This window comes from Molothrus ater, chromosome 18, assembly GCF_012460135.2.
Source record: "Molothrus ater isolate BHLD 08-10-18 breed brown headed cowbird chromosome 18, BPBGC_Mater_1.1, whole genome shotgun sequence".
Lineage (NCBI taxonomy): Eukaryota > Metazoa > Chordata > Aves > Passeriformes > Icteridae > Molothrus > Molothrus ater.
Window position 1 is genome coordinate 10,473,575 of NC_050495.2, and position 247,768 is coordinate 10,721,342.

At 46.9% G+C, this 247,768-nt stretch overlaps 9 protein-coding genes and 2 non-coding genes across 17 annotated transcripts; 2 read left to right on the forward strand and 9 right to left on the reverse strand.

The window, feature by feature from the left end:
* The first annotated feature begins 264 nt into the window (after positions 1 to 264).
* On the forward strand, positions 265 to 49,913 carry BICDL1 (BICD family like cargo adaptor 1). 3 transcript variants are annotated; one of them, XR_004981196.2, is made up of 11 exons: positions 280 to 600; positions 5,235 to 5,450; positions 30,567 to 30,683; positions 32,725 to 32,871; positions 33,851 to 34,030; positions 34,696 to 34,914; positions 36,004 to 36,147; positions 39,600 to 39,730; positions 42,268 to 42,388; positions 43,188 to 43,296; positions 45,757 to 45,844. XR_004981196.2 is itself a non-coding variant. In XM_054516723.1 (10 exons), exons 1-10 carry the CDS (start codon positions 280 to 282, stop codon positions 45,943 to 45,945), a joined length of 1,785 nt encoding a protein of 594 aa, XP_054372698.1. In that variant the 5' UTR covers positions 265 to 279; the 3' UTR covers positions 45,946 to 49,913. The 3 variants fall into 3 exon arrangements, 2 of the variants coding, with proteins under 2 accessions (XP_054372698.1, XP_054372697.1); XM_054516723.1 differs by lacking the exon at positions 43,188 to 43,296 and having other exon boundaries at positions 265 to 600; positions 45,757 to 49,913; XM_054516722.1 differs by lacking the exons at positions 36,004 to 36,147; positions 43,188 to 43,296 and having other exon boundaries at positions 45,757 to 49,913.
* An 849-nt stretch (positions 49,914 to 50,762) lies between these two features.
* RAB35 (RAB35, member RAS oncogene family) lies at positions 50,763 to 65,522 on the reverse strand. Its single transcript, XM_036392985.2, has 6 exons — positions 65,373 to 65,522; positions 61,682 to 61,732; positions 60,801 to 60,924; positions 54,106 to 54,230; positions 53,894 to 54,018; positions 50,763 to 53,363 (listed from the first exon to the last, which is right to left on the reverse strand). The coding sequence occupies exons 1-6, from the start codon at positions 65,422 to 65,424 to the stop codon at positions 53,235 to 53,237; spliced, it is 606 nt and encodes a 201-aa protein (XP_036248878.2). The 5' UTR covers positions 65,425 to 65,522; the 3' UTR covers positions 50,763 to 53,234.
* Positions 65,523 to 69,754: 4,232 nt separating this feature from the next.
* Positions 69,755 to 108,308, reverse strand: GCN1 (GCN1 activator of EIF2AK4). The gene is given in 59 exon segments (XM_036393152.2): positions 69,755 to 70,464; positions 71,020 to 71,238; positions 72,502 to 72,606; positions 73,200 to 73,348; positions 74,189 to 74,285; positions 75,283 to 75,397; positions 75,969 to 76,162; positions 76,756 to 76,986; positions 77,502 to 77,615; positions 77,728 to 77,997; positions 78,962 to 79,096; positions 79,098 to 79,106; positions 79,352 to 79,444; positions 79,902 to 80,063; positions 80,459 to 80,623; positions 80,954 to 81,169; positions 81,332 to 81,449; positions 82,221 to 82,363; positions 82,714 to 82,910; positions 83,019 to 83,157; positions 83,286 to 83,354; positions 84,037 to 84,257; positions 84,586 to 84,765; positions 85,230 to 85,344; positions 85,654 to 85,775; positions 86,241 to 86,487; positions 86,671 to 86,865; positions 87,827 to 87,992; positions 88,720 to 88,790; positions 89,199 to 89,388; positions 89,568 to 89,695; positions 90,369 to 90,512; positions 90,968 to 91,048; positions 91,314 to 91,495; positions 93,957 to 94,112; positions 94,587 to 94,785; positions 94,955 to 95,068; positions 95,535 to 95,628; positions 95,798 to 95,976; positions 96,281 to 96,405; positions 96,520 to 96,709; positions 97,365 to 97,524; positions 97,675 to 97,750; positions 98,380 to 98,472; positions 99,224 to 99,376; positions 100,277 to 100,450; positions 100,720 to 100,818; positions 101,221 to 101,271; positions 101,504 to 101,632; positions 101,892 to 101,966; positions 102,369 to 102,477; positions 102,559 to 102,627; positions 103,104 to 103,238; positions 103,318 to 103,416; positions 104,059 to 104,167; positions 104,726 to 104,857; positions 105,841 to 105,904; positions 106,510 to 106,612; positions 108,284 to 108,308. Coding segments are annotated over 59 exon segments (8,013 nt in total). The 5' UTR covers positions 108,302 to 108,308; the 3' UTR covers positions 69,755 to 70,338.
* A 339-nt stretch (positions 108,309 to 108,647) lies between these two features.
* RPLP0 (ribosomal protein lateral stalk subunit P0) lies at positions 108,648 to 112,366 on the reverse strand. Its single transcript, XM_036393359.2, has 8 exons — positions 112,348 to 112,366; positions 112,054 to 112,157; positions 111,501 to 111,676; positions 111,316 to 111,403; positions 110,920 to 111,066; positions 110,296 to 110,481; positions 109,527 to 109,667; positions 108,648 to 108,882 (listed from the first exon to the last, which is right to left on the reverse strand). The coding sequence occupies exons 2-8, from the start codon at positions 112,105 to 112,107 to the stop codon at positions 108,718 to 108,720; spliced, it is 957 nt and encodes a 318-aa protein (XP_036249252.1). The 5' UTR covers positions 112,108 to 112,157; positions 112,348 to 112,366; the 3' UTR covers positions 108,648 to 108,717.
* A 3,318-nt stretch (positions 112,367 to 115,684) lies between these two features.
* Positions 115,685 to 157,332, reverse strand: LOC118693058 (paxillin). Its single transcript, XM_036393370.2, has 11 exons — positions 157,182 to 157,332; positions 133,573 to 133,799; positions 132,983 to 133,098; positions 130,952 to 131,091; positions 130,376 to 130,577; positions 129,775 to 129,910; positions 119,596 to 119,766; positions 119,073 to 119,246; positions 118,445 to 118,526; positions 117,951 to 118,099; positions 115,685 to 116,052 (listed from the first exon to the last, which is right to left on the reverse strand). The coding sequence occupies exons 1-11, from the start codon at positions 157,330 to 157,332 to the stop codon at positions 115,786 to 115,788; spliced, it is 1,815 nt and encodes a 604-aa protein (XP_036249263.2). The 3' UTR covers positions 115,685 to 115,785.
* LOC129046872 (uncharacterized) lies at positions 123,361 to 126,575 on the reverse strand. Its single transcript, XM_054516789.1, has 2 exons — positions 124,592 to 126,575; positions 123,361 to 123,792 (listed from the first exon to the last, which is right to left on the reverse strand). The coding sequence occupies exons 1-2, from the start codon at positions 125,612 to 125,614 to the stop codon at positions 123,415 to 123,417; spliced, it is 1,401 nt and encodes a 466-aa protein (XP_054372764.1). The 5' UTR covers positions 125,615 to 126,575; the 3' UTR covers positions 123,361 to 123,414.
* A 4,534-nt stretch (positions 157,333 to 161,866) lies between the features above and the next one.
* Positions 161,867 to 162,007, reverse strand: LOC118693226 (U4 spliceosomal RNA). The gene has a single exon (XR_004981236.1). It is a non-coding gene; the product is annotated as a U4 spliceosomal RNA (small nuclear RNA).
* A 645-nt stretch (positions 162,008 to 162,652) lies between these two features.
* LOC118693227 (U4 spliceosomal RNA) lies at positions 162,653 to 162,793 on the reverse strand. Its single transcript, XR_004981237.1, has one exon. It is a non-coding gene; the product is annotated as a U4 spliceosomal RNA (small nuclear RNA).
* Positions 162,794 to 164,176: 1,383 nt separating this feature from the next.
* Positions 164,177 to 172,163, forward strand: SIRT4 (sirtuin 4). Of its 4 annotated transcripts, XM_036393520.1 has the most exons (6): positions 164,247 to 164,454; positions 166,469 to 166,974; positions 167,614 to 167,908; positions 169,002 to 169,205; positions 169,648 to 169,820; positions 172,042 to 172,163. In XM_036393520.1, the coding sequence occupies exons 2-4, from the start codon at positions 166,475 to 166,477 to the stop codon at positions 169,152 to 169,154; spliced, it is 948 nt and encodes a 315-aa protein (XP_036249413.1). In that variant the 5' UTR covers positions 164,247 to 164,454; positions 166,469 to 166,474; the 3' UTR covers positions 169,155 to 169,205; positions 169,648 to 169,820; positions 172,042 to 172,163. The 4 variants fall into 4 exon arrangements, with proteins under 4 accessions (XP_036249412.1, XP_036249413.1, XP_036249411.1 ...); XM_036393519.1 differs by lacking the exon at positions 164,247 to 164,454 and adding an exon at positions 164,177 to 164,199 and having other exon boundaries at positions 169,648 to 172,163; XM_036393518.1 differs by having other exon boundaries at positions 169,648 to 172,163.
* A 2,995-nt stretch (positions 172,164 to 175,158) lies between these two features.
* PLA2G1B (phospholipase A2 group IB) lies at positions 175,159 to 176,900 on the reverse strand. The gene is made up of 3 exons (XM_036393432.2): positions 176,743 to 176,900; positions 175,898 to 176,025; positions 175,159 to 175,280 (listed from the first exon to the last, which is right to left on the reverse strand). The coding sequence occupies exons 1-3, from the start codon at positions 176,847 to 176,849 to the stop codon at positions 175,159 to 175,161; spliced, it is 357 nt and encodes a 118-aa protein (XP_036249325.2). The 5' UTR covers positions 176,850 to 176,900.
* Positions 176,901 to 179,249: 2,349 nt separating this feature from the next.
* On the reverse strand, positions 179,250 to 209,500 carry MSI1 (musashi RNA binding protein 1). 2 transcript variants are annotated; one of them, XM_036393243.2, is made up of 15 exons: positions 209,289 to 209,498; positions 208,988 to 209,028; positions 208,779 to 208,860; positions 208,581 to 208,665; positions 203,817 to 203,858; positions 202,066 to 202,158; positions 191,931 to 191,979; positions 189,852 to 189,934; positions 189,110 to 189,227; positions 187,462 to 187,542; positions 186,116 to 186,172; positions 183,262 to 183,330; positions 182,986 to 183,140; positions 182,464 to 182,529; positions 179,250 to 181,534 (listed from the first exon to the last, which is right to left on the reverse strand). In XM_036393243.2, the coding sequence occupies exons 1-14, from the start codon at positions 209,345 to 209,347 to the stop codon at positions 182,488 to 182,490; spliced, it is 1,056 nt and encodes a 351-aa protein (XP_036249136.1). In that variant the 5' UTR covers positions 209,348 to 209,498; the 3' UTR covers positions 179,250 to 181,534; positions 182,464 to 182,487. The 2 variants fall into 2 exon arrangements, with proteins under 2 accessions (XP_036249136.1, XP_036249137.1); XM_036393244.2 differs by lacking the exon at positions 186,116 to 186,172 and having other exon boundaries at positions 209,289 to 209,500.
* Between the last annotated feature and the right edge of the window lie 38,268 nt (positions 209,501 to 247,768).

Here is a 247,768-nt window from a genome sequence, read left to right on the forward strand (position 1 = left end):
TTTTGGGGGGATTTTTGGCCTGGGCCTGCGGCAGAAGGGGCGAGACCTGCCCGCGGCAGCCGGGGCCAGCAGGACCCGGTTTCCCCCGCACCGCCCGGGCCCGGTGTCGCTGGCGGCGGCTGCGCCGGCGGCAGTGGCGGTGGCCGTGGTGGCGGCGATGCGCTGCCGGGGCCCGGCGCCGGGGGGCGGGGGCCGGGGGCGGCGGCGCTCCCCGCCCAGCCGCCGCAGCCGCGGGCCGGGCGCGGGGGGCGCAGCGGAGCGGCGGCGGCGCGCAGGGCCATGTCGGCGCCGTGCCTGCGCCTGCCCGCCGCCGGGTCAGCACCGGCGGAGGCGGACAGCGCCGGCGGCATGGAGCCGCCCGGGGCCGCCGCCCTGGAGCTGGCCCTGGAGGAGGAGCTGGCGCTGCTGGCCGCCGCCGGGGAGCCGCCGGAGCTGCCGCCCGCCGCCGCCGCCCGCGACCCCGAGCTGCTCTCGCTGATCCGGCAGAAGGAGAAGGACCTGGTGCTGGCGGCGCGGCTGGGCAAGGCGCTGCTGGAGCGCAACCAGGACATGAGCCGGCAGTACGAGAGGATGCACAAGGAGCTCACCGACAAGCTGGAGGTGAGGCCCCGCCGCGCTCCGCCCGGCCCCGGCCCCGGCCCCGGCCCGCGGGTTCTCCCCGCGCAGCGCGGCCCCTTCCCCGGCGAGCGCCGGCGGCGGGCGCGGGCCCTGCCGAGCAGCCCACGGGACGCGCTGTGGCCGTGACGGGGAAGAAAGGGTCTGAGCAATGCCTGCGAGGCCTGGGGGAGGAAAAGCTGCCGTTCTCCCCCGATCCCCCCGGCGCAGAGCCGGCGTGCGGGGCCGGGGCCGGGGCCGGGCTGCAGCACCGCGCTCCGGAGGCTCCTGGGGGGCTGTTCTGCCCCAGGACCACCTGGGAGAGATGTGCGCGGCTCATCTCGTCACAGAAATACCTCGGAAGTTAAATTTGCACAGCAGGTACTGAGCTACAGAGCATATGTGACCCTTATGCTTAAGCTGTTGCAGCTAAGGCTTTAGGCATGGCAGGAGATAAGCCCTACTGATACATCGCAGTTAGCCGTTTGCTCTAAAAAATGCCTACAGGTATCTGGAGAGAGCTGTTTGCAAGGAACTCGGGGGGATTGAGCTATTTATTGATTTTTTAAAGATAAAATAGAGCTATTACAAAGAAAAGGACTTGTGCTAGCAGCTTTTTTTTTTTTTGAACGACTCTCTTGCACAATTCTGAGAGAACCACTATTATTCACTCTTCCTCATAGCTACTCTTGAAATTGTATTTCTTCCAATAAGTAATACTGCTTAGAAGGCTGAGGAAAGCCTCTCTCACCTTTCTGGAGAGAGTTTGAACAGTGCTGGATTAACATTCACATTTCAAGTCACAGCCCTAGACCTTTCTGCACAGTCCTGCATATTCCTGTATTCCTTCCTCACAGACTTAACATTTCTCAAGTTCAAGAGGATTTGTGAAATTACTGTATGCCCTTTGTTCTCCTGACAAAAATTCCTCTCTCTTATTAAGCTTGTCATTTACCTCAACTGATCCCTTCCTTTTTGCAAGGGAATCTCTCTGCCTCTGCTATTTTAATAAAAAAATAGTGAAGGTGACATTTGCTCAAATTGTTGCTTAGTGGCTCTGTTTATCAGATGAGAATTTCCCAGAGTATTAAAATTTGCCAGAGTGAATGCTTCCAGGTTGATCTTTAAGCAAGAACAGACGTACGTGGTGTTGTGCTGACATGGTTTTCCTTAGGAGTTGGAGTAGAACCTTTCCTACCATTAAAGGAAAAATGCACAAGTTTAGGTACCCAGCGAGCTGCCTCTTAGAGAGTTCAGGAACCTCAAGTACCACTCAGTGCTTGCAAAATGTAGAGATGAAAAGGAGAGGGGAGAAGCTATGACTGTATAGTACTTTAAATAACATCCCACAAATGTTTACCTCTGCTCTCACAGGCCCATTCAGAAGGTAAATGAAGAGATTGTAAACACAACTGGCTGTTTACATATTTTCATCCCATTACTATCGCCCTAACTTCCCAGTGGAATAACAGATTGCTATTTTCCAGGCTACCCATTTGAGAGGAGTTAGTGTTATCTACTTTAGGGGCATTTTTTTTTCCATTGTGTTTGGCAAATTTAACCTAGTGCTGCTTCACACAAAAAATCAAATTTCAACATTAATCTTCTAAAACACAAGCTTGATAATCCCAGCCTCTGCAGATTAAATCTCGGCCTCCTCCTGTTGTCACTGAAGTGAATAAAATTTCACAATAAGCTTTTTTATTTCAGAGGAGCAGAGAGGAAGGACCCACAGCTGTTCCCTCCTTCCCTATGCTGAGAACTTTCTGATGGTGACACAAAGCAAAGTCTCAAATGAGATCCTTGGTGACAACCTGATATAATGATGTTTAGCACTTAAAAGGAGATATTTTGTCCCAATTCACAGTTCAGAATGGGTTAAAAGAGCTCAGTGAAGCCTCTCCATTTAACAATAGCCAAGGTCCTGGTCTGCTTGTTGGGTGCTTTGCCTCAAGATTAAATACGTTCTACTTTTGTGGGTTCATTGCTGAGGTACAGCGTTCCTGCCATGCACCTATTCTGGCACTTCACAGCCTGAATTTAAATTCATTTCTCATCATGAAATTGAAGTTCTGTAATAAATTCTGATATGTGATCCTAGACAGTTTTATCCTCTCTAAGGGATTAAAACAGTTAATAGTGCTGGTCCTCTGACACAGAGGAACCTGCTGTGTCCAAGCATTTTACCGTATGAACCCTCTTTTTATCAGCTGGGAAACTCCCCCTTGCTTTCATCTCTTCAGATGAGGACCAGCCCAGCTCAGTTAAGTTGAAGAGAAGCTGTTTTCAGAAGAAAACATCTTCTAGAAAGCAGTTGTGTTTAAAAATCAGTGAGCAGCTGGTGAATGGAGAGACACTCAGGAAACAAGAAACTCCCCTACTGAGGCCAGCAGTTTGCCCTATCAGCACTACGTGCAGAAATCCCCTCTCCAGACCTGCAGCCCTGCAGGTGCTGGGGTGAGGGCAGGCCAGGAGAGGTGGCTGCTGACAGAAGCAGGAGGGACCAGTCAACACATCTCATCTGGGTTCTCCTCCTCTTTGCAACAGCCTCTCTGTGCCCCCCTGCTCTGTTCTGGTTTCTCTGTCACAACAGAATAAACTTCATATTCTTCACCTTCTTCTAATGCCAGACTTTGTGATGGCCATTTATGGGGGCTCTCTGTAGTGATTTTCTTTTGCAGTGAAAAACTAAAGTGCTTTTTAAATGATTGACAAGGCTTATCGGTGGCTTCTAAATCACATTTGGGTGTCTGGGGCACTTCAGCTGCAGTGCTGCTTCTCAGCAGGCTGAAGTTCCACTTTCCATTTAGAGAAGGCCCTGGATCTTTCTAAACGTTGCCTAGCAGTGAAAGAGGCAGAGCTATAAAAGACAGAATTTTCAGTGTGCTGCTGAAAGTGAAATTGTGGCTGCTCCAGCCACACTTGGACTACAAACAAGATTTCTTTGCAATGGTTGTCATGGGCCAGGTGCTGGGATCTCATGCCTACCTATTGCACTAAAATATTTCTATTTTTGCTTAGCTCTCATTTGCAAGGATGCTCATTCTTTTAGAGCTGAAACATGGGGAAATCCCCTACTATGGACCACTGTTTTTAATCAACTTTCCCTCATTTAAGGGTTTTTCATGAAAATCTGGAATTTGCAGAAGGATTTGAAGGCATAAGCAACATGCTGCTACACTGAGCTGGAAGGAGCATAGGAAAGGATTTGGGGATCAGGTGAAGAAAGAGAAAACATGGCATCTGTGTGGCAGAGCAAAAAAAAAGGTGGAAGATTAGCAATACACAGGCCAGAAGCTGGAGAGGTACTGGAGGGTTTTGACATTCAGACCTGCTTGGGAAGGTGACAGGGACCCTGCCAAGGAGGCTGTGTGTCATCAGCAATAGGCACCCAGGGGAAACAGCCCCCTCACAGCCTGTGTTTCTAACAAGCAATAAAAAGCCACTTCACATAAATGCAGTGCAATTTTCTTTTCCACCTAGCAGGTTTATTTTTCCCTCCTATCAGAAGTGCCATGGGAATTGTTCATGAGGGAACAATTCACTTGGGAGAAATAGGCAAGTGCTACCAGTGTTTGGCCCAGTGGGTTTCTGTTCTTATCTAAGACACATTCCTTAAAGACTGGGGAATCTGATAGAGAGTAGCAGGAGAATATTCTGGGGATCAGAGGACAACCAACAAGGAGAGGACTCCCATTTTTCAGGTTTCCCTGCTGATCCTGGGACATGCCCATGTCCCCAATCTGTGACTGTTCTGAAAGTAAATGTGTGTCTTCAGCCACCAAGGGAAATTCAAACTCAGGGTTTTGGAGCAGGGATTCTTTCAAATGGGTACAACATAAATCTGCTTTGACCTGATTTGCAGCTCTGTTTCAATCAAGCCCTCATTTAACTGAGCCTGTAAAACATGCAAAAGTTTCACCATATTGGTGCTGTCCCTCATTTTCCAGCCAATCCAAAGCCAAGCAGAGTCTCCAGAACTGAGAGTGGTTTCTAAGAAACCTGAACCCAGAACATGGATGTACATAATGTCTATAGCAACCAGTTCATTGCATCCATTGCCATTCCAGAGCAGGCTGCATCAAACAATGGAGTTACTGTGCACTATCAAACTCTCAGACAACTAATTAGGTCAGGAATAGAAGAAGCAAATGGATAGATGATTCAACTGTTGTTCATGAGACCCATATGACAACAAGGATGCCTCATCTACATTCCTCACCAACAGTAAGGGTATATAGTTTGTGTATTTTGACTATAAAGGCAATTTTTAAAAAATTATGCCACTGACCACTGAAATATTGCTTTGGAGTTAAGCTGGGCTCTGCTAAATCAATTGCTCTGTCTGACCTATATATCTCGGCTATTGACATGCAGCCTACTTCACTCTTTTGGCAGTTATTTCAGTAAAAATTCAATGTGCTGAACTCCAGTGGCCAAGGACAGGCCAATTGCTGGAAATGGAAATTGGCTTTAGTGCCAGTGACCTGCCCTGATGTGGAATTGTTATCTCCATGGCATTGTCACGCTCCAGCACCATCCTCTTTCCTGCATGAGGTTTTAGCCCTAGCATAGAGGAGGAAAAGGAGACATTCACCTTTTTCCCCTCCCTTCCTAACCCCTTCTCCCCCATCATGTAGCACCTGGAGCAAGAGAAGCACGAGCTGCGGCGGCGATTTGAGAACAAGGAGGGCGAGTGGGAAGGAAGGGTGTCAGAGCTGGAGAGCGACGTGAAGCAGCTGCAGGACGAGCTGGAGAAGCAGCAGGTCCACCTGCGCGAGGCCGACCGCGAGAAGACGCGCGCTGTCCAGGAACTCTCCGAGCAGAACCAAAGACTCCTGGACCAGCTCAGCAGGGTGAGTCAGCTGGGTGGCACAGCTGGGCACGGGACAGCTGTCATCCTCCTCTGGGGCAAAGGAGTGGGGAATCTCCAGCTTCCGGGGAAACAAAGGGTTCTGCCTTTGGTTATGTTACACATGCTGCCTTTAAACTGATTTTACACCTCCAAGGAGTGATGCATTTCTTTGGCAAAACAGTTGTGTTTCTGGGTTGAGTGGTCATTTACTGCATAGTTATCTCTCTCAACTGTTTTTGTATCAAGAACTGATGTAGAAAATCTGTTTCTAATTTACTAATAGGCTGAACAAATTTAGCATGCAAGAAGAAGGCTAATCTGCAACAATGGGGCGAAAGGCTTTTTGCAGGCCTCCCTTTTTTGAGATACATTGGTTGTAATGTTGTAGAATTGAACATACCATGTCATTCTCAGATGGTGTGTCACTACAGATAACTTTGCCATGGTTAGATGTGTGAGAACCTACTGAAATTCCTTGGAATGCCATGTTTCATCAAAGAGCTTAACTTGCCTCTGAATGAAAGAGGATTTATAGTGAGGCTGCTACAAATCAGCCTAATTGACTGAATACTTGCAGCATGAGTTTCTTTCTGACAGCAAAAGACTTAACAGTTTCTGCCTCCTTCTCACAGAAGTTAACCTGTCTTCTGGAATTAAGAGCCTTGATTTTTTTCCTCCCCACTGGACAGTTAGTACAAACCATAATTTTAATGCTTGAGAACACAGTTACTCCAGCAGACGAAAGCATTTGCTTGTTAGCAGTTGCTTATTCCCAAAATAGCATAGAACAAAAACGCACAGATTCAGGCTGAAGAGGCCCACCTCATGCTCTAAGAACCTCTCTCAGACTAAATTCTGTCAGAGCTGAGTCTCTGAGGCTGACACAGGGATTTTGCTTATGGAAGAGTGAACACCTCAACCACAACAGTAGGATCAGGGGACTCTGAAGAGGGTCAGATGTGCAGGCCTTCACTCAAGCTGTGTATGCAGTTGTCCTGTGCCTCTGGAGGTGAGAGGAGCTAGTGTTGGGTATGACACTGTACTGACACTTGAGGAAATCACTCCTTATTCCACTGTAGATTTTTTTGTCAAGAATTTAAAAAGTCACTTATTCCAATTTGGTTAACTAACTTTAAAAAAAAAAGAGGAAAAAAAACCCCAAAAGACCTGATCTTCCTTAGCTCAGGAATGCTGCTAAGTTTATTCATGTTTTTAAAGCAATGTGTCCCAAGTGAGCTACAAATCTTTCACCTTTTCTCTGGACAGAGCTTATTCCACATACACTATGGATGAGGGTTTCCACCCAAGATTGCACAAGCCCTGTGTTGTGTCAGGTTTCTTATCCAGGGCTAATAAGTTGGCTCCTTCTGTGTATGTATGATTTCTGTCACTGGCTGGGGAATGTAAGATTTGTTATTGTCCCAGCATAAGCATAAACTGGAAGAACATACTGGAAGGTGGGAGAGGCAAACCAGACAGCTTTTTTTGGGCTTTTAAAACAGATGGGATTATCCTCACGTGATACTTGTGCTAGAGGAACCTCTCACAGCCAGATGCTGAGAGATCCACTCCACAAAGCCTTGTCAGAGGAACCACCAAGTTTACCAGCATGTGGTGTCCAAGCATGGGTTTTGTTCCCTTAACTCCCTGTTAGTGCCAGAAATGGTCTTCATTGACCCACTTCAGAACTGCCATATTCAAAAATGCTGAGTATTGCTGCTGCCCTTCCCATTGCAGCCCAGCCCTGCTCCCAGCCTGGAGGACAGTTTTTCTCCAATGCAGATAAGCTCTGATAGAGACAGAGCTGATGTTTGCTGAGGCACGATTCAGTGCTCATGGAGTTTGTCACCTGGCCAAAACTTGCCAGTAACTCAGACACAGCAGTGAGTATAGCAAGGGGGTAAACAGTCTTCCCACAGTCAGGAAAACCTGGACAAATTGAAAGAGAGTAGGGAACGATCTGTTGTCATTCTCAGGGCTTTAGCTGAGGCTTTTTAAAATCTTAGCATTATATTAGCTGCTTAATATTCCATATTTGCTGCTCCATAGTGTATTTACAGTCTCATGTGTCTGGTCTCTTCTTCTGAAGAGGTTACACATGTAATAATCCCTGAGGCAGTGGCACTGCCTGAACCCTGCACCCATGTAGTTCTGGCTCCTGTTACCACTTAGGCTTCCAATTAATAAAAAGGACAAATAAGAGTTGCATGGATGTGCTTGCCATAGGCTGGAGTCTCTCCTGGGATCATGAACTGAGCACTGAGGAGGAAAAGCTCCACAAAGAGGTGCTGTTACAGCTTCTGTGATGTTTAAGGCGTTGCTGCTATCATCCTTGTGTTCCTGGTTCTGCATTTGTGTCACCGTGGGTTGTTTGGGAGCAGAGGGTCATGAGAAGTCTGGGATAAGGTGATGAAAGCCTTATTCAGAGCCTCAAGTCTGCCCCATCCTGCTTCACTCAGGACACAAAGACAGGCTTCTCTCTGGTAGTCGTTCTACACTAGAAGCTCCTCAAATTTGAATTTCTATAGTTTTTTAGCAATTAACACCTCGTGGCCCCACTAAACAACACTTGATCATGTCACTCCTGGAGAAGGTATCCCCTTGGCATGAGGCTCTGTGTGTTAAATGACAGTCAGCCTCAGGAGCTGCCAGCCCACATGGCCCTGCTTGTTTCTTCTGGATTCCCTGGGCTTCAGCCTCTTTTATCTCAAAGCAGGGCAGCAGCCACCATCTCCTCCGTCCTGCCCCTCCTCCTTCCTGCTGCTGCCACACTTTCACCAACTAATTAGTCCTTAGGACATTTTTTAAACTCTGCCTTCCCCAGAGATGAAAAGCCAACACATACTCACTTTGTCTAAACCTGGCACTAATGCCAACCAACCAAGCACACACACCCACACAAGGACAGCAAGGGGACCTGGAAAGCTCTGTCTTGCAATTATTGCCTGGGACTGAAAAAATCCATCATCAGTTCCAGCAAAGACTGATAAGGAAAACTCAAGGATAGGAATTTTAAGTCTGTTCTAGTATCTAAAAATTAGCCTCTTGCCTCTGTCACCAAGAGGCTAAAATAAGGTCCTTAAAAAGTTTTGAGGACTTCCAATGAGGTGGTGATATAGGAGAACTTTAAATATCTAATAATAGTAAGTAGGCTATAAGGAACTTTGCCTCCTCTTGAAATACAGCCTTTGGTTCTCTGCTTTTAGCAGAACAAAGATACTGCCTGAGGTTAGAGCAGCATTAAACCTTGGGGAAAATTTGGTTGGCTGGACTGGGAGCACATGATGAAAGACATCATTGAAATGCCAAAGAGCAAGTTTAAGACCTCCACAGTATTTTTTAATTTGCTACATGATGATTAAAATCCCTTCTGCACATTGCTTTGATTTCCCTCCCCCTGCCTCAGCACAGCAAAGGGTGCAGGAGCTCTCAGCAGTGTGTCCACACCAAGCTAAATGCCAAGTTTACCAAGGAGAACTGAAGAGCTCCTCATGAGCAGTGTGCCAGGGTACAAACCACTCACCAGAACTGCTCAGAGCTAAAGTATGAGGCAAAGAACAGTTCTGCTGAGAAAGTCAAGGCTTGGGAATTATTACATGTTCTGTTTCCAGCTCCTTCAGTGTCTCCCATCTGTTTCAGTTCCCCACGAGGATAAAAAAAGAAAAAGAAAAAAGAAAAACACAAAACCCACAATCCTATGCCTTCTGTCCTTTAATGGAGGAGTGTGTATAGGGAAAGGTCTCCTCTTACATGTGCCCACAGCAGGTAGCACAGCAAGAGTCCTGTCCCCACCTTTGGGCTTCTAGGAGTTACTAATACAAATAATAATAGCAAGCAGTCATCTTCCTATAATGAGACAACATATTACTACTTTGTCAGGAAGTGAATGAGAAAAGACTTCCACGCTGTTTCTGAGTGCCTTCTTCACCAGATGGCTTTCCCACACATTTCCTGCTCCCCAGCTCTGGCTCCTGGAGCTGTTTGCTGCATGAAGCTTGGGCGAGGCTCATCCTGCCCGGTTCAGCTGGGCTTCTTTTATGGTTCGTGGAGCACCGGGAGCGATTTCACAATGTCAGGCTCAGGTAGTTTTTGCAATGCAAATCTGTTTCCCGGGGCAGTGGCAGAGTGTCATCTTGCACTGCTGAAACAGCTCCTTGTGTGTAGAGGGGAATGCTGGGCTGCTGTGGCATCCCTCAGAGGGGCCCTCAATCACCAACTCCTTAGATTCACTCAGCATCTAGAGCCAGCATGCTGCTACAAAGAATGAGGTGTTTCAGTCAATCCCTCTGCTACAAGAACAGGAGCAGCCAGCCCACAATTCTCCAAAGGAGGTATTATTTACTAACCACAAAACCCTCCTTTCAGTAATATTTCAGTTGAAGTTTCTCACTTCATGCTCTAACATGCAGGATGTTAGAGAACTGGCAGGCACTGCCTAGCTTTGCTTTGAAAGAAACAGGTTTTTATTTAAGAACAAGCTAACCATAATGTGTTCTCCTTTCCAAATTACTTGTATTTTAAATACATCCTTTTATGGTCAAGAACACACAGGAGAGGCAGATCTGTTGTCAGTTACTTATTTGAAGAGATTTTTCTGAATGGTTGTTGCTGGGTCTATCAGCATAGGAACAATGTTGGGTTTAAGAAATTCAGATTATTCACTGAAAAAGCAAGTTATTGGAAGAAGTGTGCTGGGCAAGATGCACTGCTTTTGCCATGCCAGAGATCTGTAGTAATTACACTATGAATTATGTCTTTAATTCCTTATTTTATCTATACAGGTGCTTAATGCAAGTCTTGTTTATTAAGTTGTCTCCAGTAGCCCAGCAGGGTCTATTGAGAGCTCCATCCTTAGCACAGAGGCAAGCCAGGCTGAATTTAAGTCCTGCTTCAGGGGGTTTATTTTTAACCAGACAAAGATCCTGAGTGAACCTGGGCTAAAGAAGAGTTTCTTTTACTATCCCTACATTTCAAGGTGCAGATCAACCACTACACTGAATTCTTTTCCGTAAAAACTCTTCAGTTTTTGCTCTTCGAAGTGTTTACTGGACCTATTCAGTGAGTAGCTTATTAGCAAGCAAGCACAGAGTCCTGAGTAGCAAATCTTCACCTGCATCACCATTGAGCAGTCCAAATTCAATGGAAGGGGAGATTGCAGGAGAAAGGGCAGCACTGCTTCCTGTTGAAGGGGCTGAAGGACCTGCTTGTCATGGCAGCTGTGGTGGGGCTGCTCATTCCTTGGGGGAAGGCAGACAGCCCTCCAGCACTGTTTTGTGCCTGGCATAAGGCACACACTCGTGTCACACATGCTGAGGTGAGAGGAAACAGACACCAGCACCAGACAGAGCCAAACACTGATTCCAGTGAACCTCCCAGTAACCTCATTCCCAGCTCCCCACCCCTCTGGAGCATCAGCAGATCCTCACGCCACATAGCCAGATCCCTGATCACCCAGGGAATACTAATGAGAAAGGCTCCTTCTCTCCAGTTGCTTCTCCTCTAGCAGAGAGCACTTGTTAATAATTCAGCTTCGTGCCACATCAGGCCTGGAGTGCTGAGGCTTTCCATGCTGAGGCTGTGAATATAGGACGTGACTGCAGCTGCCTGTTCTCGCCTGCAGAGTCCTTCAATGAAATGATTCAGTGCCCTAGAAGGTAATGGAGAAACACCTTGAGGTCACTGCTGAGTGGCACTTATCCTTCTGGGAGAACAAGGACAGAGGCTCAACCCTCTGCTGAGAGTCAGTCTAAGCCTGCAGCACCCATTAACCCCATTTTAGGACACACAGAGCTTTGGGACCCAACAGGAACAGGGCCATCCAGACATCAAGGAATAAATACAGGAAGTGCCAAAGTAATTTCAGCAAACATGAGGGGGAGCACCCCTACAGAATTTGCTCAAGGATTTTGCACACACTCATTTTGTGAAAGATTTTTACCGTTGAGTCCTTTGGCTGATAAGCACTTATGGAATGGGCAGAAAGAGAATGGGCTGTATTGGTAGGACAAGGGGGAATGGGGACAAATTAAAAGAAGGGAAATTCAGGTTAAGTATTAGAAAGAAATTCTCTCCTGTGAGGGTGCTGAGACACTGGAGCAGGTTGCCCAGGGAGGTTGTGGCTGTCCCAACCCTGGCAATGCTCAAAACCAGGTTGGACAGGGCTTGGAACTGCCTGGTCTAATGGGAAAATGCCCTGCCTGTGGCAGGGGGAATTGGGACTAGATGATCTGTAAGGTCCATTCCCATCCCTTAACATTTCATGCTTCTATGAAAGCTGTGCATGGACTAAAACAGGGGCTCGTGAATAGCAAAGCCCTCCCTAGGAAAAGGATTAAACTACTATTTAGATTAGAAAAAAATGTTACTGCTAAGGCAGTGGAACTACACAAGTCGCTGCTCCTGGGCAAAAGGATGGCATCCCTGCCTCCCAGGGGCTGGGTGGGACCCTCATCCTCCTCTGGGGCAGCAGAGCATCCCCTCTGTCCCCGAGGACCCCTCGCCGGTTGCTGGATGACAGCACGGCATGTCCCGGCTGCTGATGTCGCCGTGGCAACCGGGCGTGATTTCTCTGCCTGTAACGCCACGACAGTCAGGGACACGCAGGGAGACGCACTTGTGACGTCCGAGGCGGGCCGGCGGTGGCCGCGGCCCGGCTGCCACCCCCGTGGGCTCGGCTCGCTGCTGCCGGGCCGTGTTCCCGCGGCGCCTCTGCATCCCCCGCGGGCCCCTCCCCACCTTCCCTCCTCTGCTCACGGCGATTTCCCCCCCAACATCGCGCTGGAGCTGTACCAGCCCAAGGCAGCCTGTTGTCTGTACCATCCACAGTGAGCTCCCGAGACTGCTGGGACAGGCAAACATTTCATATCCTGGGTGAAAAGAGCCCCTTGTGAGCAGATCAGTGAGTGAGTCCAGGTGACCCTGCTGGGGATTTGGCACAGAGCATCTCCCGGGAGTCCAGCTCGGACGTGGCACCAGGGAAATGATTGTCTGCCCGAGCCACTGAGCCTTCAGGCTGTGCACGGCTCATCTCCCACCCTCCGAGGCTGTCGTGCCTGGATGAGGCAGCAGAGGCTGCCCGGGGAGCCATCACAGAGCCACTCCTCCTGTCCCACCATCCCCCCTTTCACCGAGCAGCACATCTGCAGGAATGAGTGGACAAATACACGTTGGTGTAAAGCCCTTGGTGGTCAGCCATACATTGTTCTTCCCTGCACTTCAGCTGAGCCCTCTCATAGTCCAGCTTTCTGCTGGCAGGTGGTCCTAGGAGAGATTTCAAAAGTTCATGCAGGGCTTCTGTCTTGAGACATCAGCAGCACCACTAATCTGTGAACATCTGAAAGCCAGAATCCAACATAAAACTGAAGCTGAATTTGTTCTGGAGTAAGAAGATAAAATTCTGAATGAGTCCTTTCCTCCCCTCTTCTACTGCACTAAACATTTTGAGCGGCTATTTTGTTTACATCTAGGTTGTTTATTGGAATTGTTTTATGCAGCAGCTCAGAGGTATGAACACATGGGCAGAAGAAATTTTTTCAAAATATTTCTGCTTATTCACACTTGCTGTAAACACTTCCTCCAGGAGATTCTAGAAAGTAGGACACAGAAGGTGTTTGTATCCAGCCACTGCATTACTAGCTAGAACCAAACATGATTGAAGGCTTTGCAAATAGCTACATAAGAAAAAAACAATTAAAAGCATTTAATCTTTAAAGACCCATTCTGGGTTATAAAGTTTACACACCTTATAATGAAAGTCTTCTTTTTTCAAGCAGAAAAAAAGAAGACTTGCTTTTTTCTAAATGCAATTCAGTAGACAATAGCTCAAGAGGGAAGTCTCTTCTACACTGAGAGGGTTTTGCCAGCTGTATTGAGTGCTCTGATTACCCATGAAATCAGAGGCCTCTTGCAAAACAGCCAAGAGCTTAACCAACATTTTGTTTAGAATGGCATTTAGCAGAACCCAGTTTATTTTGAGCAGAGATACAGGATCAGGAAGACGCTGTTGTTGACTTCTGGTGGCCACGATGCAATACAGAGCTGGCTCATGCTTGGCAGCACCACCACAGGGATGGGAAATGCCACCTCAGACAGGGACACAACAGGATCCAGAGGCAGGAGTACCACAGGAAACAACTGACATAAGTCAAGGGACTTGCATGTCAGAACAACTGGAGTAAAAGGCTGCTCATAAGCCCAAGGAAGCATTTAATTTGGAGGAGATAGAGGCTGGCCTCACAACCTCAGTAGTTATCCTTCTGCAGAGGCTCAGTTCTGTAGGTGCCAAGTCCTCCAACAGATTTCCATCATGGATGGGATTCCTGGCAGTGTTTGAAGGGGGACTGCTGAGGTCAGAAGTGTTGGGAACAATTCCATTAACTGTTCTCTTCCTCTCCTAACTATTCTTGCCTAGAAGGTTCTGCTGTTGAAGCATGGAAAGAACATTTTTAAACTGAGGGACTGCTTGGATAGTTTCAGCTGGGTTATGACTCTACCAAGATTAGCACAGTAATGCAGATGTGTCATAGCTGCAGAGCTTTCACAGAACAGTTACACGACCTGCTGATGTTTGGGTAACTAAAGCATCCAGCTCATTGGATTTGCCCTTTAAATGGAATCCTTCAGTTCCTTTGCAGTTCAGTGCACCAAGATAACAAAATTTAACCTTGTGATTGCTTTGTTCTCTACATCCTTTAAAGTCTGTTCCTGAATCCACTTCCAGACTTGGCACAGTTTTGTAGTGACAGGGGTGCTCTTAGAAAGCTGTTCCATTTGGCAACTATTTTGCCTGAGCTGTTCCTGGTTACTTGTTGAACAAAGCACCATTGTACTTGGCTGTCTACAAGCTCAAATCCAGGAAAATGGAAGTGTTCTACAATTCAGGTGTAGATTTTTCACTCACACTAGGACCATTAGACAGGTAAAAAACATCAAGACTTGCTGGAGGGAAGGGTCTGTATTTATAGAAGGGATCCATAGTCCCATTTGCTTTTGCAGGTGAAGTGTTTCAGGACAAAAACACACACAAATTTCAAGAGAAGGCCTTTTGGAGAAGTACCTAAAGAGCTCTCCATTGTTTCTTTACTTGGTTAGCAAGGGATTGGCATAAATTCTATGGGAACACCAGGAAACTGAGGCACTGACAAGACTTTTCAATGAAAACCAATAAACAAGACCCAAGTGAATGAAAAATCTCCACTCAGGGAGAGTAGTCAAGAGTTAGAGCTTCTCTTGATCTTATAGAATGGGAGTGAACTGGGGTGGGGTTTGTTATTTGTTTTTAAGATGTGGAATAGGAATTTAGTGCTCTGTGTCCCACACTGACAGCATGACAGGGTAAGGCTAGTGCTCAGACATTACTCCTTGACCAAGTATAAGCTTTCTTTAGTCTCCATGTCCCTTACATAAATGGTCATGTGTATAAATTGCAGGATAAAAATTAGACTGATATTAAAAAAAACCCCAAAAACAGCTGTAAGTTTGGCTGAGTAGAAGAGATGGTCCAGAAACTCTACAAGGTCTCCATCAAAAAGGAAACTTTTGGGAAGTGGCCAAGCAGACACCAGTCAGGGAGGGCTGGCCAATTTCTGCACTGATATGAGAAGAACCAGGCAAAGTTAAGTCTGAAAGAGACCTTCTGAGGTTTCCCTTTTATGCAGGCAAGAGTTTGACTAACATCAGGTCATGTCTTCTTGCTGTTCATGAATACTAAAGAATGAGGCATAGAAACCTGAGGGAATGCTCACAAGGAATGTGTGATCTCAAAGGCTTTGGAACTGACTTGCATTGTAACTCTACATGGACATAAAGTAATGAAAGGGTGAAAACAGATGTAAACAGGCCATTATTCAAAATGCTTGAATAGACTCAGATTTTGTGGGAGTCATACTTTCAACAGATTTATGTTTAGAAGCCAAATGAGAAAGCCTGGAATGACCATGTTTGTTTAAAAGAGATCGTTGGTAGAATGTAGCAGTGTGATATTTGTCTAAATAACATCTATTGATCAGCTATGAAGTTGCACAGGGATTTGCCAGCTCAAACTATTCCTGTAGGTTTGCCTCTATTACAGAAAGATTTATTTCCCTAGGCTTTCCTGGATGTTGTACTTCACTTTCTGCACAAATTCTCCCTAAATGTTGTGCTGCTTAGCCTTTATTTCACTCTCCACTTTAGCACAAGGGACCAGACTCCTAGTGAAGTCTAACTCATAAATATTTAAAGCTTTAAGGGGTCCAGGCAAATGCTTATAAAATTGATGATTTCATTAATGCCACCTCTTCCTGGGACCTTCCTGTGCCTGAGGCACTGCTGCCATGGGCACAGGCCCTCACCCTGCAGAGCTGCAGACAAGGAGGGGTCTCTGAGGCTTGGGCTGCTTTATCAGCAGAAGCTGCAATAAACCAGTTCAGGCATTATCCAATCCAGCAGCTCAGTTAATCTCTGCTTACCCAGATTAACTCTGGCATCACGAGACACAACCCATCAGCTGCAGGCTGGCTCTCACAGCATCTCCCTCCTTTCAAAGGAGTTCTTTGCATCAGGCATTCAAAACTTGGGAAATTCCTTCTGTCTTCCCATCCTTCTTAATCCTCCATCAAGAGACAGTATCAGAGACTAAGAAGGTCAAAGTGGGGGAGAGGGAAGGAGACAGGCAGCTTTCTCCCTGACTGCATGTCACTGCCTCACCTCAGCACAGGAAGGGAAGATTTGCCCAATGTGGGAAAGCTCCAAATCACACAATTTTAGTGCTCCTGGTCCCAGACATGGGCCTCCTCCAACAATCTCTGACCCTTTTCATGGCCATGGAACACCCTGCCAAGGAAATATTTTGCTGTGTGAAACCAACAGTGCAGAAGCCTTTCCAAGCATGAGCTTGTTCAAATGAAGGTATTAGCTCTCTGGTTTATTTAATCTCCCTAAGCAGAGCTATAAGGCACCCCAGGTCAGGGAAAGTGGCATAATTGCCCAAAATGCCTGTCTAGACCCACATACCGAGTAGGCCATGATGCTAACCCTGCCCACAGCTCAGTGAATGTGACACAAGCACCCAGAGCCAGTGTCTGTGGTGCAGCTGGGCTCACCCTGCAGGGGGGAGGAATGAGCTGGCTGGCTGTAAAGCCATCAACAAAGCACACACACCTCCATGCCTGTGAGTACCTGCACACCTCCACTCTCCCCTCCCCTCACACCGCTTGGCCTGAGGCACCTGTGAGTATTTCAGGCATGTGGAGTGGACAGTTCTCATTAAGCCTCTGTCAGACTGAAATGACTTCTTTACATTGTTTATCCTTGTGTATGCTCTGCTGATGCCACAGAGTGCAGGTGGCTGGACAGGGAACTCACAGCACTGCAAAAGCCTTGTCTGCCCCTCCCCTTGAAGCCTTGGAGTGACTTTCTAGAACCAGAGGCTGGACAAGATTAAGAGAATAACAGCAGGTATTTCTTAAAGGCCTTCAATAGATACACCTTGGGCAGTCAGAAGCCTCCCAGGGGCTACACCCAAGATGGATGATGGTCACAAGGTTTTCACACAAAGTTTGGTCCATTTGCATATCAGGGTTCAGGTTGAGGTAATGAAGTAATTTACCCCCAGTTTGCTCCCCCCCAAGTCACTTTTGTTGGTACTTTTCGGGTCCTGAGGCTGTAGGGTGTCCTTGAGTTTTAGGCTTACAGGAATTGTTTTGTCTGAGCAAAATATGAAGACAGTAGTTAATACTTTATATGGAGTTTAGAGTTATGCACTAATGCAGTACAGGATTTGAAAAATATAAAGGCTAAAATCTTAAGGCATCACCCACAGCACTGGATGAGGCCACCATAGGATAAAAGGAAAAAAATCAAGGCCAAGCTGCTGCTGCTTTAATTTCACAGGGACATTTTTTGCATGTGTACCAGTCCTCCATATTCATCACAGAAGAGGTAGTACTTCAAAGGCACTCAGATAATCACTTCTTGGTGCATTCCACCAGCATCGTTAGGCAAATGTCCATAAATACCCTTCTCACATATCTTGTTTCACTCAGATTATCCTTGTCTCCTTGGCAACTGTCAGATGATGTATAATGCTGGCAGGGATTAGCCCCAGTGAGCCTCATAACCCTCGTGTAAATTCACACTCTGTGAAGGGACCTGGCCAAAACACTCCTTTCCTGGTAATGTTTAATTGTTGCCATAAACAATATTAAATCCTAAACCCTTTCAGCAAACCTGAGTAAGGGTGAAAATCAATAGAGAGCTTTTTAACTGGTAGTATTTGTCTTGTCCTCTAAATAAATAAGTTTGAGACATGGATATACTTGGTGTTTCACAGCTTGACATGTAAAGCTGTATTTTGAATCAGTGCTTGAGAGAACACTTGTGCTGAAAACTCAGCTCTAATATCTTTATCTCCTTGTCCCTTGTTGTCAGTGGGATCACACTGGGAAATTCCAAATCCCTGCAAGAGCTTAACAAAATTATGCTTCACTTTAACCTGTTAATTTCTGAAAACTATCCAGGGTTCAGGCCATCACTTGGTGTGCACACACTGTCTGACATGGGTTGTACTCAGACTTTCTCTGAGCAAGCAGCTCTGGGTTGCACCCTCGTGCCCCACTGCTCAGGCAGACATGACCAAAGCATCAAGTCAAGGAGCTTCCACACATGCTCCACTTGCATGAAGCTTGTCTCTCCTCCACCTGGTGTGTGGGTCTGCTGAGGAAGAATTTCCTTGTCTCATGTGGCATCTTAGGCACCCAAAGCCTGCTTTTGCCATGTGTGGCACTGACGTGAGACCTCCACATAGGAGATGCAGAGAGTGCCTGTGCATGGAGCTGAGCAGCCCTGCATTACATACAGGTGTTAAGAGTTGAAGATCTAAGTGATAAAAGCCTACCTGTGCTGCAGTAGTGACATGATTAAACCACTTGTTCCTTCTTCAGTCCACTCAGTTCTTTATAACTTTCCAAAGTGGAGATATCTGCTCAAATTCAACAGAACAACAAAAAATATCTTTAAGCAGAGCCAGGGAAAGGAGGCTGAAATCAGCACCAGCCTCAGGAACAAAACCAAATCCAGACATACTGCAGCAGAAATAATAGTATTTCTGTAATTGAGCAAATAAATCTCTGGCACAGCATTGTGTCTAAAAATGAATTCAACAATGTGCAATGGCTGATATCTCTTAGACTAATCAACTAGAGAGAGCTGAGAGAGGAGGGGGGAAAACTTTCCAGGAGGTAGGTCACCAAACAGCCAAGCCAAAGGGTGATGGGGCAGCCAGTGACAGGCAGAAGAAAACCCAGGTCCTGGCACAGGCTGGTGAGCAGCAATGCAGCCTGATTTTTTTGCATGCTCATGTGGACCTGTTTGCTCCCCAGCCATCTGCCAGCACCAGCACACACCTCACTGCATGCAAGACTTGCACGGAGGGAGGAAAGGGATCAGTGGCTTAAGGCAGGTGATTTTTAGCACTGATAGGATGAAAGCCCTCCTAGCTCACTCACATGTCTGTGTACTGGCAGAAGCTCTAAGCAGCACCATTTTAGACACTCCAGCACACAGCAGGGGCTCAGGAGATTTAGTGCTGCTACCACTGGCTTGTGCACATAGAGAAATTCAGCTACAGCAGCAGGAGTAATAAAAACTGCTGAGAGCTGAATACCACAGTCTCCTCTGTCACTGGTCACATTACTCTTGATTTCAGGCAGCTAGAGGAAGAGAAAGTTAATCATTTATGTGCAGCAAAGCTAGGGAAGATCCCAGTTTAAAATCCTGCTGTAGTAGCAGAAGAGATGGAGTAGATCAGCCCACGAATAAGTGCAGGAGAATCCACACACGCTCAGGCAGGGCAGCCCTCTCTGCTGAAGATAAAGGGATAGATGAACATACCTGGAAAGCAACTAAGGTTGCCACAGGTAAAGTATGAGCATGCTCAAACAGGGCTTTGAAAATTAAGCACATTCCCAACAGTAACTTGTCAAGGAGTCTCTGAAGCTGAAGAACAGCCACTGCCACACCACTTTTGTTGTCCTTTTCTTGTTGCACTTTACAGCTGGTCTCCATTCCCTTTTTTGGCCCTAGGTAGGGTCAAAAGGCACATGCACAGGGTACATGTAATTGGTACTGATTTCTGCTTAAAAGCACCAAAGCCAAAAGCAACAATATTTTCCCTAAAGGGCAGCTGTAGGGAAACTCTCCTTGTTTACAAACTCTGCCCCTCCAAGATAAATCACTGAGGGTGAACAGGAAGTTTTGGTGAAGGAGGGAAGCATGCTTCTTACCAGCCAAAGCCTCAGCTGTGAAACCTTCACAGAGAAAAGAGATCTTTTCTCAGCATCAAACACAGGACAGGCTGCTAATTCTGTCTGTGCAGTGTTTACCAGTCTAAGACCTTGACCAGTGCTTACGGGTTTGCAGGCAGCCCCACACCAGGGCTGTGGGTCAGTCCCAGACCTGCCTGGCACCTGCTCCAGCTCAGCCCAGGCTTGCTGAGAGCTGGCTGTGTCTGCATGGAGTCAGTTGTCAAAAAGCAGCAGCCTCTGTGCCAAAAAAGCACAGCTTCAGTTACTCTTATCCCTCTAAGCAGCATCTTATAGACAGTGCAGGAAAGGGCTTTCACTTGAATGACACCTGACCTGGATTTGCAAAACCTTGGCTACAGGTACAAGTCTGAGTCTAACATATTTGTGCCAAACTGGCTGCCCACAGCCAAGCACGGCTTTTGTAACATTTTCAGTGGACTCTCTCCCAGGCAGTTACTCTAACAGAGCTGCTGGGATGTTGCTGCAGCAGGTTTTTCTTCCTCTAATAACACTGCACTTCTTTTCTATCAGAAAAATAGCTGAATACATGAAGGGTTGGTGACTGAGGCATCTTCCCCCATACAGGACCATCCATACTTTACCTTTAGTGATACTCACATACACTAAACCCTGAAACTCATACAGAGAGGGGCTCTTTCCAGTCCCTGATAATGATTCCCCTGCATGTGTATGGTTTGGCAGAGTATAGTATCCTTTATATGCCATCCCACAGCATGTGTTGCACCCACCTCGTTTTTCAGCTACGTTTCCTCTCCACATCTACTTTATTTTTTATTTCAAGCACAGCCTGTTGTAGGACTTAAAGTACCAAAATGCCAGCAAGTTTGCCAAAAGCTGTTATTTCAATAAAATTCATGCAAGAGCTTTTTAAAAGCAAGATTGTAGGAGGACAAAGCTGCAAGGAGAGATCCATATTTCCAGACCCTCTCCTCACTGGCCACAGCTACAGCCATGCAGTCTCTCCAGAGAGAGACACATGCATAAGATCATTATCACATGAATAAGATCTGGCCACTTGGAGAAGTACTGAGAAGCTTCCCAAAAGCTGGGTTACAAGAGTAATTTGGAAAATATATCTTCAGCTTTGAATACACCTGCTGTGAATTTAGGCTCTGGCTCACACTAGAAATTACTATTGCATATTTGCCCCTCTGTACAGCTGGGGAGGTGCAGAGTGCTCTGAAGGCCAAGCCCTGCCCTGAGGATCTGGGAATTAAAGACCTAATCCCCCTCAGTGTTTACATCTGTGCACTGCACAGAAGGTAAACATGCTGTGTTCCAGCAGCTGCTGCACCTGCATCCACAGGCTCACCCTGGGTGGAAACAGAGCAAAGTTGGGCTAAAAGGAGACAGAATTCCTGTACTTATTACCCATGTTAATGCACTAAGTATAGATTCAGCTTCAGCAGATCAAAGTGCTCAGATGTTATTACTAACACATTGTAATTATCTTTTGTCAGCAATCACCAAGAGCAAGGTCTGCCTTGTGCTCAAAGTCTGCTCCAAAGACCTTATGCTCTGAACAGATCTTTTCATGCTGTCAAGAGGGAGAACAATTCAGATATAGCTGGAGGCTGCCAAAGTACAGGAAGAAGCACTGCTAAGTTAAATGGTATCTCTCTAGAAGCTTTTTGTCTGCAGGTATTCAGCACAGTTCTTTTGTGTTTAGAAGGACAGATCAAGTACTAGCTGACCAAGAAATATTTTCAGTAAAATGTTACTTAACAGCTCCAGAACAATCCTTTAAGAACATAGATTTGTACCTTTTTATTTGAGTACTGCAATGTGACATGCTGCCATATGAGTTTCATGGTTTCCAGTCCATCACAAAGTTTCCAAATCTTTGTGATGGACTTGCTCATTTTTATGGCATTCACTTTCCATGTGTGGCCCTATTGCACCTATCTGTGGTTAAAACATTTAGTGAAGAGGAAACTTTATTGGAATAGTTTGAAGCCGTAGCTTTCATCCTGGCCACTGTTCACTATAGAGTTTGAGTTTCCTCATTTTTCCACAAAAAGCACCCACAAGTTCTACTGTATTGGCTATGAGAAATCATCCTTCTGCACTGAACATTTGCACATCTTGCTTTAATCAAGCCAAGCTCCAAAAACCACTTCTTAGCTCTTTTTCCTCTCACTTTTGAAATAAGTTTATCAAGTTTTAAAGGAAATGAGCAAACACATATGAGCACCGTTTTTAAGAAACAGCCTGATAGAAGTTATTTGGAATCAAACTTTGCAGGGATTTAAAAGCTAATCAAACATGTCCAGGTCAATCTACCATAAAATTTAAATATACATTTGAGAAAATGTTTTCTCTCTTCCTGTCTGAAGACTGCCTGGGAGAGTTTATTATATTTTAAACCAACTCCTTGAATTTTGTCCCATCTTTTTTAGCACTAACTCATTTCACATATATGGGAATGGTCACCCCTGTTTTCATGCATTCAGACATGTTTGTAACTGCAGGGTTGAGTACCAAGTCTACACACACTGGAAAACTTCTGGCTTGTATTTACTACTAATAAATCCTAAAACAGTATATTGTGAGCTTAACATGGTGTAGACATGAAGATTTCAAGAGCAGACAGAACTGTTAGTTTGCCATCAGATATTAGATATCCCCAATAGAACTCAGTTAATTTGCTTTGAAATAAAGGGGAGAGAGTGCTTAAAGCCAGAGCAGGAGACTGTAAGAAGCTTAATTATTGTCTCTTTCTTCCAGGCACAACCATTTGGGTTTAAACACCTCCAGGTTTAAGGTCTTAAGACTAAAATGATTTTGTAAAAGAATTAATTCAAGAACAGAGACTGGCTGTCCTGACTTCAGGCTACCATGGAAAGAGAGCAAAGCCTCTCAGGCGGGAGGGAATGTTACATTTCTTTGTCTCCAACATTGTAACCTTCTTAATTTTTCAAAAGGTTTTAATGACCAGGTTAAGTATTTGTGTTTCCAGTTCAGTTATTTCCAAACTAGTCCGGCATTCTGTATTTCTTTGTCCTCTCATCTGACCCACACTTTTGGCTCACTAGGAAGTTACTGGAAGAAATATTTTTCAGCCTTTAGCTCATGTAGCAAAGATAGACTGAGCTCCTGCAAATCTGGATTAAAAACCCACATCAAAGGTAATGGCCAAAATGGTCTATCAAGATAAAATATGCCTTTATCGGGGGGAAAAAACTTATTAGTGGAAATGAAATATTAGAAATGCATTGAAAGTTATCTTGGAGAGCAGACCACAGAGCTTACTGATGGAAAACATGAACTGTCCACCTCCAAACTGTACCATTCCCTCTGCTAGTCCAGTACAGAACTCCAGGCACTGTGCTCTTGCACAGGCACAAGGGAGAATGACAAACTTCTTAACCTGAAGGTCCCAGACACCCTTGCAACAAGGGCCAGGCTGTGCTGCAGTGAATTAATGTGGTGGTTCCTCTCAGCTCCACCAGACTTGATTATTGCAGCCTTTCTGCTTCCATGTGCAATAGGTAACAAATGCTTCACTCCAGATGATGTGCAGCATCCCCACAGAAGCAGACCAGCCTGCTGGTGTCACATGTTATTACCCTAATCCTCTCACCATCCAGGAGCCAAGCAGCTGCCAACAAGCCCATGTTCAGCTCTCTGTGCAGAGCCCCACAGCAGACACAGTGCAGAGCTGCCTCATCTCCCACACTTCTTCTGCAAAGCAGGATTTGCACACAGAGCAGGAGCCACTTCGTGCACTACTTAGCATGGTGTGTCCTCCAGGCACACTTTGTCCTCTGAATTATCTCCAGTGCTAATTTATTGCAGCATTCAAAGCATCGTGCCTCCTGCAGTCCCTCCCACAGGAAGCTGGCTGACTCATTTTTCCACACACTCTATTTTCTTCTCCACAAGAGCCAAATGTTTAGGTCAAGAATAAACCACAAAAAAAAGGGAGGCTCGTGTTTAAGCACCTCCTAAAACAGCCCACAGCCACTTGTGAAGCTCTTTCTTTCATTCAAATAACAGACGTGCAAGTGTTACACCCAGGTAGAGTTACCCCCATATGGCACCCAACTGCCCCTGCAGTTCCTAATCCTGTAAATTGATTTAGCCCAAGCTAATGGTTTTTGGCCTCAATCAGTTATCTGAACACTTACTAAAAGACAAGATGAAAGCCACCATTTTGCATTCATTCCCCTGAGCTCTTTCCCAAAGCATTCAGATGCTTGCCTTGCACACTGGTTTTGATGTATCACCTAACCTTACAGGAAAGGAAAAAAAGAACATTGCCAGGAAAACCCCATCTAGTTTTTCACACTTTGCTTAGTGATGCAGCAAAAGTCAACCATCTTTGATAAAAAGGACTTTTCAAGGACACCTGAAAATAATAAAAAAAAAAAATCAGTACCTTTTCTCCATCTGTAGCCACACAGTCCTCCAGTCACCAGAAATATAGGAGGGAACTAGAGTAATACAATGCAAACACTTTTCCTTCCAAAAACAAGAAATCCAGCTTCAGCCTGAGAAGAGTCATGGTTTGCAGATGTTTCCACCAAGGAACTAAATACCTCTATTCTTAATTCCACGTCAAGAAGCAGGTGCCAGAGCACTCCACCCCAAAATACAAAGCCCCAGGTGCTGCCTGCTCTCTCTTTCAGCCAGTTGGGCCTCTGCCTCTCAGGTGTGAGGCCTCAGAGTTGATTGGCATTAACCCATTGCCACCCACTGCACAACTAGGGCTTGTGGTGAGGAAACACATTCTTGAGGTTTTTTATGGTAAAACTCAGGTAAATAGGAGTGAGGTTAAAGGACACACTGTGCATTTCCCACTTGTCCTACAGAAGGGAAAGGGAACAAATCTACAGCAAAAATTTCTCACTTTCATGCAAGCAATAAAAGCTTGTATTCTTGTATTTCCAAAATGTCAAAACTGTGGAAGTAGTGCAGAGCTTAGCATAAGCTGCCATTGCTGCCCTTTGTCTCACAGAATCCTCTCAGAATAGGTTTAATGCTGCAGCCATGAGGCTTTTCCCATCACTAATGTGTCCCCAGCCTGATGCTTATAAAAGAGTCATAATTGTGCCTTTCCTCCATTACTGAGTCTCCTTGCTTTGGCAGTCCTTTGGACCAAGATCTCTGTTTTCCTTTTTTCTGGGGAGATTCATTTTGTGCAAAAATGTTATTGTGCAAAACTAACATTCTTTTGTTTACTGTTTTGTCCCCGTGCCCTGTTGTCAGTGTGGGGCCCTCACCCAATGGAGCAGGCCTGTAGCAGCCTGTTTCCTGCCAGAGGGAGAGCTCATCAGCCTGAAATCCCCCACAGCTGGGCAGTAGCAGAGTGAGGATGAAGTGAGGAGGATTCAGCCCCACTCCCCATTTGGCAGGGATGGGGGCACTTCCCAGCTCTGATGTCCTGTGCTGCACTGGGGAGAAGCAGGAAGAGGTCTCTGGAGAAGGCCTAGCCAAATCCCCTACTACTCCTCCTTCAACCACGAGGCTGTTGCTGTTTCACACACTTTTTACCTCAGCTGACACTGGCAGAAGGTGTTGTGCCCTTTCCTGAGTGCATTTTTCCAGAGGTGTGAATGACAGGCTCAGCCCTGCCCGCAGAGGGGCTGGGGTGGAACTCACCATGTCCACCCTGGGGCAGCCCCAGCCTCACCTCAGAGGGTCTCTCAGCCCCCCAGCAGTGCCTGGGCATCTGCAGCAAATAAATTCCACCCCTTGCCTCAGCAAAATGCTAATTTCATAATGGTCATTAAAGCATCCACTCGCCACACACCCTGCACAGCTCCACTGATGACATCAGTCCCAAAAAAACCTCCTCACACCACAAAGGAAACAGGGAAACAGCACCATCAACAACCCCACCAGGATGGGCGATATCCACCCTCAGTACAGTTCCATCCTCTCTCTCACCACAAAAATCCCCATTGCTAATCCAAGGCACTGGTTGGTCTGAGCTTTGCCTTTTATTTTACTGGCCACTGTTTTAACTTCAAATTCCCCTAATAGTGTGTAATCTCCCTGTCTTTGTCTCAACCCACAAGCTTTTAAATCTTATTTTCTCGCCCATTGTTGAGAAGGGGGGCTGAGAGCAGCTGGGTGGGCATCTGGCCAGCCCACCAGGGTGCCACTGCTCTTCTCCACAGAGAATTCCTCAGGGAATCCCTCTGGGCACATCAATCAGCAAATACAAGCTGAAGGCCCCAAGAGGAGGTGAATACAAGCACTTATATTATGTAAGAACTTTTCCTGGATGGGCTAACGTTTCAAATAAGAATTTGAAGTTGACCTGCATTCAAAGCTTTGCTAAAAATCTCTCAAAGATTCCCAAACTGAGCAACTTCCAGGTGTGCAAAATACTGATTGTGGCTTATGGTGTTTATTGTGCCAAGGCTTAGGAAACAGCCAATTTATTGGCCTGGATCAAGTATCCCAGAAAACCAGGGTTCTTCCAGCACCAGGATGCTGGCTGCAGTGGCAAGACAGCAATCCCAATCCTCTGGGACTTCCCTCAGAAGCCAGATTAACATTTTTTTTGTAAATTACTAATCTAAAGCAATTTGTTGTTGTTGTTGTTGTTTCCTGCTCTGGTTATGTTTTAGTAGCCAAATATATTTTCCTTCCAGAGAAGAGCTGGGAATCCAGGAACCTGCAGCCAGGGGAGGCAGCAATTAGTGGTTTGAAGTGTTAATGGGACCACAGTGGGAACTGGAAGTCCCTTGAACTCAGCTATTAGCAAATTAATAAAAGGGGTAACACGCTCTCCTGAGTGTTACAAATTTAGCACTAATTAGAACTTCTCTTTCTTAGCTATTTTAGGCAAGAAAATCTTCAATATCCTTTGTTAAATCTTAATCATCTTGTTTGTAGAAGTAAATCATATGGAAACATTGGTTTCTCCACCCAGCTACAGTCTATTTAACTTTTTCCATTCTCCTTTTCTTTGTGACATGACTTATAGCTAGATATTTTGTAATCAGTTAGCTTTATTTATCAACTCTTACCCCAGAGGAAGGTTTTCTTTGACTAAGACTAACCTACAGGCTATTAATTTGTCACAGTCCATCCCTGACTTCTCAAAGATCCCCCCTTCACAGGAACATCAGTGGTCCAATTTATTTATATTTGTTTTATGTATTTATTGCTCATACATTCCAGATGTTAAACCTCATGGAGTTCTTGTAACTGGCAAGCATCTCTTTCTGCCAGAGATATACACACGTAGATCTTTGTGTATTTTAACACTTGGGAATTAATCACGAGAGAAACTTAATCAAGTTTGCAATGATGAAAAGCCCTTAATTAGAGCAGAAGCCAAAATGTCCTCCTGCTCTTCTTGCACTGCCCAAATCTCATCGAAACCTTGCCTGAAGACCAGAAAACAAATCTCACAGTTGATTGGATATATCTAATTGTGAATTGATGTCTATGCTTTTGCAGATATGTTTCAAATCTTGCCTGGCGGCTGCGTTGGCCAATTTGCCCATACTGAGGAAATTAATTCATTTTTAACTACAGAGCAAAGCTGTGATGTTGGGCAATATATGTCTCCTTTCTGTAAAGAATATTACTTGTCTCTAGGAAAATCAGTGCATTGCTAAGTGATTGACAGAACCACAAAAGATTTAGCTTTTAATGTTTAGGAAACACGGATGGAGAAGGGAAAGCCCTACAGGCTGGCTGAGGCAGAACAAACTCACTTCCATTCAGCAAAAGCCATATTGAACATTAAAGAGGAAATGGAGAGGGAAGGTTACATCTTCACTGAAGCCACTAAGTAGAAAGAGCATGTTAGAAGTAATCAATGGGAATCTCATGGTTTAAAACACACATGTGCATGTGCACACCACCAGCAGTGCTGAGAGCTGAAGCAGACACTGTCTGAATATACACCATAAAGCCTGAGAAATACTGGACACTGTCAAGGTGGCCTTCATAAATTAATGCAAGCTGATGTTAAAATCTCTATTTTACAATCAGTTAGAAGGGTTAGTTTGGCAGCAGGATTAAATAACCTATGAAACAAATGTAGCATGACAAGGAAGATTCCATGACCAGAGCTCAGCTCAGAAGACTGTTTCATGTCTAGAAAAACTGGATGAAGACTGATTCTAGTTAGCCTGTGGAGGGAAACACAAAATACAGTCATTTCTGTTTACTTCTGCTAAACAGCTGGTCAGAGAGTATTTTCTGTACTGTGTGAGCCTAAAGCAAGTGTTGTTTTTGCTTTTCTCTACTGCATGAGGTAGGATGCAAGTGGTGTTCACTGAGGTGACACTGTGACATCCTGTCTGCCTTTAGGGCTCTAAATACTAACAGTAACTGAGTCCTTTTTTTCCCTCCATGTGGGTTATAATTGTGGCAATAAGATGTGTGAACCTGTGAGCTGGGCAGCACATAGATAAATTCCAGATGATGATTTAATGCTGGTGAATACAAGTCTTACAGTCCTGCAAGCAGCCTGGTACTGGAGAGGACCTTTGAGGTCAATTCATTTCCCTTCTGTCACAGGCAGCCCTCTGAAAGAAGCTGCATGATAAAGTGACCCAGCTCCATTACAAAGTTAATTTTTTTGCCACCATTTCTACTACTGTAATGGTGCAGGAAGAGGAATCCTACAGCAGGTCCTTGAAAATGTAGAAATCTTCCTATTGCCAGCCTTAATATACTCTTATCCGGTTTATTCACATCTTTCTTTTCTGCCAAAATTGTGCTTCTGCTTAAATAGCGCTTCTCCCTTCTGTGTGCTCATCCGTGATGTATTTATAGGGAGTCCTCTCTCAGCATTCACTGCATGAGATAAAACAAGCCATCCTTTTTTTAGACTCCTTTCATATAACAGACTTTCCACAATCTGAATCATCCGTGCAGCTCATCCCTTCACCTGCTCCTGTCTGGGCATGGGGAGCAGAACGAGCAAGAGCAGCTATATATTCTCCTACCAGGGATTTTTACAATGCCATTAATACTGCCTTGTTTCCTTACTGCTCTGTTGTACATTTATATACTCTCTGTATGTAGAATTCTTCAAGCATATAAATTATGTTACACAGTGAGCTATCAAATACTGGTGTGTCATCTCCTCTGGGGCCACTTGTGCTCCTTGGGAGTGTGGTCAGCATCTTGCAGGCAAAATCCTTCAGTGCTTTTCATCTGGTGCTTTTTCATCCTTGATAGCTCCTGCAGAGTGTTTCAGCATGAAGATGTTTCAGCAGTCATTACAAAAGCAAGTGAATCATTCAGAAAAAGCACAATCCATCCATCTTCTTTAGTGTCACCAATTAATAGCTGCTCAGGATGCTTTGCAACCTATAGTTGCTTAAGGGAAGAAAAATAACCACCCCCTTCCTATAGTGCTGTGCTGTCATTATATTCCGTGCATCCTGCCCAAGCAAGGAAGCTTTATTAAATCCAGTTGGCAATCTGCAAAGGGTTCTGATACGGGGCTTTAAAGAAGAGTGAAAAAACAGTATAAGAAGGGAACTAAAAACCAATTGGTAGACAAGATTATTTCTTTTCATTGGAACACACTTCTGTTTTTAGGAGCCAGTGGTCAGAGCCTGATTTGGTGGCCACACTTCTGTCTGCTGCTGCCCCTCCAAGCAAACAGTGCTGAGGCCACCAGTTTCCTCCACTTGATGGAGCTGGAACAGCCTTTTACTTCATGCTTCTGGTTTGGAATATTTTGCTGCAGACTGTGCAAAATAAGGGATCATTTTTAAAAGGGAGCAGTGTTGCCTTTGTGGGCAGCTCAGGCTGGGTCTGTGTGCTCATTGCTCCAGTCACAAGCTCCTAGAGCAGAGTCATTGCACCCTTTGGTGAAGCTCTGCCTTGGGCACTGTCAGAGCACCTGGAGAAAATCCAGACCCACATTTGCCAGACCTAAAGATGCATTCCCCAGCCTGCCCACAGCTGCTGGCTCCAATCTCTCCCTCCCATCTCACCTCCCTGTCTAAAGCACTGTGGCTTTTGCCACTGGACATGCCCCAAGCAGGACAGCAATGCCACCTCTTGGGGGGAATCAGCTCAATCCCAGCCCCTGTGGCATAGTTGGAGCTCTGTGCCTAAGTGTAATGGAACCTGATGGAAGCTAATTAAAAAGAAAACTGTCCATTTTGCTGTCTCGTTAGGATTTAGTCATAAAAACCTTATGTTGTCTCACAAGCCTAAGCAAGTGTGTTCACATGTAAAAATCAGCCATAAAGCTGCCTGGAGAGGCCTTAACATGTCTAAGCTGTCATTTGTAAGGGCTGCCTCAAGCCTGGATCCTGCAGGTAGGAATGACCTTTCTGCTGTCCTCAAACCACCCTGCATAAGTGGGGCATCTCTGCTTCAAAATGGGAAAGAGGGACAAGCCCAGGGATCCTTCACTGACAGTCATGTGCATTGGATGTTTCTCCATCTGGCCTTGACAGGAGCTGGGAATCAAAGGCAAAGAGTACTTGTTATATTAGAGCTGTGCCAAAGATGTTCAGAGGTTAAGAGAGTGTAAATCTAATAGGAGTGTTTCCTGGTCTTCTCCTCAACCCCAGCTAGGCTACAATTTTTAAGGCAAAGTGAATTTCCTTTAGGACACAGGAGTCACCATGTTTTTTTTGCAGTGAAAAAAATTATGGGCTGTGTCCTCTTGGCTGCCCCAAGGGAAAAATCAACATGGTTTAAATGGCAGCTCTCCCCAGTGTCTGTCCAGGATGAGATTTTCACTCACCCAAACTCTGCAAAATTCTGAGTTTCTGCTGAAACTGGGCTTGTGCAGAAGGTGTATCTGGGTGGGTTTCCCTGGGCAGGAGGAGAGGGCTGCTTTTGGGGTAACTGCAGCTGGTGTCTCCTTGCAGGCGTCGGAGGTGGAGCGGCAGCTCTCCCTGCAGGTCCACACCCTCCGGGAGGACTTTCGGGAGAAGAATTCCTCCAGCAGCCAGCACATCGTGCGGCTGGAGAGCCTCCAGGCCGAGGTGAGTCACCTGCCTCCCTCCTGCAGAAAGCAGCCAGGGCTCTTGGAGCTTGTGTAATGACCCTCTCTGAGCTGGGCAAACACAGTCACCCAGTGGAGCCAGCAGAGGGATGGCAGCACTGTGGCACAGGACTGCCCCAGCAAGGATTGCTCCATGGTGTTCTGGCTGGGCTGGCACCTTCCAGTGCTGCCTTTGCCACAGCATTCCTGCAAAATGAATGGATGAGAAGGATCTTCCAGGAGCCAAACTATGGCTGTGCTCCTGCAGGGCTGCTGTCCAGTACAGACTAAACTCTGGTAGGAATGGTGGGAAGGTCTGCAAGGGCTTTTTTCCTCTGTTGCTCATGCTTGCAAAGAAAGCAGCAATCCTCTCTTGCCTCTGAGCCATGCACTTGGGAAAGCAAGGAGCCCCTGCCTGTTTTAACTCAGGTACATTTGCAGGAATGAGACAACTTCCTTCCTTTTCCCTTCCCTGGCAGGCTCACTGGGGATCAAATAGGCAGGTAGAAGATGGGTAGAAGATGTCCAAGTCTACTACCCAACCACTTCTTTTATTTAAAAGCTGTCTGGAAAAGCTTTTCCTAAAATCTCTCGATTTCTTTTCTCCCGCTCCCACCTGCTCCTTGCTGGTCCCTCGCCTTTTCTTCCCCTCCCCTTGGTGTGGAGCAGCAAGTCCTTGAAGTAAGTATGGAGGCTTGGAAAGGGTTTGCCTGCACATCCATTGCTGTCACCATGCATGCCTGTCACCATGCATGCCACACCTTGTCTCCTCACCTCCTTCCTGTCTCTTGCTTTCCAAACCCTTTCCCCCTGTGCCTTTCCCATGGTCCAGGGCTCATGACAGAGTGGTGTTTTTTATGTTGTATCATTATTTACAGCATGTTCATTACTCTGCCTACCAAATATGAAATCTTGATACAATCTCTCCATTAAACCTCTTATTTTTCTTTCTTCAACCCATGCAAATCATGGTGGTGGTGGGCAGAGACATCTCAGAAACCATTAGTCACCTCAGAGCAGCTTTCCAATACCTCCAGCAGCCTTTACTCGGCAGAAATAGCAAGTCCACGTACTTGGCTGATACTCCTTTGTGCAGCCAGATCTTTCCAGTAACCTGGAAAGCAGCAAAGAGACAAGGTCCCAAAGAGGCCAAGAAAACAGTAGGAATTTGCTGAATTTGTCTACACTCCATGAACTGAAAGGAGGTCATAAGGAATATTTAGGGTTATGCCGGACTGGTGGATGGCTGGCATACCAGACCCCAGAGATCCTGTGTGTACTAATGTGGGGAAAAGCTCCTTCTTCTTGGTTAAACAGAAGAAGTGACCTTGGCTAGTGCTGATTCATCCCTTGCACTGTTCCCAGCTAACTGAGTCATGGAGGGTTTGTTTGGCAAACTGTCCCTTGCCTGAATTCACTGCCCTTGACAATTAAAAGAAATGAACCAATTTTGAAGGCAACCGATCACTGGGAAGCTAAAAATAAGCACGGCACAGAAAAGAGTCTACACAATTGAAAAGACAGAAAAATCCCTGGTGAGGACCTGATGAACACACACCAATTAAGAACAGCAATGGGCAGTGCTGTGGCACAGCCCTCCCTGCAGGGAGCAGGATCCCACAGACTCACCCTGTATCATGCTGGCTCACCCTGTGATCTCCAGCACCCATACAGGAGAAAATGCCACCATCAGGACCAGCCAAAAAAGTAACCAGTTCTTCCCAGTCTTTTGAATATTCAGGTCCAAGGGGTGGGCAGGGGTGGTCTCCACTTAATATTGATTTCAAGGAATATGCCTTGCATATTCCTGCCAGTGCACACCCAGCCCCTTTGGAGCAGGCCCTGCAGCCTGGGAAAGCAGTTGGTTCCTTTCAGAGCTTTCCTAAGCTTTAAACCACACACAGAGGTAGTTTCTGTCATACAGGTACAGAACACCTGTGTACATCCTTCTGCTTGTTGCTGTTTCATTTCTCTCCTGGGAATGTGGTGTCTCTCCTCTCTGCTCCCTGCAAAGTCTGACAGGGCCTCTCTTTGCCCTGCAGATCAAGATGCTGACGGACAGGAAGCGGGAGCTGGAGCATCGCCTCAGTGCCATGATGGAGGAGAACGACCTGCTCCAGGGAACTGTGGAGGAGCTGCAGGACCGAGTGCTCATCCTGGAGAGACAAAGCCATGACAAGGACCTGCAGGTGAGGAGGCAGCAGTGAGACAGGGAGGGGATGGGGAGATGCAGTAAAAGTCATGATTTGGGGTAAAATTTGCCACAAACTGGGAGACAGGACAACTAGAGGAATGAAATGGCTCATGCAAGAATGGCAGCAAGCAAGGTCTGGGGTGCTCCCCGTGAAGACAGGCAACAGGAACATCAACGAGGCATCTTAACAGCAAAGAGCAGCTTAGGAGGGAGATCTGAGCAAGGAAGTGGGGCAGGGTACTGGGGAAATAAGGTAAATGCAGAAAGAATCAGAGGACTCTGGTTACAGTTCATTTTATTTCATTTTTTAAGAGTAGAATTGGCTTCAAAAGGGGCTTCTCTAGATCCAGAGAAGCCCCTCTTGATCTCTGCTGTTCCAGAGGGCTGTCACTGACCTCTGAGATCCCAGTGCTCAGGTGGTTTCCCAACTATCTCCATGGTGTTCACAGCCACAAATCACCAAATGCCACTCCCCAGAAAATGAGCTTGGCCCCTCTGAGGCTTAGGGCAGAGCAAGGTTTTTCCATTTCACTCCTGTGGGTTACCAAGCACTGAATCCTCAGTTCTGTAAAACAACCCTGAGTAATTCTTCCTTTTTTAAATATATATTTGTATATATTTTTAAAAAACGTGTAGATAGCACTTTCTCTTTGGATCCACTTCCTGCTGTGTTGTTTTCAGAAAATTTTTTTACCTGAGTCCCAACTTCTTCACAATGTTCTCCATTTTAGTGCTGATTAATCTGCTATTTTTATCTTTCTGGATATTCTGGATTCTAAACAGTGTCTAATGACACTTGGAGATTATTAGGCTCCAATAAACAGCAATACCAGCCAAGAGTACTTTCCTCCTGGCTGGAAACCCTGTTTTGTGTCACTCATTCCTCCCTCCCAGCTCCCTCACAAACCAAGAGATTGATCCAGTCCATATTGCCTCCATTAATATTCTTCTGTTTCCGTGCTTTTCTTCCCAAGCTGCACCAAAGCCAGCTGGAGCTCCAGGAGGTGAGGCTGTCCTACCGACAGCTACAGGGCAAGGTGGAGGAGCTCAGCGAGGAGAAAAGTCTCCAAAACCTCAACACAACCAGCACATCCCTGCTCTCTGAGATAGAGCAGAGCATGGAGGCAGAGGAGCTGGAGCAAGAACGAGAACAGGTATTTGCCCTCCAGCCTCTGGGGAAGCCCACAGGCCTCTGTGATCAGAGCAAAAGGGAGTTTAATGCATCTGATCTGGATTTGGAGCTGAAAATTTGGATTGGGGTTTGGCATCAACACCCTTTGACCATATGAAAGTAAACCTCTGCATCCATTTCCAAATCAATGTGGCAAATATTTGTGAGGGCTGGAAATCCCACACTGCACTTTGTGACCGTGTTCACAGGGGTCCGAGGATGAGGGAAGAGACAAGGATCTGACTCCATGTTTCAGAAGGCTGATTTATTATTTTTTGATATATATTATATTAAAACTATGCTAAAAGAATAGAGGAAAGGATTTCATCAGAAGGCTAGTTAAGAATAGAAAAAGAAGGAATGATAACAAACGCTTGTGGCTCGGACAGAGAGTCCAAGCCAGCTGGGATGTGATTGGCCATTAATTAGAAACAACCACATGAGACCAATCCCAGATGCACCTGTTGCATTCCACAGCAGCAGATAACCATTGTCTACATTTTGTTCCTGAGGCCTCTCAGCTTCTCAGGAGAAAAAGTCCTAAGGAAAGGATTTTTCATAAAAGATGTCTGTGACAGCACTTGGCCATGGAGGGAGGCTCTCCACGGCCCTGACAGCCCAGGCTAATGTCAGGCTCTGTTGTTGCAGCTGAGGCTGCAGCTCTGGGAGGCGTACTGCCAGGTGAGGTACCTGTGCTCCCACCTACGGGGCAACGACAGCGCCGACTCGGCCGTGTCCACCGACTCCTCCATGGACGAGTCCTCAGAAACCTCCTCAGCCAAAGACGTGCCCGCCGGGAGCCTGCGCGCCGCGCTCAGCGAGCTCAAGAGACTCATCCAGAACGTGCTGGATGGGGCAGACTCCACGGTAAGGTGGTGGCACAGAGAGGCCTTGCCTTGGGCACGTCTCCTGGCCCAGAGCTTGCTGCAGGTGCTGCTGGATCCTGAAGGTCCTGGTGTCTCTCTGTGGCACAGCCCACTCTTTGTGTCTCAAATGGTCAGCCAAGAGCCAAGCATGTGGGGTTTCAGCCTGAAGTGCTCAGACCACCTAAAGTTTCAAGCTCATACAGCTGTCATTGGTCTGGGAGTCATTCTGGAAAATTAATAAAAGTAGGCTTACTTTGAGATTTTCAGTAAGTTAGAGTTTCATCGTGGAAATATTGCAGGTTGCCTTACACATCACGGTTCAGTTATTTCCTTTGGGATTTTCTTAACCTTGCTTTATTAGCAATAGTATCACAAAAACATCATAAGCCCTATGTTGGAAGGTTCTGTCCTTGTGAATTGTCATTGGTAAAAATGTCTTGGCAGGAGCTGCCAAACTCAAATCCATGGCAGGTTAAGGGTTTTGCTGGCACAAGATGATGTCTGTAGGATGTGGTCCCCAGGCTGTTGAGCAAAGGGGGTGGCATGGAGGGACCAGTCATCATCCACAGAAGTGCAGAATTACAAGAAAACACCTCACTTTTTGTTGTGGCTCAAATCAGGCCTGGTCCCATTCCCTACAAGCTGTTTGCATTGCCATTAGGGCTTATTTGGGGTGTTGTGTTGAGGAAAACAGTGTAGCCCCTGCAGGGAGCTGTGAGGGAGTACTCACCCTCCTCACCTAAGTACCTATAGGCAGAGAATAGAGATGAAGTTGTATTTGTTAAATAAAACAGAGAGTGTCCTGTAAAACGTCCACAAACAGAGACTGTAGCCATGTGGGCTACCAAATGGGCAGTAGGTCTCTGTAAATTTGGTTTATGCCAAGCTCTGCATGCTCTTTGCATCATGTGTGAAGCAGTACCCTTGGTTGAGCACCCTTGGTTGTGGAGGTATATGGAAACAAAAAGCTCTACCAAAGTCACATTCACATTTTCATTGTTTAGCACCCTCATCCCAAACTGGTACCAAATTAATACAATTGCCTTTTTTAAAGTGAAATCTGAGCAAGAGGTTTCTCTCCCGCTCTCAGAGCTCTCGGCGAAGCGACGACGACACCTTAGAGGAACAGATCAGGAGAACCAGTGAGGATTCACGAGCCCTGAGGGAATTAATGGAGGGAGAACGGGGGAAACTGAGGCAGAGTTTGGAGGAGCTGCAGCGACTGCACAGCCAGGTTAGCAACTCCCACACTTTACATGTGGTCTTGTAACAGCAGTGTTCATCCTCCAAGACATGCCTTCCATCAAAGAGACCAACGTGATAAATAACCCAGGAGGATTTAGGCCAAAATGGTTGGATGAGGGAGATTTGTTAAACCAAATGCAGAGGATTTAAGCATTTAGGATGCTTAAATTTTGACAAGTTTCTGACAAATTGTCTGGGGCCCATCTGAAGCATCATCTCAAGCAGCCAAACTTCATATAGGCTTTTCTCCCAGACCCAGACTGCTTTTTAGCCAGTCTCTGTTACTTAAATTCTTCTCAACAGAAGATCTCAAAGTATGAGGCTTCTTGATATGGGGTACTGGAAACCTGAAGGTATCCAGGCTGATCTGAATTGCTGCACTGAGCCCTTGTGAGGGGTATGTGCACCATTCCATGGATATAAAGATGTTGTTATCAGATTTCTAAAGTCCATACCTCATGGGTGTATTCTCATGGCTACAGATCTTCACTGACTCCTTCTTCTGCATGCTGTTCTCTCTCAGGCCATGGCTCCTCCAAGGCTCTCCCTGACTGGCTATCCTGCCCCCTTTTATCCCAGTCACCTTCATTGGTTACAGCTGCAGCCCAATTAAGGACATTGCAGCTGCTGCCCATCAAGGGCAACCGGGACCTCCGGGGCAAAGCCTCTAGACAGATATTCAAATACAATACATTTCCTCTACTATATAAAGGTGCTGCTCTGCTGAGCAGCACCTTTATATCCATGGAATGGTGCACATAACCCTCACAGGGGGGTATGTGCAGCAATTCAGGTCAGCCTGAATTGACCTCTTCCACAGCAGCATCACAAACCCTCAGAAAAGCACTCCCAGAGAATCCTAATTGTGGCCAGGCTGGCACCAGGCAGCACCCCAGGGACCAGCTGAAGCAACCTCAACAGCAAGGAATGGTCCAGCCCCAACACCAACTCCATACCTAAGCACAGAATCCCATTGCACCCCCACACAGCATCATCTGTGTCTGAGACCCTGTGCCAAGAGCAGGATGTAGACACAGGCATCCAAAGAGGTGCTTGGCAGTCCTTGTCTCTGTGAGACAAGACTCCAGATGCTGGAGAGGATCTGGAGGCTGCAGCAGAAGCAGCAGCAACTGCTCTGGAGCATGGAATGGGATTAATGTCCTTGACTGGTCTTCCCAGCAGTGCTGTATCACCCTTTGGAGAATAAATAGGAAAACACACCTCTGTTCAGAAAGTCAGCACAACCAGGGATCTGACAGCCTTGTGTAGGGCTGTGGGAGCTCCCACCAAAGGGAAAAGAGTGAGAGCATCATTAAATACCCTGGCAGTGGTGGCTGCACTTGTGCAAGGGTGGGAAATGTCCTGCTTCCACAGCAGCTGATCAGGACAGAGTGTGGGAGAGGAGCAGCCCTGCAGCCCATCCTTCCCTAGGACTGCTCCTCTCAGCAGTGTGGCCACCACAAGAGACACTTTTGAAGGTCCAGCCTTCTGCCCCCAGTGAGACATGAGCCAGCCACTGCCCTGGCTGTGCTGCTGTAGTCCTGTGCACCACACACAGCTTCCCTTGCCCTTAAACACACCTGAGATGGAGGAGACAAGGGCTCGACCTCTGCAACCTGGCAGTGCTGACAGAGACCTTTAGAGATTTATTCACAGATTTTATTGTCTGATCTCCCCAAACTCTCCAGCCAGGAGGGACCAGAAGACCAGCCCTGGATTACAAGCCTGGAACCCTGGGTCTGCTTTTAGGGGTCCCCGGCTGCCAAAGCTCTGAATATTTAGTAAGCAAAGGGAGGACTGCAGTTCTGTTTTCTTCTCACAACTCTGTGTGATGTGGAGAAAGATGAGGCGTAGCTACAAATGCAGCAGCCATTACTCTCAGAGAGGAACTCCAACCTCCCACAGCCAGTACATGTCTCCCACAGCTTTGCCTGTTATCCAGCCTCACACTTGCTGCAGGTTAATAATTATTCTCACCACCTGTTAAAGAGGCAGCGTCGTCTTCTGTTCAGTGCTACAGAAAATTGATGCATGTGGAAATCTGGTCCAGCGGGGGAAGCAGTGCTCTGCTGCCTCCTCATCCCTCTATTCTGGCACTGGTATTGATACAATCAAAGGGGAGCTGCTTCTAAATGGCTTTTAGGATCTTGTGGCATCACACACACATTCATTGCTCCTGCCCAACAGCACAGTGAGCAAGTGGAGACAGGAGCCATCCTCTTCTCTGTCTACACTGAGAAGCTATTTCACGCCTTCTGCCTGTTTGTTTCCTCCCATTCTTACCTGAAGCCTGGACAGAACCAATTAAAATCCCAAACCTATCCCCAAACAGCATGTTTTGGGCCTCTGGATCCTCTGTCCCCTGGGATTTCTGTAGAAGTGCTCAGCATCTTTTACATCACCCCATCACCACTGCTCTGTGTCACATCATTGCTCTGAGGTGCTCCCCATGCAGGGCTGAGGGAGGGCACAGCTCCCCAGTTCCCTGGCAGCCCCGGCACAGCCCCCCAGTCCCGTGGGGAGTCTCTGCACAGACAGGGTGCAGTCACACCCTCCTCCCCCCAGCCCAGCCGTGCCTCACTAACAGCAGATCCTCCCACACCCTGGATGTCATCAGCCCTCTTTGACTGTCTGCCCTCTATTTAAAGATTTCTTTGAAGATTCAAGCACTACTGAGCTGCACTTAGAGGCAGGAGGTGGGTCAAGTGCTGGAAGGGTTTCCAGGTGGTGGAGTAGTGTAACAGAGCATGTGTGTGCCCTAGACAAAGAAATTAAATGTGTATGAAATATTGTGAAGCTGTGCTAATGCAATCCTTGCATGATTTCACACCCTATTAACTCACTCTGCACAGGACCAAAACCATAGATCATTTCTCAGACTATTAAAGACTCCAGACATATTTTAAAGTCTAATTAAAATTGTAAGATGTGCCAGTAACACCTTCCATGGCATGAAAGAGAATTTTCACATCCTTTGTCTACAGCTTCATATTACTTCAGAAGATGTAAGGGTCCCTTCAAAAATATTATTTGCTGGTAAATTATGTTAGCAATAATTTAACCCTGGAAAGATCAGAATTATAACAAGCAAACTCAAAAGATGTGTACAAACTGCTTGGAGAGGGACAACCTTTTAGCACTGATGCAGTAGTGTCAGCAAAGTCCCAGGTGGGTCCTGCCCTGCCCAGCTTTCAGTGCTGTTTCTGCATGTTACTGAGGCCACCCTGGTGACACATCTTGCCCAGGTGAGCGTCCCAGAGTCACTCAGCGCCTTTCATGGTGGGTGGCACCAGCACTAACAGCCCCACTCAGCAGACGCAGCTTTTTCTATGACCTGGGGATCTCTCAACCTGCAGGTTCGCCCATGTGGCTTTCCCCCCACACACTTGTGGTACATTTCCCTGGGCAGCCCCGGGTTTCACAGCCTCCCTTTGCCCACAGGTGACGCTGCTGAGTGTGGAGATGACGACGCTGAAGGAGGAGCGGGACCGGCTGCGCGGCGCTGCCGAGGACAAGGAGGCGAGCGAACGGCTCCTGCAGGCCATCAGGGACCGCGACGAGGCCATCGCCAAGTGAGTGCCACCAGCGGCCAGAGCCAGCCTGGGCGGCACTTGAGGAGTGCCATGGCAGGAGATGCCTCTGGAGTGGCTTTCTCCTGCTCTCCACAGCAGCTCTGACAAAGTGCTCGTGTTGGGAAATGCTGCCAGGAGCCTGGGAGCAGGGCAGGAGATGCTAAAGGCAGAGCTGCCCCATGGCTGGACTGAGGGCATTTAGGAGCATTCTGTGAGCCGTGTTTGTGCCATCCCTAGTGCTGGTGTGAGTCACAGTGAGGAGGAGAGGACTTCAGGAAGCTAAATGCAAACACTAGGTCTGCCCTATTTGTCACATTTTTCTTCCTTTACTGTTCCAGAGAAACAGCCCTGCTTTTCTGACCATCCCCATTACAGCCTGCCTGGGCTTCTTCCCTGAGCCATTCCTGTTCCAAGGTCTTTTTTTGCATCTCCAGTTCTGTAATTCTCTGGTTCTCCTTTTGGGATTCTCCCACTGTTTTGGCTCTTTATTTTGCCCATCATCCTTACATATCCGTGCAGTTCTGCTCCCCCATACCCCAAATCCTCCTTCCTCAGCTCTTGGGCTTGCCAAAATGCCCTGAGGAGAGGGACAGACACCTTTACCCCTCTGTGCTCTGCTAGAAAGGATTCTCTGATAATCCTGGTGGGCCAGGACACCACCAGTCCGTCTTCTTAGGGGAAAAGCCCTGGACAAGAGGAGGAGCAGGAGAGGGTTGCACCTCTGAGGGTGCAGGAGCTAAATCAGCCTTCACCATCCCTTTTTGTAAGTGGCTGGATCGCCTGTGCTGCCCCTGCCGGGCTAGCTGGCCACCAGACTGCCGCGGCTGTGCTCTGGAACACCTCCATCTATTGGCAAGGAGCAGGAGCATCCCAGCTGCGACGTTCCGGTGCCTGTGGGTTGCTGGCTCTGCCGTGGCTATGGCAACACTGCCATCAATCCTGGAAACATCCACCCAGCAGCGGGGAAGCGAACAAAAGGCTGTTCAGGTGCTCAGAGCACTGCCCGCAGGGGAAGGGCACAGCTTCTCCACTTCCCTGTGACCCTGCTGGGCAAAGCAGCAATATTTGGGGCTGGCTGGGCTGTCCTGCAGTGCAGGAGCTGTGGGAATGAGGCACGAGTGAGGGGGATTAAGGAGCAGAGAGTGGCAGCAAGGGAAAGCAGACAGAGCATCTTGTCACTGAAGTGAAAACATCCCTCCCAGACCGAGTGGGCTGGTTCTGCCTGGGGAGGCTCGTGATTTTCTTCCCACCTCACAGCCCAAGGGTTAAGTTGCTTTTGTTCAACCCACCCCCCCCCAAAAATCTCTAAGTCTGAACAGAAATAAAATCACTGCCCGAGGCAGACATCTGGTGTGGAAAATTTTTGCTTGAAGCTGAAGTTTGGCAACATGGGAAGCAATAGGAAAATAGGATCCTTTCAGAGGAAGTGTTAAGCAACCAGTACCTGGAATATAACAACTGGAAGTGTTAAGCAACCTTGGAATATTTGTGTTTATATTCTAATACCTGGAATATAAACACAAATTCCCAAATTGCCCTTCTACAAGGGAGCTATTACGAGACAAGGAATGAGCTGCAGTTAATAAGATGCAATTATTTCTCTCGAAAATGTTTGCAAGGAAAGATGGTTCCCAGCAAGTCATGTTAGACTTTCCTATCACACAGCAGTTAATTGAAAACTTCAGCTTTGTGCTCACCTGTGTGCTCCAGCAGGATGAGCAGCATTTCCCAGCTTGGGCAGCTTAGGAAATTGCTCCATCCTGAAGGACAATTCCTTTCCACAAGCAAGGAGCAGCTGGAACATCTCAGCCACTGAGCATTTGGGGCTCTTTGGGTAACCTTGTCCATGGCATGACATGCTCAATGGCCACCAAATGTCTGGGAAAAATGCAGCAGAGGTGTTCCCAAGGGCTGGGACAACTCCACTGAAATTGGTAGCTTTCCTTAAAGCCTAACAATTAATTCAAATAATTTTGACAGTCTTTCATTCTTAAAAAGTATATGCTGTAATAAGTTCTCATCTTTCATTCCTTCCTTCGATCCTTCCTTCAATCAAGTCCCAAGTGAAAGCAGAATTGTGCTCTTTAAGAGATTTTTATGTTTGTTTTATATTGCAATTTATTGATCAAGCAATCAGACATGAGTCATTTGATTTTTAGCACATATCATTTGTTTTCTATGCATGTAAATGGAAGAAAAATAGAAAACATTTGAAAATAGATTCTACCTTGTTCTAGATCTCCATGTTATTGGCAGATCTTGCACATTATCCAGGCACACTATTACCTTACACAGCAGCGTATCTGATTTTTTTCAGTATTTTTCACAGTGTGCTTATCAGAAATCTGCTGGTTTTAAGGTAAAGATGTCAAAAGTTCTTCACTCAGATTAATAGATTGTTCAGAATACAACAGAGATGAACATCTTAGGATGTGGGGACTTGCCAGTGAAAGACATAAATTGTAGATTTGTTTAGATATGCCTGACTCTTTGTTTAGAAAGAAGGAGGTGCCATGTCTGGATTTCTGTCCCCGCAGGAAGAACGCGGTGGAGGTGGAGCTGACCAAGTGCAAGATCGACATGATGTCCCTCAACAGCCAACTCCTGGATGCCATCCAGCAGAAGGTGAACCTCTCGCAGCAGCTGGAGGCCTGGCAGGTGAGACATGAGCCCACTGTCCCCCCTCCCTGTGGGTGTGTCCTGTTCTCTGCCTGAGCACCCATGGATTGGGTGTTTGGGGGTTTTGGCTCTGCAGGAGCCAGCGATGCTCATGAGGTGTGGGGGGTGCTGCCCCTCCCTGCTCCCACCCTTTTGGCTGTGAGCAGTGAATTCTACAGCTCTAAACTCCTTTAAAATGGAGAAGCAGACTGTGCCTCACATGGGAAATGTGCACGTTGCTCTGCCCTGGGGTGGGGAGGGGTCCATGCAGGAGGTGTCCCCAGGCAGGCACGCCCTGGTACACGTGGGCACAGCATGTCTGTGCATTTCCATGATGGAGCAGAAAGGTGGGAGAACGGGGTTGTGCTGATTGTTGCTGCACTGTTTGCATAAACTCTCAAGATCCATCAAGAAGGAGAAGCTAAAATTCCAGTTCTTCAGCAAGGTGAAAAAACAAAGTCATGGCAGTTCCACAGCTGCCCTGGAGATGCTCTGCTTGGGGTCAGTGGGGAAAATCCTTGTGAGCAGACAAAGCTGCCTCCTCCCAAAAGCAGCACCAAGGGAGGGCTACTTCAACAGAAAATAGAGCAGACTCAAGAGCAAAGGTCTGTGCCATTTATAGTGATTTGTTGCAGACCATGCAAGCCCCCAGCTCTACTAAGAACCAGCCTGACCAGTAGAACCTTTCCCGTACAACCTCGCTCCTGTTTCAACTCCACTGTGTTTTCGTTTCTCTCTCTCTCTCTTTTTTTTTTTTTCCCTTTTCTTTTCTTCTTTCTTTTCTTTTTCCTGCTTACAGTTTGCTTCCTCAGGGCTTTTTACTATCTGGCTCCTTTGGTTTCTGATCTAGTGGCCTTTCTCAGTTCCTGTACCAACAGCTTTAGTCGTACACCCCTCCTGCCTTTGAGGTGAGCTCCCCACACCCACCATCCCCTCTCCATCTGCTGCCACCATCACCCACATCCTTCTGTGCCCTCACCATCATCTGGCAAGAGGGGCCAGTGGGGGTCTCCATCACCCACCAATATTCTGCCCACACCCCCCATCCCAGCAGCAGCCAGGGGCAGCATCCTGCACCCCATGGTGAGGCTTTACCAAGGTCCATGGGCAAAGCCAGGCTGAGGTGCACATTTTATTAACCCTCTCTATCCACGTATTTAGTATCTGGAAAGTTTCTTGAAAGACAGACTGGGATTTTACTTCTCAGCCTCATTGTCCAGGTGACACTCTGCTCTGCACAGGAGCTGTCTGGATCCAAGTTCAGTCTGGATGGGTGCTATAAAGTTAGGCCTACTTAGTGCTAGAATAAACCCAGCTTAGGGCTTTAGAACAGGTCCTGTTGCAGTAACACAGCAACCCCAGACCTGCTCCCATCAGCTCTGTGAGCTGAGGCTCAGGCCACTTCATGGCAGTAAGTTGTCTCTAACATACTGACCTGAGGTGTTGCTACACAGCAACAAAAAGGTTTCCAGCCACCTCATGTCCCCTCAACAGCAGCTCAGCCACAGAGGCACAAAACAAGTGGGAGATTTATGTATTTTGGGGACTATTTTGCAAAGGAGTTTGCAGAAAAGTTTCTGATAGAGGATAAAAGTCTCTGCTTTAGCTGGGCATAATTGGACTCTTTAATCTGGTAACATTCTGCTTTTGCTCACTTCTAGTCTGCATTTCACCAAGGGCTGTCAACAAGATGACAGTGTTCTCTAAGGACATAATCATACAGGCTGCAAAATAGGATTCATGCAAAAAATCCTCCCTATCCAAGTGCTTTTCTCTCTGACTCACACATCTGACAGACAGGGATCCAATGCAGTGCACTCTCAATAGTGCATACTGTATTTTTATATATATATGATATTTTTGTGTATATATATATATATATATATATAAATATACATAATCCTTCTCATCCCTTGTTGTATGGTCAATCAAGGACACAGATCTGCCATGCAGGAGCCTGGGCACCTACTTCATTTAGCAGAAGAGGTGCCTTCAAAATCCAAGTGCTGTACATTTTCACATGGCAGCTTCAGCTCTGGAAACCTGTCTCACTGATATTTCATACTGATATTCACCTCAACCTCTTCAACTTTCCCTCTGCCTTTCCTCTCTCCAGCCCTGCTCTAAAAAGACCCAAAACTTCCCCAGTCTGTGTAGCTCTGCACCCTCCTGCTCCCACAGGGGAAGCCCCCATACTAAATTCAGGCCCAGGTCATGGCTATCAATCCTTTTCCCTGAAGAAAATGCTGCAACAAGAGATCAGCCATTATTAAGTTTCCAGTCCCAGCTGGCTGATTTGATTCCAATCCAGAGCAGCTGGGGCACCTGCTGGGCAATGGCAGCACCTTCCCTTCAATCCTGGGGCTGCCCTGACAGGCTGCCCCTCACCAGGTGCTGAATGAACAGCACTTCCACCACTCCAGCCCATCCAGAGTATCCTTACAGTGTCCTCAGCCCTAGTAGGGGACCAAACTGCTGGGGAGTAGGTGATTCCTCCTGTGGGGCTAGTTTACATACACACATTTTCACTAAGTTGTAGCTTAAATATGCAATTATAGGAGAAGCAATGGATCTGAAAGTTTAAAATCTGTAAAATTTATAGCCAGGTTTTCAAGGAACATGTTAGCACATCATTAGTGGCAACAGACCTGGGTAATTATTTTGTATAAAGGAGCTTCACTGTGCTGCAAACATGAACAAAATCAGAGCATTCCTGGTACACCTGAAAAGCCACAGTTGGTGTTGAGGTGTCAGTCAGAGCTCCCACTGCTGTGCTGGCTCTAGGGGAGGAGGGGGTCCAAGGGATGAGCTCAGTTCTGTTTGGTGAGTCTGGTGCAAAGCCAGGAGGGATCTGGTGGGCCCACACCTGCCCCAGCCCCTCGGCACCTCCCCCAGAGAAGCCCCAGTGACAGTGGCCATGCAGCAGCTCTGCCACCCCTGCCTGTCCACTTGCTGTGCACACAGACCTGCTCAGCACAGACTCTGTCCTTCTTCTGGCCTCTGCTTTCAGCTGCATTTGTTCTTCTTATTTATTTCTCCCCAAAGGGGACATCTGCAGGCTGCAGACAGCAGAGAAACGCAGCTTAGGGGTGGCACTGAGTCCCAGGCAGGCACAGAGCTCCTGTGCCAGACCACCTGAGCAATCTGTCCCTCAGAACTGTGTGATTGATCTTCCTCACTCCCTGAAAAGCCTCGTGGCAGCGAGCACAGCTGAGCCTGCTGTGGGGGGGGGACACAGACCTGTCCCTGCTCCCTCATCCCTGCTCCATCTCATCACTGCACGTTCCATTCCCATTTCAGCCGCCCCACCCCAGCTCCCCTTGGGCATCAGCTGCCACTAACGGCCCTGTCCTGTCCCTCTGCTGCAGGATGACATGCACAGGGTCATTGACCAGCAGCTGATGGACAAACACCCGAAGGAATGGAGCCAGCTTGCTTATTCCTTCTCCAGTGGCACCAGGCGGAGCGCCAGGCCCTCCCCCAGGCCGGAGCAGCAGGGGGACGAGCCCGGCGGGGCCGAAGGAAACCGGCTCTTCTCCTTTTTCAAGAAAAATTAATTTGAAAAAGAGAAAATTCTCCAACAATTCCTGCTTCAAGATGGGGAGTGGGGCAGCTGCCCAGCTTGCTGATGGACCCAAGTCTGATTCACTGAGTAAAAAAGAAGGGGGCAAAGGAGTTAACCCTTGAGACTCTGCACTATTTACACCGCACCTGGTCTGAACCAAATGTTTACATGAATTGGAGATTTGCAAATTGACAATGTTATTCTAGTAGAAAGAAACTTTTCTTATTCTATACGTGAAGTGATAAACTTCAGGGTATATTTTAGGCGCTTTGACACAGTCCAGTTTCTGCTGTGAAGAATTCTCTGATTGTCTTAAAAGCATTCTTATGCTGGAAAAGGAAATAAGCAGCCCCAAGACAGAGCGGTGCAGGGGATTGAGAACTTCTGTCACAGCAAGCAGAAGGGGAAGAAGAGAGCTGAATGCAAGAGGACAGAAGGGAGCCATTTGTATCACCCTGGCAGCTGTGACATCCTTCATCCATCCCACTGAGACTGGAGTCACTCTGGCCCCAGCAATACCATGTTTTGACCAATGTAGCTTTCTCCGTGGTGGAAGCTGAGCCCTCACTGCAGCTCCTGCCTGGGCACCATCTCCCCTTGAGCTCTGCGTGGCCGTTCACCCTCCCTGGGATCCAGGCTCCTCACAGCTCAGGGCAGGGGACAGATGGGTGGTGTCACTGTCCTCTCCAGCTCCCTCCTGTTAGAGGTAAGAGTTGCAGGCTGTAGCTACTCAGATTTCTCCCCAGGAGACTGACCATCTACAACAGATTACAGACTGGATAAAAGTTGTGCATGTTCAGTCCCGGGGCACCTGCTGTTCCTCCAATGGCCAAAAGTAGTTTGGGAGCTTCAGCAAGTCACACACCTTTCCCCAAAGCCATACACATCTCCCGAGCAGAGTAAGAAAACTGTCATTTTAACTGGATAGGCCCCCAAAAGCCTAACAAATAATTCACTGGAAGCCTACTCCCAATGATGTCAGTCAGTCTTTGACACTGGGTTGGCAGACTCCATCCTCAGAAAGCACACTGGCATCTGCCTTCACTGAAGCCAAAGGCTATCAGGGTGTCTACAAAGCTCTGGAAAGCCTGCAGGTTACTCTGCCCTATGCAGAAACACTGGCTATGGCCTGACAGAAAGGAGTTTTGTCCCTGCCTGGGGGTCAGTTGCTACTCAGCCCTTTAGTGAGCCAAAGGTCCTTTGGATCAAAGATGACCAGAGCCTGCTTTGCACGACTTGATCAACAAGAAGGAACGTGGCTTTTTTGGTGTATTCCAGCACACAGCAGTGCTGGAAACCCTGCAATACTCAACTAGGGACCTGCCCTCTGCACTGGATGGGCACTTCACAGCTCTTCTCTTTTATCAGTCTACCATCATAAGCCAGTGAGGAGCACCAGGCTCAGTTCAGAGATGTCCTGCTGCTGTCATGCAACTTTCACACATTCTCCCAGCTCATAATACCCATGAGTTTGTTTCCTGCTGCTTTCAAAAGGCCACCACACACACTGTCCCACAGCAGACAGAGCTGGCCTCACCTCCAGCCCTGCCCTGCTCAGCAACTTCGGTGCTAACACACCATTCCACAGGGAGCTGCTATCTCTACTCACAGGAACAAGCTTTCTGCTAGAACGGGTACCAATCACCTTCTAAGCAGCAGGTAAGAGGCTGGTGGCTTGGGTTTTAGTGTTATTCAGCCTCCCTGTGGGATAGAACATCCATAATACCTCAGTACAAATATCCTTTCTGCCTATGAAGATTTGAGCATTCCTGTATTTCCTTGTTACATGAAACCACCACATTGGTATGAAATCATCTTGCACTAAGGCAGCTCTGGGCTGCAAGGAGCAGAGTGCTCTGAGATTGGCCATGATAGTGAAGAGCTGAGTGGTGAAACCCATCTATATGAAAGCAATGAACTCTGGATTGCAGAACTTTCTTCAGGAGATGCTTGGGCAAAGCCCCACCAATACAGCTTGATGCTTTTGGGGAAAGGCATCAGGAGCCTCACAGGCAGGGAAGGAAACTGAAACTTGGCCTCTCCTTTCTAGGCAATGCTCAGCTTTTGAGTATCTCCTTGTAGCCACTTGTGCAAGCGAGGGGAAGGGCTGCAGTGCAGTGCCACATGACCTCATGCTCCCATCCTGCCTCTACTGTGACTCTGGACAGGGCAGGGACACGAGGCACCTGCTCAGCATCTCCTGCTGCCAGGACTCAGTCACACCCACATGCATTACCCCAGCCTTGGATCCCTGCAAAATGAGGAGTGGATGCATGGATGCCAGTGACACCTGTGACACGGTGACACCAGTGAACACTGAGAACGGTGCTCTGTCACAGGAGAGCCACATGAACATCTTGGTCCTCAGGGACCTTTCTTCTGCTGTCAGTTGTCATTTCCCAGATCCCACCAGCTCTCTTCAAGCCACATGCCCACCATGTGTGGGACTCTACCGCAGTGAGCATGGATGGATGGATGGATGGATGGATGGATGGATGCAAGCCTAAGGCAAGGGCCTTAAGTTACCCCACGAAGATGCAGTAATGAGATGAAGAAAGGTGCCTCTGCTACGTTTGCTGAGGAAAGTGACGCAATCGGTTGCAGGGGTAGGCACAGCCCATCTCTTCATTCAATAAGAATCCTTAATCCCATTGCAATTTTATTTATTTAACAAGAGTGACAGAAGAGATTGCAAGAGGAAAGTCTGCATGTTCTAAGGTGCCAGTTGGGTATGGTTTCTTCAAACAAGCCCCTTCACCCTAAAGACTTAGTTGCACTACTAAACCCAGAGATACAAGAGAACTGGGTGTAATGAACTGGACAACACACCAAAGGAGACCTCCTTGTGCTGAGCTGCTACTCCACAGGAACAGAAACTGCCTTAACACAGCAGCTAGGTATTGTCTTCTGTCTTGAAAAACCTCACCTGTATTTGTCACGTTGTGTTTTAACAAGGTCCCGACTGCTTCACTCTGTGCTGTCATTAACACACTCCCCTCCATCCTGTCACAGCCTGGAATCAGCCTTGCAGTGCTGGTTGGAAGACACTTCCTTCACTTGTGGCACTTGACTCTTCCAGGACGCACCCACGGTGTAAAGGACACAGCAGCTCCAGGAGATGAGATGGAGGAAGGACATTAATCCAGCAGGTACTCAGGATCCCAAAGGAGATTTAATGAGTGGGATCAGCAGCTCTAAATACAACCCTCAGCCTCGCTTTTGAGATAATGGTAAATAAAACAGTAGTGCTGCACAGTCACTGTTCAAATATTGCACAGAGAAGAGATGCCTGCTGAGATTAAGGTTACAAAGGACTTTCCCACAGGTAACAGGAGACTCTTTGGGCAAACGTTTGTTATGCCAGCCTGAGGGAAAAGGGATCAGTCTCCCCTTCCTAAACTCTGCAAGGGAAGCAACTGTAAACAAGGAACAAATGTAAATGAAAGGCAAGTCACTAGCACTTTATCTTCCCACAAACTTAGATCAGCAACTTGTCATGGAGATGAACAGTAAATGAAAAAGTTACTGACAACAGAGTCATTTTGCAGAGAGAGCAGGAAGTGAGGCTGCAGGCAGGGCCACATGCACTTGTCCTACTTAGAATGGTAGATTCCAGATATGCCTCTCCATCAGGCAAACTCTCTACTCCCCACTCAGCTATAAAAAGCAAGATTGTTTGAACCAAAAAGCCAAGAAAGGAAGTGTCTGGGTGCTGCAGCAATGATTCCCTTGGATTGAGAGGGAAAAAAGCACACAGCAGGGACAAGCAGACAGAATGTACCTATAGATATGTACATATACCACAGTGCTGTAATTTTTGTATGTAGCAGTCATGTAAATAAATGTATGGTTTTTATAAGATACATATTATAAAAATCTATAAAGGCATATTTTTAGTAAAAACAATGCTCTACTTCTTTTGTAAATAGTTCTCTTCAGAATAAAACATCATTTATACGATACTGTCTCAGCTCTCACTTTACTGTACCCAGCAGCAAAACAAGCTCATTTTTTGAACTGTCATTTAACACCCAACAGCATCTTTGGTGCTGCATCATCCCATGAAATTCAGCCAGGTAAAGCCCCTGTGTGTGCTTAGGGGAGAAGGGGCCAGGGCAAAAACATTTGAAACATTTGCATCTCTTAGGAACACCTAAAGGTGGGTAAATCATCTCACCTTCCAGCCATTTGTGTCCTTTACTGGCCCTGGGATGGAGGCAGACTCAGACTGGGAGGGGTTTAGACAGGAAACACAGAGAGGCACAGACCCACAGCTGGCAGCAGCTGCAGCTCAGGCCATCCACACGGCCCCAGGAGTCCCCTCCAGCTGCTCCTCCCAAAGGGCACAGACACAGCCAAGGCACCTTCCCAGAGGTTTCCATCTCTGCCCCAGGAGCAGCCTGGGCAGGGCAAGGGGATGCTGAGGGCACAGCCACGGCTGCAGTTCCTGCACAGATTCATTAAACACACAGCAATTTCCTGGGAAAGTGAAGAGAGACTCCAGGTGATTTTTATTCACCTCGGGAGAAGGAGCTTTCAAAGCTCACTCAATACTTTTTGTTGAGCAGAAAGACAAAAGATTTCAGCACAATCACAGGCATCTCACTTCACACAGAAATAAGCTACCCGTTCCACCTTCCTCTTTCATTCAACCTAAAACGGCAACTAAACATTTGAAAGCATTAATTATGGTTTTTTTAATATCCCCTCTTAGGAAATAACCCTTTACACTCACAGCAGCAGAGCTCACCCCTGGCTTGCCACCCTTCACCTCCAGGTGCTGGACAGCAGAGGAAACAGAGCCTCAAAAAAGATTTGGCAGCTTGTAACCTTTATTTTTAGTTTTTTAAAATTATTTAAAAAGCATAATTAGAAACTTTCATTACAGAAATAATCCTAGCAAACCAGTTAGACATTCCATTGCTCAACATTTAGGAAACTTCACATCAGCACCACTAGAGACACAGTCCCCACCCCTTCCAATTGAACAGTGATGGCAAGAGCAGAGGTAACTGCTCCTCTACAGCCAGCTCTGGGGGAAAAAAAAAATAAATTCCCACTTTAAGCCAGGAAGCTGGACCTGGATTGACAGAATTCCAACCACAGCCACAAAAACCTGGACTCAAAGAGGACCAATTTTTCCATATAAGAGAACACTCCAGGCTTGGGTGCACCATTTCCTCATTTTATTGCATCATTTCCAGTAAATTCAGACATGTTCTTTACTTCTGCCTATATGAAGTTACTCCCTCCTAGATCTGCACACAGCTACCAACAAGACTCCCAAAGTACCACAGCCGGGCCCCTCAGTCTGCAGGGGGAACCCCCAGAGGCAGCTCCAGGGACTGGCCCAGCTCCTCCCAGCACACACCACATTCCACACTGGAGAGCAGGCAGGAGGGACTGGTGTGACCAAAGCCACCACTTTGCACAGCCTCTCAACACTGATCAGAGCTCACCCCAGCAGCACCATCCCAGCTCACTCCAGTTCTGGGGCTACCACTGCAGGATATGTGAAGAACAGAGGTGGGTGAAGGCAGCTGGATCCATATCCCAGCACCTGAACCCATTAAAAACCCACGTGTTGCACATTCATCGTTTGCACTTTGGAAAAAGTCTTTAAAGTGATTGACCGTGATGTGATTGTATGATCAGGGCTCTCACCACAACCTGAAAAATCTAAAAAAATGCAGGCAAAATAAGTGACTAAAATTTAGCCTCTCCTGGAGAAAGGGTGAGGAAGGGAGAGAAGTGGGCTGATTCCAAGCTCATGGACATGGGTGAATCACATCCTACCAAACTAAGGCCAGCAATTCCACAGGGCCACTTACTGGCACATGGAGTATGTCCCCCTTCAAGGCCTTAAAGGAAGTCATACCCTCCATGCCTTTTAAGGTAAAATTATTTTTTATTATTATTTAGGCAATAATTCAGGTGCTGAGCGTGTCCTTTCAGCCCAGACATTTGATATTTTAGTTACACACACACATACACTCTCCACCTTTAACTACATCTATTCAGGCTGAGGAAGTGAGCCCTTGTTTTCCCAGAAAGGCTGACGAGGGCCAGGAAAATGTTGCTGAGCACAGCAAGCCCAGTTTGTTTCCAAGTGTGATCCTCCACCACCACATAACCCAAGCAAGCAAGCTTTCCATTTCTTTGCATTAAACAGCAGTCCTCCTTCCTAACTGAAGAATCCTGGGAATGATCCTGCAGCTTTCATATTCAGACATCAATAAGAAGAGCTCAATTTTTTTCATGCCTTTTCTCTCTCAAAAACAAAAGCTTTGCCACCAAAATTCACATTCAAGTTCAGATTGCCTATTTGTGGACAGGGCAACAAGGAGAAGTTTGGGGTTTTTGGCAGAATCACATGATTTTTGTTCTTCTCAAAAGAAATGGACCCTCACTTAGAACACTGGCAGAACCAGAAGCAGAGGTCAAAGTTGTTAAACTTTGCTTTAAAAAAAAAAAGGTTTTATCCAAACAAATCCCACTTCTGCAGGTCAGTTTGTTTTCCAGTATCTTGATACAAACTACAGGAGAGCACAGGTACAGCTGGGCTGCAGCACAAGGAGGTGAAACCCAAGGATCCAGCCACGAATCTGGATGATGGCAAGCTGAAATTCCAGGCCCCAGCAGCAGCTCCAGCTGCCAGCCCAGGGGCTGGTGAAATCAAACCCCAGGCTCCAGCAGCAACACCTGCAATCCTGGTACCTAGAAAAACACAGCCCGAGCCCCAGGAAAAGCCAGGGACTCCAGGAGAAGCCAGGGGCCCCAGGGGCAGCAGATGCCAGCCTGGAGCCCAACAGAAATGCAGCTGGAGGCCCCAGGAAGCAGTGCCAGCCCGGGGCCAACTCAAATTAAGAACTTTTAAACTTTTTCTTTAAAAAGATGAACTCTGCAGTCCATGATTGGTTGACATTAAGAAGGCAGAAGCCAAAGCGACAACAGAGAGGCGAGGCTGGTTAAAGCAATATACATTATATACAAACTCTTGGGTTAATTAGTCCACTTGGTAGGCAACGTCCTTCTTGTCTACAAGGCGCACTGGAATGAGCAGGGGAGGAGAGGGGGGCAAGATTCCATCCGATACCTTCTTGGCACTGCAGTGGGAAGGTGCCAGCGCCTCTTGATAGAAAACATGGAGAAAAAATAATCTTTAAATAACGGCACAAAACTGAGAAAGTCCTCCCAAAGCCTGCCCCAGTGGAATTGCCCGAGTCTAGCTGGAGGGGCTGATCTGTCTGAGAGCAGAGTCTCTGCAGCAGGGAAGGGGCATTAGCAGCACCGCTTCTTCCTTTTACTGTTCTTCGTTAGCTTCACCACATCGTTCTGTTGCTGCTGTTGCTGCTTTGCTAAGTTTTCTTTCTTTGCTCGCAGGACAAGCTCTGTAATGCAATTAAACATCTGCAAGAGAAACAAGCACACTCAGACCACCCCAGAACTCGGGCTGGCTCCTGTGGGGTGCTGGCTCCTGTGGGGTGCTGCTCCCATTCCCCTTTTCTCTATGTTACAGTAACACTTCAGAGACCTTCCCCAACCCACTATGGCCCAAGTGGAAATCCAATAGCTTTTCCCAACCCACTCCCAAACTAAACAGTACCTCTATCCCTTTTTCCAAACCAATAAAACCAGGGCAGTTTGGCAATTGAGGGCAGGAGTGAAGTCTGATAGTCTTACCTCTTACAAGCATTCTCAACTCCTTCCTGCCTAATACATGAGCACTGCAAAGCTACTGAAAATGCAGTGTGGGCTCCTTCATTTTGCTTCCCCAACTCTTCCAAAAACAGCTGAATGTCTCTTTTTGAGATTTTACCTACTACTTGCAACTCATACAAGCACTTTTTCTTTCTCAATGGGAAGAATGGAATTTTTACTTCTTCCCACACCATTACCCCTAAATCATTCTATCTCTACTCTTCTGAATATTATATTACCTCTTCCACATTAATATTTTCTTTGGCGCTGGTCTCAAACAACTGGATCTCCATCTGCCCAGCAAATTTATAGGCATCTTCTGTTTCTACCACTTTTCGGTCTGGATCATCATTCTTATTGCCCACTAAAAAAGGAAAGAGAATAAAAGTCAGTTTGGTATTCCAGCAGGCCAGCCCACTAAATAAGGTGCTGTAACTCCCTAATCACCTACCAAGTATCCTGCAGACATCATCACAGTTTTGATTAATTTCATGCAACCACCGTTTTACATTCACAAAAGATTCTGCGCTCGTTACGTCGTAGACAACAATGACCCCGTGTGTTCCTCTGTAATACCTGTGGGTACAAAGGACAGCAAATGTTAACCCAGGGCATCACCTTCTCTTCCACTGAGCTTCTACAGGATTCACAATAAATCCTCAAGTTATGGTAATCAAGTGCCCCCATTTCTCTCCATTGAGACTCATGTAGCTCTTTATAACAGCTTGATCCCAGGCTATTCCCCCAAAGCTACAGAGCTCTCTGCTCATTCACTCTACACAAATACATTTCCAAGTCCAAAGTCTTCTAAAATCTTCCTTGTTCAGGTTGTCAGGACCTTCAAAGATGAATGCTGTCTTCCAGCTACAGGACCAAAGGCGATGGTACCCCCAGCACATCCTCAGAACTGGCTGTGATGTCATCCCTGGGGCTGTATAAGCCACATCAAGTTTTTGCAGTAATTCTGTTATCTGTGAACGATCACTTACAGACTAAAATTTCAGCAGATCTCCAAATATACTCAACCTTCAGTCACAGTTCTCTTGAGCTCTCAAAAATTTCTGTCTTGTTGAGCGACTGTGTTCTGATCACACCTTCCTACTCAACAGATCGACTCCATATGTGCATTCAATACACTCTGCTACCTTTAGCCATTAAAAATAAGCTGTATTTCAGTTTATTCCCATTAGTCTTGGGCAACTGGCACCTTTAAAAGATGATGCACAAGTCTGATATGCAAGAAAAATATCTGAATTCAGGTTCCAACATTATCACCTGCACAAAGCTACCAAAGACAGATAGTATCTGCACCATGAAAATGCTAATTAGAAACAAGCAAGCTCTACCTTCTCAGTTTTCAGCCACAATCACAAGGCTATCAAGTACATTCCCTGTGGCAAATTAGGCAGCTGTAACCCAAAAAATAAAAAGTAATTTAAACAGGTAACGGTTAACAGTGAGGTCTTCATCAGGATCCATTTTTTTGTATTATGTGTAACTTTATTCTTTTCCTTACATCCTCTTCTCTTTCTTCTGATCAATATTAAAATTTTTAATAAAACAAATTCAAGAAACCAGCATACAAAATTGAGGATTTTCCCTTAAACCGTGACAGCATTACTAGACCTTGCTGTCTTATCACAAGCACTTCTTGCTTGTGCACTTCAGAGATGTCCACTGAGACCATTCTGCTGCTCTTTGATTTTTCCAACTCAGCAATCACATCTTTGAACTTCAAAGCTTTAAATCTAACCCAAACACACCTTTGAGAAGATCTCAAAGCCTCAGCTCTCTTTGCTACTGAAGTGCTTCAGCAAGTCACTGTCTCTTCCACCTCCAGCCTCATCATCCTTCTACAAGAGAAGCCACCTGCCTTTATGCATCATCAGACAGACTTGCAGAGAGGCGCAGAGCACCCCCAGGGCCACACACCTTCCTCTGCTGATCCCTGCAGTGACAGCCCTGGGTACCAGTGCTCCTCCAGGATGCTCCTACTGCCTGGCTGGGCACTTGCAGAAGACACTCAAATGCTTCTCCCATGCCATGTTTTACCAGTGATTTATGCTGTACATTTGCTTCCCTTGGCAAGAACTAACTCAGGTAAGAATTACTTATTCCCAGCCCATAAGAAATCCTGCACTTTCAAATGTTCTAGTCCAGTCACAGTCAATTCTTTCAACAACTTCAAAACTTGCTACAGCACTGCATTTGTGCTTGACTTGATTACAACACAACTTTATTCATAACTTGGATCCTTTAGAGGGAAAAGTATTTCATGGCCTGAATCCACATGTTGCAAAAATAACCCATCCTCTCCTGATACTGGCATGCCCTGCACACTGGTTTTGATGAATCCTCTTTTGAGTGACATCAATCCTACCAACACACTGCATTTCTCCACAGCTGAACAATAAAATTATCTTCAAGTTCTCCCATATCATCACCTAATAATCTTTTAATTCAGCAGCCCCCAGGCTGACCTACCACTTCCTCCCCAGCACTGAGCACTGCATTTGCCAAGACAGCCCTTGCAGAAGCGCAGTGGCTCAGCTGCACCTACGCAGAGCTGCTTCTCTCTGCTGTGCACACCGAGCCCAGCCTGGCATCCCTGTCAGCCCGAGCAGGGGCCCAGCAGAGCATCCTGCTGCTCCTACCTTGCCCACGCACCTACATTTTCTCCTGAGCAAAGCACATGATGTCAGGGAGTGGAGAAGGGGCAGCTGCACACACCAATCCCACTCCTGACACCTCCATGTCAGCACCACCACGTGTTGCTCCTGGGATGGGGGCTGTGGGCTGGACCCTGCAGCAGAGACCACCACAGCAATGGGAACCCTGCAGGGGTTTGGAGCTCCTGCCACTGATACTGCCAACCACCTCATCAGAAACAGCTTCCTTTGTGCAAGACAGCAACCCCTGGCTCCTGCTGAGTGCCTACCAGCACACACTGCTGCTATTTTTGGAACAGAAAATTGTCTGGCACATCGTTCTAGAAAGGTTGCCAACCCCTCGTCTACACTAAAATGTCATTTTCTCTATTGGCTGTCATTACCAAGAGAGATAAACCTGAGAGATAAGACCATGACTACCTGTTATTCTCTAACTCTTAAGTCCCATAGCACACATTTTTTCTCAAAAAGGTGGTCATGCTATTTTCCATCAGTTGTTAGATGCTCTGCATCCTAGATAACATTTAAGGCTTAACAAGTATAGAGAAGCTTCTCCAACCCCAAATGCAGGACAGTACTAGAAAACAAAATCTAATTTATCCTATCCCATACTTCAACTTCCAGAATGATGCAGTGCAGAATTGCTTTTATAACAGGTTGTGGGCTTTGGCGAGTAGAGAACAGATGGGGCTTTTGGCATTCAGGGAGGAGTAGGTGTAAATTTTGTGCTTTTGGCAACCAAGAGGTAGTTGAGACTTTGACACAAGGGAAAGAATGTCTTATCTCCTTCCCATCCACATTTTTGGGGAAATAGAGACCACAGAAATGAAAGCAGAAGAGACCTGAAGTCCTCAATCTGAGCCTCTCAGTCACAGACTGGTGCTGGCTGTCCTCTGTGTGGTGGGAGTGCTCTGCCATGTACTCTGCAAACCCCCAAGCCAGCATCTGCTGGTGGAAATACCTTTGTGAAATACAGAAAAAAAATGTTCTAGACCAGTTATTCATGTTAAGAGTATCCATGAAAGTATCTGCTGAGGTGAAAGACAACCAAACCTGACCTGTGTACACCTTTGGATGCTTGGTGGTAGCCAACAATCTCCCATACAGTTGCAAGTCCCTAGACCTAGAGGCTTTACATTTAGCTTAGGTGTGGAAAGGGCTTAAGAAAGCCAACATTTAATTGAAATAAACACCTTATTGCTCGTTCTGCCACTGGAATTACCTGGGGATTACCCAAACTCAACATGTCCTTCAGCCACCTGCATCCCCTCCTCACATCCCTGAACACAGTCTTGGGAAACACAAAGGAACAGCTGCCACTGGTTGGGGCATTCGCTGCTGCAAGAAACCAGTGACAAAGTTCTCAGATTCCCTCTAGCAACTGCTTCCCAATATTAACATTTGGAGTCATAACAACAGCTTCATGGAGCACAGCAGCAGCTAAGTCAGATTTAAAACAGACACTATGTTGGTCCAGTAGGACCCATATGTTGGTTTTTTTTTTTCCAGGAAAACATTTAACTGCCAAACATGAAAGACACGGCACTGGTTTTTAATCCAGCTTCTTTGTTCATATTTCACTACTTTGTAGCACACATTTCCTTTGTTTTTTCATTCATCTAGAATTCTAACCATTTCCAGAGACTTCTAATAATCTGGTTTCATACTCATCTTTCTTTCAAGTTCTTGGAAGCACACCTATTGTCAGTCAGACCAGTCTTTTAACTACTAGCCTTTTAGTCATATCTGCTTTACAAGACACAGCAATTCTATCATCTCAAAGGTCTTATCCCTCTCTCAAACATGCCATTCCACAGGAAACCATTGCAGAAGGTCCCTCTGCTATCACTATTCATCCTGAGCTGGCATCTGACAGCCATTATGTAAAGCTGGAATCCTAAACCCAGAGTCCTGAATCAGGACAAAGTAGTCCTGTCTACAAGAGGAAATCAAGTACAGGGACTGGCTGTTCATGCATTTTAAGTATTCCTGCTAATACAGCTGCATCCTGGCATGCTAAATCCCTGGTGAATTTAAATCAAATTTAATTTGGATGACATTCCATGGCAACCAAATTCACACAGATCAGCCTCTCCTCCCAGAAGGCACCAGCTATCCCAGTATTTCCACATTTAACAGACAATAAAACCAGCTGCCTTTATACTTCCTAGTCTGAAATTTTCTTGAGCTTCTGTGGAATACTCCAGACCAACGTGATTTCTGTTCCTTAACAGTTTTATTCTGCTTTTCATCAGCTTTTGACTGTAGTTACAGTCACGTGAAATCAAACTACTACAACCTTTTAATGTTTCCCAATTTTCCACTATTAACTTCCTACCACCTCTACCATTTTGCAGTTCTAAGTCCACACAGCAGCACTACCAACCTATTACTGTAATTACCAGATGGGCTCTAATTTCAGGCTTGCTTGCCAGGCTTGGCTCAACATCAATCTGAACTCTGCCTTTCACTGTAAAGGGACTCCCTGACCTACTGTAATACTGAAGGAACACCTTTTATATTCTTAACTTCAGTCTAAACCTCAATCTAGTCAAAGACCAGGCACACTACTACATTCTGTTGACAGGGCACTCACACTCCACCCATGATTTGATAGCCAAGGCCTTTTGTAAGAACAAGCAAGGTTGATTTGTCAGTCAGTTTAGGATAAATAAATCAGTTAACTTTGCCAATAAATGAAAAAAAACAAAACTAACCACAAAACAAGCCAGCCAGAACCATTTCTAAAATTTAACTTTTGTTATTGCCTGGTTTTATAGGCAATATGATTAGGAACACTAGACAGGCACAGCCAACCAACCTAGCAAGAGGAGCCCTCATCCCACTATAATCAGCATTCCCAAAGCATTTTCTTCAACACTTCAAATGCACTTGGACACGTGAACTTCTTTGCACAGAACTGCAAAAAATGCAGATTTTTTTCCCTGACCATGGAGTTACCATTCAGTAACTACCAGAGTGCTAAGGAAGACACCCCAAAACGTTAGATCCCCCTAAAGTAAAATATGCCTCACTTGGGTAAAAAGCAATGAATGCAAAAGGAAGTAGCAGCAGAGTTCCAAGAGGTCATGGCACAAATGCCTCAAAACAGATTTCATTATCTATTTGAAATGTTAACGAAGAAAAGAATTTCCATAAAACACTGCGCAAGGTCCGATCTGCAGCAATTCCCACTGAATCCTCCTTTGCTGGTATCCCTGCTCAGTGCTGGACACACCATGGCTTTCTAAGCTAGCTGGCATCACCCCAGGAGCCAACGCTCGTTCCTGAGCCCGGGAATCTGCAAACAGGAAGGCCATTTGCTGACTCAGCAGTACTGGGGGCTCTCTGACTCGCCTGTCACAGCTGACAGGGCTGCAGCACTGCACGGCTGCCTCCCCCTCACCACTTCCTTCCCAAAACTGCCTGCAGCGCTCCAACAAGAAGTGATGTCACACACAGGAACCCTACAAGAGGCAACTGAGTTTTTTTCAAGCTAAACACTTAAGAAACAATGGAAGTAACCCAGTAATATCCGTATAGGAGCGCAGAGGAAAGGGGCGGCGCACACATCACGTTGGACTTTGCCATTTCTAGACATAACACAGATGTAACCAATCTCATTATTTTCAGGTGTAAGCAAATTAATCAGTTCATCAGCTGAAAATTATACTTCTCTCAAATAAGAGCCAAAGGAGAAGTGAGTCATGAAGGACCAAGTGAAACATATGGATCTTTCAAGAATTATTTTGGTTAAAACCCAAGGAACAAAAGTTCCATTTCCAAATGCACTTTTCCCTCTTCCCCCCATGAGCAGTCCACTTTTACTGCAATCAGTTTACAAACACATTTTATTCTTAGTTCCCACCACCGCAGCTCTAGGTGTGGTTTCTTCAGGAACAGGAAAAGCTCTGCACATGCTGTTCAAAAGGACAATGAGTTCAAATCTGAATTCCAACCAAGGAAAAGGTTAATATCATGTGGGCGTCTGCTTCAGCAGAACTCCACATAAAGATAGCTGCTAAAGCATTTGTCCTAAAGGAAAACCAGGAGAAATCCTACTCTTCAGTCTTCGAGCTGTTCATTAGTTACATGACACTGGCAGAGAGTTTGCACTCTGTGCTTGGCTGTGCAGTCAGAGGACAAACTTGGACAGGCACTGAGACAAGCTGCCTACTACACGCAGTCTAATACCTCTAGTTCTACCAGCAGAGGAATAAGGGAATACTAGCAGAGGAATAAGACAAAGCCAACCACAGAAATGCATAGAAGGGTGAGGAACTCTGAAATCCCAGTTTCAAAGCTTGCCAGAACATCACCACCACAGTCAGTTCTGACACAGCTGAGAGAGGTTTCACTGTACAGACCACACAGCTATCACTCGTGATCAACTGCAGCACTTCAATAGCTAAACCCCAACTCTGGACTAGGAGATCCAGACCCAGAGGTGCACAGCACAAAGGCTGGTGTTACTCACGTTGATGTAATAGTCCGGAAGCGTTCTTGGCCAGCTGTGTCCCAGATCTGGAGCTTCACCTTCTCTCCATTGATCTCAACTGTCCGGATTTTAAAATCCACTCCAATGGTGGTAATGTAGCTGCCTGGAGGGAAAGCGTGGGTAAGTGAGAACCTAAGGCTTGTTTATTTTGGATGTCCCAAAGCACACTGCTTGGACACTACTTGGCAGCAGCTCTCAGACTGGACAGGAGAACAAGGTTCCCCAATCTGCTTACTGTTTAAAATGCCTTATATCATGCTGATCTACATATTTTTATCTGTACCTAATAGCTTTTCTTCCTAGCCATAAAACCACTTCTCCCATGCCATCTTTAAAATTAAAAGTTCAGTGTTACAAAATAAAATTATTATTTTCCTATCCCATTGATCAAGAGTATGCACCCAAATATCTCAAGAAATAGACAGTAACTATGAGAGCACTTCACTTGTGAAAATTTTGAGACAACACTTTGCTTTAAATACTTGTGGAAACACTTGTTTTGAATACAGTCCTACAGTTCTAGGAGTTTCCTCCCAATAAATTGGTTATATCACGAATGTAAGTGGTTTACCACAATACTCAATCAATCTAAATCCCAAATGGCTAATAGGAAGTCTGCAGAGTATAGCACAACCTAAACCACCCAAGCTGTTTCTGGAACCACCTCAGTATTTCAATACTCAGGGACTTCCAGCTGCAAGTGAAGATCAGTCAGGATGGCCTGCACAGGCCTACACCAAGAGATGCAAAGTTAAAAGATGAGGTATTCCCAGCACAGCTATCAGTGGGCAAACATAGATTCCTTACAACCAGCAGCAAACCTAGAGCATTTCACTTACTGAAGGAAACAAACCACTCACCTGAGAAGGTATTATCTGCAAAACGCAACAGCAAACTGCTCTTGCCCACACCTACAACAAACAAATACAGCAAACTTTCAATACAGTCATCCTGGGGGTCGGGGAACATGACAATGTTTTATCCATCCATTGCATAAAAATCAGCACATCATTTAGTACCATCCACCTTAAATATTCATCTCCACACTCTCCTCGGAGATTTGACCAAGCACAGTCACCCCAAGACAGGATGCTCCTGGTAGCAGTGCAGGGAGGGGGAACTTGTGCCCTCCCTCCTCCAGCCCTCAGCAAACCCTGCAACAGCAGCTTCTGAACCGTGGTCAGTTCAAGAGGTCAGAGAAGAATAATAACTAAAATCAAGTTCACAATCAGTAGGCTTACATCTGCTAGGGAAAGAGCCAAAGCTGAGCATGTCCTGTGAATGAACAAGTGCTCAGAGCACTGCTCTGAATTCAGCACTATTGAATTCCACTTGCACATCGTGTGTGACGTCAGTAACAGCCCTGCCTACCTCCCATTCTGTGTGGAATTTGGACTGCTCTGACAATCACACAGGGCTCGGTACTACAAAGCTCCCATTAGCATGGCCACAGTGTAACAGAAGCCTGAACACTAATTGGGAATCACTGTCCTGTACTGCTGCCTGAAACAGCCTCATTGCACATCTCACTGGAAGGACACACACCTTTCTGAAGCTGTCCCTGTTGCCAAAATGTTCCATGAAACATTCCTCTAAATGCTTTGAGTAGCTCTTCATCCAGGTTTTCCATACTGATTGTTTGCACCCTGATCACACCCTGTTGCAGGGAAGCATTTTTCACAGTGCTTCAGACAAGAGCTGTAAGAAACTCATTCCTGCACACCCACCCAAGGGAATCTGGGTATCTGAATGTCTCCACGTTGTTATCTCTGCATAACATCTCTGCTGTTAATGACCCTTTCTCCCCAAAATAAATCTGCTATGGCATGAATAGGAAATTCAACTTCACCGAGGTAATTATCTATTAAATCTTTTCAGGTAGAAGTTATCCAAGGTAATTATTTTGATGATGTATAACTTGCAAGTTCTTCTTAATAGAAGACCTATGCAAAGGCTATGCAGAACTCCAGTAGTTTTCAGCTGCTGGCATGTGACAACAGCTACCAACAAAAAATAAAAACCAGCCTAAAAATCTGCATGATTACAGTAAGCCAGGTCTCATTTGCAAAGAGTTCAAATCACCAGCCATCTGGAGAAGCCATGCTCATTCCTCACTGCTACCAAGCTAAGGAGGAAAAGAGGTAAGGGACTAAAAAATACAAAGCTACAGCATGCATATAATCAATATATCTGAGCTCAAAAAAGGTAGCAGAGCAGTTCCTTCAGAGGACTGGTTATTTAACAAGACTTAAAGCTCTGGAAACACCAGTCAATTAAGAAAAAATAAGAAATTAAAAGAAAACAAGGATGTTTCAGCAGCAAGCGTGTGCTTCTTGACCAAGCAGCCTTGGCCTTCAGCTCAGTGAAAGGCAAGAAGGTGCCAGAACCCCCAGACCTGTCAGACCACAGCAGCACGTCCGAGCTCAGGCGGCCCTGGGCGATGCTGCAGAGCTGCACATGACACTGCTCTGTCACACTGCCCTCCACTGCACAAGCTGCACAGCTCCCAGCAGGCTGGCAGCTTCCAGAGAGAAGAAAGCTCCCGAACTCAGGAAGTTCTGCATGCTCCCAGTGACAATGATCTCACTAAACAAACCCTGCCTCTGACCCACACTGCTCACACAGAGAAAACCACACTCTTGGTGACCCCACACTTCCCACACAGAGCTGTTTGAAGATCTGAAGACAAGGCTTGCAGGGCCCTCAGCTTCTTGAAGACAGCAAAACGAAACAAAACAAAAAAAAAAAAAAGCCTATTGACTTTGCACAATTACAATTAAAAGTATATTTCAGTGTCAGACAAGATTCTAAGACCCATGTCTTACTGAATGGTAGAGTGAATTAAAGAAGCAGATGCAAAGCACAGATCATCTGTATTATTTTTAAATATCTGGCACAGCTGAAATCACCAGCAGCTTTTCAAGATGACCTGTTCTAAAAACACACAAACCTACTACCCCTCTGACAGATTTGCATACAAGGGAAAGCAGATGAGACAGAATTATCCTATCTAGTAACAGTCCACTTCCTATTGCAGGGAATAAATGTCAATAAACAAGGCAAGCAAACTGTTTCGTGCAAGCAGGGACAAAGCCATCCTGTTGGGGTTAACAAAAACAAAACCAAAGAAAAATCAATAGTCAAACTACATAGTGAGATTTAATTACAGCAGAGAACCACAGGCAGCCTGACAATTCTCACAACACTCCTTTCACTGGATACACTACAGGGATTTTGCTCAAGAAGACTGAGCTGACAAAATTTATTTAATTGTTTAAAATGAGAAGTCTTCCTCAGAGTTTTCACCATCCTGTTTATCTTGCCTGAACAGTTTTGGAACTCATCAGCAACCAACAGAGCCACTGCTCTACTCAGAACGCAGCATTTGGTTGTAATAATCCAAGGCTCCCAGAACTGCCTGAAGCTGCTCTGAAGCCATTGTCCTATCTCCCTCCTTAGATCCCTTCATGCAGACACAGTTTAGTGTAGAAAAAAACATTTTTTTGCATGAAGCTAAGGCTTCTGAAGGTGATAACTGCCAAGATCGTGCAACATTACCCTTTCATCAAGAGCTGTGCCTCGCTGCATGCCGGGACCTGCCGCCCCAAGGACCACACCTCTGTTAAAAGAAGAGGGTGGATGCACCCTTCTCCAGTTTATGGAAATTCAGCTGCAAGCTGCTGGAGTGCTACCAACACGGAGCTGCACCGACGGCAGCAATCCTCCCAGCCCCAATCCCTGTGCACCCAGACCAAAGCATCAGACACTGGCACAGTTCACACGCTCAGCCCTCCAGAAGTTTCTGAGGTTGCTGAAGTATTTAAAGGTCTATTTTCAAAAAAACCTCAAACTATGCCTTTATCTCCTCTTTTTAGATATTTGCATCCTATGCTATAACAAGAAGCACACAAAGCTACCAGCTCTTCCAGGATTCATTAAAAAAATAAGGAACTCTAGAACTGAGACTTCAGGCTGAAGCACAAAGAAGTCTTAAGGAATAATTAAGATAATAATGACTGTTAAAACGTACTAGCTGCCACACTGGAAACAACAGTCCTTAGGGCAGCCAGCCCTTCCCATCGATCCCTAAACTGCCTGTCACAGGGGAAGGGAATTCCCTGCCCATCCCAGCAACAGATTAGTGGGCGCCGTCAAAACATGCGCTCGCCAAGGCTGATGCCGGCAGCACCGCCGGTGCTGTCCTGGCTTCTACGTGTCTAATCTGCCTTTTCCCAAACCCAGCCAAGCTATTTACCATAATATCCTGCGGTAGCCAGTTCCGCAGGTTTATCAGATAAAACCTCCCGAAGCCCAAGCGAACGCGCCCCGCCATTCACGCACAGCGCGGGGTCCCGGCTCAGCCCCGCGCCGCGGCACCGGCAGCACAACGCCGCGGCTGCCCCGGGCGGAGGAGGCCGCCCGTCCCCGGCTCCCCCGCGCCGCCCGCCCCGGACCCGGCCCCGCCGCCGCGCTCCGGCCCCTCACGGCCCGAGGGGCGGCCACCCCGCCAGCGGCCTACCCACGCCCCCGGGCCGTGCCGCCCGCGCTCACCGCTGTCGCCGATGATGAGCAGCTTGAAGAGGTGGTCGTAGTCCCGGGCCATGGCCGGGGCGCGGCCGCGGGCGGCGGAGCGGGCGGGGGGGGGGGCGGGGGGCGGCGGCGGCTCCGGCCGGAGCCACTTCCCGGACAAACAGCCGGAACTGACAGCGGGGCCGCCGCCGCGCATGCGCCGGGCCGCCGCCACGGGCCGCCAGCTGCCCCGCCGCGCCTGCGCCGGCCCCGCCCAGCCCCGCGCCGCGGCTGCGCGGGAAAACGGCCGCGCCCTCACGCGCCCGCGCCTGCGCGCGAGGGGCGGCGGTTGAGGCGGGCGGCGCGCGCCGGCGGCCCTGGCGGGAGTGTGAGGGACCGGCCGCCCTCAGCCGCCCTCCGCTTCCCCTCCGCGGGAACCTTGTCCTCCCCCCCGTGCCCAGACACTGACTGACCGCCGTCGGGCGCGTGTTTCCCCCCCAGTTCCCGTAGTGCTCGTGTGAGGACGCGGCAGAAAGCGACGCTGCCCCCAGGAAAGTGTCAGAGGCGTGAGGGAGCCGCAGCAGTCCCAGCTCTGCTCCAAAGGAGCGATTTGTGTAGGTACAGGAACAGTTCCCAGCGCAGCCCAAGCCGCAGGTGAGGAGCCCCACAGCAGTGATAGGAAGTACCCAGGTGTGTGTCACAGCCCTGGCAAGTCAGGCCAGTCTGAAATTAAATGCCTGGGGTTTTTAATCCACAGATGTGCCTGTGTATGGCCTAGGAAGGGCCTTGACCTCATGCCCATCTGCAGCTGTGCTTGCACCGTCCCCAGCCACATCTGCAGTGTGGCTCTCCAGAGCACTGCCAGTCGTGCAGCAGCCTGAGTGATTTTGTTATCAGTTGCACAGATACTGACTACACGTATTCTGCCAGACTATGGTCACTTTTTAGGTGATTGCCACCTCTAAGTGGAGACATGGCACAGGAAAAGTGCTGGGTTTTGCTCTGATTAATTTTTCTTAAAGATTCTCACTGGTACTTGAACTGCTGAGATCAAATTGAATTAGTTAATGAAACCTGTTACTAACATACATTATCATCCATATGGGAAGAGGTATATTAGCTCTAAATAACTTGGATTGTTACAGATTATAAATGAGTCTGTATTAGGAATAAGTTGTTCCCTGTGAGGGTGCTGAGGCCCTGGCACAGGTTGCCCAGAGAAGCTGTGGCTGCCCCATCCCTGCTGTGTCCAAGGCCAGGCTGGGTGGGGACTGGAGCAACCCGGTCTAGTGGGTCATGTTCCACTTAATTATAAACCTTTCTTAATCTTAACCTTCAAAAACGTATTATGGTTTTCAAAGTTCACCCCGTCAAGGTCCTCAAATCCTGGAATCCACCCATGTGACCTTCAGCTCACATTCACTCTGCAACTGATGCATTTTAAACACCACATATGTATATATGTATATATATATATATATATGTTGCACTGGGGCAATCCAGCACCACCAGAGTAACTGAGGACACTGTAGCTGCAGGGAAATCCCTTGAACCCAGCACACAAACCACCAGCTCAAACCCAAAATGACAGTGACTCCTATTACTTCTATTTTTAAGCTCATGAAACCTCATCGCATGAAAAGCATGAAGTGTCATGATGTTACCAAATAAAATGGACAGTAAGAACTGTGACTAATCAAAAAAAAAAATCAAAATATTTGAATATTTTATGCTTTTACATTTGTCTCTCTTCCATTGTAGTTTTTAGCACCTTGTAAGTTTAAACCTCTCTCATAAATTATTTTTTATCTTCTTGAAATCCACACAGTTCAGCTGTCACTCAGAGACAGCTGCTTGACAGTTCAAAGATGTTATTACCATCAGTTGTAGGGAAAAATTATCTTTTACTGACAACTGGTATTTTTAAGACATTTGAAATGAAAAAAAAATTAATTATTTAGTCTCCAAGTTGGCACAATCAATTTATCAGATCTCATGTTGTGGCAAAAATTATGGGTATTTTATCTCTGATACATTAATACTGCAGTGTATAAATAGTTTAGCAAAAGTAGCTATCAAAATCCAAATCGAGTGTTTCACTGTGACTGAAAAATCAGCATATTCTCCACAAGTGCAAGTGAGCTCCTACCTTTTACTCCTCTCTCTCAGGAATCACTAAGCTGAGTGCAGAAATTCAGGTGCTGTTTGGGAAAATGAATGAGTTTTTCCACTTGCTGCTACCTAAGTTGGAAATACAAATAATCAAAATAATAGAATAACTTATTGGTTGAAATGAACAAGTGAATAGAAAAGGCTTCATTTACCTATAATTTTCTTTCCCATGGTTATGTGGAGCATCAGTTGGAATCAGAAAAAGCCAAGGTGCCCATGATCAAGAGCTCAAACAGACATTCTTCACCAAAACTTGCCATTTTTTCATTCCTTCCTGGCTGCAGTGATGGAGTGAGTGATTCCAGTACAATCACTGAGATTTTTGACACCTACTTAGTAGGTTTTGAGTGGCATCAAATTTTGTGGCGTTTCAGGGCAGAGGTTTTTGCATTGCATGGTTTAACTGCTGTTCCTGGGATCCCAGAGCACAGCTAATTCATCACAGGTGAAACTCATTCCAGTGCCCCAAGCTGCCAAATCTTTAAGAGCACTTAGCTGACTTTTCACTCTTGAGTATTACCAACTCAGTGCAGAACATGTGGTTTTAAGATGATATCAAATTCACAAGTATTTTGAAAGGCGAAAATCAGAATTAAAACTCACCTTCAAAATGCAGCTAAATGTCATGAAATAGAACACAATTTCCATCAGACCAACTGGGAAGCACTGCAGTTTTGTAGAAATACGTCCAAAGCATAAATACAGAATTAGAGATAATTAACTAAAGAGCCATTTTGTAGCTTGGCTTCATAGCTAATCACAAACTAAACATGTCCACAACATTGTGGTGTTGCAACAAAGGAACACCCAGACCTTGTGCTGGGGTGGACAACTGAGATTGTTGTGTGGGGCTTGCAAAACAACTCCCCACGAGACCTGGGCCAGCAGTGGCCACCTTGGGGCAAGGAGGAGTCAGAATGAAACCAACATGAGGGGCAGCAGTGCAAGTTTAGAAAACATGTAAATCTCTAAGGAAATACATAGAAAATCTGATTTTATTTCATCCAGGGGTGAGGACACTGAAGTGATGATGCAGCTGCTGCTGAAATGAACTGTCTTCAATGTCTGTGGGAACAGAACAAGCAGCAATGGACTCAGGTAGCAGCAAGGAAAACTTTTTCTTCAGACATGAGGTAAGTTCTGACAGTCCGGTAAGTTCATATAACAAAATAGATGGCATAGAGGGGTTATGGAATCCCCATCCTATAATGCTGTATAAACAATTGTGTGGCAGTCAGCTAGGAATGGTTTAGTGGGAGCTGAGCCTATCTTAGGTATAGGGTAAAATAGCTGATTTCCCCAGTTCCTTCCACTAACTCCTACAGCAAATCTGTTGTCAGGATGCTACACCACAGGCTGGGAACTGACACAGCACCAAGAACCTCTTGTCAGATTTTTGTACTTCTGACCAGAATAAACCACAGCACTCCCCAAATACCTGCTCACTATTGTATCTTGCTGTTTGAGGCATGAATATGATAAAAATGTTCTTGTGTTTGCTGCTACTGCCATAACAATCAGAAAACTGCTTCTAGCAGAATGTGTGTTCCCATGGGGGTCCACCTCATGCTCTCCAATTTTATGTGTAGTGTTGTGTTCTCCATTCATCACAGTTTGAGCCATCCAGAGTTACAAGCAAGGAAGATTACACACACACACACATACACCCCACCCACATGAAATAACAAATCTTAGTGCTCTGTCTTCTCAGGTGCAACCAGCTTCTGTGAGTTTCATAAAACAGGTACGGCTTACGTAACTATTGCTCTACATGAAACGTAAAGCACATTTAGCCTTCTAAAAATTTGTATTCTGCAACAAGATTTTCAGTATTTCCATCAAGTGACATCATATCTACTAGTAAATTGATTTTTTTTCCAAAAGAGATATATGTGGCCAGGTAAAATAAAAGACTTTCTTGGAGCAGCACAACTCATTGACCAAAAGACCTAAAGCCAAGTTTTGTGAAGCCTTTGAAGACGTAAATACAAAGGACTTTTTGTGAGTTGGGTAACTAAAAAGCTGTCTGTAGTCAAAAATACTTTTGAAATTAACAGGAGTAATTATTTACAGATTTCATTAAATGTCAGCTCTGGCTTGGCTTTAAATCCTGTATTGCCTCAGTTCTGCGAAAGGTTTTCACAGCACTGTCCACTCTACAAACTGTATGCCCTAGAACAAACAGGTCTGAAAAGTAAATCACAGTTTGTTGACAAATGAATTTGTAAAAAGAACAGTTTACATCAGAAGGATCAAAGTCAGAGCCTTTATTAAATGTTCCTTCTCTAAACAGACTGCATTTAATCCCCCTTTCGCATCTGTGATTTCTAAGGCTATTTTAAATACTTCGTTTTACAGGGATTTTCAGTCTTCAGAACCGTCACAAGCAGCAAGTTAGCAGTACACAGAAACAATACAACTGAACTTTCACTGAGTTCTATTCCTGCCTCCCAGTGGGTGTGCAAAAACCAACAATACCTCCAGTAGTGGAGTTTTTGCACAGACCCTGGAAAGGAAATAGTTGTCACCAGAGATTAAGCCTGATGTGCTCTAGCCATATCTCACAATTGGCCACAGCTGACCAGTACTGGTTAGTATGTCTGTCTCTTGCGCATTATCTGTTTCAAAAAGGGGACCAAATTTTTAATTTTCATCTAGTGTGGGTCTAATTAAGGCTATTCTGGTATATTTGATACTAAAATACTCTCTGGGAGTCCTTTTCATGAAATCCCATCAGAATGAACATTTTCAAAAATGAAAACATTTATAATAGGTGTTGGAGTTGAAATGCTGATGCAGCGGTTGGTTCAGTGTTTCCTGGTCTCCGGGAGCTTTATCACGTCAGGATAGTGTCATCGATCTGTTCCTCAGAGTCAGCCTGCCCAGCCAGCTTCCACAGGGACCTCCTGCAGCTTTCATTGAGAAGCTCCAGGCTGGCAGCATCCAGAATCTTGGAAACTGACTGTGGAAGGGAGACAGCAACAGTTACCAACTCCTTACAACATACCATTCAAAATCAGAGTGAGTGTAAGTGCCTTAGGCACTGTACCAACTAAAATCTTTCAAACATCCCAAAAGTCTCCACCTGGTTTTACAATTTCAGCACTATCCAGGTGCTGAAAAACAGGTCAGCCTTAGAAAACAGGTCTGGAAATGGATGCATTAAGTGGTCTATCCTAAATACTTCCTAACACCACTGTGATCATCCAGGTGACCAAAGCAATGAATTATCAGTGCCAGCTGAGGGAACTCAGCACAGGCAAGGCTTAAGGGGGTATGTTAAATGCCTCAATTCTATTAATGCTGCACTGTAAGGTTGTACAGAACAGGTGTTGCTGATTTCTTCAGAGCTTAGCATGAGAATGCTGCTGAAGATGTAAAAGAAAATGGGAATGTCCCATTGAATCTATTTCATAAGAGACTTCCAGCACATTCTGCAGGCACTTCACAGACAAATGCAGAACAGGGTGACACAGCCTTACTACCAACAATTATGTTTTTTTAATATGTCTCATACCTCAAGCACTTCTTCACCCGCTCTCATCTTCAGGAGGTTGACAATAGCCTGGTCACTGTAGGCTCTTACACTGGTGTTTTTGTCTTTTGTGTTGTCCAGAAGTGCTTTGAGAATTGGTTTAATTGTCTGAGTATCCAATGGGGGAAGATGGCTTTTATTTGCCCACCAAATCATCTTTTCTGCAACTAACTTTATGTCACTGGATGAGTTCTGAAGACACTGAAGGAGACAAAGATACACTTGCATTCAGATATTCCAAGAATGTATATTTAAAGCAGTTGTTAATTTTTTTTCCTAATTTGAGTATTTAAAACTATGCTAAGAAAAACAGTTTTCAACTCACAGGTACACAAGATACACACTTGTTACCAATTAAGTCTGACTAAATTGTGTAAGAGAAGGTCAAACCTTGAAAACATGACAACTTTTCAATAGAAAATTTCTAAATATGTAGTTGATGACAGTATCACATGTTCATCTCTTAGTGTCTCAGGAAGCAACAATGACCCCTAAGTGCAGAAAAGCTGATAGTGTCAGCACCTTTACAACACACTCACTCAGCAACAACAGCCAAGCCAGTCTCTGGGTGGAATCCTGCGTGCATTCGAACAGTGGATTTCACTTCACAATTCAAAGAATGAGAGTTTTGTATTTTAACCTTAACCCATTTAAAACATGAAAGCTAATGTCTGAATGTCGGGTACATTATTAATATGGTGATAAAGGTTTTGTGGTAACTGGTATTTTATATTTTAACACAATACTATTAACATAGAAAAGTTGGACTTCAAACAAAAAGTGTGCTTTGAAGAATGTTGGTTGTATCATGTCAACTTGGCATGTTTGGTCGTTTTTCAAGTAAATTGCAAAGAAATGTAAAACCTGAAAATGTAACATGCTGCAGCATCACCCCTCTCTATCTGTCCTTGTCTACCAAGAGGGATACTCAAGTGAATGGTGGGGTTTGGGGAGGGCAGACAAGTAAAGAAATCAAAAAAACCCAGCCACACACCAAAAGAAACAAACAACCAATAAAGGAATTTTGAAGAAAAATATTTAAATATTTAAAATAAACTGAAAAAATATGTTAATTTCAATGTTCTCAGGTTAGGTGAGTTTTGGTATTTGATTTCTAGCAAAGGCTGTTTGACCTTTAGCAATGTTAAAAACCTGACATCTTCCTCACACTCTTCTCTGCCTCTCTGCCAGCTGTTTGCTACTATAAAGGAAAAATGCATTTATAAGGCTCAGGCTTGAGATTCAGTACAGAAGGCTCAAAAGCAAATTTCCATCTTAGAGCAGGGATGGCAGTGTTGTATTCACAGCTTCAAAGCAGGCTGATACAGTGATTCTATCTGCACCCTGCCTCAAAAAGAAAGTTCCAGACTTTCAGGGACTTGATAGACCCACCCATGAGTTAGGTCACACAGAGATTCAGATCACACAAGAACACCAGCAGGTAGCTAGCATGAAAATTCTTACCTTAATAAAGAGGCTGGAAAGTTTGGGAGGCAGGTTGCCTCCCTCTTCCATGTGGTATTTCATGAGAAAGCCCATCCCTCTGATGCCACTAACTGCAATGGGGATCTTCACCATAAAGACAAGAATTGGTATTACTACAGCACAGTTCAACAACAGCCTTTAAAACCAAACTCATGGTCTGTCAGTTTCTGTGGAAGGCTAAACCCATCTTTCAAAAGAGCAGCAGGATGAAAAAACATTGGATTAATGGTATTGAGTAATATGATGAAAAAATTCCAATGCAACCATGAGCCAGAGGAAACAAAGCAGCAGGCCCCACCAAGCCCACAAAATTCCTACCCCAAAATACTCATTCAACACCAGATTTAAACTCTCCCTCCTAAAATGATTTCCACTTCTTGCAAACTTGGTCTGTGAATGAGAGCTCTCTAGGGAAACAGGAGTGTAATTTACTCCAAATGAAAGCTACTCTGCAGTTAAAGATTAAATAATCTTCATCTCCCAAGAGATCAGAACTCAAAGAACCAGAACAGTTGTGTAATTTCACCATAAAAACTGCATCTAGCCAAGGGAGAATCTTCAGATGGCACTCGGGGGTTTTTGTCCTGGTTGGTTACACAGGAACCTGTTCAAACACCTTTCAAAACTGCTCCCAACAAGAGCTTGCAACAGCACTTCCCCTGTGGGGCAGGACTCACCCTGTCAGCTGTGGCATTGCTGAAGATCATCTCCTGGACACTGCTGTAGTATTTTGGGGAGCACAGCTTGCCAGGAGCCACGTTCACAGCCACGGAGAGAGCCAGGCTCCGGCCATGCCTCACCATCCAGTCAATGCCAGAGACATCTGCTGCAGAGGAAAGAACAAAACAATGGCAGGGCTCATGCCATCTACTTCTCTTCATCTGAGAGGCTTTGGGCAGTTTGTCAATTCACTGCCATAAAATGAAATAACGAGTGGCATCTAAAGCAATGCCCGGCTTCCTCCATTTCTCCCAAAAAGACACACAGACAGAGCTAATATGCAACGCCTTTTCCAGGCAAGAACACCACTTGAGCAGGCAGGAAGGCAGACACTTCTGATGGTTCAAAATTAGACAAGCTTTGACTCTCTAATAAATTTGTAAAAGTCATCATCTATAATTTGACCAGCCAACAGACTTCCTTTCTAAGCCTAGAGGGAAGAGTAATCCATAAAACTCTCAAACATTGGGGTGCTATAAAATGCACATTTTTTTCTAACTTGGAGGCAAAATAGTTAATTTTCCAAAAGCATGTGAAGCCATCAGATGTGGCCTGCAATTAACATCAGCCAACCTAAGATCACAGTGCTTTCCCAAAATGTGGGATGGCCCTCCTGTCCACCCTGAACATCCTGTCATGTCCAACTGTCTGAACATCCTGTCATGTCCAACTGTCCTTGTGCTGGCAACAGCAATTACTCAGCCATGCTAGTACTTTTATCAAGCCCTCAGATAACAAATCCAGGGGAAAAAAGTCTCAGCAATCCCAAGTGACAACCAGTTACCTGTGCTCCCTGTGTACCAGAGTGCATCAATCAAGAGCCATGAGAAAAGCACAAGATAATACAGAGCAGAGATTCAGTCACAAAGTTATCCTGAATCAATGGCTCAGAAGGAATCTTCCCTGCTTCCAGCATCTGTTCAGTCCTGTAAAGAGCTTCACCTACCCAGTAAGTGCTGGTAGAGAACGTTGCTGAGCTCGTCTTCGGACAGAAAGGCGCACAGCTCTGCCAGGCAGCCGGCCGAGGCCATGCGGGTGGCATCCTGACAGGGATGGGAGAACACAGAACATGGCTTGAGATCAACACACCCCAGAGACAGGCAGCAAGAAAAACAAGTGCCAGAAGATGACAGGAAATAAAGAGGAGAAAATAAATAGCAGTATTTCACTCATACTCCTGAGGATTTCTTTCAGTTCACATTGTTTCTTGGACATAATGGAACTTAAAACCAAATCTAAGGTCAAAAAAGCCAGCAGAGACTGAAGAATTACAGATTTTATCTAAGTTTTGATTTCTTAAATGGAAAAGTCATAAAGATGAAATTCAGTGTTTTAAAAGATGAGCTTACAAGAGGTTCTTTAAATCTAGCCATCTCAGAATGAGCTGGTTTCTGTGATAAACTCTTACTACTCTTCATTTAACGCTTCCAAGCTTTTGCTGTTTTGGCTTCCTTATGTGACCATCCCATTACTGTCCACTTCTCCCCCAAATTTATTTCTATTTCTAGCATGTCAACAGTATCATGTCTGTTGCAGAGACTGACATAAAAAATAAATTATTAAATTATTAATTTAATCTCCTTCATGTTACTGTTGCTATCTGCTATATACAGAAGACCCTGTATTAAACTTGGAGAGCTTCTCTCATTGGAGAAAAATCTGTCATTATCAGAAAAATTTCTCACACAGAATTATAAACCTCACCTGAGAGGCTACAAACACATCCGTGCATATAGTGAAGGCACTGCAGGCTTTCTCCAAGATAAAAAACAAATCCTGACTGCAGAGCTACCTGAAACCTGTTAGTGAGGAGCTGCAGGTCAAACCCACATATGCAGTTGCCAAGGAAACATTAAACTGGAGGCCTTTTCAGAGTTACCAGGGACGGGTCAGGAATCTCCAGTTCTTGACTGTGACTACATCATTAGTAATTTTCCCAGAAGTTATTTTAGATAGTACTTCTGTTAGAAAGTTCAGATTTTAAATGTAAGAACAAGACTGTATGCAGCAGGGGACCTTTGCAGGTGGCAGAAGCAGTACCTCATCATGTCCCAGCATCCCCAGCAGCACTGTGCTAATATTCTTCCTAATTGCAGCATCCACTTTAGCACCAGCTCCTCGTGTGACAAACCGCAGTGCTTGCAGCATTGTATCCCTGGAACAGATCACATTCTACAGTCAGACAGTGCCTCTCCCCTACCCTCCAAGAGAAGTTTTGTTCTGGATAGTGTAATTGCTGAGCAAGGATCTACAGGTGAGATACCTTACAGTCTGGGAGAGTGATCCCCTCTCTGCACTGCTGGAGACTCCACCCTAGACAGTACTTCCATGTGTCTGTCTAACACAACACAGATATTTTCTGTTTGTTCAAACATTAAAAAAATTATCACGGCAGGAAGTTCCTATCTTAGGGATCTGTGCCCGTAGGATACAAGAACAGCTGCTTTGCTTCAGGTCAGACTGACAGTCAACACTGCCTTTTATCTGGAAGTGGGCTGCTTGGGGATGTGCAGGAGAGGAGAACTGGGCAGACCCCCAGCACTCTTTCTCCTAAATACTCTCAAAGTTCACCTGACACAGGAAAGCCCCATCACCCCCATTCCTGGTTTACAGTCCACTGCTTTCATTAATACATGCATCTTACACTAACTGGGGGTTTTGTTAACTCATCCCAGCTCTTTCATCCTCAGTAAGCAGGAAGGTCTGAGCTGTCAGCTGCAGCTCACCTGATGGCAGAGTCATCGCTGGAACGAATTCCATTCAGGAGCTCTGTGAAGAGAGGATCCACTTTGACATGGATGACAATGAGCTTCCCAAGAGCATCGGCAGCTTTAAGGCGAACAGCGCGGTTTGAGTCCTGCAGAGCTTTGGTGAACGTTGTTTGCAACTGGGGCAAAAACGGTTTCAGAGCAATCTCCACCTATTCCAGAGTAGAAGAAAGGAAAGTGTTGGGGTCAAGTATTAAAGAGCAGTTGGAGATCAAAGCCTGAAAATCTCTTTTACAGCAGTTTGTTATCAGAGAACCCTCGTTAAATCTAACATGCTACTAAAATAGGAAAAACATGAAACAACAATTTACCACAAAACCTTTGACCCTTTCCAATCTAATTATCTTTTCTTCACACTGAAATACAAGGGTAGCACTGAGAAATTTTACACCATCATGTACTCAGAGTACTGAATAAAAGCTCAGCTCTGTTCAAAGATCTTTGCACTTAACAATACATAAAAATGGTAGATACAGGAGAGATTAATTACATGGTGGGTTTTAATCACTTGAAAGTGGGATCGGCATTTATCAATATTTCTAAGAAGCCCAGTGTTTCAGCACTGGGTGCTTTTTTTGTAGGCCAGAAGCTGCTGGAAGAATCCAATCAAGTTACAGTGCTATTCCTACATATCAAATCCACAGCAGCAGACATCCCTGCTGTATTTACATGAACAGCAACAGGTATTTCTGAAGGTTGCCATGGAAAATGTTCACAAACCACAGTCCAATACTTGGAATCTTACCTTAGCTAAAAGAAGGCTTAATGTTTCAAGCAGAGCCACCTTGACATTCCAGCTGAACCGATCTCCCAAGATTCGAATGAGTGGCCCAGTGATGCTCACCACAGATGGTTTGAGAGCTTCAGCAGAAGTCAACTTTATAACCAGCCCTAAGGCCTTTGCTGCCTCCTCCTTCTGTTCTGGATTACCAGTTAAAACACCTTCCCGCAGTACTACAAGTATGGAAGTCACTCCCTGTCACGAAAATCGGATAAGAAAGCTTAGAAGCTAAGATGCAAGAAATATGTATCTTATTTTTGCTGCTATTATACACCAGATGCACAAACTTGGAGAGTTTCTCTCAATTTCCTGTTGACCTTCAGCTGCCTGATTCCACACTGACAGAGCTACTTTTATTTGGTTTGATTTCATGCCTCTCCGCCTTACTAAGCCAGTTGCTATGAGAAAAGTGGTGGCGGCTCAGGGAATTTTTAAACCAGAGAAATTTGGCACAGAAGTCCAGTGTTACTCCCCCACAAAAAGCAGCCAGTAACCATAACTTACGTGCATAACAGAACTGTCAGAGACCTCATTGCAAGAAGGGTCTTCTGTAGGGTTACTCAAGAGCTCTAACCTACAAAAAGTCCTCCAATATACAGGTTTGGAAAGCCTAAATAGTCACTGCTTCTAATAGCTATAATATCAATCAGCTCTCCCCAAAGGTGGGGTATTGTGGCTGTGATGAATCCACACTCATTCTGATCCTTTACCTTCTTAGGAATACAGAATCCTGGCACATGTTCGCCCTTGGCCTCATTCCCTACAATCCGGATATCCCTATGCAGGTCCTCAATGAGAGCAAGCTGGTTCCCAGCGTCTAATTTCTGCAGGAGAGAGGGGTGAAACAAAGATCAGGCAACATGACATCCAGATATCTTCTGTGAAGTCTTCTCAGGCCAGGGATTACTCCTATAACCTTTTTAAGCTGCCTCTCACCTTGGTGATGGAATTAAGCGCATCCCAGCTTTCATTCAGAACTACGGGGTTGGTGTCATTAAACAGGCGAATCAAGCCTGAAACCAAGCTCCTGGGATGCCCAGTGTAGTCTGCTTTCGTCTTGGAGCAGTAGATGTTCAGCATGACAGCTGCTGCCTGTCTCATGCCCAGCTCAGGGCTGCGGGTAGCTTCTAGCAGATCTTCAGTTATAATTCTTTGTCCAACATCATCTTCCACAGATAGGATCACAGACTGGCAGTTTGCCATCTCCTGAAGAGTCCAAATTAACTTTACATTAGCCCTCAAACAGAACAAAGCCAAATTTGGCCCCAGGTTTCTCCACGTTATCCCCAGCATTGTCTCTTAGATAAATCCTACAACACGCCCCATTTGCTAATTGTTTCTCATTAAAGAGCTGCTCACATCACCATTAAAGGCTTGACTCAGTCCTGGTGCAGCCACAGGTATAACCAATTCTTAAAATTTATCAAGTGACCAAACTCTGCTGAACTGCTTGCTCCAGCAGCTGCAGGAGGGCTAATTTACAAAAATTAGAGTAGCTCAGTCTCTCCATCTTACTCACCCGTGAGAGACTGTGAGTCTAGTCAGATAACATTCTTCGGATTTAGGTAGTTTAATGCTGTGCGTCACAGCCCTAATTACAAGCACGTCTGTGGGTACATTAGAGATCTCCAGGCAGACTTGGGGCTAGAAGCTGATCTAATGGATATCCACAGCAGAAAGGCAACAGGACTCTGTCACTCATTTCTAATTCACCAACTGATTATGAAAATGTCTGTCCACAGTCACAACTCCAGGATGTTCTCTGGAGTCCAAACACCAGATGTTTTGGAAAGCAGTACGTGAGGAGTGCAGCATGCAAAATAGGAGATTTCCTCCCTGCAGGCCCTTTAATCTCTCAGTCTTCTACACCAAGAATAAATACAAAGTTAACTAGACTTTCTGGCAGTTCTCCAGGAATAAGCAAACTGAGAATTGTATCTTGTAGCAGGCCAAGGAGACTTTTAAATGGATACAAATAGATTTGGAAAGCATACGTTTTTTGACTCACAATATGCCACCAGGCAAAAAGACTCATCCTGGAGAAGCTAATGGACTGAATTAAACATGCAATCTGTGAATTTAGAGAACACAGATTCTGGGATGGGAAGTAAACCTGGTGCACTATCTTCAGGCAACCTGTCACAACAAAGAGTTGAGCTGTGCTACTTGCCAATTGCTCTTCACTGGTGCCCAGCTTTTCTTTGAGTGCAGACATCATGGCAGGCAGGATGACACTCAAATGCCGTGTCAGAGCATCCCCTGCCACCGAGGAGAGGAAAGCCAGCACACGGGTATTCACTGGGGGGAGTAGTCAGCTACAAAAATAAAAAATAACACCAAAAATTGAGACAAGCAGAAAGCTTTTTTCAGCAGGAGTCTCACTTTCTCTACAGCATGAAATATTTATGCATCACAAGCCAAATAACAATGTTTTGAGCACAAAATCAGAAAAAAAAAATCAGACTATGCTCTCCTTTTTGCTGTATTGGTCCAGAGAAAACTGGCAGCAAGCAGAGAAAACAGCACAAATATCAAGTTTAAAATTTGTTTCCCATTCTACCTTTGGCACCAAGTAAGGCAGCACCACACGGCTCTTGACAGCCATAACTTGTTTAAGACCATCCACAGCAAAGTCAGCTGTCTCTTCATTATCCTACAGGGAACAGAGAGAGACAAACCTGAGAAATTATCTGTGACACACTAAGCTAAGCCCTGCTTCAAGAGACAATTTTACATGTGATCATAAAAACAAACCCAAGTCCTTCTATTAAAAAATGTTCTCATATTCTCATTGTCCGTAGAAAAACCCAAACCAAGCTCTTCTGTCACATCAGACAGATTTTCCATTTCAGACATGTTGGCCAAGCAACTTCATCGGGTGACAGTGGCAATTCCATCACAGAGCCAGGTGTAGCAATTCTTAGGCCTAGGCTTAAGCCACAACATCTTCCCTACCACTGGCTAGGATGACTCCAGGAGGAGACAAAATACTGCTGCCATTCCCTGGTAGGTCTGCCACTACAATCCTCCTGCTCCTTTAAGTTAATTATTCAAAACTTGTCCCACAACATCATTAATCAGGCTGTTGACTAATGCTGAGCAATGCTCACCAGCTGCTTCAGCAAGAAGGGCAGGATGTCTTCAAGAGCCTGATGGCCAATTGTTGAGTGCAGCTGTTCAAATGTTTTGGCTGCAGCCTCTCGAACTTCTTCCAGAGGGTCACACAGTGCTTTTCTCACTGTAGGAACCAGGGACTCGGAGAAAAGCAGCACCTGTGGATGAAGAGATAAAATTACAGAACATCTAAAGCACAACAGACACTCAGTAAAGTAGTGAAGAATGCAGAATTTGCAAAACTGAAACTAAACTGCAGTTTGCTTGGAATAATATTGGAAGAAAAGCAGGAACCATCAGCACAAATAGCTGCAGTGCTCTAAGGCTACCTAGTGGAAGATTTCTAGTATTGTATCTCATAAAAGGCAATGTTTAAATTTACCGACTGATACAAATTCATACAATTTGCCTGAGCAGCAACTCACTGTTAGTTACAAGCCCTGACTTCAGACCACAGAACACTAGCTGTATTTTTCTGTCTCAAGTGCAATACCTGCACCATAACATCAATATCTGGGAGAAATGGGAATTTCACCTGGCACATGTGACTCACCGCATCCCTGCTGGTTGATTTCATGATCTCGCTCAAACCAATGCAGACTCCTTGCCTCTCATCACTCTTGTCTGATCTCAGTCCATCTTCCAGGATAGGAATGATTTCAGGGAGGATCTTCTCCCCTAACTTTCGGACAAGGTCTCCTAATGTCCGTGCTGCAACCTGTCCCCAAAAATGTATTAATTATTTTCCTTTTTTATAAAACTTAAGAAGGTGAACTGTGAGCAAATGTTCACTTTTGACCATTCGCTACTGTTCATAGTGCAGACCGTAGGAATGGAAACAGTATTACAAATAACCATTGAAAAATAGTTTTAGTGTCATCACAATCTCAGTTGCCTTCAGCAGAAAACTCAGACCTGCTTATGCTCAGAACAGTTAAACTGATGACAGCTTTGGAGTTACTTATAGAGAAGAATTAGCCTCTGTTCCCTCAGGAGTTATTTTCCACAGTCACCTGCAGGATCAGCAAGGCACAACTTAATTCCTCACCGTTCGTTTATCTGCACAAGTACTGGCCAGGAATTTCAGCAGAAGCCCAAAGAGTGTTGGCAGGATTTCCCGCAGCGTGCGAGGAGTGTTTGAGACAACAATTTTCCAGACGTGTAAGGAAGCCTGGCGCACCACCAGCTGCGTGTCCGAGCGGCCCATGTACAGCCCTGCCAGCACCCTGTTCCTCCTCTCCACTCCCAGAGCATTAATGATAGCCTGGAAAGAAACAGCACAGAATTGTATTATCTGACCCTGAAATCTATAAAAAGAACAGAATACATGATTATTCAGTATGTCTTTCCAGCAGGCTGTCCATGCCGATTTAAAATAGGAGAATTTGAAAAAAAATAAAGGCACAACAGGCAAGAATGGCTTTACCTTGTTTGACTGGGCTGTTCCAAAGTTGTCATCCTCTGAGGCAGTTTCTGTGGTCATTTTTCCAGTGACTCCTGAGATATGGAATAGGAGATCTCCAAGGAGCTGAACTGAGCTAAACCTGGCAACAGGAGCAAGTCAAGTGTTACAAACAGGGTGCTCAGGCAGTACCTGTCCAATTTTGACAGGATGTCAGCTACAGACTGGAGCCGAATGTGAAGCACAGCTGGGTCTGCACTGAAATGCTGCATGGGCTGATGTGTCACATCAGTGTGCCGACATGGCTGAAAGCAGCATGATAAAGAGAAAGGGAAGGAATGAATTCCAAACTGGACGGGCTGAGAGAATTTTCAAATGAAAGCAATGAATCCAAGAATAGCTTTGACTCTAAAAAGGAACAAGACATTGCCTGCATGTGTCTAACCCAAACGACATTCAGCTGGGGCAAGAGTACTTAGCAACACTCAGCTGGCACAAATCATTTAGTGCAGCTAATTTTTGAGTAACTGCTAGTGGCTCTGAGTGCTCCACTGAGCATCTCCACACACAGGAGAACAATAACTTGCTCAGCATTTGGAGAAATGAAAAACAGTACACAAGGGCTAAATATTGCCACATCAACTTCCTTGGAAGTGCATTTCAGAGTCACCACCAGAATTAATAATCCAGCATGAATGCTCTGTAGGTAGTAGGAAACCTGATCCAGCCTGGCAGGGCTTTGCAGACTCAAGTGTTGTAAGGCATCCTAATCAAATCAACAAGCAAAAAGAGATGCTTGTTTTTGCTTCACAGGAGGCCTCTGCATTTTTCTGAGGAGAACACAGAGCCTAAACCACACCAGTTTTTCAAGCACGGAAGGAAAACATTTGTGGCTAAGCTGGTTCTGCCTTACCTTATCCTCCACAAGTCATCAAAGAGCCCATCCTCGAGCTGTGGCAGGAGCAGAGCGATGGCAGTCTCGGCGTACATGCTGATGATTCGCTGCCCCGCGCGCAGCGCCGTGTCCCGCACAAACTCGTTCTCATCTGCCAGGGCCTGCGCACAGGCACAAAAAGGCTCTGAAAACTCAGCCTTTCACAATACACAAAGCAACAGGAGGAAAACAAGCCAATGTTTTCTCTCTCCACCATGAAAACCGAATGAACTATGGAGTTGTGAATGCACAAAGATGACTTCAAAAAAATGACTAGTGACCACAAGTAAAAGACAGCAAGCCAATAAATTAGGAGAAATAATTTATCATTTTAATTCCCTTTTTTCCTAGTAGTCCAGCCAAGCTGGACAAATCTCTGCACATCCTACAATTATCAAAAATTTTACTTAAAATATTCTGGAGGCTTATTTTTATTCTGTGATAAATAAAATTCTTCAGTTCTGCTACATACCTTAAGGATACAAGGAATGATGGGACCAACATAGGGAGTGAACTTGTCTCCAAAGGTAATTGGCAGGTAGTTGAACATCATGATATAACCATCTCGTACATGTGGAGCAATATCCACTTTACTGGCAGTTGCTACAATCTCTGGCATAAGTTTCTCCAGCTTTTCTACCCCCAAACCAGCCATAACCTCAGCCAGACCTGGGGGAAAAAAGCAGGGAACAGAGCTGATACACACAAAAAACAAACAGCTAATTTGATTTAATATGGGAAGACCTGAGCTCAGTGCTCACACACAGCTGTCCCCACCTTGAGCAGCACCAGAGCGATCCACTGAGCTCTGCTCATATGTCAGTGTCTCCATCAGCCATGGCAACAAATCCTCAAAGCACGACTCTCCCATACCCTTCACCATGGCCCCCAGGGCCTTTGCAGACACTGTGCGCACCTAACAGACAAGAGGAACAGAGATCTGCAAAATATCCAGTCAAAGGTGCTACAGATGTGCCAGACTGATTAGGACAATGTTTAACCTAATGCACTGAAAGACAGACTGTGTTTGTACAAAAGACTTACTTCAGGTACAGGATCCAACAGAGAGGCCTTCAGTCCAGGGGTCACACTGGGTAGGTATGGAGCCAGATCCTAAAACAAAGAGCCCAAAAAGTCAGAACCAGATTCAGAATGAGAGAAAACACAGTCACCTTCATGTAAAGGACATAACACCCCTTGTAATCAGCAAACATCCTTAACATCCTGAAAGTTTAATTAGCTGCTCTCACAATACTGCAGACAAGCACAGTGAATTATTCTGCAAGTCCAAGAACACCAGTTCTGTGCAGATCACTCAAAACCTTTTTAATGCTCACTCACAACGCAGCAGTTTGTGTCTTAGTATAATCCAACACTCTTAACATTTACACAAGGTTTAAATGTAGAGATTATCAGCACAAAAATTAAACACAGATCTTTAGCCTACAGTCAGGTCCTACAAATACTTTTCAAACAAATCCTGGATCCATTTGTTAGCAGCTGATCTGTGTTTCAGTTGTTTGTTGAGGCATTTCTTATCTGGTAAAAATTACAAGACCTTTTTGCAGGGATAAACTGGTAATAACTAGATGACCAAAGCTGACAGTCTTAAGGACCTCAGAACTGTCACTATCCTTATAGTCATCTGCTCATTTACATACATTTAATTAAGAAGCTGTACAGATGATAGTATTTTCTATCTTAACAGCAAAATCTCCAAGCCAAATAAATTGTCTCTAGTGCTTGTCACAGTGATCAATTAGAATGCAGTTAGAGGGCTTTTTTAGCACTGTACCTTCTGGTCAGTCAGGGAGTACATGTTCCCAATGATCTGGGCAGCCATTTTCCTGGTGTCTGTGGAACGATCCTGGAAAGCTCTCTGAACAATTGGCATGATCAGGGCTAAGGATGGAGCATCAATGAAATGGACAAATTTGGTATCCAGTAGAGTCTGCAAACACTTCTGAGTCTTCCTGGAGGGGTCAGTAAGAGCATCCAACAGAACTGGAGCAATTGCTGAATGTTTTTAAAAAGGAGAGAAAAGATTTTTATTTGTACATAAACCAAAAATGTGTCAGGATGAGCTAGTGTGCTCTCATGAGATGTAGGCAACAAGCAGCACAAAGACAAGAGAAACTCTATTAACATCAGATGAAAAAATGTACAGGAACATTTAAAAAGCCTGGAAGCAGACAGCTGCTGTTAAGCTTTCATGTTTTACTTCTGTAGGATTAGTTTCATTTCTACACAAATTTGCACTTAATCCTAAATACCATGAGCCTAAACCTTGCTATTATAAACCACAGTCACATCAGGACATTAGAGATGCACAGACAGGTCTTACCCAGGATCTCTGGATTCCTGATGACAGACCCAATCTGCCTAAGAGCCTGCTGCCCTGCATTCTGCACCTTCACATGGGAATCTGTCAGCACTTCAGTGAGTTTGGGCACGATGTTGGGTAAACAGGAGGAGAGCTGTTTGGGAGCACAGTATGCCATAGCCCCCAGCAATTCCACTGAGCCTGTGAAGAAAGCACACCAAGAAAAAAAAAGACAAAATAAAAGACAAAACACAGTATTAAGAACTGACATGAGATGATGATCACATTTATTTCAAACTCAAATCTACCAGTCAGAGAACACAAAGAAAGGCTGAAATGCATTAAGTCATTCCATGCCACCTAAAGACACCAAAAAATACTTTTCTTTTGTACAAGGGAGAAGGAATATGTTAAGGAAATTCCAGGTTCTGAAGTACAACTATAGATACAGGATACAAACTATCCCTTGAATATGCCAGGGGGAAAAAGGTTAACTCAAATGTGTCAGGGAACTCAGCTGTAAAAAGCTGGAGAAGTTCCACAGTCCCTCATAAGACAATAAACCATCATGGCCATGTGTTGGGATGAAGGAATACACAAGGGGGATGACAGCAAAGGGAACTGTGGGTCACTCTCAGTCATGTCAGGTGCATATTGGTCCATACCAGCTTTAGTTCTCCAAGATTCCTCTTCTAGTGCCGCAAGAAGTGATGGCAAAACCAGCTTCACTCCATGAGTACTCAGATTGCTCATTACAGCTTTGGCACAGTCATCTGCAGCCTCCAAAGAGAAGAGAACACTTACAAACAGTGACACAACACTGTTTTCCTTCCTCTGAGACTCTCTGGGAACAAAGCCTTCATGTAAATAGTGTCTCACTACAATGATGCAGCTGGCTAAGTAGCTCCCAATTAATGGCCAATGAAATCAGATGCTTTCAGTTACTAAGAAGATCAAATTGTTATTAGTGGTATCTCAAGGGATAGGTTACCTTCTCTATTTGCCTTGTTAAAAACAGGATTTGCATCCATATCCATTCCATCTGGGTTTTTTAACACTATGTGATAGCAGAAATTTCAAGCACCTTACCTCTCGCACGTACTGGTTCCCATCTCCAAAACAAAGCAGCAGGTGAGGCAGCACATGAACCACATAGGGCTCAAACAGCTTCCCAAGCATGCTGCAGAGCATCTCGAAGGCAAACAGAGCCCCTAAAAACCCAAAAAAGACAGTCAGAGGAAAATACAACTTCATTTAAGGAGGATGGGAAAAGAAGATAAAATTTGCCAAATATTTTTCCAAAAGCACTCAAATCTCACAGCTGAAAGTCTCTTGCTTTCTTGCCCTTGTGGCTTGTGCTGTAGTAGGGATTTGTGGCCTCAGAAAAGGAACTCTCCCCCAGCAACACCTGCCTTTGGCAACAGGAGAGGGGGGCACATCCATATGGTCTAGGACTAGAAATTCCTTCCACCACCACAAGGTGAATCGAGCAATTTTGGGACACTATACACAACCAACGGCCTCACAAGCGATACCTCCCATTTCTTTCTTGCCAAACTTTAGTAAAATAAATGTAGCTAAACCAAACAGAGGGGTGCAGGAACTTCACCTGACCACAATGGTAGTAGGTACAAGAGAAATTATGAGTATGTGGAGGAAAAAGCTCCTGTCCTTACCCTCCCGCCGGCGGAAGTTCTTCTTGTCCTGGATGGCATCGGTCAGCGTGGTCATCATCTCCTGCTGCTTGAGAGAGAGGATGCCCAGGCCTTTCACCAGGCCTGCCAGACCATAGGCTGCACCTTTGCGCTCAGCATATTTATCAGACTCCAACAGCAACTGCATCAGCTTCTGGATCATTCCTCCTGCATCTTCCTTAATTGCAGGCACCAGAGGTGGTAAACAGCTTGCCACTGACTCTTGAACCTATAAAACAATCCATCAGCCACCAGATCACAAAACAGTCATTACCAACATAAATTCCCCTTAGAATGCACCCCAAGTGAAACCTTTCTGTCACCATTTTTCATCTCTCTGCCAACCCTAACGGTATCCTGGTGTTAACCTGTCTCTGTGTGGAACCTGACAACTCCTCCCAAAGGCACCTACCTGCTGAGATGGGGTGGACAAGGCTGCTATCAGTTTGCCAACAATTGGTTTCACTTTAGGGTCACTCTTGTCCAGATGTTTTGCCAGTGACCCCATCAGAATGACCACGCTTTGCCTGACAGCATCATAACTGGCATCATTAGGAGCATTTTTCAGGAATTCTTCAAACACTGGCAAGAGAGAGTTAACATTGTCCTGAAAAACAAAACCACAGAACCTGCCACTAGAGTCCACTCAGAATGAGATTTGCTATGCTCAGTGGACTTGTTTGTTCTTCTCTGAGCCAACAACTGAACAATCACACTGTATTTACAGTTCATTTCATGTGTCACATCACATAAAACCTTGTACCATCCCGACAGGCAACAAATATTTCCTGCTAGAGAAAAATTAGTTCTTCAAAATTAGAATCCCCAAGCCTGCAGCATGATGTTCTGCCAGAAGCAACACAAGCTCTCAGGCCTGAACATCAGTGCCCGCTCCTCTGCTTGCCCCATTTGCCAAGAGAGAGCAGAAACATCAAACTTCACATTGTTTTTCTAAGAAACACAATGAAAGAATGAATAATATGAAAATACCCCAATTGTCTTGGGCTAAACTAAAGAATGCAGGCATCTGTCCAGAGGTGACTGGCACATATGAGGAAATCAGAAGCTGAGCAATTCACACCCTGCACACCTTCCCCATCTGACACTGCTGGGGAAGAGCTGGCAGGGAGGAGGATGGTCCTCAGCTCCTCAATGTTTTAAGTTTAATTAAGCCAACAATCAGCAAGGTTTCATGTTTTGCTTTGCATGAAGCCTGAAAAGGAATTCTCATCTTCACAGGATCAAAAGATCTATGATTTGACCATATCAAATCTATGGTCTGATTATACTTTTATTACTCTAGTTTTATACCATTTTAACTCCAGTTGATCCAGGGATATTATATTTTAGAGCAATGACAGGGATGAACCACACTTAGTCAACACTAGACACTAACAGAAAAACCCTAAACACAAAAATTCCTAAATGAAAGTTTTCAGCTGTTACAAGTAACAGCAACCTCTAAGAAATTTATAATTTTTTTTTAAAAATCGATGGGCTTCAATGCAGTATCTACATATCCAACACATCTTTTTTCCCCTGACAGAGACAGATACATTCAGACTTACTTTGCCATGAGTGTTGAGTGTTGAAAGAGCTGCATCCAACATGCACTTCCTGACCTCAGGACTGCGATCATTCAGAGCATCCGGCACAAAAAACTGAAAGAGGGGCTTCACCTGAGAACTGTCCAGATGCTCTGAGAGCTTGTTAAGGGCCAGTGCTATGCCACACCTGTGAAGAAGGTAATGAGCCTGTCAGCTTACTGGCTTGTCACAGAATTGAGGGCTCACAATCACATTTGCTATCAGCAGCAATTACAGAAACTGAGAGCAAGAACCATTACGGAAACAAAATGCCTCAGAGTGTCCAGCCTCTGTGCATTTCATTACATAACTCCATGCTGAAGTCTCCCACAAGGACAACAATCCCTCAGCCATATAATAGCTTTTATCTCAATTAGGCTTTAGGGATACTTGAGCCAACTCAGACATCAGGATCACTTGAACTACTGCTGAAATGCAGCAGCTTTACAACAAGGTACATCAGCATTAAAGGCCAGATTAGCTCAACAGAAGTAGCAAACAAGATGATCTCCAATTAAACCTGTACAGAACATACAAGTAAACAGAAAGTAATTATCCAAACTGGAATTTGGCCAATTCATTAAGCCTTGCACTGATGCTTTTGAAACAATCAATGGCCCATACAGAGGTGGGAATATGGTAAACTAAGACAAAAATCAGACAGTCTGAGAAGGAAAGACTCTGTTTTTATCAGGACATTGAGATGGTAGCACCCAATATTTTGATGGAGTTCTACCTGACCCCAGTTTGCTTGAAGGGCAGATGAAAACAGCAAGTCAATACAACTGCATGTAATTTTTTGTTCTAAATAAAAATCAAAACCATTTCATTTGCATGCACAGGAAGTGATGAGATCAGTCTGAATACAACTGTACCTTGCTTCCCACTGGTCAGGCGGTGATTCAGATATCACTCGTCCCAAAGCATCCAAAACTGGAGGTGGCCTCTGGAAGGAGAAAAGATTTCATTAAAATGCCTTTTCCAAGGATAGGCATGCAGGGAATTTGTTAACCATACCTGCACTGCCATTTGATAATGGCGCACAGAGTTATGATACCACTAGCAGAAGGGCAAGGTAAAAAAACAAGCAGAAAGCCAGTTTGAAGTCAAAATTACTTCAACTGACATTGCCCTACCACAGCCTTTCTGTATCATCTAAGGCACCCCTCCCACCTATCCAGTGGTGCCATTACTGGCTGACAATATGAAGTTCAAGACACTGAAGTCTGTGCTAAGCTCAAAAAGGACAACAGTAGATTCAATGCACATCTTCAGGACAGACAAAAGGAAAAGTGACTAACAGAAAATAAAGCGGTAGTTCATGCTTGTCACCCCTTAGGGTAAGAGTACTTACATAGAGCTTTTCCTGGTAGATCTCTGTGAGCTTGCTCATGACCTCTGCTGCTTGCTTTCGGTACTGAGCTACAGCTCTGGAAAGAGCCTCAGCCCCTGCCTGTCGCACTGCCTCTTCATGGTAGATGACATCTTTGATCAGCAGGGAACACAGGTCAGGCTGCAGCTCCAGACCCATGGACTCCCACAGCCTGCAGCACACACACAGAGGTGATGGGTCACCCTTCAGCAAAGAAAGCACTGCCACATGTACAACTGGAGAGACCTACAGCTGCCCTCCAGCTGTGGGGCAAAGCCCCTGAGTGTAGCTCCATGCCATGGGCAGAGAAGAGGTCCCCCTAAAACCCAATCAATAAAGAAGAACCCTTACCTCTCTGCCAGCTTCTGAATCTCATCTTCAACATCAAACTTTACTACCCAGAGGCGACGCAGCAGGTTCAATCCATTCTTCTCATCGCTGTCTGGGGTTGGTAGAACCATTTGTAGCTCCATCAGTCCCTGAATTAGTTAACAGGAAAATCAGGAAAAAGGATCTGATTTTTAGAAACAGATGCTTTAAAACAATTAAAACTTCTGTCAAGTCAAGCTCTCAGTGGTTTAAAGTGTCAAAATTCATGTTTGTTTGTGCCTTTGTGTCTTACACTGCCCATTTTGATCACGAGTTCCTATTGCTAGTATGTGAGATGATGAGATTCCAGAACAGTGCTCCACAGGCAGGGTGCAGAGAGGCTCTGGTGACTACAGTCTGTTCTGCTTCTGAGTACAGACAAGACAGCTAAAGTGGGCTAAACTGGAATTTGTTTCATGGCAAAGAACACCAAGAGCCCTTGAATTTTTCTTTCTCTGTTCTCGAAGTGACTAAGCCTGAAGCTTTCCAATAACAAGGCCTAGTACAGACAGGAATTTTTTGACAGCTTCTCTCTTTAAGCTCTATCCAATTGTAAACAGAAGGTGTTAAGTAGTCCTAATTATACCTCTTTTTAAGGAAACAAAGGTGTGGATAAACCCAGAGTACTCCTTTTTGCAGATAAATCTGGCACAAAGAGCATGACTCTGACACACTGCCCAAAGCCTGGCATCACAGCTGACTCCTCTCTGCATCAGTGTTAGAAAAGATCCACCTCCCAAAAACTTCAGGAATTTGGTGTGACCCTGAATGATTCCCACCTACCCTGAGAGCTGCATCTCGAACGTTCATGCAGGGAGACTGCAGGGCCTGCAGGAGCACATCGATCTCCTCCTGCTCGGCGTAGGCACAGCCGTCCTCCCCGCTGCTGCTCGCGCACAGCGCCGTCAGCGCCTCCGAGGCCAGCACCTACAACAGCACCAGCACGTGGCACAGACCCCACGACACCCTGAACTGCTGGCACAGCAAGCAATGAGTGCTGACACAGCAGAAATTCCCCAAGAACAGTGACCAAACCATGACAAGTTCAGCCCAACTCTGCTTTTTATTATTGACCTTTCTGCCATCTCATCCCTTACAAAACACTCAGAGGAGAGACTACTGAGCTTATCTGGCAGTGCAAGGCCTTAGAGAAAGAAAAAAATGTCACTTCTGGAAGACTGAAGAATATATTTGGTGCAATAAAACCCACAGAAAAAAAGATGCAGACATTTTAATCCAAGAATACCATAAACACAGAAGAAAATTGGGAATGTATCAACCACCAGCATCAGAGATTTAAACCAGTTGGTACATTTCCCTCATTTAGATGCTGATGAAACTTAGGGAGAATGCTGACTGTGGTTATGAAGCTGAGCACTCACCTGTAACCGTGGAGAACCTGTTCCTATCACCCGGGTCAGCAGAACTAGCATGTCCCGGCGGGGCAGCAACTCTGGGCCATTCTGAAAGGTTGAGGGGAGAAAAGGGCAGGGGAGGAAGGAAAAAGACTTTTATCTTGTGATTTCAAAGTGCCCTGCCTATGTATGACACTCCTTAAAACATCCCAGTCAAAACCTCAGGCTGGACAGGTATCAAAACCCATAGCAGAAAACAATCCTATACAGGTAACTCTACCGTGGACAATTCATCTGCTTTGTCCAGTTTGCACATCAGCTGTTTTATCCCATGGCTCATCTGAAGGAGGTAATCTGACCCCACAGCTCTCACCTCATCCACCAACAAAGACTGGCCATTCCCTGATGATCTCAGCTGGGCATGGACTGTAAGAATCTGCAGAATCTTGACCAGGAACTCCTCCTTGTCTTCGCTGTTATGGGGTGTCTCAGTCATAACTGTCTTCAGGAGAGGAAAGACTAAGGAAAATGCTGGAGCTGATAGTGGGGCAGCACCTGTGAAAAGGAAAAAACCATCCTGTGAACAGAGCTGATCCTCCATGACTTGGTTGATAATACTGACTGGTATAAAATGTACACTTGAGTAGCTCATAATAGATATGGCCAAGCTTCAGCCTCATGCACAAAGATGCTGAGTAAACCTAAGTATTTGCCATTTAGCAGCAGCAACAGTGCAGCTCCAACAGTGGCTTTTTCAGTGTTAGGTTAAGGGTAGGACTTGATGATCTTAATGGTCTTTTCCAGCCTGAATGATTCTGTGACTCTACCTGGCTTCAATTAAAGTCACATTAGGATTCCAAATTACTACCAATGCCACAAGAGTATAGAAATACATACTGTAAATGGAATTGAAACAATTCAGTGAATTAGACAGTCACTTATAAAATTCACTTGTCCCAAAGCAAAATCCCCCTGTTTGCCAGCTGCATTTCCTTTAAACACTTCCTACCAACCTAGCTAACCTGTCATTCCAGCCTTCAGCTGGATCTTTGAGAATTAAGTCCTTCTAATTCTGGTACAAGATTCAGCTCCCCTCGTCTCCTTGAAAAAATTAAAGCTTTTGGATTCCCGTTGTTAAAAGATTTTGCTCCTTCCTTTCTACAGGGCCTTGGCTATAGCATATAACAAATGGTCCTTCCAGTCTTTCATTAGTCCAGTTAATATTCAAGTATCAGGTGTCTACAGAAAACATTTCCTTTCTATATCCTATCTGTGCTGACAGAGAATGCCCAAGTTTAAATTTCTAAATGCAGATGAAGAGCATTGCAGATACAATACTGCAGTATTAGTCAGCTTATGTAGGGCAAAAATACTGCAAAAGTAGTTCAAGGGAGAAATATTAAATCCCAAACACGTTCTGAGCTCCTATTTAACAAGAACAGCTTCAGTAAAACCCTCTCTATTTCTCATGTGGGATTTTTCTCTCTGTTTGCTCAGTATCTGTTTGCTTTTACACTTTTCTTTTTTAATTATTGGCTGGATATTTTTAGCCTTAAACCACTGTCCCTCTATACACAGCAGGAGGAAGAAAGCTTTACTGGAGGAGAAAAATGTTCTACTCACACAGTAGCTGGTATTGACCAAAAAAAGAAAGATTATAGGATGTATCTTGGCATTTCAGCAATGATTGATAAATTCTGTCATCCACATTACAAGGAGGTATGGTGAATCTTAGGTCTCATAGTAACCTAAGAAATTAATCTCTACTAAATCATATCACACAAGTACGTTCCAAAGAACTTTGAAAAAGAGGAAAAATCCTTTGGGAATATAGTATGATTTGTCCAACAAAGTGCTGTGGAAACTACTGCCCTTCTCTTGCAAAAGTGGAAAAAAAAATAGATATTAATATAATTAAACAATATAGGAAATCTTGAAGGACTGAAAATATTTCCACTATTTTCTTATTTTCTAGATAAGCCTGAAAAAGGATTCAAATGTTAATGAATGTGCACTTACTATGGCAATAAATTGCACAGTGGTGACACCAAATTATCACTGAGATATTCAGCACTGAAGTGGTGGTCAGCATGGCCAATGGCCACTGGTCAGCTGTGACAGTGACACCAGTCATACCTTGAACAGCAAGAGAACTGAACTATGGGGCTAAGGGACCAAACAGAATCCCACATTTCCCTTAAAAATATACACCATCTACCACAGCAGCTTTTGACTGGGTTATCTGATGAACAGCTCCAAAGCCTGGGAGAAGTGAACCACCTCTCTCCCTGGAGTACATCCTGAGACAACCAAAGCTATCCCAGCCCCCAGAGGACACACACCAACCCTCCTCTTCTGAACTGTCATCTTCAGTGGAGTGGCACAAGTACTTGTGCACTCCAAGAAGATTTTGGAAGCAACCTAAATAAAAACTAACTCCAGGAAATAAATTTTTTAAAGAATCAGGAAAAAAGGTTTACTTTAACTCAAATCATTACCTTGCACTGTAAAAATATTGGTGCTTGCCTTCATGTTATAGAGTGGAGAGAACTGCTCTTTCTACAATCATGGCAGTATAAAATATTCATGAACTGCAGCACCACACAGCAAACAAGCAGAGGCCATGGGCACTTCACTGCTGTGATCACAGATAACAAGCAATTATTTTCTCTCTCCACTTAGTCTCACTGAATCCCTTATGCTAAGTGGTGCTGAAAGGTAGGAGCTGTCCTTGGCAAAGATGAACCTTAATTTCACTGCTGTTACTTCTGTATGAACCATTTTAAGAAAAACTACTGTTATTTCATTTCTACACTTAACTATAGTTGCATCACTTCTACTACCAGCAGAAAAACCCTTAAGGTTTTTCATATCTATGAACAGCTATCCAATAAAAAAGAAAAAGTGAACTTTTGCTTGCAAAATATAATACAAACTCTGAAAACTAAACCAGTCCATAGTTACTGGAGGTGGGGGCAGTGCCAGCAGAATGTACCATATTCACCATACTTCATACCTGGCTCTCCCTTGCTGGTTCGGCTGGGAATGGTGTGGGCATGCAGCAAACTGACCACTCTGTTCAGAGCAGTAGGCAGCTCTTCCTGACACCAGGATTCATCCAACTCACACTCTGGTTTCATCAGGCGCAAGGTCACATGGCTTACCAGGGTACCTGGAGTGGAACAGTAAAGAATCCATGAGAGGGCCAAAAGAAAAGATTCTCGATAGAACAAGCCTCAGGAACACAGAGCCAAGAATTGTAACAAAGCCCTGGGCAAGAGCCCAGGCTGCAAAGAGGCTCGGAGCAGGAAGCCCAGCCCAGGGCTGTCAGGGGACAGATTTCTTCACATCATGTGTGAGTTACACTCACACCGTCCTAACTCTGCACAGGGAAGATGGTTCCACAGTGACCAGCTGCTCCTCAGAGCTGGTCACTGACCAGACAAGTCCTTGTCTTTTGTCCCAGTCCTACCCAGCAGTAGGATCTCTGGGAAATCACAGTCATCTCCCTAAGCACTGTTCCAGGTGGTTTTTCCTCTTCGCTTCCTATGGTACATGGTCATGATCCACAGTCTATAAGAGCAAGAATTTTCACCACCTTCAAAATGACATATCCTGCCCTTAAAGAGCAACTGCAAATACTCACCAAAGGTTTTCAGTCGAGCAGGCATGACACAGGAAGCCAAGGAAAGAAAAGGCTTCTTAATCCTTGGAGCAGCCAAAGGAGATCGAAAAAGTGGCAAGAAGGAACTGATGAGACCAGGGATGTACTGAGTGAGACCAGGAGGCTTTTTCTTTAAAACAGTGTCCAGGAGTCCTAGAGCTGTTTCCAGCTCATTATCAAGCTGTAGGAAAAACAATTTAATTTTAAAATTAAAAAAAAGCTCCACTGGGAAAAAAATCAATTCAATCTCATTTCTAATAACAGAAACAAATAGGTGACTGCTACACCATTTTCTCTCCATCAAAGTGACTGGGGTCATGCTGGCTTCAAAAAATACAACCAAAGCTCACCTCCTTCAGCCGTTTCCTTATCTGAGCCTCCCTTTCCAGCTGTGCACGCATCAGCTCCTTCTGCTTGCTCGTCAGCTGCACCTCATCCTTTATTCCCTTCTTCTTCTTTATCTCCTGCAACAGAGAGCCATGGTCATCGTTATCTGGGAGCTACAAACACCATCCCTTCAATTAGTCAGAGAAGCAAGTTGGAAACAGGGTTTTTTGCAATTTATTTTTAAAACAGTATCAAAATATTCTTCCAAGTATACCCTTCTTGAGTAAAGACACAAAATGGAAATCAGCAGGCTAACAACACTTTAGTGTCTCTTGGCATAACGTAAGTTTCTCTGCATTGGTCACAAGTTATTTGGTATCATTAAAAAGTGCTTTCTAGTTCATTTACAGGGGATGGTATGTCACCCTCCCCAGAGCTAAGAAAACTCAACCTTTGTTTAAAAAATGGGATACATACAGATAGAAATATTCCAAGTAGTTCAGAGAATCTTTCCCACCAGCACACAGACATATGCCAGAAGCCATGGAACAACACACAACTTGCAGTGAAGATTCTGACCAGCCTGGCATTCCATCAACTCACCTCCTTCAGCTCCAGCTCAATGATTTGTTCCTTGAAGGAATAAGCTTTGTTCTCCCTCTTCATGTTAGCCTTTTTCATACTATCCTGTTGAGCACTGAGAAGGAAAAGTAGAGAAAGAATCAGCACTGCTCTGGACTAAGGACCAGGCATAAAAATCCACGAACTCCTGTGCAGAAAGAGCATCTGACACACCCAGTCACCCACTGGCAAGAACATCACTGGTGATCAATCCCCAGATGCACAAAGAAATTATGAAGACTTACCTCTGTATTATAGATTTGTCATACAGTTCTCCCTCGGGTGTCTTCATAATGGCAAATTCCTCTCGAGTAACCTGGCACAGAGCTGGATTCTCCATTGATGCTGTGATAGTGCTGATGAGCTGTGGGAGCACTCTGCCAGGTAAAAGCAGGGAGAGAGACCCCACTGCATTCATCGATGACTGTCAGGAAAATGGAGGAAAAAAACCATAACCAGTCTTGCTTAAAATTGTCTCCAAAAAGTACACTCCCCCTTACATTCCAATCCCAAATTTGTTGTTCAGTGGATATTTGAATGTTATCTAAAATTCTACTCAGTTGCTGGTACATTCTTTCCCTCTCAAATCCCAGCTCCTTTTCCCCAGAGACATTCTCTTTTAACCTCCCTCTTCCACACCTTTTAGACTGCTCTCCTTCCTTATAGACCAGTTAGTACTGAACTCCTCCAAGATATCTCCCAAAAACAACAAGGAAAGCAGTTATCACCTGGTTCTCCAGAGTGTAGGTGGTGATCCTGGGTAAAATGTCATTCAGGTGTTTGGTAATGAAGTCTTTAGGATCTATCTTCATCTTGATGAGGAGGGCTGGCCAAAGTCCTGGCTGCACTGCCACTAGCAAGAAGAATAAATGAGACAGTAAACATGAAGCAGGTTACTGGCACAACAAAACAAAAAGCACAATAAAAACTCATACATTGGCCATGAGAGTCTTATCCCTGCACTTACCTACAGATGGATGATGGCTCACCAGCAGCATCTCCAGGGCCAGCTTCTCTGGCTCAAAGGAGTCCACATCAAGCCCTGCCACACTGGAGATGACACAGAGGGCCTCATGCAGCACACGAGGGGGAATGTATGTCCTTCCCAGCTCCGACAGCTCTCCTGCCTCTGTCACCAGCACCTCGTGAGGCAGAATCTGAATGGACAACACCAAACCTCCCTGAGACCTGAACACACCTCCCCACAGTACCACCAGGCTGAATACCATCTCCCTGTCAATACCAAACACCTGAAGTTTCAAAGGAAAGAAGGGAATAAGGATAACAGCAAAACCAAAGCACAAGGATGACAGTGACAAGAAGATTAGGAATGGAGGACTATACTGGATTTGGCAAGCTGGGGTAAAATAAAACTAAAATGATCACTTCTGGCAAAGACTCTGGAAAAGGTTGAGCCAGCTGGCTGGGAACATTGTGTTCAACTTCTGCAGTCTATAAGCCAGGGCTTATAAAGACTCAAGATACAAAAAAAGGAATGAAGCACTTGGTCTTTCAGCAGATATTAAATCTGCATTAAAATAATAAAAAATACATGGAAAACTACAGCTTCCTCTCCAAAATATTTTGAATATGTCTTTTCTATGTATGTAGGGAAGACTAGGCATACCCCAGCCATTGATACTGTAATATGCAGTAATCCAATAAAAAGTGGCATTCCATGAGATCATCTGGAGCTGAATCCTGTTCACATCAGGCTGTACATCAATGCCAATGCCAACAGCAAACCTAGGGCAGGGAGGTGAATGGCACCACTCAGACATCTGTCTGAGCACACACTTGCTGGCTACTCACCTTATGAGAACTGAGAACCACTTTGAGTTCCTCCAAGAGCCCATAGGCCAGCTTGTACCCCCCCAGGGAGGACAGGAGCTTCTTCACTGTTTGCTGGGCCTGCCTGCGGACGTGCCAGGTGCGGCTCAGCAGCACGGCCACCAGGGCACGGTGGTACTGCCTGCAAACACAGACACAGAGTGAGCCAGGGAGCCAGCTCTGCAGCCAAGGGGACACAAAGGCACCGCGAGTTCAACATTCCCAGGCCACCCCCCCAAGCAGCACTCTGGGGTCACACAGGGATTGGGGACAGCAAGGGGACAGTACGTACTGAACTTTGCTTTCAGGCAGCCGCTGTGCATGATCCAGGAGCAGGCGCTCTGTCAGCTGCAGCACTGTGCACATGGCTGGGGGAAAAGACAAATATTTAAAACAGCATGACACTTTGTAAGGAAACAGATTTTTTTTACCTGAAAACAAATGAACAGCAAACAGGACACATTAAAATAGCTCCTCAAGCTGAGCCTCTGCATAATCTTCTAACTGAAGCTAAGACAAATCCAACTCAGATCTGCCAACACTGGGAACTGAACCATGATTTCATTGAAATGTTGTTAGCTGGATCCCAGGACAATTTTCCTGACCATTGTGTGTGACCTATTTTGGTCTAAGTTGACAGAGCAAAGCAAATTATAAACACCATGCTCAGTGCTTCTGTTCTGTTAATTCCTGAGCCCTGCCAAAATGGCTTCAGTGGCAATGAAATGGGTCCTGAGTGTCAGCTGTCACAAGGCCCTTCCATTTCTTTATCATTTGGAATGATAAATGAGTGATAACTCAGGTTCATCAAGAAATAAATTAATTCATTTTCAAGCTCAGACTACAACTACTGTAGATGTACTCTGAAGAGTACACAGCTCCTTTTAATCTGAAACTGTGTTCTCCAAGGACATAGAACAGGGCTAACAACATTAGTTGTCAAATACTAAGAAACATAGTTAAACAGCAACTGGATATCCAGTAACTGCCAATTTACCTTCCTCTGATGCAGACTGCAAAAACTTCTCAGACGTAAAAATTTGTTTTTTCTCATCCAAAATCAGCTGCCAAAAACCACTCAGCTTAGACTCTGACAGGAAAAGAACAGATGTCCATCAAGGATGTTTCAAAATAAGTCAGAACTCATCAGTGTACATAAAATACAGTAGAATTCTCTCTCCTGAAATCCCTCAAGTTACTTCTAGCCTTACTGGTCTTCAATTCTTAAGCTTCTTATTTCTCTCATTGAGAACTATAAACACACTCAAAAAACACCAGCTGATAAAAATACTTTTCTCTGACTTATATGTGTGAAATGTAAAGTCTAATTTACCTTAATCTTTCATAGGGCAAACTTTCCTAGAAGTAGGAAGAGGGGGAAGTGGTGTGTTGCTTTTGGTAGAACACATCTGATTTTATGTCCTGGCAGATGTATGAACTCAGAGAGCTCTTGTAATATCCTCTAATGGGAGACAGAATTCCAGTCCCTATGCTTTCCAAAGGTTTGTAAAACACTACCCAAATAACAATCAAGTAATACTGCCCATGCATCAGTCAAATCCAACCATGTAAGGTCAGGGTGAACATCTCCTGTCAGAATAAAGAGGAATATTTCCCTATGTGAATGGAAGCTGGAATTTGTGAAGCCATGGAAGAGTAAGAACTCTTCACTGACATAAATGAGATGGGAATTAATCTTTCTCTGGTTTATAGAAGATCAATGATGCTCTATGTAGAAACTATGCACAGATTAAGAAATAGCATCTCCTGCAGACTGTCAAGAAGTGTTAACCCTCAGAACCTGTTTATATTGGATTCTGCCAGCTGTTTTGTGACCTTACCAGTTTGTCCCTCAATTACAGACATCCTGCAGATCAACAAAGCTGCAGCAACTCCTTCAGTTACCATGGGAACCTGAGTACTTTGAGATGCTGCTTTTTCTACTGTCTGGATCAGCATTGGCAGCAAGTCCATTCCCTGCAATAATGTGTCACCTGAGGGGACAAAAGAGACACATTACAAAACAGCATGGTCCTCACTTTCCAACCCAAGTATCAATGGGTTTTCTGCTGCCAGGAGACAAGGAGAGGAATCAGACACACACTGGGAACACTGAATCTCCCAAAGTATTTGCCAATCACTATCACTAAATTGCAACTATGAAAAGCTCAGTGGCAACCACTTCAGTCCTTTTCTCATAGACAGAACATTCCCATCTCAACAGATTAAGTTTCTGTTCATGGGATGCAAAAGAAAATGCTAATTCAGTTGCATTAAAGGAATCACTTCAAATCACAGGAAGTCTGACTTCAAAGATTATGTTTCCCTGAGAGAGGGAAAGCAAATTCCTGGCATGCCATGACCATCTGTTTCACTTCAAACATTCAGAAGTTAAGGAATCCCAGAGGTCTACAAATGTGCATGAAATGCTGCAGTCAAAGGGGGCAGGACCAAGATGTCAATCCTGAGAGGATCACCAAAGGAGAGTAATTTCTTGAGTTCTTCATTTCAAACACAGAAATTTTTTTCTAAACTTTCCAAGAGTCAAAGCCAGAGACCAAGATCCAACTGTGCTGGGTGCTATATAAAACAGAAGTATGGCCCCTGAGCTAGAATTTAGTTGTAAGACAAAAATAAAGCAATCAAAAATTACTTTGAGATATATAAAAGACAGCATGATGGACAGTGATTGTAGTTATACAATGAAACAAACCATCTTTATAAATTTGAATGCAGAAGAGTTTAAGGAGAAATGTGAAGGAGGTCAGTAAAAAGACACTGCCTTACAAAATCTTCCCTAATCTGCAGAGCTCTCTGTATCAGGAAGTACAAAGGTTGCTAACTCTCCTCCTAAGCCCCACAACCAAGAGTTAGCAGCAGCTGCCCAGTTTTACCTTTGAAGGAGGCTAGCATGCACTGCAGGTAGGCATGTCTCACTGCTGAAGTCGAGGTTTTAAGGCTGAAGGCTTTCTTTAGCCATTCCACCAGCTTCTTAGGAACTTCTGTGGTGAACCGAGCACACCAAAGAGCCAGGACAGAGACTGCATGGACCAATGTGCCTTCATGGACTGGGGAGAAACACAGAGCTCACATCAGTTCAGCAATTGCAGAAAGCACAGAATAGAAAACAGAAAGCAGGTAACAACATCAGGATGCAGGAAAAGAACACGTGCTCCTAACAGGCACAGCAGTCTCCCTAGGGTTGCTCATCAAAACAGGGCAACAGATTCTCTTACACAGCAGGCAAGAATCCAGATTAATCTTGAATAACCATGTGAAAACCCTGCTCAAGATGAACACAGCTTAGCAAACCCAGAACAAAGGCAACAGGTCTCACCTTCTTGTTGCAGGAAAGGGATGAAAAGCTCAGCCACAGTTGCACTCAGAGCTTGGCTGGAGGGTCCAGATACTACATGGTGACTAAGGCTGCCAATCCCTGAAAGGACAGAATTCTCTCAGTAGTTCCCAAACTACCAGCACAACATCTAAAACCAATCAAGAACAACCCTTCACACTTCAATCCTTGGACAGACATCTCTTCTTGTCACTACATCTGGATATCACACCCACCATGTACCACACTGCCAGATCTCTCTCTTCATTTTCACTCTGGGTGCAAGTCATCATCTTTTAAGAAAATTTTTGGCCTATCAGCTAATTATTTTCTTTGAATAGAAAGTCAGGAACTGGTATGTGGTATCCAGCACCCTCAATGGGTTCAACTACAGCCAATTTAGAGTGACAGGCTGAAAATCCTAAAGGCTGAGGTACAGATCCCTTCCATTCAGCCTTCTGCTCAATTTCTTCCATCAGAGAAGCTTTCTTCCAGGATTCTCACCTGAAAGGACACTCATCTTCTGAGCAACAACTGTCAGCTTCCCCTCTGAGCCTGCCAACAAGAAACACAAAGGTGACAGGTGATTACAGGCAACAGCTCTGTGTTAAATCAAGAATCTCCAGAATCTCCTCCAAAACTCAAAAGCTTGCCCCATTATCCCTGATCCAAGCTGAGCCACCCCTTCCATACAGGCAGTAAAGAGAACAGAAAATACAATACACAAAACTCCTTGAGGCTGTCAAACCTTGATTCATCCCCACTGCTTATCCTACAATTTACTCACCCCCTAAGATGGCAAAAAGGTGCCTGCCCAGAGACTCCACAGCTGAAGGATCGCTGCACTGCCGAGCCAAGTTCTTTAATGCCACAACTGCTTCATCCATCAGCTGCACACTGTTGGATTTCAAATGACCTAGAAAGTAACACACGACCCAAGAGATCCCTATGACAAACTGCATAAAATCAGCAAGTAAGGATTATCTTTACATGTGGCTTAATGCAGCTTCTGGAACCATCATGTGAACTATTCCAGTTCCAATTTACAGTACCATCCTCCCTCCCACCTAAAACAACCTTTTCACCATGAATCAAGCTGTTGTAGGTACAGCCAGAAGTTGCAGAAAGCTTTATTCTGAATTCCTAATTCCCTCCAGAAGTGAGAGAGTACTTACTGGCCAGTCCTTTGACAATGTCTAGAGCATACTGGCTAAGATCCAGGTTCACAGATACGAGCAAGCAAGAGATTGCTGACAACATAAGAGATAAAAACAGTTACTTAACAAATGTGATATGCCATTAGCATTTTAATACACTCTTCCCCACAGTTCACATCAAGAGCAGACAGGTTAATAAAGAGTAGGAATAAAAAAAACCTACTGAAATTGATGCCAAATTAACAGAATAATTCAGGATTATTCTTAGCACTCAGCTGTGAAATCCTGTCCTCAGTGCAAACAGTAGCTATCACATACCCTGACACTTGGAATCACACCACAAATGTTGCTTCTCCACATCTAACCCTTGATGCCAGACAATCCTGCCTGCACTCAGGGACCAAAAGCATAGCCCAGAGTGACACTGCCCCAACAACTCCAGAGCAGTAAGGATTTAGGCTCTTTGACAGAGCAATGCAGAGGTGACAGACTCACTTTCAGTTACATTCTCAGGGCTCCGCAGCAGGGATTTCTGCAGAGTTGGCAAAACAGAGTCCTTGAATTCAGCGTGGGACACGTAGCGAAGGAGCGGAGAACAGCTGTCCTGCAAAGGGGACAGGGCACTCAGCACAGGGCAGTGCTGCCTGTGGGACAACATCACAAGCAGCTCTAAACACTGTCTCACCAGCACATGCTTCTGAGGCTTTGTCTTGCTCATAAGGATGGTCTTCAAGTAGAAATCCAGGAGAGCACTCTGAAAAGCAGAAACACCAGATTACAGCCACATCTCAACCTGTACTTAGCTCCTGGCACACTGTCAGGTGCCAAGCTGGACACCCCATCTCCTCCTCCTCCTCCTTTCCTTGCACCCTCTGCTTGAGCCAGTCAAGCAGAGACCAGTGCTCCCTGCTCTACCCTGAGCCCAACACTCAAACCACACTGAGAGCTACATGCTGCCTTTCATTCCCACGTCAGGGACAAGGTAGGAAGCTGTATGTTGGACATCCACAGAAATGCACTGGCAACACCAAACAGCCATGTATCTGACACCTCCTGTCTAAACACACCCCAGCTGTTTCAGTCAGAAGTGCAGGACTACTGAATTGACAGGCAGTGAAACCAGGGCAGAAGCAAAGTACCAGCCTCACTAAGACACCTCTTCAGTCCTTTCTTCATGATAACAAATGATGTTTGTAATTCCCCCCCAAAAAAGCTGTACAACAGACTTACCTTGTATCGTTTAATAATATCCATCTCCTTCTGGGCTGTGCAAAACTGCATCACAAGTCCCAGCATTGCAGCATAACTCTGGTTTGGTTCAAGCCCAAGAATGACAGATAGGTACTGATCCACCAGATCCTGGTTCTTAAGAGGAGAAAAGCGAGGCATGTTAACACTGCAGAACAGAACAGCTGTAGAATATGGCACATAATGTAAACATCACCTCTTTCCACAGCCTGTTCAATTTCTTCACAGCCCCATCCACTGCCTGCTTGTGAGAGCCTCCCAGGACTTCCAAAAGGAGCAAACACTGAACCTCCACCTGCCAAAGGCAATAGACAAAAAAACCTTTGTGCACCTGCTTCTCAGAGAGCTCATCTCAAACAAGACATGCCAAATGTCAATGATTGTCAATGATCAGCTGAATCTGCTTAAGTCTTTAGATCATCTAAGTTCTTCCAACAAGCTGCCTTTGCTTTCATCCCACACCTAGAGCAGAACCATGCCTAACAGTTTTGGAAGCACTGAAAACAGATTACATCTCTTCTTAAAATCTATTCCAGCTATATCCCAGTGTGCTATGAGCAGAGTCACATGTTTGTGTAAAGGAAGTGAAAGGAAAGCAAAAGCTGTATGACAGTATCATACAGAGATATTTCAAGGGAGGCACAAGGACTTCATGTCACACTGCAGATGCCCCTCAGAGGCACCAGTAGCCATCTCTGTATGCAGAGCAACTGCACAGATGCAAGACTGCCCCACTCATGCTTTATACACCTTCAGTTTTCCCAGGGGAACAGGAGAGAGGTCACAATACACCAAATCTCCCTCTAAACCTGGATTCAAATTTGGTGTTTTCAGTTAAATTCAGAATTGTTTGCAACATTGCAGCAACTTAAACACATTAGAAATATTTAGATCCATATCTGTGATGGGATATTTCTGCAAACTTTAAAGAACCTACCAGTTTTTTCCATGTTTCTCCCTGTCTCTTGTCAGGTGTTGGAAAGACTGTGCGTACAAGCAGGCATGTCCAGGAGAGTGCCAGCAGAGCTGCAGATCCACTGCTCTTACTATTGTACAAACAGGAGAGGGAGGTAAATCTACACTTCCCAGGACATAACTTACACCTACTAGACCATTACAGACCTATTTTGCCGAAATTAGAACAGCACCTGACTGACAAGCAATTTTATCACACAAAAATGCAGCTAAAGCCTTAGTTTTTACAGAAAATAATCAGCCCTCAGAAGTTGGTTGTTTCAGCTCCGGCTTGACACTCAAAGCTTCCAAATGGCACATGAGGCAGCTGAACATTTGACAGGTGATGAAATTCCCTTTCCTAGTAATTTTGGAGACTGTTTCTTGGAAGAGTTTGCTCCTCATCTCCCCAGACCTGAAGTTTAACAAAGGCTAAACCATAACTCAGCCCAAACCCGCCAGCAGTTATACCGGGATATTCCCTCTGCTTCCCCAGATGACATGGAAGAGGTAAGAGAGGAACATCTGAACAGCATTAAGAGCTTTCCCTCTAAAGGCTTTCAACACTTCTGCCAAGCAGCAGCAGAAGCCTCATTCTGAACAGGAGGAACTGCCAGCAACTCAGAACTGCTTCCACACAAGGGACTCACCTGGGCACTGCAGCCCTGCCGCCGATCCCTGAGGACTGCAGTGAGTGCAGCAGGTTCCTGGCCGTGGCCTCAGGCTGGGACTCTGCGAGCTGCTGCAGGGCCAGCTGCAGGGCCCTGCGGGACGCCGCGTCCCTGTGACAAACACGGATCAGGAACGTCCCCAGCCTGCCACACCGCACCCTCACCACCCCTGCACCGCACCACTACCCCTGCTCTGCTTCCTCACTTCAGCAGTCAGCCTAATAACTATTTTATCCTTGCTGTTCTGCACAGTGCAGAAGTTTTTATCAGAAACCTCCATTCCCTTTCTCAAGTGACAGCAGTTATGTAGAGGCCCTCCAGCAGATTGTGGAAGAAAATGGGTTCTGAACAGCTCCTCTACAACAGACCATGACTTAATCCCACCTAAAATTTTCTACAAAGCATCTAAAAGACAGGTCAGTCTTGCTTCACAAGGACATGGGTGTTCATTCTTGCAAACTGAACCACAGGATTAAAGTTTTAATTTAAAAATTAAAGATGAAACACAAGGCAAATATTGTAGAACTTTTTAATATCGATCCTTCCCTGAGAATATAATTACAAGATGACATTTTTTGATGTCACATACATTTCTGTGACATTGCATGCTAACACTTCCAGATGCTCCAGACCAATTTAATTACTAAATACTGATAGATTACATAATACAGCCTTTCCACATCAATTTACTTGTAGCCATGATATTTTATGAAAAATCCTTTTGCTAGGATTTTTTCTCCTGAGTAGCTGAGAAGCCTCAGAGGAAAAGAAAACCAATAATTATCTGCTGCTGTGGAATGCAACAGGTGCATCTGTGATTGGTCCATGTTGGTTGTTTCTAATTAATGGCCAATCACAGTCAGCTGGCTTGGACTCTCGGAAAGTCAGAGCTTTTGTTATCATTCCATTCCTTCCTTTCCTTGCTAGCCTTCTGATGAATCCTTTCTCTATTCTTTTAGTATAGTTTTAATACATAATTTACTTTTAATATAATATATATCATAAAATAATAAATCAGCTCTCTGAAACATGAGTCAGATCCTCATCTCTTCCCCCATCCTGATTCCCCTGTGAACACCACCACATTTACTCACCGGTATCTATGCAGAGTAAGGCAGAAGAGTTTGCAAAGGCCTTTCACTGCACCTTCTGGGAGATCTGTAACAATGTATTTCAAAATACTTCTTCATAAATCACTGTGCTCTTGATCTTTAACGCAAACACGATTCACTTTATGACTGAAATCAGTAAAATGCTTGCATCTATTAAATTGCTTGCAAGAATTACAGTAGAAGTTTGCTCTTTCTATACGTTTTATGTGTATTTTTACAAATAATGGTATAACTGGAACATGTGAAACACGGTCATCATCAGAAAATGAGAGAAATAAGTTTAAAAAATTTGCTTCAGCTGTTTTATTAAGACCATCTGTAATCTTCCACACTCCCCATCTCTATACATGTGTGTATCCAAATGTTCCATATGTACTAAAAGAACAAGCCAAGAGTCATGAAAGAAACTCAACTGATACACTATATGAAGAACTAACATACATAATGCTACAACCACTGACTGGAAAAAGTTGTGCCAAAAGCTGGGGTTCTGTGCTACCCACAAACCCCACACTTGGAATTAACCCTGTGATTGAGCACTGGCTCAAAACACTGCCAAATACCAAATACCCCTCACACAGACTTTTGAAACAAAACATTTGAACATCATCCTCCACCCAGGTAAGCAGAACAGTGCTCCCAAGCTTTTACCTTTCCCAGAAATGCATTTTCCCAGCTCACTGAGGATCTCTCTCCTCTCCTTCACGCTGGCTGTAGTTACTTTCACTGCAAACCGCTTCAATGTGTCAGAAATCTAAAACCACAAAGCACAAAAACCACCAGACTGCCTTTAATATCAACCCACAGAACATAAACCAGGGCAAGCAGAACATGTCACTTGCTGTCACATGACCCCCTGGTGCCCAAATGTGAGCATCCACCATCTCATCCATCAAGGAAGGGTCACTGTGCTTCACACACTGTGAAACTCCTTCCCCAGGGTTGAGGGATGACTGCTCTGCCATTATCTGTGCTCTCATGCTCTGTAAGAGACACTTACCCCTCTAAAAGTAACACAGAGTAAGAGCTAGGACCCATAATCTGGAGTACAGGACCTTTCAAAGCAAAAAACAGTAACTTCAAGAATTCAAAGGAGCTTCTCCCTGTATGTTATCTCCTGAAGTCCAGGAAGTCTTGAAGGGGCACTCAACTGCAGACAACCCAGGGAGACCTACACACCCAGGTTTTCTGCATTTACATAAAGCAAAGCACAGCTCTCCAGGAAAGACCTTTGAAATCCAGCTCTTAAACTGAGCAACTTTGAATCATCTTTCCAAAAGGCAGAGCATGTCTTCAGAAACTCAGAGAAGACTGTTCCTTCTCTTTTCAATCTTTTTCAAAGAGCTCCTCAAAGCTGCTTTCAGTGAAGCTTTTTGCCTACACTCTGGAAGGCTGATCCTGCACAGTGGCTTCCTGACCTTTCAAGTCCATCCTGAGTCTCCCTGAGACCGGCAGCATTTCACACCCACAAGTCCCCTTAAAAGCTGGCTGAGAAGCAGTGCTGCACCTCTGAACAGCAAGGCTGGGCTGAGCTGCAAAGCATGACCAACAACGTCACTGACACAAGAACCGAATGAACCAGCTGCTGTTAAGGACCTGCTCTCCTCTCAAAGATTTCAACTACATGAGTTCATCATACGCAAACTCAAACCAAGCTGCACTTACTCATGCTGCTTAATGACAGGCAGGGGAATGTGCAGACATGAAAAACGTGTTAAAATTACCCTAAGTCTAGAAATTAAAAATATAAATTATGTATAACACTACAGGATCTCACCACCATTTCAGTGACTTACACAAACTGCAAAACCTCGACTACCCACCAAGTCTCCATGGAAAAGCCACTGGGACAAGCTTCAACAGTTTGCTTTCTATTTTTATTTGTTAGGATGTTTATGTACACATTAGACAGCCAGCATACCGGCAATGCTTCTGCAAACAAATACAGAGGACAAAAGCAGTATCTGTACAAGTAAGGACCTGATGCTGAGCAGACTGGGATTTGCTTTGGGAACACCCCAAGCCTCACAGGATGAAGCCGGCGGTCCCACAGCCGGAGCACGGGGAGCGGTCACACCGCGGCCGGGCGGTGCGAACCGGAACAGCCGCACACGGCGCCGCAGCCGGGCGGGACGCGACTCGTGCCGGGTCTCCGTCCGGACGGGCCGGGCCCGTTCGCCCCTCGCTCCGCCCGGATTCCCCTGGCGGCGGCCCCTTCCCGCGGGCCGGGCACGGCGCGGTGCGGGCGGCTCGGCGGGGCCCGCCCCGGCTGCCACGTCCCCGGGCGGCTTCGGGCGCCGGACCGGGCCTCGCAGCCGGGCCGAGGGCGCGGCGGGGCCAGAGCGGGACGGGGCGCGGCCCCGGGAGCAGCCCCTCCGGTCTCCCCTGCCCGGGCCGGACCGTGCGCGGCCCGTCCCGCACTCACCTGCGTGTCGGCCGCCATCGCTCCGCTCGACCCCGGAACCGGTAGCGGCTTCCGGGGCGGGCCCGGCGCCACGGCGATGGGCGCTGCCCGCCCGGCCCGGGAGGAAACGGAACGGAACGGGCCGGGCGGCGGCTGCACCGCCCGAACGTGCGGCGGGCACGGCCTGCGCTCGGCCCGGCCGGGGAGATCCGCGCTGCGGCCCCGAGAACAACTCCTCCCCTGCAGCACCCGGGCCGGGGCACAACCGCTCCTTGCCGTGCCCCGGCCCGAGAACAACCATCGCCCTGGAGCGCAAAGCCCCTCGGGTTACACCTTTCCCAAACCCCAGCTGATATGGAGACTACACCATCGATGCAGGCACACATGAAGGTGTAAAAGAGCTTTTTATTTTTCCATCGGGCCAACTCTGACACAGGCAGAGAGGGTGGCTGCTGTTAGTCAAAAAGACCAAATCCCATGTCCTCGTCAGACTCCTCCGACTCCTCCTTCGCTGCCTCCTTCGCTGGAGCAGCAGCAGCGGCAGCAGCAGGTGCAGCTGTTTCAGCCACCACAGGCATAGCTGCCACAAAAGCTGAGGGGTCTGCCAGGAAGGCCTTCACCTGTAAAAGTGGGGGAAAGAAATGTAAACTCACAAGGAACAAAACATTTTGCAAGACTGAACCTTTGCAATGATAAAGGCAGCACTTGCAGCTTGCCAGAATCCAAACAGGTCCATTTATCAGTAGCAGATATGAAGAGCCAAAGGCATTTCAGCTAAGCTTTCAGCCCTCAGGTAAATCAGCTTTCTCCTGCCATTTGTACACAAGATATGGAAGAAGCAAGTGCCCCTTCTCCAAACACATCTCACACAGGTGTGTCCCAGTGTGGATGCCATGGGACAGAGAGAGAGAAATGGCAAGCGTTTCTCACAGCGGCTTGTGAGAAGTTTTAGGGAGTTGGAAAGATGTGATAACTTGTTGAGTATAAACAATTTGCAGTTTTTCTACTTTATTTTTCTGTTCCTCTTAAGGACAGTGTTTGAGAAAGATGTTTTTGTTAGTAAGCCAACAGAATAGAACCTATCATACCACTCTATAAAAACCGCACGGTTCTTTTGAATAAACCCTTCTTTGCCTTTTCTACAATCCTGCCTCAATCAGCACAAGAGCGACATCCCAGTCCTCTCAAACCAGGGGGCATGCTGTGAATGTGCCTCAGTGCACTTCTAACACCCTGCTCTGCAGAGCTCAGAGCCAGCCATTACCTTTTCAGCCAGAGGGAAGGTGTAGTCAGTCTCCACGGCCACGGCCAGGACACGTTTGTAGCCATTGATGATGGAGTGGGGCACGGACGCGATGGTCGGGTACCCAATCTGCAGACAGACGCTGGCAACATTCCGAACACCCTGCAAAGAGACAAACTTGTGTTTCTGTGGTCTGAGAAATTACCTAGAAATTACAGCAGAGGATGGCCAGATGACAGCTTTTACACTGCCAACAGAAAGGAAAGCATGCAATGCACACAGGTAACAGCTCCAGTGAAATCAATGCATCAATACTTAAATGTCACTGATCTCTGCTCTCTGGTAACCAGTGACAGGACCCAAGAGAACAGCATAAAGCTGCGTCAGGGGAGTTTTAAGTGGAATAATAAGAAAACAGGCTCCCCATGGAATGCTCATGGCCCCAAGGCTGCCAGAGCTCGAGAAGTATTTGGACAATGCTCTCAGGCACAGGGTAGGATTGCTGGGGTGTCCTGTGCAGGGCCAGGAGTTGAACTTGATGATCCTTGTAGGGCACTTCCAATTCAGGATATTCCACAATTTTAACTGGCCTCAAATGATTTCTGAAGCAGATTCAGATGAAGAATCCTACAGGAAGGTACTCCCTGACACACAGTTTCTCTAGAGAACCAGGGAGAGCTCCTGGCTCTGCAGGACCTCATGGAAAATACCAGACAGGACACTTTGTTCTGGCAGTGGTGGCTCCCAGAGCAGCAAGGCAGAACACAAGGGACAGGGCTGTGGCACTCACCTCCAGGAAGCGTTTGTGCAAGGTCTCCTCGGTGATGTCCAGCACTTCAGGGTTGTAAATGCTGCCATTATCAAAGACCTGCTGGATCACCAACCCGAAGGAGAACGGGGAGATGTTCAGCATGTTGAGCAGGGTGGCTTCACTGGCACCCACTTTGTCTCCAGTCTTGATAAGCTGCACATCACTCTGAGGATATCAGGGAAAAGGAGTGAATACACACCAAGAAATTCCAGCATGTCAAAGCAGTGGGACACAAATGCAGACCGTGGAACTGGAGGAGCAAATGAGCACAACACACTCCACATTCAGAGAAAGCCCTAGACCACATAAACAAGTCCATGTCAGCCAGGAGAAAGGCAGCACCTTTCCTTCATTACCTACAGGTTACTCACCTGCACGTTCCTCTGACAGAGCCTACCTGTGGAAATCTGATTGAGAACTTCAATCCCCCCACGCTGCACATTGAAACCAAGCCAGACACCCTCCTCCAGATCCCAAAGTGCAATTATCACAGTGCTCATACAGTATCTTGGCACTAATGAGAGCTTTGGCCTTCACAGCTCCCTCAGCTGCCACAATCAAGGCCTCCCAGTCAAAGAACAGCTTGAACTGCAGCTCACTAACCAGAATTTCAATGGTTCCTCTGGAAATCTTTGTGGTGATGCCCAAGGCCTGGAAAAAGGAGGTCTTCTCAGGTCCGAGGCCTGTGTTCTGGGCTGGCACAGTCACATCACAAGGAGCGATGGCACCGGCACGGGCAGCAGCTGGCACCTGAGAGGGGGAGATGAGAAGCTGCAAGAATGCTCACCCAGATCTTGTGGGATCACCTCCTCAGTGACATGCTCCTCCACGAGAGGCAGCACCCAGGCACACACAAGTGAGGCAGTTGAACTTAAGCACTTGCTAAGACTGCAAGGGCCAACTCCCAACCCCTGAGAACTTCCTGTCCACCATGAAGACTCAGTTTTATTTTGTGTTCCATCTCAGCGTAAACACGCAGTGAGGACTGATCTCCCTTACCTTGTTAGCCAGCAACATGTCCCGGATCTCAGTCAGATCCTCCTTAGTGAAGACAAAGCCCACATTCCCACGGATGTGAGGCAGCAGCCTGAAAAGAATATGACAGCCTTCAGTTTTACTCCTTGGACAACCTCCCCTCCTCTGAGACAGAAGACCCAGAAGTGCCTTCAGGCAGCATTACCCACTTTTCTAGAGCTGGATTATTCTCCAGATGACCACGAATAGCTTTGCGCATCATCGTGTTCTTCCCCATCAGCACAACAGCTTTTCCACGCAGGGACATCCGGATCTGCTGCATCTGCTTGGATCCCACGTTGTCTGCTCCCACAATGAAACATTTTGGGTAATCATCCAGGAGTTGCTATAGCAAAACAAATACTGTAACTAAGAAATTCAGAGCAGTGCCCAGAGCAACATTTAAACCGCAACACATTAAAACGTAAAAGAAGTCAGAAGTTTGAGAAAGATGAGCTCCAAGTGAGGCTGGATATGCCATAAGCAGCATCCTTCACTCCGCCATCGACTCCCATCCCTGAACAAGTCCGCAACGCCACGGCAAATTCTCAGCAGGCCCGATTTGGACTATCTCACATCTCTTCCTAATGCCAGAAACTCGTTCAGACAACCCATAGCACTCACCCATCTCTCTTAAAAGCCCCCACAGCCCGGCCCGCCCGGTTCCCGCTGCCTCGAGCCTGCCCCGGCAGCGCCCCACGGGGGCTCCGAGCCGACACTCACGATAATTTTCATAAAATAGTTGGACTTCCACGTAGCCCTGTCTTCCCTGGGCATCTCGGCGGTGCTCCAAGGATCGCCCGGTGGGTTTAAAGACGAGCTGGGACCTGCCAGGAAGAAGAGCGGCTCAGGTGGGTCCCCACCCTTCTCTCCGCCCTGGGGCCCAGCGCTCTCAACCCCATAGCCCGGCCGCGGCCCAGATACCGCTCCTAGCCCTAGTCCTGGTCCCGGTCCGCTCCCCTCAGCGCGGCCCCCCAGCCCCGCCCGGGCCCCGGAGCCGCCGCGCCGCGCCCGCACCTCCACGAGGGCTCCGGGAAAGAAGGGCCGCAGGGCGGGCTTGTCTCCTTTTATACCACGGCTCACGACCAATCGCAGAGCGCCGCGGCTCTGCCTTCCCTCAGCCCATTGGCTGCCCGCCGCGTCAATCATCCGCCGCTCTGCGGGAAGCGCGTGACGCCAGCGGAAGGCGCGAAAGGCGCAGGAGAGCGCGCGGCCGTGCGCGCGTCGCCCCCTGGCGGCCGGAGGAGCGCACTGCCCCCCCCTTCCCCCCCGCCTCAGCCCTGAGGGCCCGCCCGGGCTCCGCTCCCTCACAAGCTCGGGGGCGGAAAACAAACGCGACACAGGCGTGACTATAATGGTAAAAATTTTATTGGCGTAACTGCAAGAATTTTAAATGGAGAGGAAAGAAAAAAAAAAAAAAAAGCGGAGTTAGAAGTTTACAAGGGAGGAAAGAATCAAATAATCGTCGACCCAGCAGAGCTTCCCCCAGCCCAGCCATGATGTGAAAGGCCTTCCCCAGGGGTAGCGCCTGGCCCGGGGGGCACACACACACCCTCCCGGAGCACCCCCATAGCCCAACAGCGGCTGTGCTGCCCTAAAACCGCACCTGCACTGAACGAACAGGCATTTTGGACACCCGCAGCGGCCGCAGCCGCCACCAGGCATTATTTGGCAGAGTAGCATCGGTGTGGCATCCCAGCATATCAGACACCAGATGAAGGCTGAAGGTGAGTGTGACATCATCTCGGTTAAGTACTAAGGCCAGAGGAGCCTCCTCTCAGCACCACACACCCCACACAGCACCCTGCACCCAGGTGTGCCACAAGAGTCACTGACAAAGCCTCAGCTAGCAGTGAGGTAGGTTAAAGACTCCCCAGACAGGGAAACTGAGGCACAGGATTACACAGTTTGCAGGTGTCACACGAAGTGGCAGTGCCAGAAACATCTCACCCCTCTCCAGCATCTGCACACAACAGCTGTGTGTCCCCTCAGCGGCACCAAGGAAGTTGACCATTCCAGAGATAAACGCAGGCAGCTTAGGAACATCCATTTTAACTCAAATAGACTTACAAGATGAAAAGGCAAATGCACAAGGCCTCTTGCCTCAAGAATTTCCCAGAGCTGTGCTCAGCCCAGCTGACACAGCTCCAGTGCTCCCACAGCTCCCTCTGGCCTCACACCCACACACTGAGGTTTGTTTGTTGGGGGAAATCTGTGGGACAGTTTCAGTGACCTGAGCAGGGCAGTGCAGCACCGTGATGAGGTTACATGGGACAGTGACCCATGGGTTTCAGGGCTGGTTTCTGACACAGCCACCCCTGGAGCCCTATAATGCACCTGCCGAGCTGCAAACACAACCAGATGGCAACGGTGACAGAGCTGCAGCTCTCTGGAGCAGGAATTCCAAACACTGCTCCCAGGGCTGGTACGCCACTGGGAATTTCAGTGCAGTGCTTCCCTCTGCACAGCACCCTCCAGCCAGAGACCTAAAAGTGCTTTACCAAACATAAACTCCGTCTCACAATAACCTCACAAATCCAGGCTAAACTGCCCCCATTTTACAGATGGGGAAACTGAGGCACAATAAGGTTTAGTGAGTGGCCCAAAGCTGCACAGCTAGTTAGGAACAGACTCTGTCTCCCAGTTTTTTCTCCTCAGTTACAAGACCTTTCTTCCACAGAAAGAAAGGAGCCCCCTCCCCAGTTAACCCTGTTCTGGTTTCAGGCAGCTGAAGAAGAGAAACCAAGGTAAAAGAACTCCTTCCCCCCTAGCATATCAAGATTCACTTTTAACATCCTGGAAGCTGGGCTTTGGGAGAACGGCAGGTGATTCAAATACAGCAGTTTACAGATTACAATAAAAACCGAAATTATACTTTTAGGTGACCCAGAGGAGGAAAAAAACACCCCAAATCTATTCACAGTTCACCTGCCTGTGCTAGAGAAAAAAAAAATACAAGTCATGTTCCCTGCCCATAGATTCCAGCCCCCCCCAACCCGCAACAAAAAGGAAATATTGAATGTTAGTTAGGCTTAATAAAGCATTGAGATTACAGATGCAGTAAGCCAGCCCAACTGGCACACTGCCTAGAACAGCACAGCTTGATATAAAAGTTGCTTTCTTAAAATCACTTCAAAACCAATTTCTGTATAAGAGGATTAAAAGTAAATTAGATATGAATTCAAAATCAGTGTAGAAATCTACAGTTCTTATCAAAGACAGGATACAGTATTCACTTTGATAGTAAAACTCCAAGTGTGTCATGCACACCTGACCCCCAGGACTCATTATACCAGTAACAGTCAATATAAAAGGTTATTGCTGTAGCATCTCTCAGTAGAACATGTTTAACAAGAGCACAGAAAAGGGAAACACCAAGGGGCTGATAGGGTCTCATTAGCAAACTGGAAGAAGAAATGATATAAATTTAGGAATTTTTTTTTTCTTGGCTTCTTAAACCCTTCCTTCTAGCCACTCTTGTGACAGATTCAGGCCCTGATAGATGGGAGAGTTCCAGGCCAGATAAACACTCGCACATCACACTCGCTCATGACAGGGCTGGATGAAAAAGGCTGCTCTAACCTCTCTGCACCTGTGTTTAAAGAAGGGGTGATGCCTCTTCCTCCCCCAGGAGCAGCAGGTGAGGGGAGCAGGTTCTCTGAGCTGGCCTGGGTGCCTATGGAGCTGCATGTCCCCACAGGAGAGCACAACAGTGCTGAGGGATGGTTGGGGCTTACCCCACCTCCTGCTCCAGTGTGCTGAGAGAAGGCATCGAGAAAGGGAGTAACAAACTAGGGAAAGAAGAAAAACACCCCACACAGTAACACCTTGATTCCTCGTAATTAAAAAAAGAGTAAGTGGTATTATCTCCTTACAGTGTAATGGAACTGGAGAGACCCTTGCAGGGTCTTGGCTGCCTGTGCTGATGCTCTAGTCTCAGCAAGTCACACACACCATGTAACGCTGTGAGGAGAGCCAGGGTGGCACAGAGGTCACAAGGTGGCCTCGCTGTGCTGTCACCCTGCACACCAGCAGGCAAAAGCCTGAGAATGAGGTGTCAAAGCAGAGGGTCGTGTTGTCTGCAAGTGTCACCATTTGCTCAGAGAGCTGACACAGGCTGAAAAGTACTGGCAAAGCCTCCTGCTGCCAGGAGGTGGCTGGGAAAAATCTCCCTGTTAGAGCCCTCGAGCTAAGCTCAGCTGTCAGTCACACACACAGACACACACACACCATAATGAGGGATCTCAGCCTCTCTCTTCTGAGACACAGCAAGGGCGTTTCCAGTTTAATGGTCCATCTCATCTCTGGATCTACTGCCTCTCCAGAGCAGCACTTCCCACCCCCCACCCCCCTCCTCCCCTGCCTGGTAAGGTTCCTAAATCACAGTAATGTTCAGAGAGACAGAACTGCCAAGGGGGTGGCAGAAAGATGCTTGAGCGCCCATCTATAGTGCCTCTAACAGAAGAGCTTGAGGAAGCAGTTCTGGCAGTAGGGCTTGTCGTTCTGCTCCTTGAAGGTTCCTTTGTTGAGTTGCTTGAGGCAGAAGGCACAGACAAAGTGTTCTGGGTGGAATTTCTTGCCCATAGCAGTGATGCAGCGTCCTGTGATGGGCTTCTGGCAGCCGGAGCAGAGCGAGCCGCGGCGCTCGTGGTAATGCACCTCGCAGTAGGGCTGCCCGTCGTGCTCGAAGAAGCTGCCGTTGACAAACGGGGTGAAACATTCCTGCAGCAGGACAAAGCAAAGGGGACAGCTTGTATGAGAAGCTGGGGTGGTGGGGAGGGGCAGCTCTACCAGCATCCTCTGCTCCATGGCACAGCCCAGCAGGTGAACTGCTGCCTTTCAGCACTGACCAGTTATCCAGAGCCAAACTCTGTCCATGAGGAAGAGCTTCCAAAAAAAGACTAAGAAATGGACAGATAGAAAAATAAGCAAGGGAATTAGTCAGCTCCTTCACCCAGCTGGCTTCACTTCTACAAAGAAAATACTATGAATGAGTTACCAGATGTATCCAGCCAGGACAAAGGAGAACATTCCTGCCCTGAGAGGGGAAACACTGCAGCACCTTTCCCTGGTTTTTTTGGTTTTTTTTTTTTCCCCTCACTCCAGCTTCCCCACAAGGGCAAGCAGAAAAAAGGACCAACAGACTCATGCAGCAGAATCCTGATGAGCATGGGACTGGTTCCAGCTGAGAAAATCAGGCACAATTAATCTTTATGAGTGACCTCCAGAATGGCTGGCATTAGGCAGGTACACTCTGCAAAAGATTGTCCAGCCTGAAATATTTCCAGTTACACATGGGTCACTGCTGGGAGAAACTGTTTGTTCTATAGTGCTAATGATGTGGAATAGATAAGGGGAAGAGGATACATCAGCTATGTGCTAATAAATGTCCAGAGCTGCTCCCTCCCCTCAGCATCTGAGGACACTTCACTGCACAACTTGCAACAGAAGCACCCACTATCCCCACCAGACTGGGGAGACTCCTCTCCTTGTAAAAGTGGGAAACTGAGGCAGCAGAGTAAGGGAGGGATTTAGCAAATATATCAGCAGCAAGACCCAGAGGAGGCAGTTTCCTGAATCCTGGTTTTGCTGTCCTCTTTCCCAGGGGGGACACTGAGTATCACACACAGCTGGCTCCCAGTGTGTGGACAAGAGTCCAGCAAACAGCATGCAGAGCCCTGGGCAGCTGAACACTTGCAGGAGAATGCCTCTTGCCTGCAGCAAGTCCAGGACTTTACCAGTGCTGACAGTTACTTCAGTCAGCAGAACAGCTGAAAGGTTTGCTCTGCTTTTGCAGAAACAGTAGAGAATCACATCTTGTGGCCTGGAAGAAATCTGTTCTGGCCTCACTAATTCAGGCCACAGTAGGGGGAAAGGAAACCAGAACTGCTTGATGAAGTCTCAGTCTCTGCATGAGAAGGCATAGCCCTCCCAGCCCCAGTCAGGCACAGCTTCTGCCTCACTCTGCACACCACTGCAGGAGCCACAGACAGTCCCAACAGGGTGGTGACTGTCTGCTCTGAGCATCACAACAGGAATCAGCAGCTTTTGGTTCTGGCTGCTTGATCTGGTTTCTGCCTTCTTTGCCCCTCTAGGAAACAGTGGCTGGTTTGGCTCATCTCTTGGGGATGGTAAGAGTTAATATTTGCAATGCTCTCTGAAAGAGCGCCAGGCATTTAATCTGCAGTATTCCTGTTTATTATGCCTGTTGTATGGAGCTTGCCACTATTTCATTGACTTGCATGTTTGTCTGAACAAGGTCACTCTCATTAGTTTACATTTTCAGATGGAGCATGGGAGGAATATCCTCAAAATCTGATTGCTGCAAGTGCTCAGAGAGAAGCTTAGCTTATAATTATTTAAAGGTCACAGAAATATCTCTATCTGTGAGCTGCTGCAGAAGCCCATAGTTAAAGCTGGGAACAGAAAGAGCAAAGCAACTCCAAAATTTAATATAAACAGAGAACAAGAAGATGTTTGGTTGCTGGCATGTTTTTATGTTGTGGGGCTGGCTGCCCTTCACTACCCCACAGACACCTTACCCTGATATGGGACCAGATGCCTCAGGGTGGAAACAAGAGGGGTCATAGAGCAGCAGCAAAGGACCTTGGGTTTCTTACCCGACAGACAAAGCACTCGGGGTGCCACAGGGTGTTCAAGGCAGAGATGTAGTTTTCCAGGATAGCCCGGGCACAGCCTCCGCACTTGGGAGCAAACATATCAAAGTAGTCCTTGCGGCAATAGGCTTTGCCATCCTTCTCGTGAAACCCTGCCAGAAGAGAGGGGAGGCAAAGGGATCAGCTCCTCATCTTCACCTGTGGCGACACAATCTGTGCAGGGTGACCCATGTGGGTAGGATCATCCTCCTGCTAGCACACAGAGCAGCCACAGCTGTTTCTTGTTCTGTTCCCTTCCCATCCCAGCAGAGGCCTGTTCTTCCTCCCCAGGGAGAAGCCATTATTACTGGCACCATCCTTCTCCCATAAACAGCTCCCTTGAACTCCAGTAGTTCCCCTGTGATGCCTCAGGCTGTACCCTGGAAGCAGCTCTGCCTCACTCCCTCCTCTGCAGTTCAGAGGGGAGATTGCTTTCCCCTTGCATAAACCAGCAATACCTTCAGGTCCAAAGAAAGCTCCACACTGAGCACAGAAAAAGTGTTCAGGGTGCCATGTCCTATCCAAAGCCGTCACCACTTTCTGTTGAGAAGAAAACACAAAGTGCAGGTCATGTAAATGACTTGGAGGTGAGTAAGGGGGGCTGGAGAGAGGACACATGAATGTTGGTGCTGACAAGAGCAAGCATTAAAATAGACTGTCCTTTAGAGAGCAGAGTCAATTTGCCCCTGCCTCTGGCTCGTTCAGACTTTCCCACTGCACACTTTTTTTTACCCTAAAAGGATCTTAGGCACTGCTTCCTCCCTTACACAGGGCCCCACCCAGTCTTAAGGACCAGCACTGGTGCCTGTTACCACAGGCTACCAACAACAAAAGCTGAGGAATCATTACCAGAATGATGGAGCAATGTGGGGTTCTGAAGGAACTCCAGCAAAGGTAAGAGGGACCAACTCCGCTCACTAGTGTAAGAATTTGACTGTGCCAAGTTGTTTCCCTTTCAAAGGAAGGCCAGAACAACTACAGAAATCCCTGAACAAAACCTTCCACCCAGGATACATGGGTGAAGTGGAATTTCAACACCTAGGCCTGCAGCAACTTGCCAGCACCATGACTCCCCCAAGAACTCACATCGAGGATGGGCCCGTTGCAGTAGTAGCAGCGAGGAGAGAAGAGGTTGTGATAGTCCTTCTCGCAGTAGGGCTGCCCATCCCGCTCAAAGAAGTTCCGAGAGCCGATCTCCTCCTGGCAGTGGGTGCAGACGAAGTGCTCGGGGTGCCAGGTTTTCCCCATGGCTGTAACTACCTGTTGGGAAAACAGATTTTGGAGAACAACTCTATCTCTCCCTCCCTTCCCTAGACCACATGACAAGATACCAGCTGGAGGTCAGCGAGAATGACAAGTTCTACTACTCAAGTGAGCCCTGGACTGGGGTAGCATGAAAACTGAATTACCTATCATCTCAGGAGAGGGCAGTCCCTCAGGGGCAGGGTAGAGGTCACTGGAGGAGCTTACAGCGTACCTAGCCAGTGGATAAATAGAGTACTTCAGTTTCTCCAGCATCTCCAGTCTCTCCAGCCTCACGAAACAAGCCCTCCCCGTTACTCCCAGCTGCAGCCCAAGGTTCAGCAATGAGGCAGCACCTTCAACTCACCTGCCCAGCAATAGGCTTCTTGCAGGCTCCACAGACACCTTTGGCAACTGTAGCTACACCCAGTTTATTCAGGTCAGACTGAAGACTTCCCAGCATGGTATCCAGCTGACTGCCAGGCTTGGAGGCTGTGGATGGAGGGGAGCTGCTCCCAGCTTTTCCCTGCGCCATGAACTGCAGGTGAGACAAAACAAATACTGTAAGGTGAATGCTGCTATGCTTATCAGATAAATGCCTGCTGCTGCTGCCAGTGACTCCCCTGCAGAGACAGACAGGAGTCAGCTATGCTCTCTGAAGAAGCTGGTGAGAGTCAGGATCAAGTACACACATGTATTCTGACCATGCAGAGACGAGCAGAGAACTGAGATATGTAACAGCAGAGCTGTGAACTGAGAATTTGATTTTCTTTCACTGCACACACAGCAACAGTCACCAGCACATCCCAGGCACTCAGTATAGTGCTCTCTAAGCCTCTGCCAAAAATTTCCCTTTACCTCATCAGTTCCTGGCCAGCTGACAAAGCAGACGCCATCCAGAGGGCCCCTTCTCCTTGACCTCTCTCCATTCCTATGCTCTTGCTCTCAGTTGTCTCTCCTCTCTGATAGAGATGCTCTTCTCTCCTCATCTCATCTCCCCTTCAGCTAGAAAATTTTCTCCCTTTGCACCACCATCTGCATACCTGTTTGCCAAGTCTCTCTCTCACTCTCAGGTGGTTCTCCCCCATGCCTGAGCTAAGCAACTGGAAGCAGGAAGGAAGGAAGGAACTCCCTCCCAGCTGGCTGCTGTTTACCTACAGAGCGGGCAGTGCATCCCCAGCAGACAGGGCTGCTAGGTGTACTGTACTTGGAAATGCACCAGTGGGGGGAAGGGGATTTGGATGCCTGTCTCAGAGGCTGTTTCTGAAACTCACACCACCACAGCACACACGGCTTGGAAAGGCTTCCAGAGGAGGGGAGAAATGTTTTACTGAGGTTCATAACTTATAAACAAAGCATTATGTTCTCCTTGGCCACCACAGCCCCCTTTACAGACAAACCCCAGCAAGGAAATAAGAGATTATTTCAGCTGACTTGGCACTGCCATAGCTACTGTCAGGTTTAGGGACACACAAAGAAATTTGGTTTAGAGTATGTTTTGTTTTACTAAGAGAGTAAATTAAAACAGACAAAATCTATGTCTATGAACAACCAGCCTGCTGCCAGCATAGCCAAAGGAGCAGGGACATGCTGAAGTGTTCCAAGCCTTGGCAGACCCTGCCCTTCCATCCACAGGAGGAGCTCTATTCCCTGTGCTGCAGCTGCTTGTCCTTGCAGTTGACCAGTTTATTCAATGATAAATCCTGGTTTCTGCTCATTTGTATAAACAGTCTCATGACATACATGAATTTAGCTGCTTTCACACACACATCCACACACTCTCCAGCCTTGCCTCCCATGCAGTGTGACTCCCAATGGATCCTAACACACAGCTTTTCCCCTCCTCTCTCAACTGACCTCTCCTAGTCCAGCAGCACAAGCAGCCCCATCACACCCCAGCATCCTCAGCGTAAAACAACAAACCCTTCACCACACAACAACATTTGCTACCAAAAACTGTTACAGTGGCTGCCTCCAAAGCACACACACACCTGCAAGGGCACTCTCACAGAGAGAGACAACAGTGCTTGGAGACAAAGCCTGTCCAGAGCCCCAGGATAAAGCCCAGGCTTCCTGCATGATGCAGCAGGAAGAAAAGGGCTGCACTGTGTGGAAAGAATCACAGCTTCTCTTGCTCTAGCCAGGGGTTATGGCCACACAGGGCAGGCACAGATGCCACACACAAGTGATAAATACCATCCAGGGAGAAAGGAGAAGAGATGAATTCAACATGTAGCAACAGAGCACTTCACCCTTGCAGTGACCTGGAGGGAGCACACAGTCCTGCCAGTCATGGCTGACCCCAGAGCAGGCACAAATACCTGTGCACACCTCCATTTCTAGCTGGCCTGGCCATCCAGCCCTCCTGACAGCTCACAAATGAGCCCCCACCTGAAAGAGGCTTGTTTCCACCTCCTGTACATAATCCATGCTGTTTGTAGGGGACACTCGGCACATCATCCTCATGCAAACTGATCATGCAAAGGCCCTTCAAACTCCCACCCTTCACCCATGAGATTTGCCATCACTCAAGTTCAAAAAGGAGCTCTGTGGGTAGCAAACCATGCACTACAGGATATTATCCACATTAACAGTGCTGGGAGCTCCAGGAGCAGATCCCAGCACACTCATCAACCAGAAGAGCACACACCATGCTGAGGAAACAGAAAGGGGATCCTGCCTTGTCAGGGGCTGTGGGGCCCCAGGGTGTAGGAGCAGCCAACAGACTGGCACTGCGGACTAGGGGAGGAGCAGAGGTCACCTGCAAAGTACAACAGGTCAAGATGCAGAGATGTTTCTTGCTCACTGCTTTAGAGCTGTACACTAACACTGCACTGCACTTATATGTTAAAGACTCCCCACCACCCTGGAGCTACAGCCCTTCCCTGGCAGGAGATGCAGGACCCAGGTCTTGACCATGCCATCTCCTCCCCCAGATCCACTCATACAGTGGACACCTGCCTAAAAGGGCAAACACAGGAAGGGTTGCTGAGTTGCTCCTTCCAGTATGCATGTTCTGCCCTCTTCTACTCCCCCCACTTCAGAGAGACTGTGGAAGGGAGAGCTCCAGGCTGTGTTTCAGAGTTACCTCAATCTCAGAGGGAAATGAGAGTCCCTGCTGCATGAAGTGCCTCTCAGGACACACAGGACCCACATATCCCAGCAAGTTATTGCACAGACATGTACTGTGCAGTACTACAGCTGGGATTAGATATTGTCCATGAGTCCTCCCTCCCATCCAGCAGTTCATACCAGCCTTTACCTGAACACTGTATCTATTGAGCTGTCAAATTACAAGCAGTAGTTGGATTGGAAAATACTGCTAAAAACACAAATCAGAATAGAGAAGCCTGCCTGCATTTCTGGGAAGAAAGCTTCATCTTCAGTCTGACAGCCAACAGAGACAACTGCCTTGGTGCTAGGAGTCCAGGTCTGGGGAGAACAGGAATGTTTGGGATCTTCATTAGGAGGGGTGCCCACAACAGAAACCTCATGATAATCATTATCAGAAGCTTCCCACTGGAAGAGTGGCTGGGGAGCCAAGCTGAAGGAAGAGGAAGAAACTGGACTAGGAGCTGGGGTAGATGACACAGAGGAAGGCTGAGGTGGGAGTGAGAGAAGAGGTGCAGGGCCAGAGGCAGGAGAAGGAGCAGCATTAGCAGGGACTATCTTTGCAGCTTCTTTGGAGGCTGGAGCTGGGAAGAGACAGGAACAGAGATTGTCCTCCTGGAGAGGAGTGGGGATTCTGGAGGAAAAACCACCTAGAAAGACACGGAGGAAGAAGAAAGGTGAATAAATCCAAAGAGGAACCAACAAGCACTTCCTTTAACAGGAAGGCTGGCTGCTACCAGTATGTTTATCTAAGGGGGGAAAGCAGCAAGAAGGAGAAGGGAGCTACAAAAGGTGCTGCTCTTTGTAGCTTAAGGAAGAGCACCATTTTACTCATCCCCAGAAAGGCCTGCACAGGTACAGCACTGGACAAAACAAAGCATGCCTGTGTATCAGGCTTCCCAGTGGGGTTTTAAAAATAATCCTCACATGGATATTTGAGATGTGATAGCAGGATACTGCATCAACAGATACCATAAGCAGCTCCCTCAGATCCCACTCCAGTTCTTAAGCATACAGAAGTAGGACCCTGTGCTGCTTTCCCTCTCAGGCCAGACAAGGGTGAATAGTTACTTCTTCATTTTGTGTTGCTTAGGATGCTCAGAAACTCAGTCTGCACCTCCACACAATGCAATCTGAACAGAGGGACATGCTGGAATTTGCCAGCACGTGTGACCCTGCTTTCTACCTTCTCTACTTGCTGTTCACCACTCTGCTCTTCCCCCCGGGGCCTGGCAGTGACAATGACCCCCTCTGTCAGCCAGGCATCCTGGCTTTGCCAATCTTTCTGCTCCTGGTTATCGATGCCCAGTCTGTCCTGAAGCTCCTCAATCAAGCGATCTTGGGACTCAGTCTTGTGGAATATGGCAGGACCTAGTTTACGCCTTGGAGAGAGGTCCCGAGACATGGGATGCACATTCGCAGTCTCTTTTGTCCTCTTGATTAAAGATTTTATCTAAATGACAAAGGCAATAGTATCAGCAGAGAAGAGCAAAGTCAGAGCAAGCCCCAAGATGCAACAGCACAAACTCAAGACATTAGTGACAATTGTGAGGAGGAAGAGTGATGGCATTTATTCCACAATGCCAAAATTCCTCTTGGCACAGCCCAGAACAGTGACTCAGTGCAAGGAAAAACCCTGTAAGGATAATCATAGCAGCCAAAAATAACTGTCTAGAAAAGCAAGGGAAAGATTAACCAGTGGGAAGCCAAGATAGGAGGTGCAGCATGAACACTCCACTGAGCATTACAGAAACCTCAGCATCACAAGGGCACAGAGCTGTGCCTCTGTGTTTGCCCTTGACAGGCACAAGGCTCTTGGTCAGAGATGTCTGGTGCACAAAGTGTACTTCCAGCACGGAAAGGAACACTGACAGCTTCAGTAATGAGACCTAAAACAGTAAACAGAGCAGAGGAGCTGCCATCCCAATCAGTAGCATGAAACAGCCCTTTCAGCTTTTTGGAGGTCTCTGTGGACTGAGCCTTACCCCAGTTAGGGAATAAAAGTCCACTTCACAAGGAAGTCCCTACAAGCTACCATGTTCTGTGCTGCTGAATCACATGCAGGAGAGACCACAAGATAAAGCTGGGGGTTTTGAAGCCCTGTGAGATGCAGCTGTCAGTGACACCGCTCAGAGCTCGTGCTGTTAGTGGGGTGAGCCCGGGCACACTCACTGCATGCACACACTGCGAGTGTGCTGGCAGAACAGTCCTGGCTAGGACTCGCCCTACTCCTACATTCACTCAGTGCCTGCCTGGCCTGATGCAGAAATCCTCTCAATGGGTGGTTTGGAGACACATGGCAGATCCCATTCAGCCTTCCCAAAGCTTTCAGGAGATTCCGGAGTGACTGTAGAGCTTCTGAATTGCTCCTTTTCCTGGTCTCCTCTGGCCTTGTTCATGTTAGCAGTACCTGCCTTCCTAGGAGTTCTGTCTCTGCCCTGCCTCTTCTTGCCCACATCAGGACAGTGGTATACCTTGGTTTCGTGTGGCACTTCAGCTTTTAGCTCCTGTCCTTGCTTTGCTACAAAGCCCGACTGGCTTTTAGTGTCTGGGAAGACATCCCACCGATCCAGGGCAACAACAGAAGGCTCATTAACAGAATCTAAAACATTGTCATTCTTTGCATGCACCTCTGGCACATGTGCAGGCAGCTCCAGGGGCCACAGCTCATCTAAAGCTGTTTCCACACTTCTGCCCTGGGAGGAAAGAGCTGAGTAGTCCCTGAGTGCTCCCTGCTGATGCAGCTCCTTGGCTATCTTCCCCTTCTTTGAAATGGGTACATTTGAGATTTTGGGATCAGTTCTCTGCTCCTTCTTCTCAGTCTCTTTTGCCACATCATACCCTAAGCCCCGTGCCTCCACATTAGCAGACCTAGAGAGAAGCTCCACACTGGAAGCTGGCACAGCCTGGGAAGTATTTCTGGAAGAGTCAGGCTTTCTGTTCAGCTGAACTAAGCTGGCAGAGGCCACTTGCTCCCCACGAGTAGCATAACCAGAGGAGCTCCGTGGCGGGGGCACAGGGACAGTTTGTGCTAAGTGGGGCACAGGTGGAGGGGCAGCAGGGTGCCCTGACAAAGGCAGAACTGCAGTGTCACTGCCTTCCTCAATGCAGGTGTCTGCTGGGGGGACAGATGTTGGCACTGTTGAGTCCCCACTGTGACTTGCAGAAGGGTGTTTGGAATGGGACAGCACTGTTAAACTGTGAGGAGTGTTGCTGGAGTCTGCATTTGCTGAACTGGGAACCGGTTCTAGGGAAGATTCAGAAATCAGAGACATAGTGGAACTAGTCTGCAAAAGAAGAGATAGAAGGAATAAGGAGAGAAAAAGATAATGACAGAGATAAGGAGAAGAAAAAAAAAGGCACAGAATTAAACATTATAAGAATCATGACTCCCAAATCAAAAAGCCATGTTGACCCAAATCCTTACTTCCAAGAGTAAGGAAGAAAAATGAAACACCAAAGAGCAGAACCAGTATGACATTGTACTGATCTTCACGAGTTCTACAGCCTCTGGGATCCTTTTCCTGGGCCCTCCTCCTCAGTGATAGCTCAGTGTTCACCTGCAGCTGTGATGGGGGCGTGGCATGGCCACTGCCACTGCTGGGAAGCCAGCTCCAAACCCAGGAGTGTCTCGACTGTGAATAAAGGTCATGTAAACTTACTCACAGTCAGACATGTAAATTTTGTATTCCAAAGCTGCAAAAAATTCAATCAATGAATAGAACAAAGCATGACATTTTCTTCTTGATACACTTAATAAAATGCTCCAGTTGGCTGAGTTCATGGCAATGAAAACAAAGCTTCAGGGCATTCACAGCAAGAGCAGATGACATGGGCTTTGTTCTATTCACATCACTAATCTCACCTTGGAAGGGACACACACTGAATCTATACGAGCCTGTCAGTCATTCCATGCCCTTGTGAGCATTGCTTAGGTGGCAGATTAGCCTCTTCCCCTTAGGCCAAAGACTCCACATTGACATTGTAATAAAATCAGTATTAATTTTGATCCAAAAAACATTCTAAGAAGAGCAATTAATACATAGGTTTTGGCTTTCTTTGACTTACAGGATCTTTTGAAAACAAAAGATCATGGGTCCTTCTTTCCCCACTTCCAGTGGTTCCTGATTAAACTCTAGGAGACAAAGTATTGCTACTCCTTTTTCTTAGAAAGGGAGACTCAGATCAGCAACTTGGACAAGTTCACACAGCAGGTCAACCTAAGACCAAGACTGTGCCTTCTCAGTTTTAAAAATGTACCCACAAAGGACTTCCAAATCCAAGAGCTATCAAGACCTGCTCTGACTCTTCATCATATTTTCCAGAGAAGCCTTAAGTCAGATGCTTATGCTCTGAGGTGGAAGGGCACATAACTTCCTAAGCCCCACATACGCTACCTCAGTCTCCACTTACCTTTCTGAGACACTTATCATGAAAAAAACTATATAATTAACCAGATCATGCACAAAACCTGTCAGTAAATGGAAGAATAATAACCTTCAGCTGACCTGAGCTCCTGCCATGCTGAGGGGCCAGGAGCTGGCACACATGCACATGCTTGCAAAGCCACACCAGTAGTGCTACAAGGAGACTGTTCTCAGAAAGGAAAGAGCAATAAGAGACCAAATTTCATTACAGATTGCTCTTCCCTTCGAGTAGCACAGCCAGGCTACTGTGACCACAGTCACAGCTGAGAGGAAAATGACTCGCCAGTATATTAAAATGAGGGAATATCCCAACATGCCCTCTCCCTGAATTTCGCCTAAGCTGGGTACACCTGTAAAAGTAACCTGGTTTGATGCTGTGCTTCACATTTGGTTTCCAGACTTCCTAAAATGAAGTCAGTCACTTTCAAGGCAAGAGTAACGTTTTGCTCAAACAGTATTTTTAACATACTGAAACCATACTAATTCCAAAATAAGAGCAATGGGTGAGCACTCTACAGTAACAGAACAGTTAACTACAAGTATCCAGTTATGCAGTAAGCAGGCATCACATTACAGAGAAATGGCAGAGGGTAAAAAAACAAGTGCATTAAGTAATCTCAGTGCCTGATGACCGATTAACCAGAGAACCAAAATCAAATGGATTCTGTAAGCAAAAAGAAGGGGCAACAAATCAGGGTGAGCAAAATGTAATAAAAGGGTAATGTAACGTCACCTTTTACTCAGGGGTACAAGGCAAATCAAGCACCAGTGCCCTCCACTCCTCCCATCCTCATCCATTGCAACTTCTATCAATTCCAAATAATTACATATCATACTTGGGTTTTTTATCCTGTATCCTGCAGTCACACACAGGTCTGATACTCCAACAGCAGCCTTTCATATTCCACCTTTGCAAGGACTCCCCCTGTCTCCCTTATATGCTGACACTGGTACAGACTAGAATACATTTTTACAGCCAAGTTAACACCCCTAGCTGGCACAAACAGAAGAGGTATAACCAAACAAAAAGGACTGAAGGGAAAATGAAGCAACCTGGACAACAGGAGAAAAGGAAAGTAACTTAAAAACAGTCAATGACATCATTAACAAAAGGGAAATGATCACAGAAGCCGTGTTCCTTGTGCTCCAGGAAGAATGTTTAGGCACAGGTGAGCTCAATGCTTCACAAAAATACCAATGCTGTGCTTAATAAAGCGCAAATCTTAATATCTTGCTGCATTTCAATTTGGTCTCTGAGGTCAACTGAAAACTAAGCCAGGAAGGCAGGTGGTGTTAGCCACAGCAGCTCATCTCTGTCACACAGGCTTTAGTGGAGATTCTAAAGCTTCTCAAGAGTGCAAAGTACTGAACACCCACACTTAAAAATGCCCACTCCCTGTTCTCACCAAAGAAACCTGTGCTGGGCAAGGTCATTCTCAGCTGCCAAGAGCTCACCTGGGAGCAAAGGCTGGGCCACACCCTGAGCTAGCTCCTGATAAAAGCAGCAGGGGCACAAGGCCACAGGGCTCAGCTCCCACAGCACACGGAAGGAGCAGGGCATGGAATGCCAGAAGCACAAGTGGGAACTCTCTCCAGCTCCACAGCACTGCAGTGTTTCAACCAGGGTGGACAGAGCTTGTGGCTACCCTGCACTACACCCTAGGACCTCAGAAGGAGAAAAAAGGCAACACTAAGGTGTCAATATTTGCAATTGACTAAACACAACTACAGTAAGTCTAGAGAAAACACTGAGGAACTCACAGGTTCTCACTGATTTAGGTGCATGTGCCAGGAATGGCAGACTGAATTCCATTCCAGCAAGCACAAGGCAAGTGAAGCTTCTCAGAACACGTGTGCCCAGTGCTAGGGTCTGAACTCACACGCTTGTCACAACTCTGGGTACTGTATTGATCTCCATGGGACCCACCAAGCACAGAAAGAACAGCAAACAGCAAAAGCTGTCACTACATGTTCTGTACCTCTCCTCACAAAACACTGCTCAGCTCTGGCTGCCCCACCTAATGTCATCTAGGAGGGGATGGAGTTCAGCACAGACAAGAAATCTCAAGCATCCAGCAGAATCTTCCATACAGGAATAAAACAGAAAGTTAGGAACTGATTTAGGATTAGAAAGCAGATAGGCATGTAAAAAAGGCAAACCTAACAAAGAGATTATCCAGTATATTTGCTTTCTCCACCTCTCTCAGAAGAAATCCAAGTCAATAATTCAGTAAAACTATAAGCAAAGCAGCTGAAAGTAGAAAGTGAGAAAGTATTTTTCATTTTGCCATGAGTATGGGTAAATGAAATCCCATGAGAACAACCTCCATAGTTCATCATCTAGTGCAGGAGTGGTAACACACCCACATGAATAAAGAAAAAGTTATTCAAGTACATATGCTGACACTGAATAGTACTTGCCATCCTTTGCCCCCACAAGAAACTGAAACTTTAATCCCATGTTGAGGTGAATAAGAGATTTTGTTTTAAGATAAAACCTTTGAAATCTCCTTCTGTCTGAGGTAAGCACTTCAGTGCTCATACCACATGCCTGGAATATCCATTCTCCTCAGAGAAAGCACATCAGGATAAAAACACACTCCAGAGAGGAGTCATCCCACAGAATAGAAGGGCCTGGTCTCTGTCAGAAAGCAGAGTGGTGTCCCCATGCCTCTCTCCTTCTCATTAAGTTGTAGCACAGCAAAATAATTCACTCTACTGAGCAGTAACAAAGCTCATTATCTTTGGAAAACAGACAAACTGCAGAACTGAAGGAAAAACAGATCCCAGAACTGCCTTACCCTGCCAGTGATGACAATTTATAGCAGTCAAGGACACCTACAGCCCCACTGAGAAAGCACAGATACACCACAGGAAGTTTATCAGAGCAAATGTGAGAGGTAAAGGAGGCATTCTGACCAACCAAGGTCAGCAAATGTGGTTAACAGGCAAGAGAGACTGGGCTGGGTAGGGACAAGATGAAGCTTTCAGCTGCCATGACAGGGTACCTTGAAGTCAGAGAGGGATGCCATCAGCTCATCCAGTTCTCGTGTAGCTGAAGAAGCAGAAATTCGAGTCTGCTGCTGACTGGCCGTGACACGCTGGGGGCTGCTCACCTCGCCCTGGCTCACAGTGATTGCAGGCCTGGCCAGGGGAAAAATTAAAAGAAAATTTTAGGAAGAGTGTGTTTAAACATTGGAGGGCACTCCTAGACTGAAGTCCCACTGTTCCCCCAAGTAAGCAGAGGATGAGGAGTTTCATTAGCACAGCCCAACCTGGCCCAGCTTCCCCAGCACGTGCAGACCCTGCCTCACGTGTGCACACACATCCCATCCTCTAAGAAACAGATGATGCCTGAATGTTCATTTTGTATTTGTGGTCAGCTGTAAATCTGAGCTTGAACAGTCTACCTCTAACAGATGACTTATGCATTTTTCCATCCAGAAGCAGATTACAAAGCACCAGTACCCGCCTGACTTCTGACCCTTTAGACAAAGCCCATCTTCCATCCATCACTGTCTGCAGCAGCTGCCCCTACACCACAGTCACCATTCCCCCAGGAGCCCACCCCACCCCACCCAAGCCTGCAACCACCACAGCACTACTCACACTGGACTTGGCACGGAGCTCTCCAGCTCATCCAGCAGGCTCTCCACGCTGGGACGCACATCCTCAATCCCACGGGCACCATTTCGCTTTGGCTTTTCTTTTGTCGGGGGTGCAGCCTTCCCTCCCCCTGAGCTGCTGTTCTCTGGGACAACATAGTGAGGGCCAGCCACGTTGGGCAGTGATGGGCTTCTGCCAGCCTCATCTGAAGAAAGGGGAGCAGAAAAGAGCCATTCAGAGCCCCATTCCACACACACACACATCTGCTAATCACAAGCAAGTACAAAACATTGTCCAGAAATCTTGTGGAACATCCATCTTCGAGGATATTAGAAACTTAACAGTGCAAGGGCCTGAGCAACATAAACTAACTTCAAAACTTTAGTTAGAGGCAGTTTTGAAGCTGGCCTTGCTTTGAGCAGGGTGCTGCAGCTCAGACCTCAGGAGATCCCACCCTCACTAAATGAATCTTTGATTAAGGGCTGGAGGGGTCTCCCTCACTAAGGATGTTGGAAAGAAAAAGCAAGCTACTATTCTGAGAATCAAAGTATCCACTCATACCAAATTCCTATTCCTTACCTGCTGTGAAGCCACTGGCAGGGGTATGTTGAACAGCATTCAGTTCCAGAAGGAGTCTGTCCAGTTCTGAGAGGTTGCTGCCCAGAGAGGAGCTGGTCATTGTGGGAGATGGTTCCGCAGATTTCTGCTTGTTCGGGAAACTGAAGATAAAAGGGAATGTGAAACCTCTGCATCAAGATACAGCAGAAGGATGGAGGGAAACTCATTAGGTTCCCAAAGTTTACACATGTGCTGTGGTCTTTTCAGGCTGACGCTTTTAGTTCTGGGCATAAAGAAGACACATGCTTTGTGACATGACTGAACACAGCCACTACTATTCTTGTAAATCACAAAAATAGCATTGATGGACAGGGCCTCTGATTTTAGGACTACGCGCTGCCCAGCCCCTGTAGGAAAGAGTTAACTGTCTGTAGATGCAAAATGCACAGAACAGCAGCAGAACCATTAGCTCATGTATGGGAAAATGACTTGTTTCTGCTGACACCACACCAAGCAGCAACATCCTCCTCCCTGAGTGAGGGAATGCAGGGCTAGCACAGACTGGAGACAGAGGCAAAGCACAAGCCTCAGGTTAGAAGCAGAATTGAAAAGCAGTAGCATATGTCATAGCCTCTTGCAACACTCAAGGTCTCCCCAAGTCCTCTCACCTTTAATTTGGGGAACTGTAGTCAATTCATAAGAAAGTAACTTGTTATTATCTTCTACTGTGTTAAACTCTCATGCATGTATAAGGCACTGGCTGTAATTACTGCTAGTCTTATATGGGTGATATCATTTACCACACAGAATTGCAAACTGTTCCAAAGCAGAACTTCACGTCAATGCAGTGATTTTTATAGCGGTTACACTGTAGTAACAGTCTTTCCATTGTCAGTGGCAGGAACATTTTTTGCTCCTGGTTTTACAAATGAATTTTACAAATAACTTTTAATGCTCTAGAGGTTCGTATTTTACCAAAAAGATATTTTCCAAATCCAAAATGGGAACTTCTGCCTTGTGCACAGGACCACATTATGCTCAAAATGTTAGTATCTAGAAGGTTAAGGACTCTGACACTGTAACACCAGTGACAATTATGAATTCCATAAGGGAAGTTATCCTTCTCTTCAGGTTGAAAAACAAGATCCACAACTGCAATCTGAGGAGAACATACTTCATGTTGAACCAACACAGCAACTACAACTCACACCAGAACCAAGCCTCACCAGACCCTTGTTCAAGAGGACTTAGGGCTCTAATTACCTTCATTTAATACTAATTGCATGCAGTCATCTGAAAAAATTGCAATTACCATCTCCATTGGACCACCTCTGGCTAGGCTGCCCAGAGAGGAGCTGAGCTCTAACCAGAATTAGTTCTGGTTGGAAGCAACTTCCTGCTCAGCAGAAAGAGCTGGCATGGTTAGATTATGACTCCAAAGAAACAACAATCTCCAAAGTGTAAAAAGGTGCCTAGGATGAATTTCTGACAGCACTCATCCCCATGTCAGCAGAAAGGTCTGTCCTACTGTGCAGGCGTGCAGGCTACTCCTCCAACCTGTCAGAGTGAGAGCAGCTGCCTTTGCAAGTGTGAACTTGTTATCTGTCAATCACCTACTGAGAGGGAACTTTTAAGAAGCTTGAATTTACCTGAAAACTCAAGTCCCTGCACAACACTCCAGGCCACAAGTACTGAGTTCCCAGGGAAAAATAACCCTAAGGCCATCCATCCCCTGAAGAGCTTTTGTGCTCTTTAGCAGGAGGGTGGATTTGTCACTTGCATCTGGATCATATCCTTCACAACACAACCCAGATCCTGCTGTGTCTGATGGATCCTTAACCTCCTGCAGCTGAGCAAGCCCAAGGGCCACGTCAAAGCTTGAAGTAAGTATGAAAGTTACAGCGGTGCGTTACAAAAGAGACAATCAAAACTGACACAAAGCAATGTAACACACACGGAGAGCAGTGTTTGTTTCCACTTATAGCAGGCAGCTTGACCCTCAGCAAGCTCAAGTTGTGAGTCAGGCTTATCTCTTAAAAAGGGACAGGATACCTGTAGACGTGCTCCTCCTCACTGGCACGGGGAGTAGGAGAGTTGAGCCCGTCTCTAGGAATGGAGGCACTGGAGCTTTTGGCACTAGAGCTGTATATAGGAGACTGGGACTGAGGCTGTGGAAACAAGATTTGCATTGGAAACAGAGATTACAAAACAAATATGTACACTACTGTATTGCAAACCCATGCATTGACAAGGCAGAACAAAATAAATGATCTGCTCTTTAGTCAAGCCAGTCTTTATCAGATGAGCTACACCAGGAACAGTTTTTTCCCCTTACTTCAGACCTGCCTATGAGTCACAGCTTTGTGCTGGAAACCCCCAGTCTGCCTTCCACAGGCTCAAGACAGATGACTAACACTAATCTCATCACAGCACCATTTTGTCAGCACAGTGACGATGGCTTTCAAATTCTTTTCTGCCATTTGCTCCAACCAGTTAGTTCTAATAAAAACTCCTACCTCCCCCCATTTCCCTGCTCCACAGCCAAATTCATCATCATTTATTCCTATTCCCTCCTCCTTACTTTGCTGAGAGATCCTGCACTTACAAAACCAGCACCCTCCCACCCACACAGCCCCACTCACCTGCTGGTGGCCGTATCTGGGTGTGTTGGGCTGCCACTGCTCTGAGGGGTCGATCACGGTGCCATTCAGGGCGTCGTTGGAAGGCGGTGGGGGCACCGGGGGTGGCACAGCAATCTCCTGGTACGTGTGGTTTCCAGTTGGGTAGGAGTAAGGAGTTTCCTCCGTGAGAAACACTGGGCGTTTGGAGATATGCGAGGTGGTGGATTCCAGGTCTGCCAGTAAGGCGTCTGCAGGAAAGCAAAAAAACCCAACAAAATGGTAAAAGCCTGGATTAGAGCTTTGTCTCTTTCTTCTCATTTAATGTATCTGTGTCAGAAGTTTTTTGGGAGGACTTTTCATCTTTGGTAATCTACCAAATGCCCTGAAAAACACTACTGCTGCTCAGGAATGAACGAGTTAATCAAACTTGTACTACAAAGAGAACACCAAGATGTAGCAAAGCAGCCAGAAAAGCTGTGTCAGTCTCAGATTTTTGCCTTAACTGGAAAAACACCCAACAACAGGAACCCGTAGTCTTCTCTCATTGTACCCTGTAGAAGTGCAACCTAGGCAAGCCTGTCCAGACATCTACTCCAACAGGATATTGACACAGACTAATTACAGGCCCCACATCATCACAGAGTCATTTACTGTGGCCGCAGGCACTGCTTTCTGCAGGAAACAAGATCTCAGGAGGTGTTTTCTCCGGAGTCAAAGGTAGTGGAAGAAGCATGAAATGTTCAGATCAGTCCATCAGGGCAGCAGAAGGATGTATTTTGGTTGTCCTGACAAAAATCCCCCTCAGTACCTCATACAGTTAACAAGTTTCCAGAGGCTGCCAGGTAAACGCCATTTCTTCTGGAAACAATTCTTAACTAGATGGGTGGAGATTGCTCACAAATTCCTCAAGAGAAGGAAAACCTCCACCAGCTACAAACACTGTCACTCATGCCAGGCAGAGGACCCACATGACACAGTTAGCACTTCTCAAAAATCCCACAGTCCCATCAGAGTTTAGGCATAAATGGCATTCCCAGCCTTCTGGATTTCTCCCTGCAAATGTATTCTCTGCCCATTCTCCTAACCCTGCACTCCTCTGGGGTGACTCAAAGGCAAACTCTGACCTGCTGGACCTTCCAGCCCATGTGCCCACCCTGCAGAGCCATTGCAGTTCCTGCTGGGGAAACTCCAGTGAGCGCCTGCAGGTCTGTGCTGCACTCACTTTCCAAAGAAAGCCTCCCTGGCCACGTGCCCAGCTTTCCACTGGGGCAGCAGCACAGTGCACACCTCTGCAAGGCTGTTAGAGAGGAGTTCACTGGAGACATCAGCACTCTCCATGCTCACGGGACACACCCGGCAGGTCCCTTTGGAGATGTGGAATTCAGCCAGAAAACAGGAACACGCTTCAGGAGAACTGGGAGGGATCTAGATCTCCTAGATCTCCTTTCCCCCTGCACAGACACAGCTGTCCTCAGAGAGACTCAGCAGATCCCTTCTCCTGCACACAGCAGGTACCTGACACACAGGTTTGGGGCACAGGGGCTCAGCCTGAGTGTGGCCACCCTGCAGTGTCCCCCACCAGCTCACAAGGAGCTGGTGGCACCAGAATAGCAACCAAGCAACTGCTCACACTAATGGCTGCCCACAGCTCCCCGGGCAGCACCTGCCAGCCCTGAGCCACTTCCTGAGCACAGCACTCCACAGCAGCCAATGCACTTAGCAGGCCTTCAGGAAAATGTATTGGAAGAGGACAGTATTATTGAATTACAAGATGAGGAAGGTGCCCCTTTTATATTCACTCTTTTCAAAAAATCAAAGCATCACAAAAGGAAAAATAAGCAGTCCCGCACTCAGAGAGCAGAATACAGCCATTAGCAAATTAAATGCTGTGTTAAATTATTTCTATACACCTTTCATTTAGCAATAAAGATGCTCTGAACCATTAAAGTCACAGGATCTATCTTCCTAAAGGGACCAAAATATCCCAGAAGCAGATTCTCTGAAGGGAGACAAGTATTCCACAGCTGGGGAAAAATGAACTGAATCTTCTTTTCAAGCAAAAGAACAGCTGGTGGACTGCAGAGTGAAAGGCACATACCTCCAGGGAACTGCCGATGAACTGCAATTCCTACAGTCAGGCAGGTCCTGTGACTGGAGCTTTCAGGCACACCACCTCCCAGAGAAGTGCTTGCCTAGAAGGAGTGGTTTTTGCTTCTCCCCTCCAATGACAAAGGCAATTCAAACTCCACCAGGAAGTGAAAATCCCGTGAGGGTGTTGGGCTCCTCCGGCCCTGCAGAGGGGACGCAAACCATTTTTCCACCCTCCACCTCCAGCCCTCAGTGCAGGAGCGGCAGCTGTAACCATCTCAGCACAGACACTGCCCTGCTCGGCTCCTCTCTGTGCTGCTGACCCATGGGACAGACACCCACTGCCTTTTGCTGATGGCACACAGTGAGCTCGGCTACACGCACTGATTTACTTTTACAGGTCTGCGGAAGCAGGGAGGTCTGGAATGCCAGGAGCACTGAGCCCCATGGCTGTGAAGGAGTTAATGATTAACCGCCCCCATGCCCTCCCCCTTCCTGACTTGAGCAAACAAGGCAAAGCCGAGGAACGGAAAGCGGAGGGAGGAGAAAAGGCCGGAGAGGAATTACTCGGTTACTCAAACTAAACTCCAACTTTACAACTGATATCGAAGCAGCTGCACGAAGGCAGCACCCCAAGCCGGGACAGGAAAGGCGCTCACACACCGATTTCCCGATGTGAAAGGACTTCTCCCAGTGCTTGCTCGCCCTCAAATCCTGCAGTCCCCTGTCCTCCCTTCCCTGCGCCCCTGCTCCTCCAAGCTCACAGCCATGACAGAGGGAAGGTCTTCCCCATTCCGTCCCCCCCAGTCGCTGTTCCCGGATCCAATCTCATCAGCAACCACAGCTCCCTGAAACTCTGCCGAAATGGGAAATTGCGCCCGTTTAAAGGGCCCGGCAGCAGCAGCAGAACGTCCCCGGCCAGGGCAGGGCGAGGGGGGCAGTGGCACCGTCCCACCCCACGGGAAGCGATTCTCCAATGCACAGGCACGGGCTGCAGGTCCGTCCCCTGGAGGTCAACCCAAGGAGTTCCAGAGCGTCACTTGAGGCTATTATTCAAAGCCCAACCAAAAATTAACCAAAGGGATTAACATTTTGTTTTCCATTTAGCACTTCATCCCAAGAGGTCCCAAAGCACCGTGCATTCATTTAGGATTTGTACAACTACCACACGACAATATAAGAGATGAGGGGAAAGAATGGAGATTTATTAATAGAAAAAGATGCATCACTCTCTCTTTTGCAAAAGGGACCAGCATCTGTAACCTGATGAACTGTGACAGGGATGCTGTGCTTGTGCTGCACCTCTCGTCACACACTGAGTTCACAACGCCGACTGCTCCTTAAATGGAATATTAAATGCTTAAACAGAAATATTAAAGTCTCGATCGATTTACTGGGTAATGAAGTGCTCCTGCCCAAGGTGACCCCTGAGGGACGGTGCTGCAGGACGCGTGAATCAGCCCGCAGGAAGCAGCTGACTGGGCCACCGCAAGGCAGTGACTCGGGCCAGTGCCCACCGGCACATCCATCAGAGGGCACCACCAACACCTCACAGGGACAGCGACGAAACCCACGGCAGTGCCCAGCCCGGCAGTGCCTCCACCTCACCTGTTCAAGAGCCGGGAGCCTGTCCCTGTTTCAGGCACACACAAACTCCCGGCGGTGCCACGTGTGCTGCACCTCCCCACGGAGAGGCGAATTTCACAGCAGCTGCCGCCCAGAACTCCGGAACAGCCACACACCCTGACCTCACCACAGCCTCACCGCTGCCCCAAATACTCCCTGGAACACCACAGACACAGCTCCAGGAGGCAGAACCTCCCAAGGATGAAGACCATACATTTAGCTATCTCAAGAGAATAGATTTAACCATTTTGTAGCAGTAAAGTAAACCAGAGTTATAACGGACCTTCAAACCATTGCTCCTCCCCAGGATCACCCCTCTCCCCACTCTCACTACAAGCCACTAACACAACCCACAGACAAAATGTCAACTCAGAGACATGTGCATGGAGCAGAATCACTCCAGTTTCCAAAGACTCTGTAGGGGTCAGCTATCTATGGGCTTTGCATATAGAAATCTCTATTTTCCACTCCATTCACAGAGTGCTTCTCAGGAGGGTGCAAAAGGGACACCTGCTGGAACACCACCTACCTGGACACTCCTGCTTATCATGGCTACTCTGGAGCAGTTACACAGCCAAGAAAGCCCTAAATCCCTGTGCACTGCAGCACAGAGCACCTCAGCATAAGCACAGCTGGTCCTCCACAGGCTCAGGTAACCCAGACAACCACCTGGACAACCCAAAAATTACACACTAGACTGAAATCACATTTAGTCCTGAGGGCTACTCAAACCACATCCTCCCCAGTATGGCAGGACATTACTGTTTGCATTCAGGTGGGCTTTCTACGAAGATTTTCCTGTGGAGGAGGGACAGTTAAAGAATGATGCCACATCAGGCACTAAAAAGCACTCCAAGACACCTGGAGGTCCAGGGACATTAGCTTGCTCCTCTCTCCCTTTCCTCATTTTTGCCAAAGATCATTATTAACTAAGAGGTCCTTGGGATTCTGTTCCACAAATCCTCCACACCTCTCTGCACATCAGTTAGGTATGTACAAGCAGCCCTTTAATACCAACTGCTTTGCTTCAAGGTAACTCCCAGCAAAAACAAAGCTCTGCTGGTCATTTCAACAGCTCAGGACAAGAACTCTCACACTGATGTCCAATGCACCGAACCACTCACAAAACATCCCTTCTACCACCAAAGCAGCAAGGTAGAAGAGCAGGACAAATCCTTAGGCTGAGCCCCATTTACCAGTTCAAGCTGCACTGAAAAGATCAAGCTCTACAGTGCACATTCCTGTGCTATCTCCCCAGCCCACAGCTCGTGGGCCCAGAGGAGCTCAGGCATTCCAGGGGCTCCAGGGCAGGCTCCTTCGGCACGGCTGCGTGTCAGGCACGGCTGCGTGTCAGCGCTCGCTGCCTGCAGATGCAGCATCCTGCAGCACAACGGCCTCTGAGCAGCCAGGGGCACATTCTTCAGCTTCCCACAGCCCAGCTCTGACTGACACAGAGCAGCAGCACCAGCCCGGGGAGCACAGCCCTGCTCTGCACTCTGCAGCAGCAATGGGTAACACCAGGGCCCCTTTGTACTGATGCACACATCAACAACCCTTTCTAGGAATTTGAGCTGGACTCAGCCCCTTTAAATAGGTAAAGTGAAGTTACTAAAAAGAAAAATATATATCTATATATATTTAGATGTGTCTTTCCATGCATATCAAAGCATACTTTGTGCACTTCCCCTTTCCTGTGCATTTCAAAAATGCTTTTGGATTAAGGTGACACAGTGAAGCAGAACACATCATGGATTAATTCTGAAAAAACCTACATGACAAGGCATCGACAAATTCACATTTGCCAACTGACATCAAGAAGCTTTTCAATGCTAATTCTTCCTCAAGCAGTAAATAATTTTCCACTATTCATAAGCGGTTTAGAATTTATCTTTTCCTTTTTTTTTTTTTTAAGTGAGGCAATTTAGAGAAATATAAATTTGCTTTCCTCCGGAGAAAGGATTTCCATATGCAGTTCATCTCTCTCAACAACTGAGGATTATTAAGCCATGCTGACACAGCACATCACAGCATTATCAAGACAGTGAGGAGATCAAAAGGATGGTGGTCAATTTTCTTCCACATCTCATCTACTGCTGGGGAGGAAATGGAAGCATAACTGAAGCAAGATACTTCAAATGCCTCAGATATCAGCCTTTCATTTTCAACAGCTGAAAGCCACATCTGCACATGTATCAAACCACACACTGCCTGTAGATCTGCTTCTTGCATGAGACATCTGGAAAGTGAGTAGCACTGGAGACAGGATTCCTCACCCAGCCAGCACACAGCAAATGCATTCAGCCACAGAGTCCCATCTCCCCCAGCATCTCTGGTGCCACATGTCCCTGACAGCCCAGACAGCACACTGGGGAATCAGGATGAGATGTCAGAGCACAAACTACAGAATTTCCTCTGCTGCAGCTGCACAGAGCAGGTATCTGAACCTCCCCTATTTCCCCCCTGCCTCTATTTATCCAAATAGGTAGAAGTGCTGCAAGTTTTCCTGGTTTAGGCAGCGGAAGATTCCTAGAGGACTGGCAAATAGAAATAAAAATGAAGATATCCCTAAGGGCAGCTCTCAATGAGATGGACTTTATATGCTAATCATGTCTCTCTTGGCATCAGACAAACTGCAGACCTGTCACTGGCAGAATCACACACCATTCTCCCCAGCCCTTTTTCTTAATACCTGCAAGATGCTGAATTCAAATCCTTGATTTTTGCTGTCCCCTGAGAGAGTGAGGGGAAAGGAATTGTATTTCCAGAACTGCAGTTTGAGCTTGCAGCCTCATCTGAGACACCTCTTTGCAAAACACCTGAATGCACACCTTAAAAATCTCATTAGGTTCAAATAAGTCTTCTCTCAGCACCTCCAGGAGTAAATGCAGCTCCAGCTCACATAGAGGGAGACAGCTCAAGGCAGTAACCCAATCCCTGGCATGACAGTTTTACCTTATGAGTAACTGCAGAGGAATGGGGAGCCTGGGTATATTTATCCTATTAAACAGCCTTTCAAAAGAAATATTTGCAGTGCTCTACAAGACCTGCATCAAGAACACTTGCTGGAGCCTTGCTTAGACTTCTCACTGCCCTGGAGTTTGACTGCAGGTGTGGGGAGACCCAGACACTGATGGCAGGAATTCCCATTTTGATTTTTCTCAGCAAAATGGAAGAGCCTTATCAGAAATAGGAAAATCATGAACAGGTAAAGGCCCACATTGACTTCCAGGTGAAAGCAGGTTCCAATCAATGCTTTTAAATGCAAAAAGATCAGAGACTACAAAAGCAATAAAATACAAAGACTACATTCAAAACGAGACCTTAAAAACTCAAAGTGCAATTATATGCTCTTAAAATCCTCAAGTTCTCCAGCTCACATATATAGAAAGCATGTAAAATAGTTTGGCTTACTGTCTAAGACATTTTGAGATGACATCTAACAGTTTTCCAAAATGTAATCAATATGTCAAGAAGGCGGTTAGAACACAGGACACATAAAAGTGCTCAGCTTTCTTGTGAAGCAGGGGCAGATTGTTATTTAAGAAACACAAAATTTCAAGCCACAAAAGGTTAAGTCATTTTCTAGGCCTAACAACTGCTGGAGTATCAGTACAGAGCAGCCACTGGGATTTTTACTTCACATTGCCCAGGCCTGCTTAGAGAAAGTTCAGACTGCATGGTCAGTAAAATCACTCAGCTCTCTCCTTAATGTACTAATGTTTAAAGCCTTGTGCTTTCTCACTATCGAGGTATTGCTGCAAGTCATATCTTGTGTCACTGCTTAACAAAACAAATGCCCAAACTAATATCAATATGTGGCATGGTAAATTACAGTAAAGACAATAGCCATTAAAATTTTGAAGCTTCTCTCTACTTTCAGACCAAAACTGCCCCTTAAAATTAGCAAAACTTTGCATTTGTAGCACTGATTCACAAACTTGTGTGGGTGCTCCCAAAAAGCAAAGGCAAGCTCCCAGCTGCAGTTATGCCTGGCTAGCCCAGGCTGCAGAGACAAACTGAGCAAGGATTCATCCTGTGACAGCCAGAACTGCTGTTGGAATCAGGTGGTGGCAGCCACCCTGAATCCTTTCTGTGCCAGAACTGGAGCACTGACAGCCAAACCAGTGAGCCTTGCCCAGTACAGCAGCACATGCACCCAGCTCTGACCACTATCAGCAAATGTCTAAACAAAGACAAGACACTGCAGTGTGAGATGTGGTCTGCATGAGCAGCTGCAGCAAGGACTGTGGCTTCCTTTCCCAACCACTGAGACCCAAGCTGGAGAGTTTACTCCAGAGCTTGTGGCCAACTAAGTGGTCACAACCAACATGCACTACTACCACCCCAAGCCTGGGGTTGTAAAAGGGTGTGCAAATGCAGCCTGTGTGAAGCAATTTCAGGAACTGTTTATCAGTAACTGCACTTTTGGGGATGAACTGCAAACCCCTGGAGTGCTCTGGCTGCAGCTCCAGCAGAGCTGACACCATCACACACAGCCAGTGTAAGGGAAAGGCCCAGGGATCCTCCCTTCCCCAGCATGCAAACCCAGGCTGTTCCTGGAACTTGCCCTGCTGATCACCCCTTTCTAAACTAATTCAACTTACTAATCCAATAAAAGTTTGCTGAGGTGTTGGTTTCAGTTTTTTTTAGATAAACTCATCAGGTTTCTTGGAAGCACAGCTCCAACCACCCTATGACTTAAGCAGCTTTTAGAAAATATATTAAAAAGACCAATGGCAGAATTGAGCTCTTGTTCAAGTAAATGAATAAAATTTCTGCTTTAAATGGAAATGTTCTACTTTCAAAACTTAGGCCAGAACACAAATTGTAAATCCAGCCCATCCTGCCATTAGTTGAAAGAAATCACCTACCCTCCTGTCAGATTCCCATAATTCATCTGCAGCTCAGATGCAGACCAGAAAAAAAGGCAGCCTGAAAAGGTGCAGCCAGCAGACAGCCCCAACTGAAACGCTCCTTGTTCTGGAGACATCCCTCACCATTACCTGCTGCTTCCACCCAAACCTACACTGACATTTGATTTTGGCTTTTCAGCCCCAGGATTGTGACATGCCTCAGTCCCTAGGGCTACACTTGCTATGCACCCACTGATGCCTCACTTGTGCTGCTGAGCTGAAGAGTGACAGACTTTTGACAGACTCCTGACCATAAAAGTGAGGATAAGCCACCTCTGTATGCTACAAAAACCCAACAGAAGCCACCATGTGAGCTCAGAGCTTCCACCAGATCCCTCAGATGGGCAGGAGGGTTATTTCTGTGTGGGTCTGCTGAAAAACCATTAAGGTCACCACTAGATCCTTCCTGCCCACACCATGTTCTTGCAAACGAATGCATTTCTGTGGCACCCAGAGCTGCAGTGGTCTGTCTGTCTGTCTGTCTGCAGGGTGAGGCTGCTGGAGCACTGGGCAGCATCACGTGCAGTCAGCAGGCTCCTGTGTAGCCCAGCAGCTGCAGGGCTCTCAAGGGCACAAGGACACTGGAGGAGAACCAGCTGACCAGTTTGCAGCTTGACACCAGCAGTCCCTGGGAGTCACAGCCCCATTCCTTGAGGAGCACCTCAGATCCACCTCTTGACATCTGGGATGCAACAGGCTGGGAAATCCTTTGGCTGCTGGCTCTGTTCACATCACCAAGCTGGCAGGGAGGTAACCTGATCTTAACTAGTTCCACAGGGCATGGGATCACCAACTCAGCATGCTGGCTGAGAGACACCACAAGTGCTTAAAGATTGAGTCAGCACAGTTTCCTGGATGAAACAAATTCACAGCACTCCCTGCCTACAGTCCAGGCTGTGTGAAGGAACCACAAATGATTTTCCCATAGGATCAGAATTTTTCCACTTAACTCTCTCAACACTAAACTAGACTCCAGCTTAAACTGAGTGAGAGAAATGAACCACCACCTACAAAAGAGAAACACATGGTTATTCTGCCTTTCTCCAACTTCCTGATCAAAACCTCCATCCCCTTTCCACTGTCTCAGAACAGTTCATTAGATGGCTGAGATAATGGAAATCCCACAAGATACGTAACTGCTTTTGTGGTCAGAGATAAATATTCCTCAATATGTCACAAGTGTGCTGAGCATCCTCACACTGAAAGTGATTTGTATTCAAGTCCCTTCTCCTATCAGAAGGGAAAATGCTCCAGAGAAACAAAATATGTTTTGAATATGTTTTCTTGGTTTTTGGACAAAAAGCTGCTAAAAGCAAGTGTAGCCCTTTGAAGTTCTTCAAATTAACCTCAGCTGTCCACTCCACTGCCTTGCCTATCACATTCAAAAGCTGCCAACAGAAACACCAGGAAGAACAAACTCTTACTGGCACTGAAGATCGAAGGACAGCATAGAGGACAGCTACTTTCAGAGGCTGCTCCCTCCCAAGGGTGTGTCCTCCCATTTATTTCTCATTTCCAGAAGTGCTAGATCAGGGGGTGGGAAGGGAGGGAAGGGTTATTTCCTGCCACATACAGCATCTTCTTTTTTATAGCATGGTTTTCTCCACACCTGAAGTGGAAAGAGACATATTTACTTCCCTCTGTTATAGTGATGAGCAGCAAACAGCTCATGCCAATAAAAAATACCTTATGCTAAGACTGGCTGCCGAAAATTGAATTCATGTTCCATGTTCCTTACCAAACAAATAAATATTTTTAGTTTCACAGCTACCAAAGGCTCCCGAGAACACCAGATCCAGCTACACAAGCCTTGAATGCCTCCAGATTCATGGTTGTGTGAAGCCAAAATAGAAAATAATCCTTTGTGTGGCTCCTTTCTGCCTAGATTCACTGGCCTGGCAGAGTCCTGAATAACAGGAAACCATTTCCAAAGCTGGATAAGCACAAAAAATTCTTCCACTGCTCCATGAACAATCTTCAGGAGAATGAGGAAAAGTTTGTCAAGGGTTTGTACATCACAGCTGTGGCACATCCTGTGACACAGTGTGTGCAAAAGCTGATCTGACCTCAACGTTTGCACAATGCTGAAGAGCAAAGCTGGGCTCTGCTTCACTGGACAGAGAAGTTGGAGATTGCACAAGAGAAGGATCACAAGGTGATTTGTAAAATGTCACCAGCCTTCCCCAGTACTCCAGCTCCTGGCCTCCAGGGATTCAGACTGTTTGATTTCAGTACCACTGTCCTCAGATGATGTTCCCACCCACAAGTTACAGCCTTTATCACATGGAAGCTTTTCAGTCACAGCTGTCACAGTTCCACACCCTAAACCTAAATCTCCACATATTCCATTTTGTATTGATAGAACTGGCTATGGCCTGCAGCAATTGCAGGCAGTAAAGTCTGCAGCCACTGTACCTGAATCCCAACAAGGCTCACAAATCAGAATCCTCACCCTAACATTCACACTTCCTTGATAGCACAAAAGAAATGTACCTTTCAGAAATGGAAAACTGAGATGCAGCCCTGAACAGCCCAACATAACATGGCAAGTCCATATTATATCAGAATAGAAAAGCAAATCTGACTCTCAAGCCTGTACTAAAAATATTTAAGTTGGAATTTCTCAGCCTGAATCTGCAGTCTGCTATGTGGTGGCTCCACCTGCCACTAAGTCTTTTGTCAGAATCCTCTCCTTTTGGAAGCAAACTGACTGGTGTTCAACAGGCAGTTATACCTAGCCTTGTAAAAGACCACAAGGAACAACTATCTGCACAAATTAGAGAGTCTCCATTTCTCTTCCTGTGTGTCAGCTGTGAAATTGGAAACAGCTTTGGACTCCAAGGAGGGTAAGTACAGCCTCTGACAGTCTTCTCCTGGAGTGGCTCTTCTTATGCAAGATCTATTTCTGATCTCTGCCTGACAGCAAACACATCCTCAGGCATTTCCAGGAAGTCCCAGACAAAGGCAGCAGCAAATGGCCAATCCTGACCCAAGAGTCTCTGGGAGGGAGGTGAGTTGGCTCAGACTAAAGCCAGGGACATTGCTCTGGACAAACAGGAATGAAACGGCATCCTGGACAGTTTGGTGGGAGGAACAGACTGGAGGGAGTGTAAACATTTTACACAAACAACTAAGCAGTTAACACCTCACTACTGACCTGGGCTGGATTGCAGCCAATGTTCTAGATGGGAAAAAAAAACTTAACAAACCCAAAACCACTAGTAACCAATACACTGTCTTTTTTAGTCCTTTATTTATCCTTACACATTCAAAATATTAAGTTAACCCTTCTTGTGCACGTTATAAGAATTTTCATATGCTGCTGGCTTCCCTCAAAGTTTCTCGAAGTCCAACAGGATCTGCTCTCCTCTGCCAAAACAAAAAGTTACAAACACCAAACAAGCAGCCACTGAACTGACCCCCCAGGGAAAATTTCCAGCGCCAAGGCCTCTGGACAAAATACCAACTCCCTTGTATTCCTACAGGAAGAGGGGCTCAGCCAAGCCAGCTATCTGAGGAACCAGACCCTTCCTGCTACACCAGCCTGCAGCTTCTCCACAAGCACCAGGTCAAAACACAGCACTGCCATTCTACAAACATCTGACAAATCTGGCACAAAGGAGATCTCCACTGGACAAAAGAGTCCAAGGATGGGAATAGAACCAGCAGGAAACAAGACACTGGATTTTAAACCACAGCTCTGGTAACAAGAGCTCAAGGCTTGAACGCAGAGGCGTGCAGCACCTAACTACAACAAGCAACCCTTTACATGCCCACTGAAAAGAGGGTAGACAAGGGCATTTTTTAAGCCCTGTGTTGATATTTGGTTGAAATTTGTACAACTGAAAGCTGTCATAAAAAGCACTGAGGTTACAACACATGCTGATCCAGGACTGGATCCCTCTTCCAAGCAGCAGCTTAGTGTGAAATCAACGGTGGCAAATCACAACATTGTGAACACACAGCAGTGGTCTCCAAATCTCAGGGCAGCAGCAATCCTGGTGTGCTTGTGCTCCAGAGCCCTCAGGTGGAAACGAGAAGGGCGTGGGTTTGACCTCTCAAGGGGACCCCTCACAACAGCTGTAAAGCACTTGTCAGCTTGGAGATCATAATTTGCTAAGTGCCGATTGTAACTCATCTAGGGAAGGAAAACATGTTACATCAGGGCTTACAGGAGCACAGGAGTTCCACTGGACAGTGAGCACCCTGGAGTGAAGGATACAGTTTCATAAGATGCAGAAAGGCGAATTAACAGCTCACCACTGCCAAAAATGGAGAGGTTTTACTCCCTCTTCCAGACATGTGCTGCTGCCACTTACTTGTGCAGGCTCTGGCTCTGACAAGACCCCTCTGTGAACCAGTCCAACAGGATATACACCCAGTGGGAAAAAGCTGACTGTCTTCTCTGGGGTCAGGGAAGAGAGGAGCACAGCAGTCAGCAGGAAGGGATATGTCAAACAGCATGTCAGACAACACAGAGGAGAAAGGATAAGTAAAAGTAAAGCCCTCTCCCCCTTGAGCAGCAGCAGGACCACCACCTCAGACACCCCAGCAGCACACAGGTACCACACAGCCAGGAACAGCACTGCTAAGGATCCCTGTGATCCTCTCCATCTGCTTATGTAAAAATGGGCTTGGACACAGTCACAGACAAATACAGCCAGAGCTTGCACATTCCAAGTTAATTATGTGCCTTTTCAAAAGTAACAGAAACAGGAAAGCATGTGGACCCTATTACCAATAAAGGGAAGAGTAGGATTTGCATGGTTATGCAATAATGGACATGGAACTTGAGGGGAAAAAAACAGCATCTTTTAAGCTGTGGAAATCCTATCCAAGCAGCATAAACAGATCTGAGTATAGACCCATCTAGGCAAAGTGCCAGTTACAAAATTTGAGACTCACATAAAGATGATGAAATAAAGGACTGAAATACTAGTGTAAATTCTGAATTCATTAAAAGAATTCTGAATTCATTAAAAGCATTAGAAGAACCAATTCTGCCAATGAGATGCAGAGTGCCCTGGCTACCAGCAGAAGGAGGACTCCAGTAATAAAGAATAGGGACACTAAAGAGACTCTGTAATCATACCCATATTTAGTACAGTCTTATTGAGGCATTCCTATCCTGAAGGCTCTTAAATGGGATATCAGAATGCAGACTTGACAGATTTTAGACCTGGAAACACATATTTTTCATTAGCTTCAGCAACTTCCCATTCAGTAACTAACAAGCATAGCTCCCAAAAGCATAAATGCAAAGAATATTCAACAAATGCAAATCTACCCTTAAAAAAGCACGGTATCTCAAGATTTAAAAGCCTGTGTCAATAAGGAGAGACAGAGTCCCAGCAAATCTCACCCAGATAAAAAGTTCGTATATTGAGATATAAATAAAGACTTGCTGGCTTGATGGGTTGTTTCCCTTTTTTTTTAATGGGAACTTGTGTCAAATGTGGTTTAACTGGCTTGTTAAAAGTCTAATTATTAAGGAAGTAGTCTCAAAATGGTGGATGTTTCTTTTAAAAAGTTTTCATTTCTGCAAAGGTTCTCTGCAGCAGGGTGGGAGCAGACTTGGAAGCAACACCGAAATCTTTGTAAGCCAAAAAGTGTAAGTCATCATCAAAAACTGACTTTACACAAAGCGCTGCCAAAAGCACAGTGTAAACTCACAGAACAGGGCAGGGGGAAATGACAACAAAATATTTCACATTTTTCAGTCCTGTGGATGTTGGTACTACTTATAACTATAATAGGTAGAAAGTTTTAAAATGAAGCTTTCAGTCTGATGAGCACTGCACTGTAACTTAAAAATAACCCAAGTTATTGCAGATAGCGGGCAAGCAACAGCTCTGAAAGACAACAAAGTACAAGGGGCCAAGAAGCACATGGTTAAAAATCTAGTTAGAGCAGCTTCTTTCCACTTTAAAAGCAGCTTCTGGGAATGAAAGGAGGACAGTGTTTCAGAAATTAACGTGGGAACTGGTCCCCCAGTCCACTTTGGGAGATGTGGGTGGCAATTCGATGGAGACTGCTGATGGCTCTGTAGCTGCAGAGCTCTGACTGAGGGGTGGTTTTGGGTTTTTTTTAGCATTGGCAGAAGAATGTGGCTCAAAAGTTTCACAATGTCATGACACTGGCCCACTGCAAGAAAGAAAATTGTTAAATCTAGATAGAAAACTAACATTTTTAGAACTGGAGTATATTGGAGCAGTGGATGGAGAAGAGCTGGAGAGTGTTTAAGGTTCTCTTATCTCCTCTTACATGAGAAGGTAGATGACCCATCATTGTACCTGTCATCTGGTATCAGGACACAAGTACCAGTCACAAGTCTCTTGCTTGTTTCAGCAGCAGCAAGAGAAATAGTGAGGATATTTTACCAAGAGCAGTATTAATAAAGCAATTAAAAGCATGACAGCTTCTTCATTTCAGTGCCCTGAACACAAGTTGTTGTTGTTATTTGATAAAGAAAAATTTTATTCTATCAACCAAAGGTTGTTACTCACAAGAGAACTCTTGACTGCAGAAAAGAAAAACTGAGAAAAAAAATTCCTAAGATTAAAAAGAAAGTAGATTTTTGAGAGGTAGAGATGAGTAAGAGAGCCCGATCTCCAACACTGACCAAAAATGGAAATGGCAGCAATACTGAAATAGAAGCAGCATGAGAATAAACTTCCCTTTCAGAGGTACATGAAATAAATCCTTCTTCAAATTGCTTTCTAAAAAAGGATTTTCAGCATGATCTCTGATTGTCCCTCCACCAATCCTATGATAAAAGTCACCAATCCTCTGAGATAACTGGAGAGACTGTTCTACACAAGTCTAGAGAAGTCAAGACTCCCAGTGCCTACATATTTGCTTCGCTGAAAATAAGGTTGACTTCTTTGTCTCAGCTCATCATGTTCTTCCCTGCTATGCCCTGAACTAGGGCACAGAGGAAAAGAGATGAATTTTCTTATCCAGTACTTGGATGCACTCACATTTTATATGGATGTGTAGTTAAATCACATTCATCCCGTTACTGTTGGGTACTTTAAAACTAACCTGCTCCATCTCAAACCACAGTGGCATCCCCAGCCCTCAGAGAAACCCAGGGACCAGGCTCTGCCACTTACACACCCAATGTACCAAGGCAACGTCCCACACAAGCACAGAAGAGCAACTGCCCTCTCAGCAAGAACAATATTCCACTTCTATCTTTGTGACAAATCCAAGCCTAGAGTGTTTAAAGCAGCTGGAAAATAGAGCAACTCCAACTCCTTTCCCCCCTCCAAGATACAAAACAGAAAAAAACAAAAAAAAGCTGTTTCTGCCAAACAAGTACTGAATACACTGCATTCCATTTCATTAAAACAATTATTCAAAAGCCAGCCAAGAATTACATAAAGCTTCCTCCCTGCACCACCCCCAGCCCCTTCCTTCAGCCCCTCCTCCCCAGCAAACAGGCCTCCCAACCCTGCAAGGACAAGACCAAGCACAGGACACTGCTCCAAACACCTCACAGCCCCAATGGCTCTCCCACCCCACACACAGCATTTTCCAGAGCCAAGCAACAGAGTCAGGGGGCTCCAGCAGATCCAGCCAGCCCAGAAGCTCTCAGAGTTTCACACCACCACAGCCACACCACGGTGATCTGTTTCAAGCAGATTTCTCCTTCACATGTGATGGGAAAGTAGCATCCAACAAATGAAGCCCCTAACTAACCCTACTAGAAAGATAAATGATAACCTAACAGATTTTCTCTCAAACTCACAGCAAGGCTTTTAAGCGTGACCCTAAGACAGAAGGTGCTGGAGGCACTGGATTTAAGCAGTTAAGAAGTACAGGAGCAGCATGCCAGAGCAGCTGTGAGACACTGCCCAAGCAAACTGCTCAGAACAGCCAAGCAGCAAATCTCAGATTAAGCACAAGCAGGACAGACTGAAAACCACAAGCTTAGGGTTATAAGAACCTGACTGACAAATTCATCTCAAACTCCACACAGCCACTGCACAGCTCTCAGCCTGACTGACAGTGCTGAGCTCCTCATCTTTCACAGGAGAAATAAAAGGCAGCTTCTTCAGGCCAGTGCAGCTCACCCACTCACAACACTGAGTTGGCCACTGATAAGGGATTTCATGACGTGGATGAAATGGCATTTCATTCCCTCCCCCAGTGCTCCAGCTCCCTGCAGGGATCCTGTCTAACTGCTGGAGCTGCTCACAGCCGGGCAGAATAGTTCCAGCTGTGTGTCACACTGCCTGACCAGGCCTACACAGCCCAGAAAAAGTCTCCCATATAAAACCATAATGAACAGGAGCTTCAAACCAGAAACACTACTCTAGGCACCTTCCTCTTGGGGATCACCTCTGCCCAAAAGGCAGCAAAAAAACCAAAACAAACCAACCCAAACCTGGTCCCAAGGCAGCGGCTGGTGCTGAGAAACAGGGAGCAATGGATGCAACTAATGGTAAAACAAGATGAGCAACAGAGACCAGCCAAGCCATCATCTTATTCCAGTTCATGGGGCACCAGTAGCCTCAAGTGACATGCAGTTAGCCCTAGGCGTTTATGTCTGACCCAGCTGAAATTAGTGGCTTCAACCCAAAAGAAACCTTTTCACAGAGAAGCCCTGAACTGGTTTAGGACCATGAAAGAGGATAAAACAAGGGAGTACTAAGCCCCTAATCCACGGCAAATTATTTACAGCCCTCTTGCCCATGACCTTTTTCTACCTCTGGCTTCTTTCACCATCTCCTGCTCTTATTAAAACTCATCCTAACCACAGTCCCTGAACAACCACAAACTTCCCCATGGCACAAAGTGAAATTCTCTGTTCACCTTCCTCTTCAGCAATGGAAATAAAGCAAGATCCTGTGAGGCATCAAGACAGACACAGGATTAATTCTGTCTGCCAGCTCAGTTCTGTGACAAAAACACGGGACTGGTTTATTCCTGGAGCCCCCATACAGTCTGATTTATAGCTGAGCCATTTAAAGCACAATTCCCCATGCAGAGTGTCTTTCAGAAGGTTTATTCCCTGGAGTGCCATTTACTTTTCTTTTATGTTCTTCAAATGATTTGCAAAATGTTAGAGGTTTAAACACATGCAATAAACAGCAAAAAACCACAAGAAATCAAGCTACACTCCACTGCACGCTGCCAGCCAGGCACTCAGTACCTCACCCAGCAGAGCCATCTCTGCAGATATGCACAGTGAGAACACTGTGAGAAGTGGCATGACAAGCTGCACTGGACAACTTCAGACTATCTCAGCATCATTTAAATAACTTGAACTGAAATTGTCCACAGTGTAGAGACAGTCCAGCACAGGGAAAAAGGAGCCAAGCTCTAACAATGCAGGCTGCCTCCCCCTGTGGCCTGCCATAAGTTCTCTTGGCTCCTCAGTTTACAGTTGTCTCAAACTGCTTAGATAAATTTCCCATGTAAATTCAGAATAGTTACTGTCTGCTAAAAGAAAAAGCTGCATTTGTGTGAGCAGAAAAAGTTACCAGACTCCTAAACAGCACAAACACATAACCTCAGGGACTCAGTTCCTGTAACTGAAACACCAACACCAAACTTGTTCTGCAGCACTCCAGTTCCCATTTCAACTTGTTTGTTTCATTGGGATTTAAAAACACCCATGCCCAGAAGAGAAAGCACGGATTTTAACACCTAGCTGGTTGCTGCTGCTCTGGGGCCATTTGCAAAGAGAACGAGCATGAATGGGAAAAACAGCTAAAACTGATACAAGGAAGTCATCCCCCACCTCCTATTTTTATGGTATATCTTTAGCACACAACATTCCTTGAATGACTTCATGACGCTCTGTGGTAAAGGGAAAGACGAGGGCAGAGCCACTGCGGGGAACTTGGAAAGGAAAGAAAATCTTTTCTCCCTACTCACAGCCTGTCATAATGGGGGGTGAAGAAAGGATGAGCAATCAGAAAGGCACAGAGGGAATGTTCAACGGGCCTGAGAACGGAATAAAAACTTGTAAATCTAATTTAAACTTGCCACTGTAAACTTTTCCAGCAATGGTGACCAGAAAAGCTTGAAAGAAGCTTTTCAGCTGGAAGCTATTTCAGAAACACAAAGATCTCAACCAACATAACCACACGTTGCAGGTAAGGGGTAATTACCCCTGTTTCACAGACAGAGAAACAACATGCCTTAAGTTAGGGTACATTTTTGAGGCTGTGGAGAAATGGTTACCTTATGCTATATTAAACATAACCCACAGCTGAAGGAGGTAGCCTCACTTCCCAGTCCAATGTGCATGGAAAAAAAACGACTTTGAGAAGAATCAGCTTGCTGATGCAGTTAACTGTCCAACAGTTAATGTGGACACAAACAAAGGAGATGGCCACAGGGAACACCTCAGCAGCCAGCTTAAATCAGGTGAAACCAATTTGAGATCACAACTTATTCTCTAACCCATTCAACTTCAACCAAAGTGGAAAGTAATGCTGCCACTTCTTGCTTCTACTCTGCACTAGTGGATGTAGTAATCCTGCCACAGATGAGACAGTTCCCTACTTAACATTTTACAATGCAATATCCTAACAGTCACGATAACCTGTACTCCCAGGGTTTGTTACTAAACCTCAGTTAGTTAGGACAGGTCTGAAGTGAGCAAGGAACTCATTCCCTAATCACAGAGTGAGAAAGCTTCCACAGACAATGTCTCACTTTCAGGCAGCTGGAACAGAAGAGCATCTTCATTAACAGCTTCCGCATCAGACAAAAAGGGACACACAGGATCAGTGCACAAAGAGGGAAGCACAGCCTGAGACCAGAGCAGGAAACTGGGACCAGAGATCCTATTCACTCACACTGATTTTCCACTAGCACTCACAACTGCATTCAGAATCTGCTCTGGCTGTCTCCAAAGCTGCATCAGATTCTGGGTATCACAACTAACACATTAGTTCGATTCAAACTAGATTTGTTTTGTGGCCAGGGACAGCCTTTTTACCCCCTCTAATTTTAATATAAGGGTTTTTATCTGTCAGTCTGAGCAGCAGATCAGAAAACCAACTCTGATCTAAATAGAAATGCATTATTAGTCCTTGTTCTGCTGCCAGACTTTAAAATTTTAGCTGTCATTTCTACAGTTTCACAACTTGTTTCATATAACAGATAGATTTCAAAGGGCATGAGGTGAGGAAAATGGGTCCAGAAAAACTGAAGAATTGTGATCCCTAGGAAAGGAAGAAAAAGGAGAGAGAGAGAGAGAGAGAGAGAGAGAGAGAGAGAGAGAGAGAGAGAGAGGGAGATGAAGATGTATGAGAAGTTTCCCATTTGTTTCTCTAGTGGCAGAGATGGTGTCGGAGGATCAGTTTTAACCAGGAGGGCAGCTGAACACTCAGGATAAGTTGACCTCTCCCAGAGAGGGACAAAGGAGCTAAAGACAGCACAGAGTCCAGCCTTTCCGTGGAAATAGAGCAACAAGAAAAGAAGCCTCTCTCTGCATCGCACACTGCTTGAGGCAGAGGACTCCCTGTCTGAGCTGCTCAGGACAATGAAGTCCCTGTTTTACGAGGGGTCACAACAGCTAAGGAGCTGAAACAAGTCAGAACCCCATTGTGCAGAGCATTAGTTCTGTTTACAGCCTTCTCGCCCAGCAGCAGGAAGGACTCAGAAATCTGAGCCAGTAGAAAGCCAAGGCACCAAATTACTTTACCAGTGCTTCCCCTAATACCATTTCCTGGGTGTAGCTGACCTTAAGCAATTTCACAGCAAACTTTAGTCAAGTGACCCCAAAACCCACAGCATTTGACTCCCAAACGAAAGGAACTGAGTCAGAAACAGGCAAGCATCCCCCTCTGGAGAGGGACAGACAGCACCGCCCTGCAGAGCACAGCAATCTTCCAAATGTTAGGACAGATGACAGATGGAAACACATGCACCTCCCTCCACACTCCCATGAAAAATCAATGGCAAGATTGCTCCCTTTAAAGTCAATCTTGAGAGGATTAAGCACTGAAGAGAGGGTGGATTAGAGTTCCTAAAACAGAGGAAAACAACTAATAAAGCAAAATCTCTTGTGCCCTTGAACTATGCACCCAGAATTTTGAAGTCAAATTGCTAGAAAAACTTTATGCAAAAGAAAAATCCTTCTAGAAGTGAGAAAGCACACCTAAACAAAACAGCTCGCAATGTAGTTGACGTGGACAGCCAAAACAGTGCCATAAACACGTCCCCATTAAACAGATATAACTTCTTTGTAGAACACCTTTTACAAGCTCTGGTGAATGCTGTTTTGTTTTTGGTTGCAAAATCCAGTTTAAAAATATCTGAAGCCTTTGAAAACAATTTTGTTTTTTAAACAGCAGTAGAGAAGTGAGAATTTCGTCAAATGAAAGCTTCTAAAAGCCATTTCTGTCTGGAGTTACCAAAAGGTTTCCCAGTAGTATTTGCAAACAATCCTTTCAGAAAAAGGCTGTAAAAAACTTCTGGAGTCAAAATCAAAACAGTACTCTGACTAAAGCAAATGTAAAGTTTCTCTTCTCCTACTCCTCTCACCATAAATACATGACAGGTTCTACAAATTAGGTTTCTTCCTCTGCAACAAGCAGATCTGTTCCCTCATACTACACAGACAAGGCAGCCCCACAGTAACTCAACATCTCATTCAGTGTCTCATATTGTCTGAAGTGAGAATGTGTGGATGGTCACTTGTGTGCTGGAAGCACAGGCTGTGCTTTGGCAATCCCCTGAAAGGGCCAAGAGCCCCAAATCTGGATTCTCACTCTTGAGGACAAAGCTGTGCTCTCTGTGCCAATTTACAGCACTGCAGGACGGCAAATTCATTCAGCAAACTTCCTGTCAAACTCCAAGCACATCCGCAAACGCGCTTCCTCAGAGAGACTGCAGGGACTCAATCTGGAGGGAGACAAGCCCAGCCAGCTGCTCTCCTCCCCCTTCCCACCACGGGCTGCTCCAGTTTCCATCCAGCCCCAGCACTGCGTGTCCTGGGCCACGGAGGCTCCCCCAGAACAACTGGGTGCACAGCTCCAGCCTGCAGAAAGTTTCCTCTGTGAGCTTCTTCAACACTGGGGGAGGGGGGAAATGGGAATGAAGATTTTTTTTTCAACTCCAAACGAATCCTCAAAGCAAGACAAATCCATTCTCATACATTTCATAAACTCTCCAGTCCAAGAACCAAACTGAGATACTTCTGGACCTCCATTTTACAGTGGACATGTGCACACTGATCAAATGCTCCAACTCTAGGGAGAGGGAGGAGATTTTTGATAAAGGCAGGGAGTTAAGAACAGACACACCAATGGTCTCTGTGAGGGGTTCACTCCTGCCCAGCAAGGCCTTTCACTCACTGCTCATTTCTGCGCCACACAGATTGAGAAGCGAGGCATGGAAGTATCTGAGCTGATTTGACTTGACATCAACTCTGAACCTGCAAGTCCCAGCTCAATATCAAACTCCTTTTGGGCCAAAACTGCCCCTGGAAGCAGAGCAGCTTTGTCTACATGGCACTGTGCCTGAACCAACAAGTCCTGCCTAACCAGCTCGACTCTGGACAGAGCCAGTGCAGACGTCTGTATCCATGGCACAGTTAATCCACAACTCAGATAATCCACCCATAGATAATGAGGAAAGAAAAACAAACAACTCTCACTTGAGTTTGAAAGTCTGACTTATTTCAGGGGAGTTGTATCAGCACGGCACAGTTCCATTATGTGTGCATCCCAAGGTGAATGGCTTTAGAGCAGTAAGTGAGCCATTTTGGGCTAACAATGATTCACAGAGAGAAAACAGCTGGTGTGCTTTTCCGTGGTGAATTCTGTACACTACAGAAAAGCTTACAGAGAGAAGGGGTCACACTTTGTTTTGTTCAGCTGCCTACAGTCAATTAGATCTTGTCCAGTCTGAAAGGCTGTACAAAAATTGAGACAGACGCAGTGTAATTAAGACTTGATGAAATCAAGTTGCTCAGACTAAAAGTTCTAACTTCTGGTTGTCCCAATATACTTCAGAGCTCAGAAAAACAAGCCAGGCACAATTTCAGATCTTTTTCACAATTTCTTTGCAGTTTACCTCTAATTCTCCTAGAGAGCAAAGAAAAAATGTTAAGGGACTGCAGCAGCCTATTCCAACAAGTGGGAAGTCACAGTACCACTGTTCAGGAATGCAGCTCTTGCAGTGGGCACAGCGAGGCTCCCATGGTTTACTGAAGAGCATCCTGCTGAGACACTAAACTGGCCCTACACAGACCTGTATGCTCACCTTGAAGTGCTACTCAAGTCAATACACAGAATCCTGGGTGAATCCTGTTCTGACTAGCAATGCATTCCTGAACACGCTAGGAACTCGCACCACATCTCCAAGAGATAAGCAGAATGAGGGATATGAGAAAAGGTAAACAGAGCTGTCTCCACTTAAAGGAACAATAACCATGAGAAGAAGCTGCAGTAGAAATTACTTCTGTTTCCACCAACAGCTACTTCACTAAAGCAGAGGGTTTCATTCCCCAAGGATGACTCCTCCATGGGCACACCTTTCACCAGAAAGCCACACAGCAGATGGACTCCTTGCCCTGTAAGTTTTATCATTAGCCCAATTCAAAGTCTGTTTTCTGAAGGTGTGACCATCAGCTTAATGTCAGCACCATAATGTGAGCTTCCAGGTCCAGAAATAAACCTGCAATTTTCTTGGACTATATGTCGACAGGACGTCTGGTTTCTATTAAAGGTAGGATGGAAGTAACGGATCACAGCCCCTCCCCAGTGTCTGATTTAATCAGTTTCATAAGCGGAACTCAGTCGTCCTAATGCCTCCCAGAGCACAAGGGATTTTGGCAGATCCACACCCTTTCCGGCTTGGTACCAAAGGAACTCAAATTCTCTAGATCTTTCCCTTGAGACCAGTTGCCTGACATTTCTCCATTACACGGTTTCGGGAAACCAAACAATGCAGCCCACCTGGGAGAGGCAGAAGGAGGACAAGGATGAGCTCCGAGCCCGGCTGGGCTCCGCTTATCCCCCCAGGGCTCCCCACTCCATACCCGCGCAAAGTTCAGATCTCGCCCAAGAACGGGCTGGAGAGGCTGCGGCGGGGCAGGGGAGGCGATGTTTGCTGAAACCCGAGTACGCTCCGCGCTGCTGCGGGCACAGGAGCGCAGGACGCCCTTCCCGGCCGGGACAGCCATCGCCTGCCCTAGCTGCGGGCGGGCGGCGGCCCCGGGACAGCCCAGCCGCGGGGGCCCGGGCGGGGCGGGGAGCCGGGCTGGCCGGCGCGGTGCGCGGGGAGCGACACGTCCCCGGAGCGACAGGCGCGGCCCGAGCCCCGCGGCGCCGAGGGGCGCAGCGTGGCCGGGCGGGCCGCGGCCGCCCGGGGCGCGGCGGGGAGGCGGCCCCCGCTGCGGGGAACCCGCGCAGCTCGGAACTCACCCAAGTCGTCCATGGTGCCGCCGTGCCCGGTGCCGGTGCCGCCGCGCAAGGAGCCGCTCCCGCCCCGCCGGTGCCGCCGCCGCCGCCCCAGCGCCCGCAACTTTCCCGGCCCGCCCCCGCGCGCGCCCGCCCGCCCGCCAGCGCGCCCCCGCCGCGCGCCCCGCGCCGCCCCCTGGCGGCCGCCGCGGGAACCGCCAGCCCGGGCCGGGCAGAGCAGCGGGGTCGGGGCCCCGGGCTGGGAAACGGCCCCGGGACTGCCGGGAGAGGCCGCAGCGCCCGGAGCCGCCACCCGCGGGGCGCTGTCCCCGGAGCCAAGCCTGTCCTGCCGCACGGGAGCCGTCCCGCTCCTGCGGCCCCGCGCGCGTCCGGGACTGAGCGGGAACGCGACACGAGCCCCGCACTGTGCCCTGCAGGAGCCTTTCCCAGAGGAATTGTCCTCCCGGTACACTGATGCGGGCACACCGGGATTATTGGGTGCTGCGGCTGTGCCCCGAAAACCTTCAAACAAACATTTCAGAGCCTCAGCTGATTTACCCCATCCCAGGGAAGCTGGGCAGCAGAAACCTTTCCTGACCAATTTTCCATAAGCTGTGGCCACCATACAGGAAAGTCACCAGCTACTTCTCCTTTGCTGTGTTCAACGACTATAACAGCCCACCTGGATTTCTCATGTGATGATCTTGAACCATCATTTCCCACATGCTTTTCCTTTCAAACCTCTGTAGAACAACACTCCAAGGCAGCAAAGTCCTTGCTTTGTCTGAGCCACAGCACAGCCCAACCCTCATCTGATGAGTGTTTCCCACTGTGCTCCAGCCAAGTTGACACGGCAGTAAAGGCAGTTGCTCTGCCCAAACGTTCACTTCTTAATCTGATGAGAGCTACACCAAAAAATATCAGTGTGGGAACTGCCAAGGATCCAGGAAACATGACTCTTGTAGCTCTTTTCCTTACAAAATTACTACCAAGCCAGAGAATGTTCCCAGAACTGACAGCATGTCCTGTTGTTGAGCTGAGATTACGGAATTGTATTTCCATTAAACAGAGACCATGAGGTCAGCTGTGAGCAATCTCCAGTGCTGTATTTTTCACTCTCTAGGCACAAACATGCCCAGTTTCCCCTGCTAGCACAAGTCAGACATCATTATTTCCTGTGTTAAGTCATGCTTTAATGGGAATTATCGCTAGGGGGGCAGGGAAATATCTCTTCCCTCATCCCAGCCAATGCTTATGAATAGTCAAAAACCTCCAAGAAATTCATTCCAGCTTTTACTCCAAATACAGTTGTATTGGAGAACTAATATCCTTACTGAGATCTAAGTACAACACAAATGTAAGTAAAGACTTTCACTGCATGCTTCACCATCCATGCCAAAGATCTCACCTGACATCCCCTTGCTGGTCTGCCTCAGCAAAATGTAAAACATTATTTGGAGGGACTGTTAAATTTTCTCAAAATCCATCACTGGCTGTACAATGACAACTTCAGGATGCGTGTCCCCAGGTGGAGCAGCATAAACCACTAGCACTGACTGGTCACAGAGCAGATCTAAAGTCATTAGAAATATGTCCTTTCCTGGGGTCTGCATGTTTCCTCCACCAACATGTGACAAGCATGTGCCTCAACTTGGGTTGTATTTTTACCTCTGCATAAATAAAGTGCCTGCTGTGCTCTGTTCATATTGTAGCCTGGTATGCAGTTTTTATTTTCAGCTCCCTACGATGTCCTTTGGGAGTCTGGAAGTGAATGTAAATCAAGAAAGCAGTTTCTATTGTGTCTCAGGGCTGAAAATAAGCTGTCATAAAACCAGCTAGGGTTGCACCCACAAGAAATGGGTTATGTCCAAGATGCTCAGTGTTAAAAACTAAAAAATAAAGTCATTGTTTCTAAAGCTTTGCCTATGGCTTGTGCACTGCATTGAAAGGTGGGGTGGGAGGCAGGGCTGTCCCATGAGTGATACTATCCTCTAGGCATACTGCTTTTAAACCAACCTGCTCACAGCCAGGTGCTGTTCATAACTGAATTCTTCACACATTGACATTTCTTACCTAAAATTGCCAGTCCCTAACCCTCCCACGAGAGCTGAAGGAGTAGGGGCAGGTTAAAACCCCAGCTGCTGAGGCAACTCCTCAGTGGTGTGGGCTCAAGCCCTGTCCTTCCCAATGCCTTGAACTGCTGTTTCCTCATCATTGACCTGCTCTTTGCCTCAGACTCTCCCTGACTCACAAACACCTGCTTGCTGCTAGAAATACACAGCCTTCCTCTTATGCTGTGCCCTGTGCTGAGACATTTTGATTTACCCTTGTCTTTCACAGAAGGTGTAACAAGAGTTACCACCCCCGTTTGCAGATGGTAAACAGGGCTGGGAACTGGAAATGAAGTTATACAGTGAGTCAACATCAACAAAATGTTGAACTTTAGGGCTTCCTGTCTCCACACAATCCATGTTCAGAGTATTCCTGAGTCCACACAATCTGTGGCCAGAGTACTTGCTCAAGGCATCTTTCCCTCTTGTTGAAGAGTCATTTATTTACCAGTTACAGACCAAGTCCCTCAAAGGGCAGCTTAACCCACTGACCACACACAAGACCCTCAGAGTTGATGGATTAACATCCACCTGTGCCTTGTCATTTCAGACTGGCTGCCAAACAGAGGAGTGATCCAAGCTCATTTCATAACACCACCAAAGAAAAGCATCATTATTTTCAATCGCTGTCAGAGAAGAGAAATGAAACTACACTGGCCTGTGAGGCATGTTTAGAACTTACCTGTGCACTTTCCAGAGAGTGACTTGAAACTGCAGAGCAATGACAGCACCTTCATTGCAGTGTGTGCCCTCTGTGCTGTGCCACATGAACATCATGCAAGGGCATTTTGCTCTTTCTTCAGGTGAATGCAAGGGAAAAAATTTCAATCAGAGCTTTAGGTTTCAGGCAATAGCAGTAAATCACAACATGCAACTCCCACATTCGAGGTCCAACTTCACACTTGTTGAAAGGATCTCTTACAGCAAAATTAACAAACTTGGTTTCTGGATGTAGGACATTGCAATGCAGATTGAAAGCACCACACCAAGGCATTATCACAGACAATTCTGGCAGCAAAAATGAGAAACAACCAAGTGACAAATCCAATACTTACCAACACAGTTTATAAGAATCGACGAAATTACCTGAAGTGTATGACTCACTGCAAACTACATATGCCTTTGCTATTTACCAGTGTGACTTATTCTGCCAAAGGGTAATGGTATCCCTATGCTTCAGGGTTTGATTTCAAGTGATGTTGCTGGCAATAGGAACAAATGGGGAGACAAAGGCAATCTATGAGGTTTCACTGTCACTCTTGGTCACTGTTGTGTATGATATCCCAGCATGACTGAATGTTATTTTTAAAAAATAATAGTAATTATTAAGAGGAAACACTGATGTTCACTACTAAGTTTTCTACTCTACCAAAGTTCAAGTAGCTGCCCAGCTCAGGGTCTAAGGGCAGGGCAGGAGCATCAGATGGCACACGTGGATCTGATTCTCTGCCCATACAGAGCATGTCAGAGGCAGGCTGTCAGCAGCAGAAGGTTCATCTCACTCACACAGAGTGACAGAGGGCAGCTGCTCCCACCTGCAGCAGAGCCCCAGCCGAGCTGCTGGGCAGTGGTCACTACTCTCCCTCTGCAGGGCCTGCCTAGCAACTCAATTGCTGCAAATTAGAAAGGATGGGTTTACTTATAATAGGCGTTGGCACCAGTAGCTGCTTTTTCCAGAGTAAAGGTTTCTTTGACAATAAAGAGCCTTTTTCTATTTTTTTTTTTCTTAAAGCAAGTGATGTCAATAAAGAATTGCACACAAAATGGAGTTTACAGTACTTTACACTAAGTGTTCCCTAATGGGTTTTTGAGGACTTCTGCAGCTGGGGAAGCACGATTCAGACTTTCCCTCTCCCTAGATTCCTCCCTTCCTGTTGAGAGGCTGAACTCTCCTAAGGATCCTGCTCTACAAGAGCTATTCCAGAAACCTTTCTCCCGCACCTAAGCCCCTCCACTTCCGTTTTCGCTGACCGATTCATTTTTCAGTAATTTTGAGAGAAAAAGAAACGAGCTTTTCATTTAACAGCGCCCTCATTTTATTAAACCGCTGTTTTGGCGGCAGCAAACCAGGACAGCGCCGACAGAACATAAACCGGATTGTCTTCCCCACTAGACTTCTCCAGTCGCGAGACAGAACCCACTCAGTCACACTCTTTACAGTGATATCCTCTCTTGATTTTCATCTATTTTTCACCAGAATTTTCAGTCTCCGTAGAGACTGTCAAAAATTGCCAATGCCGACTATATTTCAAGTCGTCATGGCGGGGTATTGGGAAAAGTTTTCAATTAGCAATAATCGCGCCTCGGATTAACCTCATTGGCTACGATACTGCCACTGCGCAAAGCTGACGGGGCTACCCCGCCGCCGCCGCCACTGGCCCCGGGGCTGCCGCCCAGCTCGCGGTGAGTGCCGCCGCCCGCCCGCTCCTGCCTGCACCCTCCCGGCTGCGCCCCCCGCCTGCCCCGAGCCCCCCGCGCTCCGCCGGGACCGGGGGGGTTCCGTTCTGCGCTCCATTCTGGGCCCCCGGTACACCCGCAAAGGCTGCTGGGAGGGAATATGCAAAGTAAGCGTGACGTCACGGCGGGCAGCCCCGCGCAGAACGAGAGGGTCCCTCCGCGCATCCCCGGTGTACCGAGCCCGGGCAGCCCGGACCGTGAGCCCCGGCCAGCCCCGAGCGGCCACCGCGCCGGGGAGCGCATCCCAGCTCGAGTCCCTGCCCAGCATGCCCGCTCCTGCTCCGCACAGGGCACTGTTTAAGAAACTGAGCGCGCTTTTCATAAAGAATTCGGTGTCTTTTTTTTTTTTTTTAACGTGCTGAACGAGAAATTATCAATGAAACTAGACGTGGAGTGACGCGTATACTGAGTTATCCCCACTTCTAAGAATAAGACTCTTAAATATGCCGAGTTATCCCCACCTCTGAGAGCGAAACGCTTGAATTCATGCCCTTACACTTTTCTGTACGTCTATCTTTTAACCACGCTAGATCCGCCTCCGTAGAGGCTCTCAAAAATTGCCAATGCCGACTATATTTCAAGTCGTCATGGCGGGGTATTGGGAAAAGTTTTCAATTAGCAATAATCGCGCCTCGGAATACCCTCATTGGCTACGATACTGCCACTGCGCAAGGCTGCCATGGGGCCGCTCCCTCCCGGCACCGGGGCCGCCGCGCCCCCGCCCCGCTCAGAGCGTCTGCAGAGGGGCCCGGTGCTCCCCGCCCGCAGCCCCCCGCCCGCAGCCCGCACAACACTGCGGCGCCCGGGGATGGACCGGGAGGCCACGGAGGGATGCACCGGGGGCCCGTGGCACCGCCGGGACCCGCGGAGGTTGCCGGGAGGGCAGTATGGTAATGAGCGGCCGGGAAGGCGCTGCTCGAGCCGGGGGCATTGCCCAAAAATCGCGGGTTTCCATCCTGGGAGGAGCGGGGCCGCTCTCGAGGAGCACCGGGGAGAAAGGGCGTCTGTCGGGTGCCACCAAAGCAAAGTCATCACCCAACGGTTTAAAACACGTTTAAACTCCTAAAGTATAGATCACTGAAAGTCGTTTAGACTCACGAAGCTGCCAAAAAGAAGGCTGCACTCCATAGCTAAGCCCAGGGGCAGAGGGACAGGCAGGGTGGCACTGCAGGATGCTCTTCTCCCTTGTGATCACAGAATTACACACTGGTACACAGACGCTCAGGCTCACCTGGTTTTTTAAATTACTGTAAGAGACCAAAAAAAAAAAGTATTAAAACTTTCTGCAATGTTTGGAACTGTTTAGCAAGAGCTCTTTGGTGAATGCATTTGAAAAGCAGTCGAAATCTTTAGAAAGAGCACATTGTCTGTAAGACTGCTGGGCATCCAGTGCACCAGGCTGCTACCATACAGCAGTCTGGCCTTCCTCATATTATTTGTTCCTCACAAATATAAGCCTCATTTGAAGAAAAACAAAGCAAACACAAAACCCAAACAAAACAAAAAAGAAGAAAAAGAAGAAAACCAAACACGAACTCCTTATTGCCAGGCAAACGAAACAAATTATCAGGTGATTATTGAGCCTGAAACCTGCACCGAGCAGGGAGGCAAAGAGATGGGTTCCTGCCAGGGTGCACAGTCGGCAGCAGACAGATCGGCACTGCCCTAGTTCCCAAGCTAGACGTATCTTTAACAGCCCTCAGCGGATTTTTCTTCAGTAATTTATTTAGCCACATTTTAAGCCTAAAACATGTTGGTATTGGTTAAAAGAAAACACATATTTTATAACGACAAGCATCTACAATGCATTTTAGCAAAGCCATCGCATGCATTTGTATCCAATAAATTCGGATTTTAACCTCACACACGCTTCCCTGAGGGCTGCTATGAATCTCTCAGCGTTCTCAAACTGCCTCAGGTGTTTGGATGTTGGGAGCACCTTTCGCTCCCCCTCTGCCTGATGGGAGCTGTAGTCTCTGTGCTTGGTGCACATTTCTCCCCGTGAACTACATTTCCCAGCGGGCTCCCCTTTCCGGCAGGCCAGCCCTGTCCTTCCGCGGCCGGGAGGCAGCACCATGACAGGTGAGTTCTCGGCGTTGGTCACCGCGCCGCTCTTCTCTCATCAGCCGCCTTCGGTTCGGCTGCCACCCCGTCCCCGCCGCTGTCACAGCACAAGGGACACGTGGGGGTCCCTATGGCGCGGGGGTCCCTTTGGATTTCTGGCCTGTAGCCGTTTGTAGGATCCTGTTTCTCTTCTACCTTAACCTTGCCTGATCTTTTCCTATGGAGCATCTTGGGTGTGTGCTAAAAACAAACTCTAGCCTCAGATCTCCGTAGGTACGTTTAAAGAGTTTCACTTATGTAAAGTAGTTTGGTTGGGTTTTTGGTGCTTTTTTTGTTTTGGCGTTCTTGGTTTTTTGTTTGTGGGTTTTTTGTTTTGTTTTGTTTTTGTTTTTTTTTTAATCTCAGCACTTTCATTTTACAAGCAGCTTTGTATTTGACAAGAAATATTCCATCCTTTAATATTTTCTCTTCCATAGTCCTTACCTGGTTCACAGCAGCTTTCAAATGTATCTGTAATTTTTGCTTTCTCTCTCTTGTGGGCCAACCCCTATTATATTTCTATTTCATTTTGCCTCTGAACATTTCCTTCTGAGAGATCTTTTGATGATAAGGGGCAGGAATGAAGAGTTTTCATCAGTTAAAGCAATTTAATTACCATCAAGCTGCCTTAACAGCCTTTGGGGAGCATCATGACACAAGTTACTCTCAAAGCAAATTAGTTTATTGGGAGCCTTTGTCCCTTCTAATGAATTCATATGGGAAATTAAACCTCTTTAGAGGGAATGCCCAACACGACTCCTGCTAAACAGCAAAACAAAGCAAAAATCATTGCAAACAGAATCACTGCTTAGATACAAAAAGCAGTTCAGACTATGGAGTCTGTCCAATCTTCCCTGCATTTCAACTGATGATGACAAAAAGCCTTGAGAACTGAAGACTAACTGAGGCAAATCTACCCTTTGCCACTAGCAACAATTTAGCATCACAGTGCTTGGAGCTGAACACCTCAACTTCAGCTGTATGTAAGCCCTCAGTTACCCACCAGTACTAGGTCTTACAGTAAACAGAGCAATATTTAAGTACATCTGAAGTTTAGGTGTTCAGGAGATCATCCCCTTTTATCAGTAAATAAAGTTCTTCCTCTGTCCTCCACATCTTGTACAAGCCCCCCTGCTTAGGGAGATTTAAGGAGGCAGAAATACCAGACAGTCAATTCTCAGGACTGTTGCTCTCAAAGCTTTTTGTACATTGTTTGCAAAACCACAGTAAGGCCCAGAAAGAGTAGTTTTAAAACAGTGAAATGGAGAAAGAACTGCAGACTGCTCAAAAGCACAAACAAAATCAAAGTCCAAACCCATGCACTCGTGTCTCAACAGGTCCTGCACACAATTCCAGGCTACTTAGTCAGCAAAGCCATCCATCCTGCCTGCCCCAGCAGGGCATGGCATTCCTCCCTTAAAGCAGGGTGTCCCTCCCATTCCTACCTGCCAGGCAGTTCCTTCTTCCCCAAACACTTTGGATGATCCCTTCTCTCTCAGAAAGCTCCTGTGCCTGCTGGAGAAGCAAAGCAGTGCCCGTCCAGCTCCCCACTGACTCTGGGAGGTGGCACCCACAGAAGAGAAGGTGCCAGAGGCATTTAGCCAGTGCCCTAATCATCTTCAGTCCCATTTCAAGGCCTGTTCTGCACCAGGCCTTTGTAAATAACAAAAACAAAAACCAACCAAAACATGCCACACAGGAGTAACTCCAGTCAAGGCCTTTGTCAGGGAAAAAAAAAACATTTTGAGGTTGTTTTTCTCTCCCTTCCTACAACATGTGTTAAGGATGGGGTAAATATAAAAGACTGATTTGGAGCAGGCAGAGTGTTAAAAGTGCAGAACAAGGGTCTCTTCTGGGGAGGAACCAGCCAGTGCCTCTGGGGTGGGGTGCTTGGCTTTCCTGCCATTTCCTCTGGCCTGCTGCACATACCTGGGAAAGGCTTCACATGCACAGGTCCTTCTGCACTCTTTACAAGCCCTCTTAGGCAGCCATCCTTCACACCAGGGTAGAACAGCAGGAACCCTGCAAGCCAGAGTTGTTAACTTTGTGCTCAGTGTTCCCCTCTTCCAAAAGAACATACTTGCATGCTGAGTTTTAGTTCACATTTCCAAAATAATCTGTTTCTTTACTAAAAAGAGAGCAAAGAATACTTAACAGCATAATTTCCCAGAGAATCACAAGCAAATGGCATTAAGGACATGCTTTTTGCTTTCTGTTACCTGCCATGTGTTCTGTTCTTGCCTTTTAGCTGAACATGTTCTCTGCCAGGAAGTGGTGTGGCATTTTCAGAGCTGTCAGACTGCATCATTGCAGATCCCGTTCTGTATCCAGAGCCTCTCCAAACCTGACTTTTGTGCCAGCCTGTCTTCCCCCAGATCCTGCAGAAGTGGAGGAGCTGCAGCACTTTGTTTCTAACTCCAAGAGGCTGTTTGTAATGACTGGAGCTGGAATCTCCACCGAGTCAGGGATCCCTGATTACCGCTCTGAGGGAGTGGGGCTCTATGCCAGGACAGACAGACGGCCCGTCCAGCACGCCGAGTTCGTCCGCAGCGCCAGCGCCCGGCAGCGCTACTGGGCAAGGAACTTTGTGGGCTGGCCCCAGTTCTCCTCCCACCAGCCAAACAAGGCACACCTGGTGCTGAGGGACTGGGAGAAGCTGGGCAAGCTGCACTGGCTGGTGACCCAGAACGTGGATGCCCTTCACACCAAAGCTGGGAGCCAGCGCATGACGGAGCTGCACGGCTGCACACACAGGTACAGCTGCTGGCACTGGGGGCTCTCAGTGCTGACTGACACAGCTGCACTGCCAGCTGCTGAGAAAGGAGGCAAAATCTTCACACTGCATTGCTGGAGATGACAGACACAAAGGTGGTATTGGGTTGGGGTGGAGAAAAAATCACAACCCAGTGCTGTTCACAGCATGGTATTTAAGAAACATGACCACCACTCCATTTTTTGGAGCATTATTTGGATCACTTTCCTTGAAACCTGCATCCATTTCCCCTTTCCTTGGTACAGCAGATGTCCTCTTAGTAAAGAGAACAAAGAGATCATGAGGATACAAGGATTATCCACCTTAGGCAGAGTGGATAGTGCCAGAATTGCATGGGATATATGTACTGGAGAAGGGCCATCACAGCCTGTCTGGGATCACCCAAAATTTCTAGATGAAAAAGCACAGCATGAACTGGGAGAGAGGATGCATGGCAGGGTTGAAAGCACTTCCTCTAGAGCATTCCTACAAAGCAACAGAGTAGAAATACATCTGCTTGACCTGTACTATTTGGTAAATAAATGTGGAAAATCATGACAGGCCTCCTAAGGAACAAGTTAGAGTCTCCAGATCTTCAGCTGACATGAAACTCTCTATTAAGACTTCGCCTTAATTTTCAGGGTTTTCTGCTTGGCCTGTGGAGACCGAATCTTGCGTTCTGAGCTGCAGGAGCACTTTGAAGCTCTGAATCCCACTTGGAAAGCTGAAGCGTTTGGGGTGGCTCCGGATGGGGATGTCTTCCTGACGGACGAGCAGGTGCGCACTTTCCAAGTCCCAGCCTGCCGTAAGTGTGGTGGGATCCTGAAGCCTGATGTGACTTTCTTTGGAGACACAGTGAGCCAGGAAAAAGTCAGTTTTGTACACCAGCGCCTGGCAGAATCAGACTCCATGCTGATAGCAGGATCCTCTATGCAGGTAAGTAGGTCTGCCTCCCAAACTGCGTTCCTGCTTCTCTGCCTGCAATGATCCTTGGTCCCACAGCTTAGGACTACAAATGGCTTGTGGATCAGACCAGCACTTGCAGACCTTCTTTGTAATTCATTTTTACTGTGGTTATAATCTGGCTTGATGGGTGACCTGTTTGGGCTTCCCTGTCACTCTTCGCCCGTCTACTTCATGCTGCTGTAAATACCTCCATTCACACCTCTCTCTGCTGCCTCCTCCATCAGGTCACAATTGTCCATAAAGGCAAGATACCTGATACAATTCATTCCTCACATTTTTTTACCTGAAATTTTTAGCCTCTGGTAGCTTTTTAGGCCTCATGGCACGCTGTGTAAAATACCAGGGTTTATGACATCTCATTCTTTATTAAATTCTCAATAAGAGAGCTGAAATATCTCTGCTGCTTGGGATTGTCCTTTGTATCACAATATGTTTTCTCCACTAGCCTCTTATCTATAAGGTAAGGTAGCTTCTAAACCATAGAAGCTTTTGTAATGGTGTTTATGTAAGATAATTTTTTTCCAGGAACAAGTTCTATTACATAAAAAAACCCTTACTCTTAACACCTCCCAGAAGAAGATAAAACCAAGGCTGCCTGATTGTGATTCTCTTGGCTTCAGGATACTGGATACAAATTCCTTAAGCTTGCACTTCTTAAGCTTATAATCCTCTGTACAGGAATGATTGAAATGCCTTAGGTTTGTTCTTGTACTACCTTAGCTGGGCTGTGCAGGAACCATCAAAGCGCAGCGTTTAAGTACCTGTGATAACTAATAAAAACTGCTGCAGAGATTTACTAAAAGACAAGGACATTTCCCTTCAATCTGCTCTGAAGTTTCAGTTTCTATGAAACTGCAAATCCTTCACTGACAGAGGTTAAAAGCTGTTCTATTCTGTGCACTCCTGAATGAAGACATTTCCTACCTGAGCTCAGTGCAGCTGCCTAACACAGCATGTATGTACAGCCCTTTTCCCATTGCCAATGGCAGCTATTTTATTCCTTTCTGTAACTCTTCTTTTGCCTAAGCTGCCTGTATTTTTGTGTTTTCTGCTACTCCTGCAGGTGTACTCTGGTTACAGGTTTGCTCTTGCTGCCCGGGAGAAGAAGCTGCCAATTGCAGTCCTTAACATTGGGCCCACCAGGTTGGATCACTTTGCATCCTTAAAGCTGAATTTCCGCTGTGGAGAGCTGCTGCCTTTGATTGTTTGCACATGACCCAGCCAGCTGAGCTTCAGTAGCTAGCAGGATTAAAGTTATTTTTACAAGGTGAGTACCTTCCCTGGTCAGTCACCTTTCAGGGTAAAAATATGGGTTCCTGGCTAAGGCTGAGGCTGAGATGTGCTGATTGACAAAATGTTCCCTCACTGCACCAAAAGGTGGCTGTAAATGTTAATCTGTAATTGTTCTGCTCTGATGGGCCATGATACTGTTTCCCATGATCATAAACAAGAAACATACTTAGTGCTAGCACTCCCAGAGAATTGGGTAGGAGTATCCAGAAGACTCAGTAGTGTAGAATTCCAATCCATTAGTGACCACCAGGAAGCTACAGGGGATCACCTGATCACAACTGTTGCCTTTGCAGTGAATTTCCTGACAATTCAAAAGCTGTTCCTGATTGAATTGGTCCAGCTAATCCTAATCAAACACTGCTGTTTAAAATAATCAATTTAGTCGATAAAGGAGCTTCTTTCTGCCTCTCCTGCAGGACTCATCTGAGAAAGGGGAAAACTCCAATCCAAGAGGCAGCTGTGAGATGCAGTGCACAGCAGCTGAGGGCACCAGGAGAGGGCAGCAAGCCTCACACGTGTCAGCCTCACCAGTGCTCTCCACTGAAACCATCTTCACGTATCAGGAAACAGAATGAGGATGAAAAAAAAAGTACTTTTCTGCCTTACCTTGCCGTTAAACAGTGCCTTTTAATTCACTGGGACAGGATAATTGGACTGCCATGTCTGAGGACAAAAAACCTTTTTTATAATTGTCCCCAGAGGAGAAGGGTGGGACGGGGATTCTGACCAGGTAATTTGAGGCTGTAGCACAGGAGGGCGATGTGGGACACTGCTGGGGGATCCAGTGCACTGGTGGGATACTGTAGAGTGTGCAAAGAGGAAAGGGAGGCAAGAGGAACTGCAGTGGTCACTATAAAGAAAAAAGGTTCAAAATAGAAACTGAACAAGAACACTGCTCTTGTAACAGATTAGTTGGAAGCACAAGCTATAAGGGCTGATGTCTTCCAGCAAGGAGGGGAAGTCAGCATTTCTCTCAACTGTTGGTTGACAAATTAAACTGCTTCCTATCTGACCCCTTGAAAAATTAAACATTGTTGAGATGCCAGAGGAGTTACTTGAAGTTAATCTGACCAGCACTACTTTCAGTGAGGCCACTACATTTTCCAGAATGCATTTTTGAAGATGCTATTAATTAATGAATAGCTAAGGAATCAATTAAAATTGTTTAGAAGACTGAGACTCTTTGCATTGTAATTTTCTCTCCCTCCCATGATTTAAGTACATTCTAAATAGCCAGTTTAGATTCTTCTTTTTCCACTGCAAAAATGCAGGTTGCAATTACTAGCAGCTGATGAATTAAGAGAGAAATACAATTAAATCTGTACAATAGGTCTCCCTCAGGAGGTAATCTCTGTTGAAAGGTGCAATTTCCACACTCCTAACAGGAGATCCATCACTAACTGGGTAATGATTTTTGTTGATCTTCAGGATGGGATTGCAAACTCTGTCAAACTGTCCACAGAGTAAAATACAGAACCTGGCACAAACTAGAACACTAACAGTTTGACCTGACCTTCTTCATGAAACCACCACTCCCCCATTCTAGCTCTGAGGGATTTAATTGTTGGGATTTTCCAAGTGCCCCCTCCTACTTCAAGTAACGCATCCTGGACTAATATTTTGACAAGAACTGTAACAAGCAGTTGGAAACAAGGATGCTAGAGTCATCTGCTAAAAGGTCGAGTAGCAAAGCAAGGAGAGTTGACCACAGGATGCAAAGTTCATTTTTGCTTTGTTGTTGATTCAAATCCATGCCAGGAGAGAGCAAATAAAGCAGAGAATCTAAGGGATACATAAGGCATCCAGTTTCTGCAGAAGGCAGAGGGCATTAAGATGCCTGATACGTTTCAAGCTTTGGCTGTATTGGGTTAGAGGAGAGACAGCTTCAGTTTGAAGCCAAGCAAGAACAGTTCAGGACTCCCACCTGCATTCTGCTTGCGTTGAATGGTGACTCCACGTTGCAGTGACTCAGGTTTCTGCTGCTTGGCAGTGAGCAAAGCTCACAGATCTCTCTCCATCTTTAGCAGTCCTGTCACAGTACAGCTGTCCCACCAACCAAAGCTGTTGCAGAAATCATGCCTAAAGCACAGCAGAGTCTCCACCTACACCATGTTTACATGTAGGGGCTTTCCCTGTAAGAAGAGACACTGATGCCTCCTTAGCAGAGGAGCTGGGGCTGAGTTTCTCACTATCCACATCATCCTCTCCCCCTCCATGAACCTTACACCACAGTGCTGTGTCAAAACCAGGGGCTGCAGGTTCAGTGCCAGTAGAGCCAGCATTTTGAGAAGGTGTGGGAGCATTGCCAAGCAGTCTAAAACAAGTCTTGGAATGAGTTCTGTGACAGGTAACTAAAGCTCCCTCATCTACCCCTGCCTGCTCTCCTGTTCTGCAGCTGAGCCTGTGGGAGAGGAGTCAGGGTGTGCCTTCAGCATCACTCTCAGATGAGTCATTACCCCAACTCTCCACTGTACTTTTAAGCCACCAGGACAATGACTCAGAATAAATGAAAATAACAGTAAATTTCCTCTGCATGGTTTATTACTATATGGTAATGAGCATATCTACAACAACTATATGAGGTTGAGATGAAGAAGTTCCTTCTTTTTTCTGCTAAGTTGATCTAGCAGTACTAAAATTGACCTCTTTTAGAACAGGATCAGAACACTTCACTTCTTAACATATTCCCCAAGATACCATTAAGTTTGCTCACATGAGAAATGCCTGAGAGAGCCTAAAATTCCTACACCAAAAGCCATGACATGAAATTAGCTGAATCAACAGCTTTTGCTCTTCTCTTTTTCTTACAGCTGTTCTTCCTGAAGCTTGGATAGAGGAGCTGAGAGTACGTTATAATGGATTTTTCTTCTGCTCCTCTGAAAGTGGGGTTGGAGTTACCAAAGCAAATAAAAGTTACTTCCTATTTGGCAAATCTTGTCTTTGTTTCTGGGCAAATTCTCAGAGCCATCTGTAAGTGAGTCCAGAAGTCTGAGGAAGGTATTTCACATACTGAGCTCCAGTGAGGGCAGCACAGAATGCAATGGCCCAGAGGGTTTGGTGCCCATGGTCTAAGTGCAGCCTCCCACATCTTACAGTCAGATTGCTCCTATTGACACACCTGCTTGTTCATTACTTCTAGAAAATTACCCAAAACCCAGGGCATGCAGAATTTGTGAGGTTCAGTGGAGTGAAGGTGACTAAATCCACCATCTAGAGTGTGCTTCTTCCCCTGTGACTGCCTTGGATGTCACCCTTTCCCAGCCTTTGCAGCAGGCAGGGAAACAGCAGAGTCAAGCCAGATGGGCTTTAAAACCACTGTTCCAGACTGTTCCTGCAATTCTGTGTGCAGCTCCTGGTCATCTTCCTTCCCAAGGAAAGGTACCCCAGTGCACTTCTTCCCTTCTGCACCACTAACCAGACAATGGCAGAGAAAAAGAGAAGCTGAGCCTGAAGAGGACGAGCAACAGTGCGAGTGTCTCGAATTGGTCTCCAGGCCCAAACAGAAACCGGCACAGGATCATTACCATCAGCAGAACTGTTTGCTCTCTGCACGTCTCACCTCAGCTGGAGCACTCTCTTTCATCTGTGCAATGCCCATGTAGTTAAGAGTAATTCAGCCCTCCCTGCAGAGAGTGAAAAATCTTGGCATAGAAAACAACAATAGAGAAAAGATAAGAGACTGAGGCTTCACTTCTGCAGTGAGCCCCGGGAGCTGCTCTCCCTCCAGCATCCCAGGCACCAGCTGTGGTGCTGTGTAGGGTCTCAGAGCTCCCCCTTGCTGAGCACAGGGATACCTGGCATTCCAGGCAATCCCTTTCTGCTTTGGAACACAAGTACAGACCAGCATGGTAGATCTTCACACACTCCTTGTACTCCCCTACACTGGCAGTTCAAGCAGTCACCAGCCCTGCTCTTACTCTTCCCACAAAGTTCCTCAAAGCCCTAATGAGCAGCTCTGCACAGCCCCTTCAGCTCCCCACCGGTGCGTTCATTAGGGCCTGACACTCTGCATTATGTGGGAAGGCTCCCCATGGATGGGGAATGTTTAGGTTTAATGGAGGGTCTTTCACACCACCAAAAGGGCAGGGAAATGAGAAGTGTGATCAAGGGATCAAACAGAAGTGCAGGCTTATAAAATCTGTATGGAGTAAGACAGATATGGAATATATTTGAGCCTTTATCTATCTATGGGGTTTGTCTAGGGAATGCTAGCATGCTCCAAATGCTGGATGCCAGGAGTAGATATACTGCTCACCTCAAATCTAGAATTCCTGTTACAGGCAAAATTCATACTGAGTCTCTGAAATGCTTCCAATGCACCCCAGCAATCTTCACTACTTGTGATAATACAGCTCAAAAGTGCAGTGTTCCTTCCAGATAGTGATGATATTTTACTTTTTTTCTCTACAATGAGGTTTATCACAAGGGGATTTTAGTAACATTTACTTAGGAGCTTTACTGTTCTACAAACAATAATTTCAGAGAATCTAAGCTAGTGAGTGAGTACAAGAGACCTCATCTTGCTCTTCCAGCCCTAAGAATGATTCATTTTTGCCATATGACAGAATCGCACCCAGGATCCTCAAGATTTCTGTGGAAGACTCCAAGCAGTCAGTGTTTCCAGAAAATTCACATAACACAAATAAGTGAGAAAAATAAGCAACAAATACTGGTAAAAAACCAGGACTCAATCTATCATAAAATGGAATGTCTGGCTGTGACACAATCCCTTCCCCTTTTCAAGGAAAAGAAGAACTAAATGCAACTCACTATCCTTTCTCAATATCATTCTAATGCCCTTACAGATACATTTACTTTCAGAAGGAAGGCATTGCAAGTACCTTTCAATAACATACCAAGCCAGCTTCTTCTTTCTCCATTTGTTTCTCATTTCCCAGAGAACTCTCAGGTCCTTGGGGTCTGCTCCATGTTTGGGTACAGTTCATTCTGATGATGAACCGGCGCCCTCCTCATGCCCTGCCAGCAAGCAGGTGTGTGTAGACCCTGCCCCAGGAGTTCACCCACACCTCCAAAAATATCTGCCAGCAAAACCGGTACCAAGGGTGGGGGGCAACTTTGGCACAGGACCTTGGCAGGGCTGGGAAAGCGGGGCAGATACCGTCCCTCAGAGGGGCTCCCTGCCTTCCAGGCTGACATTACCTCCTTCTCTGCAGCTCCTGACTGCGAATAGGGGAAGGGCTCCCCAGGGTAAGCAGAGACCCTCAGGAGAAAGGAGCACCAAAAGGCTCAAGACCCTCACGCAGCGATGCCCCGGGGAAGAAGGACAGCCGTGCTGCGGCTAACGCGTGGGCAGCCCGAGGCGAGGGCGGCTGAGGGAAGGCTTGAAGGGCGCCCTCCGGAATCCGGGGAGAGTGAGGGCGCCGTGAGGGTGAGGGCGCGGGAGAAGGGCGCCCTGAGGAGCCCCGTGAGGGTGAGGGCGGGCAGGGACGGTCGCCCCGAAGAGTCCCGGGAGGGTGAGGGCGGGCAGGGGCGGTCGCCCCGAGGGGCCCCGGGAGGGTGAGGGCGGGGAGGGAGCGGTCGCCCCGAGGGGCCCCGGGAGGGTGAGGGCGGGGAGGGAGCGGTCGCCCCGAGGGGTCCCGGGAGGGTGAGGGCGGGAAGCCACAGCCGCACCTTCAGCAGCCCCGCCCGCGGGCACCTGAGGGGCGGGGTGGGGCACGCGAGGCCCTGAGCAGGTGCGCCCCGCCCCCGCCGCCTCCAAGGGCCAATCAGAGAACGCGGGGGCGCCTCGGGCCCCTCACGCGCCACACAGGGCCGTGGGCAGCGGGGGCGGGGCTTCCCTCTCTCCCCCACGCCCCCCCCGCCGCCCCGTCCCCTCAGCGCGGCGGTGAGTAGCGGCCCCGAGTATCGGTTTAGGTTATTTATTTGTTTATTTTGGCCTGCGACTGCCCACAGCCACAGGATGGTGACTATTTACAATATTTGTCCGTGTCCAGATGCTTGTGCTCGGGGTTGTAGGGCGCCTTGGCGAAGCACATGGCAGCGGTGCGGTCGCAGTTGCAGATGAACGCGGCGCACTCCTTGTTCTTGCCTGGAGGAGAGAGGGGAGCGGTCAGAGCCCGCGGCTCCTTCGCCAGGCGCTGCAGAGGCTCGGGCTGGCATTTCTTCTGTCACGGTGTGCCCGTTTCACTGCTGCCATCGTTCTAGGGGAGAACAGGCTTCTGCCCACTAACCCAGTGCCCCTAAAGCTGTGTGTTCCAGCCAATCCATCTCTCTCCTTGCCCCTTCTTCCCTTGCCTGCAGCCTTATCTGCCAACCTCTCAGCTCTTTACCTCCGTTCCAGAGCCCTGTAAGTCTCCACTATTCATCAGAGGTGTCTGGCAGAAACTATATAACAACGCCAAGTTAACATGCTGGTCTCTTGCATACTGCCATTAGAAGGCCTCCCAGAAAAGTACTCAATCCCCTGGAGACTAGAGAGGCTTCTCTATATTCTGTTGTACCATATATCTTCACAAACTTTAAATTGTGGGCTATATAGAGAATACTCATTCCAGTGCCTCTTTGAGGTGCCCTCTTTCTAATGACCAGGTCCCCTGGCAAGAGCTTGCACTTGTGCCTTCCTGCCGCAGAGGTGTGAGTGTAACACAGCCCTGCCCTTTCCTGAGAGGCTGGAGAATCTCTGGGGTGAAGTGGAAATGGACGTACTGCTGCATGTGATCTGCCCATCAGAGCAGCTGAAGTGGTACAGCTTAGTGTAGGGGTTGTCCAGGAGGAATTTGCAGGATTCCATTTTCATTGCCTCTGAGTAGCAGCGATCATGGGTTTGGCAGCACCTGGGAAGCAAGGAGAAAAAGGTTAGAAAATACTAGAATCACAGGCTCAACTGACCTGTAAGACACACAAATACGTTAGATTTGCTTTGACAAGGCTCTTGACACTAAAAAAAAAAAGATACCCAGCAATAAGAGGGCAGACACAAAGGACCTCAAAGGGATACACTTGTGCCAGCTCATGGTCCAAGAGGTACCTGGTAAATACTTACGGGAGCACCTTCACAGTTGTCTATTGGGCACAGGGAAAGTCAAAGCCAGTGTTTACTCTACACGTCCCTCTCAGTGCCTGGTAGCTGACAAGCTCTCAGCCAACACAATCCAAGACTTGGCTGCCAGATTTGTGTGTCTCTAAATTGCCCGTGCCATTTCCTAGCATTTTACAGCCCAGCCTGTAAATGTTGATGGTCAAGCACCAGGCAGAGTGTGCAGAGCTGCATCCAGGCTGCTGGCCCAGCACTGCTGCTGCAAAAAAAATTCTGGAATGAGCACACTGTGCTGCCATAGAAGAGAAGAGCTACTGTAATTATATTTTATCTTAGTAATAAGGCATCAAGGTGTGACAGACCACATCCTTTTCCCCTGAATCCATCTGTGAAAGAAAGCTTCCTTCACAGTAGCCAGAGAGTTTCGTAAACGTTCATAGGCAGGGCCAGCTGAGATGAAGCTGAAGCAGGAAAGTACAAGCAAGGAAAGAGGTGTGTAAAGGCAGAGTCGTACCTGTCGAGCTCGTCCACGGGAGTGCCACTGCCCCCCAAGCCGCAGTAGCAGCCGTAGTGGTTGAATTCCAGCAGTGGGTGGCTTTGGGGCAGGGTGCACTTGATCATTTCACGGAACAGCCACACGGCCCGGGGCGAGACCTCCTCGGCACTGGCTGCACCCACTGCGGACAGACAGACAGAGGGGGGTTAGAGTCAGGTTTGGGGTTACCTGGGCCAGGACGAGGGCACCTACACACCCGACAGCAGGAAAAGCAGGGCCAGGAACTTCATCCTTGCAGCTCTTGACACAAACACTGGTGCCAAGGGAAATGAGTCTTTATACAGCAAGCTCACCTTGACGTGGTATGAGATAAACCAGCCAGTATTTATGTTACTAAATGCAGACTTCTTCCATCAGGGGCTGTGGGCGTCAGGTTGTGGCGTGACCAGTTGAAGGCCAATTGAGTTAAATCCATAAAAGCTGGAAAGGCAAATATTTGCTCTCTAGGATTTTGCTATTAAATTCTTGTAGTATTACTATTAGAAGTCAGCCTGAAAGATCTGGATATTTTTAAGGGCTCTCTACTAAAAAATAATATCAGTATGGTAGTTACGTTGGGAATTTCTGGCACACTAATAACCACCTGCCACTAATACTTGCATTCTCTTTTTATGGTATCCCACATATCATTAATCCTGTATCTCTCCATGGGTTCTCCTGGCATAATTCAGAGAATAAGATACAGGTTGTCCACTCATATCAAATGACCATTTGGCATGAGCTCACCTGAAAAAAAAAAAAAATCAAGCTATTCTTTACTTTAAAACCACAGAGGAGAAGGAGGTACTACTAGACAAGAAATAGGAGCCAAGTGACCTGGAAAACCTTTAGGTGGTTTAAACAAGGAGTAGTATCTGGTTTTATGTGGCCTTAAGCAATCTACATTGGAAATGAACCAGGCTTAGAAGTTTCAACATACACAGCAGACTTCAGTGACTTAGAGCAGTTTCTCTTTCTCCAACACCAATGCAGAACCCAGTTAAGAACCTTTGATTTTCTATGCCACAGGATGAGGAGAGTTGGGAACCTTGAAAGAAGTTAAAAAATAATGGGTAAGAAAAGTCTTCCTGGAATCAGTCAGGGGTAAGTAAAACAGTGTGCTCATATTTAGATCCCAGAGGCTCTGGCATTTTCAGGGCTACAGGTCTGACATTTTTACACTCAAGATATGGTTCCTAAACATGGTTATCAAGTCTGCATTGATAAACAAAGCACCAGAGAAACACAAAGGCCACCTTTCTACAACAGCCAAATACACCAGGGTGCTCATGCAGGAAACTTTGGGCTCACATCCCACCAGTAGGTTCCAAAGGGTTGATGAGGACGCCTTCCTCCTCATAGGGTCTGAAACTACACCAGGACACCCACAGTACCCACTGGATGTTGACATATCCATAGGACATCTAGGCAAAGTTAGACATGGTGCTGAACAAACAGATCCATTCTGACTTCTTTGATCTCTGCAAGTGCTCCCATTCTGGGGCTCCCCACTCATGGGTTACCTACAGCTGAACAGATGCTGGGTTGATTTAAGATTCTCCGTGTTCTAACCCAATACTGAACAAACATTAAAGGCTGATGTAAAGAACAATCTGTACCACAGTTAGTTCAGAAAAAATAATTTTGTCTTTTGCCCACATATCAATCTGTCAACTTTCCCTTCAATATCCACTTAAGAGATCTCTGTCTTCTCTGCTTTTAAAATTAAAAAAAAAAATTGTTTTCTTACCTATGAAACTTAGGAGTCCGGTTCCTTTTTCTCTGTTCTCTGTATATGATGTATTATTGATGTTTCCTAGAAAATTTCCAGTCAACAGGCCTTTTTAAAATCATAAGTCAACAATTTCCTACATTTTTAGTTCAACAAAAGGATCACCAAGTGTGGGAAAGCAAGCACGTGAGTATTACAAGAGCCTCATGAGAAAAATCCCAGCAGGGTAAAGATTTTTCCACCAATGCTATTTTTGGTTTCCCCCAACCTGTGCTGTATACAAAGCCACTGGTCCCTTGGTACACTTGTGAGCACATTTCAACCTATAACTGGTTCAAATTTACAGGCTTAAGCCTTAAATTATTTTTAAGACTTTTTTTTGTAAGCCCTTCTCTCTTTTGTTTTGTTAAGGACTTTACTTCCCATCTCCACATTTTACTTTCTTGCATCTAGCTTCCTTGGTCCACCACAGTCAATTGAATCCAGGGTATGTGCTAACCCTGTAAGCACCACATTATCTCATTTTCTGAACCTACAAATACTTACACAAACCTCTGTAATGTAAAGAGACACAATCTCCACTAAAACCAGATCTGCCTCACATTATAAACTGGCCACTGTCAAAGTGTGGGAGCAGAACAGCAATTCAGAGACCTGCCTGGGGATTCTATCCTCAAGGCAGGATGCAACTCCTGCCAGGTCCTGAAATCTCCCCCACTGGAAAACCTTGCACCCCCAAATAATGACAGAGAAGGACAGTTTTCAAATAATTTATTAGGAATTTAAAACTGAAATCTGGAAAAAGGGTTACAGGTGTGGAGAGAACAAACACTGGAGTGTAATAACTTACTGGCTTAAAAACACAGCTTTATTTCTTTTAAAAAAAATGCCCACCCTGAAACCAGAGCCCCAGCCTCCAGGCAGTGGCCAGAGAGTGACTCACAGCCCAGCAGCAGCACAGCTGGCCCGGGATGTCTGGAGGGGGCACGGAAGCAGCTCAGCGCATACACCAAGAGGGAGGAAAGCGCTGTCCGCAGACCCAAATTTGAAGTATATAGAATAAAAATAAACCCAATAAAATGCAGCTCTTCTTTAATTAGGAAATATTTAAAAAAACAGACATACAGACTCTTGTCTCAGTAACAAAAATTATTGCTTTGTGTTTTCAGTACTGATCTGTTAAGTACCTTCTTACCTAAACAGAACTCTCCAAACGCATCGCCCAGGTCAGGACAAGTTCCAGCAGACGGGGGAGAGATAGAAGAGAAAAAGGGCCCTGTGGGCACTGTGGCCCTCCCAGTCCTTTTCTAAATGCCCATCTCCTTTACAGGGGCTCAGTTTGGGGGAAGAGAGGGAATGATTTTTAAAACTTAAGATGAAGCTTTTATTTCCCTGGGAAAAGAGTTTGGCTGCATCTTAATAAAAGGCTTAATCACCCCCCTTAACAAGGTCTTTGGTTCACTGAAATCCAGACCCAAACCTGCCCCATGTATTCCTGCTGGAGGTCTCCCCTGGCAGAGTGCTGGTTGGCAGAGGCCTGGACCATACCAGGGGAAGCCCCAGCAGGTTCTGGAGAAGGGACCAGATCGCCCCGCACAGGACAACGGACAAATTCCCACAGTCTTCAGAACACAGAGTAAAGCAAACGGGAAGCTGCAATTCTATAATTCATATAATCCCTGAGAAGCCCTTAACCCGCCCCCAAATCACCACCCTAATGCTTTTCTCCCCTGTTAATGAATCCCCATCCCAGAGCCCTGCCCTTCAGAGAACGACTACCCAAATCTCCCCCTGGCCGACACCCCTTCTGATACCCTCGCCTCCAGAGGAGGATCCCCTTTCCCAGGAAATCTTGACGCAAGCGATAAAGTTTGGAGAGTGAATTCCTTTCAAAGTAACCAAGACAAGCAACGGCGGCAAAGCCTTTCCCTAAGCCAGCCCAGAGCCGGTGCTATGGAGCCCAGGGATGGAGTCTGTACATCAAGCAATTGGAAGCAGCTTTAACCCGCTCAGCAAAACAGCCGATGGCTGGTACGTTTCACCCCGCCCGCCCCCCCGCCCCCCTTTCATCTCATCTCATCAGAGGTCTTAAAATCTTACAGTAAAAGGTGTACAAAAAAAGAACAAAGTCCTGTCAGGATTCTGCTGGAGAGTATTGCTCACGCTGCGGCACCAAGTCCAGGACCTGGAGCTGCTCCTTGGAGCCAGGCTGCAGGCAGCAGCCAGGTTCAGCTCACGATATTTACATATTATACAGGAGGAAAAAGAAAACCCCACGTAAAACTAAACCTAGGAAAAAAAAAAATCTTTCAGCTGTAAGGATAGTGTTTTTCACTTAGCAAAATATACATTTGTTTTGTTCCATAGCAATGTCCAACGTTTTCGGATCCTTGGAGTTTCACACTTTTCAAAGCCTCACATTTACAAAACAGAAACAATTAAAAACAGTTTCTTTAAAAAAAATAGAAATACAGCAGTTCCTCTCAGCCTTTGCTCTCTCTCTCTCTCTCTCTCTCTCTTTCTTCCCTTCAGAACTGCATTCTTGTTACATACCGTGCTTTAAAAACACTGACGACAACAACAACAGAGTTGAAAATATTCAAAACAGTTTCAAAGCCAAATAAAAATACTCCTCAATGAAAACTACCTAACACAATCACAAAGCCAATTCATAAAATATGTCTACTAGCTCGGGAAAGAGCAAACAACAAAAAGAAGGGGCAGCCCCCAAAAAAGATAAAAAAATAAAATAAAAAAATAAAACTAACAGCTAATAAAATAAATAAAAGAAGAATCAGTGGGCTGGGGGCAGGGAGGGGGAAGCGTAAACCGTCGGTGGTTAGTAGGAAAGCGAGATGATCTCCTCGGGTTCAGTCCAGTGTGGTCTGGTCAAAGGGAGAGATCGGGCAGGGCGGCAGGAGCCTGGCAGCCAGCCGGCAGTGTGCAGTTTGATTCACGAGAAAGGAAACCTTGGCTCATCCCCCGAGGCTCACCAGATCCTCCAGCCACGCGCTGTCCTCGGTCAGGTCACTGGGGAATCTGCGGGAAACAGCAGGGGAGGGAAGGGACAGGGTCTAGAACAGCCACAGCTTTCCTCCTGGGGTTTTTTTCTGGTGTGTTCTGACAGAAACACTCAATACCCAAACTTTGCCCCGACACAGTCTTGCTCTGCACATGGCAGGCACAGCAGAGATGTTTCTGTCTTCAATGGCAATGTGCAGGCCTAGGGAACAAGGTCCCACACCCCACATGGCCTGGTCCCTGTGAGGGCTGGGACATAGCAGAGTCCAACCATTTCCCCAGCACTCAGTCCAGCCCTGCCAGGCTGCCATGGGCTCCTGTCTTGGACACTGCTCCCTCCAGTTTTTGCCCTCCTTTTTGAAAAGCTGGTTGTTCACTTTTTTTAATTTTAAATTTTAAGCCAGCTAACTTCAGTCATATTTGCAAAGCAAACAAAAACTATTCACCAGTTCCCTCTCAGCCCATCCAAGGACCAACACCAGAAGGGATCAGATTGTCCTTCTGCCGTTCTCCCAGGCAGGAGATGAAAACTTCACTTCCCAGAGACTGGTCTCAGCAGCAGTGAGAACAACCAGCTGCATGGTGGAGGCTTCCCCAGCCCCACAGAAGAGCCAAGCTTGTCTCTCAGATCACCACTGGGTTGTGACTCTGGCCAACCCTGTAGATGTTTTCTTTTTTTGTCAGTACTTCATTTTCTTCCTCTTTGTGCCAGACACTAAGACACTCTCCACTCCCAGCCTGGGGAGTGTTCAGTAGGAACCCAACCTGCCAAGCCTCCTGGTTCAGGAGGGAGCCCAGGCAGGCCACAGGACTCCTCCCACAGGCTGGGCCAGGCCATGGAGCTTCACAGCAACATCCACAGCTTCAGCTGAGAGCCCAAGCACAGGGACCAGCTCAGAACCTCACTCCTCTCTCTCATTACCTGCTCCTGTTCAAAGCTGTCTTACCTCCTGCCTCCTTGGTCCCCAGCTTCAGTGATACCCATTGGTAAAAGCTGTTGCAATCAAGGGACCCTGTGAAGAAAGAGTTAAAACCCCACTCTTAAACAAAAGAACAGTGAAGAAGAATTGCTAACACAACAAATTCAGTCATGGCCCAGATGACAGAGTAAATGTTTTCATTTGGAGGTGCCAGGTCTAAAGATCACATTGCCCTGCAGAATGCTGTGTCAGGGCCAAGATGGGCTCTTGGAAAGCCTGGGCTAGATCAGGGAAAGGACTGGAGATCAGGACCTTGAGTGGTGATCAGAGAGAGCCAACAGAAACCAAGCATGTGTGCTCTGCACTGTCCATCTTGGTCTGGGGCTCAGCAGTGGCACAGCCAATGCTGCAGTGGGTGGTATTTCATAACCAGAAAACAGACTGTGGGCTGAGGGGGCTGCCCGCTGCTGCTCACCTCCCTCACCACGTGGAGACACAGCCCACTCCCCATGTCCCTCCCTCCAGAGAGGGCCCAGAGGGAGCACTCACCCCTAGGCTGTGTCCAAAGCCGGTGCTCGGGGCTGGGCTGGCAGCGCTGATGTAACTGCTGACCCCTGAGTCCTGGTTGGCGGCTCCGTAAAGCTCTGCCATCGGCCCGGGACTGGTGGTGCCCAGAAAGCCTCCGGTGCGACTGGGGGTGGAACCTACAGCAGGCAGCAGAACTACGGAGTGAAGATCCCAAAAATGCAACCCCGTCCCACCCCCCTCCCCAACCCCTTGGCAAACCTCCTGCAGGACCCGTGCTGGGGAGGAAAGTGGAGTTACCTGTCCCTCGCACCACAGCCGCCGCAGCTGCTGCTGCTGCCATCGGTCCATACGCAGTGAGGGGGATTGCTGCAAAAGAAGGAGCAGGCATCTCAGGAGCACTGTGGCTACATGGGAAACTCCTCAAAGGGAGCCTGCATTTCCTACTGCAAAATACTGGGCTCACACATATGTATTGGCTTAGTGCACCACACATTAAAGGATGACAACGGGGAAGTGCGTAGCCCTGAATTTATCAGTGCTCTTTTGCATAGCCAGTGTCCAGGGGATTGCACAAGCCATGCTCTGTCAAGCCCACATCCCAGAGCAGCCAAAGGCACGGTGTGGAAGAGCTGAATGAGAAGTGGGCAATTTCAGATGTATCCTGTCACTACCAAGCTTGCAAGATGCAGTTAATCTGAAGCTGCAGATCCAGATTTTGGCAGTAAATGTGGAGAATGGCAACAGCTCAGGGACAGCAGCTGAGGCTTAACATCCTGAGGCTCAGCCCCTCCTCTGTCTCTTGTTAATATTCTTGAATAACAGTTTAATAGCCTCTTTCTCCCTATTTCTTTGCTCAAGACATACCATTCTACCCACACTGAGTTTTGCTCCTGATTGCTCAAAACCTCATTGTTCATTGTAGAAAAGCAGGAAACGTATACCTAGGGAGCAGGAACTAGAAATGGCTTAATTAAAACAGTAAGTCTTAATTTATATGTAACAGTTCTAATTCCCAACTCTACTGCCACAGGCATTCAGCCCTCGGGGCAGGAGGCATCTAGCCAGTATGTTTCTCTTTGCCCTTAAAATGACTGGGTCAGCATTTCATGCTTGAATGTGAAATTCACTGTGATTCTGTTTAGAGCACCATAAAAAGAGGTCAGAACAAATCAATCGCGTAAAGGCTGAAACCCAGACTAGCTTAGGAGGGAATATTTAGTAGCAGGCACCAGCCTGTTTCAAGCAAACGTCATAGGAGGCTTCTATCTGGGTTAGCCGCTCATTACAGGCCCTGGGCCAATGCAGGCATGTTGCTGCTTCACATCACCCCCAAAGATGCTGTTCTGGGAAAGAAAGGCTGCTGGCAGCCACCCTCCTGCAAGTCCCTAACACATGAGTGAATGTGGTTTTACTGAGAAACGAGGCAAGGTCATCTCAAAAGCTCCAGCTCTTTTTCCAAGAAAAATCCTTCTTGCCTTTGCAGTGTTATCTGCTGAGACACCAGGTTTGTGCTGGGTGACAAAGCACCTGTGTGTGCATCCCTGCCTGTGCCATCCCCTCCCTTTGGCTCCCCTCCCAGAGCTGTGAAGCGCAGCCCGTGTGTGCTGCAGCCACTCAAGGCACGAGGGCCCTCGAGCGCACGGCTCTGCCCTCCCCAGGGCCAACTGCAGCCTCTGCACGGGAACCACAGCCCAGCCAGGGCTGTGCAGCGCCTGCTTAACAGGAGGGAAGCGTCTCGGGGAGGGAAGGATGCCACGATCCCCAGCTGGTACTTCAGCGAGACACTCAGGACTGTAAGCTAATGTGGCACCCAGCCAGGACAGCAGCATTAATAACTTCTTGTTGTGCAGAGCTCTGGTGCACCCTGAGCACCAGTGACAGCCAGGCCCTGGGTGAGTCACCTCTGCTAGGAAAAGGCACAGGACAGCTGGGGGTGGACATGAAGGGAGAAACTATTCTACCAAGTCACCAATGTTCCTCTACAAATGTGATGGGTTTTGCAGAAAAACACACATGTAAATAAAGAACTGGACACACATGTGCTTTGCTTGCCAAGCAGAAGGCTCAAAGGTGCTTATGCAGCTGCATACATGGTGTCAGGGAAGGGTTTTGTTATGAGGGAAATGGGATTTAGTTTTCCCCTACCTCCCTCAGGGAAATTTGTTCATTGGTGACTGCCAACCTCAGCATCCTCATGAACAGAGAGTCCCTGAGGATTAACATAGTTTTGTGCCACAGAAACTCCCTTTCAAGCCTGTTTGTACTGCTAATTCCAGAAGAGCTTCCTAGGAAGGTTCCATACCCCTTTGCAGAGAGATTCAAACCCTGAAACAGGTGGGGGCAAGGAAGCACTGGGAAGGAGGAACACTATGGAAATGAAATGGCACATTGGGAGCAGGGTGCTACACAAAGCTGCTTTTCTATGACAGAAACCATGGACAGGACAGAGCTGGGAAAATATGGCCATGGAAGGGAGAGTAGACAGAAGGAACATCACGTAGGGAGAACACACTGCACACACCCCAGGGCCTGAAGATCCAGAGGGCATTTGCACTTTGAGGAAGGACACGGAGAACAATCCTCTGCTCCCATTTTGTTCCACAGCTCCCTACAAGCACTGCAGGACTTTGCAAGGTCCCAGCACACTCACTCCTACCTGGGAAGCCTGTGTGGGAGTAGCTGGGGAACTGTACCACTCAGAGAAGGGAAATCATTCCCTGCAGCCCCTCCTTCCCAGGGAAATGGGATTAGAGTAACCAGGAGGGCATCCACATCCTCTCCCTCCTCCCAGCACTCCAAATTTCATCCTTGCAACAGCTCAGGTTAACGCCATTTATAGACCTGTTGAAGTCACCCTGCTCTCTGCAGCCTCCATATCTGGTTTACATACAGCCTGGGGCAAGGAGCTAAAAATGAGGCAAGCAGCAGGAAAGGACCTGCATGGGCCTCTTCAGAGGCAATACACATGGCTCTGATTGCCTCTCCATCTTTCCATCCCCAGCTTTGAATGGAGCTTATCCGGATGAAAGAGGAAATAAGGCACATTTCCAGTCTAACTGCGCCAGGCTGTGGAGCAGCAACACCACTGAAACAGCACAAAGCCCCCTTCTCCCCTTGCAGCTTGTGAGTTTAGGAAATGAGTGGGACTGACCTGTGAGCTCAGGGAGGACGGGGGCACTCGGGAGAGGGGTCCGCTCTACACGGAACTCTAAAAATGAAATGCAAGACAGCTTAGGAACTCATCAAATGCCCCGAGGGAGACCCCCAGAGACACAGCAGCCGGGGTCTGCTGGGGGAGCAGTCTGCAACCAGACTGCAACCAGGCCAGTGTCTTCTTTAAACTGATTTATAACTGGTGCTGAAAGGTGCTGGACTCCTGCCCTGAAGGCTGAAAGGATCCATTTATCCTTGGAATAAATGTGGCCAGGGCAGGGCGAGTTCAAGCCTCACTGTGTAGCCTCAGGTCTGCCCTGGAGCACCACTCTGTGACCCAGCCAATCTGACCTCTCAGCCAATCTGACCTCTCAGCCAATCTGACCTCTCAGCAGCAAGGCCAGTGGGTGCTCAGTATGTGCCACACTCAGCCTGGCACAGGTTTACAATGAGGGACTTGAAGCCACTACAGCTAGATTCACGGAGAGCTTCCAGACAGCCAGGAGGCAACAGCAACTTTCAGCCAGTTAGCCTGGGCTCACCTCAGACAAAGAGGAAACTTCCCATTCCCAGCCCTTAATATCAAAACTTCATATATCAACCATCACACTGAGGGATGGAGTGAGGAAGGGATGCTCAGAGTTGCCACAACTCGAGAAAATAGCAATAGCACAGTGTGTCCCTTAAGTGTGCTCTGCCTCATTCCCTGGCCTGGCAGAGAGTAGGAGGGGGGGCCCCGCAGCTCTGAGCAGCTGCAGCACAGCAGGTTCCAGCCATTGATCGCTGAATCCATGTTCTCAGCACATGGCAGTGTTAGAAACCACCCAGTTTGCAGGGGATCTGCAGCCCCCTGGCCCAGCAGATGCTTTGTGAAGGCTGTGAGTTGTCCAGGCACTGTTCAGATCACAACTGCAATGCTGCAGGCACCTGCCTTTTGCGTGCCCAGGAGATCACTGGCACATGGGGTTTAGCATTCTGTGCTACTTTCAGAGTGGTGGCAACTCTGGTAAAGAGAGACAGACACACACAAAGGCAGTGAGACAGGCAGAGCTGCAGGGCCCTTCTGTGTCACAGCAGCAGCCCTGCTGAGGAGGCCAGCAGAGAGGACATCGGAGCAGCCTTGGGCTTTTCCTGCCTCTGCAGCGTGAGGATAATCCTAATGAAGGACAAGCTGTTCCCACCTATTCCAGGGCTTCTCCAATCCCCCTTCCACATCCATCTCCAATTTAAAGAAAGACCAAACAGGGAAAAGAGTGAAAGGGGCAGAGCCTGGGTTATAGATCATGCCAGGGGCTCCCATCACCTGAAGGCAGAGCAAAGAACAGAGCAGGGAGCTCCACTCACCAGGGAACTGGTAAGTGTAACCAGGTGCAATGCCAGTGTAACTTCGACTCGCGTAGGTGGCAGCTTGGAAGCCTGGATAACCTGGGGAAGAGAACAGGACTCTGTTACTGCAAGCTGGCAAGGTCTGGCTGCTCACCAGCAGCAGGAGCATCCTTTGGCATCTGACAGCAGAGAAGGGCAACAGCAGAAGCCCCAGGAGAGCACTGGGCAGAGCGCATAACATGTGCGAGCCTGCAGAGGAGTTTTAGCAGGCCCGTTTAATTTTTCCTTGCTCCAAACATGTAAGGACATGGAGATTTCCTTCTCAGACTCACAGCTCTGCAGACTAAGGCTTTCTGATGCATCAGCTGGATTTACAAACAGGAGATCAGGGAGGAGGGGGCATTTGAATGGCTGAGTCACTTTGCACTAGAAGTGTTGGTGAATGCAGGTACAAAGAACATTTCTTCATGGTGCAGGCAGGAGCACAAGTCCTGCTCTTCCCCAGGAAGCTGACCACCTATAGGAACAACAAGCCTGTGAGAATGCAGGGCATTGACTCACAGATGAGTATTTAATTTGAGATCTCCCAAGACAAGAGTCCGTGGATTTCCCAGTGACTCAGTTGGAGTCTTGCTGCTTTAAAATTCAGATGGCTTAGAAAAGGCAAAACCCAAAACTACAAGCTGGAGATTTATTTTCCTTCAGTAAGTCAAGTGAAAACATTGGTGGAAAAATGCCCTTTTGGGGGTTTTGTTCAGTGACTAACTGCTACTCGGCAGGTTTAGCACTGAGAGCCAGGTTGAGTAGTACATCCTGCCCAGCAACCCCAGCAATGATCCTGAGCAAACAGTGCTCTTGGGTCAGCTCAGTCCTGGCTCCAATGAAAGTGAGAAGAGAGAGAAGCCAGGACCAGCACCCACACTGGTAGGATCATGCTGACTCTCAGATTCAGGCATTAGGCATTAGGTTTAGTGCTCCTACAAAAGATAGGGCTACAAATTATTTTTGTTTTTAATTTTTAAATTTTTATCTGAATGCTTTTGTCTTGGGAGCATTGGTAGACATGAAACCCAGCCTGCTTGTCGCCAACTTCTCCTTACAAGACAGTCCTATGATAAATCTATAACTTTCCCTGCAATACCAGGTATTTACTGTACCTGAAAGGAATGAACAGAGTGAGACAACACTCAACTAGAACTTTAAGGGCATTTTAACAGTCTTTAAATGGCAGTGGGGACATTTACACAGACCACTGCTTCAAGTGGAAGCTTAGCGACTCTAATCAACAAATTCATCAGAAAGCCTATACAAGTACGGGATAAAGAGGCCTGGGTACAGATTACTCCACACTCAGCTCTGCAGTTACATCCTATTCCACATGAAGGAATCGCTGTCCCCGTGCACTGCGGGACCGTGGAGGAGCTGCCGATGGGCAGAGCGGGCCCGGGTGTCGCAGGACCGGCCCGGGTGTCGCAGGGCGGCGGTGGCACGCCTGCAGTTTTTCCCGGTGCCACCAGAGGGCAAGTTGCGATCGCGAACAGGTCCCGGCGGCCCCGCACGGGGAGCGCTGCCCTTGGCCGCCCCGGCGCTCCCGGAATAAACCTCTAAGCTGCTGCCTGGCACGGCCGGGAGCGGGGGGAGCGCGGCAGAGCTGACCGGGGCTTACCCAGCATGCCGATCCCCAGCATGAAGGCATCCATCCCGTAAGGCATGACTCGGGACCGCCCTCGTGCAGAGCCCGTTGGGGACATCACCTCCTTCGGCTGAGCTTTTTTACACTCCACCTGCCACAGGAAAGTAAGGATCAGGCTCGCCTGTCACAGGCTGGATCACAGACTGTCACAGGACACGGCCACGGAGCACAGGCAGGTCAGGCAGGGCTGCCTGCGTGACAGCACGTCCCAGCCCCAGCCACCGCTGTCAGCCTGCCCTGCTGCCCTTCTCTGGCATCGCTGTCCCCAGCCCACATGGTGCCAGCCTTCCCTCTTGCTCTGCAGCCACCACAGGCAGTGGGGAGCTCCAACACTGCTTTTCTCCTAGTGGTGTTGCCCTTGATGTTCTACTTGACCCTCCACCAGAGCCTCAAAGCCTGATTTTCCTCATTTCTGAATAAAGATAAAACCTGCCCCCTCCCAGGCCACTACAAGATTTTGTGTAACTTCAAAAACTCCAAGAACAGTACCATTCCTTGTTTAGTTAGCTCTCCTCCTTGAGAACTCAGTATTATGCTTGTTCACCCCCATAAGGTGAGGTTCTTCCCCAGACTGACTGCTGTGATTTTTGGGAAAAGACTCAATCTGATTCCCCACTGCAGAGAAGATGCATCAGGACCCAAGTGCCTCGCACCCTGCCTCTCCCACATCCACACCGCTGTCCCTGCTCCCCCAGGTTCTGCCCCAGACACTCACCATTTTGTTGTTGATCTCATGGAAGTGGATTTCACATACTTTTTCCACAATGTCTTCACTTTCAAATGTGACAAACCCAAATCCTGAAGAAAAAGCAAAACTCCCTGATCAGGTCAGACCCTTCACAGTTTGAACTCTCTACTCACAGCCTTTTATTGGCAGGAGAAAAGGAGAGTACAATCAGCCCTTTCGAACACAGCTGTCACTCATCTTCCCTCTCCAGCAAATTCTACTTTTATGCACAAGAACAGGACTGTCCTCTTACAGATTCTCCTCTCCTACTCATCCTGTATTTCTCACCCACTCTGAACCCAATTGGTCTCAAATCCAGGTTTGTTGTTCTTTGTGTTTTTTTAAACTTTGCTATTTGCAAGGCAAACCACATGGCTGGTAACACTGGGGAGGATCTGGGCAGATGCTCACACAAAGAATCGGTGGGGAAACCAACAGCTGCTTGCCAGGACATCACCACCCTCACTAAACGCACCCCCACCAGCAGGAACACCCTGCAGCTCCCTCACAGGCACTGGCCATAAAGCCTCGTGTGAGCAGGCACAGATCAGCAGTGCAGCTGCACACAGCAAGGCAGATACAGGCACAATGATTTGCAAAGTTTCACCAAAGTAAGGTTTGTATCTGGGGTAAGACAGGACAGCGTGTTCCTGGCCCCTGGCCCACGCTCGCACCTCCTTTCTCTCACCAAGCCCTTTGCTGACAGTTCTGGCAAAGCCCAGCTCGGGTGGGCAGACTGAACTCCTCTAAGCTGACTGCAACCGTTTCCGGAGAACTGAGGCAGGTGGGAGGATGTCTTAGAGCTTGCTGTGCAAGCAAGCTGGGATTAAGCAGAACTTTCCGCTTTCCAGAGCTGGCCAATTCCAGAGCTGGCGCTGTAAATAACATTCAAAAGCAGACGGGAACCCACTGCCCATACCTCACCTTTTCTCCACACTGCCAGAAACACCTCGCTATAAACTCCCCCATCTGTCTGTGCCCAGGTAGATTCACACCACTCATCTCAACACCCATAAGCAGAGGAGCTCAGGAATTCAGCAGAAAAATGCCAAAAGCAGTCCTGAGCCCCATCAGACTCCCACCAGGCCTGCTATGCCCTGGACTGAGCCCCTCTCTGCTGACACAGTGGCTAGCAGCTCTCCCTGCTGCCTCCCAAAATGCCCAACAGCTCTAATTGGACCAGTGACTGACAGGCACCCATGGAGGAACAGGGGTTAATGCTTCTTCCCTTTCAAGATGAAGCTGGAACAACATCCTAGGACTGCTGAGGCCTGGCAGTCAGAGTAGATTTAATGGCTTTAGAAAAAAGTAAAAATCTGAAGGGCACAGAGAGTAGCAAGAGCAGAAGGGAGAGTTCCCTCGCTGCTCTGGGGGCAGGAGTGCTTGGAAGTGCTTCAAACAACACACAGGAAAGCAGCCAGCATAGGGCTGTTACTGACCCTGACTGGGAAGAGGCTGAAGCTAAGTTTGCAGGTTAAGCTGTTGCCATTAAATCTCCGAGTTGGATGCAAGTGTCAAGCCCTGCCACACCACCAGGTAGTTGGTCTGAGGACTGACCAGGAAGGCAGAGACACCCATGGATGGGCTGGGTCTGTATAGCACAAATAGTACAGCCTTGCTCCCATCCTGTAACCAGACTCCACCAGCAGGACTCGGGTAAGAAAAGGTGACCTGGGAGCACAAGTGGGCTCCAGGCCGAGGAAGGGGCGAGAAGCAGGCACTCTTCAGGCTCTCGTGTCAGCTTTCCCAGAGCTCAGATTACTCGGGACAAGGTAAGACACACACTGCAGGCTGGAGCCACGGAGGTGAGCATGCAGAGGAGGGGGCCGTCTCCTCTCACATATCTGCAACTCGACGAGTTTACAGCACAGGAAATGCACTGGACAAAAGCTCTCTGTGCTGCAAGGGCCACTGGTAAAAGATGCAGATGCAAAAGAATGGGGTGACTGGAGGCAAGATAGAGAGCAGCTGCGACCTGCATCCCCTGCTGCTTGGACCCCTCCCTAGGCAAGGCAGGAGGCAAATCCTCTGCAATAACCTCTCCTAGGACCAGAAGACAGCTCTCACCTCGGTGTCGGTTGGTTGTCTTGTCAAACATCAGCATCGCATCATCCACCTGCAAAGAGAATGGCTGCAGTCAGATTATTACTGCTGCAACAAGCATCCTCCAACTCAATTGTTCAGAGCTTCCCTGGCTTTCCCAAACCTGAGGGGATCAAGATGAGACATCCTGTCCCCAAGAAGGAAACAGGGTGTGCACACATATGCAGTACACATAAGCTATCACACCAGGCACTTCCTCAAGCCACAACCAGCATGGCCCTGGTCCCCCCCCACCAGCCCGGGGCAGGTGCTGCTGGGCTGAGCCCTTTCGGCCCAGCCCCTGGCAGCAAGCGACCCCAATTGTTTGCCTGCAGCTCCAGCCGGGGGCCAAGGAGCAGGGAGGGCATTGTTCCCAAATCCCAGCCTCAAAGGAGAGGAGAATCAAAGGGGGGCAGAGAAGCAAAGCTGGAGAGAGGGGAGAGGAATAAGGGGCCTCCCAGCGGTGGGGGAAGCGGAGGCCTCAGACAACAGAGCCTGCCTGGGAAAGCTGGGAAGCGCCCCCACCCCCACCCCATGAGGAGCCTTTCCTCTAAGTGAGGTTTCCCACTGCTGGAGGCTGTAATTAGAGCAAATTTACTGCAAGGCCTGAGCAGGGCTGCCTTCCCGGGGGGAGGGGCGGCCAGATCCCATCCCCCAGCCGGCCTGGGGCTGCTCTCCTCCCCGGCACATCACCGCCTGGTGCCACTTTTCCCCCCATCTTCCCGCGAGTGTTGCCTTGTGGAGCCGCATCCACTCCGCAGGTCAGCTCGAGCAGGGTTAAAAAATACACTTCAATCCCCTCCGTGTAAGCCCCAGTGTAAACCTGTCCCACTGACCCATCCCTCCTCTAATACCACTGCCTTAATCCGATTATGAAACTGGACGTGCAAGTGCTCAGGGGAGGTGGCAGCAGTCTCTGGCCAGCAGCTGCCCTGGCCCTCCTCCTTCTCCATGTGAAACAGCCCCTCCCTGAGCAGCAAGCCCTGCACGCCCCCCAACTCTACAGGACTACTCCCTTGCCTTGCCCCAGGAAGAATCTGCACTGCTGCCTCCTCCTGAACAGTCACTGGACAGGGCAGAGCCGTGGCAAAGGCAGCCACGGGCTTTGCCCATGGAGACCCCACAGCCCCAGTCAGGAAGGGAGAGGCTCCTACTCTCAGGCCCCCAGGACACTCAGCCCCACCTCAGGGCCAGGTGAATGGAAGGAGCCCTTACTGATATTTCCAGTACCAACATAAGCAGACAGGGATCATATTTGATGCCCTTGGCATTGTCTAACACATCCACTCCAGGTGACAACAGACAACCTGGCTCCTGCTCATCTCACACACTTACCATCCTGGCTCAGCCTCCTCAGCCAAGTAAACAAACACCTGAGAAACATGCCAAGCATCCAGTCTGGAGCCACAGGGGACATAAGCCTTGACACAGACCCGAAGCAACTCCTCAGCAGCTTCCCAGGACACACAGTTAGGGAGATGGGTGCCGAGAGCAGCTCCTCATGCTGTCATTCCCCATTGCCACTTGCTCCCACATCTGCACCATTTCCCTTCATGGGCACAGCACAACTGTGATGTGCTGGAGGGAGGCAAGACATGGCTTTAAAAAGTTCAACAGGTTTTATTGTCTGGTTTTCCCCATTTTAAAGTCTAGATCCATTCTCCCATGCAGTTCACCAAAAGGCTGGAGAAATAGCTGTTCTCCTCCCCAGTAAACACTGGGAGAAAGCTGTGTCAAAGGCACTCTGAGGTAGTGCCACTCCTAGCTCAGGTAGCTGGAGACCATAAACCCATGACAATGAGATATGGTGAGGAAAAAAAAAAACAAACTAGTGTCAATGAGCACAGGCCCACTGCTGACTTACTCTGCCTGACCAGCCCTCCTCTCTGCAGAGCCTGGGAAGCAGGAGCAGCTGCAAGTGGCACAGCCCACTGCACTTCCACACAAACTCCTGGCACAGCAATATCCCAGGCAATGGCTGGGCACTGCCACAGCACTCAAGCACTCATAGAAAGAAGATGTACAACCATTTCATCCCAAACCATGCTGTATGCTGTGAGGAGAGCTGCAGCCTTCCTCCTCCTGCACTTTTTCCGATGGCTCTGCTTTGAGGTGTACCCAGCACTCCAAAATGTACTTGCCTTGCAAAGACATATTTATTGTAACACATGTACTCTATTTGAAAGCTGTTTCCTGCTAAAAACTAAATCTTATACAGTACATAAGTGTGTGTATGTATATATATATATGTATGTGTTGTGTGTGTGTGTGCGCGCGCGCACAACTCCAGGGCTTCAACTCTGTGTATGACTGTAACTGATATATTTTATTGCCATTAAAACCTACACATGACCATCTTTATGTCTCCTTTCAAGGCAGCCTGTGGGCTCAGTTGGGTGGTCTCAGCACACACCTGTGAGGTAAAGCAGGGCCCAGATCCTGCCTAACCCTGGCTACTGCCATGGATAACTTGGGCAGACCCTAACGCTGAGGCACCACATCCAGCACCCACCAAAGCTCTGCCTGCACCGATTCTACACCCCCACGGGCCGTAAGTGGGCAGCTATTGTGGTGCTGAACCACCGCAATCCCCCACCCCCGCTCTTCCCTCCGCGTTGGGCCTTCCCGGCTGGGCCGCGCCGGGCCCCAACAAAGGCGGCCGCCGGCGGGGCCGTCGCGATGGCAACGCGGCCGCCATGGCAGCTGGGGCCCGGATTAGCGGCTCACAAAGCCGCCCCGCAGCGCTCCGGGCCCGCGGCCTGCCATGGGCTTCGGGAGGGCACCCACCGGGGGCCTCCGGCACCCCAGCATAGGCGAACCGGCATTCCCGAGGGATTCCTCCCCTCGTTCCAGCCCCGCGGCTCTGTGCAGGGGCTTCAGACCCTTCCACCAGGCTGGTGCAGCCCCTCCAGCCTGGCCTTGGACCTGCCCCAGATGGGGCAGCCACAGGTTCTCTGGGCAGCCTGGGCCTCGGCCTCGCCAGCCTCACAGGAACAACTTCATCCTAAGAGCCAATCTAAACCTACTCTCTCTCTCTCTTTTTCAGTTTGAAGCCGTTCCTCCTTGTCCTGGCACTACATGCTCTTGTAAATGATCGTCCCCAGGAACCTGGTGCCTTGAGCTAGAGGAATCAGACAGGATGGCTTGGTCCTCCCTGCTTTCTAGGTCCTAAGTGTTCCTATGCCTTTCCTAAATAAGAAGGTAAAAAAAGAGGAGTGATTTTTTTTTTTTTTTTGCATGCTTTCTGTCTGGGCCAAAATGTATTTTTCAAAAGCATCTATCCTAATTTAAAGTAGGTGGCAAATATGAGACACACTCAGACTTGTGGCCTGAGGGTGACATACAAACCTTCATGCAAAAGCCATCCAGCGGCCTGGACTCCCCTGTCCTCAGAAGCAGAGCATGATCTCCCCCTAAAGCCAACATCCAAACTGAGCTTGCCACTGGATTCTCAACAATTGACTAAAAATCACCACTAGGAACCTGGTACCTTGAGCTTAAGCAATCTGCTGTCTTCTCTCTAGATCCTAAGTGTTCCCGTGCCTTCCCTGGACAGGCAGGACAAAAGAGGAGCAATTTTTGTCCTGCCAGATGCTAAACAACTTTGAGGGCACTTGGAAGAAGAGTGAACAAACAGAGTTCACTCAGAGAAAGCCCTTTCCTCAGAGGGTAAGTTCCCTAAAGAAATACTTTAAAAGGGCATCCTCAACAGTTCCTTTTCACACAGTCCCAATGCAATTCCAGTAGTACTAGACCCAAATTACAGGAAAAAGTCTACCTGAAAAAAACATTCTCTGAGATGAGGATACCATGACTGAAGCTTCAGCACCTCTCACTTAAAGGTACCATAACTACAAATGATCCATCCAGCCTTGGCCAAAATACCTGGGGGTTTTCATTCCACTCTAATATCTTTCAATTTTCCCCATAGCAGATAACTAAGAATGAAATGGGAAGCCAATGACATCCTCATGCAGATTTAATAAAATAATAATTTCCCATGCCAGTTTGATAGGAAATATGGATGCACTTTCACAAAGGCAGATTTTGAAAGTTGGTAGTTTTGAAAGCAAAGGGTTTGTGGAGATGGACATCTTCCACCTGAACTGCAAATAAAAATGTCTGAGCTGGTCCTAGAAGGAATCACAGCAACACATTTGTAGTAAAGTTAGGCAGAAAAATAGTAACTGTTGAGACAGCTTCCATATGGAAAATAGAAACCAAACTATCTAGAAACCACTCAGGCATCCTGTCAAGAGACAGACAGCATTAACAGCCCTGTGAGGTTCTCCCAGCTGCACAAACAGGACAGGCCAATTCCAGGAGAGGATACACGGACAGAGAGGCTGCCTCCAGGGAGCAGGTGTGCTGTGCCTTTCAAACCCTTCTTACCCTGCTCTGCAGACCCACGGGCAGAACTCTGGGAATGAGACTTGGCCAAGGGGACAGAGCCTGCTCCATGCCACAGAGAACAGAACAGACTGTCCAGGTGTCCTTGCCCGCTCTCACACAGGCACCTGGCAAATATCAGGTGAACCCCAGAAGACCTGACTGACCATTACTGCTAGAGTGGTTTTGGCTATGTGCCTACCAGATGCGGAGCACAGAGAACCCTTTGTTCCAGAGGCATTGTTACCACAGGCCAAACTGCCTACTGCCACAAGAGAGGTGATCAGATTCCCCTTCTCCTCCCCTCCCCATCTGTTCATGGCAACCATGTTATGTGTGAGAATTTACATAAATTGCCCTCTGATATGTGGTAGAAAATCCAAAATCCAGTTTGGAAATCCACAGCAGGTTGACAAGTAGCTTTGATCCCTGAAATTTCCAGAGAGCAGCAGATTAAGGATTAATTAATTAACATTCTCCCAATCCAAAGTAAGGAAAATCATGGCCTCTGTAGGCACAGAAACAAGTCTTCCTTAAAGACATTTGCCATCAGTATCTGAAGGTTTTCCCATTAGTCAGCAGGGAAAACTCATTGCGCACACCTAAGTCAACCACCCCATTCTTGTGGCAGGACTACATGAATAGGCATTTGTGACAGACCCTCATCTGATCCAGCACCTCAGATACTGTGATTTTCCCTCATGGCAACAGTAACATCCATCACCCCAGAGAGATATCAGGACCTCTCAGGTCCAGAATTTGGATGAAGTATTACATGGCAGCCTAAAGGTCAGAACCCTCCTCAGACCCCAGATCTTTTTTCTTGTTTGCTTCCAGGGTATTTTTAGAGAGGAGATCTCTCTCTGGGCAAGAGCTGCCTCACAGAGGCTGAGCTTTCATGGCCGACTCATCCACACACAATTACCTCAGGCCCAGTGAGAGATGCAGACTGGTTTTAAGCACTTTCCAAGCACCCTTGGTGCTGCAACTGATTAGTGAGTCATGCAAAGACGTCACTGGGAATGTATTTCCTGCACTGCTGCTTCACCAAATGTAAAAGCACGTTACAAAACCATAAGTTCAAAAACCTGATTCAGGTGCAGGCCCCCATTTCTTCCAGGACCTCTGCACTTCCAGTTTCTGTTAAGATCAGCTTCTCTCCTGATGACAAACAAAAGACCAGCTGCATCAAGTTAGAGCAGAGCTCTGCCTTGCCCAAAACCTCCCAAGATATCAACCAACAGACAATTTTGGAAGAACATAAAGATAAGGCAAGGATATTACCACAGAGCCCAGAACACAACATCCCCATCCAAGCTATTTGTGATTTGGAGATTTTCTGAATTCAAAAAGGTGTCTGTGTATGTTAAAAGGCCTTCCATGAATTTGCCCAATCATTTTGGAGCCTAGGTAAATTTTAGCAACAACCTCCCGCGGCAAAGATTTCATAGTTTAGATATGCTCCATGATAAAATGACTTTATTTGTTCTAAGCCTCCTCCTATCTTGCAATTTATATAACCTTCTCTACCACAAAACTTCATCAGACCAACTCTTGCATTAGAAAGATGATCTGAGTTTTTTCAGTTTTGATTTGAAACAAATAACCTTGCTTACAAGATCAAAGACCCAACAGTCCAAAGAAATTACTCTGATGGACAACTCCTTTTCCTCCCCAAAAATAATACAGAACAACGTGTCCCCACAGGTTGAAGTAGCAAAGCAGGAAGCTGCAACTTGAGCTCCTCTGGCATTCTCATACATGTTGAACTAGACAGAAGACTAGCTGTGCCTGAGGTGGTAGCTGGAAGACACCTTCCTCCTCTCTTTCACTTTCAGGTTTCAGTGAGGGTGGTAGCCTGAGTCTAGAGAAGCTGTTGAAATAATTCCTTTTGCTGTCTAATGATCTTCAACACCATCCAACTTAAGCCAAAGTACTTGGCTACACATACTGTGAATGAAAGTCTTTCCAGGACTTCTGTCCTACAGTTGAAAAAAATAATCTCCTTTAGAAAGCATGTGCATGGCCTGAGCTTGGATCTCAGAGAGATTCAAGTTTTGGAACCAGAGAGGTGTTTCCTAGAGATCCTGCTATGCTCAAAGCCCTCGCAACTGCACCTGACAAACCACAGCCAGCTTGAGATCACTTTTCAGTCTCTCTCTCTCTGTACTAAAAAAAAAACAAAAAAACCAACCCACTTTTGTATTTTCTTTCTCAGGAAAACAGCAGCCCATATATTTTAGTCAGAGTTTTGGAAGGGAAAAAACCCCAAAGTGATTCCTCTTTGAAGCAGAGACACAGTGTATTTGGGATCCTCTTTGAAGCTTCACCTTTTGTGCCTGTTAAAACCAAGTATTTTGATATGAAGAACTAGGGTGGGTGCCAGTCTCTCCCTCTCTTGCTTTATCACTAAGTAATACTCACGGATTTCCTTTTCACACATTTTCACCTTTTTTTTGCCACTTCCATTTTACAAAGGTGAGAGAAGGTTTTGGACACAGCAAGGAAAGAAAACAAAACAAAATAAAAATAAGAGAATAAGCAGAAATGCCAAAATGGAAAAATCACATCTGGGACTTTTGTCTAATGAAATAGAAAACCATTTCCTTTGCAGCCCAACTAAAGTTCCATTTTTTTTCCTGCTAATGGACGTAGGAGGTGTGCTGCATCTGACCTGAGATGCACTGACACCAACCACCTTGGTAGGCTTGTGAGCTGCAGTTCACGGATTTGAACTGGAGAGAACATTAGGATAATCTAATTTGACCTCATCTGTTCTGCAGGCCATAGCACTTCCTCTTGTAATTCCTTCAGCATGTACATGCTTTCTGTCTGGGCTAAACTGTATTTTTCAAAAGCATCTATTCTAATTTAAAGATCTTAAATGGTGGCAAATATGAGACACACTCAGACTTGTGGCCTGAGGGTGACATACAAACCTTCATGCAAAAGCCATCCAGCAGCCTGGACTCCCCTGTCCTCAGAAGCAGAGCATGATCTCCCCCTAAAGCCAACATCCAAACTGAGCTTGCCACTGGATTCTCAACAATTACTAAAAATCACCCCTGGGACCCTGGCACCTTGAGCAATCAAGACAGGATGCTGGTGCTCTCAGCTCTCTCCTCTCTAGATCCTAAGTGTTCCCATGCCTTCCTTGGACAGGCAGGAGGAAAGAGGAGCAATTTCTGTCCTGCCATGTCCTACGTAACTGTGGGGCCACTTCAAAGAGAAGGGAATAGTTACAAAGCTCTTTCCTAATAGGTCCTCTAAAGAAATGCTTTCAAAGAGCATCCTTAACAGTTGCTTTTCACACGGTCCTGATACAATTCCAGAAGCAGTACTGGACCCAAATGACTTGGAAAGTCTTAATGAAAAAACATTTTCTGAGATGAGGATACCATGACTGGAGCTCCAGCACCTCTCACTTAAAGATGCCATAAATCAAAGAGATGAAGACCACTCATGACGTCTGGGACACCCATAAAGATGGGATTCCAGGAGACCTCTGAAATCTGGGAGGCCCCAGCACATCATAAAGAGCCACCAAAAGAGACTGTGCATCAAAATCATGTTTTCCACGAGCAACAGCTGAAACTGAAGGCAACAGGCTTAACCCTACAAACCATATAACAGCACATTCAGAGCTGAGAACTCCAGAGGTGAAGGCCACAAGGTTTTCCTCTGAAATGCACTTTCCCATTGATCCTGCCCATCCAAGCTCTCTACTGTAGAGAATCTCTCAGGAAACAATTCTCCTGGCCATGGGTGAATTATTTGAGGCTTAGTCTGGAAGATGGTTACAGGCCAGGAATGATGCTTTACACAAGAGCTCTGAAGAGTCTCTCATCTGAAGTGCACAGATGAGTCTGAAAATTGCCCTGAAAACAGCGAGTCAATCTGACCAACACTAACATCTCCCCATGGAACCTCCCCAGAGCCAAGGGGGCAACTGCTCCAGCCCCACGCAGACTTGAAGCTCTGGATGTTGTCCAGGACACTGGTTCTTCAGAAATGAATCACTGTGCAGAACTCTCCCTCCTGCCCACTCCAGAAAACCATCTCACACAACCAGTCCTTGCCTGACATCAGAACACCTCTCAGCACACAACCATTAAACAGGAGAAACATAACAGCACCCCAAAAGAGCTGGAAAGGACTGCTCAGACTAGAGCAACTGTAACTGCCTGTAGACTGAGTGCCCTGTGACATGCTTCTTTGAATTAGCAGGGATACAGTCAAGGTTAAAAGGGGATTATGCCAAAGACAATTTGTTTTCCTATCAAACACATCCATCAGCAGCACAGGAGAACTTGCAAGTCCAACAGCCTTCAGACTGCACAGACACATGAACACCACCACCTTTAGTGGTGGCACCCTTGAGGATACCATGTAAAAGCTCTTGGGGACACAACAGAGTTTGCCCATTTCTTATAGAAAATGAAAGCACACAGAGCTACCAACTGGCAAACACGAGGATATCCAACCACTTTCTCTTAGAAGTGAACAGAGTCCCACTTTGCACACCAGGACATGCAAATTTGCCTTCAGAACCTGAATGAAGGTTCTGAGCAGATACTTGTATCAAACTTTCTGCCCAAAAGTTTCAGCAATATGGCAAATCTGGTTACAAAACCCCCTTTCCTTTCACTAATTAGTGTGCCTTAACATGACATCACCCTTTTGCAGGAAATTTCCAAAGAAAATTAATACCAAGCCTTCATCCCCACACTGCAGCTTCCATGGTACCTCCCTCCATGACCATGATTCCATCAGCAACGTTCTGCCTGGGTCATCACCCACCAAACCATGTTCTTCCCTCCTAACTGGGCAGGAAGGTTTCAAGAGCTGCAGAATCCAACACTTCCTGCCCCAAAGAGCAAATCTATGCACAACTCCACTGAACAACAGTGAAACAGTGACAACGTCATGCCCACGGAGGTGACCACACTCGGCACTTGGGTACAATGATCCCCTTCAATTCCTAATCCCATTAAAAATCTTGGGATCCTTCAGTCTAATCCTGCTGATAGCACTCCTGGAGATGCTGACAACCTCCTCAGCTGAAAGGTCACAACTGAACTCCCTTCAATGCTCAGATTTGGTTCAGTCTCACAATTCACACACCTGGCTGTCATGGACCATGGCACAAGTGACTTCCAGCCACAGTAGCCCACCCTTCCCTGAGCCACCACTGGCCACAGAAGAGCCAGACCAACACAAGGGACAGCCTCAGTGCCAAACTTTCTTCAACCATACAACACTTACACCACCACTTGCCCAAGACTCAGCAGAAGTTTCAGGACCAAAAGACTTATTTTTAATAAAGGATTAATGAAAAATAAATCACAAGGTTTTGAGTTAGAAACAGGCCAAAATCAGAGGTTTGATAAGGCAGCCACTCTGTTAGGAGCTACAAACCTTCCTCCAGCATTTGAACAAACTGCAAATCTGTGAGCCACAAGAGGCTTCTGGATAGGAAAAATTTCCCATAGCTGAGCTCCCAGCAACTCTGGGAACAAGGATAAACTCTGTTTCAAATCACCACAGGGCAGGAGTCACTGGCTGTAGCCCCTACAAGGACATTACAGCCAGCCAGCATCTGTAACTGACCTTTAATCTACTTAACCCTTGCAAAAGACTCAAGCTTCTAATCCCGCCCCCACAAAAGTTCAGAAAACTCCTTTTGCCCCAGAAGCAACAGCTTTGATCCAACATCACTCAAGAGACTTACCTTTCCAAACTGCTCGAAATATTGTTTCACATCCTCCACAGTAGTGTTCACAGACAGACCACCCACAAATATCTTCTTCGTTCGGGTCACCATCTGGAAAAGGGAAGGACAGGAATTCACCAAATAAACCCAGAGCGAGCAGAGAACAAGACTCAAAAGGCCACTAACTCCCCTCTGCTGCTGGGAAGTGCTTTTCCCTTTGCTGCAGGGCTTCCAACTTCTTGAAGCCCTCTGGCCAAACAGCTGGCAGATCTGTCCCACACCAGATTCATGCTCTTGTCTTCACAGAGCCCACCACACGTGCCAGCACCCAGCCACCACCCTCTCCTCGTCAGACAATTACCAGCCTCCTCCCTCACCAGCCTGCCACCACTCCCTTGGCACTGTGACACCACCCCAAATGTGTGGGGCACAGCTGTCCCTTCCCCAGCCCTACCACTTTGCACAGCCAGCCTCTTCCAGGCAGCCCCAGAGGTGCCTGCTCTGCTCCCAGGGTGACAGGAAGCCATCACAGGCAGGTTCCCCAGGCTTTGCCCTCCCACCCCACAAATTGCACAGCCTTCCAATCTGAAATGGAATAAGCCTCATTTCACTACCATTCTCCAGGCACTTCAGTGGAGCCCAGTCAATGCCCAGTTAAAATGCTTTTGCCTCTACAAATGTAAAGACAAGATGCCTCTGCCACTTGTCACTGATACTGCTGGGACAAGGAAGAAAACTAACTACCCTGAGAGGGGCCATGGCTGCCAGGCTGAGGCACACCGACATCCTTTGAACCAGCTCTCCAGCTGCATCCTCCCCTTAGCTGCTTGGCTACACCCCTGCTCTCAGAGGAACACATGGTCCTAATTACCCCAAGGAGCATAGGGCTAATCCGCAGCAATTCCCTGCCTTGGAGAGCAGCCCGTTCTAACACTAAAGCACCTTCTGTCACCAAACTGCTTAATGGAATTAACCCAATTCCTACCATGTGCTTCCTGGCTCCAGTTACTTGGGATACCTGCTCACCAATTGTTCTCAGTGCCTGAACCCCTTACTTCCCTCCTACCACCAGTCTCCTCTTTCCTCTCTGCTTCTCAGCACAGCTTCTCCTCAGCTCTTTCACCCCTAACAGCACTTGGAACACAGACTCTAAACTTTAAAAGTCACATCCAAGAGCCAAGTTAAAGGAAGACCTAAAGTCTAAAGGCAGTCCCCAGCATCCTGCTGGCTCCTCAGCTAAAAGTTTCTAGATGCACACCTGGAAAAAGTTCCTGCCACTGTGCATTTTAATGCCAGAGCCTCTTGTAGGTAAGATCCAACACCAAACTCCTTTAGCCTTTTCCAGTGCTGAAGCACACAAGGGCATTTCACAAGTGAAATCCTTCTCCCCTTCCCTGCCATACACCTATTCATCACACACAGGTGCACATACACACAACACTCTTCCACTGTGTCACATCACAGCATGGAGCTGTTCCATATCTCCAAGGGCCTGCAACTTCCAACCATTGTCTGCAACCTTGGAAGGACTAAGGTCACCCTGGGCAGCATTTAATCCACCAGCTCTATCTAGTGCATCCTGAAGTACAACCAAGGGGCCTCCTGGTTCCTTCAGTGCCATGCAAACTCCCAGCACTGTGCTCCAGGTGAGTCCTGAGCAAACCCCAGCGAGCACCTCTGTTGCATGCATTGCCACTTTGCACAGAAGGACAAGGTTCATCACCACAAATTTTGCCCCTTGTGGCACAAGGGCTGCCCACAGTGCTTACCTTGGGCTGTGCTCGGCGAGGGAACGCTACCTTCGGGTCAATCTGAAAGAGATGTGGGGAAGAACAGGTGAACACATTTTTCCTGCCTATTTACAGACACACGGTTTCCTCCATGTGTGCAGCTGTCTCTGCCCATGTGGCACCTTGCAAAAAACTCAAAGAATCTACCTGAGGCTCATAAAATGAAGCTGGCTGCAGACATCTTTCCCTCTTGGTAAGGTGTAACCCAGGAAGACTACAAGTCCCAGCATGCAGTGGTCCATCTCCAGCTGAGCACTGGGCAGATGCACTGAGAGCCCATCACATGCTGGGATTAACAGGCTGGGCTGCACCCTCCCGCTTGGCCAGCCCCTGGGTGCCTTGCATCACCAGCCTCATATTAAAAGTGATTTCTTTTGCCTTTTTTGCTCTCACCCTTCACTCTTCCTACAACTACAAAGTTCATCTGGGTAGTAAGAAGACAGAAAAGAAGCAGCACACAAACCCCCAAACATTTCATCCCTTCAAACACAGAATGAAGGGCAGACAAAAAGAAGCAATAAAAGAGCAGACAGGATGGCACAAATTAACCCGAGGAGCCCAGGCCAGGCGGCTGCGGAGGCTGCGGCCGCAGGGATCGTGCTGCCCCTCTCCCCAGGCCGCGCTGCACACAAAGCCACGATGCCTCCCTCCCTCTCTCCCTCCCTCCCTCGGCGGGCTGAGCCTCCATTGTGCCTGTTCAGCTTCCCTATAAACCTGCTGCTGGCCGGAGCAGCCGGGCCCGCGCCGCCATCCAGGTGCCGCGTGTTCTGCCGGGTTCAGCACGGATGAGTGCCTGCCTACATCAGCCTCACACCACCACCAGCACCACCACAAAAGCTGGGACAACACCAATGCAGCTGCAAGCCAAACACCCACAAAGCCTTCTCTCCTCCTCAGCCACCACTTCTTTCTTTATAGCCCATTTTTACAGTAACTCCTGTAAAGTTACATCACATCGGGGATGATCCAGACCTACAAATCAGCTTACAAAGACCTGTGGTAAAGGCAGGTTTGGCTCATCCCCACACTTGGACAGGCTGCAGCTGGGAGGGCAGCCTGGAGCATTGTCCCATCAGCCCAGCAGCTCCAACAGCCCAAAAGGAAGCTGTGTTTCTCCAGCTCCTCTCAGTGCTTTGTTCAGCTTTCCAGCCTGGCTGCCCTCCCGTCCCGCATCCTTTTACTTGACTCAGAGCCCCGGAGCTTGGCCCCCCTGTGCCCTTCCACCAGCTCCTCTCACTGCCTTCCCCACCTCCATCCTGACTCACAGCTTACAACATAAATAAACTCAGCACGTAGGTAAACACAGGCAAAACTGAAGAGCACAAATAAATTCAAAAATAAACCTTGCTCCCCAAGCTCCAAGCGCCGGCAGATTAGCATACCCTCCAGTGCCTCCCTGGGGCATCGGAACCATCCAGGCCCTCCCCTCCCCAGGCACATCCCCCCCCTCCCCACTGCTTCCTGGCTAGTGCAGACACCCACAGCGAATTCTGAGGACAGGGGACGGCAGGAGACCAGGAGGTTGATGGCAGATAATAAGCAAAAACAATAATCTACTGTCTTTTACTTCTCAGCCAGTGTCATTCAGCTCCTGCCAATAAGATGCTTTCATACTCAGCAATGCTAAGCTCAGCCTCATTTTCTCATTACCCTGAGTGTGATCAACTGGGCAGAGATAACGTGTCCTCCTGGCTGGAGAGAGCAGGCAGTCATTTCACAAATTCTTCTGCACAACCAGCTATTGTTGCAGGTAGAGGGAGGCTGGGGTGACTGATTGCAGGCGCAGCCCTGGGAACACGCAGAGGGGAGCGAGTTCGGTGCCGGACTCAAGTTACTCAAACTGGACTGCTCCTTGGCTGCTGGAGTCTTTCCTAATTAAAGCAAAGGCACCGGTACCTTATTCCCTCATTTCTGGTGTTAAAACAAATAGCCCTGGAGGAGTTGTGTTTCAGTGTCACCCACTGACGTAATGGATCCTTTTTACAAACCCAGATAGAAATCTGCTAAGAGCATTCAGAACTGCTCAGATTGTATCCAAAAAACAAAACCCCAGATCAAGCTGCAGTGAATGGAAGTCACCTGAGCTCAAACTGCTTCCAGTTCACCCCACAAGACTTTGGTAATGAGGAATCCCACTGAAGTTGCAGGTGTACTAACAGGCCAGCCAGGTCCCTAGTAATACTCTTCAGGCCACCTAGAGCCTCATTTCATAGCTCAGATCTCGTAAATGCTGTGTTAGCCTAGCTGGTACCAGTGTCCCAAAGCACAGGGAAGGCTGGGAAGGACCTGCCAGACATCAGGACCGGGTTTGTTCTTTCATTGTACCGCTGTCACTACCTCTGCCCTGCTGGTCGGCACTGCATGGGAGCTGCAGATCACTCCCTCCACCACAAAAGACAAACCCAGCAAAAACTCAACAACAGCAACAAAGAAACAACGGGATGATCCAGCACTGCCAAGTGCTCTTCCCAGAGCGCAGAAAGAAGCAGCTCAAGGCAGCGGCCAGCTGCAGCTTTACAAAGTCACGCAAATCTTTTACCTTGAGACTGTAAAGCCAATTCTCATATCAAGTATTTTCAGAAATAACCCTGTAGTCTGCTATCTAGCTTACAAACAAAGAGGAGTCTGAAAAGAACAAGGCTGCCCCGAAGAATTGGGCCAAGCGCCTTCATTAGGGTAGGAAGAATCAGAAGACAATGAAGCAACAAGTTGAGAAGACACTGTCTATCAAATGCTGTTTGCCAGGAGACACCAAGCCCCATGAGAAGGCTGTCTTTACAGGACACCAGGCCTTTTCCTGCAAAGTTTCATAAAACTCTAAATTAAGATTTAGATAAGTTTGTGTCATTTAACCCATGACTCACAGCAAAGCCTTTCACCTCAGCAGGGAAAAGGCATATGGAGGTTCCATGTGCTCCCATAAGATCAACCTCTCACAAGGCAAAACACCCTAAATCATCTGACCCAGATGAAAACTGCACCAAACAAAAAATAAGAATGAAGGGGGAAGAGGACCAAAGTTCCTAACAAAGAAGGCCCTGGTGAAAACTGTCCCTATTCTCTGTGCCTGCCGGCGGGGCGAGCGGAGCAGATGCAGCAGGGAATTTCAATGGCCACGAGGCCCTTCTGTTCTCCTGCAGCGCCCACCGTCCCTCCCTGCCCGCCTGGGCTGCACCCGGGGCCGCACAGCGCCTTCGCACAGCCCGGCAGCGGCAGCCTGGGGAGGAGAATGGACAACATGGATTTCAGCTCACTCCCAGCCCTGAAACACTTCCAGGATTAGTGCTACAACCGACATCCATCACTTGCCTTTTCAAGAGGGGTCTATGCCAGCCCACAGACTCATGACAGGACTAGCTGATCAGAGACTGTGTTTACACAGGCTAGTGAGAAAAAAAAAGAGAGAGAAAAAAGAAAACCCTGGGCCCTCCTCAAAAGACATTACTGTAAACCCACCCCCCAGAGCAAAATTCACATCACTCCTGGAAGGAGGAGGGCCGGGAGTCCTGGGGACCAAGCCTCAGCCAGGAAGGCTGGGGTGGGCTTAACCAGGAGCTCCCATGGGGTAGAAGGACCTGTGCACATCAAAGGGAGCGATCCAGGCAGTTAAACAGGAACAGACATAAATCTTGCTGCAACTCATGCCGTAAACCCTAAGAAAGAGGGTCTCGCTCTCCCGCCCTCTCCTTCTGCCAAGATAAAGACTAGGACGCCTGGGCCACGCACTGCAAGAAATAAAACTCTGCAGCTGGACTCCTCAGCAGCCCTTGCCTGGAGCCAGAATATGCCCCCTCACCATGCCATCCCCTTGCAGCCCCCGCCACTCCCCCATCCCTACCCTCACCTTCACCCCAGGGCAGCAATAAGGAAAAGGAATTCAGGGGAAGGCAAGTCACTGAAACTAAAGAGAAGGGACCTCCCACTCAGACATCTCACCCCCACCCCTCAAAACAGTCTGCACATCTCCTGAGCACCACAGATCCACAAGGCAGGACCCACCACCTTACGCCACTAGTCCAGTGAGCCACCAAATCTTTCTGCTGGCCCACCTGGGGGTCCTCATCACCCAAACTTGCAAAGTGAGGGCTGGAGCCACAGCCGCTCCAAGAAGCTGGTGGTAGCCCACACGGGCAGACACTGGCCACACTTGGAGACAATAATGTCCTGAACCTCCGTGACCAATACAAAAACTTCACCTGGGGAGACCACAAGAGAGTCTCTGGGGTGCACAGAATGAGGGCTCTCTGCCGGGAAGGGGGTATGCACAGGCCACCATGGCCAGGGAAGCAGGGCCTGGGCGCTGGGGAACAGCACCCCTGAGGAGGGATCAGTGCTCAGCAGCACACAGGATGAAAGGGCGGCTTCCCTCTCTCGGAACGCAGCCATGTCTTATTTCCTGGGGCAAATCCTCATCCCAAACGTGTTCAGGTGTCCCAGCTTCGAGAGAGCTACAGTCACTGTCGGGATGGGCCTTGAGATGGGCCTTACAACCAACGAGCAAGAAGAAAACCATCACCAGGATCCACAGACCCACACCAGGAATCGGCACACGGTGAGCCCTGTGCTCGGGCGGCAGCTAGGCTACCCGCCGGCAAGTGGGACAGAGAAGGGAACGATCGATCCGTATCAGGAATCAATAGTTTACAACCTCTAACTGGAAATCAAACACTACAATCGACGGCTGCTCCGAGCACAGCCGTTCCACCGGTAAATGCACCCCTGAGATGAGAGAAGTCATCTCACCGTCTTGGAGTCCAGTTCATGTCTGGATTGGGCCAGGACCTTGTCGACGCCAGCCTGGTCCATGAACGTGACGAACCCGAAGCCCCTGAGCCCCGCAGCCCGGGCAGGAGAGGGGATGCGGAGAGAAGAGAGAAAGTTGGTTAAAGTGGCGGTCGGGCCGCGGCGGGGGCGAAGGGAGGCGCGGGCCCGGCCTCTCACCTGGATCTCTTTGTCAGCGGGTCCCGCATCACCAGGCACTCCTTCACCTCGCCGAACTGGCTGAAGTACTCCCGCAAGCCCTCTGCAAGTACAGCACCCACCGTGGGTGTCCCGTCCCGTCCCGGCCTCGCCGCACCCCCCCCCCCGGCTCAGCCCCAGCTCCGCCACCCCCGGCCCCGGCGGCAGGTGCGGGGCCCCGCGACGCTCACCTTGCGTGGTCTGCCAGCTCAGTCCCCCGATGAACATTTTGCTGCGGGAGGAAGGGGAGAGCCGTGAGCGGGGCCGCGCCGGGGGGCCGCGGCACCCCGCGGGGGTGGCGGCAGCGGCGGCGGGGCCGCGCGGGGAGGGGAGGGCGCGGATCGGCCATGTTGGCAGCGGCACCGCCGCCGCCGCTGCCTCCACCGCCGCCGCGCCTGCCCGGGCCGGGCGGCCGGGGCCGGGGGAGGGGGCGGCCGCGGCCGGACCGGGGGGGGCGGTGGGGGTGGCCGGTGGCGGCCGCTGTGGAGGTACCAGGGGTCGTGCGGGGAGTCCGGGGAGGCGAGGCCGGGCTGGCTGCCGTCTGTCTCCATTCGGACCTCTTCTCCCTGCGAGGAGCGGCGCCGCACTCCCGGGGCAGATGAGCGCTGGAAAAGGGGCCGGACGGACAGGCCATGCTGCCCCCTCCCCCGACCCCTCTCCGCCGGGCGGGGAGGGAGCGAGGGAGGAGGGCCCGGCGGGCACAACCTGCCCGGCTCCTCCCACCCCCGCCGGCCCGCCGGCCGCCCTGCGCATAAAACCCGCCGGCGGCACGGGGGCCGAGTGCCGGGAGCTGCGCCCGCACCGCGCTGGGGGAGAGCGCCCGGCTCCGGGCTCGGCGGCGGCAGGAGCAGCCCCGGAGCTTGCAGCCGCTTTGTCCCTGGCCGCGCTGCCCGCACCTGCCCCGGGGCGGTGGACAAAGGGCGACGGAGCCAGGCCCGGCCCGGTGCGCTCGGGCTCGCTGCGGCGGACCCCGGAGACCCCGGCCCTGTTCCTCCCGGTGTTTCGCCGCCGCCGAGGGCGCTTCCAGGTCGGGACCAGGACTGCCCTGCTCACCCCGGGATCCCGACCGGGCCGCGGGGAGCCGAGGCGCCTTCTCAGAGCCCTGGTACCTCCGTGTCCCCTGGCAGCCTACGGGGACCCTGCAGGGGTCAGGGGCTTCCCGGCCTCGCTGCTCGCTGCCCCGCACGGCAGTGCCCAGGCTGCAGGACCCGGGGCAGAGCTGCTGCCGGGCACCGCGGAGCCCCGTAGAGCCCCGCAGCACCAGGTATGCACAGCCCGGCCGCTCTTCTCTGCCTGCGGCTCACTGGGAAGGGGGTAGGCTGGTCCCCAAGGCACCGCGCAGTTTCTTACTCATTCAGGCTGACAGACTCGTGCCGAGCTCCATTCGAGTTCCACTGCCACACAAGTTCATTCACATGCTGCTTCTCGAGCAGGTCTGTGCACTCTGCCTCTGCTCTTGGGCAACCTAGCCCGGGTGGCTGGAGGAGCTCAGCAAGGAACAAATGAAATACCTGTAAAGTTGGAGTCAAGAGGAGAGCTGAAACTTTGCCTGACTGTACCAAGCATCTTTCTGGGAGAAGGCATTTGTTTGCATCTGTGGCAAATCAGAACAGAGCAGTGCTCAAAACTTCTGGTGTCAGTGCTGTGACCCCTTCTCATGTCAAGAGGGTATCACTGGATTCCAGGCATAAGCTACTGTGATGCCAAATACTTCCCACAGGCATCCCTGGCTCTGCTCCTTCCAGCATGGGTCCACCCTGTACCCTCTCACTGCCTAAAGCAAGGTATTGACAGCTCAGGTCAGTGCCATCCTCATTTGACCTTTCTTCCCCTTCTCTCATGACTGTTCTTCCACGTCCCAGTACACATCCTCTCCTTCCTGGAGAGGAACCACTACACCTTTGTTATAACAATACTTTGCTACAGTATCTTTTGTTAGATGGGCTGCAACTCTGAGTAAATTTATCCTCTGCCCATTAGCTCTGCCAAACCACCATTTGCCCAACCCCATTTCCTGAGCTGGTTCAGGATCCTGTCCTGTGTCCTGGCCCTGTGCTTGGGCACAGCAACACACTCAGCACCAGAGCCTTGGGAGCTGCCCCTGGGAGCTGAGCTGTGCAGCATCCCAGCTCCTGCTGCCACCGGTCCAGGCTGAGCTGCTTCTCCAGAATAACCCACTCTTCATTCCACAGGGCTGAAGTCATCATTTGGGTGGAGGTGCCCTGGGAGGCAGCAGGGCTGGTGCAGCAGGGAAATATAAATAATGACAGGCAGAGGTGGTACTGCAGCTGGCAGTGACGGGCAGGAGTGCAGAGCCAGTGGAAGCAGCGGTGCTGGGGCAGCACCCCAGCCATCTCCCCTTGCACCTCCTGAGAAACCTGGACAAAGCTGGGCTACCAGAGCCACCTGCCACACTGCCCAGACTCAGGGATGTTTTGCTCCTTCCCAGCACCTGCTCTCTCCCATTTAGGGGGCAAATACTTTAAAGGGGGAACTAACTAACAATTTCAAGTTACCTGACACAGGTTTTATGTTCCATTATTGCCCAACCTAGGCCCACTACTAATCGTAATTAAAAACAAGAGGGGAAAAAAATAAGAAACAAGAGCTCAGTGTTGGACTCACTAAAAGATAACATCTCTTGGTTTGCTACCAGTGCATTACTATAATTTTAAACGTGTTATTTTTAAGACAGTACAGGTTGAACACTCTGAGGGACACTGTTAAAATGCTTCATTGTCTTTTTTTAGTGTTTATTATTTTATTTACTTTTTCTCCACCAAAATAATATTGGAGAGGGGAGAACAGTATCAATATGAGTTAACATCTGTGAAGACCAGAGGAAAAAAAATGAGCCTTCAGGAAGATTTGGGTGGAGAATGTGGTTGAACTTGCATCACTGGCAATGACACAGTAACCTACCATGTAACTTATTCCAAGGTTGTTTCCAAAACATACACATGATATTTTGTATTTCCACCTTAGGACCCCCAAGTGCCTTGTAAGTATCAATTCATTTATCTCTGTAATGCACAGGACAGTGGGTCTTGAAAAATCCGCTGATTAGTGACAGTAGGAAGCTTTCCTCACGGAGAAGTAAACATATAAAACATTCCAGACCTTATGATTGGAAAGATGATCTGCCGAATATAAAATAATGCAGCATTGTATTCCTGGGGCTGCAGACAGACAGCTGTAGTGCCTCTGTGGCTGCTGCTGAGAGGTTGCCAAACACCAGTGAGATTAACAAAACTGCTCAGTTTTCTTGCTGCTATTCAGTGTCTCATGTGCGGTAGAGTGACACTATCAAAATCATGTCCACTTCCTGCTGAGGAGGATGATTGGCAAAGCTCTGCCCAGCACCAGTGGCAGACACTGGAGTTATTCATGGGGAGAGGGAGGTTCCAAAAAGTGGAGGTTAGGGGAGGGTCAGGGAGAGCAGCCGCCTCTTTTCCTCCCTCATCATATATAGCTTAGGGAGAGATTGTCTTGGAGACCTCTCTCTTGCGGGGAGGTTTTGGCAGTCAGGAACCATGAAAAGTTTTGCTTTTCATTTAGTTTGGACAGTTAATAAACAAATTTGAACTGGAATTGAAATAATTTTTGTAACACTTGCATTACAGTGCTGAAGATGCAAACCTGGAAGGTATTAACTGTGGCTCCATGGGCAGCCTGGGGGCATTGCCTGGCTCTGGCAGTGCCTTCTGGTGGTTCTCACACCTGCTTCAGGAAGGATGCTGACCCTCTGGAAGGGCTGATGGCAAAATCCTGCTAGGCCATGCATGAGGCAGCCAGGGGTGTCTACCTGGAAGGGAAGCCACTGCTCCAGCAACTACCTGCCTGGCAGGAGCTGGCTTGGGGCAAGAGTCAGGCACACAGGCAGAGAGGAGCTATTGAGGGAAATCAAATTATTTAGATTCCACTCAGGTGGGGGGAGGGACAGAGTCAGCAATAGGAAGAGACGAATAACTGCAAATGCACCAAGGACTTCTTTAATTTTTATAAGAAACCTCAGGGAGCAAGATTCATGGGGGTTTACATGGTGCAGAGCACTGAAAAACAGGATGTGTGGGAATACAGAAGAGAAACAGGGTGGCATGCAAGAGAAACATAGGTGTTAATAAAGAGCAGGAGAAAGGGGATAGCAAGAGTAAATAGAGATAGCTGGGATAACTGGAAAAGGAGTGAGGAAGGAAGGAGGAGACCACCCCCAATTACCACAAAGCAGCATGAGGAATTGGAGCCTCACAGGGAAAAAAAGGGAAAGAAGTCTGCAGGGAATGAAAAATAAAGCATCAAGAGAACTTGCAGAGTAGTAAATTCAGTGTAGGGATTCAGCATAAAATAGCAAACCCAGAGAGAGGTCTCTGAAGGACAGTAGGAGATTGCAGGCTTCCACCCGCTGTCCTGGAAATGATGGCTAAGGGAAAAATCAGAGAGCCCTGCCTGCTATTCTCCCTCTCTACAAACTCTAAAAACTACTACGTGGCGTCTAGTCTCCATGATCCTGTCTAAATCAGTCCAGCAAAGAGGGAGGAAGCCCTGGCTGCTGAGCTGTAACACAGGAGCTGTTCCATGCATAGAGTGCGCCCAGCAGCCAGGTCCCACCTCTGCAGCAGCCTGCAAAGGACCCCCCTCCCCAAGGAGCAGAGGGAAACATTTTCATTTCCCTTTTTTTTTTTTTTTTTTAATACTCCAAAGACTGCTATAAAGTGACAGAAAGCAATAACAGATTTGAAAAATGAGACCTCTCTCCTTGAAAGTGCCCTGAGCTCCACCTTCCCTCTATAACCTCTTAGAGTTTGTCCCAGCCTTCCATCAGGCACTGCTTTCTGCTCTGTCCTTTCTCCTACCTAACCCCTTCCCAGTCTTCACTTCCTATGGAAAAGGGACCTATCTTAGAGCATCCACTGTCAGGAAGCTCTTCCCCAGCTGAGAAGCAGAACATTGCCTCCCATTCTTCCCCTCCTCACCTGGAAGCTCAGAGCTTCCCATGGTGGGGTACACAGGGACTCATTTCCCCACCATTAGAAAAGAGATATGAGGATGGATGCAAGCAAAATCCACCAGATGTGCTGGACTCTTTTAAAGAAGATTGATTAAATTGTTTCTAATGCTCAGTGAAGGTAAGGCAATAGGTTTAGTTGATACAGAAAGAGATAAATGTTAGATATCAGGAGAAACTAGCAACTATAAGGATGGCTAAAGATGGGAGAGGGGAGCCAGGAAGGCTGGGGAATTACCATTCAATAAAATTTTGAAGAATAAATTAAAACAAATGTCAGTTTGGTGATTATATCCTGTTTTGTTCTTGCACATTACATGCATAGATGGAGCCTAAAGAATAGGAGTAACAGAGAAATTTAGGGGTTTGGTCCATGGGTTCATATCAGGGCAAGTGACAGTGCAGCATGGGGCCAGGTTCACCAAATACCACCAGACTGAGAAGACATTTGGGAAAGAGCTGGGTGAAGAGGGGTAACAGAAAAAGTTCTGAGTCAGGTTTGAGAGCTGCCAGACACCTTATACAAAAGGGATTTGCATACTAACATTTTACCAAAATATTAAAGTTCTGAATTTAAAATCCTGTATCCCAGTGGAAGGGGGGCAGGGTGAGCCCCAAACACACCAGCACAGCCAGCACATGTTTGCAATGTCTCCTTGCAGGGACAGGGCTGTGCCCGGCTGCCCGGGGTGCTGGGCCTCCAGCAGCAGCTCCCCAGGCAGTGATGCTGCACTATCCTGCACCTGCACATCCTCTGCAGGTCTGACGTGTGTGTGAATTATTAATCTGGGCATGGAGTCAGCACCATGTCAAGGACCTCTAAAATCTGCCTTAAAGAAGGTCAAGTCCAAGAGAACAGAGGAACACGGGGAGAACAGGACTCAAGGGAAGCACTGGATTCCCTGCTGAGATGCTTGCAGGAGGCAGAAATCTGGGTCCTGGCACTGTCCCAGAGCAGCACCAGAAGGAAGCACTCAGAGGAGCAAACAGAGAACTTTTGGCTCAACACATGAACAGGAGCTGAGCAAGCAGAAGCTGTTTCTTCATCCCCTCTCTTTCAGGATATAATCGATTTCCTACTCTGCTACAGCACTCGCACTGGCTTTTAACTCTCCCATTTCTTCAAGACTTATTTTCTAATCTAAGATTATGGGACCTCTGCTCCACAAATCCCAATGGCACTTCTCAGAAGATGACATTATAGCATCCAGGTACTAAAATGGTGTAAAGTAACTGGGGCTGAGTAACTGTTAAACTTAACAGCACAACATCGAGAAGGTTTGCAGATTATTTGGAGGAAAGAACAGAAAAGAGAATCTTTAAAATCCAGGGTGCATGCTGGAGCTCCTGAGATGAGAAAGGTTCAGACCAAGGCAAGTATACAGGACAGAAATACACCCTGTAAATCTTCCTAAGCAGCTCAGCCTGTCCTGGTTCCTCAAGGTTTTGCCAAGGTATTTTGTTTGTACTTGTCACATGACTTACATCAGGCATCACATCCTAATCAAGACGGACACCAGTGTCTTCCCAGGCAAAGCTGCCATGCTCAGATTGCAGGAGAGGCTTAGCTGCTCTTACACGTCACTGCTGCCTGAGCCTCCTCCCTGCTGAAGGGGAAAGGAGGCAAGAGCCAGCCAGGGTCCGGGTGCACTCGTGGCCAGTTGTCTCTGGTCATTCTCTTGTTGCTGTAGAACAGGCTACTGCAAGGCACAACTCACCCAGTGTGTGTGTTATACTCAGAACTGGTTTTCTACACCAGTGCACCCAGCACAGATGCTCTGGAGCAGGAGTGGTGTCCCCCAGAGAGGAAGGGCTTCCCTCACCCCAGGGCACGTCTTTACTCAGGCTTACAGGCTCCCAATCCTTCCAGGCTAGGGAATGTGAAATGAGATGGCTGTTACTAAATACTCTCGTTTCAGCAATCTTCACCAGCTTTTAAATGTGTTTGGAACTAGAAAAGGCTCAAGATCTGTTCTTTGGTCCCAAGACACAGCGATTGCCCTGCCCACACACCCTGTGAGCTGACCTCTAACTGAAGAGAAGCTCTCATTCTGCACTGCTCACAGTCTAGTGGGAAATACTTTGCTCATGCTGCTACTTGTCCATCCTTGCCCATCTTTTTCTCACTTTTCACAGCCTTAAAGCATTTATCTTTTCACGCCTTTGCCTGCTGTGGATTTCCCTCAAGGCTGATTTTGCTACCTTAGGGTCCTTATGCCATTTTCTTTTATCTGGGCTTTTTTGGTTTTGTTTGGGTTTTTTGGGGGAAAGCGGGGGGCGGTTTGTTGGTTGTTTTTTTTTTGGGGGGGGCGATGTTTGGAGGTTTGTTGGGTTTTTGGTTTGTTGAGGTTTTTTTGGTTCCAGGCAGAAATCTCCCCACCTACCTCATGCCCATGCAGTTCCATGAGCTGAAGTAAACCGAGTCACTGACCCTTTTCCCACCAGGAGTAAGTAGTGATTCACAAACTGTTCCTCAGAGCTCCCAGCTGGCTGGTGGCCAAGGCACTGCAACAGTGCTAAGGACCAGCCCCCTCCAAAGTAGCTGGCCAGGGCATTATTTAGCCAAGGCTAAGACAGACAACATGAGATACTCCTTCAAAAGCAGGGACACAGAGGAGCAGCAGGAAACCTCTCTCACAGTGGAGGTGTGAAATGTATACTGAAACCATCTCCTTAGTAAAAGTATGAATGAAACAGTAACCTCTACAATTCAAAGTTTCTGTCAGATACATTAATCAAAATGGAGAATAGTAATATTAAATATTTAAGTAATATTAGCATAGTAACATTAAAAAATACTTAAGGCTCAGACAAAAATGTGTTTAAGATTTTAGTTCCATCTCCATGCCATATTCCCAATTATTCAATGAGCAATTCTGCACTCCTTTTTGCAGGAATGATCAGTGCCTTTTTAGAGACATCAGAAGAAAGGACTCTCATGAGTTACACGTGAAATAGAGGGATCATACTCTGGTTTAAGACATCTTGACTCACTGGACTTGTAATCTGATTATATGGGTGGTTTTGGAATCCCTGTGCAGTATGTCCTGCCCTGCTCTAGCCTTTCCCTTCTGGAGGTAATCACGTGTACTCCTTCACAGACACCCTGGGCTTTGGAACCTGCCCACTTGTGATGGATGGAAATAGTGAGGCATCTTCCAAAACTTCCCACTGATTTTAAATGTTTGAAAGAAGCTAGGAAAGAGTAAACATTCCCCTTCCAAAGAAGGCCTGGGAAAGCTCTCAGCACAGAGCATTTTCTGCAAAACAAGCCCATGGTGCACACACAAGGTCTGGGATTGTTAGTGCACAGGTGACCAGGCTGAAAGCACAAGGCTCAGTAATTTACACCTTCTCTATGGTTTTAACTGCCAGGCATCCTGGCTCTGTTTACTGCCACTCTGCTGGACACCCAGGAAACCAGTGTTCTACTCTCTCAAATGCTACAATGTTCCTGTAACAGAAAGGGTATTTAAATCACATTTTCAAGGGTGAATCTAAAAGGGCCTCTCTGGTGTTTAAGAAACCTGGGAATAGAACCGACAGCTGCTAGCAGAGCAGCTCTGGAATAAAACAAGTTTTTGAGTAGGAAAGCTGCTCTTACACACTCCTGCTGTCAGGCAAAGCATGCTCAAGTGTGCTGGTCATTCTGGAGCCTTGAAAGCAATGCAGTGTGTGGCAAGTTCACTCCCAGATGCTGGGAGAACAAGGGATTGTGGGAGACAGTGTAAGATGGGGAGGGATTTACAGAGAAAAAGCAAATCAGTGGAAGTTTGTTGAGCCTTACTTCCCTTTTGGTTTGTTTTTAGTGAGGCTGCAGTAGGAAAAAAATTAAGATTTTATGCCTGTGTTGCTTTAAGGACAGGAATGCTGGAAACAGAGGTATTTGATACCTTTGCTGCTAATTACAGTGCAAGCTCCCAGTGTCCTGACAATGCCCTTGTCCCTGACCTGGAGGGGCCTCACTGTCTCAGGGTCAGCTGTAATTTAGTTTCAGGTCAGACCTGGGACTCTCCTGCCAAACCAACTGCACTTTGTTTTGAAGTAGAGACCATTTACTAGTAAGTCTGAGACCATCAAACTCATTTCACTAACAAGAAACAGGAACAAAGTGCAGGGCCCCTGAGATGAAGGTCAGTGTTTGACACAGGGAGAGTTCAGCTGCATCATGAAGGAAGGGGCTGTTCTGCCCACTGAGCCTCACAACCACAGCAGCTCAGATCTCCTGCTCTCTTCAATTAAGTGAGTTTATTACAGACAGGCCTAGGGACCAACCAAGCTGTGCCAGGCCCTGAGCAGGCAACAGCACTGTCAGGCCCCACCTTAGAGCACTGCTCACTGCTCCAGGGCTGCTCCATCTCACAGGAGGCTCCAGAGGAGTGAGCTCTTCAGTGAAGTCATTAGTTGTTTATGCTGCTCCTACCTCTTTCTCACAAATTGGCCAGGTGATTTGGGCCAAGAAAATTCTCTTTTTCTACTTGAAAACCAAGGGGTTTTCTTCCTACCTCAAAAAAAAAAAAAGTTTCAAGATCTTCAGAGAGAACATGCTGCAGAAAATAACTCAAAGCTGTAAAGGGAAATACTTTTATCTTCCCCAAATAATCAGCCCTCTCTAACTCAAGGGAAAGTAGAATTTTTTCAACAGAAGAACAGATTTTGATTCTGATCTTCTTCCCCTTCACCATACTGATGGAGAGATTCTACTGTCATGACACCACATGGCATTACCTGAAATTAACTTGTCATTTAATGAACAGCTCTTTACAATTTATGTCTTAGTCTGAGTACCCCAAGCATTTTGCATATTGTCAGACATTGTTCTTTTGCTTTTATGTAGACATAGGGCTGGGTTTCCTAAGGGATAATCCATCCACAGCACATTTTCTTTACTTTTAACTCTGCACATCACTGCAACAAGAGGCCAACTTAAAGAAAAAAAAATCTGGATGAAAAATTGATGCCAATTTACACAATAGTAAGAGGTTTTTGACATCAAAAGAAGGTTCCATGTCCAAATCTATAAACACATGAGTGAGACAGACAAGTATAGACCCAAACATACTTTGTGGAAACAGTAGAATATATTCAGCTCTAGTTGATAGCCAGAGTTGGGGTTGTTGGTAAGATGTGAGAGACCACAGCTATAGAAAGGAACAGGACTTCTAAGGGGTGTTCAAATCTTTCTTTCATAAAAGTTGACTAGAAGACTGCAACACACTCTGAGGTGTGTTAACACTTGTTCCCTGCCATGCTGGACAGCTGAAAGCAGTGTGGCAGGAAGAATTACCAGCACCGAAAACTACAGATGAGTTCAAAACGCAGTATTTCTGCTGTCAGACATCACAGTTCCCTAACTGCCTGTAGACCCAAACCACTCCTCTAAGCATTGGTGCCTCTAGAAAAATGAAACCAGCTTCCAAGAGCTCATCTCAGTTGCCAGAGCTCTTTGTGGGACAGGTCCCAGCTACCCAAGAGCTGGCTATCTCCTTCCTGGCTCCCTGAGAGAACCATGTGTTTCAGGAGCAATGGAACTGCCATCCACCAGAACAAGGCTCTGGAGCAGAGCAGATAGCTTCCTTGGCAGCTGGCCTGCAGTGTAGGAGCTCACTCCCAGGAGAGATTAGACGGAGTAAAAACCTCATTGCGATCACAGCAAAGCGCTCAACCTGCTTCTACCAGAGATTTCTCACAAGAGCAAAAAAAATCCAAAAGTATCTCTGCAAATAGGAGGCTGCAGGAACAGAGAAAAGATAACCCAGTTTAATGTCATGCACACAGCTTTGCTACCAGCTCAGGCAACCCTGATCAGTAAAGGACAGGCAGAAGCTCTGAGCAGAGCCTGTTTTACACCTGGAAGATTACCTGGCTAACATCTGGACAGAGAATTACCTCCCTACTTAAAGCCACCCAAGCTCCAGATCTGCAGCTGCAAAGCTTTCGAGTGAGGTTTCTAAATTTGGTAGTTGAATAGCATGAAATGTATTCTATCCCCCAGATGACCTTATCCAAGCTCATTTTCAGGGCACAATAAAGGACAGAAGTTACCCTCAGGTTCCCAGGTAGTGCAATTTATACCCTGAGGAAGATGAAAGTACAAACTACTTGGACTCTCATAGACTTTGTGTGCTTTTGGACTTCCCTGCTACTTCAGGTGTCACTACATCGGCATGACCCCCACAGTGACAGAAAAAAAGAGAGGGTTTTCACTTATTTCAAGGAAGGCTGAGCTCTGACCATAGACGAGGCAATTTTCTGTCTACACAGAGAGGACTCTGCACATAGGAGCTGTTTCCCTAGGGCACCACAAGAAATCCTTTCCAGACAGCTCCCAGGGCTGGAGCTCCTGCAGGGCACCACGTGGGCTCATCCCCAGCCTAGGAGGCTCCTGGGAACAGGGGCACAATGAGCATGGACTGCCCAGTTAACCATATGGAGGCCATCTCCCATCCTCTGCTTCACTGCAGTAGGACTCTGCAAGGTAAAACATGAAGCTCTGGGCAGGGCTGTGCGGGTGGCAGCCCAGCCTGGGAACTCAGGAGCAGCAAGGAAGGAGAGGATGCTGGAGTGGAAGTGATTTGAATTAGAACAAACTGGCTGCTGAATAGAAGCTTTTATTCCAGCATGGAGAAGGCTTTGTTAGTCAAGCACATGTGATGCACAAAAGCCTCCACTTGAATTCATTGAGTTTTAATTGGTTCTCAGGTGGGGGAGGAGATGGGTGTTAGGAATTAGGGATTCCTTAAAGAGGCAATATCATTAAATCTTAACGCCTCTTCCCTCTCACCCCCAGCTTCGGCTTAGGAGTCTGGCCTCATTCAATTGTCTCATGTTAGAGAATCAGAAAAACTGAGGGAGAGAAAGGGTGGGAGGGAGAGTCACTAATAAAGCCTAAAGGGAGATCAATGAATGAGGAGGGTGAGGGGCAGGAGGAAGACTGAAAAAAGAAAGAGCCTGGTTGGAAGAGGAGGGAGGTCACAGGCAGGCAGGGAAGACAGGAGACCCTCAAAGGGATGCTGGAAAGAGAATGATGCCATTGCAGTCGGTGCTTTCTTTTCTCCCTGCATTCCTTCCTTTATTGAACACTTAAAACTTCCCTTGGAGATCCTCTGTCTTGGCTCTGTAAGCCTGTGCTTCAAAATAACAGTCAATCACCAGAAGGAAGCAAGCAAATCCTGGGGTGGGTATGGGGAGCATGGTGCATGTGCAAGGGGAATGACAGCAGTGAGAGAAACCTGCTTGGAAAGACCTCACAAGAGCTGCTGCTTGTTTTGCCAGACATAGCACTTTTCAAACACAAGTTTTGTTACTGAGAGCCTGCCCAGACGTAGCTGACTCAAGGTCCTTGTGAGTGAGAAAAAAGAGAGTAATCAGGAGCTGAGGAGATTGCACAGCCAACGCTGCAGGAGGCTCAGGACTCTGCCTGGTGTACAGAAGGGACCCTGGGTACCTGCAAGCCAGACCCTGACAGACAACTGCTATGCTGTGATGTGGAACACACGTCTCCCAAATGTGTAATGATTTCCATCAGTCCAATACATCACAGGAGAATGAATTAATGTTGATTTAACTACTACACTTGGAATTTAGATAGGTAAGTGAATGACATACCAAATGCACTGCCAGCAAACACCAACTCAAATGCATTTTCATTTAGAGTTCCTGACAGAAGAACACTGTTTCTATATTTAAGCCAGACAGTTTATCCTGTAAAAAGCCACACGCAGGAGATATTTTTTGCAGGAAGCACTGCCTACTGTTTTATTATAATTCTTCATTACAAAATTAGACTGCACGATCTCTGCTTGTAGACAGCATGGCACTAAAACAGTGGCACAGCAACCAATTACTATAAAACTCAAATAGGAGGTCTCTGACTTCTGTTCGAGGACAGTGTGGGATGCTGAAAACAGCATTCCCATGGTGGCTTCTCTCTGAGAGACTGATCCAGTAACTTACTGTGTTGTGAAATCTGAAGGAAACACAAGATCCTCCACTGGCATAGCTGTGGTACAGGGTAGCTATCATACACTTAGGTTATTCATGTATTTCAGAGCACGGGGGAAAAAAGAGAGACTGGTGAATTCCCCTATTGAAAGTGTCATAGGATTCAATTTTCTAAACCTCCTACCTGAAAGAGGAGTCTAAGAATCATTTAGAAGTGACACAGAAAACAAAGTCACATTTGGTCCTTAACTCCAGCTAAAGCAGACGTGGTCTCCACCTGGCAAAGGCATTTGTGAGCAGTGGGCCATGACAGTGCCTGGCACCAGCTACAGAGAAAGCATTTAACCACACATGGAGAAGAGCTCACAGCACTTGCCTTGATTTTTAGTACTCCAAAGTCTACATGCAGACTCTGCCAAGCTGCCTACTGTCACCACTTGACCAGTGACAACCCACGAGAGTCCTGCCCTTCAGCAGCAGCAGGGCTTTCCTCCAACAAGGAAGTCTCCTTTGGACAGCTCACATAGGAAAATACAAACAAAAAAAATCCTATTGCAGAGACATTATTTTTCCTTTTCAATAAATGTTTCCTGTGAGCTTCAGTTTGTCTCTTCTCAGAGTACACCCACACTACGGGTAACAGATTTATTTCAGTTTTTATCTTAGGGATTTTAAATACTTCATATAATTCCAGGCATAATTTCAAATTATATCTGACTCACTTGAAGCAACCAGCTGCTCCCCATCAACAACAGTAACATGGGTGAGTCCATCTCATTGTGCACAGATTCCTGCCCTGTTGGAAAGCCACATCACTCTACACAGGACTGAGCAATTGTACTGTTTTCCTACAACCCTGCATTCCACACTCGAGATAGAACAACTCCTGTTACTATCTTCCCAGCAGCAAAATGTAGGAAAAGGCTGTTGCAGTAAGGATGGGCAAGGTCATGCCTCCAAGACTGTTCCTTATATTTATCCTAGACTTGTTACCCTGGATGCATTTGCCCTCCTCCCAGCAGTTTGCTAGTAACAGCCTTTCCTGTAATTGTTTTCTTCTCTTTCAGATATGTTTAGTTTATACTTCAGTGCTGGAGTATTAGTTTTCATGATTTCACCTTGTTTCTCAAAAATCCCCTCTTTTGTAGCTCTCAATAGAATCAGACCATTTATGCCTTTGGAAAAAAAAAAAAAAAAAAAACAGGGGAAAAAAATCTCCCAGTACTCTCAAATATCTCATTGCTCTCCTATGGCTTTCAGTAGATGCCTTTGGTAGTTGGGATCCTCTTGCAACATATTTCCTAGCAAGTACCATTTCCACAACCTCTTGGTATGCGACAGCAGGCACTTCTGAACTGCTTCACTACACAAGCCACAGATTTGTCTGTCACAAACAGTGTCAGTTATCACAGCATCAAATTTGCTGTGTGCAGCAGGTCTCCAAGACTGCCATGAATTGAAATTTTTTTTGCTACCTCTTCTCAGTGCCTGATGGGACAGGTATCTCAGCAATCAGCAGTGGCTTTGGGGCAAAGTGTGACTGACACATCTGTATCAGCCAACCAGTTAATTTTATTCCTGGCCTGCTTCGTTACATTAAGCCTCACGATGCTCACCATATTTCCTCCTTTCCAGGCAGGAGAGATAGCAAAACCATCCTTTCAGCTCCAGAAGCAGTTTAGCTACGGCTGCTCCACGATTAGACTGGCTTCACCTCACAGGTCCTCCTGCAACCAGGAGATTGCCTCTTTCTTTTTGAGGCACAAAATGAGACCAATCCTAAGCAAAACTTAGCCTTAACAAGGTATCACTGACAATTTCAACAGGACCACAACAGAAATATCCTGTGCCAAGCTACTGGTCAGGCACAAACTTTTACTTTCTGTTATCCTCTGTGAAGGGGCTGATTTCTGTGGCTGCTGACAGTTTCAAGAATATGAAGGCCACATACAGCTCAGGTCTTTACAAAGCTGCTCAGAATGTTCAAACAAAAACAAGCCCTGCCATCCCTGGAAATCACTTGTTTCTGCTCCAATGGACAAGCCCTTGGAAGGACACTGGGAGCACCCATCCTTTGCTCTGTCAAGGGCCACATCAGCATCGTGCTGAGCCCAAGGATTTCCTGCAGATTGCAGCTTCTCATGCTGCTTCATTTGAAGCTCCAGTCCCCAGGCAGGCTCCATACACAGGCTCCTGCTCCAGCCCATGCCAGGGCTGTAGTACCTGCAGGACCAACCACCAGAGCACTCACAGCTTCTCTGGGCCCACAGACCACATCCAAGTTTGTGCAGGAGGAAGGGAGAGCTGCACTGGAGCCAGGCACTCTGTGTTACAGACAGAATGAGGCTAGGATGACTAATGAGAGAAGCCAGCACTGCAGAAGCTTTCCAGCCCAGTGCCCTCACAGGTTTCTGTGTGAGATGAGAGCATTTGCACATTTATCAGTGTAATAGTGCACGATTACTCTTCTTTAAATTTGAACAAACCTGCACCTCCATTGCTCTGCTGGTCAGTGGACCTTGCTTGAAAAGAGCTTTACAAATGCACATCACTACTGGTAACAACACACCCCAAGTTTCCACTGGGAACTTCAGGGAAGAGCTCTGCACTTTGGTACATTCACTCATTGTATCTAAACATGTTATTTCTCTGAATGATACCAGTGCTCTGTCTCCTGTGTTTTGACAGGTAAGTAGATGAGGGGCACTGTGACTTTAAGAAGGTCATTTCCACTGTCCTGACGCTGTAATTAGCCTGCTAAAGAAAGGGCAGAGGCTGGAAATTGGATTGAGCAAACCAGGCTTTAGCCGCAGGATGAAGGCAGAGCTCCGGGATTGTTATGTTAATCACCTGAGCTCAGCAGTCCCTGCCCTTCAAACAAGCACAAACCCGGTGCAAACCCAGGACCTCTCTGCAAAGCAAACCCAGCCTGGCTCAGGCTTCAGCTGCCCCAGGACATCTCCCTCCAACTCCTGGGATGCAGGGGCCACCCCTGTGGCCAGGCCTGGTGGCACCTGGAGAGGATCCTCTGCCTGGCCACAGCCTCAGCCCGTGGTCATACAGCTCCTCTGACCCAGAGCACCGGGACATAACTGCCAGCGGTGGGACCATTAAACGGGGTCACAGGTGATGCTGTGAGCTGATGGGCTGCTTTACACCATGGGAGGATCCAACCCCAGTCGTGCTGAGTCAAAAGCATGTCTGAAAGCACAGATTGCTTACTGCTACTTCACCGATGGAAAACAGCCTTAAGAACAATAGGCCAGATTCGTATTCGGCATAATAATGGCTGTAGGCAGCAGGACTGCAGGCTGGTGTCAGCCCCTCTGCAACAACAGCACAAGCCCCCCAGGTCGCTGGGCCACTGGCTAGGTGCACCAGTCCAGTGTCTTCAGCACCAGAACTACCCCAAGTAAATCCCTGGAGCAGGTCCTGGGGGTACAGCCCCCAGCCTGCCCCTGAACTCTCTCCAGGAATGCAGCCACACTGTGTGCCAGAGCTGTCACCTGCACCAGACAGTGGTGTCACCTCAACAAGAGGTGCTGTACAAGCCAGCAGCAGTGGCAAGCTTGGCCCAAGGTGCCCCGTGTGCTGTAAGAACATGTTTGTGGCACAGCCAGTGAGAGTTGGCCATGAATTGCTCCCAGCCAGCTGCCTGCTGCCTCCTGTTTTGTCCTCTCCACCTCTCCCCTCCACAGGGAGGGTTTACCTCACTGCACTTTACTAGCTTGTATCCCTGGGAAACGTACCATTTTGTCTCCTCTCTGCTCAGAAACTTTGGGCTAACAGCCCTCACCACCACCACCCACCTTCTTTTTAAGGCAGCAGCCCAGGCTGGCCATTGTCCCCTCCTTTTGCCCCTATTTTCTTAGGGCAAGCTTGTGTTTCTCCCCCGCATCGGGACAGCTGGGGCTCCGCGTTACCTCCCTTGTTCTTTGGCACATTTTCTCACTGCACCCCTGCGCTGCTGGGGAGGGGGGAGGGAGGGGAGGAGGATGGGAGGGCAGTGTCTGGCTCTGCACCCAGCACGCCGGATGGCATGGTTTTGGAGAGGCCTGGCTTAGTGAAGTTATTCAAGCCAACGGCAGCCTGGCAACCGGGCGGCCACAATGGGAGTGCAGGAGGAGGAATGTTTCCACATGCCTGATCAATGGGAGCAAGGGAGACAGCAAAGCAAACAGAAGCTGGGAAAGAGACACAAAGAGAAAGCAGCCTTTTCTCTGCTCAGTTCCTTTCATTTGTCACAGCTCTTTGTGCGGCTGATGACAACGGAGGCCCTTCGGAGGCTAGTTTTAGGGAGTTTGGTTTTTCTAATTAAATAAAATGCCGTGTCCCTCTTATTCACTTGTCACCTTCCCGCTCGCCAAAAAACCCCCAAGAGCAGCCCCATCAGCACCTCAGCCTCCAGCTCCACGCACCTCCCAGGAGCCCCAAGCACCACTTTCTCCCTGGGAAGGTAGAAAGGCACAACCACCCCCTCACCCACTCAAGAGCAGCTCCTGGATGCGCTGCCCTGCCCAAGCGCCGCCAGGCCCTGCTCGGGGCTGCAGCACAGGCCACCCGTGGCCCCCTGCCTGCTCATTACGGGAATAAAGAGTCCAGCCAAGGACAACTCTGGAGGTGGCGTGCTCCTGCAGCAGCTGCTGACCAGACTAACGGGCAACTTTCTATGGGAACCAGGCAGTTCAAAACAGGGTGAGGGGACAGTTGCCTTGGAAACTGGGGCCATTTCTGCTGTGGAGCTACAATTTCCCTCGAAATGTCCCAGACAGGATTTACCTGGGAGCTGACTGTGGGACAGAAACTCCTGCAATCTGCAGAGCAGATGCTCAGAGAATGGATGGAGGCAAACGAGGGGTGTCAGAACAGAGGCACCAGCGTGTTGGTGCTGGGTTGTGTGGTGACAAACAATCCAGTCCTGTTGCATAACCAGTGGTGGGAGCCCAAAGTTGTTTCCTCTAATTACTATGCAAGAGTTCACAGCGACAGGCCTCCTCTTGTGCAGGAGTTTACAGGAAAGGTCCTCCCTGGCTTGAAGGCATCACCAAGCAAAGTAGCAGGAGAGAGAGTTTGGGGGTAAGCTTTCCTCCATCGAGGCCAGAGGAGAGGTTACTAGGTCTCGTTTTAAAAAAGAAGTCTAGCTGAATGTATGTAACCCTGAAGAACAGAGAAACCTCCTCGTTGCTGAAGAACAGGAGGCAGGACATCTGCCTCCTCCACACCTCCACAAAAACACAGGCTTCCCCCTCCTGTAAACAACTCCATCCCCAAGCAGACAGGGCTGCAGCAGCTCAGCTCCAGCCCCCTGAGCATCATGAGTGCAGGAAAAGGAAAAGGACTGTGATCCTGCATGTGTCTTAGGAGGAGGGAATTTCTTAAATGATCATGGCAACATCTGGGATCTCAGCAGGCTTTTGCTCAGAGTTAGCATCAAGCTGCCACCAAACCATGAAAATGAGCTCCAGCAATATAAGTCAGTGAATGGCAGCATGAGCTCAAGGAAACAGAATGAACCTTGGTCCTAATCATGGATGTAGCCTTGGTTCAACAGGAAAATTTCTGCCCACTTTCAGCATCCAAAGACACAAATGGCTAAATACAGGCTTCTCAGTCCTCATGGGCAGATGTTCCACACTGTCCAGCAGGACAGCAAGTTCTTCTGTCAACACCTCTTTCTATTCCCAGGATTTACACTGAGCTCAGGACCTCTCGGGTCTTTAGTAGTCTTGTGTCTCAGTCAATCAGTGGGACCAATATTGGACCAGACATTTTGGCAGGCAGGATCTGAAGTGATAAGGATAGGATGTGTAGCCTTATCTGCTTCCATCATCACTCCACCTGAATTGCACCTCACACCCTGCTTCTCTACCCAGCCCTCTCCTTTGGGGTTTCAAGCACATCCATGTAGGCAGGTTAAAGAGAATCCCACAAACCATTTTTCACAAAAGCTGAATTTCAGCAGTGCTGGGGTTTCTTCTGCCTCATTTTGGAGGTATCAAGGGGGTGTCATGCCTCAGTTTCACCTGTTTTCCCCACCTTCCCACAGCATCACATGTAATGCTTTGATGGCTAATAATGTTTGTGCGTTCACTTAACAATGTAATTGCCTCTAAATAATAATAATTACAATTACTTAAAAAGAGGATTCTACCCTACCCCTTAACACCAAGTTGTTTGTTGCCATATAATCAGCAAACTTGCTTTTGGGAAGCGTCTCAATTTCCATAGTGACTTTATCATTGTTGTCCCAGTGCTGCCTGGCTCTTCCACTGCCCCCAGACATGTGCTAAGTGCCAACCTGCAGATGAATGAATGGGAGCCTCCCCTCCACAACTTCAGAGAGAAAACTAACTCCACAGACCTCACCTACACCTTCAAACTTATTCTGGTGTTCCTTGAGCATTTTTGTAAGGAGGGAGAAATCCACCTTCACTTCTGCTCAAAGGATTGCTTTCATTAAGGCCTCTTAGATTTGCAATGGCAAGTATTTGACCTGCTTCAAAAATATTCATGAGACTCACATGCATTCAGTAAGGGCAAACAAGCTCATGTTCTCCTGTGGTCTCAGGGTGCTGATGGCAATATACATCCTAATTACAATATATAACATATTGAGAATGAGACCTTGTCAGCTCTGGTGATGCTTTCTTTGAGTCAAAGAATCTGGAAGTAATTGTGATTATTTCTCAGTAGATCAGAAAAAAGTCTAACCACGTGCAAATATTTTTAAGTAATTGCCCTTTTCCCTGGTCTCAGTGAGAGGCTTTCAAGACAGGCCACAGGTAAGATTTGAACTGTACAAGAAAACTTAGACAAGTCCATAACTGGGGTTGTGCAAAACAGCAAATTGGGCTGTTACTATGCAGAAAAAAAAAAAAAAAATTCTCAGGTATGCAGACTGCCAAGACAGTCTATTACAGCATTCATTAAGCTCCAAAACAGAGATTACTCTTCTTTACACTCAATGCATGGTGTAATGTGTGTGGACAAAACAAGAAGGAAAAGCAGCATTCATTCCCCACAGAATTCCAAGCAGTTACTGCAGACTTCCAGAAATATTGCAAAGCAGTGCAAAACAAATGCAAGTGGTCCCTTGTGAGGAAGAAAAGCAAAGTGTACTCCCTCTTAACACAATCACTGCAAGGCAGAGCAGGTCTCGCAGAGCTGGTGCTGCTCTTTCACTCCTGCACCTGCTGTGAAGACACCATCCCAATAAGCAGCAGCACTCTACAGCTCCCTGCTCTGCCTCTCTCAACAAGATCCTTCTGTGCTGCCTATGGATTCATCTCAAGATAACATTCTTTGATAGAAGGACAACCTGCTGATGGACACATGCAATTAGTAGCCTGCTGACAGGAGCCCTTTCAGCCTGTCTGTGGCCCCTTTTACTCAGGTAAAGCTGGCACAGTGATCCAGCCACTCATCCTTTGTTACAGCTCTATAAAGCGGAGGAAATAATTCAAAAAGTCTTAAAGGGAACCTCAGGGTGGAAAGAGAAAATCTGACAGGTATTCCATAACTGAGGGAGAGGCACCATTTTATCACTGTTGACACAGCTCCCACTACTGAATCAATAAGTGCTTGAGCTTTTTATGATCCTCCTTAGCACAGGTAATACCACAACAAGGCAAAGAGCTACCTCCTGCAACCACATAAACAAGCAAATCTCAGAGGGGAGAAGGAGTGGGATGGACAGAGAGCATTTCTCTCAGAAAATACTGTGTTCATCCCAACTGAAAAGTGAATACTTCCTCTACTAGCCTTTCTTTCATTTTTGTGACAATGTGACCCCGATGCAGACAGTGCACAGGTGATGGAGAGAGCACACACAAGATACCTGGGATGGTGGGACAGCCCCACCAACCTGCTGGCCTCCTGAGGTTACAGAGTACACACCATACCCAGTGACCAGATCTACCAGCAGTCTAATTACACAACCTTGCCACAGGGGTCAACCCCCAGGAAAGGAAATTCCTTCAGGCACATCACATCAGATCTTCTTGAGATCCTTCCCACTTATTTAAGTCTCAGTCCCACTGGCACACATGTGCCACAGCCTTGCATAGTTGTTTTCTGAACAAAACTGGAAGCAAAATTATTCCAACTCATCTTGGTATGGAGCAAGAAAAACAACTTCACGTGGCTACAGGACAAACTGCAAGTGTTTACTATAACACCCTCTTCCACCCACAGCCCCACATCCTGCTGGAAATCAGAGAAACCCATGCCTTGGGTACAGCCTGTTCTTGGCCACAGCACATGTGGGTGCCAGAGACAAAGCACAGGGCAGATCCAGCCCTGTTTACTTCACCACTTGAGACCCTGACCTTGATCATTCCCTTGGCAGAGGATGTATGTGGTGCTCAGAGGTTGCTCTTTGCACTGTTCAGGCTCTTCTCTTTGCTCACAAATATGTTACACAAAACACAGCCTAAAGTTACCACAGGTTTTCACAGTTGTGAAAACCAAACATCCTCTCTATGAAAATCCATCAGTTTCACTTTAGCCTACCACAGCCCACTCAGACATTCCTACAAACCCAAGGAAAGTGGCTTTTAACCTGTTCTCATTTGCAGACCCTTACAAGATTTTCACTAGAAATCTGGACCTACACACAGTGATTTCCAGCCTGCTGCAAATACACCACATTTCTGTTGTCAAACATGTAGCAAGAATCCTTACAAGCTGGAGGAACAGATATTAAGCTGGGTCAACCAGGACAACAAGAAAAGATTAAAATTCATCCTCTTTACCTAGGGAAAGAGGAATGCTCCTTAGTTCCAGTAAGAAAAGCTGAGAGTTGCAGAGAGTTTAGGCACACTGACTTCTGTAGCCCATCCCTCATTTTGCAGTGATCAGCCAGGCTGTGCAGTGCAAGGGAGGAATCTCTTCTGGTTTGCTCTCTGTCTTAGAACAGGGGACCAAAGAGCAGACATGTGAGTGCTATCCATAAACTCCACCGAAATGAAAAAGCCATTCATGCAAAGCCATCAGTACCCTCCTATACCCTGCCAAGGTCTATGACCAGGCACAGAAGTGCCTTCCTAATGGCTCTGCAAATTCCCTTTCAGAAAGGCTCTGACAGCTGATCTGTTACAGCACTTAGCACCTGATGAGCAGCAACCCGGAAGGGGATGCTTACAGGCACCGCGATGTGGGATGTGCATCTCAATACTGGGGCCCTGCCAGAGGCAAAGTCCTGCCCCGATCTGGGGGGAGGTGGATTTCATCACTCCGAAACTGTGTCAGTGCAGCAGGTCAGCCCTCTTCTGCATTGTCACTCTGTCCAGCTGTTTACAGACAGTTGGCTTGAACTCCAGGAGCAGAAAAGCCACTGTCTTATTTCCTCTGTCATCTGTATTGTCTTAGCTCTAAAAGCCATGTGAACCCACAGAGACAAATCCACCCACCTCTGCAATTCCAGAAGTGTTTGCATCCTTCTATCGTACTAAAACTGCCACACTAATGGTGCCTAGCAGCAATTCCCCATCCTGCCTCTTGGCCAATGTGAAAATAACTCTGTCATGCTAGAGGAGTTTGTCAGCTTGTCTCACACCCGGTTCTGGGGATACTGGTGTATGGAAAAGGCATCTCTCAACAGCCCATCATAAAAACAACCACAAGGCAACCGAAACTGGCCATGGGATGTATGCCACAGCTCCAAGGAGCTAATTTGAACCAGGCCGAGCTGTATGGACTCAATAATTAAGAAAGAATGTACATGAAGTCAGTATATTAAGGGGTGAGAATGCATTTCAGGTCTAGAGAATTAAACCATTGTAATCAGAGAAGAAAAAAATATGAAGTCAAATCCTTGCATAGACCTTGACTATTCCCTCGGCAGGACAAACCTGATGACTAGTTGTTGTTTACAACGATAAGGTCAGAGGAAAGGCCATTTCCTCTCAACAATTGTCAGAAAGGATTAAAACCTGCATTCAGGCTCGCTTTGAACTAGCAGGTACTCCATTCCCCGATGGTATCAGGATCCATTCAGCGAGGTCTCCGGCAGCCTCCGGGGCATGTCTCCATAATGCCCCCATTGTGGAAGTATGCACAGCCCCGCTTCCTGCACTCACTCCATCTTTATGAAGCTTCACCCTTGTGGTCTGATACCCAGGGCAGGAAGCAATCCTGCAATCATTGTTTAATTAGTCATTTCCCAAGTCTGCCTCAGTTGAGAGTTGCTGCTGCTTGTCAGCTTCTGGAGAGGGAGGCGGGGAGACAGAAACATCGCTACCAGATTGTGAAACAAGGATTGCTCGTAGCGTTTGAGGCGCATTACACCGCAGCTCGACAGGCCACATTCTCCATTTCCACTTTTTTTTTTCCAAGTAGAAGGATTTGAGCAGATGAAGGAGCCATTGCACCTTCTGCAAGTCAAGACAAAAACTGATTTATAACAAAAGTGGCTTTACTTTTGTTGATTTGCTGTTATGGGCTGGGCTTTGACTGGCTTGGGTTTTGTTTTGGTTTATTTTTTCCTTGAGAAATAGCGTCTTTGATACAACGCACATACTGCAAGAGAGGTCTGTTCCAGGAATTCCAGTTGCATACTTTCCTTTGTGGAAGTCAGTACTGACCTGAGAGGTTGGATGCACGCAGCCTCGGCTTTTCCAAGTGAGATCACTGGAAGAGGAACTTCTTAACACATAGTCACCAATTTGAAAAGAATGAGAGTTACATAGTATTAAAATATTTGTCTAGATAATGAGTGTTTGTGCGTGGATGAATGCTAAAGGAAAAAATTTGTTTGTTGAAGCCCAATTGTTTTGAAAAACATTATGATTTCTCAGTTTAACAAAATGAATGTGGTATTTAAATAATGTCAAAAAGGCCTATTTTGGCATTTCTGATGTACTGCAAATAGTTGAGGAAAGCTTTCCAAAATAAAAAAATATATATACAATTATATAAAAAGCTAGATTTTTTTTTTCAGTTTAAAGACACTGAAATCAGAGGAACTGTTCTGATTAAAAGAAGACAATGTTTTCAGAGTTTAATTTTGTAAGAAAGTTTGATCTAAAATGTGACACACTCTGGAATTATTTTGAAATCTCAAAATTTCCCAGTAAAATGAGAACTTCTCTCTTTCTCTAGTCCCAGTTTCCTTTACTGCAATGAAATAAGTGGAAAAGTTGTGTGTGCAAAAAATTTCCTAGTGACAGTAGGACAACCCTGGGTTTGATAAGTGTGTTGTGAAGCAGGAAAAAGAAAATCAGAAGAAGAAAAACCCCAGATCAATGATCCCACTGAGAAATTTACATAAATTTCAAGGAACTGGAATTCTCAGAAGACAGTGGAAACTGACTCCAATGGGGAGTAGAACTGGTGAGGGAATTATGAATTTTTGTTGTTATCATATGAAAAGTTCCCACTCTTTCTGCAGATCTAGCATGTAACTTCTTATAACCTTGTTCAAATCACATCCTGTAATATGCTGGATCAGTCTCAGTACAGGGCTAATGCACACAGCTTCCAGCAGCTCAGAGTGCAAGCAGAAACAAAACTTATTTGCTACAAAAAATGGTGCAAGTATGTCCTCAGAAGGGATTCCCCCCCCTTCTTTTTCCCACTAAGGCTATACTAACCTTGGTAACAAAATTGAGGAGATATGGGGATGAGACAATTTCACATGAATATCCTCTCTCCTTAGCCACTCAAGGAGACAAGTGGCATCTTCTCCATGCTCCTGTCCTCTGATTCCATGACAGTTTCCCTTTCTGCAGTGATGTTTCTGGGAGCACACTCTGCTCTTCCGTAATGTGATCTCCCTCTTAAGCTGAGCTTTCTTGCAAAGTGCCAAAGCACAATAAGAAAAATTATTGTTAAGACTGACATGGATGAGAGAAGGGTGCACAAGAGAGCTGTGAGAGAGGCCAGGAACACCTGTGAGGTTGTGGGCTCCGTCCCCTCACCTGGGGGAACAAAGGCTCAGCACCCAGCATTGCCATAGCACCAGCAGCCATCAATAAATTGCTCTTCTAAGAAAAGAACAGATGTGACAAAGATTGTTCCAGGGTCTGTAGCAGACCACAGCCAAAGCAGAAGAGTCTAAATGTGCTGGGCTGGGATGGCAAGGGAAGTCACAACTGGGTTCAATCTAGGGGGAATTATTCTTACACTCAATTCATCAATTTATGGGCAAGCAATTCCACAGGCAACGTTGACTTGATTAAACAGAGCCATAATGACAGTGAGTGTAAGGAAGCATCCAGCCAAGTATGCAAACTAGCCTTCTCAGCCTAGAATAAAAGCTTTCCAACCAATAATTTCATGCTTTTATCTATACGATCATTAATACAGATACCAAACAATGCCAGCTCAACGTGGTGTCAAAGGCTCTGACAACCTCTAATTGATAATAAATAATTCAATTTCTGTCCCAGTCCAAAACTGCTGAATCCTGGGACATGTTCCAAATAAATGATTAAAAAGAACTTTGAATGTAATTATATCTAACACAATTGGGGATATTGCCCAGATGAAATTTACAGCAACTATTCAGAGCTACAAAATTTCAATGACACTGACAACTCCTCATGCCCACTAGAAAATGAAATGTTCTTTACCCAGGCAATGGCACAGAGTGCATTTTTTATCAACAGCTTTATGCCAGCAACTCACCCAGGCCAACAGTGCTTCCCACAGCGGTGCAGTCTTTCCCAAAAACACCAGAGAAAATTTGGGAATAGGGTTTTGACAGAGCCAAATCTTCATTATTCTGTACAAGCAGAACTGGATCTTCTTTCTGATACAGCTGAGTCTACCCCTCTCCCCAGACCGCTTTACAATTAGCAGAAATTTCTTAAGAAATTAACACTCTTAGTTCTTGGAAGGAAACCAGGGCAAGGTGTTTGAGCAAGGAAAGTGACTATCAGCACAGTCCTGAAGGGATGAATGCAGCATCTCAGAGGCACACCGATTGTTCTCAGTAATTCCCAAACTCCAAAGCCAAAAGGATCTCTGAACACTTACTGAAAACACAGGACACATACTTACAGAAACATCCTTATATAACATTTGACTCCTATATTTCTCTCATATGTATAAATCCCTGCTGAAATTTTACTTTCAGAATCTGTAAACATGGGATGATATTCACTTTCAATTATACGGATGCAAATTTTTTTGGATGCCAATTTTTTATTTTCTTAGGAGAAGGGTGGATGTAACTGACCTGAAGAAGCAGTGACTCCTAAGAACTTTGTAGGCTCATCATCAATTATAAGTTATATAAATTAAATTATATAAAAGTGCATATATATATATATATATATATATATATATACACACACACACATACATGTAAGGTACAAAAAGGAGAGTGACTAACAGAATATTTAAATATCAGTAAAAACAAGGATACTTTCCTTATGCAATCTCAGTTGCACACATGAACTAGACAAAGATCTCACATGTCTTCAGAGTCTTGGTGAGGTGGTTGTTATTTTCTAAGATAACGGAACAGTGGAACCCAAGAACTAAATACTGTAATGTCAGAAATCACTCTGGAAGTTGCTGAGAGAACTGGATTGAGCTCTGTGACCCTGTAACATTTTCACTGCCAGGTCACAGGTACAGAATGTTTGTTTACAAAGTAACTTTTAATACTTTGTGGTTAAGCCATATATCTATAGGAAAAGTGATCCTAGCACTTTGTTACACAAAGTTCATTAAAAGGGAGTTTGCATCCGTTCATTCAGAAATTCCACATGGTCAAGTCCTTTTTGAAAACCCAGAAACCTGGGGCAAGAACAGAGGATTCAAATTAATATTCTGATTTTTCATTGCACACCTGCAGGTTGGAAAGGGCATGGGATAATACAACAGCTGTGTGCTTCCCCTCTAGCAAACCAGGCAACACATCCCTGCTGGCAGCTTTTCTGCAGAACAGAAGGGACAGCACAGGAAGACTCCATCTAACATCTCTAATGTTAACAGAATTTCTCTACTAAAAAGCCCATAAAAACAAAACAAGAAGGAAAAGCATTTCAAAGCTCCAAGAGGGGCCAGAAACGGGATAAGAGAGAAGTAGAAATACAGATGATGTATTAAAAAGATGTCATCACCTCTTTAATGTGTTTTGTCTTGTCAGCTGTTACCATCCTTAGCTGCTCCATTTGCAGTGGTACAGAAGATGGGGAAAGGCTGAGCTTGGAGCAGCAGCTGTACTCTGAGGGCTGGGTAACTGGATCCAGCCTTCTCAAGCAGACACAGGGCAAGTGCTGCTGAGGTGAACTCAGTTTAATAGGTTGCTACTTACAGGCTTAGACCGATTTACAGGTGTTTGCCCTGAAATATGACCATCCATGTCACCACTGCTAATCCTCTCCCCTTCTGAAATGCTCCCACTTCAACAGGTAGCTATTTTTGGGGAAGAAAACCCACATACATACCAAAAAGCAGCAGTGCTCCCTAAATCTCCTCCCACAGGCAGGGCAGCCTGACTATGGCACGAGACAAGTTGTCTTTGGTGTACAACACAACACTAAACCCTTGGTGGCCTCTGTCATGGTGGGCGTCAGCCACCTGCAAGTGACAGTAATAACAGGGATGTCACAGGGAGAGCACACACAGACCTCACATCCTCCTCCCTGGCAGCCTGGCAGATAATGGAACAGTGGAACAGTAGAAAACCTCCTGTTGGCAATGCAAAGCCTGGGAGCATAGCTGGCTGCTCCCACTGTGTCCAGGGGAACAGTTGTTTTCATCTTTCTCTGCTGAACACTTCCCTTTTGCCTGCTCTCTCAGGCTTCTGACCTCTTTTCTACACCTGAGTTTCCATCCAGCCTGCAGCCCAGTTTTGGATCCTGACACACTGCTGGAGACATACTCTGAGAGCTTCAGTGGCCAGGGCACTGTGATGCTCTGGACCTGGTGAATCAGTTCCTATTCCCCACACACTCTGCTCCAGCACTGTGGTAATGATTTGCAGACATACATGAGGACAGGGTTCACAGTCTAAGTATACCAAACAAAAAATTATCTTGGGAGTGAATGTAAATTTACATAAGTAGATAACCTTTTTTTCCTTAAGTAATATATCATATAGGTGCTGCCTGTGTTCCATACATCTGTCTCTTAGCTAAGCTTAGAGGCTGCTGGGTACAGTTTCTAGGAATCTACCACTCACAGCAAAATGCAGCTTCTAGGAGTTCAAGGCCATGCCAAGTCTCACATACTGAGCATAAGATCTGGTATCCTTGCTGCTGTTCTCAGCTCCATACCCACAGAACCTGCATTTTAGCTATTTTGAAGCATAGCAACCCTCCCTCTCTGTCACTTTGGGATTTTTATGTGGCAGATATTTTTGTATTGCAGGGCATGCTGTGGGAGAGGTGCCTCACAGGCACCACAGGTGAACCACAACCAAAACTGCTGCCAGAAGGAAAAGCCTGGTGTTGGGGACCCCCTTGCCCATCATGTGGCCCAACACAGCTGCCAAGTGGGAGATACACAAAGCTATCTCAGAGCCCGAACAATGCCCATCAGGATCTCAGGGTATTCCACAGCTGAAAGAATCAGATGCATAGGCACAGGAGCCCAACTTTTTGCCCTGAAAACATCGTCCAGAAAACTGCTACAGATTTTCCTGGACTTTCTAAGCAGAAACCAAGCAAGAAGCCAAAATATACAAGTTAGATACAGGGATAGAGCTGGATGAAAGTCCACAGTGAATGTGAGTTTCATATCCAAACTAGCAGGGAAAATGGATCTCTGTGCTGCTGTAAAACAGTCACATTGGAGCTCCCAGCACAGCATGAACAATTTTGTTTGGGATTCCCCACTTCTTTCCAGTACTACAGAACAAATACCTCCTGCAAAAGCTGATGGTGACTGTAAGTGAGGTGAGGGGGTAGGGATCACATTCCCTGCAACCCCTCACATGCTTCACCTCCATCTCTCCTATTCTTGGCCCTAAAAGTACCATAATATTTTGAGGTATCTAAGTGTGTGCCAAGAGACTGACATTGCCCTTCAGTTTCTGTGGATGCCACAGCTCTCCAAAAGTTTTCCTCGGTATAGACAATTGCATATGTGCATTTCTGCCCTTTCAGTTTTCCCAATGGCTTCCTCTTTCCATTCCAATACAGCTTTTTCCAATACATCCTGCTTCTGTTGTTCCTCTGCTATGTAAGCAGTTCTCTGTCTATTCTTGTTTTTTTTTTTTCCCTAGCTCTGCACAGCAGCTACTTGCTAGTTACTCAGAATCCCAATAATTTAGGTCAAAAAGCTCAGTGAATCTGATGTGGTTTGTTTCACATAAAAAGAGTGAAATTGAAAACCACCTTATTCTTCTCAACTGAAATGCTGCATCCCTATTAATTCAGGTGTATAAATAACACTCTCTAATGCTGCATCAAGGGCTCTGCTGTGTGATTAAACCTGCCTCCCTGACCTGTAATTAGAAACTTTGGTTTTGAAAGGCAGTTTGCAGAGAGAAAAGGAGAAAGAAAAAGAGAAAGGAACCAGCTCTCAGACCCAACAATTTTGTTCTTAATAAATTATTCAGAGTTTTTGAAAGTTGAGCTGGATTTCCATCTGCTAGCATCGAAGACCCAAAGGGAAGAAGAACTGAAGGATTCTCACAGCACAACACAACAGCACAGAGCGTGGGGTTGAAACCAAAACCCAGCAGAGAAGTTCACTGTGTCCTCTGCCTGTCCCTGCTGCCTGTGCACACCTGGACTTCCAGCAGCTCTCAGAGTAATGCAGAGTGACCTGCACCAGAGTCCCACTGAGCTAGTCATGTACAGTTTGGGACATAACATTAAAAGAAAACCCCCAAATTTCATTAATGTCTTACAAATGTCAGTGTAATCAGGCAACAAACAAGTAAAATAGTGGTGGTGATGAGTAGAGAAACAACACAGACACCAGATTGCATGGTCATACACCAGTAATATACAGCCTTTTCAAGACAAGTAATTTAAAGATGAATTATACATGATTGAACTGATTTTTTGCTCCAGGGGCAGTCAGACAGTACAGACCATTGTACTCTTAGAGATGCTAGTCACTGTTAGGTGCAAACCCAAGGTACCTCTGCTGTTATAAGGTGAACTTCTCACTTGGAAGTGGGGAGACAGTAAATACCTTTTTCTCCTGGAGTCATAGTAAAAAAATTATTATTCCTTCACCAAATGTTGACTCATTTTAACATTAAAAAAAAACAACAACAACAAATAAAAAAAACCCAAAAAACCCACCAAACACAATGCACAAATAAAACATTCCAATTTTTGCAAAGGATGTCAGTAAGCTTTCCTCTTTCCACAGTCTGGGGAGAGAGCAAGCTTTAGCCCCGGATAACACAGGTGATGAACTGGCCCTGGGATGAGAGGTCTCTCTCTGGCCTTGGGTATTTGGCAGCTGTTTCCAAAGCTCTGCTTGACTTCAGATCAGAGAGATTTTGTGATGAATTCCTCCTCTGGTTACACCTATAATCTTTGTGTTGAGGGTGTGACTGACATGAGTTTCAGTCTTTTATGTTTTCAGGCTCAAGTTTGCAAGGCCTCACACCAGGGGAATCAAGAGTCGGCTAATTTTCTGCATAACTGTTTTTCTCTAGGAACTTTACCAGGTTGATCCAAAGTTTCAGGGCAGCCTTATGAATTGAGACATCAAGTTTAAGGAGACTTAAGTGAGAGAAGGAAAACCTGAGTTCCACATCTCAAGGACTCTTTGGTCAAAACACCCAACCTCACTGAATTCTCCAATACTTTATATCTCCTACTGTGTTTTTTTACATGCACAACTTTAACAAAAAGAACAGGCTAGATCTACCAAAATAATAAATTCTCACTGCTGGAAATGTCTTAATTCCAGTTTGCCTAAGTTTGTAAATGTATAAGGTACAGAGCCATTGGGGACCATGGGCTTGGTATGAGGGTGTGGATCCATGAAACAAAAGAGTCCTTCAAATTCAATAACAACAAGTTTAAGTAATCTTTTGTGTTTGCAGTGTGGTAGAGTCCAAGTTTATCACAGAGCTGCCAGAACATAAATCTGATACAAACTACTTTGGATTAGATAGCATAGCAGAAAGAGCTTTACTAGGGTACTGACAAGTTTTATGAACTTTTTAAAGAAACAGGACTTGGAAATACTCACTGTTGTTAAGTTGTTGTCTTGAGGGCTTGAATATTCAGCACTAAGAAGGGAAGAAGAAAAAAGTTAACAAATTCAGAAAAAGAGAGCAGTACTTGAAACTCATATTAAGACACATTTGTTTTTCAACTGGAATTTTATGTCAGTTGTACTTAAATCTGAGTCCTGTAGATCCAGCATGCCCTGCCTTCCTTGGATGCAATCATGGGGTCTCCTCCCCCCGTTTTTACAAATCCTCAGTGAGTACTGTGTCACTTCTCTATGCTTGCCTTTGAGGGTCTCTCTCATCTTTTAACATTGGTATGCAAGTACATGAGCCAAAAGAGGTAAAGAATTAGGAATACATCAACTTCCAGGGGCTGTCTCTGCATGGTACCCTCAGGCACAGGGAGTGCCCAGTAGGCCCTGAGAGGCACCACCTCTGCTCCAGCACAGAGGGGAGCAGTTCCAGCTCTCTGCAGGGTGAGTGACTGGTGTGGCTCTCCTGGGAGCTCTGTCCAGCCCTGGGCTCCACGTGTGCCTGCTTGGGTTACTGACCAGCTTCTCTGGTTTCCAGCAAGTCATACATGGCCAGAACCAGCCCACATGGCTTGAAACCTCTTTCCCATGTGCTGCCATGGTCCTCCTCACTCTCCACAGCCATCAGCAGAGTTGCTCAGGGTGAGGTGGCTGCCTGCCCTCTATTTCTCATTTCTTGTGGGCAGTTTATTATCTACAGCCATTCCCTTGAAGATTTTGCTCTCCCATACAGGGATTTATTCCATAAGCCTCACACTCCCCCTGTCCATGTGCCTCATATGCCACCTTCCCAAGCTTCTCAGCTCCCCTGGCAGTGTCTGGGGCACGTGCATGCCCTCAAGCAGGCTGTGTATGCGTTGCTGTGATAGCAGCGTTTTCCTCTTCAGGAATCCCTTATTCTCTCTTACAATAGCATTTTAATGCCCCATCTACCTCCACTCCCTGAGTAAATGGGTTCTCTAAATGTCACTGTCAGTGTTCCTGTGCATGTGTACATTACTCCTTTAGCAGAGCACCCTTAACTCCTTCACATCAGGGTTTCTTTTTCTTTCTAACTTCGGGTACAAGCTCTGTATTTATCTAGTGACAGATCTTTCTGTGTGCTCAGGTAACTTTTCTAGAACAATAGACAGAGATGAGATAAAGGTATTGGTATGCAAGAGCTATCACCCAGTTGCTTCACACCTTCAAGTGCAGTGGTACCTAAATCATTGCTGCTTCACAATTCTCCCTTTTTGATTTCCTAGTATTTCCACAAATTACTGGTGTTCCCTCTCACAGTAATGATAGAAAGTCACTGAAATTGTTGTAGTTGATCAGATGAAGCATTTAGAAGTCATCCTATACTATGAAGTCAGAGAGAATCAATGACCAGATGGGCACACAGCCTCACAAGTTTAGCCTTAGACATAATAAAAATGAAAGGGAAACTTTCGTCATTCAAACACTGAGCTGAATCACAGTGCAATAATGTTCAGTTGGTCTTGGGAAAAGGAGGGTTTATGTGAGGTTTTCTTGGTGACATCCCAAGTGATTTCCAAATCTCAGAATAAAAGGAAAGATGGATCCAATGGTTTGTATTATTCCCAACCTCCAGGCTGAAATATGGTACTACACTGAAAAACAATTCTCAAAAAACAAAAAAAAGGAGGAATTGTTCAGCATCTATTAAACTCCAGTGACTCTGAAGAACACCTTCCCTGTTCCTTAGTACAAATGTTTTTCTAGCTTTCAGAATGCAGAGAGGGTTCTAAAAATCAAGCTGGGTTTCTGAGCATCAACAGAGGTGCCATTTCTACAGTGCAGCTTTGAAAATATGATTAAAGCCTGAAGCACAATGCTGTGCTCCATGGGACATATCTGACCCACACGCTGCCTTTTCAACTCTCTGCATTTTCTAAATCATGTACATTATGAGTGAATAGGAAGAAAACGTGTAAACAAGAACAGAAAAGGTCATTGCAAGTTCATTAATTCTGATCACTTAATAAGCTGTAAATTGAAGTGCATGAATTCCATTCTCTTGAACACCAGGATAAATTTGAAGAATCTCTATTGACTTAATTTACACTGATATGCATTAGAATAGTTTCTGGCACATTCAGAATCAAAATAATTATTACAGCAACATTCAGGACCAGAAGGCACCCAGCTCCCATTTAGTAATTAAATGAGGGACAGACTTACAAAAGCAAAGAATTCACCAACTTAAAAAAAAAAAAAACACTTAATTATTTTTAAAGGTGGTGCAGAGGCACGACCATGGGGGTTGTGAAATTTAGGGCTGCAGGACTGGCCCTAAGAAGCAGAGTGACACTTTGCACCTAACTAAAGAGAACACCGTGTTGTGCAAAAGAGCTGCTACTGTCCTCTGTGCCCGCTTCTCACAGAGGACAAAGGTGAGCTGTATACAAGGAGGCAGAACTGCTTGAATAACTTTGTCAAGCCAATACTCAGAGTGGTACTGATACATTTCAGAGCTTTGTGCTTGCAGGTCCTCTCAGAGGTCATGAGGACTCCAGGAGGATATCTTCCTATGCTAAGACAAATATTGTTTTTGAATTCTTTACTCCGTGGTTAGGATGCTGTCCAAGAAATCTTACTCTAACTTTCCTGGAAAATAAAACACTTGGCTGCTTCTAGGGAATAAAAGACACCCTCAGTATCTTCCTGAACACCTTAAGTATCTAAAATAATGACAGGAAAAAGCATGATGCTGGGAGTAACAAGCTGAGAAAAGTCTAAAACGCCTTTAATATAAATCACTGGGGCTGCTCGGTTGCAATACCACGAAGTTTCCTCTGCCTTGTGCTGTTGGTGGTTTGTCTGCAAGAAAGTCCCAAGAAGGCAGATCTAACGCGATGCCCTTGAAACCCGCGTCTGTGAGTGCCTGGGAACGATCCAGCGGCGTGTCCAGCGAGCTCCTCCTGCCGGCTGCTCTCCGGGCTCCTGCTGACAGACCTGAATTTTGCTTTGGCTTTTCAGGTAGCTGAAGGGAGGCAAAATTAATGCCACATCTTCCTTATTGTCATTGCAATAATATCTCTCATATCCGTGCCCATCCCCTCCAGGAGTCTCAGACACACGGAGGGGCTGTGGTCCATGCCAGGAGCGGGGCAGAGCAGCAGCTGCAGAGGAGCTTGGGGAGCCTGAGGAGCAAAGGTGAGCAGGGACAGCAGGGACCTTGGGTAAAGGAGCACACAGACAGTGACCAAGCAAGAAGAGCAGAGCAGGTCTGGTGACAGTGACCACATAGAGCCAGGAGATCAGGGAGCCCAAAGGGATGAAGTGCCAGGTCTGAAGCAAAGCCAGGAAGTCAAGTCAGGATCAGCCACAGCCAGGCACAAACAGCCTTACAGCCCACCCCACATGAGGACTGAGGACAAGGGCAGCTCTGTGCCATGGCTCCCAATGGAACTGGGAGGCCCAGCTGGCTTCTCCCGGCCCTTTGGCAGACAGCTCTTCTCACAGCACTCTGATCCCAGCTTACATTCCACTGTATCATGACAGACCTCAAACACAGGCAGCCAAACCTGTAGGACAGGGGCAGGAGGTTGCAGAGTCAGCTGGTGCACTCAGGGCCCTGTCAGCACACTGCCCAGCACAGCCAGGGGAGAACATAAAAATGATTCCAGGTGCTGACAAAGGAACCTGGGTACAAATATGCCAAAGAGGTTAGCAGTGTGCAAGACAGACAATCTGTACTTCAACTGTTTCAGGGTCTGGTAAGGAATTACCTTTGCAGGGCACTGTGTGTGTGCTTGTGTTTTGCCAGTCTGTTGGGGAACCCTTTTTCCTAGGCCAAAATAAAGAAAATTGCCACTGAGATGTAATGACAAAGCCTTTCCACATTTTTAGCTTATAACTTAAACCAGAAAAAAATGCAGATGTAAACTAATCCTGGCTTCCCATTAAAGAAAAAGTCACTCACACCATATATTCCTCTGTGACATATGAGTTGCTCAGCTCTTTGGTGAATCTGTGTCCCAAAAGAAGAACACAGACAAGACATACTGGTACTCCACTTCCTACCTCCTCACAGGTGACATCTGCCATGGCCCTGCACTGGCAGGTCTTGTAGGTATCTGCATCGGTCCAAACTCCCAGCCCTGCCTGCAGGGAGAGGTGAAACTTCCTGAGGCAACAAAACCCAAGTGGCAGATAACAACTGTCTTTAAAAAGACAACTTCTTGAATCAATAAGGAAAGACTAACCCTTTGGGAAAGGGTGTCTGTGATTATCTTTTTGAGTTACACTGGGAAAAATCAAAGAAGGGAAGGGAAAAAACATGAGGTGAGCATCCCAAAAGTGTTCCCAGCTGCACTGACACTGATACACTGCTCAGATAAAAGCCAGTCTGCCCTGAAAGTTTACATGGATACAGTAGAGAGCAATGATCTACTGAAGAAAGAACATATTTTATCAATATTGATTAAAACCCCTTCCAAATTATGTAAAATATTTTGGAAAAACCCACATTTATGAAGAGAAACCTATAAATTTGCTGAGGTGGTCAGGGATATATTGTGTGTCCTTCCATACAGAATGCTGAAAGTATACAGGATTGTTACTAAATGTGGCTTCTCTGCCAAGTAATTGTATTCTTGTACTTTATATTTCCAGTGTGAAAACTCTAATGAAACATTTTAAACCAAAGCCGTTTCCTTGGAGCTGCCTTTGACCTTCTTTTCCTTCTCTCTCAGCCAAATCTCCCTGCCAGGATGAATTCAGACCTAATGTCTGCTCCTCCCACCAGGCTTTTGGATATGTGACAATATCCTAGTCACTGGGAGCTGTGCCTGCTGGTGTCCATTGTCTTGTGTCCACTTTGGGAGAGGGCTTTTAAGGAAAAGCTCAGAATTAAATTTATGAAGAGTCCAATGATTTACAGGAATGACCAACCCTGTAGCTACTTCCTGCACACATCTACCAAAAAAAAACTTGTGAGTCCTTACTAACTCACAAGGCACCAGCATAGGAATGGTTCAGGGTCTGAGAAAAAGCTTTTGAAAGTTTAAAAGACAAAACAAATAAACAAAACCAAATTTGAAATGAGGGTCCAATCTAAAAATACTACAAGTCTGTCCATCAGCTAGAGGTGTGGTAGTGAGACTGCCTACCAATCTGCTGTGCAGAGCCTGGTACATTCCTGACAGGCACCAGAAAGGGTTACACAGAGCCCAGACAGAGCTGCTGGCTGTGCTCTGTGGAATGCATCTGTCCCAGCAGTTTGGTGACAGGCACAGCACAGACATGCAGCCTGATCACAGCCACTGCTGAGTACAGCCAAGGCACTACACTGTGACACTGAGGTCCAGTGCAGTGACAGGACATAATGAAGGGTCCAAGAAAAGGTGCTGCTCACGATGGAAATGCCAGGTGCATTGCCCAGGTAAAAGAGGAGTGGGTCTGTGGCACAGAGGATGCAGACCAGCAGCCAGGTGTAGCAAAGTGCAGCTGATGCAAGGCCCTGGATAATTCACCAATGCTGTTGATGGTATGGTTGGACACTACCAGAAGGAAATCACATTATATGCCTTATTTACAATCAGTCCAAATCTGTAGAAACATTATATGTATCATCTGTGCCTCACTTTGTGTGCTGTCATCTATACTGCCTGCCCTATTTAGTTTTGGTACATGAACAAATACATACCTTGGGAGAAAGTAAAACTGCTTTCTCTGGTAAATCTCTTGTAATCACACCAAAAACCACAAAACCTTTGCAGATATCTATCCCATTCCCACATTAAATCAGTATGTTACTTGACAAATGTTTTCATTTAAAGACCAAGAACCTGCTAGGAATTCACAACTAGGCTTGAGCCCATTGTCTACGAACCCTTAACTTTTCTTCTTCAGCCCCCTGTTCCTCCTTCCATCTCTGTTCTGCAATTTGCCAGCCTCCTTTACGCCTCAGTTATGTCTGCACAATGTGAGGCAGGCAGACCCATGTGCCCACAAACAGCTCACAATAACTCAGCAGGCTTCTGCGATTTTCAGAGCCTGCACTACTGTGTGCCCATATCTGCTGTCAAATTACTGCCTGGACAGAGGCTCCACAGCCTTACCCCAAACATGAAATTGTCTCTGACACCTCAGAACATTCATCTTGTCCTGCAGCTCTTCCCACATAGAGTGGTGTAAACCCAGCTGATGCTTCTAGGAAATAAAGAACAAGCTTACCCCTCCAAAGATGTGTTATGATTTTATGGCCCCTTCCTGCAACCTGCTGAGAGTGGATGTGCTCCATATCATACATTTAAAACACATAAACACAGATTTGAAGGGTGTACAGTTCTTCTGATGTTTCTAAAGGAAAATAGAGATGAAAGCCATAAAAAACAACCCTTTACACACAGCAGAGGTAAAATTTAAACATAAGTTCATGTTTCCCTTTAGTAAGTTCTGGCAGTCCTAGGACTGTTCTAGCTGCTTGTCGTGGCTGTAACATAACAGCAGTGAGGGAAAACCCTGAGTACATTGACTCCAACCTTAGCTGCCTTCCCTTAAAACACTCACCTTGCCCTACTCTATTTGAAGCTGTGAAAAGACAATGATAATAATAGGAAGCTGCTCCTAGAGCTCCTACAAAGGAGACAGTTATTTTCATGTCCTGCCTCATTGCAAATACCTGTACATAGGAAAGATGGCACGCACAGATCACACACAAACCTGTAATCGAGGCAAGTCAGGATGTTATTGACTGTAATTGCTGTTGTCTGTCTCGACCTTCTCCTCGAGGTGTCTCCACCTCCCATTACAATGTCACAGCTAAAGGAGTTCCCCGGTGGTCTGCAAAGAAGCAAAATAGCAAATGGCAAGAGAGAACTGACATTGTTTATATAACATTAAAATTAATTCTAAATCAACAATTCAGAGAAAGTAACGTTGCATAAAGTAGACTAAAAGAGATTTCACTGACAGACAGTGCTAACAGTGATATTTTGTATAGATAAAGCATCTTGTAATCCAAATCCTCAAGATGTTACAAAAAAACCCAAAAAACAACACTACCTCTCTGCAGTGTTTTGCAGAAAAAGCGAGGCATAGGCATTCACAGGGCTTTGCAGAGTAACTGAAAATTTACCACCAGAATGAAGAACAGAATCCAGGCTTTTTAATCCATTAGTCAGTTATGTGCATTATTTTAAAGCAGCCCTTGGATTTACTCATTTTAGTGTAGGTTGGGTAAAAAGGAGCATTAAAGCAGAAATATACATGTGTTCTACATCTTAAACCAAGACTTTCCTCTTGGACAGGCAATAAGGATACCCTGCAGCCCAAGGTTTTCTATGCAGCCATAAAACCTTCATCCTTTTGAGTGTGCTGGTAGCCAGGATAACCCCCAATCCATGCTCTATACCCAGTGCATGCTGCAGGAGGAAAAGATAACAAAGGCTGTTTAATGGAGACAGAACTCCATCAGGGAAGTCTTTTTGGGCCCCATTTCCATCAGGTCAGAAAAGGAACAGCCAGGACCCACATGCTGGGCTCTGCTAAGGCTGCTCCAGGCTGCAGCTCCTCATTTGCAAAAGAAATGACCCATTCATTTCCCTCTGACCTCTGCAGATCCTTCAGACTGCTGACCTCATTTGCCCATGGCTCCCACCACTATGAGCCAGCATCTTCAAACAGGTGCTCCCAGACAAACCCCTCCACCTTCCCAGGCAAGCTGAACTAAGACAGCTCCAAGAATCCTGAATCAAGGCTCCCACGAGGCTATTTGTGCATGGGCTGGGAATGTTCAGCCCTCAATGCATTTATTTCGTGTTCAGAAAAGCAGAGGCCATATATGAAAAGGAGGTACAGATGAGAAAGTGTAAATTTTGTCAAGTGAAGTTAAAACATGTGTAAGTGCACAGTCACATGCTTGTATGAGTATGCACTT

Excerpts from the sequence above, each read along its gene's own strand:
- LOC129046872 (XM_054516789.1), bottom strand. The coding sequence starts at position 125,614 with ATGTCTCTGATTTCTGAATCTTCCCTAGAACCGGTTCCCAGTTCAGCA. Across the intron at positions 123,793-124,591 it reads GGATTTCTGCATCAGGCCAG|ATAAAATCTTTAATCAAGAG; the intron begins GCAGGCACTGAG and ends TTTGTCATTTAG.
- RAB35 (XM_036392985.2), bottom strand. The coding sequence starts at position 65,424 with ATGGCCCGGGACTACGACCACCTCTTCAAGCTGCTCATCATCGGCGAC. Across the intron at positions 54,231-60,800 it reads TTCCGGACTATTACATCAAC|GTATTACAGAGGAACACACG; the intron begins GTGAGTAACACC and ends TTGTACCCACAG. Across the intron at positions 53,364-53,893 it reads AAAATATTAATGTGGAAGAG|ATGTTTAATTGCATTACAGA; the intron begins GTAATATAATAT and ends TTTCTCTTGCAG.
- PLA2G1B (XM_036393432.2), bottom strand. The coding sequence starts at position 176,849 with ATGATCAAGTGCACCCTGCCCCAAAGCCACCCACTGCTGGAATTCAAC. Across the intron at positions 176,026-176,742 it reads CCCGTGGACGAGCTCGACAG|GTGCTGCCAAACCCATGATC; the intron begins GTACGACTCTGC and ends CTTGCTTCCCAG. Across the intron at positions 175,281-175,897 it reads TGGGCAGATCACATGCAGCA|GCAAGAACAAGGAGTGCGCC; the intron begins GTACGTCCATTT and ends TCTCTCCTCCAG.
- LOC118693058 (XM_036393370.2), bottom strand. The coding sequence starts at position 157,332 with ATGGCTGTCCCGGCCGGGAAGGGCGTCCTGCGCTCCTGTGCCCGCAGC. Across the intron at positions 118,527-119,072 it reads GCAACGGGCCCATCCTCGAT|AAAGTGGTGACGGCTTTGGA; the intron begins GTGAGTTCTTGG and ends TCTTCTCAACAG. Across the intron at positions 116,053-117,950 it reads CCGAGTGCTTTGTCTGTCGG|GAATGTTTCACCCCGTTTGT; the intron begins GTAAGAAACCCA and ends GTCCTGCTGCAG.
- MSI1 (XM_036393243.2), bottom strand. The coding sequence starts at position 209,347 with ATGGAGACAGACGGCAGCCAGCCCGGCCTCGCCTCCCCGGACTCCCCG. Across the intron at positions 187,543-189,109 it reads GCTGGGGATCGGCATGCTGG|GTTATCCAGGCTTCCAAGCT; the intron begins GTAAGCCCCGGT and ends TCTCTTCCCCAG. Across the intron at positions 182,530-182,985 it reads GCTTTGGACACAGCCTAGGG|GGTCCCTTGATTGCAACAGC; the intron begins GTGAGTGCTCCC and ends CTTTCTTCACAG.
- SIRT4 (XM_036393519.1), top strand. The coding sequence starts at position 166,475 with ATGTTCTCTGCCAGGAAGTGGTGTGGCATTTTCAGAGCTGTCAGACTG. Across the intron at positions 166,975-167,613 it reads CTGCACGGCTGCACACACAG|GGTTTTCTGCTTGGCCTGTG; the intron begins GTACAGCTGCTG and ends CTTAATTTTCAG. Across the intron at positions 167,909-169,001 it reads TAGCAGGATCCTCTATGCAG|GTGTACTCTGGTTACAGGTT; the intron begins GTAAGTAGGTCT and ends CTACTCCTGCAG.
- BICDL1 (XM_054516723.1), top strand. The coding sequence starts at position 280 with ATGTCGGCGCCGTGCCTGCGCCTGCCCGCCGCCGGGTCAGCACCGGCG. Across the intron at positions 5,451-30,566 it reads TCCTGGACCAGCTCAGCAGG|GCGTCGGAGGTGGAGCGGCA; the intron begins GTGAGTCAGCTG and ends GTCTCCTTGCAG. Across the intron at positions 34,031-34,695 it reads TGGAGCAAGAACGAGAACAG|CTGAGGCTGCAGCTCTGGGA; the intron begins GTATTTGCCCTC and ends CTGTTGTTGCAG.
- RPLP0 (XM_036393359.2), bottom strand. The coding sequence starts at position 112,107 with ATGCCCAGGGAAGACAGGGCTACGTGGAAGTCCAACTATTTTATGAAA. Across the intron at positions 111,677-112,053 it reads ACTATTTTATGAAAATTATC|CAACTCCTGGATGATTACCC; the intron begins GTGAGTGTCGGC and ends GTTTTGCTATAG. Across the intron at positions 111,404-111,500 it reads AATAATCCAGCTCTAGAAAA|GCTGCTGCCTCACATCCGTG; the intron begins GTGGGTAATGCT and ends TATTCTTTTCAG.